General features: G+C 43.3%; 1 protein-coding gene across 1 annotated transcript; it reads right to left on the reverse strand.

Annotated features, from left to right (window-relative positions):
• Positions 1–34,680: 34,680 nt before the first annotated feature.
• MICU1 (mitochondrial calcium uptake 1) lies at positions 34,681–205,982 on the reverse strand. Its single transcript, XM_066620365.1, has 12 exons — positions 205,865–205,982; positions 179,827–179,988; positions 154,737–154,920; positions 150,027–150,189; positions 142,390–142,433; positions 123,580–123,694; positions 104,192–104,274; positions 101,618–101,815; positions 83,876–84,013; positions 69,250–69,358; positions 43,267–43,356; positions 34,681–35,932 (listed from the first exon to the last, which is right to left on the reverse strand). The coding sequence occupies exons 2-12, from the start codon at positions 179,985–179,987 to the stop codon at positions 35,772–35,774; spliced, it is 1,446 nt and encodes a 481-aa protein (XP_066476462.1). The 5' UTR covers position 179,988; positions 205,865–205,982; the 3' UTR covers positions 34,681–35,771.
• Positions 205,983–258,834: the final 52,852 nt, after the last annotated feature.

The following is a 258,834-nucleotide window of genomic DNA, read 5'->3' on the forward strand; positions in this document are numbered from 1 at the left end:
AGCTGCTGAACCAAAGAGTGCACAGCAGAGGTTCCCAAACTTTTGAGCACAGGACCCACTTTTTTTTAAACACTTTTAGGGCCCACCTGAGCTTACCAGAGTTTTAAAAAAGGAGATCTGGAAAGAATTCATTCATAAGTAATGAACCAGAAAAAGACCCTCAAACATTTATCTCCCTGCATTTACACCTGCTTGCAAACTGCAGGAGCTGAGGTCTGAGCTGAGCAGCTACAGTGTATGATTTTTAAACAGGGCTTGAGGGAACTAGTTATCTGATCATTCCACCACCCTTTGGCGACCCACCCCTTTGGGAACCACTAGTATATAGTGTTCTTGGAAATCAAAGCACTGTAAACCCAACAACAAAATCTTCATCAGGATTAAATAATTATAGTATTGTACTAGTACATTGTCTTATCCCCCTTTCTTTGCAGATACTGTCTATGAGCTGCTTTGGTTGCAACACTGAAGGATACCTTCATGACCATTTATTTTTAAAATTCATTTTTATAACTTCTGTTAATGCATTTTTGGGACAAACAATGAGAGGGTGTGTGGGTGTATACATAGAAAAAAAAATGCATACTTTTTACAGTAGTTCTGTTCTATCTATGTTTTAACTCAGTGGTTCTCAAACTTTTAGCACCAGAACCCACATTTTAGAATGTCAATTATCAGGACCCACCAAAAGTGATGTCATGACTGGAGCTGACATCATCAAGCAGGAAAATTTTTAACAATCCTACGCTGCAATCCTACCAACACTTACTGAGGAAACCCGACCCACAGTTTGAGATACACTGCTTTAACTTATTTCCGTTGGCCTGGTCTTGCTGAAGGTTTTGTGAAATTGCACAGGGCTTCCTTTTACTCATGGTGCCACCAGAATAAACCTTCCTGACTAGTGGCACTTGAGGTCTGCCGCCTTCTCAGGGCCTCCATTTTTTAAAGTACAGGTCCTCATCCACTAGGATTCTGTTCCAGAACCCCTAGTGGATAAAAAAAATCAGTGGATAAAAAAACAGTAGAAAAATAGATTTAAAGACCCACTTCCAGGTTTCTTGCCGCTCCATTGCTCCTAATAAGGTCATGTCTTGACATTCACAGGTGTTTGATTCTGGAACTCCCTGCTTATACCACAAAACATGTTAAATAAAAGCAATTTTAAAAAAATTAAAAAGTGTGTCCCTTTACAATTGGGGTTTAAAAACAGCTTTTCTTACTGTTGCAGAGAGGCAGTCAGCAATTAGAAATGCTAAGGACCCCTTGCCTTTGCCTGGCTCAGCTGAAGAATGGAACAATCACTTGCATGACTGTCTCTCTACAACAGTAAGAAAAGCAGTTTTTTTAAACCGTGATTTTAAAGAGATGCATTTTCCCCTTCTCCAGGGATCAGCACATTCCTTCTCATTTGCAGGTGCCATTCGTGTTGAGTCAAATCCGTGTATAAAAAATCCGTGTATAACAAGGTTGGAACGGTACAGACTGTACAGACACGTGAGTCAATCCTTCAAAGTCTGGAGTTTAGCTTAAAATGTTTTAACAAGTATCAATTGCTGTATACTTACAAAAAAAAAAATCACTTTCAGAAACTGTGTGAGCTGTTGGATATGAAAGCCCACAAGCAAGAATTGATCTCCAAGAAAAAAAAATGGCTTGTTTGCAATTACGTAAAGGCTTTTTCCATGCCTTTATGACATGTATGACTAAAATTAGTTGGATCTTCTTTGTGTGTGTGTGTGAGAAAGAGAGAGTGTGTGCAGAATGGAAAGTGCTAAGGAACTGAATTCAGCAGACAAAAGCTTTCTTTATTTATTGAAAGATTTCTATCCCACCTTTGAAATATAGGGCGGCTTACAACAGAAAACAATTAACACAATAAAACTACAAAATAAAAACAGCAGCAGGATACCAATGATATGTGCAGAACTTGAGCTCAGTTGACTGCTGTAACTTGGCCTGGTGGGATCGTAGCCTGTGCTTTTTATGAGTCAATAGACCTGAGGTATTCAATCTATGTGTCCCGGCTCCCTAGGGAGGCGTGGCTAGATGCCAGGGGCATTGTGAGGCTTCTCCAGGAGAGAGGTGGCCGTAGCTGCAGGACCTAGTAGTAGTAGAGTCGCATTGCTGCACTGCGCTGCTCTGCTCAGCTGCACCTGCCACCTCCCTACTTGCTGCTCTTCTGCAGCTGTGAATGAGGTGGGCGAACCTCCATCAAGCCTCCAGCCCTTGGCCTGCCTCAAGTCCTGCTGCCTGCCTGAGGTCGTGTCTCAATTGGGGGAATTCGAAACAAGGTCTTTTCCTTGATCGGTTCGGGTTCCATTCCTCCTAATAAAAAGTCTTAAACTTAGCTTGGTGTCAGTGGTCTCTTTCGATCCTGCATAACACCAATAATATGCAGCATATCTAAAATTGTCACCTAACAGAAGTATAAGAAGTATAAAATGCAAAAATTAGAGACAATATATTCAAAAATAGGAAAAGTTAATAAAAGAAAAGTTTTCAGGCTTCGCCAGAACATCAGCAGGGAGGGCACAATTCTTAATTCTACCAGGACAGAGTTCCATAACAGTGGTCCCACCATGGAGAAGGTCCTGCTCATGATCACCAGTAGCCTGGCTTCCTAACTTCTCGCACTAGCACCTGCCATGCCAATGACAGTGCAGGGAAATTGGCATGTTTATTCCCCCCCTTTCTCCTTCTCTGCGCAGTCTTAGAGACAACACCTTTCCGGTCAGGCTGTTATCACCACTGGAGATTACATCAGCCTGTCTTGTCAAGACCTCCCAAGTGCAGGGCCAGGGTAGCCACTCCAGTCGCCTTCCGCAAGGGACAGGCCTGGGACACACTCCTCTAATCTGCAGTACAGTATGCCCCACCCAGCAAGAAGCGGTTTGGTCCCTCCAGCCTTGTCACTGTCCATCCTATCTGTACGCCAGTGGTTCCCAAACCATGTGCTCCAGCCCCTAAGGGTGCTACGGTGAACTCACAGGTGCACCACAGGATGTCCCCAATAGCCTTCTTCCCAGCTCTCCCAGGCACCGCCATCTTGGACCACACAAGAGCTCATACAATCCAAGGTAGTGGCACCAAGGAGAGTTGGGAAGTAGAGGCTGCCACAAAAGAAGGGCACTATAACCACAGTAAGTTTGGGAATTGCTGCTATACACTCCCAATAGAGGTAGGAGAAAGAGATTTTAATTTTTTCACAGATTTATATGTTTTCCAAAAGTTAGAAGTGCAGAAACTGGTGTTGTGTTTTTCCCCCCAAAATTTATATTATAATTATATGCTTTACAACTATACTAGGTAGGTGATATAAGGTGGTATAGTGTCAGCAGATGCAGCCGCATTACCTATGCACCCAATTAAATACTAAATAAAAACCATATAAGGGCACAATCCTAACCCCTTATGTCAGTGCTTTCCAGCAGTGACATAAGGGCAAAGCAGCACCGAGGTAAGGGACCAAACATTCCCTTATTTTGAGGAGACCTCCGTGAGTGACACCCAACTACAGGATGTACCACATGTCCCAATGGCACCACTGTGCCAGTGCTGGAAAGCACTGACTTAAGGAGTTAGGATTGCACCCAAAGTGATTTAATTTTTGCACAGATTTCCAGTTTTTATTTTACAAAAATGAGAAGTGCAGAAAGCAGTGTTGTGTTTTTATTTTGTTTTTACCATTTTCTCCCACCATTGACTATCAGCCAAGAGGCCAACATGTTATTCTCAGTGCATACATACCTTATGCACATCAACTCTTAGGCAACCTGCTTTACTGCTTGTTTATGAAACTTATTTCCTTCCATTTGTAAAAGTGTGAAAAACAGTGCTCATTCCGAGAAAATTAGGTTGTTCAGATGCAATGTAATACAAATAAGCCTGACTAGGCTCTCAGGTTCCTACGCTCTTTTTTTCTCTGTAACATACAACCATACTCTAGGGCAGGGCTTTTCAAACTGGGGCATCACGACGGCCCAGCCAGAGGGTCCTGGCCTCTTTCCCCTTAAGGGGTGGGGGCAAGGGGAAGCAGCGACATGATCCCCAGGGGGCCCCAGTCACGAAGGGGGCTGCAGGGACTGGCATGTACTGACCAGTTCCTGCAGCAGGCTCCCTGGGGTGCAGGGAGCCCTGAGCGAGCATCTCCAGGGCTCCCCAAAGCTTAAAAAGTGAAAGTGCAGTGATTGCGCTCCACTTCCGGTTTTGTGGAGGCGGGGCACAATTGCTGCGCTTTCACTTTTTAAGCTTCGGAGAGCCCTGCAGATGCTCACGCAGGGCTCCCCACACCCCAGGGAGGCTGCTGCAGGGACTGGTGAGTACGTCTGTCCTTGCAGCCCACTTAGTAATACGATCCTGGGGATCGCGTCGCTGCCTTCTCCCTGCCCCCGCTGCCTCCCCTTACTGCGGTCTTCAAACTCCCTGCGAGTTTGAGAACTGCAGCTCTAGGGTTAACATTTTTTTATTGGAGACAAACCATATTTCAGTGGAACAAGCAAACTATGGTTTACAATTGCGCTACAAACCAGGATCAGAAACCAGTCTTAACCACCTTTACCTGTTTCTTGTTCCTGGTTTGCAGGGTAGGTTGCCGGTTGAGATGAAAACAGCAAACTGTGGTTGGTTGCAAACCAGAAAAGAGGTAGAAAATCACCAAGAGATAGGACGAGCATACACATGGTTATGATGCTTTAGGACATAACACCAAACTTGGTTTAGAATGACATCTGAACCACTCCAATATGTGGACCTTCAATCAGAGTGTCCTAAATGCCTGTTACAGGCAGAGTTCTGGACAGAGGCAGAGCCAATAAAGGGTTTTAGATGCTCCCCTCCTCCACATTTTGCCCATCAGCTACAACAAGAAAGCACTCAACTTAAAAAAAATAAAAAACACCTGACAGATACTGGTAGTGAGGATTAAGAATGGTTAGCTGGCAGCCTCCAGCATAGAGTATACATTATTGTTCTTTTTCTCTGGTTTCCCCTGTGCAAAAGCAATATCTATTTTCTTCTCGGCTAGCTATTTTTCTCAGCTGTCAGATTCATATGCTCAATAAAACGAAAGCAATTTTTGAAATATAGGTCTGTAATTTGTGGTAGGAATTCAAGTAATTTTGAGTTTTCCTCCCATATTTTGTGGAATCACCAGACAGAATCATAGCCCTATAATTCAGTCTTCTGGTACTGTTTCATTTCCTTTATACTCCAAAACTATGTTCTAAATTATAACCATGCAGGTGACAAAGTAATGATGCAGGCCATGACTAAAAGCTGACTCTTAAAGACAGTTTCCAATATGAAATTCTTTTATAGGACATAACTGTAGTATTATTCTTTTAGAATTGGATGTTGAGAGAAATCCTGTAATCTCAGAGGGGCAGGCAGGCAGGCAGGCACCTCCTGTAGTTTGCCACCTGAGGCAACTGCCTCAGGGCCCAATCCTATCCAACTTTCCAGCACCAGTGCAGCTCCAATGCAGTCCAATGCAGCTCCAATGCAGTCCCAAAGTAAGGGAACAAATGTTCCCTTACCTTGAGGAGGCCTCCCCACCACAGGACACAGTGCATGCCCTATTGGCACAGCTGCACTGGCACTGGAAAATTGGATAGGATTGGACCCTCAGTTGGCCTCATGGCTGCACTAATCCTGCAAAGCTACCAGCATGCCTCCATGTGCACTAGAGCTACCATTTTTCAGCTATCTAGCCCATGCTCTAGAAAACATGCACACGAATGCCAGGAATGTTGTGTAGTTCATTTCATACTCTGGAACATTTATAGTTCCTTTGGAATGGCTGTGCACTGCTTCCCTTCCGTTCCACACCACAGCCACTTAAGTGTTATTAAAATGTATTGACTTTAGAAAATGTGAATTATCTGGAAGATGGTGGCCTCCCCCTCACATAAGAACATAAGAACATAAGAACAGCCCCACTGGATCAGGCCATAGGCCCATCTAGTCCAGCTTCCTGTATCTCACAGCGGCCCACCAAATGCCCCAGGGAGCACACCAGATAACAAGAGACCTCATCCTGGTGCCCTCCCCTACATCTGGCATTCTGACTTAACCCAATTCCTAAAATCAGGAGGTTGCGCATACACATCATGGCTTGTACCCCATAATGGATTTTTCCTCCAGAAACTTGTCCAATCCCCTTTTAAAGGCGTCTAGGCTAGACGCCAGCACCACATCCTGTGGCAAGGAGTTCCACAGACCAACCACGCGCTGAGTAAAGAAATATTTTCTTTTGTCTGTCCTAACCCGCCCAACACTCAATTTTAGTGGATGTCCCCTGGTTCTGGTATTATGTGAGAGTGTAAAGAGCATCTCCCTATCCACTCTGTCCATCCCCTGCATAATTTTGTATGTCTCAATCATGTCCCCCCTCAAGCGTCTCTTTTCTAGGCTGAAGAGGCCCAAACGCCGTAGCCTTTCCTCATAAGGAAGGTGCCCCAGCCCCGTAATCATCTTAGTCGCTCTCTTTTGCACCTTTTCCATTTCCACTATGTCTTTTTTGAGATGCGGCGACCAGAACTGGACACAATACTCCAGGTGTGGCCTTACCATAGATTTGTACAACGGCATTATAATACTAACCGTTTTGTTCTCAATACCCTTCCTAATGATCCCAAGCATAGAATTGGCCTTCTTCACTGCTGCCGCACATTGGGTCGACACTTTCATCGACCTGTCCACCACCACCCCAAGATCTCTCTCCTGATCTGTCACAGACAGCTCAGAACCCATCAGCCTATATCTAAAGTTTTGATTTTTTGCCCCAATGTGCATGACTTTACACTTACTGACATTGAAGCGCATCTGCCATTTTGCTGCCCATTCTGCCAGTCTGGAGAGATCCTTCTGGAGCTCCTCACAATCACTTCTGGTCTTTACCACTCGGAAAAGTTTGGTGTCATCTGCAAACTTAGCCACTTCACTGCTCAACCCTGTCTCCAGGTCATTTATGAAGAGGTTGAAAAGCACCGGTCCCAGGACAGATCCTTGGGGCACACCGCTTTTCACCTCTCTCCATTGTGAAAATTGCCCATTGACACCCACTCTCTGCTTCCTGGCCTCCAACCAGTTCTCAATCCATGAGAGGACCTGTCCTCTAATTCCCTGACTGTGGAGTTTTTTCAGTAGCCTTTGGTGAGGGACCGTGTCAAACGCCTTCTGAAAGTCCAGATATATAATGTCCACGGGTTCTCCCGCATCCACATGCCTGTTGACCTTTTCAAAGAATTCTATAAGGTTTGTGAGGCAAGACTTACCCTTACAGAAGCCATGCTGACTCTCCCTCAGCAAGGCCTGTTTGTCTATGTGTTTTGAGATCCTATCTTTGATGAGGCATTCCACCATCTTACCCGGTATAGATGTTAGGCTGACCGGCCTATAGTTTCCCGGGTCCCCCCTCTTTCCCTTTTTAAAAATAGGCGTGACATTTGCTATCCTCCAATCTTCTGGTACCGTGGCCGTTTTGAGGGACAAGTTGCATACCTTAGTCAAGAGATCTGCAACTTCATTCTTCAATTCCTTAATAACCCTTGGGTGTATGCCATCAGGGCCCGGTGACTTATTGATCTTTAATTTATCAATGAGGTCTGAAACATCTTCTCTTTTAACCTCTATCTGACTTAACTCCTCGGTCAGGAGGGGCCGTTCGGGCAGCGGTATCTGCCCGAGGTCTTCTGCCGTGAAGACAGATGCAAAGAACTCATTTAATTTCTCTGCCATCTCTAAGTCTCCTTTTATCTCCCCTTTCCCTCCCTCACCATCCAGAGGGCCAACCGCTTCTCTGGCGGGTTTCCTGCTTCTAACATATTTGAAGAAGCTTTTATTATTCCCCTTAATGTTGCTGGCCATGCGTTCCTCATAGTCTCGCTTGGCCTCCCCTATCACCTTCTTACATTTCTTTTGCCACAGTTTATGTTCCTTTTTATTCTCTTCATTAGGGCAAGACTTCCATTTACGGAAGGAAGCTTCCTTGCCCTTCACAGCCTCTCTAACTTGGCTGGTTAGCCATGCAGGCACTCTCCTGGATTTAGTGGAACCCTTCTTTATTTGCGGTATACACTTCTGCTGGGCCTCTATTACTGTTGTTTTAAGCAGCCTCCATGCACTCTGGAGAGACTGGACTCTTTTTACCCTCCCTTTCAACCTCCTTCTAACCAGCCTCCTCATTTGAGGGAAGTCCGCCCGTCGGAAGTCAAGGGTTTTTGTTAGAGATTTGCCTGGTATTCTTCCCCCAACGTGCACGTCAAAACGGATCGCAGCATGATCACTGTTCCCCAATGGCTTAGTAACGTTTACATCTCTAACCAGGTCCTGCGTACCGCACAAAATTAAATCCAGAGTCACCTGTCCTCTGGTGGGCTCCGTGACTAGCTGATCTAAGCCACAGTCATTTAGCACGTCAAGAAATCCGGTTTCCTTATCGTGACCAGAACACAAATTGGAGGAGGGACACGGGAGGGCTTGAAGCAGAGGCTGAGCACATGGCCTCCGAGAGGAATTTTATTAGGGGATACAAATTTTATTTGGGGTGTCTTCCCAAAAGGGGAGGGGAGGAGTAAAACAAAGTGGGGGGAGGATGGTGACAGAGGCGGGCGGAATGGGGTTGGGGAGGGGGCGAAACTGGGGGAGGGTGGCAACATCCAGAATAGTCTTTGGAGCCTAGATCTACCAGGCTTCCAGAAGTGTAGCCAAGGTATACAAGGTGCGCACATAGTATCTAGCAGCAGCAAGATACAGTAATATGGAAAACTAAACACACTCCTAAGTCTCTCTAAAATCTTTTATGTATAGAAATGAATTGCAGAAAATTAGCATTATCATATTTAGGCTCACACTAGAATGGAAAGTGTCCTGTGTGCACCAAAACTTACTTCAGCAGCTGCAGTCCCGCAGCTGTGTCCCTGAGCTCCTATACGCTTCTTCATGGTAGGCAGATCCACAAGCCAAAGAGCTACTGTAGCAGGCCAGTTTCCTCCCAGATTTGACACAGTGTTAAGGAGTGTCAGGGATCCATTCCTTGGTCTGGCGCATATGGCTTGCTGCAGCCACCTCCACTGCACTCCCAGGGTAGTCCCTCCAGCATCCTGCATGGACAGCAAATTTGGGTGAGATCAGAAAATGTAAGATCCCTGGTAATTTCTGGGTCCCCTACTTTGGCTCTTGCCCCCCCCCTTTGACTCTGGCCCTGGGTGCAAATTACCCCTTGCACCCCGTCTCATGGATCCTGATTGGACAGTTATCTGTTAGGCTGCTCTAGCTCTGAATTTCCTGCATCAAGCAGGGTACTAGACCTCTCTTTAGCATAAGAATGGGAGATGGGTTCACTGAAATGCTGCCAGAACCCTTGTTTGTTTTCTCCAGGTTTGTCACTTCAATTGTGAAGTTCCCCATTGGCCTTTACAACAACATTCCCATTGGTAAAAGGTATCACATGGTACTTAACTGTAGTGTAAACAATAACATGTCAGGTTGGGCTCAATGATCTTTAAGTCCCTCTGATGGTGAATCAGGAAGCCTTTTCCAAGGGGGTCATTGTTGAAAATGTGCACCTCTAGTGCTAATGAACTTTTGCAGGTGGTAGGAAAATGCTGATTAAATTTGGGTTCAGTAGAAAGATGAAACTTGCAAAGTATAAGAAAGGTACACTGGAGGACAAAAACATTGGCTTCTGGGTTTTGTTTTTTTGCAGTTATTTTATTCACCTGATGCAGTGTCCAGACATTGTCTCAGCTTGTTTGATATGCCAAAAGTAATAAATACTCAGGTTTGTTCCGTTATTTGAAACCTTGCTGTAACAGTAGTAGGGGATCTGTGTGGCTGGATGCTTGTGTGTTCAATTCAAGAGCTTGCACAGGATTTTTTTTGTTTTTTAAGAATATCACTGGAATCCACCTGGCCTACCAAACAAATTGTGGACCAGATGTCTGTCACAGGCCAAGGCTTTTTGGCCTCTCTTTACCAGTTAATTTCCATCTGCCAAAAGGTCACATGTTGAGTCAGCTGCCCTAACCAGCTATGTTTGCAACAAGCCAAAAGGTAATTATGCACCTTCCATTCTGTGGCTATTGTGTGAGAGAGGTTAATTAATTCCAAAGTTGACAAAGCTCAAAGTATTAAATAGAGGCCAACGGAGGCAATGAGAAAGGTTGGAGGAGGGAAGCATGAATGGCTTTTGTGTCTTACCCAGAGCTTAATTAGGACTTGGCTATTCTAATGCAATGAGGCAATAATGGGCCTTTATGCCTATCCACTAGTGGCCAGGACAACACAGAGTCATTTCCCCAGAGTCTAAAGGAGAAAATGTATCTGAGGGAAAGCTTGATGCAGATGGTAACAGGGAAAATTACATGCCCACACCCCACTTCCCTGAGTGGTGAGCGCTGCTACCTAGCTTCCAACTTCTTATGGAAGACAGATCATCAGAGGCTTACAGTGCCTTTGAAATATCTGCTTTATATCAGTTGAGCGTTGGATGGAGTCACACTCTTGCAAGCAATAGTAGGCGATGTCTGTTTCTGGCATCTTTCGTAGCAGCTCGGCACTGCTGGGTGCCTGCTCCTTCTCTCAGCTTCCATTTCGGCTCTAAACTCTCTCTGTTTATGTACCAGGACATACAGTCTCTCTCTCCAGTACCAGGACATACAGAATATTTTACAATATCATACACACAGCCTAAATGCAGAGGCATCACTAGGGTTGGTGTTGCCCCCATTCGCTTTATTTATTTTAATATATCACAGTACAGGTCACCCAACAAATCAGTAACCAACAAAACAACAACAACACAGTGGCCAACTTGATGTCACTCACACAACTGAATAAGAGTTCTAATATTAGCTCTGATGCTTGGAAATGAGCGCTGACTCATACTATCACTTGTTTGGTTCCCTGCTGTGTCATAACACCTCAATGGCTCTCAGAACAATCAGTCTCATTAGTCAGTACTGAGTCAAGAAAATCCACTTTTTGTTACATAAGGCAGTTGTGTTTTCTTTTTCTGGTTCTTTGTGCATAACTTTTGATAAAATACACATATTCAAGAGCATTTCATTTCATTGCATTCTGCATGAAATTCTACAATGCATAATATATAACATGATGGAAGTATTCAAAAATACCAAGATTTCACAATTTTGGCTGGTAGTGGCATCACCCCCTTCCTCCAAGTGCATCACCTGGTGCAGTCAGCACCCTCCTAGCAATGCCACTGATAATAGGCCACCTTACACTCTCTCACTCCAGCTCCTGTCTTCAAGTACACTGCTAGTATGCCTCGGAATACCACTTACAGGGGAACAAATAGCAAGAGAGAAGTCTGCCTTTCTTCTCTCTGGCTTCTGGGCCTCCCAGAGGTAGCTGGTGGACCATGGTGGGAAATAGGATGCTGGACTAGATGGACTTTTGGCCTGATCCAGCTAAGTTTTTCTTATGTTCTTATTACCAGTCTTGCAAGCAAGAATGGAGTCACTCACTCTGAGGACATCCTTGTCTTTCCCAATCAGCCAATGATCTCTTTAACCCAATCTCTTTTCCCAATCAGCCAATGATCTCTTTAACAAACAATCTCTTTAACAAAAACTTTAACAAAAACTTTAGTTCCTGGCACCAGTGAAGAGTAGAGTTACAGGACTGCTTAGTTGGAGATTGACCCTTGCCTTTAAGTCTCTCATTAAAAATAGAAAAAATGATGATGGAGCACCTTGGCACCCACCCCTCCCAATCCTGCAAGAATTTACTTCATTTTTAATCCCTGCAACAGGATAACTCACTGCCAGTCAATTTCTGTTACACAGTTTGAGCAGTGTAATGGAAAGGGGGGGGGAACCACACCACAAATCTGTGCATTGCACCGGAACAATTCTTGTTCCAGACTAGCCCTTTTGAAGAGATAGCAACACCAAGATGGATGAGGACTTTCCTGGCCCATTGTGCTGAAAAGAGGCTTGCTGGAATTGGAGCACCAGGCAAGAAGATAGGTTATAATCAACCAGAACAGGTCGTTTCCAAGAACAGAGCAGGTTGTTAATGGTGCTGTTAGCACTTGGGCAGCAGATTTTTCAAGCCCTGATGGATCCATAATGTTATCATCTGTAATTAAGAAGTAATCAACAGCCCCACCACCTTTCCCAGTGCTGGGCCCACCTTTAAGTGCCCTGACAAGAAAAGCAACTCTGATACACAAGCTTCCGCCTGGAAGCTACTCCTCCTCTTTGAATTATCAAGGATACAGGCTAGAGCTAGGATACTAGACCACTCTAACATCGTTGTTGGCAACCTTCAGTCTCGAAAGACTATGGTATCGCGCTCTGAAAGGTGATTCTGGAACAGCGTCTAGTGTGGCTGAAAAGGCCGATTCGGGAGTGACAATCCCTTCCACACTGGGAGCAAGTGCAGTCTGTCCCTGGTCTGTCTCCCTGGCAATGGACCTTCCTTCTTTGCCTCTTAGCCTCAGACTGTTGGCCAAGTGTCTCAAACATACAATCAAAAAGACTGATTAGGCTGCACTCCAGTGTACATTTACTAGGAATAAGACATTGGGGCACAAGACGCAATCACCTATTGCCAATAGGACTTGCTAGAGTAAAATGTTAAAACCTGCACAGGTCACGTGCTGGAAGACCTGGACAAATAGAAATGACTTTGCCTGGCTCTGAACTGGTTTTGCAGTCACTGCCAGGTCAAAAATTCCACAATCAGGGTACCACAACCATGGTGGCCTTCTGCCCATCACTGTCTATTTTGTATTTATGTATTAGATCACTGTTGAACCTCATTTGTGTCCCATTTCATTCTGAATTGTTGCATCTCAAAAGGGTGTCAGAGTGGTGGAAAAGATACCAAGAAGGGCCACTAAAGCCATCTGAGAAGTTGGAACTTTTCACTTTGAAGTAGAAACAAGTAAAGACTTTTTTTTAGGGTGAAAAGGAAGTTTTAGAAAAAGAGAGAGAGAGAGACTGAGACCCTTGCTCCTGTACAATACTGTAACTGAAATTCATTTGCAGGAGGTTCAGAACTGACAAAACGAATTACTCCTGCACATAGCGCATCCCTAACTTATGGAATGAGCTGCCACAGAGGTGGTGATGGCCACTAACTTAGATGACATTTTAGAAGGCTCCATCGACCCTCCATTAATTTATCTATCCGCAGTTATTAGTCAGGTTAGGAAAACAGAACCTTTTACTTTTAGAGACAGTTCAGTTCAGAATACCAGATAATGGGTACAAACAATGGCACCACATTTAAGTCCTCAGCTGGAAACAGAAAGCGAAACTAGGCAGACATGAGTCTGAGCCAATCTCTTTTTCTTCAATGGGGATCCTAGTGGTTCTCTGATCCATTTTACTGAATGTTTCCCACTACAGCCAAGGGGTCCAAAGAGCAGTATCAACTCTTATACTTTTAAATGATATTAACACCTGATCTTGGCTGCAACAGCATCACTGTCAATCTGTTCCTTCCAATTGTCCTCATCTCATCACCTTGTCCCCATCTCAGGGGACAGAGATGGGAATTGTCCATCTCACAATGGTACCCATCTCAGCAAGAAGAGAATTTGCAACTAAAGATGTATTCTTTCTGGAGCCATGGGCAGCACACAGTCCTGATGGTTTTCTTCCACACCTATCAGACACTAATAACTGCAACACCACAAAGGGGAAAAATTATGATTAGGATTATGAATGTGCCAAAAAAGATCCTGATCCTTCAGGTTTTTCCTCTTAGGGTGTAGGCAGGAAAGTTCAAACTCAGTCCTACTGTTACACTTTGCCCTTGCACTCTGGCATCTTTCTTAGGTATTATTCCCCCCCCCCCCAATTGTTCAAGGGTTTGCAAGCCAAGTCCCACCTCAGAAATCTCAGGTTTTTGGTTGCATCCAGCCTGGAAACCCTAAATTCAGGATATTGTTTGAAAATAAGTCAGATTTTTTTCTCATAGTATTTCTGCTTGTGGAACATGAAGTTCAAAAGATATTTTGTTTTCTACTTATTTTGCTACTTTACCAAGAGAATTATTCATCTCGTCACTCACCTGGTTCTTCTGCTTCCCTTCATCACTCTTTTGGGGAGGCAACTGTTTGAAAGGAAAGCTATGTTTGCTTTCAGTAAAGTCCTCAGAGAAGGAAAAGAGACACTTAAAATCACCTTCTGGTTCCTAGAAGAGTGTCAGAATGTGGTGAAGCCTACCTCTCAGGCTTTCCTCCCCAATTCCCCCCTCCACTGATAATGAAATAAATAGTAGTAATAGTTTGTTTAATGGTCTCAGACCAGCATAAAAGTAATAATACAGATTTACAAACTTATCGTAACACAGGGGTGCCCAAACCCCGATCCGGGGGGGCAACTTGCGGCCCTGGGGGGCTCTCAGTCCGGCCCATGGGGAGCCCCCAGTCTCCAATGAGCCTCTGGCCCTTTGGAGACTTGCTGGAGCCCATGCTGGCCCAATGCAAGTGCTCTAAGCATGAGGATGACTGTTCAACCTCTCACATGAGCTGTGGGACGAGGGCTTCCTCCACTACTTGCTGTTTCACGTCTGATATGCAGCAGTGGCAGTGAAGGAAAGGCTGGCCTTGCTTTGTGCAAGGCCTTTTATATGCCTTGAGCTACTGCAAGAACTTCATTCATTCATATAAGTTCCACCTCTAATGAATTCATTTATGTAATTTTTTTTTCAAATTTTAAATGTAAATTAATTCTTTTTTTTCCTGGCCCCAGACACAGTGTCAGAGAGATGATGTGGCCCTCCTGTCAAAATGTTTGGACACCCCTGTCATAACATAAAAGTAATGACCAATTTCAAGGGCAACTTAAAAAGAGAAAAATTGATTATATATTTCAACATAATAATATTTTAAAATTAAACTAAGATTTACTATTGGTTAATAAATCTGTAAATCCCTGTTTTGCTAAATTAATTTCTAAAATAAACTAAAATCTATAAACATAATAAAAGCATTCATCCAATTTATCAAATCAGGTAGACAAAGGAACCTCACAAGCCAATAGCCGCTGGGCTAAATAAGGGAGGCATCAGCCTTAAAATCATGAAATAAAGAGTGAGTTACTCTATACTTAGCAACTATTTTACTCCAAACATCAGTGAGCCCCATGTGCTTTCCTAAACAAAGGGAGTAGGATGTGGCATTGCCCTCCCAAAACAAAGATTTCAAAAGTATGATTTAAAAAAAACAAATACACTCCCACTTTCAGAAGACTGAAGTATGAATAAATCCCTTTATAAGTGCTTCCATGCTAGGGATTTTTAGCACTACTTTTCTACAATTAGCTGGAAACAGAATTAAAACAGCACTTCCAAATGGCACTTTATACAGTATGACTTTCTCCAGAAAAAGCCACAGATGGTCACCTCCCATGGTCAATATCCCATCATGTTAATTCAGGTCCCTCTTCTCTCTGCAGCTGACCCTCCCTGTATCAGTCACTTTCTTATTTCCTTTTTCTTTTAAGGTATTTATATTTATTAGTTGCTTCCTGTTCTCTTTACCATGGCATTCCTGAGTTGGCCCTTAATTCCTGTTTTTCGGGGGGGGGGGGGGGAATGACTGTTTTTTACTTCCTTTAAGGACTGTTTTTTACTTCCTAGCTACCACAGTTGCTCATTATTGTTTAAAAATGCCATGATCAATTGTTTGAGCAACAAAGCAGAAACCAGTCATGTAAGTCACTGCCCCTGTCCTGTCCAGGCAGAAGAAACAGACTAATTTAAGGGTCGGTTTTAGGAATACTGTGACAGAATGAACAAGAAGTAAAAAATTATTATTTTTTTAAAGACCAAGGAAAAAGCTAGTTGAAGGGACCGAGGCCCTGAAAAGTTTCATTAGCATTTTGTTGCTATTGAACAGACCAGTGCCACAAATATATTGTAACTCAAAAATATCACCACAAATCAGGTCTGAAGAAACAGGGTTAGGCAACATGGAGCACATTAGAATGCAAGAGGCACACCCTCTCAGAGGCCCAGAGAGGATTGTGCAACTAACAGCTTTTGAGACCTCCCCAACTATCCCATCATAATAAACAATAGCAACACATGAAAACAAAATAAGATTTATCAAATGGAAAAAAAATAATAACTAGTGTTTAAATTGGAGGTCCCACTTGAGTTTGAAGTTTGGGCCAAATGGCCTTCCTGGCCCCCTCCTCTGATTGGCCCTGGCAATAGGCTGACAGTGACATCTTTGGAAATCTCTAGAGAAATAGAGTAAACAAAAGAGGTCTGTTCCGTTCCAAATGTAACAGCTTGGAAAGTGGCTAAACAACCCAAAGGCACCATGGGAAAGAGAACAAAGTTTAGCAGCTACTAAATCATATATAAAGCACCTTGGTTAAAAAAAAAAGTGATTATTTCACCCAAAAACTCACAGTGAGTGACTTTTGAGGATAAAACAGCAGACCCTGTGTTTTTTCAAACATTGCATTATTGAGAGGACCACCGCATAAGTAAAATAGCATTAGAGCAGTGATAAGGGAGTGAAAAACTAATTATTAAACCACAACAAAACCACCACCAATTTTTGGGGTACTATCCAAGGGGCATCGTGAGAAGAGACAAGGCAGAAAAGTACAGAACAAATCACATATATTATCAAGGTAGATCAGAATCAAGACAGCAGAATCAGGAAAATACGTAGTAGAAGCCACAGGAGAAATTACTAACAGTTAATAAAAGGCAAAATACTGTTGGGGAGGGATTTTAAATGTTCTCCTGATGTCTCAGAGTAACCCAGGAATGAAAGACAGGTGGGTAAGGGATGATTCTTGTTTTTCTTCTGAATTTCTCCTTAATGCCATTATTTGGGGTGGGGGAGCCGCAACACAGCCCCGAGGTAAGGGAACAAGTATTCCCTGATGTTGAGGAGACCTCCGTGACTGTCCCCCCACCACAGGATGCAGTGTGCTCTCCATTGACACAGCTGCACCAGCACTGGAAATTTGGATAGGGTTGGGGCCTTAGTTATTTTTCCAGAGTGATTTTGAGTAAAATTCCTTGCTGAATCATCTCTACTGTGAATACAAGTGACAGGAATGATAAATGCAGTGACAGAAGGCTGATCAAGTGAGGTTGCTTCCTACGCTAATGAAATAAACCTCTAATGCAGTGATTTTCAACCAGTGTGCCATGGCACATTGGTGTGCCACAAATGGTCTGCAGGTGTGCTGTGGGAGTTTGGGGGAGGGTCATTTATTAATAGGGCCATTGGGGAATGTGAGCCCCACCCCCACCAGCAGTGCAGCATGCTTTGTCAATTGTCAAAAAACTGATTGTGTGCCTTGGCAATTTTAGCTTGTGTCGTGCAATGAAAAAGGTTGAAAATCGCTGCTCTAATGTCACCTACAGTAACCTTTTTCATAGCATAGCAGGAAAAAGCATTTCATAGCTCTTAATAAAAAAAATTATATTGGTGAGGGAAGCACATATTTCTAGGACTCTTTGACAACTTCATTGTCGAAGAAAATATCTTTGTCTTCATTGTCTTTTAGAAAATATCCTTAAAATCAGAGGCAGACATGTGGGGTTTAAAAAAAGGCAAAGAGAAAAATCCGTTTTCAGGTATGTCAACTTTTTCCTCCAAGGACCTTTCAGTGAGGGCCAGTGCTGGGGCAACATTTTCCTCTTCTAAGGATGACATATAGAAAATGCAACAGAATACTGAACAATCCACTGGACTATCTTCTTGCAAAGTGCAAGAGAACTTTTCATTCCACTGTTACAAGCTTGCATTTTCTACATGAAAGAAAACACACTCTGTCAGAATGGACCCACAGCCTCTGCTGAAGGGCCACATTGCTCTTTATCCACTCTTCTGCCTCTTCTTCACAAAATCACCACCTTGTAAAAGAGGCCTCAAAAATAAAAATAAGTACATTGCTCAAACCATTTCTGCCCAATGTTGCATATACGCAACAGGGACCAAATTTGTACACCTGTGGGCTGGGCAAAAATGCATTTAAAAGGCTTCTATTACACAAGTGGTTGCATATTGCCACATACACTTGGCCACTCATTATCAGGGGAAAGCTTGTTAGACGGCTTAAATATCAAGTTAAATCTGAATCGATACTAAGAATGTACAAGTAATTCAGGAAATTCTGGGGCATTGAAATGTCTCTTTTAGCTTACCCTTGAAACCATCTAGGCATCATCAAATGGATGCCATTTTGCCTTGCATAATTATTGACTATTTATCATAAGGAGCAATGCCGTCATGCTCAGCAGTCTGTAAGATTATAGATCTGAAGCAACTTCTCTATTTCACTGCTGAAGTTATGGAGAAAGTTGCACCCATCTACATGATGCATGTGGGTAAGGAGGGAAGCAACACACAGATACATCAACTTTGGAACATCAGAGAATGTTCCAAGTGCTGGAGGGAGAAACTGGAACACAAGATTTTTTTTTTCTGCCTAACACTGTAAAGTTATCTTCATATTATTAGCATTTCACACCTGCTATGCACATTGATTTAAGTTTTGGAAAGAGCTTGCATTCTCTGTGTTTTTGCTTTCTAAAGGGCTGCCTCTGAAAGAAGCAATGAGCTCTTTTGAATGCTGGTTTCGGTTCGTCAGTCTTCTTTTTGAGTAAGGCCTCTCTGGACGTCAGAAGCTGCTTTATATCAGGTCAGAGCATCTAACTCAGGATTGTTTGTACTGGCTGGCAGGGGCACCCCAGAATGTCAGGTGACCATTTCATCTGTCTGAAGCACAAGGAACATGCAAACATTCCTCAGTGGTTGTGGGGATCCAGTTCTCTCTGTGAGATATTTGTTGTAGGGAATGTGTATTTTTCTGGCACAAAGTATTGGCCTTCTTTCTTTTTTTCCTCTTGAACATTTGAAAGTGCCTAAACAGAGTCAGACCACTGCTCCATCTAGTTTGGTACTATCTACTGTCACATTCACACATTCATCCTACTTAACATTGCAAAATCTGGCCCCCTTTCCTCCAGCAGTTCTATTTAAACTCAGCTTCATGCTGCAGTCAGTCCCTGCCTTATCCAAGGCAGCCTCCTTCCTTTTGGCTTCCTTTTGGCCCTTCCTCGTAACTTTCACCCCATCCAATACTCCACTGCCAGAGGTTTCTCTTCCTCCTTTTTCCCTCTCCGATCCCTTCACAGATTTCCCTTTCATTCAACTTTCAGCACAAATTCCCTGAACTTCCTTTTAAAGCTATGCCACGTCTTACCCTCCTTTCCTTTCCAATAGATCTGGCTAGGATATTTGGTCCTCTGGCTTTCTTACCCACCATGGGATTCTCCTCTTCTCCCATTTTACCTTCACTCCTGAGAACTCTTACATGGTGCCAGCTCTCTTCCTTCAAATTTCCCCTCAAACCCAGCATTTATGAAAATCATGTGATATAACTTTAGTTCAACGCAGCACAAGATAGTATGCATAACTGAATGTGCTCATATTCATTCCTTCTTATACTTGTCCCTCCCTTTCCTCCCTTCTCCTAAACCCTGATCTAAGGAAAAGGAGAGATATTTTGCTTTTGTTACCATGAGTGGAATCAGGGCCAGCCTTCGGAGCTGAGGAGCCCAATTGTAAACACTTTTGAGGGGCCTCCTCTACTAATTTTTTTAGCTCTTAGCTTGAATGGAGCCAGACCAAGGGAAAAAAAAAACATCTTTTACTTCTGTGCAGGTGGATAGAACTCCTGTACCTTTAGTAGTAGTGCAGAATAGGCACTGGGAGGTCAGCCAGAGGGAAGGAGGGAATGCACACCCAAGCCCACAGTGCTCCCTGACTCTCACCCATCGCTGCCCCATCTGCAGCAGCCTGCTCTGGAGCGAGACGGATAGAGGGTGGAGCCGGAAAGTGCAAGGGCACAGAAGAGTGAGGCACGCATGCTGCCGTCTGCATGCCACCAATTTCAGGCCAACTGGAAGCAGTGGTGGGCAGAAGGGCAGTTCAGAGCCCCCACCATGTGCCAGGCCTAATCTGGCAAAATTGCCCCAATTGCCTAAAAGCCGGCCCTGAGTGGAATCCCTTTCCAGAGAAATTTCGCCCCCTCTAAACGCATGAAAATCACCTTTGCCAAATAAGCCCAAGTTTCAAAAATTCTATTATGTTGCTTTGCTCTCCACAAATGACCCACAGCTGATACCAGCTGCAAGCAGCCAAGTTAGAGGGCGCTTATTATTTTAACAACATATTGCAGGCTAATATCCAGAGATGGAGGCTGCTGCTTCTGCATTGTCAGTACAGTATTACAAGGGTTATTCAAATATGAACAAGAAAAGCAATTTTGCCTCTATCATTCTGATACCTGAAGTACGCATTGCAGTAAATGGGGCCTCTGTAGATAATGCTTAATAGAAGGAAAGATGGGGCAATATATCATTCCTACCTAAGTATTTTTTTCTTCTTCTACTGAGGGGGAACCTCTTCGCAAGCAGGGCAATGCATAGAAGTGCAGAAGGATGATACTGGCTGAATGATACAAAGGTGACATAAGAACAAAAGAAGAGCCCCACTGGATCATGCCAAAGGCCATCTAGTCCAGCTTTCTGTACCTCACAGTGGCCCACCAGATGCCTCAGGGAGCACACAAGACAACAAGAGACCTGCATCCTGGTGCCCTCCCTCCCATCTGGCATTCTGAGGTAGCCCTACTTCTACAGAGCCCCTGGAATTCAGTTCCCTAGTGCACCACCTCTGGGTATTGCTTGTTTGGCTGAAACCGAAAGCCCTCCCTTGCCCTCTAATTCTGAAATGCAGTCATGAAGAACATGGACTGAAGGTGGGTTCACTTTGCCTCATCACCAAATAATGAAACACAAGAAAGAGGACTGCATTCTGGGGCTGGCGTAGTCCCAGGCTTTGTTATGCCACAGCAATGGTGTGCATATTACCATTGGTGGTAGTATTCTTGCAGTGGAGAGTGATTTTAGCTAAAATAAGATGAAGGAAAGCATTCACTGTTTTCCCTCCCTGTTCATTGCACATTACGCCACACAGGGATAACAGTCTTGAATCTCCAGCACCATCATCTGTATGCAGTAAAGAGGTTTCTTTGCCTATGATCTGATTTATACATGCCTTCTGCTTGCAGCCTTGATGTCTTCTTCCTTTTGAGTCATGATGCATCTAGATACTTTTACACCCACGTAAGGTATTTTTGCTCCCACAATCCCTGTGGATTGGCAGTAGGTGGTGTGGCTCAGCAAGGCAGAATTGGACGGGCACGCACTGGCAGGATATGCTCATCCTGCTCGCAAGCTGGGAGACAGAGAGAAAAAGAGAAAACGGGTGACAGACAGCAATCCAGACCCAGCTTTTTAAACAGTGAAAAGGTGGAAGTGGGGCAGGCCAGGCCAGCCTCCAATCCACCTCCTCAGCCCTTGCATATTACTGTGGTTGCCATTGCCATGTTTCTCAACATTGCTGGCACAGTGCAAAGGTCTTCTGTGACATACAAAAGGATCTCTTTTGTTTTCAGTGCTTTTACCTTTAGATTTGTCAACAGGCACAAGCAGAAGCACTCACTCTCTTCTGGGGGGAGGGCATATGTCTCCACCCTCTCAGTGCTGGCAACAGATGGCTGGTAGGCTCCAATGAAAACCCCTGTACTGGGCCCCAGTGACACCCTCACCCACTCCTAATGGCACATTGGACCGTCTCCTCCCCCCGCTCCCCCATCACCAGGGTTCTGTGATTGGCACAATTTAGTGGACTCTCTGATGAGTGTGGGTCTCAATACCCTACCTGGCTGACCACTAACATTGCTCTGCCCTCTCTGATTATGTGTATCCAATTTGAAATATTCAAGCCTAGGGCAGGGGAGCAGCCCTTTGGCAATTGCTTTCCTTAGTGGGCTGCCTGAAGAACATAAGAACAGCCCCACTGGATCAGGCCATAGGCCCATCTAGTCCAGCTTCCTGTATCTCACAGCGGCCCACCAAATGCCCCAGGGAGCACACCAGATAACAAGAGACCTGCCTCCTGGTGCCCTCCCTTGAATCTGACATAGCCCATTTCTAAAATCAGGAGGTTGCGCATACACATCATGGCTTGTATGCCTTGGCTTCTGTTCTGTAAGGACTCTATTACAACAGGTTTGCTCTGCCTTTCCTGGTTGCAGATAAAGTGCTAAGAGATCTAGGCTTCTCTCTCTTCCAGCTTATTTTCATTCTGCCCTCCTATACTTTTCTTGTACAGGCATTGCTCTGTATCTGAGGGGTTTCCATTTGGATATGGATACGGAAACTGTGACTACGGGAGAATCCTATATAAAATATTGTACAATGCACTTCTCCCCCACCCATCATCTTCATTTTTCTTTACTTTTATTTTGTTGCTTAATACAAGAAGAGTTTCTTGCTTAACACAAAAACTGCTTCCTATTAACGTTTGGTTAGTCTCCCTCTAACATGCAGGCTCCCTGCCTGCCTGTCACATTCCTTGTCAAAGCAAGAAAATCTTCCTGCACCATCCTTTTCCTCAGTACAGAACCATGGTCCAAGAATCTTGGATTAGTTAAACCACAGCTATGTGTATTGTCCAACTTGGAAGCTGTGGTTGACAAACTAGGATAGGAATCTAAGATCAAATCCTAAGTTTCATATTCTTGTTTGTAAACCACAGTTAAATCACAGCTCCCATCTTCAGAGGACATCCGGAGCTATGAGTCCAGGGTTCCACCCTTGCAGCCATGGGAGTGAGGGAAAGAAAAAATAAGAGGACATGTGGGGACCCAGCACTCCTTCCCCCTGAGTTCACAATCCAACAAGCCATGTTTTGCTGGACTGCCTGAACTGGCTAGCAAAAGGCATAATGGGAGTAGGAAGTAGACTTTGCCCAGTCTGCTGATTTCTGCTAAAAATCTCTGGGGTACATAACTGAGAAGCTCCCCTTGCCTTTGGGAATTCTTCTTGCCCCCTTCCAGTTGTCTTAACAATCCCTTCTGGGGCTAAGTATGAATGACTCCAACACAATCATCAAATATACGTGCACAGCCTAAGCAATGAGAAGGACCACCCATATAAAAACACACACAAAGTGGATGGAGATGGAGGCTGAGGTGTGAGATGTAGCATTCATCTTACAGCAACCCCTGTTTCTTGCCAATAGTCTCATCTTCTTCTGAGCTTCCTCAAACACATGTCCACACATAGGGGAGGCTTTGGGGAGCACTGCCTTTAAACAAAAAACACAGAAAGTGCCACGTGAAGAGAGATGCTTTCAGGCTTCCATTTGTCTATAAATCTAGACTGGCTCCCTCTGTCTTTCTTCACAGCAGGATGCCAAACAGGGTACTGAATGGAACCTGTGGGACTCATGCACAACTTGCTATTCTGAGTGTTGTACATTGTCTCAAGTGTTCACTTTTAAGTGTAGCCACCACAGCTCAGTACAGCTCATTTGACTGGTAGTCTAAAACTGTCCTATGGGTGATTTTAACGGCTGGTGCTCTGGAATTAAAGTGATTTGTAGATTGCAGTCTTCAGAGCTGATGCTGCGAGTCAGCAATGGGCTCCCGAAGGGTCAAATGTTAGCGCTGCTATGCCAGGGTGCTCACCTCCTCCCATTCTGACACAACACAGTGAGCTATGCAACATCTGCATTGCAATGGTAGGGACAGGGCTACAGTGTTCAGAAACTCTAAATGGCCTTTGCCACTCACTTCCAGTACTAGAGACATCATTCTTAGCAAAGTGGTTTCCAGAAGCAGGGGCTTCTGGAAGGGGTACGGGAGGTAATTTGTGCACAGGCCTAGGGCCAAAAAGGGGTCCAGGAGCCAAAGGAGGGGCCCCAGAAATTACCTGGGATCTTACATTCTCCTATCTCACCCAGACTTACTGCCTGTGCAGGATGCGAAGGGGACTGCTGCAGGCGAGTGCCTGCAGCTACTGCCACAAGCCATATGCACATGGCCAAGGAATGCACCCATGACGCTCCTTAACAGTGTCAAATCTGAGATAAAACTGGCCTGCTGCAGTAGCAGCTGATACCATACAGGCAGGTAGACCTGAGCACTGTTGCTTTGGGGCCAGTTGCCAGAAAAGCAAGGGGAGGAAGCCAGTGCCCCTTCAGCCACTTTTAAAAAAAATGGTCACCCTGAGGTTTTGTGCCGATTCTGTTCCCAACTTTATTAAGGTACCAGGCTTATTTTTATGTCAAGCCCTGTTATAAGAACACCAGACCATTCAGCTTCGGAGAGCCATTACATTCCATACATGATTTTCCATGAGGTAAAGGGGAAATAGCACCCAAGAGAGGGCTGTGCCATATGGTTCTGCCTACCTGCAAGCGTAAGGATATCAATCCAGTTGTGGCGACATGAGTGCTGCCAGAGCTACAACAGATGGATAAAGCTGGCCACCAACCTTGACTTCAGTTCAATGCAAGCACAAATTAAAATGGTGATTGTCAAACACATACCTATGTAGCATGTTCCCAGGTTGTGATGGAAAAAGTCTTGCTGGTATCTTGCCAGTCGAGCTCATCACGGAGACGACATGTTCTATTTCAGATTCCCTTTCCCTTATGGTGCAACATGTCTCACAAAGTCCCCACACTGAACTGACAGAGAGAGGCGGACACTTGGACCTTCATGAAGTCCATATTGATATCTTTCTGAGTTTGCTGCTGCCACAAATGAATTTATTCACTGTTCAGCCTGTCTGAAAGTCACCTTCTTTAGTCCAGGGAGGAACACAATATTAATATGATTACTCCCACTTTGGGAAGTGGCAACATCTCAAAAAGTTGCCAAGTGGCCTAACACTACTTTTGCTCTCTCCTGTCCTATATGCAAAGATCAAATCTCTCACAGTAGTTGAATCAGAGAAAGACCCACCCCCCCTTTGCTCAACCAGAAAATCCTCCAAGAGCCTGCCACACTTCAATTTGCCCAGCAGATGGCAGGGTTGTTCCTTTTGCTTCCTCAGGGCTACTTTTGATCACTTCAGTAGCTATAATGTCCTGACAGCCTGGGGGAAAAAGGCCTTTAGCTGCAGTGCAGACAGCTCCATTATGGATATATCCAGATCATTTTATTTATTTATTTTTGCCCAGGCTTTTTCTCCTTATGTAATCTGCACCTGGCACTGCATAAACCCGTTGTCGCAGTAGCCAGGTTTACTAGAGCAACAGAAAACAAAGTCACTTTGTCTTCAGAATGGGAGGTGGGGGGAGTTCTTATGCACGTGTGTTTGTGATGCATGACTGCACACACAGATTGGCATTTTTAAAATGAACTATAGAAAGAGGAGGTATTCTGGAACCTGCTGCTTCAAAACTATTAACATCTTCTGGAAACCATTTTTGCTAAGAGTGATATCTCTAGCACTGGATGGCAAACACCATTTAGACTTTTTGAACACGTAATTCATTGTATTATGCCAAAAATGCCATTTCAGGGCTAATCTATATGTGCAGATGATCCATGTGCAGATGATTCAAATTACACACCTCCTAAGAATATACCATTATAAAGTGTGGGAAGTAACACATTTTAGGTTCTATCATACCCACTGGCCCTTGAACACTAGCTTGTCAGGGCTAACACTAACTCATCTCAGTCTATTCTGCTACATCAGTGGTCTCCAAAGTGGAAATGGCGCTCACTGTTCCAAGCTGTAGCACTATGTTTCTTTCAAGCTGACCCGGGCATAGGAATGCAGAATGGTCAGTGCTGCTAATGGGGGAGGGAGGGCTTTTTCCAAACGCTGGATCTGGCCCACGGGCTGGGGTTTGGAAAGCCCTGTGCTACATGAAGAGAAGATTGTTTTTGGCTTTCTTCCCCAAACAGGGAGCTTTTAAACATGCAGTCCCACACTGGCAGCCTGAAGTGTTCCCATTCCAAGAATATTGTGCCATGAATGCAATTTGTGTTTCTGTTTAACCAGCATCTGTGAAAGCCAAATGGAGGGTTGTCATTATGTAATGAGAGGCCCAGCCCTGCTGTCATACTAAGACTACACCCTGGGACCACATGACAAAATCTGATCTCAGTTGTGAATGTTACCCTTTCTGATGTCAATGAACTTCCAGAAAAGAGTATACATGTGATTGATGTTCCAGAGAATGCCCTTTGCCATTCTGAACGGATGCTGACATTCTAACGATTAACAACAGTGCATTGTGCCAAGGGAAAGGTTGAAGATACCCCAACTCCATGATATGTTTCAATATCCTGTTTAAGACGAGGCAGGAAAGAAATTTCCTCTACAGACTTCCATCTTATTGTCATTGCTGATCTGTGCTCTTGGAAATTAATTTTCATCTCGAAAGACTTCTTAACTGGAAAAACTGCTTATGTTGCATTTGCTGGAGAAAGATTGAGGCACATGTACATGAGAAAAGTGCATAGGAGGCTGTTTTGAGGGTATCTGTCAATTTTAAATCACCTGTGTTTTCTGATAGAATTATGAAGCTCCATTATAATTCTTAGCATTTTTGTATTCAGTTGACATGTTTTTTCAGCTTGACTATGGGCTAACAGAAAAGAAGTCTTGTTTTCCTAAATCTCAAGGTCCTCCAATTTGTTCTGAATTCAGAAAATTACACCTTCTGTAATGGTTAAGGTAAGTTGGGTTAAGCAATAGTGCAAATATACTCTTGCTTAAGAACCAAAGTACAACTTGACCAGGCCCACATAGTTCAACATTGCAAAAATCTCTCAGTAGCTAATTAGTGCTAGCTGACTTGTCAGGAATTGGCTAGTGCCCATATAAGGATTATATATGTAGTTTCATATAGTAGAATTACAGTTCTAATATTGTTAAAACGAAATGTACTCTAGTGACAATGCAGGTAAAGAAAGACAGGCTGCCTGTTATCTTCATGAGTGCCATCAGGAGTGTTATTGAGGGAGTGGAATGGTGGTGGAAGAGAGCTCCAAGACTCCTTCTACAGCAGGAGCAGTGAGCAGGAGAACATAGATGCTGCCTTTGAAAAAATTTCAGAGGCCTTTAGTGAAGAAGCACCATCAGGCTCAGCAGGAAGAAAATTGAGAAATTTGCCTAAGGGCTTATGTTAATGTTTAGGGCTCAGCCATCACCTTTTCCAAGGGCTGGGTGGGAGGCAGTATGCAGTTCATATTACAAGAGACCACACTCCTATGCAAATTCACCTACTGAACACAGTTCTACTGAATTTAGTTCTGAGTGAATGTGCACAGATTAGCTCTCCAATATACCTTAATTATTATTTGGAATTTTTAAAAATCCCATTGTTAAATTTTTATACATTTGTTTTAAAACTGTTGCAGCCCACTTCAGAGTTGAGGATAAAATGGACTAGATATCTTGAAATGAAGAATCATGAGTTTAGAAGTAGGAATAAGTGACAAGAGCAGACAACACTCTAATGAAGGAATTTACAGTTGGGATCTGTCTGTGTGATAGTCTTAAGGAGTCATGACTATGGGGGGGGGGTGTCATGATAAGCTCCTGCAGTTTCCTAGGAGAGTAGCTGTCTTTGCAACAGTGATAGCAAAAGCTCCTAGGAATATTTTGTATAAAAATGTTTTCTCGTTGTACTGGAGACGTATTATAGTGTGGCTGTAATTCCCCTCCCTATACTGCCGGTTTTATTGAGCATGTCCTTTACAAGCTGTTTTCTGAAACAATCATTTCAATAATTATTTCAATTAGTTTGTGGTTTCTGTAGACGTGGCAATCTCCCATAGATGATGATGATGATGATGATGATGATAATAATAATACAGGTATTTCTGTACCGCCTTTCTTGGTCCTCAGATTTCTCCTTAAACTTTATTCAAGGCGGTTTACATAGGCAGGCAAATTAAATCCCCGTAGGGATTTTTACAATTTGAAAGAAGGTTTCTATCTTTCAAGAAACCACAACATTCAGATGTTTCTTTCTTGATCTGGTCGCGCATTCTGGCCTCCATCCTCGCATGCTCAGAGCAGATAGAATAGTTCGGCTCAGCTTGTCAGCTGCTTCAAGGTCGCACGGTGCCGGCCTCAAACTGGTGACCTTCGGATGTTATCTTCAGGCAAATGGAGGCTCAACCCTCTAGATCAGACCCCCTGCCAAAGATGCACAAAGAATTGCTGGAGAAAGCTATTTTTTTGGATTGTGTTGATTGTCTTTGGTGGTTTGAACCCTTTGGCTGTGGATGGTGGTATGAACACAGATGCACAGAGCCCAGACCTTGCCACAAAGCCAGATGCCAGTTCTGACCCCATACCTACTTGGGCAACATTATTACAAGACCAAATAATATCAGTTGTGCCATCAGGGGCTCATTCACTTGGTCATACGTCAATGACACAGACCCCATCACCTGTCAACAATGGTCTTCCACTGTCCACATAGGTCAAACAGATCAATCTCTATGATAAACAGACACAAAAATATGACATAAAATATGACAACATTCAGAAACTAGTGGGTGAACATTTCCATCTTCCCGAACATTCCAGGTTGTCGTTCTTCCACAAACAAACTTCAAAGGCAAACACATTCTTCAACAAGCAACCTGAACATCATGAAACTGATGAATTAGCATTGATTAGGCAGTTTGTTTCTATCCATTTAGACTTAAGCAGAAAAAGTTGTTTTCTGTCTCACCACATAGCTTACTGCTAAGTAACTCAGTAGATAAACCATGTTATCAGTGCAAATTATCACCATGCTTGTCTCATACATTTAACCTTTACATAAGAATAATCACAGAATACACCTCTTGCATTCCATTGCCATTTGGTGCCACCATTTACAGATTTGAGTCCATTCATTCAGGCTTTGGGCCCAATTCTATCCAACATTCCAGCACTGATGCAGCTGCAAATGTTTCCTTACCTTGAGGATGTGACTTCCCCATTCCTGCAGGATGCAGTGCATGCCCCATTGGCACAACCGCATCAGTGCTGGAAAGTTAGATAGGATTGGAACCCTAGTGGCAGTGATTTCCTTTCTCATTGCAAGAATTGATTAACTCAGCATAGCATAGTTGGGCAGACTGTTATCAATGGTTCCTGATGTCATGAACTGTTGCCATGAACAGTCTGTATCCATATTTACTTGCTGAGGATATCACTTCATGCATCTGAGAAGGTGGACTGGATTCCATGAAAGCTTAAGTTAGTCCATTTGTTAACCCATTTCTGCCCTGCCCACAGGTGAATGCATTTGATCCCTGCTGCGTATATGTAATGTTGGGCAGAAATGGCTTTAATCTTTAACAATACCACAAGGCTCTTAATTGGTAGAAGCTGTGTGCACCTCATGTATATTGTTTTGTGCACCTATAAAAAAATGAAATATCCAGTGCTCAGGAGGATGTGTATTTATTTAATTAATCAATTTTTACCCCACTTTTTCTCCCCAAACCAGAGGTACCCATGGTGGCTTACAATATAAATACAATAGTCTGCTGTATTCTAATATAAGACACTTTCCAGAGGGGTACCTGTGTTAGTCTGAAGCAGCAAACACAATAAAGGCACCTTTATTGAAGAATGCACCTGTGGCACCTTAAAGAAGAATGCATTTATTGAGACATAAGTTGTCAGACTAGAGTCCCCAATAATAAATGCTCCTAACAATACTTAGAATGTGCATAGCATTTTCCAGTGTTCGAAACACTTCAGATGTATAATAGTGGTGTTATCTGTACAAAAACTAACCCCATATTGCAGATGGTAGTGGAGAAAGGCTGTACTGTGAGTTCACGAGACCACCTAGGGAAATTCAAGACAGAAGCCAGATTCAAACCAGGGACTTCAAGTGTTGTCATTCAGTCTCTTAGCCTACGCACAACACCAGCTCTCAGAAGACAAAATTAATCACGCAACACTGAACAACATTCTGCCCTTGTGGTTTTCAAGCTTTTGATCTTCAGGGAACTCCTGCCACATCAATTTTTCTGCCAAAGAAAGGCTGTGTGGCTGCCATGGAACCCTTGCGTGTTGCAGAAAATGCTTGGGAATGGAGTGTTCCTAGGGTGCATACTAAGTTCCCATGATGTGCTGGCCAGGTCTGTTGTGTCTTACTGTGCTTACTGAGATGGTGCCCTAAGATCACACTCCAAACAATCTCCTGCAGTTGCAACATGCCCCTGTCCGATCCTTGTGTGAGCTGCCATGCTTAGAAGAAACAGAATCAATTAGCACTGTGAGAATAATGAGCAGAGCTTTCTCAAGTGTGAACATGGAAAAGCAACTGGATCAACTCTTGTAAGAAATGTCATTTTGAAAGATGACAAAACTAGCATATCAAAGAGTTCCAGCCCCCTGCTGACTGAGAGAATGATTTAACTGGCTGTGGGTTTTTTTTTCAGAAGAGGTTTGCAAAGGTCAGCTCTGCTGGAAGGACCGCTGCTAATAATTAGCTGCAAATAATCAACTTTCAGAAACACTGTTACTGTATCAGGGAGATGTTCTATGTTTAAAAACACCATACTGTTTTGTAAGAAGACACTTTCAGAGAAAGAATGCTTAGAACCATCTCACGAAAGGCTTTTACCATGCTGTGATGATCAGGATGGGGTGGGGGCGATTTCTGGTGCTAGCATCTCCCTCCTGCTCCCCAATTTGCTCCTTTCCCTGGGGCCAAATTTGTCGACTCTGCTACCACCACAAAGCCAGGTAGAGTGAACAGCCGGAAAGGCCTCCCAGTTATGTGCAGTACCTATGCTGTAATGTGTAGCCCAGTGTTTCTCAAACTGGGGGTTGGGACCCTCTAGTGCACCATGAGCCAGTTTCAGGTGGGTCCCCATTCATTTCAATATTTTATTTTTAATATATTAGACTTGATGCTACCATGGTATGTGACTGCATTTGGGGAATGCAGTACTTTTAACAAGCTACTACGTATATTCTTTTCACAATGACAGTAAATGGGACTTACTCCTGGTTGTGAGTAGGACTGTAGCCTAGCATTATTCAAAATTTTTCTGCTTAATGATGGCACTTCTGGTCATGACACCACTTCCGGTGGGTTCTGACAGATTCTCATTTTAAAAAATGGGTCCCAGCGCTAAATGTGTGAAAACCACTGGTGTAGCCCATTGTTGGAGGAGGACTAGGGCAAGGATCTGACTGAGTTCAATAAATCACAGGCAGGTGAAGAGTTAGAATAGTGGTTCCCGAATTGTGGGTTGGGACCTGATTTTTGGTTGGTCACGAAGCTGATAGCTGACAACGAAAATGAACTGAGCCCCATGGAAAGTGAAACTGAGCCACACATGTGCATTTTACTCACGACTAGGTGAATGTGCATTGGCTCTTATCAAAGGCCAGGCAAAGGGGAACGCTGGGCCACAATAATGGTCCCAATCCAGTGAATGGGATTGGCATGAATCCAGCTCAACAAATGCTCCAGAAGGAGGTTCCCTCCCACCATAGTAAAAGGATAAAAACAGAGGTTTGAACTGTAATGTGAAATTAGGTGGGTCCTGATTGAGTGTCATTTTTAAAAGTGGGTCCTAGTGCTAAAGTTGGGGAACCACTGAGTTGGCACATTAAGAGAATTTAAGAAAAATGTAGGTATGTGTGCACGGTGCATTGGATAATAGGAGGAGAAAAGAATAAAACAAGCAGACTGGGGAAATGACTTGGGTGTTGGCAGTGCCCAGGTATGGATTTTAGAAAAAATGTAATCAGGCAATTACAGGCAAACTTAAAAGCAAAGTAATTGCTCAATGCACTTAAATCTCACTGTTCCCTATCTGTACATACTTCAAGGTCAGCTTGAAGAGTTCATCATATCTCTCTGATCCCTAACAGCAAAAATACCGAAGATCTCCAAGAGCAAATCAGACACATCCAAACATCCTTGGACTTGATCTTAAGAAACCTACAACTGATGAGGTCACTGGCCTGTCTGATTGGATAATTACAGCTTCTCAAGCATTCCTACCTGCCCTCTCACTTTGTTGGATATAGATAGCCAGTTGGCAAGTGTAGGCCAGTCCCTGCATGTGGGCTAGCTAGGATTATTGTGCAGGCTGGACCTTAACAAAGAAGACAGTGAATTGATAACATAACCTGTCTGCTTGGCCAAGTGGTCTTTCTGCAAAGGTGCTGATGTCAGCGTCTCAGGTTACCTATTGAACCTTAGATGAGATTTTCCTTAACCCATTTCTGCCCAGCCCATAGGTGTACGCGTTTTATCCCTGTTGCATATATACAATGTTGGGCAGAAATGGCTTAAGCAGAGATAGGAAAAAAACAGGGAGCCAGGAAAGCTCAATCACCACACATGCACTAAAACAGTGTTTCTCAAACTGTGGGTCGGGACCCACTAGGTGGGTCGCAAGCTAATTTCATGTGGGTCCTCATTCATTTCAATATTTTATTTTTAATAAATTAGACTTGATGCTACCATGGGATGTGACTGCATTTGGGGAAATCTGTACTTTTAACAGGCTACTATGTATATGTTTTTAATGTGATAGTTAATGGGGCTTACTCCTGGGTGAGTGTAGGTAGCATTGCAGCCTAGGATTGTTAAAAATTTTCCTGCTTGATGTCATCACTTCTGGTCATGACATCATTTCCAGTGGGTCCTGACAGGATTCTCATTCTAAAAAGTGGGTCTCAGTGCTAAATAGGTGCGAACCACTGCTCTAAAAGAAGCAACTTCCACGGCTTGAAAAGGTTCCTGGCGTGACTGAGTCGCCTATGTTGCTCAGTCTGGATGACATTTTAATGCATACAGAAAGGGACAATGGAGAATAGTGATACACCTTTGCAAGGGGGAAGCACTCCTAATAGCTAGCATGTATGGAGGAATTTTTAATAGGTAACTCCAAACAACATTTGTTGAGAGGTAAGTTAAGGCTTACACCAAAATCCATTAAAAAATGTTTTTCACCTACCTCTACCTATGAATGGAGAAGGCTGAAGGTCAAGCACCTGGATCTTGGTCAATTAGTTCCAATGCCATAGCCCATTAAGCCAGAAGGACTCTCTCCCACTTGTGGCGTAAAGGACCTTGAGGAGGGCGAACTGGCCTCAAGACATATATGCCCAAGACTGCACATGCTCACATTCTAGTTTCTTCCCACACTTTAAGTCCCAAACTGTTGAGAACAAGCGGCAGAACCCGTGCTTCTCTTTACTAGAGGTGCCAAGTGTTTGAACTTAAATGCTTGCTACTCTCTACTGCCAACCTACAGAGGCAGCATCAGGTCACTGGGCTGGTCAAGCTTTGCATTAGGGGTGGTTGTTGGCCTTTTCTTCTAAAGCAGTGGTTCTCAACCTGTTAGCATCAGGACCCACTTTATAGAATGAGAATCTATCAGGACCCACTGAAAGTGACATCAGCAAACAGGGAAATTTTTAACACATTTAGGCTGCAATCCTACCCATCCTTACCCAGGAGTAAGTTCAATTTACTGTCATGGTTAAAAACATATACATAGTAGCCTATTAAAAGTACAGGTCTGTCACATTTCCCCAAATGCAGTCATATACCATGGTAGCATCAAGTCTAATATATTAAAAATAAAATATTGAAATGAATGGGGACCCACCTGAAATTGGTTCATGACCCATCTGGTGGGTCCTGACTCACAGTTTGACAAATACTGTTCTAAAGAGTACCCTACCCTCCCACATATCTTGACCTCTTTTGAAGTGCCTGTATATAGCTGCATGTGACAAACCAATTTCTTAACAGAGAGAATTTATTGACAGCAGAGGCAAGAGAAGCAAGTATTTCCCAACATCCCTCTCTGCACTGCTATGTGGCCCTACACCTCCTCCAGAGTACAAACCACCTGCCAGCTAGTTAGCTTGCGTGACTGAACTGCCAGAACAGTCTTTGCAAATCAGGGCACTGCAGAGCAGCCTATATTACACAGCGCGCTTACTCCCTCGGTCACCAGAGCAGACATTTGTAGGTGTCACTGACTGGAGTTTTGCTGGGAGCAACAACAAATCCTTAGCTGATTTTTCTCCTGAAATCTCTTTGCCATCAATAACAGTCTCTCTCTCTCCCCCCTCTGAACTCTGATTTAGTTTTTTTCAATTATTACAGGCAGCTTTCTCAGATGGTGAAGATGAAGGAACACACACTTGGGCTTCTAAACAAAGCATTGCTTCTCACAGCACTTACCAGACCTTCCACAGTAGGGCAGCTAGTACACAAGAGCTATTTAGCAAAACTCTTATGGCAATGCTGGATGACGTTTAGGCTGAAACACATTTTTCACACTGCCCAAAAGGCAGTCGTGGGCAGGCCTCTGAGTCTACCAGCCTTTCAAACATGTCTGAAAGTAATAGACTTTCAGACTATTGGAGTGCACAGAAAGGTTTAGATTGCAGGGATGGATGAAACCCTTGGAGTGACTGACCAGCATTCAACAATGGATTGATAGCAGAAACCTCTGTTTTCAAAGAGAGAGAGAGAGAGTATGTGCCCATTAAAATTAAAATGTGCTTGGTGAGCCATCACTGTCAATTCTAGTAGCTATTCTGGCTAGATCTTTTGCAAGTTTTTGAAATGGGATGAAATTAAGATGAGAGGCAGAAGCACTAGGTAGAATTTTCGCATTTCTGGGATCCTTGCATACAAAAAGGAAGTTCGGTCTTCCATTTTCCCCCCTCTTCTTTCTTTCTCCTCTTCTTTTTCTCTCTCAAAGAAAAGATAAACCCAGAAAGCCATATGCTGTCTTGAATTCCCCCACCCCCATTTTCTCTGGCAATGAGACAACTGACTTTTATGGCCTTGCTGCCAACACAATGTCAAACCTGGTTAAATTCAGAAGGCTTCCCAGAAAGAGAAAAATGACATAGGAACATTTACGTTTTGTGGAGAATTACTATAATTAAAGTAATATTTTACAAGCACTCAAGAGCTCTGTAAAGAGCAGCTTGGAGACTATATGGAAGAACAAATCATGATGAGCAAACATCCTAATTAAGAGGAACAATTACAGATGGGAGCATATACATTGGGTTGCACATACAGGAAAGGGTAATGGGAGGAAATCAATGGGGTTAAACATTTTAAAAATTAAACAAAAACTCTTTCACTCCTGGACACTCTTATCCTGCTTCTATAGCACTGATTACAACTGCAGAGAAGGCAGGCATTCTTGAAGAAACAGGACTGTTGGAGTAAATTCTGTTATCTTCACCACCACCCATGTTCGGGCATATTTTGTCTTGAAATTCATGGACTGCTTAAACAATAGTAGTAGATGATTTGACATGTATCACTGATGTCAGGTTTACATCACCTGTCCTCTACTTTCTTTAAAAAAAAATTAACTTCAAATCAATTTCATATGCCAGATGAGGAAACCTTGAGCCAACCTGATGAGTATTCCTGTCTCACCAATGCTTAAAAAAATGACCGATGCTGATGCAAACCACAGTGCTCTTTGGCATATCCACGCTCAGCCATTTTGTTAGATGCAGCGGTTTACTGTGGCGATAAAGGAAGCAGCTGCAATAGTCAAAGCTAATGATTCTGGTGGACTGTTTGTTTTTCTTCCTGAGAGATAGAAACGAGGGAGATAAATGGGAATGTGGGGTAGAGAAAATAGATGTTGAAATAAGTACTGAAGACCCAGGATGCTCACATTTCTGCTTAGGTATGTTGAAAGAAAATTTGCAGTTTTTAACAGTCTTTGAATTCCAGTTTTTTCGCCCCTAAGACAGCAATGCAGGTTGTTACTCCGTTGAAGAAAGCCTTTATTCACGGAGCACTGGGTACGACAGCCATTCATCATGCGAAGGCAGCGCAGCAGAATTCATGAGCCCCATCTGCATGCTGCAGCTGGGCCGTCTCTCCTGGTCTGTCGTTATTGTTTGGGCACGGCGAACTCCCAAGCAGTCTCCTGTGCACATTTCCACATGGCCCTCATGAGCCGTGTAAACCCCATGTCCTTGGGCTTCTCTAGGCCCCTCATAAGCCGCTGCTTCATAATAGCAACAAACTCTTTGTTGCTCAGCTCCCCGTTCCCTAATGCAAGAAGAAGAAAACAGTGAATAAGACAGATGTAAAAAGAAAGTTTCCCAGGAACCTTGGAAGAACTAGGAATTTGTTTGACGGCTTGTAGACACTGCACCTTCACTGGACATTTGCCGCATCTGAACATAAATTCAGTGCATTACTTGTTCGTGATTTCTGCTATGGGTAGCAGCCATTTTCAACCACTGTGCCATGGCACACTGGTGTGCTGCAAATAGTTCCTAGGTGTGCCGCGGGAATTTGGGAGAGGGTCATTTATCAATAGGACCATGGGGAGATGTGAGCCCCCCACTGACCGCACAGTGTGCCTTGTCAATTGCCAATAAACTGATAGTGTGCCTTGACCACTTTAGTGCCTTGCCAGTGTGCCATGAGACGAAAAAGGTTGACAAACACTGGGTTACAGAGGCAACTGGTTTAGAACCTGAATTACTGAACTTAAAACCTACTGAAATCAAATATGAGAGTGAAATATTCTCTAACGGCAACCAACATGGAACAGGATCTTACTGTGGCCGAGATAATTCTGTTACATTGGTTGGTCATGCCTGCCATGCCCTCCTGCCTCTCTTCCTTGGTCCCCTCTGTCCATCACCCATCTGTCTGCCCTAAAAGATAAATTTCCAGCCAGTCTTAAAAAAGAATTCTTTTCTAAAGAATTCACTCTTTGGATAATGTACAAATGCACACTTTTTGTATCATTAAAGGTGGGGAGGGAAAGGAAAATAATGGTTTGTTTAGAAGAGTGACAAAAGCAAACCTTACTTGCGTATCCTGAGCAACTGACTAGTAACCCTGATAGAGATCCATATACTGACATATGTGGGAAAAGAACAAATGTAAAGGTGTCACAAGATGGTTCAAGGGAGTTTCCTAGCTCTTTAAAATCCATTAGGTGCACCAAATTTACCAGCTGCAACTTAGGCAAATCCTTTAATCAAGATAACATGGCAGAGGTGTTATTCTAGTTATTCTGTAGCAAAATTCACAGAGGCTGTTGGCTTATGGTCCCCACCATGGATACGTTTAGCTTGAAGTTGTTAATTGCTGTGCTTCAGGCCACATCCTGTTCTTCATGTTCTAACTGCATTCAGGAGGACGCAATGCCAGACTGAGCACAGCATACCAGTAACTGAGTTCAATGGCATCTCTTTCATGTCCGCATCCCAGGGTATTATCCCAAACACTCACAATGCGCTGAAAACACAAACACGCTATAGACAACTTCTACTTTCGATTGGTATTCCAATCACATCATCATGCCACAAGAAGAAATTTCCAGCCTGAAATTCTAAGAGAAGCACGTTTTACACAGAAGACAGCATCTCTCTATTCTGTCACAACAGAAGCCCACGAAAGAGTAGGTGGTGGGCGGCAAGGGCACTGCAAACATAATGAACCCAAACTGCACAATTTACAACCAGCAATTCTGCAAGACAGACCCAGCCTGCCTCTGAAAGGAAGGCCAAGATGGGAGAAGTGCTTCTTGCAATAAAAAAACAAGTGTAAGGTGATATATCAAAAAGGCTATTACAAAGAGAAGTTGCAGGCCCTTCCGATAGCAGCTGCTACACAGCTGGTGCCACCACAACACGACTCTTCGAAGGATGGCGCCTGGTAGTGCTAAGCTTGGAAAGATCTACTTTAAAAATAACTCCCCCCCCCCCCCCACATACATGTATAATTCAGTTTATGGCCTTTTAAAGACAGCCTGCTGAGCTACACAGTTGCAGGCTTCTTTTGCAGCATTTATTACCCTTCACAAATTACAATCGTGACACCCTTTTCAGCCCAGTCCGGTTGCTCATTTAGGAAGCTTACTCACTTAATGGAGTGGCTAATTCCGCAGGGCTCTGCTATCTTAGTGAGAAATAAACAGGGGAGGGAAACTCACATATCCTGCAGGCAGCTGGTTTACTCATGGTTCACCCATGTGGAAGTTCTCTGTTATTGTGTATTCCAGCACTCGACTCAGGAGTGCATATCTTATGCCAATCCCTTTTTGAAGTACTGATCAGCAATGGTTGTATCCTGCACACCTCAATTTCAGAGGCCAGAAACAATGACTATGTACAAGTTCTGTTGTCATGACCATTTGGCTATGCCATAACCAATTTTCCAAGTCTGGTGGATTCAGATTACACTTGCCATTCACTGTATTGCTGGAGGGCCTCGGGAGCTGAAAAAAAACTTTTCTTACTGTACTGTCACCCAGTTATGTTTCTATATGCTATATGCTTTTACTCTGGAAATTCCTCAAAGTGAAATGTGGTTGCCATGTTAGTCCCACACAATATCTTGTTCTAGAGATCACCCCTGTTGGTTGCACTGCAAGAAAAAGTAACCGCTTGAGTCCACTGTAACCTTTTCAAGCTATTTCTGAATTTTGGGTGCAGAAATCTCTCTCAATAGTAGACACCTGAATAAGTTCTTCTCAGGTTATTATCTGTACATGAGAGTGACGAGTATGAGCACTTTGTCCATCTAAAGATCAAAAGAGGACTGGGAGCAAATCTCAAGACGGAATCTGTGGCACCATACAGGTTTTCCATACTCTGGGACCAAAGGGAAAGTACCATGTGCTTCAAATGCTTTAGCATTTAAAATGCTAAAATGCAGACACATGAAGGACATCAGTTTAAATTCAGCAAAGATTCTATGGGCAATTCAGTTAGAAGGAGGACTAGGGCTAGGAAGCATAGTCTTGTATGTACGTTAACTTACACCTGCATGCACAAGACAAGAATTCTTGTTTTGGATAGAACACATTAACATATTTTTGTATGTTCATGACCTACTGAGATCGAGGTGACATTTTTCATTATTCTGTGCTCATAACAAAGATACTACCTGCTTCCAACAGGAGAAGATCAATATAATATATGAAAGCATTTTGGAAGGGAGTGGCAATTTTTGATATACAAAATGGACCACCATTTTGTCATTACTTCTAAAACATTCTTGTATATATAACACAATACAGCTGAACTTTGTAAACCCAACATCTCTCTATATGTTCAGTTGAGTGCAAGCGGCCTTTTGAGAATTTAGATGCATTTAAATGCAAAACACTATTTCTAGGAGTTTGAAATAAAGCAACTCTCACAATGAAACTGGAGGCTTTTTCTGAAATGGTAATCTTCTCTTCCCTACTGTACTGATGTAAATGCCATCCTGTGGAGAATGCCTCTTGGAATGCAAAAATTAACAAGTCAAAACCAGGAACAGCAATCCTTGTGATGCACCAGGCCTCAAAATAATTTAATGTGAAGCAGTGTTCAAAATCACACTATATGTAAATTTCAACTCTCTGTTAAACTGGGAATTATTCTTTGATTAAGTTTTACCTGCAGGTACGTTTCATGGGAAAAACAGAATGTGAAAAACGCAGGGGAAAGAAACCATATTATGCATTGCCTTTGTCTTCCAGGGAACTATTCTGGTATCAGGCCTTTGAAATCCCATTCCAATTTACTTACTATCAGTTTTGCAGGCAGGTTTGCTTCCCCCAGACCTCCTGACAGGGAAAGAAAGACGATTTGCGCCAGCTCTAATTCCAGTGCTTTTTGATCAGCACTTGGAGCCTCACTCAAAGAGCAGCTTTTTCCAAATTATTTCTTGCAGCAAATGGTCTACTCTCGGCACACCAGTCAAAGAACACATGATGGAAGTGTGGAATTTGGAAACAATTCAGGGAAGTGTAGTCAACAGTGTGCCCTCTAGGACTGACTTTCAAACAGCTGGGGAGCCCTGCGCAAGCAGGGCTCCCCAGGCTTCTAAAAGTGAAAGTGGAGCAATCATGCTCCACTTCCGGTTTTGCGGAGGTGGAGCGCGATCGCTCCACTTTCACTTTTGGAAGGCTGGGGAGCCCTGCAGACGCTCATGCCTTCCTCCCTGCCCCTTGCAGGGGCAGAGGCCAGGGCCTTCAGGCTGGGGTGTTGCAACGCCCCAGTTTGAATACCACTGGTAAAACCCTTTCAAACCAGCAGGGACAACCTAGTGATGAGGCCTACTTGCAGGGTGCCCTTTGTTTGTTTGCAGCTCCCCCCCCCCCAACTCACTACTCAAATCAGAGAGCTGACTGAAGCAGCTTGTGGGCAGACGGCTGGTGTGAGGTGTCTTGTCAATTCACCAGTCCTGTCCCAACTCACTGCTCAAAACAGCTGCTTCAATTGGCCTTGGCATGGCAAAGCCCCTGTTCCAGGCTGGCTTGGGTCCTGAACACTAAAGCTCCTAATAGGGGCAGGGGTTACAGGACTGATTGCCAGTGATAGATGGATACAGAAATGCATCTCATCTTCTTCAAAGCTAGCTATAAATAGGAAATTCTGCAATGCTGCCAGAGAGCTTTCTCTGGCAGGTCTCAGGAGCCTTTTTAGTGAATAAGCATTCATTGCACTTGGAGCATTCATTGCAGTGCTGTAGGAGAGAGAAATCCCTTAGTTGATTACAACATATTGGCACTATTCTGGCTCTCTGCTCATCTTCTAAACATACCTGGATAAATGAAGTTGAGTGAAATGATTGCTGTCAGATATGATGTCAAGATCACAGAGCAATTTCTGTGGAGAAACAACTGAGAACCTCCCACACTGGAAAAATGAACATGCTTCTGTTCACCCACTCTAAGCAGAAAAGCGAGAGAAGCAACCTAGTTTTGTTGTAGAAACAAGGACAGGAGTGAAATGAAGGAAATTAAGCTTGAGAGAGGTATGTTTTGTGAATGGAAGCATGCCCGGATTCCTTTAATCCCATTGGCTGAGCTGGTGTCAGACTGTAAAGCAGTTGAGGAGACTGAGGACAAAAATCACTGAATTGGGAAAGATTGCTGATCGAAAGGCTTAGAGCAAGAAGTGATGATGAGAGAAACAGGAAAGGGCTGGAGGTGGGGAAGCCTACAACCTGAGACAAAAGAGGCACTGAGGGAAGCATAGGAGACAGAAGAAACAAAAGAGTAGAAAAGCAGAATATGATCGTAGTTAGCCATGAATGGTCTTAGGTGACCGAAACACCATTAATCCACACTCTTCACCTAGATATGAAACCAGGGGTTGCTTCCTTAAAGCACCTTCCCATCTCTCTCAGCTATGTTTCTTTTTCAAGATTTGCTAAAACTTCTGAAAACCTTGGGTTTCTTCTCTCTCCCCCTTCCCCATTAGCTCCATTTTCCTTCAACTTCTCTTCCCAACACCAGATTTCCACCACCTATCAATAGATTATTCAGAACAACTGGAATACATCTTCTGGATGATTACAAAAAAACAAGTGAGTCTTCTCAGCTGTATCCTGGGGGCACTCAAGATTTACTTCAATATTTTAGAGAGCTTAATTAAGCCAAGGCCTCTGACTCTCTATAGGAAAACTAATTTGTTTGCTTTTATGAGTCTCACAGAGATGCTGTGAATAATTTTTTACTATACAAGATTATCTGAGTGCTGGAACAATACACCAGTACAAACTGTTTTAAGAAACACTGTTAACAAAAAAGCGGATGTCCACTCTTTCAATCAGTTTTTCAGACACACTGCACGAAGCAGCATTTTTATTTTTTCTCTTGCATATGCTTAGGATTGAACGAAGTGTCTAGTGCTGGAAATGTAGCTATGGCCAAGAATGTCTGCTATATTCTCACAGCAATTTTTGGAATAATATTCATAATGCCAAAGAACCAGACACAGGAAAAGAGCCAACTCGAGACCTTGCAAAAAGGTCAGGGTGTACCTTATTTATTTTATAATAAAAGATAATTTGAAGAGGTACGTTACATTGCAGTTGTGGTAACAGATCAGTTCAAGAAATTCAATTTTAATTATTATTCCGGATGCAAGTTGTAGATTCGTCTAATAATGAAACTAGCCCTTTATATAGTGAGAGGCTTAAGAAAAAGTACCTGATACACCTTACATTCCTTTAGTAGATGTGCCACTCCCAGAACATGGAGTGAAAAATAACACTGCATCTGTTCTGCAGTAAGCTGGTTATCTAGAAATCTGACATAGAAAATTATTTTCAAATACCTAAAATAAACACTGATAGGTCAGATATCAGATGACTTAAAAAGAGCATGAGAGAAACCTTCTGGAAATGAATAATCACAGACACCATAATCAAAACAGAAAAACTACCAGAAAAAAATGAAAGGGATGGAATGCATCACCATTGTACAGGCAATATTAAGGGAGGTCAGAACTTCATTAGAACTGCTGCACACATGAGATTGTTCCTACACAGAAGTAAGCTCAATGCTGGAAAATACTGAGAAGAGGGAGGAAAAAAAAAAGAAACTGGAAAGAAACCTCAAGATCAAAGCTAAAGACTAGAAATTAAAACCACAGCAGAAAAACATGCCAAATATTGGGAGGGGAGATGAAAGAAAGATGCATATTTTAGTTGCATCTTGTTACTGGTTATCTCTGCATCTACCTGGACATGAGATACCCTACAAGAGGAAGAAAAATAGTGATGAAGCAGCCAAGTACAGCTCCCATCTATTTCAACAGCATTTGTGTAAAACAGATAGCAGCAGTACAGAAGGAGGGACTATCTAATTCAACATTAAGTGATCTTGAGAATATATTCAAACATATTGCAAATCTGAGGTGAATGTGAGAGATTTGGAGATTATGCAAATATGACGAAGAGGTGACTGCATGAAGAGGGTGCCAACATGATGAGGCTTCCTTATTTTCCTCTTCATCTACCTCATCTGCTTCTTCCTGCATGCAGGATATGAGGAGGAGCTGCCAGACAGTCTGATAATTGCGTTCTGTGCCTGCACGAGCAGCACCAGTCTTTTAGAACAGAGTTTCCACTAGGGATCCTCTCCCTGTGCATGCTCTGACAGGACCCTGCTGTGATTTTCATCTGATTGCTACAATAGTAAAATAATTGAGAGTCCTTTTTTGAGTTCTCACAGAACCAGGTATTTTATAATGCTGAACACCGCTTTATGCACCTTCTGAAAGAGAAGCTGCCTAATCCCTTCCTTCCCATATGAGAAGGAGGAAGACAAGAAAGAAATGAAGGTCAGGAAGGCAGGGAATTCGACCTATCGCTCTATCATCTCCTCAAAATGTCACTCTGGTGGAGCCAAGTGTGGAGCAAAGCATTATTTGGATTCACCTACAATCATTACCAAGATGCTATAATAGATACATCACTTTCCATATCACCAACTTCTGTATTCACCCTTACTTACTATCAAGAATGCTAGTAATTACCGTTTGTCAAAATGCATGTAACTGTTTTTTAAATCAAAGCTGTGCAGCATGCTGAAACTATGGTGTGAACAGGAAACAGTACATGTTTAAATGGATAGCACTCACCGTCACAGTCAAAGAGAGCAAACACAACATCGCACACATGGTCTGAGAGCTCCACTTTTGCCACTGTCTTGGCTACCTGCTGCATAGTATCTGAAAGAACAACAAGATGTCAAAGGTTCAAACAAATGTCAACACAGTACAGGCAATGAAAGGACCAACCTTCACCCTTACTGATGACTGTGATAGTTTTGTTACGGAATGCAACACAGAGAGGATCTCCAGATCCCCAACCTCCCTTCCTTTTCTCTTGAAGTGAGAAGTACGTTTAATATTAAATGTACCGGGTAGTTGGCAGGCTAAAAGGTACTAAAACCAGCATGTAATTTCTCATTTAACTGCACTGCTAAAGCCAATTGCACCAGCTGCAGCCTGTCATTCTGCTGATGGGCATTTCATTACAATTTGTTTGACATGGGAGAGATCTGAAGAAATACAGGCCGCGCGAACCTTTAGAACCTCAGAAATACTCATGGTCATATGATTTTCATGTTCTGCAGGCTACAGCTAGTTTGAATGGAAAAGCACTCTCGCACCAAGGGCCTTTCCTGAGGACTAGTCTCACTGAAATGAATGGGAACAGCCGAATGCTCCCTGCACAGTTTCCATTCCTTTTTATGGGGGTTACACAGAAGGTTGTCCTGGGGGACTGTGGCCTGCATTCACATAAATGCATCTAGGAGTGTGACTAACAACGCTCTTGAAATATGTAGCTGCCATAAACAAAACAATATATTATAATCTAAGAAGGAAAAAATGAACTGTGTGTCATATGAGAAAGGAATAAATCCTTATTAATTATCTGTAAAGACGCCCACTCTAAATAAGTATTTATTGAACATTCAAGCATTCACTCCCCCACCACCTGAAGACATATTTTTTTCTGTTTAGCTTGATGCCAGCTCAGAGGATTTTGCTCTAAGCATTCAATTGGTAATAAAGCACCCGAGAAATTCTAAATGAAATTAATTCAGTTCTTACTGGACTCTGCTAAGAAAGAAAAGAAGTGATCCATGAAGGAAAGAGAGCAAGCAACAAAGACCTTTCATTATCATGTTGGGCAGATTACAGAGTTGCACTAATTGGAGATCCAAAACGCCCACAGATGGCTAAAGCGCCTTCATTAACAAATTTGCCTCAAGAAGTAACATGTATGCTCCATAAATGGAGCAAGTTTTATGACAAATTTGAGGTTCATTACATATTTTATAAGCCTTTTTTCCCTTTTACAACCACTGATAAAATGTGATGGTTTATTTGGTCCATAGAATGATTTTCAACCTTTTTCATCTCTCAGCACACTGGCAAGGCACTAAAATGGTCAGAGCACACCACCAGCTTTTTGACAATTGACAAGGCACACTGTGCTGTTAATGGGGGCTCCCATCCCCTAATGGTCCTATTGATAAATGACCCTCTCCCAAATTCCTGCGGCACACCTGCGGACCATTCGCGGCACACCAGTGTGCCACGGCACAGTGGTTGAAAATGGCTGCCATAGATGAAATATGCCCCTGCCAGACTTCTGTTGTTGCTTAAGATGCACATGGTCTCAGGCAATATTTGCACTATTGGCTGGCCAGAAACCATGTCAGATTGTTAAGGAGCTCTGACCTATGGCTCCACAGAGGACAAACTGAAACAAATGGATTAACAAGCAGACCCCAGGTCACAGGGTCAGGCCATGTTTGATTTCCTTGAATTTGCAATGTTGGATTCTGCTGGTTAATTCATTCATGTTTCCTTTCAGTGAAGGAATGGGAAAACTGGCATGGGAAACAATATGGAGGCCTGAGAAGACCCACTCCAATATGCGCTGCCTTGTGTAAGTTGTCACTGGGGACCTTGCTATGTGTGTCTTTGCCACTGGAGGTCTGATGCATATCAGGAGCCAAGCCTTTTTAGTACTGGTGTCAATAATGGGGAATGCTATACCGCTGGAGGCCCCTTTGGCCCTATGTTGTACTCCTCCAGATGCTGAGATAAAATAAGGATTTTTCATTGCTGCTTGGGAGGACTAGGTTTTAAACTGTGGGGGTGGAGACTGTTGTCCCAAGGTGATGGTTCTGGGTTATTTAAAGATTGCTAGTGGTGTTTTCATGTTTTTTTGTTGTGTTTTGCCTATTTATTTGTTTTGATGTTTTGCTATTTTGATGGATTTTTATGATTGTATATGTTTATTTTATATTTTTGTTGCCATTAGCCTAATATACATTTTTAAAAAAAAAGTGAATTAATGAATTAACATAGTGCTCTCCAGGAAGAATTCCAGGGAAAAGTATCTCCTGAGATCACCAATTATCATACAGTTTTACCTTTTGAAAATGTTAACACTTTTATTCAGAACAATAAAAAATCAACATTAGATTAATTACAGAATGTCAGTGTTGAGCATATGAACTAACCAACTATAAAAAGTAGATTTTCATAATAATTATTTTTTAAAAATCACTGTCCTGTAACCTCTATGAAAGCAATTCCTTCAAAAAATGCCTGTTCAGGATTTTTCTTCCTATGTTCTCCTTTTGCTTTCTTACGATTCCCCCATCATTAGTTTCCTTCCACCCACACCTGCGCTAAGGAGGACACTAAATCAGCAGAAATACTGTTTTTTGGCAGGCTGACGACAGGTGAAGCCCTGCAGAGTCAACCATTAGCTAGCTCCTTTGATGTCTTCCTGTTCAGTGGTACAAAACAGTCTTTGTACAAAAGTGTTCCAAGAAGTTAATAATCAGAGGAAAGGTAACTTTGGACAACAAGGGTTATGGCAAAATGAGTAGCTTTTTTTTTTTTTTGTAAACAGTCAAGTTGCTATTCTTCACCTCTTAGAATTTTTTTTTAAAAAATATCGCAATGATATAGAAGATATGCTGTATCTTATACCCACTTGCTCCTTCCCTCCTCAATATACAGCTTCCCCACTCATGTTACAAGCTGGGGGGGGGGGGAAGAGAATGAAGTTATATGGGACTGGATTCAGTACACTGTGTGCATGCCATTTGAGAGCAGATGGATCCTCTAAGTTAGAGGTTTACAGACTCAGGCGCCTGAGGGCCCTGGCCTCAGTGTTGTAGTCCCTATGTGTTGTAGTTCCTTAAGGGGCGGGGACAACAAGGCAGGAAGGAGGCAGCGATGCGATCCCCAGGATCGCACCACTCAGGGGGCTGCAGGGGCTTGGCTGTACTTACCAGAGCCTCCTGCAGCCTCCCAGGGGTGCGGGGAGCCCTGCGTGACCTTCTACAGCTTCCTCCTGCCTCCTGCAGCCTTCCTCAAAGCTTCCAAAGTGAAAGTGGAGTGATCGCGCCTCTGCTAAACGCGATCGCTCCACTTTCACTTCTAATGGGGCTGCAGGGACTGGGGTGCATTCACCAGTCCCTGCAGCAGCTGTCCTGGGGTGCATGGAGCCATGCACGAGTGTCTGCAGGACATCCCAGGTCAGCAGAAGTGAAAGTGGAGCGATCATGCTCCACTTCCGCAAAACCAGAAGTGGAGCGCAATCACTCCACTTTCACTTCTGCTGACCTGGGGAGCCCTGCAGTGGCTTGCGCAGGACTCCCTGCACTCCAAGACGGCTGCTGCAGGGACTGGTGAGTGCATCCCAGTCCCTGCAGCACCCCTGAGTGGCGCGATCCTGGGGACTGCGTTGCTGCCTTCCCCCTGCCCCCACTGCCTCACTCCCCCACTCCCGCAAGGACTTACTGTGGGTTTCAAACACTGGGAGAGTTTGAAAACTGCAGCTCTAAGTGTAAGCTCAAACTGAGAGACACCCTAAAAGTGAGCTCTTGGTCAGAAGACAAAAAGAAAGGGGCATAATCTCAGACAAATCCAACTCATCTAAATTCAGTTTGGCTCACCTTCCTAAAGTGTACAGTATACACTAGAGCAGGGGTGTCCAAACCCCGGCCCTGGGGCCACTTGCGGCCCTCAAGGCCTCTCAATGCGGCCCTCAGGGAGCCCACAGTCTCCAATGAGACTCTGGCCCTCCAGAGATTTGTTGGAGCCCACACTGGCCTGACACAACTGCTCTCTGCGTGAGTGTGACTGTTTGACCTTTAACGTGAGCTGTGGGATGAGGGCTCCTTCCACTGCTTGCTGTTTAATGTCTGTGATGCAGTAGCAGCAGCAAAGGAAAGGCCAGCCTTGCTTTGTGCAAGGCCTTTTATAGGCCTTGAGCTATTGTAAGACCTTCATTCATTAATATAACTTCATCTTTAATATATTCATTTATGTAAACTTATGTAAATTTATTCAAATTTTAAATGTAAATTAATTCTTTTTTTTCCTGGCCCCCGACACAGTGTCAGAGAGACGATGTGGCCCTCCTGCCAAAAACTTTGGACACCCCTGCACTAGAGTAATATTTGAGCATGTCCCACCATGTTCTGTGCCATCTGACCGTTCCGACCCTTGTGATAGAGAGCATATTTTGGTAGACTAGACAAATCTAATTGCAAGGCAAGTCTTTCTGACAGAATCATCTTTGAGACACATTTGGTAGAAAGCCATTGGTGCAACCAAGGCACATTAACGGATCCATCAATACTCCAAGTGTTGTAGTCCAAAGGCTGGTGACAGGTCACTAGGTGCATTTAGGTGTCCCCCAATGTCCATGGTTTTACTTCTCCACAGTTCACACATCCCCCCATCATACAAATGATTCACCTCTTTGTTTGCAAAGTCTTTGCAAAATACAGTTTTTTTGTTTTTCTTGCTACAGAACACTGAGAAAATGGGAGCAGACATTAAGAACACTAGACTTAGAGCTGGTAACGCTGCAGAAGGTTACAGAGAGAACACTGACAGGAAGTGGACAGTTGGTTTCTTAACCAACACCAACCATACAAAATGTGAAATGTGACACTGCAACATGAAGTTAATGTACAAAGTCATTTTGGGCACAATCCTAACCAACTTCCAGCATTGGCATAGCTGTGCCAGTAGGGCAAGTGCTGCATCCTGCAGTTGGGGGGCAGTCACAGAGGCCTCCTCAAGGTAAGGCAATGTTTGTTCCCTTACCTCAAAGTTGCATTGCCCTTGGTGCTGGAGAGTTGTTTAGGATTGCATCCTTCATGTCACAGAGAGCTTTGACGTTCCGTCTGGTCTAGATTCCTGTACACAGTGAGCTCACACAAATTCAGTGCCCAGTTGTTGCCAGGCACTCAGTAAATTCACAACTGTAGGGTTATTATCAGTTGTAGAGGTGAGAGATTTTTACAAACACTTCTTTACAGACAATTAGAGAGGAACTGCATCTGTTTGTTGATGACACCATGTAGTAGGCGCCTCATTGAAACCGTCTATGAAGCGTGCATTTATAACACTTGCAGACTGAATACACTGAGGTGCAGTCTCCTTTTATAATGTCTAATTAATAGAACGTCACCCTTTCCAGCCAAAGAGATTTAAAAAGTCCAGAAAAGAGGAGAAAAAAGGATGCAATCCTCACCATACTTGCAGATACTCTAAAACAGTGGTTCTCAAACTTTTAGTACCAGGACCCACTTTTTAGATCAGAATCTATCAGGACCCACCAGAAGTGATGTCTTGACAGAAAGTGACATCATCAAGCAGGAAAATTTTTAACAATCCTAGGTTGCAATCCTACCCACACATACCCAGGAGTAATCCCCTCTGACTTTCATTGTTAAAAGCATATAGAGAGCAGCCTGTTAAAAGTACAGAACTGTAATATTTCCCCAAATGCAGTCATATACCATGGTAGCATCAATATATTAAAAATACAATATTGAAATGAATGGGGACCTACCTGAAATTGGTTTGCGACCCACCTAGTGGGTCCTGACCTACAGTTTGAGAAACACTGCTCTAAAATATTATCCCACTACACAGATTCAACCAACTTATTTGCAAAAATAAAGCCAACTTTGGCTGGTCTCAGGGCGAAGGCAGTTCTGTCATTACAAAGGGAACAGAAGGTCTGCATCTCTTTGTCCTGACAGATGCACTATTGTCAATCCCACCCTTGTGCAATAATCAGAGAAAATGTTACATTGGTAACCCACAGCACACTTTACCTATTTTGAAGAGAAAACAGAGGGTGTGTGTTTGACAGCATGAAAGAATTCTTGGAGAAAAATCTCTCACGGTTGCACCCTTCCTTCTCAAAGGACTGATATGAGCACTAACATTAAGACGCTACTGTTTCAGACATCTTGAGACTGTGATACCTTCTTAGAAGTGTTCCTGAGTATTTCAGACATAACAAAAGACACAAAAGGTACTACTATACATGATTCTGTAAAGTCTCATTATGATTCAGTGCGCAACATTCCTGTTACCAGCTAAAGTAACAGCAATACTCTAAGCACACAGACAAGGTTTATATTCTTGAGCTGGAAAACCCCAGAGGCACTTGTGGATGTACTTTACTTACTAAATTGTGATTTTTGCTTTTATCCTTCAGAGAAATGTAGTCTTAATGCTCTAAGCATTTTTCCCTTGAAAGCACAAGCAAAGTCCCTTTATTTGCAAGTGCCCAGGAAAAGTTCCATTAACACATCTCCTGCATTTCTGAATTGCTCTCTGTTCCATTTGGTGATGAATTTGTGAATAGCTCTTAATCTCATTAGGAGGGGTGGATGGGCAGAGTGTGTCAAAATTTACTTAGGAAGAAGGTGGGGGGGGGGGAACTGACTCCCAAGCAATTTCTGTAGAAAATCTGGCTCAGTGGGGCTAAACAATTCAGAATCAGTCTTCTTTTGCCAAGCGAACAGCAGGGGAACCTCATTATGTGTAACCAACGCTCACACATAGCCACATGGCAAATTATGCCACATCACTCAAGGTTTCAAGGAGAAAATGAGTATAGATATATTGAGGAAAAAGCCAAGTCCACTTACAGCCTGCCAAGCGTTTTATGCTATTAAAAAATTATAAAACATGCACACTTGTTGTATCTGAAAACATGCTTTTCATCTGAATGGTCCCCTCTAGGCATAAATTACACTGAAGCAGATGCAACACACTTGACTTGATAATGAACTCAAATTCAAACTAATGGATGCACTGGATGAAGATAATCATTAGTACTACAAAAAGAACTCTACAGCTCTATTTTGTGACATAATTTATCTGCATGTGCCTCAAACAGCTTATTATGTGAATCATAATTACAGTAACTTTGTCTCCTTTTTCTCCTTTTAACTTTTTCAGGGTAGTCGATTAATCCCAAGGTTCCTACACACATCACCATACAATACTGAGTATTAATCAGGGCGCACCTTCCTACTGAGACTGCTAAGAACACTTCCAACACTAGCAGATAAAACAGAGGAAGTGTTGATGTTCTGTATGTTCTGATCTGCCTTCCCAAGTGCCTCTGAAGAATATGAGCAAAAACAGTTTGTTATTGTCCTGCTGCCTAATGAATCTTGGGTCAAGCAGACATGAAACAGATGGGACCAGCACATCCCTGCATAATGTTGTTGATGATCCTCTATTCACACTTAATAACTTGGCACAGACTTGCTACCAGTCCTCTTGGGATGGCTTTCAAATTCTGCATGTGACAAGTATCCCCTGTGTCATTTAGCAATAACTAAGGGTACTTCCACACTAGAGCTCTTCCAAGCTGCGGAGGCATTGCTCTTCCACAATCCAATGAAAGTGGAATGAATATTAACAGTTGCACACAGTATTTTATTTGGTGCTAAATTAGCTAGCAATGCCCTTGCCCATTTAAATTGCTCTGAAACCTATTCGCAAGGCAACTATTCACCAAAGGCCCGTGGAAACTTCAAATAAAAGGTTTAAATTGTAGGTTCAGCAAGCGATAAAATAGTGCTACTTTTAAAAAAAAGAAAAGAAAGAATACTGTGAAGAAATCAGTAAAGACTTGACTTTCCTCCAGAGTAAGTAATCTCCTAGTTGAGACCAACAAGAAGCAATGGGCTTCTCTGCAGAAGAATGGGCTGACTCTGCAAATAAAATGGGCTAAATTTAAATGCACTGAAAAGCCTTTACCACTTTATCTGGTTATTGAGGATTGTTGGCAACTGCATTTTGTTATCAAAGCCAGAAGTCCTCTAGTCTTTCCCCCCCCATACGTGTTGCTGTTCACCACTCCCTACCTCTCTTTCTTTTTACCTCCTCAAAAGTGACATCATCAAAAAGCATTTTAGATTCACACTCCCATTCCATGCCACAACCAGGTCAGCAGCAGGTGGAAAAGCTGGATGTGCTTTCAGTACTGCAGCTTTAGCAAATGGTAGGTGAGCTTACATGAGGACCCTGCAAACTAGGTCACTGTGTTCTCCAAGCACATTTGTGAGCCAGTTCTCAGAGCACCTATTAAGCTTTTGTTTACTTTACGACTTTTCTAATTAATTAATTAAATTAATTAATTAAATTAATTAATTAATTAATAGCTAATATGATTTTCAACACATACTAATGAGCTCTTTTCTTTGAGGCATTCTAACAGAAGCTAGCATTCTAGGTGAGCCAACTGGGGCACACCTTCAGAAGCATTAACAAGCAGGCAGTTGACCATATTCTAATCTAGGCCAAGGGCCATTTTAGCAGTTTCCAGTGTTCTTTTTCTTACACAAAATGAGCTTTCCATGATCGCTCTACTTTCACTTCTGAAGCTTCGGGGAGCCCTGCAGATGGTTGTGCAGGGCTCTCCACACCCCCGGGAGGCTGCAGGAGGCTCTGGTAAGTACAGCCAAGCCCCTGCAGCCCCCTGAGCGATGCAATCCTGGGGATCACCTCCTCCCTGTCTCCTCCCTGTCTCCTCCCTGCCCCCGCCCCTTAAGGGGGCAGAGGCCAGGGCCCTCAGGCTGGGGCGTTGCAACGCCCCAGTTTGAAAAGCCCTGGACTATACCTTTTGATAGAAAACAGATATTTCAATGTGATTTTTATCATTGCATTCTGCGGCAAATTACACATCGAATGGTGTACAACATGATGGTATTATTCCTAAAAATTGCGCTTTTAGCCATTTTGGTCACAAGTGGTGTCACACACCCCCAGGGTGTTGCCTTACAAACACCTTATTGGTTCCACGCTAACATCTCATTAGCTCTTTGAACAATCAGACTCATTGGTCCATTCTGAATTAAGGAATTTTTTGTTACATAAGACAGCTGCATTTTTGTTTTCTAGTTTTTTTGGCCATTACTTTTGATAGAATGGAGATATTTCACTCTGGGTTCTTTTATTGCATTCAGCTGTAAAGTGCGCATTGAATGGTATATAACATGATGGTATTACTCCTAATAACCACAACTTTAGCTATTTTGGTCACTAGCACATATCACCCCCCTGCATGCGTCACCCGGTGCGGCCCGCACCCCCCAGTAACGCCACTGTATATGCTTAAAACATGCTACATACAACCCCACACAACAGAAGGATTCAAGTAAAATTCTGCTTGTAAATTCTAATCCAGGTTTTTCTCACCAAACTTGCTAGAAGAGAATTTTATTAAGAACAAGAACTTCTGGAGACATCCTATGCTTTCTGACATGGTCTGTGGAAGACTCTGGACATTACTGTTGTTTACCAGTTGGATTAACTACTTGGGGGGGTCACCTGAGCCCATTCACTTGCCTGCTCTGGCCAATGAGGTAGGTTTCATGGTTCAATCAGCAGCCTAAAGCCACATTCTTTGTGTCAGCTGGAAACCAAAGAGAAGGTAAATGAAAACTCTTAAAATGTTCCAGCACTCAGGTGCTGGCCCACAATTGGATCCTCTACAGGGGAAAGGAAGGTCTAAAGAAGGTGAAAATAGCCAGAAAAATCAGAGACCAAAATTATGATTCTGATTTACAATGAACTAAGAGAAACTGATGCAGACCAACTTCACAATGTAATCAGGTGTGCAGATGTGCATTTAAAGATTAATCCTTATTAAGACAGAGTAGAATAGGACCTGTCTCAAGTTGTTTTTAAAAAGTCCATGAGAAGACACACAGAAGTGCTTTGAGGAGACTTTATGTTTCTTTAGGCTAGCTGAAGTAACCAACAGACTGCTTGGATATATGGAGACACAAAGACAAAGGTATGCAATCTTGTTCTGTTAAAAGAACCACTAGATGTAAGGAAGCCACTCATTACCAATGCCAATAGTAAAGTCTGCAAGAACTCCTGTACTTGAGACCACAAAGATTCAACTTGTGTGGCTCCATCAAGATTTGCCTGATGGAGGAAAGTGACAAGAGGACCAGTTTATCAAGAAGCAAAAATCTTAATAGCAACAGGCCAAATCAGATCAAGTGTTAGAGCCTCTCGATCTTTATAACAGCTTCCAGGTCAGGATTGCTCTCTAGTTTCATCAGTACAGGGGCTCTGCTGCTGCTTTTGTGGACCGTTAAAGTCAGAACGACTTAGAGGTCATTTCTGTCATTCAGTGCACACAACTAATACAGCACCCTGACAAGTGGCTGTCCAGCCTCTGCCTGAACAACCTACAACAAGGGAGAGCCCACGACTGCACAAGGCAGACTGTTCCAACGCGACACAGTTTTTCACAGCGCCTATGCCCAGCTTTCAGTGTGCACACCCTCCTTGCAAACTGGCCACCAAGAGGGTGACAGGAACTTTACACCAGAATATCCAACCCTCTGTCAATTTATTTTATTCTAACTTGTGGAAGGAGCCACATGCAAAAACACCTTAAACGCTCAGAGTTATTTCTGTGGTTTTCTTTTAGGAGGGATGGATGTTGTAGCAGGCCCAGATTTGTGCAAGTGGAAAAACAAGTCAATTCTAGGGTCTCTAGTGGATCAACAAAGCTGGCAATGAAATTAAACGTTGAAATGAAGAGTGGAGGCAGCAGCCCTTGGAGTATTTCTGGGTTGTTGCCTTTGATACAAACACCTTTCCTAAGGGGTGAAGCCAACAACACAGAGGGTGATCCAGGGGGGTTAAAAGCAGCCGAGGCTTAAAACATTATAATACTTCTCAACGTGCAGAAATCCTAAACGATTATTTTAGTCTCCTCTAAAAGCAGTTAATACAAAGCTGTCTTAAAGATCAAAGGGACATTTGGAAAGAGAGAAACACTGTTAACTACTGGTACATTATATGCAGTTTTGGATATTATTTCTGAATATAACATCTGAATATAAATGCCTTATTATTACCCTCAGACTTCTAGTTTTATTTACACATTTCAGGAAGCATGTATACAAACAGAACATATTAGCCCAGACATTCTGGGTGCTACTATCTTTTACCAAAAGCTGCTGTTTCAATTTTCTTATTGGTAAAAACATAAAACAAAAAATAATCCTAGTACCTACACTGCATGCCTTCCATACAACTGCAATTCAATGGCCCAAGTATAATCAAGTCTTTCTTCAGAAGTGGATTATGTTTCTAGCAATAATCCAGAGATTAACAAGACTGAAAGCACAGGTGCTAATGGTATACATCTGTCAGTATGCATGGTAGAAATAATAGCATTACATAATAAGACTGTATTTAGATAGGCTTTTGGCATAGATGAACTTTTTATGTGATCCTTTAGTTGGCAACCTTCAGTCTCGAAAGACTATAGTATTGAGCTCTGAATGGTGGTTCTGGAACAGCGTCTAGTGTGGCTGAAAAGGCCAATTTGGGAGTGACAATCCCTTCCACAACGGGAGCAAGTGCAGTCTGTCCCTGGGCTGTCTCCCTGGCTATGGGCCTTCCTTCTTTGCCTCTTTGCCTCAGACTGCTGGCAAAGTGTCTCTTCAAACTGGGAAAGGCCATGCTGCACAGCCTGCCTCCAAGTGGGCTGCTCGGAGGCCAGGGTTTCCCACCTGTTGAGGTCCACTCCTAAGGCCTTCAGATCCCTCTTGCAGATGTCCTTGTATCACAGCTGTGGTCTACCTGTAGGGTGCTTTCCTTGCACGAGTTCTCCATAGAGGAGATCCTTTGGGATCCGGCCATCATCCATTCTCACAACATGACCGAGCCAACGCAGGCGTCTCTGTTTCAGCAGTGCATGCATGCTAGGGATTCCAGCTCGTTCCAGGACTGTGTTGTTTGGAACTTTGTCCTGCCAGGTGATGCCGAGGATGCGTCGGAGGCAGCGCATGTGGAAAGCGTTCAGTTTCCTTTCCTGTTGTGAGCGAAGAGTCCATGACTCGCTGCAGTACAGAAGTGTACTCAGGACGCAAGCTCTGTAGACCTGGATCTTGGTATGTTCCATCAGCTTCTTGTTGGACCAGACTCTCTTTGTGAGTCTGGAAAACGTGGTGGCTGCTTTACCAATGCACTTGTTTAGCTCGGTATTGAGAGAAAGAGTGTCAGAGATCGTTGAGCCAAGGTACACAAAGTCATGGACAACCTCCAGCTCATGCGCATTTATGGGATTTTCTTCGCTGTCCTGCTGAAGCATGCCTTTGGAACTGCAACAGAAGGCATATATCTCTGGATCAGATCAGACGGAAAGCTTTTCAACCTCTCCAGACTGAGAGCAAAGTCCAGCTGAAATGTCTGCGTGACTTCCTCTTTGCCGACAATGCAGCTGTCACAACCCACTCTGCCAAAGATCTCCAGCAGCTCATGGATCATTTTAGCAAGGCCTGCCAAGATTTTGGACTGACGATCGGCCTTAAGAAAACACAAGTCATGGTTCAGGATGTGGACTCACCTCCCTGCATTACAATCTCTGTGCATGAACTGGAAGTTATCCATGACTTATGTGATAAGTTGACATATAAAACTGAGAAACTAACTTCTTCATTTTTGGCACTGTGAGATATGTATCCTTCCTCAATTCAACAGGATTTGAGCTTGAGAAGACCTAAAGAGCTAAAGTGCCTAGCGCTGTGTAACACCATACAGTTCTGTAGTTACCCTGCAGGGGTAGGCATCTCCAGGCAGCTTCCATGGCCCCACAGCTCATTCTCAAGACCAGCTCTGTTCTGCTGATACAGGATCCATGGATACGGGGTGGCACCTGTACGGGCATTATGAGGGCACCCTGAAACTGCAGCTGGCCCAGTGTTTAGTTTATTTCTAGACTATTTCTAGCCTGCATTCCAGCCTCTCAAGGCAACCAAAGGAGGCTCACAATAAAAAAAAACACACCACAAAAAGAAGCAAAGGAAAAACAACTAATTGTTTGTAAGACAAAACAAAACACCATAACTGAAAAATTATAGCTAACTCAGGGCCCAATCCTAGCCAATTTTCTAGCACTGATGCAGCCGCTAGATGTTCCCTTACCTTGAGGAGACCTCCATGACTGTTCTGCCATTGCGGGATGCAGCACATGCCCACTTGACACGGCTGAATCAGCACTGGAAAGTAGGATAGAACTTGGCCCTAGTACTGCCAATTACACTCCCATCCCTGTCTCTGTTCCTGTCTTCCTCTCAACCAGTGCCTAACCTCATCTCTTCTGAAGTTTCCTGCCTCTTGCTCCTTCAGCACCTTCTGATCAGCTGACCCAGCCAGCCCACTCTGATCCTTGCTGGTTCTGCTGTACCTGGAATGGACATCACCAACAGTTGTGTTGAAGCTGGACGGATACTCCATATGTCCTCTGATGCCATGAAGCAGGGCGGGCTGCCACACAAGGACACCTGGTGCAAGGCCTGAAGATGATCAGAGTGCATAGGAAGCCACATATGTGAGGAATTGCAACAAAATAGGAGCAAATCATTCTTTGGTTTCTTCATCACTCGATGTACAGAACATATTCACCATTAATACTACAGGCCCCTTGCTCTGGCACCATGAAAAGGGCCTGTATTCTGTGTTAGGGCAGCAGCAAAAGTCACACTGCTCTGTTAGCATTCAAGAAGTTCAGTGCTACAACTGGGGATAAGAGCTCTTGAAGGACAGGGGGGAGCCAGGGACCTCAGAACAGCCCTGCTGCCTTATACCTGCACAACCTTGAGAGGTCAACATGCTGTAGCAAGACTCAAGGAAAACGTTCAGGGCTTCAAGCAAGTCTGTCTCTCCTATCAGGAAGAGAATATTGCTTCAGTTATCATGACACATCCATGGCTGTACCAAGCAACCACAAAGGCCCACAGTACAACCCAACTGCAAACTATTTGACGTGACATTATAAAAAAATCATCACCTGAATAACATTTCACTCATTGCTGCTCACCCCAACTCTGCCAGGGTTTCATTCCCCCTCTTCAGATGTTGCTTGATTTATCCCCAGTTTTTGTCAATGTGAGTTTATTTGCTTTTCACAGTCACAGTTTTTATAGCTTTAATTAGCACTTACCTTAGTCAATTACGACAATTTCTCTCCAACCTCATAATATTACCTTTGCTTACTATTTATTAATTGATAGACACACTCTGTACTTAGCCCTAAAAAGCTACATGAATAATTCTTATGCTCTCTAAGCTGCACACAGTGTTAAGATTGTTTTTGCCTATTTTCCTTCCAAGTCTCTCTATGTTCCCTCAACAGCTTTATTATTATTTTTCCTGAATGGCAATAATGAGTCCCACAGCAATTTGGGTTTGCCTTTTGTATATGCCCTCTAAAGCACGCTACATTCTTAATGATAAAAGCAAGATGCAAATCAGTCTCTGAGGCTGGAAGGCTTTCAGAGTCTGAGACACAAAGGCTGGCTTCTTTAGAGAAAACACCCTCATAAAACAAACATGTTCACATTCAAGGTTCCATAAGTACAAGATCAATCTTTTCATATCAAAGCTAGCTACAACCTTAAGCTATTTACATTTTGTTCCAAACCCTATATTGTTAGAACTTACTCTCCATTTCCAACGGAAAAATTTTGTCAACATGTGTAATGTCTTATCGTGCATTGTAAATTAGCAAGTACGGCGTGGTTCAGTCTTTAAATTCTTACTGCAATTTTTGAAGCTTCAAATCTACTGCTTAAACTGTTCTACACACACTGAAGGGCATTAGAAGATTCTAGCCAGATCATAAGCATTATCAACAGAGACCGCACTGTGAAAGGATTCTTATCTCATCAGGGTTTCATTCCTCAGTGTCAGGGAGAAGTAACAACAGCCTGGAAATGACTTAGCACAGTGTTTCTCTCCCTTTTCATCCTGGGACCCACTTCTGAGAATGACAATCTGCCTGGGACTCATCAGAAGTGATGTCATCAACCTGCAAGTGATGTCATGGCCAGAAGTGACATCATCAAACAGGAAGTGACATCACTGTGATGCCAGAACCAGAAGTTATGTCATCAAGCAGGAAGTGATATCACTGATCTTACTTAGCAACTCAAACTGTAAATGACAAGAGAAAATTTTCCAGCTCAGAAGCTCAGAAGCTTCTTACAATTCTCCTCCCCTGCTACCATTGCTATCAAGCAAAAAGAATAAAAATAAAACAACATCTCGAACAAAATACATATGTTCAGTACTTACTTTCAGCCCATTTGACTGAATATCACCAAAATGCTCTCAGTCGCATGCTCTGACCTCACTTTCAGCACATTTGACGTACAACCTTGAAGATCACCAAAGTCATGAAATTGGAAGCTACGTAAAAGGTCATCTAGTCCAACCCCATCTGTAGCTTCTCAGACATATTCTCAGTGCAGAAGAGATGGCCAAGGCACTTGGAGAGATGCATAATATCGGCTTGATTACTTTTAATGGTGTGCATCAGAGAAATGTCGGGGAGCAGTGGAGCATCCCCCTCACTGCTGAAGGAGAAAGATAGGGATGCCCCACTTTTCCCCTCCTAGCTGCTAAAAGAAGCCAAACAGTGGGGTAGCTACACTGGAAAGGAGTGCTTGCTTGCTGTGGCTGTGAGAGGTGGCAATGGTGATAGTGCTCTCCTTCATCTTTGCCAGGGTGAGGTGGCCTCCATGACTGACTGGCTGGCAAGATACAAGCACATGGGGGCAGGGCCTAGGAGAGGGGGTTAAAGGGGGTAATTTGTACCTGGGCCCAGGGTCAGAAAGGGGGCCCAAGAGCCAAAGGAGGGGGCCCAGAAAGTTCCTGGGACCTGACATTTTCCTATCTCACTTGAACTCACTGCCTGCACATGATGCTGGGGAACAACCACATGCATGCAGTGTTTGCTGCTGCAAGCCTTGCACACCAGGTCCAAGAATGCATCCATGACCCTCCTTAACACAGTATCAAATCTGGGAGGAAACTGGCCTGCCTCATTAGCTCTTTGGCCTGTGGATCCTATAACCATGAAGGAGCAGCTCAGGGATCCAGCTGTGGGGCTACAGCTGCTGCAGAGGTTCATTTTGGTCGATTCTAGTGTGAACCAAAATACAAAGATGTGCATTTTCTACAATGGATTTTATATACTTCAAAGATTTTGGAGAGACTTAAGGAGTGCACCTGGTTTTCAATATTACTTTATCTAGCTGCCAATGCCACATGGTTGGGCAGTGGCATCACTAGGATTCATGTCACCTGGTGCGGGAGGCCTGCACCCCATGCAGTGGGCGGGGCAACGGCCCAGGTGGTGGGCGTGTTGATGTGCCATTGCCCCGCCCCTACTGGTTTTTTGGCTGCACCTTTTGTTAGAACACAGATATTTCAATGTGGATTGTTTCATTGCATTCTGCATGAAATTACGCATTGATTGATATATAACATGATGGTATTATTCCTCCAAATTCTGATTTTAGTGATTTTGAAAACTTGTAGAGTTTCACTCACACACACCCCGTGTCAACTTATGACACCTTACTGCAGCAGTTCTCAAACATTTAGCACTGGGACCCACTTTTTAGAATGACAGTCTGTCCAGGACCCATTGGAAGTGATGTCATGGCCAGAAGTGACATCATCAAGCAAATTAAAATAAATAATTAAATTAAAATAAAAGAAATAATTAAATAAGGGGGAGCTAGTCCTGTTCCACCAAGTGAATTTTCTCTGTAGTCTGCCTGCAATAACATGCCCCCGCCAAAAGAATCAGTGAGATTTCCAGCCCTCCCCAGTGCCCAGTTTAAAGTTCTTCTATTTCAGGCATATCAAGATAAAGACCCTCCTGGTTTACAAGTGCAAAATAGAAAACATTCCCCTTAACAGTTCAAGCCTCTTTTTTTGTCCTTTTTATTGGGGGGGGGGGAGGCTGCCTTCTGGAGCATTTGTTGCGCTCCAGTTCCATCGGATTGGGACCATTCTGGTGTCCTCACATTCCCCTTTGCCTGGCCTGACCACCAGCCAAGGCGCATCTGCCTACTCGTGAGTAAACACGACCGTGAGGCTGCTTAGCTTTCCATAGGGCTCCACAGACTCGCAGCTGGGAGGGAGGGACATCCTTCTCGAGTGTTTTTGGGGGCTGCATTCATTGGATCAGGACCATTCTGACATTGTTGGAGTCCTCTCAGCCTGTCCTTTCTGACGGAATAAAGCAAGTTTGCCTATTTGCAAGTAAATGTGGCCACATAGCTTTGTTTCGCTTTCCACAGAGCTGAATACACTTGCAGCTGGGAGGGAGGGAGGGAGGGACCTCATTCTTGGGGTTTTTTGGGGGGCTACATTCATTGGAACGGGACCATTCTGGTGTCATTGTATTCCTCTCAGCCTGCCCTTTCCGTCGGACTATGGCAAGTACGCCTACCCACAAGTAAACGCATGATACAGCTCACTTTCACTTTCCATAGGGTTCCATGCATTTTTTCTTTCCCTTTTTTGGCCATAACTTTTGAAGGAAAGGGGCTATTTCACTCGGGTTTTTTACATTGCATTCTGCTGGACATTCCGCATCCAACGGTATATGGCATGATAGGGAAGCTCCTAAAACCGTGATTTTAGCGCATCATCCTCCCAGGGTGCATCACCTTCCCTGGCACATCACCTGGTCCGGCCCGCACCCCCTGCACCTCCCTAGCGACACCACTGCGGTTGGGTAGACCTGGGCTCTGTACCAAGAAGCCTCGTAGACCTGGGCTCCAAAGACTATTGTGGCTATTAGCACCCTCCCTCTGCCCAGGCTTTGCTCTCTTTTAAAATGGTGCTGCCCGGGTCTTTGCCCTTTTCTAATATGGCACCTGCCAGTTTCTTGCGACCCACCTGAAATCCTAACGCTACCCACTTGGTGGGTTGCAACCCACTGTTTGAGAACCTCTGACTTACCAATAACCATTCATTTCTCAAGCCAGTTACATGTATAACCCCTTTCTCTGTGATATTTCAGATGTGTGTAATTTATTATGCTACCCCACTGAAAGCAAGTATGATGTACTAATAAGGGTGCTGGGCTTGGATCAAAAAGACTCTAGTTTTAATTGCTGCTTAGCCATGAAGCTCTCTAGAGCTCATTTCAGACATAACACTTAGTACTAACTGTAGTTTGTCACTTTAACCCTGGTTAAGATCCACAAACATACAGTGAACCCACAGTTCAGCTTGCCTACAGAACTTGTCACAGTTCAGCTCCCATACCTCTTGGAAGGTGCATTTAAGACGCCAGAGTAACTTGCCTGTCACCTTGCAAGCAGAGTCCAAGGGAAAGAAGAAACTGCCTTCACCATGGTTGGCTGTTCCCCAATTTAATACTTCACCATAGTTAGGCAAACCATAGTTAATAAACTCATTTGAAACCATGGTTTCACCTTCTAGTTTGAGGCCAATCTTTAACCATGGTGTTGGCATTCAACCTAATGCATAACCATGGTTAAATCTTGTATCTGTATTGGTCCTAGATGATCTTTGACTACTAACATTTTAGACTAAGGGTGACTAACAACATTTTAGACTGGGCTGTCAAACATGAGGCCTGCAGAAGCTTTTTATCTAGCCCTCATGATAATTGGGCTCTCCCAGAGTGACTCTTTCAGAAATATCACTTATGCCAAGGCTCTGGGAGGGAAAAGTGGCCTCAGAAGACAAGGAATGCTATGGGGAAAGGGGCAGATCAAGAGGTGTGAGGGAGATGCTGCTGAGGCCATAGGAGAGTCAAATTTATTTCTGGCCATCATCTGCTTAATGATGCCACTTCCTGCTTAATTTTGTCACTTCAGCTCTCAGCAGGTTTGAGAATACTATGTGGTCAGCTGTATGAAATGAGTTGACATTCCTGTTTTAGAGACTAACCATCTCAGAGTCTTGTTCTGAGGATAAAGCTCTGACCTTGTTGAAGGAAGGGTAAGATACAAAAGTGATAAAATAGGACAATTACATTTTCATATGGGAAGTGGAATTTTAACTGTTTTCTCAACTCTCGGGAAAAATTGCCTTAATTTCTAAAGTAAAATGCACTCTCACAGATTATGCAGTATTCCCTAGTTATCACTTTCAAACTGAGCCCTGGTGAAGTTCTTTGCAAGACTGGATCCCTGGGACTAAATGCCCAAATCAATACATCCAAGATTTGTCACACTGCTAAATGAACTTTATACTAACTTGCACTCAGCACACTCATAAACTAATAGGGAATTTCAGATTTTTAAATGTGTATTTAGGCACCTAACTAGTACTACAAATATTTAAAAGATGGGGAACAAATTAGCTTTTTAAAATTAGTTGGATACATCAAAACATTCTGCAACCAAGGCATCAAACATTTGAGAGACCTAGGCTGCATTCCTATATACACTTTCTTAGGAGTAAGTCCCACTGAACACAAAGGGACTTACTTATGAGTAAGCATGCATAGGATCGAGCCCTTCATGAATTCTTCTCTCCCCCCAGTATAGGGCTTATCTGAATGTTCATACATGATAATGTCTGTTCATACATCCCACCCTCCACAAAGAAAAAATAAGAGATACAGAACCAGAGGGCAAGTAGCAGCTTCAGATAGCAGGCTGGGTAGTTAACTGGTGAAGAGTGCTCCATACTCCAGTCTGTCCACCACCTCTAGGGACCCACTATGCTGTTATCACAATCCCCCTCCTGTTGCTGACTCTCCACAAGGGATGGAAAATGAACAAGAAGAAGGACTCAGCAGTGCTGAGGAGGAAGGTGATTGCACCCTAGCGATCTTTGCCCATTTCCCCTTGTGAGAAACAGAGTGAGTGAGGATTGCCATTGTGGGAACTTATTTCATTCTCCAGTCCTGCAAATACAATATTTCTCCTAGCTCTCTCTCTTCTATATAGGCTGGTGGGAGAGGGGGAGGCAGATCCTGGGAGTGGGAAAGTTTTCTATGGCCATTCTTTCCCCAGACTCTGTCCCCTAGCGTCTTTGAAAGATGAGAGCCAGGAAAGGAATTGTGGCGGTGATCTGCAGGATAAGGACAAGGCTGTTAGGAGGTGGCAGGGTCACATCGATACACATACAGAGAAAAAAAAGAAAGAAACAAAGGGAGAGGCAAAAATTTCTGGTGTATGTTCAGCTTGGGCTAGGCCTGAAGAAAAAGCTGGTGTTCACCCCATGCCAGTGATTCCCAAACTTTTTGACTGGCAGCTCCCTTGACCTACTAGGCCATTGGCTATGGCTCCCCATTAGGGCTACAGTTCTATATATTGTATAGGGCAGTAGGTTTTTTTGCAAGGATTCCGTGGCTCCCCTGGCTGGTTTCCATGGCTCCCAAGCAGCCATGGCACACAGTTTCGGAACCACTAACCTAAGCCAAAAGCCACTGGAGTAGTTTTGGTTCCGCCATTATTGTGTATATATACTGAGAGAGAGAAAGCTCACAAGAAATTAAAAGGTGTGAGGCAAAGATGGCCTCAATTCTTCACTTTTTGAACCAGGGAAGGGAAGGGGTGGCATCAGAACAGAGAATTCTTACCAAGAGAGCAGTTATTTTCAGAGTTTACTTCAACAAATGAATTAGCAAGAAGCTTCTTCAAGGTCGCTGATTAGTGTCTTAAATGCATTGACAAGAGTTTTGCCCATCAATCATCTCTAGTATTTCTTAATCCCCTGAAGCTTCTATCCAGCCCTTACATCTTCCCCTCTAAAGGAGCTGTAGGAATGTGAGTTATGACCAGAATTGTATTAATGTTTCCAGCAGACTTGGCAAATTGTCCTGTCCCCTCATGATGGGTTGTGACTATAATTCTATGTTTACTAGCTCTAAAGACTGAACAGGTTCCAACAGAGTCTGCCTGTATCCTGTTGCAGGATACAACAGAAGCAAAGATACTCTTCCATGAGATACCACCACTATCAGCCAAGAAATGTGCATCATGCTCATTATGAGACCAATTATTCAAAACCGCTAACACTTCTGGATAGTGGCAACAACCATTGACAATTATGGTCTCAAGGGATGCCACATTTACAAACTCAGAGGTGTGAGGACATATGACAAGAGATATGGAAAACATATTAACCGAGTTCTATATGTTCACGTACTGTATACTCAGACTTGTGATACACTGCAACACTAATTTTGTTAAATCACAAAATGCTTACTCAAGAAGGCAGCAGCAACGTGACCAGAGTGTTTTGCATTCCATCATGACTTGGAATATAGTAGACGCACACAATCTTTTACCATCAGAATATGCTGTTGCTAAACAAATGACTGGGAGAAAGTTACATAAAGGCCTGTCGTGACCCAGTTCTCCTCTCTTGAGGAACCCCCTTTTCTCCCCCTAAATGACAGCCCACCCAGATACACTGAAGCTAATCTAGGAATCAGCCTGCCATTTCCTCCACTCTACCAAGAGCTCCAGTTCCATGTATCATGTATTGTTTTCCCCTGAAAATATGTAATGCCCTCTCTCACCAGGAAAACCAGAGTCTTGATCAAAACCTTCCAGGATCTCCACTGGGTTGAGTTCACACTAGGCTACAGGTCCAGTCAGCCCAACAGACTCTGAGCCAGAGAAACTGAGCGTCTGATAATTTCAAATCAGCCTTTCAGAAATGGGGGGCGGGGCAGGTTAACATTCCCTAAATGGGCAACATTAAGTTGTGAGATAACAGCCAAGTCAGAATGAAAGCTGTGATCCTGTCTGGATAGGTCAGGGTTACCACCTAAGAAAATCTCTCTGATATCAGGAGATGATGACTGTAAGTAGATTCTTCCAATCAGGGAAGTTTTTAGTTAGAAACTGTTTTTTATTGCTTTTGAACTTTGCCTCTGATCTCAAGTGCAGAATGTGATAATGCATCGCTTTCATTTTTTTTTACATTTTGATGTCAACAAACCTTTTTCTCTTGTTTTGGGTGACACAAACCCTTTAACCTTAAGAGCAATTTGCCTCCATGCTTCTTTAGCTTCACCCATTAGTAATGAGAGAGAATATACATGGGCGTGTGAGCAAAGAAGGGAGAATAGCCAAGAATGGACCATTGGTCAAGACAATCCCCCCTCTTTCCCCCTCATGCAGGCAACTCAGTCAAGAGGGTCTATCAGCTAATCAATAGACCTCCAGCTGAGGGTAAGTATTGGCACTATGATCCTAAACTCACATTGCTGGTGGTAGCAAAGAAAATATCAAATTATATATGACAGTGGCATGTTGTATCTATGTTGACCTAATTGGAGGAGGGAGGAAGACTATATTTATGTGGCAAGTCTGGGTCCCTTTCAGTTCTATCCTAGGGATCACCACAAGGCCCTTAATACTTCTGAAAGCTGCTGAATGGCTGCCCAATGTATATTTCTTTGATATTGGGCTTTTGAATGCATCTGTCTTCTGAAGGTGGTAAGAGTCTGAACTGATCTGTTAATTCCAATTGTCAGCATTTATTCCTCTTCTGAGTTTGCCTACAAGTGGGGCCAAACAACTGCTAGTGATTACTGTGTTTGCCCAGCAGTGGAGGGACTTTGTAATTTACCCCACAGAATAAGATAGCAATAGCCAAATCTCAGTGATGAGCACACCTTGCATACAAAAACACCCATGTATGTTCCATTACAGATTTTCAGGTAGCAGCACTCGCCAATCTTTAGGCGTGACCTCAGGGTGCCAGTACCAGAAGAGACACTGAACTTAGCAGCATTCAGTGTATCCCAGAATTTTGCCAGCAGAGAGAGACTTAGGAGAAGCAAAATTGATGATCTCCAGAGATTGCTTGTCTCATTTAAATTGTTCCTAATAGTCTTTCCTCAAAGTTGCAATCATTTCAATTGGAACAATTTCTTCACTTCAGTGAAGGAAGCTGTATTTTATCACAAGAGAATCAAACAACAGAGAGCACTGGGTGCAATGAATCAATCCAGCATTTGCTTCAGTTCATTAGAAACACAAAGCATAGCATTGGTGAAGAGCAGGTCACTGGCCAGACTCTTGCCTTCTTCAGACTTAGACATCTCAGTGTTTGATTTCAACACACGAAATTCTTCCCTCACTCTCAGTACTTATGGAGATTATTGGAAAGCATTCTAATTGGACTCCACTGACATCTGTTTTTATGCATTTGCCCCAGAATGGTTTTGGATATATGACACAGCTGCAGTGGGAGCAGAAGTGTTTCTGCCCTTGCTGTCTCTGAAGAATAAGTTAAGAAAGGAATACCAAGAGCCATTCATAGAGAAAGGTAGACTAAAAGCCCCTTATGTTTTCTGGCCAACTTCCTCCAGGAAGCTACTTCCATGGATCTCTCAGATTGCTTTTAAAACTTCTCAAGAATTTAACAAGCAACGCAGTATGTAAAAGGGACGTGTGAGTAAAAAGGAGAACAGCATTTGCCCCAGAAGTATTTTTCCTTCAGAAAAGTATGTTTTGATGGCTGGGCAGTGTTGATGAGTATAGAGAGGAGTTGGGGGATTCTTAGGAAGAATCTCCTCCAAAACTTCAAGTGTGTTTACATCCATCTGTTATAAACAGAGCTGTAGCAAGATACAGTGGTCGCTTAGGCTTAAGACTGTATATGACACTCCACTGGATAAGCTTGCCAAAGTTGCTTTTGGTTTATTTGACATTTAAAGGCTGTGGTGCTGTTGCATTCTCAGAACTTGTATCTCAATACTTAAGATTTCTCTCTCAAACACACAACACTGGATTCATGCATTATTCTATAGCTATATACACTGTGTTTTTAAAAACACTACTAAAATTGAAATTACTAGTGGGGAAAGTATGGAAAGGAGGCTATTCTTGGGTTTTGTATTACCATTTTCCACCCACTTTTCTCAATTTACAATGTTGCTAAAGTCCTCCAAACAGAGAATGCTGACATGGAGTTGGGAATGATTTACATTGCATGCATTATATTTAATGCTCAAATAAAGGCACTGTTGTGACAGCCAGGCAATCTATTTCCCATTCAGCGCATTACTAGAGGAAAGATTAACCTTCCTGTGTTATTTAGGTACTTGAGAGAAACAGCAAGCAAAGCCTTTCCTTTATTTAGTGGAGTGGCTAATTTGCTTAGGAGGGCACACTGTATACACAGGTCACCAAACTGAGAAAAACAGTTGGAATAATGATACCATCAATCATCATCAGAAATGTGCCATTGTCCTCAATCCTAGTCACAAAACATTAAACTGTTTTTTAAAAACTACATCCCAAATCTCTCTCCAGGATGAAAAGAGTATTGCCAAGAAAAAAGCTTCAGCTTTCTCCCATTATACCAGCTGGCACTGACAATATGGAACAGTCATATAAAACTGGGATGGTGTACAAAATTCATGTTTACGTCAGCATGAAGTATGCTACTATTGGTTTTTTTATATTATTTATCATCTAGATCCTGTTTAATAACAAACATGGTCTGAAAATCTTGCAGCAACTCTGGGAAAGTTTGAGTCTGCTGTACTGGATTTCAGCATAGCTAACAAGGTTGAACAGTGAAATGTAAGTTATCTGCTGCAAATGGCATCATTTATTCATGATTAGGAGCAGTGTAAACAATCTGCACTTGCTATGCTGATATGTGAAGTTGGCTGGTATTGAGGATGGGATACCAGGCCAAGCCACCTTGGTGCCTGACATATTTGTCTACATGTGTTCATGCTACTGAACGAGCCACACGAACATGACCCAGGCCACTCTCATATTACGAGAGTACTTTGCTTGAGCCAATGGCAAGGAAGTATCAACAGGCCTTTATGGAAAAAGGCCAAATTTCACTTCATTAGAGGAACCACTGTCTGCAAATTTCTAGCTTGCATAACAGAAACCTTGACTTCTGGCAAATTCCATAACCAGCTGTATCTTACTTGGACAGCAAATTCAGATCAGTGGGCCAAGCCACATCCTGGGAGCCACCTGACTTTGAGGTAAGCAAAACAATTAGGGATCATCAAAGAAGTGCCTTCAACTTCAGCTTTCCTTATGACTTCATTGCAAACTCAGTCAAGAGTTGTATGATAACCAAGGTACAGGCCTTCAGAGTGATCACAAGACCGCAATCTTCTTATTAAAACAAAGAAGGCACCCATCTTCAACCAGGGACAGACTGTCAAGACACAAAGAAATGGACCTTGGTGACCATTACCTTCTATGCTGTCCAATGGAGGCTTTGTCTATAAAAAGCTGGGTCACAGACCCTTTATATGTCTTCTTCTGCTGTCTACCTGTGTGCTGTGCTGTTACCATGGCTGCTTCCACTGCCATTTTTGCTGCTATTTGTAGACTGCCTGGGTAACCACTGGTGCTGAGTCAAGCACTACCATTCCCTCTGCTACCCAAAAACTTCCATGCAAGCCAGCACTCAGGATAGGTTTCAGATCACTCCCTTTATTTCCCTTCCTCTCTTCTTCCTTCATACCCTTTTCTTGAGCACTACCACAAACTGTTGCTCAAGTGCCTGCTGAAAAGCCCTCCAAGAAATCTTCCCCTGCAAAAGCAATCCCAGCTCCCTCAGCCTTAACTTTCCTCCATGATACTAATTAAGGCTACTGCCTAGCCCCACAGGTTTGCTTGTCAAATTCTTTTCTGCCTTTTTCTCCATCTTTGATCCAGGAGCTCCCTGTGTCTTGGCAAACTAGCTCTACAACTCTCACCTCTCACGTGACATGGTTTCAGATCTTTTTATGAGCCCCCCTTTCTGTGCTATTTTTTAAAAAAAATGTAAACTCTGGAAGGACAACTTGAGTTCAGGATCTATTTTTACTTCAAAATAACCTAACAATTTCAGGAATTTTGTACAGCCGAAACAAAACAGTTATAAATAAGTAAAGTGTTATTAAAGTGAACATATAAGTCTTACATTTAAAGAAAATTCATACTAGGTGCATAAAATGTTAAGTACCTTTATCAAGAGATGCGCCAGCCATATGATAAAAACTCAAAGCCGTGTCCACATCATTGATGTTTTTCAGAAAAGTGAAGAAGTTCTCTACCTCCTCAAATGTCAGCCCCTGCAAGAGGAATTAAAAAACAACAACAAAACTCCAGTTTCAGGATGTATACAAAGTAAATGAATGGCAACTCAAACATGAAAGTAGTTCAGTGTGGTTTCACATGGCCCATTTTAAGTCAATCACTGGCATATTAAAATTTAAATGCGAGCTGATGATTCACTTGTGAGACTCCCACCTACGATTTCATTTATTATTTACAATAAGCATACTGCTGGTTTGCTTGCTTTCGTTCAAAACATCTACTTAACTTTTTCCAGCACATCAGGTCAATGTGAACAAGGACAACCAATTCCAAAATGAGGTGGTGGTCAGGGGTAACGGTTTCCAAATGCTCACCAATGGACTGTCTTTATGGCAACACTAATCTTATTAGCACTGTTTACATGGACATGTTAGAATTGGAGCAGATACAGTTATTCCACTGAAAAGCAAAAGGCCAAGTTTCTCAGTTTCAATATATCGCAAAATCATGTGATATGGTGAGTGAAATCATGAATCAGTGTCCTCCTTGTCTACTTTATGATTTTGTCAGGGCAAACTATAGCCATGATGTGATCTTTAAGTTCATGTCTGATTTATATATCTATACATTTATTTATGTACATAAGTCATCCCATTTCCATTTTATTCTCCTCACAACCCTGCAATGTGGATTAGGCTGAGAGATGGTGGCTAGTTACCCAATGAGTTAATGCTTAAAGGGAACTTGAATCCACTGGCAATCCTGGCCCCTTTACCGCCCAGGGCCAGGACCGCAGGTGCTACTCCCCACTATCTGGAGAGGCAGCACACTGCTTCCCCAAACCTCTGGAGGCCATTTGGATGTCTCAGAAGGCCTTCAGTGGGTCAGGGAAGCAGCATGTGGCCTCCCTGGCTCTCCAAAGGCCCCCAGACAGGGGCGGTGGTAGAGGGGCAAAGAAGGTGGCACCGCTCCCAGAGACATGGGCTTGCTCCCAAGTAGACACATAGAGGACTGAGCGATTGCTCACTGTCAAACAAATCAATCCACTGATTTTCAAATAAGAGATAAATCTTAGATCGCTTCCAAGAACTTCTTTCAATAAGGTACCTCCAGTCTGATCTGCCCTTCCAACCTGCACACCATTTTTCTCTCTTATCTGTCAAGAGCTTACTGCTGGCAGCAGTGCTCCAGCTGTCCAACAAGAATGAGGACTGCAGCATGCTAGAGAGGGAATAGGTCCATCAGTCAGCCATTTGGCATGAAGAATTTACCATAAAATCACAAAGTAAAAGAGTGGACAGTGGAACTACCTTAATAATGAAGACACAAGTGGTGATAGAAAGGCAATACTCAGACAGTACACCCCCCCCCCCAATCAGTATCAGAAGTACAAAATCCAAAGTATATGGATCATCAGGCAAACTAGGAAAAAATTAGTATGAAATTGCAAATAAATATACAGAATCATCAGAGCTGGGGGAAAATGGTGAAGGTCATTTTTCTTATAAATTTTTTAAGCAGATGCTGAATTACAGTGAATACACGCCACTTGTTCTTAAAAGTTTTCTGAATAACCTGCAAATTAAAAAATATTTTTCTAAATAAAAACATTAGCCTTGAGCATTCTGGGAAACTGCCACTTTGAAGACACTATGTGCAGTGAAATGCTGTACTGTACATGTTTGCTTGGAAGTCAATCCCAGGAACTTGTATTTAAGATTGCAGCCTAACAGCTGAAATCACTCTGCAAACACTTTAATGGAATGCATCTGTTGCCCTTGTTGTCTCTGAGACTTCAAATGCACAGGTTGAGTGCCTGCTTCAATGCTGGGGACTCTGCAGACGCGTGTGGCCTCTGGGAACCAAGTGCCTCTGGGAACTAAGTGCCAGGTAAGGCACAAGAGTTTAGCATCTGGGCGAGGAGAAGGCAAGGAGACCTCTGAGTTTTGGAGAAGGAGAGGAAGAGGAGCAGGAGGAGGAGGTAAGTGTACTCATTCTAACGCTTTGTCTTTCTAACTCCCTGTCTTCTAACCTTAACCTTACCTTTAAAGCAACCTTAAATCAAAATTGAAAGTTAGCACCTAAGGGAGGTACATAGGGCTACTCGTGAGTAAGAGCAGAGTCCTACTCGTGAGTAAGAGCCCAAGGGTCAGGCATTTAAATCAAAGTTGAAAGTTAGCTGCACCTAAGGTAGCACTTAATCGAAGGAAGGGAGGAGGATAAAGTTAAAAGCAGGTTTTTCTACTTGTTTAAATTAAACCTATACTTAACCCAGGTTAAACCTAATCCAAGTTAGAACATAACCTAAACAGGTCAGTAAATTGGGACACAGGATCTAGAGAGCAATAAATAATTAAACAAACCCAAATAAAAACTAGCTTGAGGTTACAAAAACAGTCCAGCCTAAGAGAACAGAACTAGGAGGGAAAGGACCTAGGAAGGGCCAATTCCCAACCCATTAAGAGCCCCATTAGGCTAATCCAAGCAGTCCATTCAGGAGCCTGCAGAGTAGGTCACGCCCATCAGCAGCCATTTGCCTTCCTGAGCTTTTGTAAACTCACCTGGGAAGGCCAGCCCCCTTTCAACCAGGAAGGAAGGAGGGGGGAGGAGCCAGCCAGGAGTATAAAGCTAGGCGGGCCATCGCGTGAGGCTCTCTGCAGACGCGTGTGGCCTCTGGGAACCCAGTGCCTCTGGGAACTAAGTGCCAGGTAAGGCACAAGAGTTTAGCATCTGGGCGAGTTCAGCAGCAGGGCGAGGAGGCCAGGGCCCCATACGCTGCCCTTCCTCTTCCCTAGAGAAGAGGGCTGCTATCCAGTGTACGGTTTTTAAAAGAACCCCTAAATAAAACAACAACAACAAAAAAGCTATGCAGTCAGACAGCCAGCAGCAGGGTGGGGGCTATCCAGTGTTCTGCATCGAGTGCCACATGTATGATTATATGCCTCTGGGGCATAAGTCATGGGTGTGTCCTCGGTGCAAGGAGCTCCAGGCTCTCAGGGAACGCGTCCGCTCCCTTGAAGCCTTGGTGGCCGACCTGGAGAAGCGCAGGCAGCCAGAGGAGGACCGTGGGGAGACTTCCGGGGACGATCAGGCTTCGTCCCAACCTCAGGCGTGCAGCTCCTCGGCTGCCCGGGTGGGAAGTCTCGGGACTGGAGGACGTCATCCTGGAGAGGAGGGAAACAATCCCCTAGGGGGGACCCCTTCTCCAGGGGATGGGCCCGTATCCGAGCGCACTCGGGATACTCCTCTGTGGGAGGGGGGTCAGGGGCTTCTTGTAGTGGGGGATTCGATTATTAGAAACATAGAGAGGGGGGTTTGCGACGGATGTGAGGACCGCATGGTGACTTGCCTGCCTGGTGCGAAGGTTGCGGACATCACTTCTCGTCTAGACAGGCTGGTAGACAGTGCTGGGGGAGAGGTAGCGGCTGTGGTGCATGTCGGCACCAACGATGTGGGCAAGTGTAGCTGGGAGGTCCTGGAGGCCAAATTTAGGTTTTTAGGCAGGAAGCTGAAAGCCAGGACCTCAAAGGTAGCATTCTCTGAAGTGCTACCTGTTCCACGCGCAGGGCCAGCTAGGCAGGCAGAGATCAGGGGTCTCAATACGTGGATGAGACGGTGGTGTAGGGAGGAGGGGTTTAGATTCGTTAGGCACTGGGGAACGTTTTGGGACAAGCGGGGCCTGTACAAGAGGGACGGGCTCCACTTGAACCAGAATGGAACCAGACTGCTGGCGCATAACATTAAAAAGGTGGCAGAGCAGCTTTTAAACTGATCCCTGGGGGAAGGCCGACAGGAGCCGAGGGGCATCCGGTTCGGGACTCCTCATCCCTATGGGATGAGGATGGGGAGGTTAGAGAACAACAAGACAAAGGCAGGGTAGGAGAAGAAATTGGGAAAGGTAGGGTGATGGGATGTGATAGACGGTTTGGCACAATGAGAGGATGCAGGGACAAAGGAGCGAATAAGCAGCCCATCCTGGGGCATTCCGTGTATAAATGCTTTTATGCAAATGCCCGAAGTCTACGAGCAAAGGTGGGAGAACTGGAATGTCTGGTGACAAGGGAAAATATTGACATAGTGGGCATAACGGAAACCTGGTGGAATGCGGAGAATCAGTGGGATACCGCAATCCCGGGCTATAAACTCTACAGGAGGGACAGGCAGGGGCGTGTTGGAGGTGGGGTGGCCCTTTATGTTAAGGAAGGGATAGAATCCAGCAAAGTAGAGATTGAAGGTGGGTCCGACTCCACCGTAGAATCTCTGTGGGTTAAATTACCAGGCTTGTGCAGCGATGTAATACTGGGGGTGTGCTATCGTCCTCCAGACCAGAAATCTGATGGGGACCTTGAAATGAGGAAACAGATCAGGGAAGTGACAAGGAAGGACAGGGTTGTAATCATGGGGGACTTCAATTATCCTCATATTGACTGGGTCAATTTGTGTTCTGGTCACGATAAGGAAACCGGATTTCTTGACGTGCTAAATGACTGTGGCTTAGATCAGCTAGTCAAGGAGCCCACCAGAGGACAGGTGACTCTGGATTTAATTTTGTGTGGTACGCAGGACCTGGTTAGAGATGTAAACGTTACTGAGCCATTGGGGAACAGTGATCATGCTGCGATCCGTTTTGACGTGCACGTTGGGGGAAGAATACCAGGCAAATCTCTAACAAAAACCCTTGACTTCCGACGGGCGGACTTCCCTCAAATGAGGAGGCTGGTTAGAAGGAGGTTGAAAGGGAGGGTAAAAAGAGTCCAGTCTCTCCAGAGTGCATGGAGGCTGCTTAAAACAACAGTAATAGAGGCCCAGCAGAGGTGTATACCGCAAAGAAAGAAGGGTTCCACTAAATCCAGGAGAGTGCCCGCATGGCTAACCAGCCAAGTTAGAGAGGCTGTGAAGGGCAAGGAAGCTTCCTTCCGTAAATGGAAGTCTTGCCCTAATGAAGAGAATAAAAAGGAACATAAACTGTGGCAAAAGAAATGTAAGAAGGTGATAGGGGAGGCCAAGCGAGACTATGAGGAACGCATGGCCAGCAACATTAAGGGGAATAATAAAAGCTTCTTCAAATATGTTAGAAGCAGGAAACCCGCCAGAGAAGCGGTTGGCCCTCTGGATGGTGAGGGAGGGAAAGGGGAGATAAAAGGAGACTTAGAGATGGCAGAGAAATTAAATGAGTTCTTTGCATCTGTCTTCACGGCAGAAGACCTCGGGCAGATACCGCTGCCCGAACGGCCCCTCCTAACCGAGGAGTTAAGTCAGATAGAGGTTAAAAGAGAAGATGTTTCAGACCTCATTGATAAATTAAAGATCAATAAGTCACCGGGCCCTGATGGCATACACCCAAGGGTTATTAAGGAATTGAAGAATGAAGTTGCAGATCTCTTGACTAAGGTATGCAACTTGTCCCTCAAAACAGCCACAGTGCCAGAAGATTGGAGGATAGCAAATGTCACGCCTATTTTTAAAAAGGGAAAGAGGGGGGACCCGGGAAACTATAGGCCGGTCAGCCTAACATCCATACTGGGTAAGATGGTGGAATGCCTCATCAAAGATAGGATCTCAAAACACATAGACGAACAGGCCTTGCTGAGGGAGAGTCAGCATGGCTTCTGTAAGGGTAAGTCTTGCCTCACGAACCTTATAGAATTCTTTGAAAAGGTCAACAGGCATGTGGATGCGGGAGAACCCGTGGACATTATATATCTGGACTTTCAGAAGGCATTTGACACGGTCCCTCACCAAAGGCTACTGAAAAAACTCCACAGTCAGGGAATTAGAGGACAGGTCCTCTCGTGGATTGAGAACTGGTTGGAGGCCAGGAAGCAGAGAGTGGGTGTCAATGGGCAATTTTCACAATGGAGAGAGGTGAAAAGCGGTGTGTCCCAAGGATCTGTCCTGGGACCGGTGCTTTTCAACCTCTTCATAAATGACCTGGAGACAGGGTTGAGCAGTGAAGTGGCTAAGTTTGCAGATGACACCAAACTTTTCCGAGTGGTAAAGACCAGAAGTGATTGTGAGGAGCTCCAGAAGGATCTCTCCAGACTGGCAGAATGGGCAGCAAAATGGCAGATGCGCTTCAATGTCAGTAAGTGTAAAGTCATGCACATTGGGGCAAAAAATCAAAACTTTAGATATAGGCTGATGGGTTCTGAGCTGTCTGTGACAGATCAGGAGAGAGATCTTGGGGTGGTGGTGGACAGGTCGATGAAAGTGTCGACCCAATGTGCGGCGGCAGTGAAGAAGGCCAATTCTATGCTTGGGATCATTAGGAAGGGTATTGAGAACAAAACGGCTAATATTATAATGCCGTTGTACAAATCGATGGTAAGGCCACACCTGGAGTATTGTGTCCAGTTCTGGTCGCCGCATCTCAAAAAAGACATAGTGGAAATGGAAAAGGTGCAAAAGAGAGCGACTAAGCTGATTACGGGGCTGGGGCACCTTCCTTATGAGGAAAGGCTACGGCGTTTGGGCCTCTTCAGCCTACAAAAGAGACGCTTGAGGGGGGACATGATTGAGATATACAAAATTATGCAGGGGATGGACAGGGTGGATAGGGAGATGCTCTTTACACTCTCACATAATACCAGAACCAGGGGACATCCACTAAAATTGAGTGTTGGGCGGGTTAGGACAGACAAAAGAAAATATTTCTTTACTCAGCGCGTGGTCAGTCTGTGGAACTCCTTGCCACAGGATGTGGTGCTGGCGTCTAGCCTAGACGCCTTTAAAAGGGGATTGGACGAGTTTCTGGAGGAAAAATCCATTATGGGGTACAAGCCATGATGTGTATGCGCAACCTCCTGATTTTAGGAATGGGTTAAGTCAGAATGCCAGATGTAGGGGAGAGCACCAGGACGAGGTCTCTTGTTATCTGGTGTGCTCCCTGGGGCATTTGGTGGGCCGCTGTGAGATACAGGAAGCTGGACTAGATGGGCCTATGGCCTGATCCAGTGGGGCTGTTCTTATGTTCTTATGTATGTTCTTATGGCCATTCTAACTCCAGGCTTCTGGGAAGTGTAACTGAGTCAGAGGAAATAAATGGCCTGGATGAAAGAAGGTACTACCATAAAAATAATGTAGTGAGCTGTGAAATGGAGAGATTTGACCTCAACATTTCTTCCAGAGTGTTCTCATTGTCACTTTCTCTGGCTCATAACAAAAATTCAATGACATCAATTTACTGCAATGTATGTAGTACGATGGATGAGTGGGTTTAGCTTCACTTTCTGGGGCCCAGGAGATCAGCAGAAGGGAATATTGTGAATCCCTGCTGCTTTAACACAACTGCTATAGCACTGGGCCTTGAATAGAAAGAAGGCTGAAAAGGAAGTTGCAGGTTTCTTCCTTTGCAGATGTGTTCAGTTATGGGGAAGAAGCGGATGCCACAGGGCAAGATTATGGAACTGATAAGGATGGGGAAAAGAAAACAAGTGCCAGACATTTTAAACTCAATGCTTGTTCAACTCCAAAACCCACAGCCTGAAGGCAGAATAATGCTGTAAATTATTCTTAAATAGAATCATGCCAAATCGTGAAATCTGAAGGATCGCAGAAATGGAAAGGAGTTGGAAAGGAAACCTGAGTTGGAAGTAAATCCTTATTATTCTGAAGGCTGGTACCCTCTGCCTCTGATGATTCATTGTTGTTTCCATTAAGGCAATTCTAATGGTGTAAATTGTTTCACCCATATTTCAAATCATATTTCATTGTTCTTTTAGTCTGTTGTAAACTTTTTTTGATAGCGGTGATAAATACTGTGATTTACTAGAGCTAAACCCAAACACTAGCAGCAATATATATTTATTCAAGTCTGTGCTGCCACCACGTTACTTCAGAAGTATAGCAATGCAAATCTTTGGTAGCAAAAAGAAAAATATAATTGGTTGGCAGTGGCATAGCTAAAGGGGTGCAGAGGGTAGCAGTTTTACCGGGCATCAAGCTGAGCTTGACACTAGTGACCAAAATTGTGAAAATCTTGGTATGTATGAACTTGGTATGTACATCATACCATCATGTTATATATCACTGTAAAGCTAATTTAATGTAGAATGCAATGAAACAAACTGCATTGGAATATCTGTATTCTATCAAAAGTTATAGCCAATTAACCTGAAATATGAAAACATAACTGCCTTATGGAATAAAAAGTGGATTTTTTAAACTCAGAACTGACCTGAGCATGTGACTGATTGAGCCAATGACATGCTATTATGTTATTGATTTGTTGCAATATGTTATGATACAAGGGGCACTTTTTCAAGTGGTGCTCTTCTTATATTTAGCAGGTGGAGAATAACCATCCACTCTAGTACAGTGTCTTGAACCAATTGGAGGCATGCTTTTTATTTATTTACTAAATTAAATTTGATTTTGTCTTGAAGGGGGGGCTACAAATCTTCTTTGACCCCATGTAACAGACAGATGCCTTAGCTAGGCCACTTGCTGGGGGAAGGTGGCACAGCAAATGGATGGTGAGCTGCTGGAGGGAAGAGGCAGGTTTTCCCCCCAATTTTCACTTTTTAAAAAGCCCGGGCATGACATCGCTTCTAGTTATGACATCACTTCTGGGGCATCATCATTTTGAGCTTGGCACCGGGCTAGCAGTCACTGCTGGTTGGTTATGATATGAACTTTCATAGTATGGTTCGCTTCATACATCTAAAATAAGCTCTCTCTGAACTTGAAAAAGAACGACACAACGAGTGAAGAGGGGAGAAATTCAACTCAGGTGGTACTGGTGTTAAACAATTATTAAAGCATAAGAAAAGGATTAGAGTGCTCAAGAGTCAAGACATCAAGCCTAACATACAAAAGGGGATGCTGAACCCTCTTCTCACCTGACACTTTTCCTATGCTAACCCTCCATCCGGGTAGGCTCCCAAATTCATCTCCTAGGCAAGGGGTGAAAAGTAACTGAGCAAATAAGATTGTAGAGGAAAAGTCATGGAAAGTTTAAGCAAGCACCCTGCATTGGTTCCCTGCAAATGTTCCCCCCCTGCTTTGCACACTGGTGACAAATACGGAATTGAGAATCTTGTGTTCGCCAGCATCTAATTCACTAACCATCTAGTTCTACCCACAGCTATACAGGGGAAAAGCTATTTAAAATATTAAGCAGAAACCAGTATTTCCAGCCATCTGATGGGTGCACTGAATATTATGCTGGAAGGCAAATTCTGTAATTTGCAGCACAGATACATCCATTCTATATTATATATTTTGTTGGTGCTTTACTGTACAACTCACCTTGAAAGTCCAAAAAAGTTAAATGCAATTTCATTTACTTTTTTTTTTTTAAGATGAAGGACTAAAGATGAAACTAAACTAAAGATGAAATATATTCGTCAATAAGCATTTTGTACACACAGACTTCCAAGACAAGCCATTGATAATAGTTTTTTTGCAAGGCCAACCAAATCCACGCAATGAACTGGAATGACAGTGGATGGGTGCAGACGAGCACTTTGTAATAGATGGCCCCTCTAATTTAATTAGTTACTGTATAACTCTCTGCAGAAAGCTGTCACAAGTTTGCTGTGTGACTAAACACAAATTGCTACTCCTTGCCTACAAGTTCAGTTTTTAAAAATGGCTTGCCCTAGAGGTTACAAATGAAGTGGTCTTCTAGTACAAAACCTTGAGCTTTTTATTGCAAACTCAGCCTTGAATACTATGAGTAAAATAGTTTTTTTTTAAATGAAAGTAGCAAATTTTGAATTGTTCCCCTTTGGCAACAGTGTGGGATCTGTCCAAGATCTAATGTAACTAAAAAGATGGACAGGACCGTGCTCTCTGCATGTATCAATTAAAAAGGTTTTTTGCAGTCAGATTCCCCCCCTCCCTTGAAGGAAATGGATGGAATCTGGCCTTTAAGGGGTCATGGGTACAGCTTTGCCTCCCCTGCCCACCTTCATGTGTGAATTCCCCCACTCAGATTTCATGGTTCATCATTAGAGCTGATCAATATTATTCATGGTTAACACACACTCAGGAGCAAAGAAAGCTGGGTAATCATTCTTAAACATCAGTTAGACATACTGTCTTACTGTGGCCAAAGGGCAAGAAGCATGCATGCAAGAGGAGAGGGACTGGATGGCAGGCTGGTCATCTTGGGCCTGACTTCCAGTCTCTTAAAAGCCCACTCAGTGGCCATGCTAGCATTGGTTGGCAACCTTCAGTCTCGAAAGACTATGGTATAAGCCTACAGCACCCGGTATTCCCAGGCGGTCTCCCATCCAAGTACTAACCAGACCTGACCCTGCTTAGCTTCTGAGATCAGAAGAGAGCAGGGTAACAGTCCCTGAGTGCACCAGACAGTCAGACACTCTGCCAAAATATCACATATGTAGAGCAACAATTTAAAAAAAAAAAAGTGAAAAACTAGAACAACTGACCTTTCTGCTTTGTAAAGAAGGTAGGTAATAACCTGAAGGATTACATTAATTTATAGAAAACAGAGTTAGACGCAGTGGGAGGGGAGAGCCTTCTGATACAAAGCAAGAAAAGAGAAGATTGAGAAGAAATGGAAGGGTGCGGTTAAACAAAAGAAGAACATTTAGTCACAGCAATGGCTTCCACATACGAGCTGATAAAGAATGAGATACCATGCCTTCATAGCTAACACAAAGAGAGCTTCCGCCTAGCCTGAAAATGCCATGTATTAATTGCTCAAGAGGAGACAGTAATTCTACAATCTATTAATGAATCACTGTTCCAGTGAGGTACCAGGAACTAGAGGAGTATTTTAATGATGCTATAAAACTATAAACAGACCATCTGAAGAACTGAAGTCATTACTGACATAACCCAGCAAGTCAGATTCGTTAGCGCCAGTTTAGGAAGGTACATTGTGCTTTGTAGGTTTTTCTGCAGAACCACTGACGCTCACATCTGCCAGGAACAGAGTGCTTCAGGGATCATTAGCCTTCACTAGCTTTACAGGATGCGTCACAAAACTACTCAGATAGTGGTTATAGAAATACCTGGATGGATAAATAATAATAGCATCTGCATCAGTTCAGTAAATGCAGTTTGTGCTGACAGCATCATTTAGGCAATGTAGCCAGAGCCTATGACATTGTACCTATGGTCCAGCCAAGGAATTGACACAGGAAAAGAGACAAAATTTCAGGCTTCTTCAAATTTCTGTCAGTGAAAGCTGAAGAAAAAAGTACTGGTTGCATACAGAAGGGGAAACATTCATTGGAGGAAGGGGGAACTTTGTACCCATGCTAGATTTCTGCAAGATAAACAACAAATGTATTTTGCATAAATGTTCCCATTATAAATTTACAGCACAATTCTATGCACATGTACTCAGAAGTAAGTCCCATTCAGTTCAATGGGGATTATTCCCAAGCAAGTGTATATAGGATTGCAGACCTCTTCTCTGAAGTAAGATCTATTGGTTTTAATTGAGTTAACTTTTAATTAAGCATGCTGAGAACTACAGACTTATCTTAATTTTCAGTTTATAATTCAGCAACACATCCAGCAATGTGGGTGGGTGAAAGGATGAGTGGTGCTTGCTTCTCATTTGAATTGTCAAGCAATATTACCATTACACCCTGACCCGATACCCACTCCAACACACTCTGGAGCCTCCTCTTTACCCATCAAACTTTAACTTTAACCTTTAACTTTAAGGTATGTACCTCCTTCCCCCTCATTTTCTGACAAAACCCCATCACCTCCTTCAAATGTTAAAACTGAAGTGATCTACTGCTCTGTAAATGAAGTGAGGCAGAGAAGAATGCTGCAGTCTGAGGGGATTAGCGCCTAGTAATTAGTACCCCTTCATGCTCTTTGTTTACTCTTTTTACTGGATCAGTAGCTGAGCAGGGAAGACAGGACTGCTAGATCTATTCACTTCCACCATCCCAAGCTGGGGGGGGGGCATTTGGGAAAAACCACTTCTCCCAGGAGAGCATAAAACTTCATGCGGTTTTTATTTAAACTCAAATTGTAGTAGTGCCCATAAGCTATCAGATATGATACTGACAACCCACTGAATCAGTGGAGCATAGGGGGGAAAACCCCATATCCATGGGCCCTATGGGGTTGGCATTCCCATACCTGCCGTGGCGCCACCTCCACTCGCACACCGCCGCCGCTGTCTCCGCCCACCCTCTAGAGCCATTCTGGAGGGCAGGTGAGACTCAGTGCGACCTTTCCCCTTGGTGTTCCAAAAGCTGCCTGAGCTGTTCCAAAAGTACTGCCTTAACAGTACTTCCAGTTTTCCACAGGAAAATCAGATGTACTTTTAACAGCACTGCAGGAGCCTCAGAGGGCTTTTGGAGTGCCAAGGGAAGGTTGTGTGAGGCTCTGTGTGACCAGGTAAGTATGGAACAGGCAGGCAGCATGTTGCAGTGGGGCATATCATAGACCTGGTTCCAGGCTCTAGTGGCAAGACCCATTACTGCGCTGAATTATTGACATGACAGGGACAACCCATGTGAACAATGACTAAGCAAGCTAGGAGTCAAAAGAGTCAACATATTTTTTTTAAAAACCCAAAGAAAAAAGAATTAAACACAGAGGGCGATAAGAGATAGAGAAAAGTACAACAACCAGGCTGATAGAAATGCCCAAACTTGGCTGGATGGACACAAAGAAACAGTTTGACCAAATTGGATGCAGTAACTTGCACCCTTTTTGTAAGTTGCCTTGGATCCCCTCAGGGAGAAAGGCAGGGTAAAAATACTGTTAATAAATAAACAAACTTGTAATGCCTACAGAGGTAGCTGGGAAGTTACTCAAGGGCAGAACACACAAAATCCCAATGCATCACTAAACTGGTGAAGTTTGCAGACTGCCTTGGAGTGAAAAGAGCAAACAAAATGCAATTAAATTATCTAGCTAGAAATACAGTCCCTATTATTAGCTACTTATATTATCACAAGGATCCCACCCCTTTACGTAGACAGACAAGTTGTCATTCCCAGGTGTCCATGTGCTGACTGGGCAGCCTATTTTAAAAGGACAAGGACTGCTGCAGATGCATATCTGAGCCAAATGAACCACCATATAAGTAAAAAGAGGAGGGGGAAAAGGGCACCAATTACACGTTCTCTTTCATCTTTGCCAAGAAGTCACTGAGTAGTCTCTCTCATTCCCACAACCATGCAATCCACCACCACCAAGCAAAATCTGCAATATGGGGATAATTCTGACACTTATAAGGATTGCTGAGATAATGATTGTGAGGCACTTTGAATTCCCAAAATGTCATCCATAAATGCAAAGCATGATAATTATCTGTTCATGTTGGCTCAAATACTGAATATTTACTGTTTCTGTTTAAAAGGAAACCTTAAGTGCCTACACAGATGAACTGAAGAGGGAGATTTGTATTGGCCATATAGTCTCTACATGGAATTGGATTAACACAATCAAAGCATAAGGAATGCTCTAAAGCAGTCAGACTTGCTAATTTCAGGAACAAAGGTTCTTAATCAGTTCTCATTTTGGTTTAATTATGTCCAGATAATAGTTAATTTAAAAAAATGCTATTGGTCTCCAAAGGAGCAGGCATGACATTCTAGCACCGCAATAATCAAGTACCCTGCACTTTTATTAGCCGATAGAAATATGTCCTTTCACTGTAAGTGTTTTATTCAAGGTCTCTTACCATGTATTAACTGTTGCAATAGCTCCTTTCCTCTTAAAATTATGAACCTAGTTTCCATGATTTATTTATCCCACATAATTTCATAATATAATGACAAATTACCCAGTCATAATGGACAACTAACTCAAGGGGATATCATCCGTTCTACTTCTTCATCTGTTTACTCATGCAAAAGACTGGAGGAACATCCTGCCATGAGTGTGAGATCCCCAAGGTCACATGTTTGTAATCCTCCATTAACCATGCACATATTGCATAGTAATGCCTCCTATTGTGCTGTGGAAGTGATCCTGGAAAAGAAAATGCTGTGCAAAACAGCTCTATAGGAGATCATTCTATTCTAATGTAGATGAGTTCGTAGTACTGTACTTAACAATGCACTAGGCAAGAGCCTGCTGCATAAAACCACTATGGCTGCCACTCCTCCTACATGGCTGTGATGGAAGATGATGGGAGGAGAAGCCCAGGAGGATGAGCTGGGTTGTGACTCATTCTTTGAAAGTACTGGCTTCGCATTTAAGAAGGTATCTACAGAGTGGCTACAAAGTCCTTATGCAGACTTAAATCCCAAATCCACACAATTTCATGCACTGGGATTTTGGGGGCACCCTGTGGGGAAGGCTGCCTTGTCTGTTGTTCTCTTGAACTATTTCCTGCTAGCAAGTTATGTCTACCAGAGCATTTCTCTTCAGAGTGCTGGTGCATCCCCAGTCAGAATCATTCTTGGACTAAATTGTTAAGGATCTTGCCTCTGACAACACGGCTGCCACTGAATTCCTTATAGGTTGAGCTCTCTTGGATTTACCAGAACACATCATTCTCACTGACCCCACACTAGCCAGAATAGAACACTCTCATTGATGATCAGAAGAAAAGCTTATTGTCCCCCTTTGTACCATTGACTCAAAAGGCCACTAACCTCTCCATCCTGGAAATGCTTCTTGAGTTGCTTCAGCATGAGGGTGAGTTTTTTGGATTGTACACCACTGTAAGCCAGAAGCATGCTGCCAAACTGACGCTCTGTGATCCGGCCATTTACAGGATCATGTCTTTCAAACTGAAAGAGAAATGAATATGAATTCACAATAAAAAGCTATGAAAAACGTTAATTCACAACGCTTCTTTGCAAAAAATGATGCATCAATCAGGAGAGGTGCAGGTAGGTACAAAATAGCTATTTGTATGGGAAAAAGTCTAATGATAAAGAAAACCATTTTCAACATCACTGGGATTTCATCTGTCCTTCTCATTAAGGAGCAGGAGTATTTTATCTTCATCTGTTCTATTCTTCTTGTGGATTATATTTTTTGTGATCATAATGCTGATTATCATGTCCAATCTAGAATTAAAACAGATACTTCCATATACGATTGTCAAAAGTCCATATACTATTGTCAAAACTTTTATCCACACTGTGAGGGCTAGAAATAATTTCACTGAGAATGAAAAGTGAGGTTGTAATTAGTGTAGTCTGACAAAGAGAGAAAAGATCCATAAACATAGGCAGGAAATGACAAGATTTTATTTCTTGGATTATAGCAGCTCTCACCAAAACCATGGCTCGTGGGCCAGATCCGGTGTTTGGTGAAAGTTCTCTTTCCACAAGCAGTGCTTACTATACTGCCATGATGCTGCTTCATTCTTCACCTGTTCTGGGCACGCTTTGGACAGTTGCGTCTGCCCAAACATCTTGCTACAAAGCCTGCTAGAACGTTGGGCAATAGATATGAACTGCCCAGAGCATCCCTGTGCCCAGATTGGGTGAAGAATGAAACTGCAGCGTGGCGCAATGGTAAGCGCTGGTCAGGATGGGGAGCGCTTTTTTGGAGTGTAGCAGTCTCCAGCATTGGTAGAAGGGATTTTATGTTAAAATCAGAGCTGTTGATTTTAAATAAGCCATAGAACCACAGAGGAGGGTCCCAGCTCACAGCGATGCTTCACATGCACAAGAACCAAGGCTGAACTCCCTAGCATCTCCATGTAGGAAAATTCCTGTCTGCGCTCACGGATGAGAAGCCAAGACAATCATGTAAGGGGTGTTTTATGTGTGACCCCACTTTTTATAACCGGTGGGCATTAACCAAGTATTACCTGATTGGATACGGGGGAGGCAGTCACCTTGACTCCCTTGTTTTTGGGAATCATTGTCCAATGCCCTGGGATTCAATGTCAAGATCTTTGTTATAGGTCAATTTGAGAAGGAAGAACAGGGACAAACATGGCTACAGGATCCAAATGACTTTGTAGCTCCTTGACAATGCTGAGGCGAAGCCTCCAAGGTGGTCTGACAGTGCAAAACAGGTAAAAAAGAAAAACAACTGGAAGAAAATCAGGGCTTTCCACCAAAATAATTAAAAAAAGCAAAGATGACAACACTAAAAGTAGATCTTCTAAGCACTAACAATAGAAGTGTATCTCCACTTTTTCCCATTAATGCTGCATCAACTCTCTCTTAGACCTCATATAATTTACTAAAAGCAAAACTGCCACCAAAGGATTGGCTTAAACACTATGCTAGTAACTCAGATATCCTTTGAAGCAATTAAAAAAATGTTCCCAGTCTTTTCAGCAAGGGATTAAAAAAAAAATAAGGAAAGGAATAAAATGTCTAAGTAGCAAGCACTGCCACTCCTTAGTGGTTCCTGTTTCTGTAACATTAAGCACAACAATCTGTCATCAGTAAGCAGCAATATAAATGTGACCATTAGTGCCTGTAGAGCAATCTCTATGACACTATTAAAAAAAAACCAGGAGGTAACCCAAAGCACATCCTCCTTTGATATCCACACAATTCAATTCACTCATTCATAGGGAAGAGAAGAAGTCATCAATGAAGATATACACCACAGAAACAACAGAGCCTAGTGCTAACCTGACAAGTTGCTCTTCAAATAGATTCTTGCCTTCAGAGCCTCTCTGGAATACTGTTGTATCATTTAGACAGGGCTGCATAATAATCCAAACTCACTCAGCCAGATGCAATTTGTCACTTAGTCTGACAGCACTGAAGGTTTTCCAAATTTTACAGAGCTTCACCAGAAACTCAAGAGCATGCACATGCTGTACTCATCACAAATGGAAAAGGAATGCAGTTGAGATGATACAGCGCAGGTCTTCCTTAACTGGTAAGCCTTGTGCATGCTGCGTTGACACCAATAACTTGTTTTTGGTATTTGACAGGAACAAGACAGAAAATGCTCAAAAAGCATCATGTGTCAGAATTCTCTACATATATAAAAAGAAAAATAGCCTCTTGTCACATATCTATCACTTCCTGGTACAGGAGAGCATGGATTTTTAATAAAGAAGTTTGGACTTAAGTGTACATTTAAGCCATTTTGTGTTGATGCCTACATGCCAGTACTTTGAATTTTCTCAAACATATTAGAAAAAGGACACATGCTACGAAGTATGATTCCCTAACAACATGAGCTCTGTAGTAGTGAGAGATAAGCTGCCTGAGGCTGCGATTGCCTACACTCTTTTCAGGTCTACTGTTTCACTGTAGCAAGTAGTGGACTGGTTGTAAGGCATGTTGTACCCTTTAAAGGAAGAACAGTGTGACATGGAAGAGCCTAAATCAGGGGAGTCAAACATAAGGCCTGTGGGCCAAATGTGACCCCTGGAAGCAATTTATCTGGCCCTCATTATAATTAGATTCTCCCAGCTGGATAATTGGGCTCTCTCATATTTTGAAAATATGAACAAGATATACACATTTTTTCTTCTGGCATTTGCAGCTAATGAGTTTCTATGTGAGAACAAAGTCCTTATTTCTGGCCATCTTCTGCTAAATGATGTCACTTTCTGCTTAACGATGTCACTTCCGGCCCTTAGCAGGCAACATGATTGCTAACTTCGGCCCTCTGTATAAATTGAGTTCGCTACCCCTGGTCTAGACATTATGCAAAAGCCTGGATAGCACCAGGCTCAGAGATTACACCACACACAGTTTGGATAAGGGGAGAGACCACAGCTTGGCAGCAGAGAGCATGCACTACCTCACCCTTACCCGAGATCTGTTGCCTGTTGAAGTAAACAGTTTCAGGTTAAACAGACCAATGGTCTGGCTCAATATTGGACAGCTTTGTTCAGCTCCACAACTGTATGAATATCAGCACACAGTCAATATCAGCTGAACTATGAAAAATGCTTCATTTCCCTTGCTCCACCCCCCAGCGTACCCCAGATACCAGAGTGTCTACATTAGCTTAATTTGCCTCAACTAGGCATAACTCAGTTATAAATGCTTCAGAATTCACAGGCAAGAAAGAAAGGGGGCAGAGTGGGTAGACGAAAGCCGCAGCAGCAGCAAAAGGGCACATACATCACCGTCTTTCAAGCAGGCAAATATGTGACAGCAGGGCAAGGTAACTAGAGAATGCAAGCCAAACACACACACACACACACACACACACACACACACACACACACACACACACACACAGAGGAAAATGAACATTTCTGTCTATATGTATTCTTCCCACCACTTCCCCTTCTGCTGTCACCAGCTGTAGTGCTTCCTTCTGCCAGGAAGCAAAGTCCAGCTGTTATATACCCTGTCATCTGCCAGGGACAGCAGGTGAATTCCTTCAGGGTCTTAGTCTCAAACAGCTGGAGATGGTAGAAGCTCAATTTGTCTTCTAAGGGTTGATTCACACAGCAGAAAAAACACTACCTATCTGGAAGTGGCTTCTGTGCAGAAAACTGCCTTAACTGCCACACATGGGCCATCATGTATGATGAACATGTATGCATTTATCACACCAAATTGGGGCTTCTTCCCATGAACACACTGAAAAAGGTGCACATGTATTCATCACATGAGATCTGCTGCAGGAGTCACACTGCCTGAGTTTTGACTTGTCAGAAGTAGCCCCATGTGAAATATGCTAGGCAGGTACTACGGCCCATTGAACTCTAATGCAGTGATTCTCAAACTTTTAGCATCAGGAACCACTTTTTAGAATGGGAATCTGTCAGGACCCACCAGAAGTGATGTCATGACCAAAAGTGACATCATCAAGCACGAAAATGTTTAACAATCCTAGGCTGTAATCCTACCCACACTTACCCAGGAGTAAGTCCCATTTACTACCATTGTTAAAAGCATATACATAGTAGCCTGTTCAAACTACAGATCTGTAACATTTTCCTAAATGCAGTCACGTACCATGGCAGCATCAAGACTATTACATGAAAAATAAAATATTGAAGTGAATGGAGACCCACCTAGTGGGTCCCGACCTACAGTTTGAGAAACACTGCTCTAAAGGATTTGCATCTGTGTAAATATTATCCCAGCGCAATTAGTAAACTGCATACTAGAAATCTGTCTTAAGAAAAAGCCAAGAAATACAGAAGAGTAGTCCATGTTTGATTTTAATGGAAGAATACTTTCTTTAGAACACAAATTGAAAAGAGATTGGTTTGATGTTCCAAATTAATCTAGCAGAACATATTCCTTCAAAATTCAATATGCAAATAATTCATAAAGCACTTAAATATGTAATAAAAATGGCTAGTTATCTAGCTTCCCCAAGGAAAGCACTCCTCCATGAATAATGAAACCCTATTTATTTTCCAAAATAATATTTCTTATTTCATTTCCTCCCCGCCTTCCACTTTAGCTGCGCCTTTGTAGGAATGTAAAAAAGAGAATGAAAAGAAAATTTTAGCAGAATTGCCTTCAGCCCAAACCTCCTTTGAGTCTTTAAAGAACAAAATTTAGAGAACATGGATAATGCCTTTTCACTGAAAGACACCCCACCTTTTCTGAATAGAAAAGCACAAGTCTTTTAGATTAGGAAACAGCAATGCACCAAGCCCAAGAGCTTAATTTATTGATACAATATTGTAGAAAAATAATATTTTTCAATGTAGTTTTTGTCTTTTGTGCTTGCCGTCCAGTATACAAGGTCACTTTAAACAGAGCAGGATGACAAGGCAAAGCTCAACGCTTCCTTCCTTTCACATAACTGCTCAGATTAATAGCAGAGACAACCTTTCCTGAATTAAAATGGGAGGCATACCTGACGCTTATACAACCCAGATTTTAACTGTTAGAGTAAGAATTACCCAGCTTTAGAGGCACTAACCTGCCTATGTTTCTGCATTTCATTTTTGGGAACATACCCTCTGATAGGAAAGAGAGACATACTGCTTCTCATGCTGGCGTCATGTACTACATCTCTTTGGGCTGCTGCCAAGGTTCCAGAGTTCCCAGAGGATGCCCGTCTTGACCTCTGTGGTGAATTAGGCCAAGCCAGTAACTGGCAACCGCCAGCTGAGCAGACTCCCTCCCTCACCATGGTGACAGATGTGATTTATTTTATTCTCAGTGGGCCAGCAACACTACTTGGGGCATTGCTGGGGGCGGGATCATGGCAGGCAGAAGCTGATGGCTTAAATGCTGTTGCTGGCTGGCTAAGGATGAAGAACCCCATGTCTATGACTGCAAGAAGAGGAATGAAGGGTTCACCACAGATCACCTTGCTAAAAGGCTCTTGAAATATGAAACGAGCCTTGGCAAAGATGCAATAAGCGTTCTCTCCGAAAGCAGTTGATTCTGCTGCATCTCTTCATCAGCAGTGACTGAATGATCCTATCCCATTAAGAGGTGCAGCAGAATCACACACAGAGGCAGAAAGGAAGAAGCCAAAGGCAAATCACGTAGAGATATAGCAGGGAGCCCGAGTGCGGTTGGGTCTTTTCAGCCAGGGGAACCTTTCACTTTGTGCCTGCAGTACAGCATATTAGTGCATTTGACAAACGTTTTGGGAATTATTTCATGAGCACCACATGCACTGCAAATGCTGACAACAAACCTGTGGTAACAAGATTTATTACTTGACCTTTGCTCCTGTTGTCTATCTATCTTGTACAAAGAATTTAAACACATACAGTGCGTTGAGACTCACTCCTTCAGACATACGCAAATGCCACTTAAGAAAGCTTAACCTATTTTACTCCAACAAAGACGTGTTCAGAATAATTCTGAAAGGCTGCTGGTGTCAGAGGAAATGGGCCTTGAAAGCATCGAAAAACATGCACCAAAAGCACTAAGGATGATGGATTCTGGTTAGATGCGCAAGCATCAGCATTTCTGAAATCTCCTACTTGTTTTGATGATGGTAAAAATAGCAAAATCAAGGAAAACTCTCCATAATTTGGATCAGAACTGCCCTATAAAACCAAGTAGTTATGCTCAAACAGCTCCTGTTTTAAATGAGTATCACAGAATGTCCTGGAGATCAGATGTTAAGTACAAGGAGAGAAATTCAACATAGCACTTTGGGCCTGACATTTAATTTACTTTATATTCCATAGCATCCATAAGAAGAAGGAAGGGGAAGGCAGAGCAAGGGGAGAGCATCTTGAGCCAAGCAGTGAGTGCTTGGAGAGGCATCAAGCTGGCAGCTGGCTTCTGCGCTTCACAGATCTCACTAGTGGTTGAGAATTCAGAGCAAAGCAACAAGATGTTCCCGTGACACTCGTGGGAGTGTTCTGCAGTGACTGGCTTTCCACACTGTCACTTCTCATGCCGTAGTAAGTTAGCAGAAGAAGGAAACCTCCAAAGTGACTGCTCAGAGATGCCAAAATAAAGTTTTCAATATTTTCATTGGGACAGTGAGGTCAAGAAGAATAGATAAAACCACCACTTGATAACTCGGAGGCATTCATCTGCATAGCACAAAGTTATCCAGTTAAAGTCATGAGAGATAGGAGCACAAAATAAACAATGGTTGTATAGAGAACACTCTGGTCTACAGGTATGATTTAGATCTGCAGTTTCCATTTTCAATATCTTCCCTTCACATACAAAGGAATGTAAGGGGAGGGGAAGTATGTGAGCTCCAGACTTGGCACAGCTATTCACAATAATCTACATCAGGGATGTCATTCAGAGGGGCAAAGTTAGCATTCATGGTGCCTGCTGAGGGCTGGAAGTGACATCATTAGGCAGATGATTACCAGAAATAAAGCACTTTGCTTTCATATAGAAACTCATTACCTGCAAATGACAGAAGAGAAAATGTGCAAATCTTGTTCATATTTTCAAGACATGGGACAGCTCAATTATAACAGGGGTCAGAAAAATTGCTTCTGGGGGCATTCATCCTGTGGGCCTTAGGTATGACACCTCTGTTTCCTGTTAGACCCAAACTTAGGAAACCGTGTTTTTTTCCCCCCACTGTGGCCAGTTAAAACAAACCAGATCAAAACTGTGATTCAATGTTCCTGGTTGTTTTAATTAATCACAGTGAGAATAAACCATGGTTTTCCAAGATTGGACATAACAAGGAACTGCAGTAGATTTAAAAGCAGAAGTCTTCAATCCCCTTCCCTCATGCACAGAGGAGAAGAGGAGAGAGGGAACACTGAGCCTGAGGCTCATGTGTTATTATGTAAACCATGGTTTTTTAGATTGTGTGAACAAAGCATCCCAGACACAATGGGTCTGAAGCTTCAACTGGTGAAAAGGATAAGATGAATAGTATTCCTCATGTGCTATACTGTCTACATTGTTGCCCTTTCTCCTTAGCCCAAGGATGCTTAAACATGGATCAGTTCACTAGCACCAAAGGAGGGTGTGTACCCCTGCACCACCTGAGCCTCCCTCAAATGTTGCCTCTGAGTGCAGCTGCATGCACCCTCATGGCAATGGGTGGGGCAGGAAGGCAAACAAGCAGGCACACCTTAGCCCCCCTTCCCTTTACTTACAGCGTCTCTGCTCTGTGATGCTTCTCTTTGAAATGAATTGGAGCAGGGGGTGATGGGATCCCACAATCCCCTGTTCCAGCTTGTTGCGAACAAAAGTGGTGCAGAGCAGGGAGACTGCATGCCACACTTTTTGTAAGTAAAGGAAGGGGGGAAAGAAAGGGGGTGAACTCCCAGCCTCCTGACCCTGTGAGCACTAAGCACATGGGAAAAGTTGATCTGGAGCTGTAGAAGCTTTCCCGTTCCCCTACTTTCCAACAATGCTGGGGACGGGACTACTGCTGCTGCAATCCCATCCCAACTTGCTCCCTTGCAATTTGGAAGCAGATTGGAGCACTTAGTGAAGCCGCAGCTTGGAGAGGGCAGCAGACAGATGGGCTTAGGGTTTGTCTGTTTGCCTCCTTTCCAAGGATTCCCCAGGTTGTAACACCATGCAATAAATTTCAGGTCATCCATTTTTCTCAAATTGATGTTTGGAATGTTTCCATTGGACAGTGGCAGAAGACTCCAGTTTGTCTATAAGCAGTGAAAACGGCTGCCTACCATACCTTCTATTTGTCTTTTAAGAAAATTCTATAAGCTTCAAAACAACCTAAAGTGATCCAGAGGGGTAACTGAGGGAAGGGGAAAGAAGCAAGACACACAGCTCATGTATGTAACCATCCACACACCATTTAGTACCTTTCTGAGGTGCTTTCTAGAGGCATGATCCTGACACAGTCCCCATAAAGTAGTTGCTGCTTCCAAAAAAGAACCCCCCCCCCAAAAAGGGGCCCTTCTTTCCATTTGGCCCAAGTGGAGTTTACCGGGGTTCCCACAGCAGGGAAGTCTATTGCTATGGAAGCAGCAGGAGAGCCAACTAAACTAGCCAATCGCAGTTGCTCTGTACCTATATGCACATATGAGAGGGGGGCGGTAGCTCTGCTTTGATTGAAACAGGACAGTGAAATTTCAAAAATAAAAATAATTTAAAAGTAAAAGCAAAATTCAAATATTCAAAAGCAGGAACTTGAATTTATATTTAAAAAATAGGTATTGGAACTTAAAAAAAAACAAGCCTTGACATTAGAGGCAAATGAAAAAAAAAACCTAATGCAGGCTATCTATACATCTCTGTAGATAGACTTCTGTTCTTAGCTGCATTTCCCTTTTTTGCCTCCCAAGTCCAGAGGAACATGACAACAACACACAGATATCTATGCAAGTGCTGGAACAAACCAACCCTCTTTTATGAGGGTTCAGGGGGATCAAGATTCTATGTTTCCCATTGGTTACTCCAGCAGTAAGAAACCCCAACCCACTCCCCTGGACTTTTTCTTGGCCATGGTCATTTGGGTAGACTTGACCAACGGACAAGAGTGGGTACAACCCAGTGGGGTGCTGGTATCTTTTTTCTGCCCCTTCACACCAGTAGGTCCAATATACAATTCAAGTCTTTCTAATGGATATGCAGGTTAATAAAGGAATCATAGAGAGGTACACTAGCTGACTAAGTTCTATGTTACATACACAGAGGTGCTTCACATCAGGATTCTCTTACTGAAAATTCTAGGGTGCACAGCTTTTGTGTTTGACCACTGAGCTTTTGCCCTGAGCCTAAATTTTCAAGGTTACAAAATTCTGTTAACCTGCTGACAGCAGGACTGCGAGATTTGAACCCATAAACACACAGGCACAAGCTTAGTGAAGGTTCTGGGCCCAAATGACTAAATACGTAATAGTATCTAACTTCTGGAAAGGTCAGAACTGACCCGTGAACTTCCCGTACAGCTACATGTGGAAAGTGCTTCAGCAAGAACAATTTTTTTCACAGCAGAATAGAGATTGGTTCTAAGAAATAAATATCGATGGTTTCCTTTGAATGACAAGCTTGAAATGTATGGCACATTATGAGTATAGACAGATGCATATGGATGCTTGTGAAAAACAACCTTAGAAATAACTTCTCAGCATCACTATACTCAGAACATCTTCAAAAAAAGATAATCACTTTGGAAGCTGTCCAATTGAAGTGAGCAACTGTTATTGCATTGCCTGAACAAATGTTTCTACTGACAGGGTCTTAGGCATATACTTACTGCATTTTTTTAGTTATAAGTTAATGGGTAGCAGAAAACAATCAAGCTAGATGCTGCAAAACACTAAATGCAGCTAAAAGAGAATAGATAACACAATGTCAAAATGAGAAAAAAAGGAAGATTTACTTGATTGAAATTTATTGTTAAAGTGATCGGACTGAAACGTAAAAAAAATAAACACTATGCATTGTAAATGCATTTATGGGATAGGCAGTTCAATACTTTACTGTTACATTCATGTGCCATACTCCATCCATAGATAAATCAATGTGGAGAAGAAAATGAGAGCACCTACTGTGACGGAAAAATGTTTTGTCTTATATGCAAAAAATATGGTATATGTAGGCTCTTCTCCTGAATTCCAGTGAGAACATTTATCCAACGATGCACAAGAGCATCTGCTTTGTACAAAATGCTTAGAGAATCATTGTAAATGCCTTATCTCTTCCCCCTCTCCTAAGAGTGGTCATTCAAAAGAAAAATCATTCATGCTAAATCAATGTGTAAAGAGAGACATATGCACAAAGCAGGCATTAATGAGCAGTCAGGGAGTTCTGACAAGCAATGATTGTTTGGGGCCATTAACTGAACACTGAGGGTACGATTCTGATTTGGAATATATACTTCTAAAAGAAGCAGTTGTTCAAAGTTCTATTTAACAAGCAGAAGCATTTTTTTTGTCATAGAGACGGCCCTCCACATGGCTCTGAAAAAGCTTTCTGTACCATCATCAAGTCAAGCTGCAATAGAGAAGTAATACAAGTTAAAAACCTTCTATATTTTCCTGCTCCACCTCTCACACCCTGAACAGACTTCAGGGTGAGTACAGAAGCTTCCAGGGCAACTTCTTGTTAGGTTTCAGGGAATACTTTTCAGCTTATTTCAACCTGAGAAAATGGGGCAGATATTTTGGACGAGTAAGCCCAAACATCTAAACAACCAATCTTTGCCCACCCTGGCTGGCAGAGTAGACCAAGCCAGGGCTTGCTACCTAGACATTTGAGATGGTGAATTTTTCTCTGACAAAACAGTGAGTTTTGAAGGAAACAACTGTTCACACCTTGTGTGGTTAAAAGAAAAAAAAAAAAAGCCTTCTCGAGATTCCTCCAAGTACAGCAACTATCAGCTAGCATCCAAAATACCATTCATGGGCAAAGTGCTCAAGTGTGTGGTCATTTTCCCAGCTCCAGGTTTTCCTGTATGGGACTGATTTTATGGATCCTTTCCAGTTAGGCTTTCAAACAGGGTTTCAACAGAAACCATCCTGATCACCCAAGAAAACGGCTTTCACTGAGAGGTAAACAAGAGGACTGTGACCCTGTTGATTTTCCTGGACCTCACAACAGCCTTTGATACATCACCCATGCTGCCCTTCTGGGACTCTTGAATGGAGGTGGAAGGCACCACATATAGATGTTGCTGCTCCTCCCTGAACAGCAGGTTCCAGAGGGTGAAGTTGGTGGCTTCTGATTGATCTTTTGGCCTTTAGGGCATGTGGGCCACAGCTCCTACACCACCTGCCTGCACTGGAGCCAGTAGAGAGTTTGCCGACTCCCTGCTTTAGCATATATCACGGACAGGAAAGGTTCAAGGGAATGGGGGGGTGGAGTTTTCTTTACCCCACCCTGTGGTCTCAACAGCACTAACCCAGACAGGTTGGACCTCTGAACAGGAGCAGTACTCTTAGGTCATTAGGATATGGTGCAACACTGTGTTTCAGATTCTAGCTCTGTAGAGTGCACTGTAAATACAAAGAAGTGAGGGTTTACACAAGCCAAGGCAGATAAAAGGAACAAATCAAGATGATGAAGTGGTGAAGATGAGATAGGAGAGAACCAAACAGGTAGCAAAGAAGGTGAAGTAACAGTGGTCCACTGAAAGGCTCTGCTCAACAAGTGGTTTGGAGGAGGGAGAGGGAAATGATTTGCCATAAATCCCAAGGCTACTTTCACCATTTCCTCATCTTCTTTCTGATCCTAGAGACCAGTTTTTGAATTAATGGGCAGTAACTGGATTAAAAAGCATGTCTCCTGATGCTGGCAAAATCCTTATGAACGCCAGGTGTTTTAGCAATGTTTCTGACATGTCATTGACCTTGCAAATGCACTGCAGTCCGGAACAGGACGACAGTATTAATAGCAGCCTCTAGCCATTTCCAACACCTTAATGAGCAATTAAAAGGTTATGTAAAGAAGCACTGCACCTTTAGCTTTCAAGCCATGCATGAAGGTAATTTAGTCCACAAGAAGTGATGGGGGGGGGGGAGGATTCTTATCTCCAAGCTTCTCCTCTTACAGAAAGAGTACCAAGACTTCCAATTACCAACCCAGAGATGAAACATTAACAACTGCAGCAATCGCTTGTTCTGAAGTTGACGAATAGGTCTTGGAACCCTCATTCAGGAGAGATGAGGGAACTTTCCCTGATGAAAGTAGTTGTTCACCAGGGCCAAGATTCAAAATTAAAAATGAATGTACAACACAAAAAATGTGGGGTAGGTCTCTCATCAGCTATTATCCATAATAAACAAGAGTGAAGTCTTCAGGTATGTAAGAACATTCAGTGCCCCGCTGCTAGGGACAACATAACTGGGGATACATCTCTCCATTACGCCCCCATTTGCGAGAAACCGAAGGCAGCTATCTGGCTACTTTTGGAGACAAACTGCTGGATCAGACCAACCTGGTTCAAGTTCAAACATAATGCCAAACTATGACTTGGCAGCTGGGGCACCATGCTCCCTTTCCCTTCCCTTGCCAGGATTTTCTCTTCCACTTCCTGTATTTTGCTAGCCACAGTTTTGCTGTACTGTACAAACTAGATAATTACGGTCTGCACCAGCATCCAAAACATTTTTTGCAAACTCACTTCAAACTAGGTTTTCAAAAAAAATTTGCAGGCAAAGCACTAACCACAGGCTGGATTCAGGCAAAACATGGAACCATAACTCAATCAACCACAATTAAGAACCTGCACTTGAAACTTGTTTTCTGAAATTTGTTAGAGAAATGTTACACTGCTTAACTTCAAGCCACCTAGAACTTCAAAGAACCTGCAGCAGATGAAGAATATTAACCTGGAACAGATATAGCACTTGAGGACTTTAAGTACTTCATCTCCAGAAGGAAATGTCATATGAAGATACATGTTTACATGTCTTAGAACCCAGAGATGCAAACTGCAAAGATGCAAAAGCTTGATCAGAGCATTTGGCTGTTGTAAAAAAAATATACTGGAATCAGAACCTTCTATCAAAAATGGAAATCAGCTACTTAAATCTGCCTGTCTGCATAATCTGCTTCTTTGGGCACAATCCTAACCCCTTATGTCAGTGCTTTCTAGCACTGGCATAGTGGTGCCAATGTGGTACATCCTGCAGTTGGGTGTCACTCACGGAGGCCTCCTAAGAGCAAGGGAATATTCGTTCCCTTACCTCAGAGCTGCATTGCCCTTATGTCAGTGCTGGAAAGCACTGACATAAGGGGTTAGGATTGCGCCCTTTGTCAACCTATAAAGACAAGAGTGATCTACACTGTGCTTGTATATACATGACTGCCCTAGTATTTCAAAAGAGCACTGAAAGATGTCCATTCTACAGGATGGTGCAACCAGGCTATGAAGAAATTCTGAGAAACAATTCATGGCATGAATATTCAACCTAAATCCACAGCATGGCTTAGATTTTCACACTTTACCAACTAAAAGACATTTGTTGGCTCAACCCAGATTAGAAAGAGGAAATTAGCCTGCATTGTGTGATTTACATCAGATCACGACAGTTACTATTCTTTTTCTTTAAATTGCACATGCTAAAGCCCAGACCAAATGTGCAAAACCCACATGGAAATGGGTATGTGCACATTTGAATGCACCTACTCTGCAAAATTCGTGTGGCTTTCCTTATTGGTGAGACACCTGTGAGTTTTTTTACCATGGTACAGTATACTCAAGTATCTTCTTTGCTTTTTATTCCATGAGTTCTGAATTTTCCATGTGGGTTTTGAAAAAGGGATGAGAAAACTCATATGGTTTGCAATATTCATTTTGAGTCCTCTGAAAAGGCGAGACGGCACCCTACATTGGCTCCTGGAAGATCCCTCCTTTGCCACAGCTCATCTTCTCCTTGATTTCAGCAGACTGCTGGGGTGGAAGCTTACCTGTCAAGGCATGAACCTCCACAAGTTGAGGCAAGAGAGAAACACTCAGAGGTCATGTGACCTCCCTTTCTGTGGACCCACTGGTTAGCACTTGTGTTTTGTGCATTTGCCACAAAGCAAAAGCATATGGTTCTTCATCCAATGTTCTCCCTTTGCCCATGTCCCCTCACCCCATTCTTCACTGAAAATGGCCTCAGTCTTGTTGTGGTCCCCACAACTTAAACTGTGAGGTAAAAAACACCATGCAGATACAACCAATTATACCAATTGATTGTCCTGCATGGTAACTCATGGCTTCCCTTCCTCATTCTGACCTCTGTAAGCAATTGGTGGGCAATAATTCATGGGTTACCTCCCTGTTTGAAAGCTGCAAAGGAAACCAAAGTTTTTGTGAAGAGTTTCCAGGTCAGGAAAAGTCCACTTTTAAAGTTAAAAACCAGAACTGAACAACAATCAGAAAAAACTTCCTGAAAGTTTCAGCAGTGAATCACACAATATGCTTACATCAGGAGATTTTCTGCCATTAGAAGGACAAGCCCACAGGGGAAAACTTCTGCCCCTTTAGGTGGGCAAGTGCTGCTGGGACACTTGCAGACACAGGAAATCTACTGAAGGATGATTGGCAGCACAGGAGGAGGAACTAGCAAGGCTTTTGCTATGAAGAAACCCCTGGATTGTAATGAACATAGGGTTGCAAATTCCACATGGGGTGAATCTCACCGATGTCATTCTAGAAAGTATTTTACCATGGAACAACCACTGGACCTAATTTAATCATACTAATTTTCCCCTCTGGCATCTATTTTTCCTATCGTTCACAGAATTGTCAAAGTTTGAAATGAAGCCTGGATGTGTTAATGATGTTCAAAAAGTCACTTGGGATTTATTGTGGCTTCCATCGCAACACTGTTATCACAACACTATTTTACCATTATTTGTATTCACTAGGGAAGTCTGAGACATTTAAATGCATTAATTATTGAAACAATCAGGCATCCTATCTAATATAATATTTAAGGCTTCTGTCTGAAATTCCTGCATGTCAATTAATTTGCTCAAATATTACTTTTAAAATTAATTAATAATGGTATCAAGATATATAGCAGCCCTGCTTTTATGCAATTCAAAATTTCCTGGATCCAAATACCATGTACATTCATCTAGAAGAGATACAGATTTAGGACAAAATCTTTGTCTCTGTATGCTGTACCTACAGAGAGGAAATAAATAAGAATGTCTTTGAAGTTATATTTGGTTAACTATTTAGATAGCCCTGGATTTGTTGATGCACACACTTGCTCTTTGGAATAAACTCTGGGCTGAGTCAACAATTTGCTCACCAGCCAGCAGTCATTCCTTTGTACACTAAATTGTATAGGGCAGCTCAATTTAAGTTCAAGCAATGCCAAATTTAAACATCTTAAGGCCCAAAGCACTTTGCGACAGTGCTTTTAGCCAGCATGTTGGTAGAATGGCCAGAGTCTTCCCATGGGCGTCAGCAGTTACAAGGTTGCTTGCCAGCCCAGGTAAGTCCGATGTAGGCACAGGGGAGAGTGGGGAGCAGTAGAATGGGACAGGGAGCTGGCAAGTTGGGCCCGGGATGGGGGTGGGACCAGCTGCAACAGTGAGCACCATATCGCCCTTCCTTGGCCCAATCTACCTGCATGGATCAACACAGACCTGCACCAGGTGCAGCTGGTGCAATACCCAGTTGACCCACAGAGGCTGCTGGGGCTTACCCAGTGGCAAGGAGACCTCCAACAGTCAAAATTCATGTGGGGGATACAGCAGTAGCCCGCACTAGTGCCACATGGGAATTTAGTTAGGATTGGGCTCCAGTCTCCATTTTACTACCTATAAAGAAAATAATTTAGACCTCTTATCTAGATGGGCTTTTATTTTTATTTATTTTTTACTTTTAATATAAATCACAATTTAGGGATTTAGTGATGCCCTTGTAAGGGATTTAGTAATGCCCCTGTAAGTGGAGAGTGGCTGCACCCCAGCAGCCTATCAACAACCCCTGGAACTGGTAAGTCAATGCAGGGGGTGGCAGAGCAGAATGGGGTGGGGACTGGGGTGGGGGTAGATTGAGGCTGGGAGGGGGCCAATATCAGCGGTGCTGCCGATATCCTTTCTCCCTTCACGAATTTCGCCATCCTGGGTCCACTTAGAATTGCACCAGCAAAATTGCTGGCACAGGTCCAAGGATTCCCACAGCAGCAGCAAGGGCTGATTCCTGGGAAAGGTAACAAATGTCCACTTACCCGGGTATAGGGTGGGATTCAGTTAGGATTGGACTGCCCCTTGACAGGGCCTTATGCCCAAAGAATTGCGAATAGCTCTTAACACACTGGGAAGGAAACTACCACGAGATTGAATTATTCAGAGCTTTGAGGTAAGCCTTTACCTATTCTCTCTCTCTAAGATTCAGCACAGTGTTTCCCAAACTGTGGGTCAGAATCCACCAGTCAGCCATGAGTCAAATTTTGGAGATCACACAATGTTTTTAAACATTAAGAAAAAAACTGCAGTTACCCTTGCAGAAGAATGCTAACCTGTGGAATGAGATAATCTTCATACCCCCAAAATAATTTTCCAATTTTCTCTAGCAATTGGTGTGCTGCAGATCATGTGTAAACCCAGTTTAAGCCTTTTGCCTGGCCTAGACGTCCCTAACAGCACATCTTGATCTCCAGTTCAGCCTTCTGGGTACACTGGAATAACTGTAATAGTTTGAGGGAACAGTTGAACTCCATTTCCAGGGACAGTCTAGCAAATATCTACACACACATACTATATGTAAGATCTCTTGCAGCCTCGAGAGCAGAGGGACCCAATTATTATTTATTTATTATTTATTTATTTATTATTAATAACAAATAAAATATTATTTCTTTCTAGATCTTTTTTTGTATAGTGGGTCACAACAGATTACCGATTTTAAAAGTGGTTCCTGGTGCTAAAAAGTTTGGAAACTACTGTTTTAGCATATTCGTGACAAATTCCCATTTTCTATCCTGTAATTATGTGTAACTTTTCCCCACAAGATGCAGAAACCAAACTCAGGGCTCTAATGAAGACCCATGGAGGGCAGAATGATTATCCAGATGGTTTGAAGCAACATCTTCCACAAGCATATGGAAATCATTTTTTTCCTTGACAAATAACAATTCATGGCAATATAATCTCTCAGAGTATTAGAAGCTGAGTTTGTATACACTTGATTACATTTCTCAGAAAAAACAGATTAATTTCAGACAATTATGTACCAAGTTGTACATGACAACCTATTTTAATTAACAAAAATAGAACTGAATTATAATGTTTATATAGCCCGAAATCTGATTAGCGTGTGTTCTTTGTGGTCCTTGGAGATTTATGATTATATTAAGTGAATATTGATTTAGACATAAACCACAGGCTATACAAAATACACATCTGTGTAAAACCCACTCAGTATGGCATATCCCTTTTGTGTACAAAATCTTGCAGAAGAAATTTGGGGGGGAAATGACCCTATTGTTTATGGATCATTCTGAGACTTAGGATAAGGAGGAAAAACTGGAAGCAAGATCCAGAATAAGGCCTTTAGTACCAATGTCAGACCAGAAATCTACATTCTATGGCACTGGTGCTCTCAAATTTTATCACCGGGACCCCCTTTTTAGAATGAAAAAAGACAAAACTGGAAGTGACACTAACCTCAAGCTTCAAAATGTCATGCTGAAGTTTGCGCTGGAATTCCAAGAAGTGAGAGATAGTCAGCTTTCCTTTCAAGTCAGACCCAAAAAAGTAGGTGGTCAATGCAGAGCTGAAGCCTGTCTTCAAGGTGTTCCCGGTAGTTGAACGGTCTCTGTGACGCATGCCCATGCTTGTCTGGGAACGAATTATGCTCTGAACCTAACAGGTTGTAAATGTTTAAAAAAAAGCAGCATTATAACAAGGCAGGCAGTTGAATGGAAATATGGGCCAATATTATAATTTATCATGTATATAACATTTCAGTAGCTGGAATGCTTGAGTGAACATGGATGATTCTGAGTTTGCACAAACTTTCTGCATATTTGTGTGCATATTTGTCACATATTTGTCTGTGTGATTCTTTTCCATTCTTTCTAAATTCTGGGTGACAACTCGGGGGTGTTGTGGTTGTAATGTGATCTGCGATTACGGTATGTGCAAGATTAAAAGGTACAGGGGCCTCCCCATATCCGCAGGTCCCATATCCATGGTTTTACTTAACCACAGATCAGATTTGTGGCTTCCCCCATGCCCCCCCTCTGGAGGCAATGGGAGCTGTGCTCTCCTCGGCTCTGGAGGGTCTCCCGAGGCCCACAGAGGTTGCACATGAGCACCAGTGGCCTCTGCGGTCCTCAGAATGGACCAAATCGCAAAAAAGCGCAACTTCCAGTAAACTGGCAGTGACTTTTTAATGCCTTAGCAGTGTTTTTCAAACTGTGGGTTGGGACCCATTAGGTGGGTTGCAAGCCAATTTCAGGTGGGTCCCCATTTACTTCAATATTTTATTTTTAATATATTAGACTTGATGCTCCCATGGGTTGTGACTGTGTATGGGGAAATGTTACAGACTTGTACTTTTAACAACCTACTATGTATATTCTTTTAACCACAGCAGTAAATGGGACTTAATCCTGCATAGGATTGCAGCCTAGGATTGTTAAGAATTTTCCTGCTTGATGATGTCACTTCCAGTCATGACATCACTTCCGGTGGGTCCTGACAGTTTCTCATTCTAAAAAGTGGGTCCCAGTGCTAAGTGTGTGAGAACCACTGCCTTAAGGCATTGAGAAGCCCAGGGAACCCCTGGGCCTCCCAATGCCTTATAATGCATTAAAACCACTTCCAGTTTTACTGTAAAACCGGAAGCCACTTTTTGGACTTTTCGGCCATTCAGAGGCCCACTGTGGCTGCAGGTGCTCATGCGCAGCCTCTGCGGGCCTCAGAAGTCCCTCCAGAGGGTGGGGACCTCCCCTCGTATCTGCAGATTTGGGTGCCCATGAGTGGTTCTGGAACAGAACTCCTGCGAATACACACATCTGTACACATCTGTACTAGAAGACTTGTCACAAATCTTTACTGATACAAGGGAATTTCTTCTCTATACAGCTTTCTGTCGTTATCTGCAAGATGGTAGAACAATGAAGGAGTTTTTTAAATTTATGAAAGGCTCTCTCATTACTTCTAAATCTGATTAATGCTGCAGAATCATTTGGTTTCTTTAACTCTTTTTCTTCCCTTCTTTTTCTGGATACTAACTACTTGAAATGAAGCACTTTACAATACTCAGCAGACTCATAATTGTTTAGTAACCATAACCTTCATACAATAATGCTTTGGAAAATTTCAGTTCTTATGCATCTCTGGTTACTTTCTGCATAAATATGTTTCGTTTTCTATCTTTCTAATTAAAAAAAATCTTTTTGATTGATTTGGGGAGGGTGGGAACCAAGACAGGCAGATTGCACTGTGTTCCTGGAAATCATCATCTTCACAGCATGATTAAAAGACACTTGAAGAAAAGCTGCTTTATTGATTTTGTTTATAATGATCCTGAATTTCTTTTCAATCCTCTCCTTTAGGGGTAACAAAATTTCTGTATTTTCAGGAATTGTTCTATTCTTAAGGCAGTGATCATTAGTGGTGATGGTGGGGAATTAGTGCATTGTGGTGAACAAAATGCATTACAGTGAAGCAAAATCTGTACCAGCATCACACATTAGATGGGATCACTAAGGTGCAAAGTGACTTTCAAGCAGTAGCACCTCCCAGTGTATGATTTCTTAAACTTTTTTTTAAAAAATATAGGCTTTAGAAGGCAAAGAATAAGACATCTGAATGAATGCCAGATAAGCCCCCTTCATTTTTAGTGTGTGCAATTTATAAGAGACATAGGACCAGTCTTAAGGCATCATGTTAAAACTTATTGTGTGTGTTTAAAAGTTTGCCTTACACAGTCTTCAAGTCAGTGCTGCATGACATGAAATAGCTGAGCTATCTTCCATTAGTGAGCCACATGTTATAGCATCTCAAGTGATTTCTACAACTTCAGGTAGGTCCTAATGAGTGATTTTGTTTTCATGCAGTCTATCAATGACCAGAGCATTTAAGAAACTATGCTCCTAGACTTTCTTCATTTTGCTCTGGGCCTGCCAAAAATCTACAGTCTTGCCTAAAGTACAACATGCTGTGAATGTTTTTGAAATATGCTTTACAATCCAACCCACAATTGTGCCTTAGGTTCCAGGAAGAATTTACCTGTTCAAACTCCTCCATGTCCACTTCTCCATCACCATTCAAATCAAACATCTTGAAAGCAATCTCAAAATTTCTTTGTGGCGCTACAGTGAAAGAAATACAGATGAAAGACCCATGTTTAGCACAAGGGACAGTGCAAGCCTTCTTCCCAGACCATACACAGGAAAGCTGCCAATTTTTAAGTGAGGTAACAAATATATAAAAAAAACTGACAGTCCAATTCTTTACCTGGAAGTGAATCCAAGTTCAGTGGAACTTGTTTCCAAATAAGTGTACAAAATATTACAACCTTAGACCACATTAAATACAATACAAACTGCACCATCTTCTTTCCACTAATGTATATTAGTAGCCCACACTAAAAGACTGGTTGCTTGAACTCCGAAGAATAAATTATTATTATTAATTATTAACAGTATTTATATACCGCTTTTCAACTAAAAGTTCACAAAGCGGTTTACAGAGAAATTTACCCTTGACCCTGTTCTCCACAGGAAAAGTTTGCTCAAGAGACTGGTTTGTGTTTTTGGCACTGTTGTTCTTTGATGGCAAAAGCAAAATGTGAGACAGTGGGGTGCAGTGGACAAAGCATCAGACTGCAAATGGTACAGGTTCAAACCCCCCTCCCCAACCATCCAAGAATCTTAAAACCAATCTCACCTTCTCAGCCTAACCTACTGTGCAGGGTTATAGATCAAGAGAAGAGAACTATGTATGTACTATGTTACCCTGGTTCCCTTAGGGACCAGATACAAATGGGTTTTTTAAAGTATCTCAAATATCCATATTATGACTCTCCTTGCCAAGGAACATCCCGAAGGAATTAAAAGTAGTGCCTGTTAACATTCTGCTTGCTTTCCAACCTTGAACGGAAGCTGTTGCTTATATTCCCAGGCTCAACATCATTATAACCATGATCAGAGCTGCATTTCAGAATTCTACTGTGAATTCAAATCTGAAAGACTTGCTGGTATCAAGGGTTACTATCTGAATGTCTTCAAAGCAACCCAAACAGGGACTTTCAGCTCAATGCCAATACTTGGCTTTTAAAAAGCATTTTAAATGCAAGCCTGCGAGTGAAGTCCTTATACTCAACTGTCCCTTTCAGAAAAAACAGTAAGCCTATTTCGCCTCCAGCACAATCCGCTTTGCTGCAGAACAAGTGGAAAATTCCCAACTACATTTATTTGTCTCTCTCAAGCAAATCATCAACTGCAGTAATGCAGAGGATTTAAAGCAGCAGTGCTTCCAGCTCTTCCATGCAGAGTTAAATTTATTTTTGCTTTTAAGTTAAATGTGACAGCAGAAGAGCAAGTATAACACACTTTCCAAGTCAATTATATAACTTTAATAATTAGCCATGGCAATATTTTAACAACCCCCCATAGCCAAATATACTTGGAACCAGCAAGCACTGATAATTCCCTGCATCATGAGAACTGCCTAGAGAGGCACAGTTGCTGAGCCATGCAACATTTCCTAATGTTAACTGAAAAGAGGCCTGAACAGGATTTGAGTAAGTATATTTCATTTGGAAACTGAGAACTGGCCTAACTTTTAAATACTGATGTTTTAGTTTTAATGGCTTTGCAGACAGTGTACCACTTACTCCAGGGCAATTAGTCAAATTTGAACATTTAGAGAAAAAGCTGAAAATTGCAAAGTGTGTTCATTTGATAACAGTGAGAAACATACTAAAGTTTCCAAAAATCTAATCTGGGGAAGATGCCATTCTAGAAAGCGGAGGCTTCCTTCTATTTGTCTAAAAGCATCTATATCTCTGAAACCAAGACAGATATGAAACTAGTGAACTGAATTGAATGTTCTTGCACTATAAACGATCAGAAGATCTCAGAGAACTACTCTAGACAGAATGTTATATTACAGAATTGTCTGGGGTTTTCCTATCATTGAATGTATCCTGCAATTTTTAATTTCTTTTAGATAGCCAGGTTCAAAGTTAAATTTCACTGGACTATTACTTTGCTTTGAAAACAAAGAACATATTGTTCTTTGCTTTGAAAACAAAGAACATATTGTTTCCAAACTACTGCTTTATTACTGCAAGTTTACGTAATATTTATGTAAGTGCCTACAATTAGTACTAAAGTGAAATAGGCACAAAATTGCTTATGAGCATTGTACAGAAGTATGCGGCATAATTTTACTATTGCCCTATGATTTGACTCCAACCATACATTCGACTACAACTATATATCTTGTTACTAGTGTTGGGCTAGGCCTCGTGACAGAAGGTGCAGAATGTGTGGGTATGGCAGATTCTACTGAGCTCTGCAACTCTCCCGCAGTTTTGCCTCTGCCATTGTGATCTGAGCATGGCAAAGCTGAGCCCTGTTGGGTTATTCTGCTGGCAGGGCTGGCTAGGGGGAACCCTGTGTGACAGCCAAGCTCTAACTAGAGAAGCTGGGGGCAAAAAAGGTGAAGAGAAAAGGAGGAGAAGAAAAAATGTAAAGAAAAATGCTGAGTTACAGAGCTCAGAGGATTTGCTTCCTGCCCTTGCAGAGGCAGAGTCGGTCTGAGGGCAAGACGCCTGCCACTGCAGGAAGGGAGAATGCTTTGTACTGGCTGTACCTCCTAGTGGGAGAAGCATCACCCAAAGGTTCAAGAATGCCCTCTTCCTCTACCAGAGGCCTACAATTCCCAGAGATCGCTGGGACTGTTAAATAAGTTTTGTTTTGGGGTGTGATTAATACTGTTAAAGAGAGGGGGAGACACTAAGATTAACCACTAGTTGCCTCAAATCCCAAACTGAATGTTTTCCAAATGTCCCTTTCAGGCTAATATGAACTATACTACTAGATAAGTGATTCTGCTTTTCTGGGAAAACTATATAAATGGGAAACATAAACCAAAAGGAGTGGCTGACCCTGGCAAATTATGTTCTTCTGTTTCAATATCATCTGTGTGCCAGCAGCTCTAGGCTTCAATATCAATCCTGGTCAAAATTCCACAGAAAATCCCAAGGAGGAAATAAAAGTTATATTTGGAATTGCTTGCAGGGAGGAAAAAAACAAAACAAAAATCACATTTCTTTCCCCTCTTTCCTTGCCCTACAGTCACAGACATATATACTATTATCAAGTTCACAACATCTTCGGTTTCAATATTAAACACTGAACTTGAAGATAAACACCCAACATCACAAAACAATACTATACCCTAGCTCCCATTATTAACTAGTTCATCAGCATAGACAGTCTTATCCTTGAGAACACTGACTGGTTAATATTAAGAGACTGGTATTTTTACAATGACTACAACAAAATGAGATAATTTTCCAAGTCTTTACATGCTGGCATATAAAGCAAACATTTCCTTTGTAAGAGTCTGAACAGAGAGCAAGAAAGCAAGAGAGACAGCACTGAAGACATTTCACTGGCTCCTAACAATTCACACTCTGCAGATTTTGAGCCAGCCTTAAGTTCCCTCACTCCATGCCTTCCACAGTAACTTTCTCTTCCCTTCCTTTTCTAGAACTAATCATAGTTTCATTTTAAATGAATAACAATGCAAACCAAGTTTTCCTTGTAAACTAGTTATTTTACCTTGGTTTGCAAATCAAGGTAAGTTAGTTGGTTAGTTAGTTAGTTATAAACCATGATTAATGCTAGGAAAAGAAGGGAGAGGTAACTGTGTTCACAAGCCTGGCTCCTGATTTTCAACTACATCTGGCCAAGAAAAAGCATTACATCCACATATTCTCTTATGGTTAGGAGAAAATCAAAATAGCTAAGCATTCCTACTATATATGAAGAGAGGGGAATGAGTTGGGGAATCCATGAAACCTGGACTACTTTTTTAAAAAAATGATATAATAAATGATATTTCAAATAAAGCAGAGACACAGTATGTGCACATTTAAGAATGAAATAGCAGACCTGTATTGTGTTACATATTTCCATTTGATACATTAATTCACATGCAAATGGTATTTTGCCAATGAAAATAAAGAACTAAACCATGTTCAACCCCACTAGTAAAGGTCTCAAGAAGAAAATGAATATGTATTACAAAGAGGACTTACAGTATAAGCAATCCTCAAAAAGATCCAATTCAAAGTAGAATTAATATCATCCTATCACAATCCCACTTTCTATACATCGGAGCCACAGGCATAATTTTCCAATCACAATTCTACCTACCACATTAAGCTGTGAAATTTCTTGCTTGAACAGGATTAGCTGCATACCTTTCGAGTACTAGCTTAGCTCCACCATAAAGATTGCTTCCATTTTCAGTGGAAATTCATTGCACTGAAGATTTATTCCTCTCCTGAATGTTTGCATAACATGAAGATTAAATGAATAAATGCACCATGAATCTCCACAAGGTCACAAAGAAAGGAAAGGAAGAGATGGGTTGAAACCTTTCCAGCAATGAGAACCCACATTCATGTGAATGATGACACTGGGGTACTCACCACATCTTTAAAACTTGTACTTTAGCCATATCCCAGGAAAGGGGGGGAGGTAGAAAAAAGGGACAGTGAGAATGTGTGCCTGTAAATGAGAACAGTGTTTTCTAACAACCAATGAGGCCCTGTCTCTGTTGAACGTTTAATGCCACTCACGCATTATGTTTGCTACAGTGCGATCATGTATGGCTGCGGTTTTCAAACTCTCAGGGAGTTTGAAACCCGCAGGAAGTCTTTGCGGGGGTGGGGGCAGCAGGGGCAGGGAGGAGGCAGCGGCGCGATCCCCAGGATCGTGCCGCTCAGGGGGACTGCAGGGGCTTGGGTACACTTGGGTACACTTACACTGAAGCCTCCCAGGGGTGTGGGGAGCCCTGCGCGACCTTCGGCAGGGCTACCCAGGTCAGGAAAAGTGAGAGTGGAGCGATTGCACTCCGCTCCGCTAAACCGGAAGCAGAGTGCCATCGCTCCACTTTCCCTTCTGACAGGGCTGCAAGGACTGGGGTGCACCCTGCAGACTCCGCAGCAGCCATCCCTGGGTGCGGAGAGCTGGGTGCAAGCGCCTGCAGGGCTCCCCGGGTCAGGGAAAGTGAGAGTGGACACATCATGCTCTGCCTCCGCAAAACTGGAAGCAGAGCACAATCTCTCCGTTCTCACTTTCCCTGACCTGGGGGAGCCCTGAAAGCGCTCACGCACAGCTCCCTGCACCCAGGGATGGCTGCTGCAGGGACTGCAGGGTGCACCCCAGTCCCTGCAGCCCCGTCAGAAGGGAAAGTGGAGCGGGATGCAATCACCCCACTCTAAGAACAAAATAACAGCCCCATTGGATCAGGCCATAGGCCCATCTAGTCCAGCTTCCTGTATCTCACAGCGGTCCACCAAATGCCCCAGGAAGCACACCTGACAACAAGAGACCTGCATCCTGGTGCCCTCCCTTGCATCTGGCATTCTGACATAGCCCATTTCTAAAATCAGGAGTTGCACATACACATCATGGCTTGTAACCCGTAATGGATTTTTCCTCCAGAAACTTGTCCAATTCCCTTTTAAAGGCATCCAGGCCAGATGCCATCACCACATCCTGTGGCAAGGAGTTCCACAGACCAACCACATACTGCGTAAAAAAATATTTTCTTTTGTCTGTCCTAACCCTCCCAGAACTCAATTTTAGTGGATGTCCCCTGGTTCTGGTGTTATGTGAGAGTGTAAAGAGCATCTCTCTATCCACTTTATCCTTCCCGTGCATAATTTTGTATGTCTCAATCATGTCACCCCTCAGGCGACTCTTTTCTAGGCTGAAGAGGCCCAAACGCCGTAGCCTTTCCTCATAAAAAGGGTGCCCTAGACCAGTAATCATCTTAGTCGCTCTCTTTTGCACCTTTTCCATTTCCACTATATCCTTTTTGAGATGCGGTGACCAGAACTGGACGCAATACTCCAGGTGTGGCCTTACCATAGATTTGTACAACGGCATTATAATATTAGCCGTTTTGTTCTCAATACCTTTTCTAATGATCCCAAGCATAGAATTGGCCTTCTTCACTGCCGCCGCACATTGGGTCAACACTTTCATCGACCTCTCCACCACCACCCCAAGATCTCCCTCTTGATCTGTCACAGACAGCTCGGATCCCATTAGCCTAAAAGTGACATTTTGATTTTTTGCCCCAATGTGAATGACCTTACGCTTACTTACATTGAAACGCATGTGCCATTTTGCTGCCCATTCTGCCAGTTTGGAAAGATCCTTCTGGAGCTCCTCACAATCACTTCTGGTCTTCACCACTCAGAGAAGTTTGGTGTCGCCTGCAAACTTAGCCACCTCACTGCTCAACCCTGTCTCCAGGTCATTTATGAAGAGGTTGAAAAGCACCAGTCCCAGGACAGATCCTTGGGGCACACCGCTTTTCACCTCTCTCCATTGTGAAAATTGCCCATTGACAACCCACTCTCTGTTTCCTGGTCTTCAACCTGTTCTCAATCCACGAGAGGACCTGTCCTCTAATTCCCTGACTGTGGAGTTTTTTCAGTAGCCTTTGGTGAGGGACCGTGTCAAACGCCTTCTGAAAGTCCAGATATATAATGTCCACGGGTTCTCCCGCATCCACATGCCTGTTGACCTTTTCAAAGAATTCTATAAGGTTCGTGAGGAAAGACTTACCCTTACAGAAGCCATGCCGATTCTCTCTCAGCAAGGCTTGTTCGTCTATGTGTTTTGAGATTCTATCTTTGATTAGACATTCCACCATCTTACCCAGTATAGATGTTAGGCTGACCAGCCTATAGTTTCCCAAGTCCCCCCTCTTTCCCTTTTTAAAGATCGGTGTGATGTTTGCTATCCTCCAATCCTCTGGCACTGTGGCCATTTTGAGGGACAAGTTGCATATTTTAGTCAAGAGATCAGCAACTCATTCTTCAATTCCTTAATAAACTCCTGTGTGGACACCATCAGGGCCCGGTGACTTATTGATCTTTATCAATGAGGTCTGAAACATCTTCTCTTTTAACCTCCATCTGACATAATTCCTTGGTCAGGAGGGACCGTTCGGGCAGCGGTATCTGCCCGAAGTCTTCTGCCATGAAGACAGATGCAAAGAACTCATTTAATTTTTCTGCCATCTCTAAGTCTCCTTTTATCTCCTCTTTCGCTCCCTCACCATCCAGGGGGCCAACCGCTTCTCTGGCGGGTATTTCTTCATATTTGAAGAAGCTTTTATTATTCCCCTGAATGTTGCTGGCCGTGTGTTCCTCATAGTCTCTCTTGGCCTCCCGTATCACCTTCTTACATTTCTTTTGCCACAGTTTATATTCCTTTTTATTCTCCTCATTAGGGCAAGACATCCATTTACGGAAGGATGGCCTCTCCAACTTGGCTGGTTAGCCATGCGGGCACCCTCCTGGACTTAGTCAAGCCCTTCTTCCTTTGCGGTATACACCTCTGCTGGGCCTCTTTATTTTGTTTTAAGCAGCCTCCATGCACTCTGGAGAGATTGGACTCTTTTAACCTTCCATTTCAACCTCCTTCTAACCAGCCTCCTCATTTGAGGGGTCCACCTGTCGAAAGTCAAGGGTTTTTGTGAGAGATTTGCCCGGTATTCTTCCCCCGACGTGCATGTCGAAACGGATTGCAGCATGATCACTGTTCCCCAACGGCTCAGTAACATTGACATCTCTAACCAGGTCCTGAGTACCGCACAATATTAAGTCCAGAGACACCTGTCCTCTCGTGTGCTCCATGACTAGCTGCTCTAAGGCACAGTCCTTTAGCATGTCAAGGAATCCGGTCTCCTACTTGTGACCAGAACACAAATTGGCCCAGTCGATTTGCGGATAATTGAAGTCCCCCATGATTACAACCCTGTCCTTCCTTGTCACCTCCCTGATCTGTATCGTCATTTCAAGGTCCCCTTCTGGTTTCTGGTCTGGAGGACGATAGTACGCCCCCAGTATTACATCGCTCCTCAGGCCTGGTAATTTAACCCACAGAGATCCTATGGTGGAGTTGGACCCACCTTCTATCTCTACTTTGCTAGATTCTATCCCTTCCTTAACATAAATGGCCACCTCACCTCCAACACGCCCCGCCCTGTCCCTCCTGTAGAGTTTGTAGCAAGGGATTGCGGTATCCCACTGATTCTCCGCATTCCACCAGGTTTCCGGTATGCCCGCTATGTCAATGTTTTCCCTAGTCACCAGACATCCCAGTTCTCCCATCTTTGTTCAGAGACTTTGGGCATTTGCATAAAAGCATTTGTACATGCAATGTCCCAGGATGGGCTGCTTATTAGCTCCTTTGTCCCCACATCCTCTCATTGTGCCAAACCGTCTATCACATCCCATCATGCTACCATTCCCAATTTCTTCTCCTACTCTGCCTTTACCTTGTTGTTCTCTAACCTCCCCATCCTCGTCCCATAGGGATGAGGAGTCCCGAACCGGATCCTCCTCAGCTCCTGTCAGCCTTCCCCCAGGGATCAGTTTAAAAGCTGCTCTGCCACCTTTTTAATGTTATGCGCCAGCAGTCCAGTTCCATTCTGGTTCAAATAAAGCCCGTCCCTCCTGTACAGGCCCCGCTTGTCCCAAAACGTTCCCCAGTGCCTAATGAATCTAAACCCCTCCTCCCTACACCACCATCTCATCCACACATTGAGACCCCTGATCTCCGCCTGCCTAGCTGACCCTGCGCGTGGAACAGGTAGCACTTCAGAGAACGCTACCTTTGAGGTCCTGGCTTTCAGCTTCCTACCTAATAGCCTAAATTTGGCCTCCAAGACCTCCCGGCTACACTTGCCCACGTCATTGGTGCTGACATGCACCACAATCGCTACCTCCTCCCCAGCACTATCTACCAGCCTGTCTAGACGAGAAGTGAGGTCCGCAACCTTCGCACCAGGCAGGCAAGTCGCCATGCGGTCCTCACATCCATTGCAAACCCCCCTCTTTATGTTTCTAATAATCGAATCCCCCACTACAAGAAGCCCCCGACCCCCTGACCCCCCTCCCACCAAGGAGTATCCTGAGTGTGTTCGGATACGGACCCATCCCCTGGAGAAGGGGTTTTCCCTACGGGATTGTTTCCCTCCTCTCCAGGATGACATCCTCCAGCCCCAAGACTTACCACTTGGGCAGCTGAGGAGCTGCACACCTGAGGTTGGGACGAAGCCTGATCGTCCCCAGAAGTCTCCCCATGGTCTTTTCTCTGCCTGCCTCTGCTTCTCCAGGTCAGCCACCAAGGCTTCAAGGGATCGAACATGTTTCCTGAGTCCCTGAACTCCTTACACCAAGGACACACCCATGACTTAAGCCCCAGAGGCATATAGTCATACATGTGGCACTCAATGCAAAACACTGGATAGCCCCCACCCTGCTGCTGGCTGTCTGACTGCACAGTTTTTTTTGTTTGTTTGTTTAGGGGTACTTAAAAAACCCTACACTGGTTTGCTGCCCTCTTCTCAAGGGAAGACAAGGGCAGTGTCTGGGGCCCTGGCTTCCTCGCCCTGCTGCTGAACTCGCATAGAGGCTAAACTCACTGTGCCTCACCTGACACTTTGTTCCCAAGGCACTGGGTTTACCAGAGGCGACATGCGCTTCTGCAGAGAGGCTCATGCGGTGGCAGGTACTAGCTTTATACCCCTAGCTGGCTCTTCCTCCCTCCCTCCTTGCTGATTGAAAGGGGGCTGGTCTTCCCACGTGAGATTGCAAAAGATCAAGAAGACAAAAGGCTGCTGATGGGCTTAATCTACTCTGCAGGCACCTGAATGAGGTGCTTGGATTTGCCTAATGGGGCTCTTATCAACTCCTAAAGGACAATGACTATGCTAAATTGCCCTGCCTGGCTGGGAACAGGCCCTTCCTAGGTTCTTACCCTCCTAATTCAATTCTTACCCTCCTAATTCAATTCTCTTAGGCTAGACTGTTTTTTAACCTCAAGCTGCTTTTTATTTGAGTTTAAACTGCACTGATTTAAGAGTTTTGGGGGCTTGGCAGAACTTACACACTAAGGTTTAAATCCTGTTTTGCCCTGTTTATAATAGACACCAAGTGTGCTTTCTCCCCCTATTACCCTCTTCTTTGTTTAGTTTGGGCTCTAGCTCCCTAACTAAATTATACCTCCTGCTTTTATTAAGTGTGCACCTCTCTCTCTCTCTCTCACCTAGATCCTGTGTCCCAATTTACTGAACCTTTAGATTATGTTCTAACTTAGATTAAGTTTAACTTGGGTTAAGTGTAGGGTTAATTTAAACAAAGTAGAAAAACTTGCTTTCCACTTTATCCTCCAATGTTTTATTTACTTTTCCAAGTGCCTGTACCTTGAGCCCTTACTCACAAGTAGGACGCTGCTCCTGCTCAGAGTAGACCTATGTACACAGTTACATATTTATTTTTATTGCCTTCATCTAGCTCCTGTGCCCCAACTTGCTGGAACTTAGACTCCCTCCCTCTGGTTAGATTAGGTGCTAACTTACCTAAAGCTTAGGTAAAGCTAAACTAAAGTTAAATTTCAATGTTGATTTAAGATTGATTTAAGGTTAGAAGACAAAGAGTTAGAAAGACAAAGCGTTAGAAAGAGTAGACTTATCTTCCCCTTCTCGTCGTCCTCCTCTCCACAACTCAGAGAGTCCTCCATCTCTTTCTTCAAAACTTGGAAGTCCACTTGCCTTCTCCTCGCACAGAGGCTAAACTCGCTGTGCCTCATCTGGCACTTGGTTCCCCAGAGGGCAGAAGCTCTCTCTCAGAGCACTCTCACTTTCCCTGACCTGGGGAGCCCTGCTGAAGGTCACGCAGGGCTCCCCGCACCCCCAGGAGGCTACAAAAGGCTTGGGCAAGTGAACCCAAGCCCCTGCAGACCCCCTGAGTGACACAATCCTGGGGATCATGCCACAATCTCCTTCCTGTCTCCTGGCTGCCCCATCCCTTAAGGGGAAAGGGACCAGGACCCTCAGGCTGGGGCGTCACGATGCCCCAGTTTGAATACCACTTATGTATGGGAACCATGCTTGCATGGCTGCTTATGAAGGGCAGTATTCTTTGTTTGGGTTGGGGAGCTGTTGGAAAATTTCCAACAATAAATAATCAAAATCTTGTGCTGCATCTGGAGATGACAGCGAAGACGGGGGAAGTTTAAAAAAAGAGTAGAGCAAACAAGAAGGTATGATTTACAATAACATAAATCAAGTTTGACACAATTTACACATTATTGTTAGACTGTGGCTGCCACTTCCCACTGGTCAAGTCTCATGTAGTAATAGTAATGCCTAAGTGTTCACCATCCTGGTGTTGTCCATGCCAAGAGGGCACTTCCCACACCAATGCCACACCTCTGTCAGAGATGCCAAGGCTGACATGGGAAGCGCAACAGGATCTAACTTTGTCACAGGTAACATGTAAACTGGGCCTAAGAGATCAATACATTTGCAAGGGGGAAAAAAGTAAAAGGTCTGAGTACTAAAAATGCAGTAGTAAGAAAAAAGGCCCATGGTAAATGCAGCAAAAAGATGGTAACAATAAGCACTGGTAAGGTGAAGTCCTTATTTGGAAACCGGGGGGGGGGCCTTACTGTGCCATAATATTTACTCTGTATCAATGTGGCCTATAAGGCATCCATTACTCAAAAGACAGAGTACTACTAGCTCCTGTGTCGCCCTTGTGAACACTATACCTATGGCTACTGCTGCTGTGGCAATTTGACATTGTCATCTGCCATGGACAAAGGGACCATCTCTCAAATTTTCTCTCAGTTTATTATGCCTCATCACCAAAAGATTACTATCATCACTATTCTTATTTTGTATTGATTTAGCACAACTGGATAAAGCAACACAGATTTTGTCAGATGCCTTGAGAAACTCATGGGACTGTAACCTCGCTACAGCCTACGCATACCAAGAGATTGGGAAATTGCACAAAAGTGTGAAGGATAAGCATGCAAAATAATAAACTGCAAGCCTCACTGGTCAGACCAGAGCAACATGGACAAGGAAGGTTAAAAGGACACAGCAGGCTCTCTCAGAAGAAACAGATATGGGCATTTCTCACCATTTAGTTCATTTCAACTATGCAAGGTTCTGTAATGTAGAATATAGATCTTAAGAAAACTAAGGTTCCTTAAACTGGTGCCACACTCAACATAGTAATCCCAATCCTATACTAAATGCTTATCCTTCAAATAATGCAGCGACTAACGCTGTTCAGACCTTACCGTTCAAGTGGCTAGTGAACAAAGGGTGGCTGGAGGCGACAACAGGACACTGTATTGACATGTTCCCAAAGCCCAGCCCCCATGCAGATTGCATTTGCCTGCAATGACAAAAACTGTACCTCATGACAGATTCTCCTTGTGATCTGGAATGCAAGACAGTCAGGTACAGTCTGAAAAGGACTACTGTGTGGCTTCAAAATGGTGTTGATCTTTGGTAGACATGAGGAACAAACTAAACCTAGGAGACAAGCCTACAAAGCCCTACATGTCAAAATGTTATCATTCTCTTCTCTTCTTCTTTGGAAACTCAGACTGGGTTTACACATGGGAACAAGGTGGCAGAACGGACACCACCACTCCAGACAGCAAGTTGAAGATGTCACTTCTGAACGTAGCTCCATGGGAGATATTCCATACTAAACTAGAAGATTAGAAAGAAAGATCTTAGCCTAGCACCTTGCCTACTTCTCTATTTGTGGGCAGTTCTTAAACATGGGGGAACACCCAAAAATACTACCCTCCATCTGCACCTCATCCTACCATCTCATTCTGTTGCATGCATAGACCAGGTCCTACTGTAGAGACAGCTGGAGGCTACTAGTAAGCATGTACTAGATTACTTAGGGCTTTCCACTGATGAAACAATCATTCAGCATTCCCTAGCAAACAAAAGCTACATGGTTCTTCATGAATTTTAAAAATCAGAATCCTCCAAACCACTTATAGGTACGCATAATGCCGCACTATAATTTAAAGTGACACCAAGCAAAAAAGCACAATGCAAAGACAAAATTGTTTTTTCACAACTCATTGTTATAACTCAATGAGATGTAAAATTCCATTAAAAAGCAGTTTAAATAATATATTATACCTCCCACCGACACATTCAAAATTTAAAAATGTAATATTCCACCCAATATGAATTGAATGGTATTATTTGTCTCATTTAGGTTTATATGCAAAAGCCCTCTGGAGAAAAAGGCAGAACAAGGCACCTTGAAGTAAAAGAAAGAGGCCATGGGAAAACCAGAACAGTGGTTATGTTAATCTGCATCAGCATGATGACAAAAGGCACCAGGGCATCTCACAGGACAGGGCCTTAGCTGCCAACCTTTTTGGCATGTGAATCACAATTTGTCTAGAAGTACAAGGCAGTATCACTTTAATACATATGTAGTCCCTGGGCCTTGTGTGCTTTGCTTCAAGGCTTCTGAGCCAAGAAGAAGGTGGCATCACAGAACGGTGACAACAGAACTATCAAGGGGAGTGTCCATCTCTGTCATAATCATTATATTATTAGTATTTTGAGACAGTGACCCTCTTGGGAACAAGAGTATTAACATGCAGAAAACACACTCTAAGCCACTGTAGGCCCATGGGATACCCCGGGATATATCTAGAACAGGGGTGCCCAAACCCCGGCCCTGGGGCCACTTGTGGCCCTCGAGGTCTCTCAATGCAGCCCTCAGGGAGCTCCCAGTCTCCAATGAGCCTCTGACCCTCCGGTGATTGTTGGAGCCCACACTGGCCCAATGCAACTGCTCTCAGTGTGAGGGCAACTGTTTGACCTCTCGGTGAGCTGTGGAATGAGGGCTCCCTCCACTGCTTGCTGTTTCACATCTGTGATACAGTAGCGGCAGAAAAGGAAAGGCCAGCCTTGCTTTGTGCAAGGCCTTTTATAGGCCTTGAGCTATTGCAAGACCTTCATTCATTCATATAAGTTCATCTTTAATATATTCATTTATGTAAACGTATATAAATTTATTCAAAGTTGAAATGTAAATTAATTCTTTTTTTCCCCAGCCCCCAACACAGTGCCAGAGAGACAATGTGGCCCTCCTGCCAAAAACTTTGAACACCCCTGAACTAGAACAATAACATTAAAAGACAGGCCCACAGTTTCACCCCTGTCCCTGTTCAAGGGCACCACAGCTAGCCAGTCACCAGTGCTGAAACCCCAGTCAGAGTAAATGTGCAATGATATTTGGGCTAGGGACACCAGGAGAGGGCTTTCTACTTAACTCTTAACATGCACTGAACTCCCAGTATATACTACAAACCCGTATAGTGACAGAAACGCTTTTCTTTTTTGAGACAATTCTAGCCCAGACCTATTTTTACCCTCTTTCTCCATCCCATTCTATCCTCTACAGTCAACTGAAGTTGACTTCCAGTTAAAGTTCTCCATGAAAGGGCACTGCAAAGAATTCTCAAAGGTCAGCTATGAAATTACCATTATCTGGCAGTCATGCTGAAATTAGCCAAAGCCAATTCCCCACTCCCACTCCAGGAGGCAAATCAGGCATTTTTTTATTTGGGCATGCATTTAAGCAGCAAGAGGAATCAGGAAACTATTTTTAGCTATATTTAAATGTAGCATTTCCATTTCCTTCAAAAAGAAAATACTGTAAAATTTACTCAGCATTCAAAGGGACATCAGTTTAAATAAATGTTAATAAATGATTCTTTTAAGCAGCAGTGATGAATATAGTTAGGCTTATCTCTTCAAACTGCACAAGAGAGATAAGAGACAATGTTTAGATGAGAGCACAAGTCTTATCTTTTATCAACATTACATCAGTTATTGGCTGACCTTCAGAGTACTGGATGGGGGGGGGGGAATGAAAAGGATGACTTCCATAGTAAATTCAGACCCAAAAATGTGTCTCAGCCCACTGTTGCAGAAATTGCTGTTCAGGACTTGCCTTGCCAGAAGTTCAGAATCCCTCAGGATGGCATGATAAAAGATCACATTATAAAGTCTTCACCCGAATTCTACATCGTATCATTGCTACTGACCTACAATTACTTTCTGTCCTGGATCTACGTACACTACTGCCAGAAATTGGGCAAGCTGTTCTCTGTTTCTGCAGCATGAAGCACAGTGCTGATATGTACGTAGAAACCAATGGCTGGTAAAGGTTTCCAAAATTTTCAATACACACCTATCAGATTCTGAAGGAAGACTAAGGTAACATCCAGTTTTACAATAAATACCCACTCCAACCCCATTCTGGTAAAAAGATAATGTTTCACTTTTTCTTAATTTGTTAAACTGTTCTGACAATATTCCAAAAATACTCTGCACGTTCACACACAAACAACCCATGCAATCAATCTACTCATGTTAGTCTTTCCCTCACTTCTCAAATCAGTTGCAGACATATTATCAAAAGTGATCGGAGGGTACAAGTCGTTGCGATCGTCACGATGTAGGAAGAAGATCCATAGTCAGGATCTCTCCAAATTTTCTTTAAGTTAAAAACGTCTGCACCCCCTGTATCTATTTCCTACTCTGTTTTTCCCAATTTAAATAACCCCCCAGCTGATATTTGTCCAAATATGGATATCTGAAGGAGGCTCCTATTGGACAAAGAGCAGTGGGAGGAGAATTGGCTTAGTTATGTTATGGGGGGGTCACACGTCAAACATGTGTGCCCTTTAATCAGTCTCAGCAATCAATCAACTAGAATTTTAGTTTACCAATGAAACAGTTTAACAGCACAATCTGATGCATTTCTACTCAGAAGCAAGACCCACAAAATTAAATGGGACTTACTCCCATGCAAGTGTGCATAGGGTTGCAGTTTAAAGCATGCAGCCCTAGTTTTGATAAGGTCAAACATGCAATCCAATTCGGTATCTTTCAAGTAGCATATGAGACACATCAGTATATATTAGTATGCACCGTTTGATTAAATCATCCTAAATGTCTGTGTTCCCAATTCAGAGGGTGAGAAGGTTAGCTCCCCTCCCCCCCCCCACTTACTGTATTACTAGGAGCCATTTGAAGAGCAGGCTCTTTCACCTTCATGGTTAGGAGGGTAACCTACTCTAGCCCACAGGATAAAGCCCCAGTCTTTAGCATCTTGACTTGTAAGCAACTTTATTTTAGTACAATTTATTTATTTATTGGGATAAATATGGTAAAGCTTTGGCTGCAAATGCAAAAAGTTTTGTTTTTATTTCTGTAGTCTTTTCAGCATAGTTTCTCTAGTACAGGTTGAGTCTCATTATTCACATTATCAATTTAAAGAACAAAGTACTTTTGCTCACGTGATTTAAAAACAGCCTTGCTGACCTTTGTGATGTTAAGATAGAGTCATTAAGACGACAATATAACAGTCTCTCTCCAGGCTTAGAAAGGATTATCTTTCTTTCAGGTGTTCAGGGGGAAGGGAGGGGGTATCTTGGAGAGAGAATGACTGATGGATTGTCAGCTGGCTGTCCTCTCTCTAACTATTGTACGGTCTCATCACATTGAGATAAAAATCTCTACAACAGTAAGAAAAGCTTTTTAAAGGGTGCATTTTTCCCCTTCTTCAGGGATCAGCACATTCCTTCTCATTTGCAGTGGCCATTCATGTTGAGTCAAATCTGTGTATAAAAAATCCGTGTATAACAAGGTTGAACCTGTATTGTTTTTAACCACTGTTGTTCCAGAACACATACAGGGCCAAATGCAGTTTCTCCCAATTCATTTTTGTGGAGGCAAGGAGGAAATTCCAGCTGCAATCTTAACCACACTTTCCTGAGAGTAAACCCCATTGAACAAACTAGGACTTACTTCTGAGTAGACCTGGTTAGGATTGTGCCCTCCATTTCATTTTGTTCAACCTTGTACTTTATCAGTAAGGAAATTCAAACTGTGCTGATAAAAATTCCAATTGGGAAGCAGCTGAATCCATCAAACTGGTGCACTGTCCTCCAACCTGTTTTGCTATAGTATTCTTTCAGAAGACAAGAAATGTTGGCACATTTTAAAATGCTCTTTGCTACTATTTGGGAAAAAATGTTTTTCACAGAAGCACAGAGCAGACTAGGAAAACAGACTAAGTGAGAGCGCTAAATTAGCCATTAAAAAATATGGTGACAGACTGCATTTTCTATGCAGTAGGCAAACAGCTCCACGCCTATAAAATGCAAATGAGTTTTCTTTAAGCTCTGGCCAGTTGATGAGCAATGCGGTAATAACAGACAGAATAACTAGAACCCATTTACCTGGGCTTATTGAACTTATACTTCAAAATGCTACTCTTGGGACTATGCAGGACACTAATTTAGAAATAAACTACATTGGCTTTAAGAAAAAAATCACAAGGGGGCTGCAATGGATGGAGACGGGCTAATATTTTAAAACAGAAGGGAGTGCAGTTGGCAGAATCAAGACTGCAGATAACATCAAATAGCCTAATTTTGGCATTTAATTTTCCTTGCTTGTAATTAGGTTCCAAAGACTAGCACATTTGGGCAATGTGGTGCCAAAATCAATGCAATTTAACAGATTAGATCTGGATTTAAATACAACCATGACAGGCCCCATTTTCCACATCATCTATACAAGGATGTCATGTTCCTTTCTACCAGTTACGACTACATGTATTCTCACTATTCAGAGGATTCCATAGGTGGAACAGATGTTTCTGAATATGCAGCCATCCTAATTGTATTTGTTTTTGAACTAATCTGTGCTCTTCAATAGTAACTCAAAATGCTGCAGTTTTGATTACACAGAAGAAGTTCATTAACATTCTATTACTTAAGGCTGTGTTAATTAGCATTGTATTTATTTTGTTCTTAATGGCTTATTTTATTACAAGGAGTAACTAATTATTTTTTTAAAGGCAACAACTAATTAGGTTATCACAGTTCAGAACAAATTTACAGGAACCATAGAACAAAGAAAAACGGGTCAGTATAGACATCAGACCAAACCATGATTAAGGAAGCTTAAGAACTGAATAACGGTTCAGGGCCCAAACCCTGTGCTGATGCAGGTTTGCCAAAAGGCCGTGTGCTACATTGGGGGGGGGAGGGTCACAGAAGCTTCCTCAAGGTTAGGGAACATATGTTTCCTTACCTCAAGGTTACATTGCAGCTGCATCAGTGCTGGAATGTTGATAGGACTGGGCCCTAAGTGGATGCAAACAGGAAATTAAGGTTTCCTATTACATGAACAAGCAGGTATGTGAGAAAGAGATATGAAAAGGTCTATTTGTTTATATTTTTACCATGAATGTTTACGAAAATTCCACCATGTCTATGAACATTCCACTCAGCCAATCACAGTCCGATTGGCACAAACTGGCATCACCACAAAATTCCTTACGGCACCATAAAGACTATTTTCCCCCCTTCAATTTTACAGGGACTGCACAGAATCCATCTTGTTTTTCAGTCACAAAGAAACAAACATGATCAACCAAAGCAAGGAGAGTTGGATGTGGTTGAATAACAGAATTAAAAAATGTCATTAAAAATGCAGTTCATGATTATGCATTGACAGCATGTCCAGGGTGGCCAACAGATGTTTCAGAGGCCAAATGCATGCCCTGCCATAATTTTGTGCAGTCTTTGTCACACAATCCAACTCCAGGCTGGATGTAGAGGTGCTGGTTCTCATCTGGCAGGCACTCATTCTAGCAGAACATTAGAGGTAACCTCTCATTTTCCACTGGGAGGAGATATGCAGTTTCACCTTCTGAAGCTTCTACTACCCATTTTTTTGCTTCTTGTGGAAATTGTTTCATCTCAAATGCACATTTTTTTTCCAATTCCGAAAAACATTATCTCCAATAAATCCCAAGCAGCTTCTGCACATCTCTCATTTGCCTTGTTAATTTTTATATTTGAGCTATGCCCAAGGGAACATGAAAAGCAATGGAAACATCTGATGGCTCAAGGCTTACTTAAGTCCTAATGAAGTGCCAAAACAGTGCCCAGAACAAAACAGATTAAAAAATAAATAAAAACCACCTTTCTTAAGCTATAAAATGGCCAGATATAGGAACTTACTGTGCAAGATGCCGTATTAACTCATTCCGATCAAATTCTGTAGTGGGTTCTTGTTATTTTACTCAGGAAAACAGCATTTTTTTCTTTCTGCACTTGCCTGGGACTAAGTTAACATTGAACTGCTATTCTGATGCCTCAGCATTTTTCACGCTACTCTGAAAATGAGAATAGCTAATATACATGATCTATTCACAGCAGAAAATGGGAAAGAACATTGCAACACTGATTGGAGAGTTGGTAGGTAAAAAGGAGTCTTGTGGACAGGTGTGTGCAGGAGCAAACCAAACACACGGGGCTGGAACTGGTTAATCCCTGGAGGCTGGATTCTGTGAGCGTCAGCACTGTCGGAGCATGATACAGACTCATACTAAGAAAATAAACCATACGTATATTACAATTAACGATGTTGTAAAAACCCAAACCATAGCAAGAACACAGTATATAATAAAACTATGAACTTACTGGAAAGGACTGTAGTGAGGAAGATATAGTCAGAAAAGGAGATCAGGCCGCATTCTCCAAGGGCGTAAAATATGCTGTCTTCATCTGCAAACTTCTCTCTTTCCTGGGAGATTCTCTATTTTAAGAAATGAAAAGCACCACAACCCCAAGAGAAGAAAGATAAACTCAGTTAAATGCCAGCAATAAAATACAGGTATTTACGTGTCTAATACTGTTGCCTCTAACCATTTGTTTTCCTAAATACATCCCTCCTGCTACTATTTAAGGACCTTTCCAGCCTTTAAAACTTATCAGATATTTGTTTGAAGATGAAAATGTTAGGATCAAATTTATTCTACATCTTGCAACACACTTAATACTTTGATGCCAATACAGTCAATTCATGCTTTGTCATTCCTCACCTGCCTGGAGAATGACAAGACTATTCTAAGGGTATTTATTGCCATTTCCTACATAGCAGCTATAAGAAATTTCACCCACAATTTGGTGGGTATATATGTACATAATTTTGTGATTATATTAGTACTTGGAATTGAGAGAGTCTGCATTGAATAAAATGAAACTGCAACAATGTCAGCAAATATTTGACATTTCTCAGTGAAGCTTTGCAAAGCAGTCATTTCTGTGCCATACTGGCTGGTGAAGACACAACACTGCCCATAACTGAGCCATGGTTAAGAACCTGAGAGAAGGAGCTGGTGTTGATTGTAATTCTAGGTTCCCCATAGTTTTGTGTCACATGTGCCCTATTAGAAGCAATGGTTAATGATAACCATGTTTCCCTCAAAACCAGAGATGGTTTTGAATGGCTTGAAATGGCTTTGAAAAAGTTAGCTTTAACCATGTTTCACTTACTGCACATAGAAAACAAATGCATAATTAAGACTAAGAGTGGAAGGGCAAAAAGGAAACTGTTTCAAGGAGAAGAAAGAGATAGAGAAAGAGATAGATAGGATTCGATTATTAGAAACATAGAGAGGGGGGTTTGCGACGGATGTGAGGACCGCATGGTGACTTGCCTGCCTGGTGCGAAGGTTGCGGACATCACTTCTCGTCTAGACAGGCTAGTAGACAGTGCTGGGGAAGAGGCAGCGGCTGTGGTGCATGTTGGCACCAACGACATGGGCAAGTGTAGCTGGGAGGTCCTGGAGGCCAAATTTAGGCTTTTAGGCAGGAAGCTGAAAGCCAGGACCTCAAAGGTAGCGTTCTCTGAAGTGCTACCTGTTCCACACGCAGGGCCAGCTAGGCAGGCGGAGATCAGGGGTCTCAATGCGTGGATGAGACGGTGGTGTAGGGAGGAGGGGTTTAGATTCGTTAGGCACTGGGGAACGTTTTGGGACAAGCGGGGCCTGTACAAGAGGGACGGGCTCCATTTGAACCAGAATGGAACCAGACTGCTGGCGCATAACATTAAAAAGGTGGCAGAGCAGCTTTTAAACTGATCCCTGGGGGAAGGCCGACAGGAGCCGAGGGGCATCCGGTTCGGGACTCCTCATCCCTATGGGATGAGGATGGGGAGGTTAGAGAACAAGACAAAGGCAGGGTAGGAGAAGAAATTGGGAAAGGTAGGGTGATGGGATGTGATAGACGGTTTGGCACAATGAGAGGATGTGGGGACAAAGGAGCGAATAAGCAGCCCATCCTGGGGCATTCCGTGTATAAATGCTTTTATGCGAATGCCCGAAGTCTACGAGCAAAGGTGGGAGAACTGGAATGTCTGGTGACAAGGGAAAATATTGACATAGTGGGCATAACGGAAACCTGGTGGAATGCGGAGAATCAGTGGGATACCGCAATCCCGGGCTATAAACTCTACAGGAGGGACAGGCAGGGGCGTGTTGGAGGTGGGGTGGCCCTTTATGTTAAGGAAGGGATAGAATCCAGCAAAGTAGAGATTGAAGGTGGGTCCGACTCCACCATAGAATCTCTGTGGGTTAAATTACCAGGCTTGTGCAGCGATGTAATACTGGGGGCGTGCTATCGTCCTCCAGACCAGAAATCGGATGGGGACCTTGAAATGAGGAAACAGATCAGGTAGGTGACAAGGAAGGACAGGGTTGTAATCATGGGGGACTTCAATTATCCTCATATTGACTGGGTCAATTTGTGTTCTGGTCACGATAAGGAAACCGGATTTCTTGACGTGCTAAATGACTGTGGCTTAGATCAGCTAGTCACGGAGCCCACCAGAGGACAGGTGACTCTGGATTTAATTTTGTGCGGTACGCAGGACCTGGTTAGAGATGTAAACGTTACTGAGCCATTGGGGAACAGTGATCATGCTGCGATCCGTTTTGACGTGCACGTTGGGGGAAGAATACCAGGCAAATCTCTAACAAAAACCCTTGACTTCCGACGGGCGGACTTCCCCCAAATGAGGAGGCTGGTTAGAAGGAGGTTGAAAGGGAGGGTAAAAAGAGTCCAATCTCTCCAGAGTGCATGGAGGCTGCTTAAAACAACAGTAATAGAGGCCCAGCAGAGGTGTATACCACAAAGAAAGAAGGGTTCCACTAAATCCAGGAGGGTGCCCGCATGGCTAACCAGCCAAGTTAGAGAGGCTGTGAAGGGCAAGGAAGCTTCCTTCCGTAAATGGAAGTCTTGCCCTAATGAGAAGAATAAAAAGGAACATAAACTGTGGCAAAAGAAATGTAAGAAGATGATATGGGAGGCCAAGCGAGACTATGAGGAACGCATGGCCAGCAACATTAAGGAGAATAATAAAAGCTTCTTCAAATATGTTAGAAGCAGGAAACCCGCCAGAGAAGCGGTTGGCCCTCTGGATGGTGAGGGAGGGAAAGGGGAGATAAAAGGAGACTTAGAGATGACAGAGAAATTAAATGAGTTCTTTGCATCTGTCTTCACGGCAGAAGACCTCGGGCAGATACCGCTGCCCGAACGGCCCCTCCTAACCGAGGAGTTAAGTCAGATAGAGGTTATAAGAGAAGATGTTTCAGGCCTCATTGATAAATTAAAGATCAATAAGTCACCGGGCCCTGATGGCATCCACCCAAGGGTTATTAAGGAATTGAAGAATGAAGTTGCAGATCTCTTGACTAAGGTATGCAACTTGTCCCTCAAAACGGCCACGGTGCCAGAAGATTGGAGGATAGCAAATGTCACGCCCATTTTTAAAAAGGGAAAGAGGGGGGACCCGGGAAACTATAGGCCGGTCAGCCTAACATCCATACCGGGTAAGATGGTGGAATGCCTCATCAAAGATAGGATCTCAAAACACATAGACGAACAGGCCTTGCTGAGGGAAAGTCAGCATGGCTTCTGTAAGGGTAAGTCTTGCCTCACGAACCTTATAGAATTCTTTGAAAAGGTCAACAGGCATGTGGATGCGGGAGAACCCGTGGACATTATATATCTGGACTTTCAGAAGGTGTTTGACACGGTCCCTCACCAAAGGCTACTGAAAAAACTCCACAGTCAGGGAATTAGAGGACAGGTCCTCTCGTGGATTGAGAACTGGTTGGAGGCCAGGAAGCAGAGAGTGGGTGTCAATGGGCAATTTTCACAATGGAGAGAGGTGAAAAGCGGTGTGCCCCAAGGATCTGTCCTGGGACCGGTGCTTTTCAACCTCTTCATAAATGACCTGGAGACAGAGTTGAGCAGTGAAGTGGCTAAGTTTGCAGATGACACCAAACTTTTCCGAGTGGTAAAGACCAGAAGTGATTGTGAGGAGCTCCAGAAGGATCTCTCCAGACTGGCAGAATGGGCAGCAAAATGGCAGATGCGCTTCAATGTCAGTAAGTGTAAAGTCATGCACATTGGAGCAAAAAATCAAAACTTTAGATATAGGCTGATGGGTTCTGAGCTGTCTGTGACAGATCAGGAGAGAGATCTTGGGGTGGTGGTGGACAGGTCGATGAAAGTGTCGACCCAATGTGTGGCGGCAGTGAAGAAGGCCAATTCTATGCTTGGGATCATTAGGAAGGGTATTGAGAACAAAACGGCTAGTATTATAATGCCGTTGTACAAATCGATGGTAAGGCCACACCTGAAGTATTGTGTCCAGTTCTGGTCGCCGCATCTCAAAAAAGACATAGTGGAAATGGAAAAGGTGCAAAAGAGAGCGACTAAGATGATTACAGGGCTGGGGCACCTTCCTTATGAGGAAAGGATACGGCGTTTGGGCCTCTTCAGCCTAGAAAAGAGACGCTTGAGGGGGGACATGATTGAGATATACAAAATTATGCAGGGGATGGACAGAGTGGATAGGGAGATGCTCTTTACACTCTCACATAATACCAGAACCAGGGGACATCCACTAAAATTGAGTGTTGGGCGGGTTAGGACAGACAAAAGAAAATATTTCTTTACTCAGCGTGTGGTCGGTCTGTGGAACTCCTTGCCACAGGATGTGGTGCTGGCGTCTAGCCTAGACGCCTTTAAAAGGGGATTGGACAAGTTTCTGGAGGAAAAATCCATTATGGGGTACAAGCCATGATGTGTATGCGCAACCTCCTGATTTTAGGAATGGGTTAAGTCAGAATGCCAGATGTAGGGGAGGGCACCAGGATGAGGTCTCTTGTTATCTGGTGTGCTCCCTGGGGCATTTGGTGGGCCACTGTGAGCTACAGGAAGCTGGACTAGATGGGCCTATGGCCTGATCCAGTGGGGCTGTTCTTATGTTCTTATGTAGAGCACATAAATCCTGTGAATCATTCCCTGACTGCAATCCTATACCTGTCTACTCAGAAATAAGTCCCACTATATTCAGTGGGGCTTACTCCCAGGTAAGTGCTACAGGACTACAGCTCCAGTCTCTTAACATGATTCAGTAGGTCCATAGTGTATATCCACACCAGACTACATTGAAATGAAGCAAGCTTGTGACAATGTTAATGCAGACAAAGTCTTTTGATTGGGACAACATAGGACAATTTCCCTCTCCACACTCACTGGAATGAAATGCTAAACTAAAAGGATGCTGATAAACAAATTTTGACATCTAAAGTTTTAAAGACTGAAAAGGATACACAAAGTGGGTTAGAGGTTGGGTTCTAAATTTTCTAGGTGATGGACTACTTCTGCAGAGTTAGAAGACATAACACTCAAACATACACACACATACACACACACACAAACACACACGGGAAAGAAGAAATATTAAAGGATTAAGTGAAATTGTAGTTAATGTGTATGAAAACATGCAGGAACAGAAGTACAGAAATTGCAAGCTTAAATTTAGGAGCAGTATTAGGGAACAAGAGACACCACCCACAGCACACCAGGGTCCAGTTATACAACCGTCCCCCATCTGTTACCTCTGTCTAGCGAGGATCCCATCATATACAAGACAAAGGAAAGACAATTTGTTAAGCAATGACACTAAAAGCACATTGAACACATCATAGCAACTTTTGATCTGTTATGTTAAAAGAGCAAGAAACATTTAGAGCAACTGACTTGTCCCCTGTAACTGTGCATTCTTAAGACATGTGGATAAGAACATCAGTAGATGTTAACCAGCTCTGAGGTTCAGGTGCCCAGCGATGTTTCTTATTTCTTTCTTGCAGAGCTCACTCTACTTAATAAATTGGAGACTGTCCAACTGAGATAAGAATTAAGCATTATCTGTCTCCCAACGCCACAAAGCAAAACTGATAAAAAACGAAGCTTCAAAAATCCTCAGTCTACCAGCCTTACATAACATGCACACAATTCTTATGTTGTCAATGAGAGGCTGTCAAAATGTTGTGGAACACCATAATAGGAATCAGAAACATTGTCAGTGCAAACACTTTTAAGCAAACTGGGAATGCATCCCGATGATAGGCAGATCAAGTGCATTGTCAGCTACAACTAGTATTTCCGCCCCGCTCCCAGATAACAAATTGGGAAATGTTCAAGAAGCCTAGGCTCAGAAGAGTCACAGGTGCTAAGAGCTCAATATGTTCCATGAGCATGCACTTACTATGAGCTTCCTACAGCTAAGTCTCTGTGATTGGGCGTCCTGCCCTCCCTTGAATTATATAATGAAAAACACATTTATAAGTAACCAACATCTTGCTCAATATGTTCATAAAGACACATCCCCCAAGTGACTGGTTACCTGCCATTTTTTTGTTTGTATATATACAACTTTTGATTGTATTATAATGCCTTTACTTTGCTGTTAGCTGCCTCAGGAACCCTTGTGGCTGGAAAGGTAGGATAAAAATCTCTTAATGAACAAATAAATCTAGGGCAAGAATTCTAGTTCTCAAGATTACAGAAAAAATATAGGAATGTTTCTGTCCAATAAAAAGCACAAACATGTCCACATAACCTGAAGAAGAGTCAATTGGCATCCCCTTAGCCTTTTGCACAATGCGTAGATTTTGCACAATAATGTTCTATGTCCATTCTCTGCTATAATCTTCAAAAGGCTCAGCAATGAAAACTGTTGTTCTGTAGATACGATCCTAAATAATATACAAGTCTCTAATTCAATGGGATTTCCTATGCCTAATGTATTGCTGATTAAGCAATACCGTTTTGAGGGCATGCCCTTTTGAGATTAAAGCACGAGAAATGCTATACTTCTAGTGAGCGTACAGCAGGATGAAATGGGGAGGATCAATAATCCGTTTTCACTTTCTTGTTCCAGTTAACTTTAAGAGATGGGGGAGGGCGAGAAAAAAGAAAGAGGGAAAATTGCTCTTCAGACACCAACATATCAGGAAAGGAATAACATCTACCCATCACTATTATAAAGACTATTACAGTGGTGCCTCGCAAGATGAAATTAATTCATTCCGCAAGTCGTTTCGTATTGCGAAAATTTCGTCTTGCAAAGCGCGGTTTCCCATAGGAATGCATTGAAATTTAATTAATGCGTTCCTATGTGCAAAAAAAGTCAGAACAAAGTCACATTTGGTTTACAAAGTGCTTATTAAGTGCTCTTTAAAGGCATACATACTGTACAGAGGATTTCAAAAATTTCAAGCACAAAACTTCAACTTTTTAATTTTAAAAATTCGTCTTGCGAAGCACGGCATAGAAAAATTCGTCTTGCGAGTCACCAGAAAAAAATCGCAAAAACGCTTTCATCTTGCGAGTTTTTCGGTGTGCGAGGCATTCGTCTTGCGAGGCACCACTGTATATGTTAGGTTTCTGTTCATTGCACAGTTTTCCCTTGCACTGAAAGCAACAGCAGTACATACAGAATTATTTAAGCTTCGACAGAATATGAGGTGCACACTTGTGTTATAAGCAGAGAATACCACACTGTGAGCAATTCTCTTCTTACTGCTTCTGCAATCCATAAAGTCTATTAATTCTACAGCCATATAATCAATTGCTTGAGTATTCTCAATTAAAATTAATTTTCTCTGGTGTATCTTACTGAGTTCTAAGAATCTCAGTGACATTTTCCTCTGATTATTCCTCATGATATTTTATCTTACTGCACAATGCACTATTATACTTTCTAAAAAAGCTAATGCAAGTTTGTTGCTTTTTAAAAAAGAAAAAATCAACATGCAAACAGTGATAGAAACTAAAGCAGTAAATGGTGCACTGTTAGTATTAAACACAATAGCCTTCTCTCCAATAAGACACTGACAGTTATCCTTACCATCAGCATTATTAAGAGTCAGTAAAATAACTACAGCACAACCCTCATGTTACAGTGCCTTTTTGCATTGGGATGCCACGCCAATTTTAAGCATCTAACGCTAATCTAGTTTGTCGGTGAAATTTAGAAAAGGCAAATAATCACTTAGACAAAATTCCGACTTGTAGACATGGAGATATTAATTCAAAAGGGCTATGGCTGGAATTGAAAAGAGCAGATTAGTTTACTGAAAAGTTTTGCATTCACTAAATCGATCAACAAGGACTATTCAGAGTGTTGACTGAAGTTCACAGCACAGTTAAGTACGCAAAAACAAGCAAGCCATTAGGTAAGAGTATTGAAAATAATATTCCTGGAGCAGTGAAATCCTGTTAGACGCAGCATACAAGGCAAGCATACAGACATACACGCACTTCAGCTGAGTTCATTGTCTCTATGAACACAAGCAAAAATATGCATACACGAAGAAAAGTTATACAATTCAGTTTCCATCATATGGATTTAGATCATTAGCTAAGTGAAACAATCAAAGCGATGCTTCTTGCAGATGTTGCTGTACATGGACCATGCAGAAAAAGTGAACAGCTACGGGGGGGTGGGGGGGTGGAACAAAACAGCTCATCTGTCAAAATGTCAGCAAATAAGAATGCCCATTTTGTCTAATTCAAAATCACTGAAGGCAAAACTTCAAGTATTTACTTGCACCAGACACTCACAAAAGAAAAAAAATTCACATATATGCTCCCAAATTCATCTCAGAAAGTCCTTAAATTAAAAAAAAAAATGCTGCATTAGGATCAGCAGTTTTTGAGAATCTAGGAAGGGAAACTTCAAAACACTCCCCAATCTTTCAAGTACTTACCAGGTTGATCACTTAAGTGAGAACTCCATTTCCTATACAGGCAAGATCTGGATGTTTCCAAAGGGAATACAGGTATACCAGATACTTGCAATATTCTGCTTAATTCTACTCATGGATTCACTACCCAAATGGAAGCTTGTGGATATGAATTCGAGTTATCTGGCTGTTGAAACATAAGGCTTCTTCTGCACACTTGAACCAAGAAACATATTTATAGGTAACACTTTATAATTGTCCTCTGTTCTAAAGAAAATAGTGGCTGGGGATGTCAAAGTTCATGCTCGTTCAAAATAGGATTGCAACCTTTTAACACCACAAATTTGGACAGTCAAAGCTTCCACAGCATCAATGAGCAAACAAGCAGAACCCCAAATATGTCATTACAGCTACAGTTGCTAGTTAAATGGTTTATTACTTGAGTCACCAAACACTATGTATGAAAAGAGGTCACATAAAACCCCTTATTTTCCAACACAGCAATTTGTTTACAAAATGGGTAGAATTAACAAAACAATATGCATCACCACAGCTTTACTGCATTAACATCGCACTGTGATCATAGGAACATCTTGGGCTGTATTGGGTGGAGTCAAACCATGAGCCCATCTACCTCAGTATTATGTCTACACTCACTGACGCAACTCACCAGGTTTCACACATTAATCTTTTCTGCTCCTACCTGGAGATGGAAAGATGACAGCTGGGACCTTCTGTACATAAAGCATGTTCTCTATCACTGAGCTACAGATGCTGTTAGTCTTGGTTTAGCAAGATTACATGGTATTGCTCTTAGCTATCCTCAGAAGTCATTTTTTTTCTTAAGTATATTTGAACTGATGTTGAACTGATGCATGACTGATGTCAGCTCAAAGTTCTGAAGTTCTGCCTCCCAAGAAAATATGGTCAAACTGTCCGTAACAAGCCTTCCACTGACCTAAAAATATGAACAGGTGGCAATCCTAGTTCAAAAGTCATGAGCATGACTTCTAAAAAAGTTTCACTAAACACCTGCAGAATTGCTTTTATTTATACTTCCAAATAATTTTTGTTTAAAATAATAAAAATCACCCCTACTTGGTAAGCAGCATTTGTGCACCTCAGTTGGACAACTATATATTTCAGAAAAGTTATGTGAAATATACCACTTGTATTGGACCACGAAGGAAGGAGGTGAATGTTCAGCGACATCATCCATGCCAATAATGCTTATGCTTCAATACCCTTTTCTTTTAAAAGTGATAATCTTAAGCAATCATTGCACAGTTTCATTCCCCAAATCTAATCAATATACATGACATATATTGCCTTCCGAGTTAGCTTTACAAGTTTAATAGAACGGATGTTTATCAATAGAGATTGAGGACCACTTTACCTTCTGGTACTCTGTGCATTGTTTTTGACTGCAGCAGCTGTGTAACAACTGAGACAAAATGAATGCTTAAGATCATGTGTATTTCAGTTTGCTGTAATGCCATTCTCTTTCAGTCCCCTTTGACCACAGTTGTTCTAAGTGCACCACACACCAAGTTGTTTCTTTTTCCCTCTCAGCCAAGACTGTAGCCCTACTTAGTGAGACTCAGATAAACATTATAAGAGCAGGTTGAACAGTAGCAATATTTAGAGAACAAATACACTACACATTTTCTTGACTGGCTCAGGAATGACAATCTACACCTACTAACAGAAAGACTTTGAGTTTTGACAAGGAAGTTATAGGGTCAACTGCGTCTTCATCTGAATCTTTTTCACAGACACCCTACCTGTCTCTACTTGCCAACACTTCACTCAAACAAGGAATACAGCAATCGGGTCCCACAAGATGCTGCATGGCACAATTTCAGGCAAGACGTTTTATCACGCTTTAGTTCTGATAGACAGAGGCAAACACATTTAAAAGCTCCTTTGACTTATTAGCTTTGTGATGCAATATTTTAATGGGTGTTAATTAAAATGTGTTAGCTAAGTATTTTTAAAATATTATCCGTCTCTTCCTGGTCTAGACTTTGCCTGTGTAAACATACAGAGCATTTATCAATGTTTTGAAAAATTGGCTCATCAAAATGATGACAGATACTTTTCAACATGACCCTGAGGGGCTCAAACACATTGTACAAGGAAATGCATTTTGTTCAGAAAAGATGCAAACACTATGCTGCATTCCAAGTTTGGACACAGTGCATCATTGTTGTTGGTAACTCCTTTCACAAGAGAAAGGAACACTGTGCTTATGTAAGAGGTGCTTGGGGAAGGAGCTTCCAAGGGTGGTGATGCACTTTGTCCCAACTTAGGATACAAGTCCCTGTTTGTTTCGGCAGGCTTTAGAGGACTACGCTGATGCCTTTTTTTTTGCTGCTTTAGTGGTTGTTTGAGGATATTGTTTTATTTATTGTTTTGTGATGCAATGCTATCCTGTAAATTACTGTATACAACATCAATCTTTTTGAGAAATGCGCAATATATAGAATAAATTGAATAAACATACCAACCATTACTTAAAACTATAATTACTTTATATCCCAATTCTTTCTGAAGCTCAATTGAGAGAGTTCTTAAAACATGTTTCAGGACAGAACTATACCAAATAAAAGATGAGGGGGTGATACTCGGATTAAGTCCAACTGCATTTTAACAATAATACTTTAATTTAGAAAGGAGACCTTACAAAATAATGCAACCAATTAGATCTTCATTGATCAATCACTAGCAAAACTACTTTTCAAAATAAAGATGATAGAACAATCCCACAAAAAACTGATTAGCATTAATTTTATTATTTTCAGTCACAGCGTTTGCCTATGTCATTGGAACAAGAAAACTGATTCAAAAGACATTTTGCTGATTTTTGCCCTATCTTGAACTCTACTTCAGCCCTTTACTATTAAACTGTGTTCATGGTAAAGCAGAACTGTTACTATTTGTGGTCTTTGGAGGCTAGAAAGAGAAGTGTACATGTACCCTCTTTGCAGCAACAGAATAAGTATCCATCACCATTGAAAAAAGCCGCACCTGAAATGCAAGACTAGCATTCTACAGTCAAGGAGGAAAAACAAACAAGACATCAATGTCCCAAGACCCTTCACAGGCAGCAGGAACTGATCATGCAAGGGAGGAACCCTTGCACGGAAAGCAAGAAGGAAATGCCTTTTTAAAAGGGACAGATTACATTTGAGTTCCCCATCACTAGTGTCTCCAACCATTCACAAATGGTACCTGCGCATTTGTTCCAACAAATTATTTTGTTTCGAGGATAACTGGCACTTCCAGACCACCACAGTTTATTCTTTCATAATATATCATTTAAATTTTTAAATATAATAAATCATCATTTGTACAAAAAGACAGATGTTTTAAATCTAAGATGGTTTAAATGTTATAACAAGGGGTATTTGCAATATAGAGAAAGAGGTATAAATTGTTTCTCCTGAAGTCAAGGTATTTTTTAAGTATCATCGATTAGAAGATGATAGAAATGTTACTGAACATTCAGCAACAAGAATGAGATATTTACTTAAACTATGAGGTTAAGATTTACAGTTAAGAACACAAGAAGATCCCTGCTGGATCAGACCAGAGGCCCACATAGGCCAACATCCTGTTTCACACAGTAGGCCACCAGCTACCTCTGGGAAATCCCCAAGCAGGAAAGCAACACAGACTTCTCTCTCACCATTGTTCCTCTACAACAGGTAGTCATAATGCCAGGGAACCTGGAGATAGCACAACAGCCATCATGACTAGCCTCCATTGGATACATCTGTCCTTCATGAATGTGACAAATCTCCTTTTAAGACTATCCAAGCTAGAAGACATCACTATATCTTGTGGCAATAAACGCCACACACTGTGTAAAGAAGTATCTCCGTTTGTCTATCTTACATTTCCAGCCAATTAGTTCCATGGGATTACCCTTGGTTCTAGTATTGTGAGGGAGAGATACACTTTTTCTCTGCCTACTCTTTCCATAACATGCACAATTTCTCTAAGGGCACAATACTAACCCCTTATGCCAGTGCTTTCCAGCACTGGCATGGTGGTGCCAATGGGACATGTGCTGCATCCTGTAGTTGGGGGGCACTCACAAAGGCCTCCTCAAAGTAAGGGAATGTTTGTTTCCTTACCTCAGAGCTGCACTGTCCTTATGTCAGTGCTGGAAAACACTGACATTAGGGGTTAGGATTGCACCCTAAGACTCCATCTTTTAATCACCTCTTTTAACCACCTTTATTCCAAGCTAAAATGTCCCAAGCACTGTAGCCTTTCCTCATAAGAGAGGTGCTTCAGCCCACTTAGCTGCTTTAATCTTTAACACTCTCATTCGCATGAGTTAACTGCAAAACCAGACATCTTGCTACTTACCCCCAACTCCAGATTAACCGGGAAAGCAAGCTGGTTTCTCAATGTTAGTTTCCATCAAGAAAAAGGCCACATTCCATTTGAGAGAATATGCCATTAAGGGCGCAATCCTAACTTGAGCTGGAACAGGCAAGCCAGGAGGCTTGCGATGTATCCAGTGCAGGATTGTGGCCAGAAGCGGCTTAGACAGAGGCAAGGGGAAACTCTTTCCCTTACTCCTGGGTAAGGGCTGCTGGCACCTATGGGTCTCCTCGGACTTACACCACCTCCTGAGGTGGCACAAGTCTGAGGAAAGTGGAGTGGCTTGAAGCTGCTCCGTTCTCCCCAGGAATGGGGGATGGGATCCGGAATAACTGCCGGATCCCAGTCCCACCTCCCACTCCCTGTCTGCCTCCCCCCAGGGCCACCCATCACCCACCCTCCCCCCGCCCAGGAACGCCTCCCTCCCTCCTCCTCCCCGCTCCCCTTGCCTACCTTTCATCCTTGCATCGGCTCATCAGAGCCGACGCAAGTTGCTGGGAGAAGCTGGTGCGGAAGCTTCCGACAGCCTCCGCAAGCCGGCGCTTCTCGGAGTGCCAGCCTGGCTTCCTCCCGAGGAGGCGCAAATGTGCTTTTCGGCACATTTGCGACCTTCCCAGGCCAGCCCAAGTCCCTTAGGCTGGCATAGGGCACAGTTTGGATTGCACCCTAAGTTTATTAGGTTCTATTATTATTAAAGCCATAACTGGCTCCTTGAATATGAAACAAAGGATTATGCTATGACATAGCAGCTATGTGTTCGATGGCACTCTTCTTTTGCCCAGACAGATAGCCAGAAGCAACATGGTAAGACTGTCAGCACATTAAGAGGACAATGGTGATAGCTATAGTGCTAAAAGGAAAAGTTCCATCTTTTTCACTTGTTGAATTGTCTTTGACCAGAATTTTACTAGATGGATATAGAAATGAAGTGTTGAATTCTGGTCTTTTGGGGCACACTCCTCTCTTACTTACAAAATACGACTAATATAATCGCAATTTAAGCAATCTTCCAGACAAGACAATAAACTTGGTACTTTTATTGTTAAGCTTATAGATATCATACAAATATTTAGTATTATGGAAATACCTTAAACCCTAGATTTTTGTTTAAATGCTGAAGGATAAGGTAGCCTATTTGCCTAATTTCATCTACTGATAATCTTCAATAGACTTTATACACACATAGTGGGAGAGCCCAACCTGAGTCCAGCAAAAAAGTCTGGATTTCTCAAAAAATTGAGCATACAGCCCCTTTTGGAAAAAGTGCTTTAACATATCTTGGAGGTGAACAGATTTTTGAAGGCAGGATTGGAGTTTTTAATTATTATATAAATCTATAAGATGATCCAAATTTTCCAGAAGCTGATAGATTCTAAAAATTTAAAAAGAAAAAGAGAAAGATCTTCTCTCAAATTGGGAAGCAAGTTTATTCCACAATAGCCTACAATCTGCTTATGGGCAGAAGGGTGAACAGTGCCTTAGGGCAAGCATTTCCCCAGCATCTTAAACAGTAATTGCAAGGTATTAAAATTCTGTTGAAGTAATGCTCTGTTTGATTAGATCATAATCCTTCGTATTTAAAGGGGGAATTCCTCAGGGGAACGCTATGTCTCTGCTTCTTCCAGAAACATACAAATTATGTCAACTGAGACAACACAGCACAATGGCTCCAACCTGAATTTTTGTAGACATAATTAAGAGAACTAGTCAGCATGCAGGACTTCTCTCTCTTGAAAATAACCCAAGGCATTAGAAGAGAACTCTAGGATGATAAGCATCAGCAAATGTAAGAGCCATAGAGCTTTATAAAAGATCACTGGATTTAATTAGAAACATATTTGTGTAATTTGCTTTTTCTTTCATTCTCTTAGTACCTCTCAGTTAAAATTATGAAGTGACAGACACAGGCAGTGAATTTAATGAAGAAATGCACAAACTCTAGAGCTAGATAGGCTTTAGCACTTGCCAATTCACCTTGAGAAAACTGTCCTTGACATTTCTCTGAAATATTGATTACAGTGGTAATCAACCGGTAAATCAAAATATTTGATCAGACCACTTCTCACCGGTAGCATATGTAAGCTTGCAGGTTACACATAAAGCCATATCTCTTCAAGGTTCAGAAAATATTTCAATCTGAATGATGAAGGATTTTGTAGAACTTAAACTTACGCCTTAATCAGTTCTAAAATATCATAGATCTGAACTGAACTCTCACCGATCTGTGTTTGCGTTTATTGGCGGGTTATTCCACATACCAGATATATACTGTATTTAAAGTTCGTTTATGAAAATCAAAACTCTGAAATTCTATCAGGGGTGTTTACTTGCAACAACATCTAAAGTCCAGAATTTCATGAGCAAGGCCAACTGCACAAATCTTTTCTACTCAATCATGGCCTAGCCACTATTAAAAAGCGAGTGGAGAGGACTCCCTGCAACTGGCCTCACCCCAGGCTGATCCATCCATGAGACCAGTAACCTCAGTCACCTAAGGCAATCACCTCAGCCTACTCACTCCCTCCCCCCCAAAAGAAGAGAGGGATGGAACAGAAGAAGTGTGGAGGAGAGTAATGGGCTGGAGAGGCTAACCCTTTCTTTTGCAAGCCAGAGGGGGAAAAGCAGGGGCTGCTATATGATCAGGTATGAGGGGGCAGCATTTGGCACTCCACTTCAGGCACTGGAAGCTCTTGGGCCAGCCCTGTCTTATCCATATGCTTTGGAGCTTCTAAGCATTACTGCAGTAGATTGGAAAGAAGCCACAGAAGTGCGGCTCCTATGCAGCTGTTGTCACATACGAAGGGCACGTTACTTTGGAATGAAATGTGTTAAGACATTCTCATCTTGACAGGCATTACTGGTTCACTCATAATTCCTAAAACCTCTTAAATATTATTTACATGTGTACACAGTTCAAAAGATGAACTGAGTGTAGGGAAACCAACAACATAAACATGTCCTATGTCATTCAATACTTGTTGAACATCCTTTCCAGGCACTGGTTAATAAAGAATCAATAGCAGAAATACTCTACTATTAGTAGATAGAACGAAATGGCAAAATAATATAGCCTGAATATTGTAGGGGTATGTGGCTAGACTCCATAGGTATTAAAATAATTAATTTGCACGTAAAAGGTGGAAATAAAAAAAGGTTATGACTCTTCCATTCTCACATACTACTTAATTAAAAAGTAGCTAATTTTACTTCTGCCGCGCAAGTCACTATTTTATCGATTCATTGATGCTACACAGTAAAAATCACCCAGTTTTCTCTTCACTACTTTTACTTGTAATGCAGTAAATAAAGACCATAAGAATAAGAAGAAAATTAGAATAATGTATGGGTAATTTCGCAATATACATAATTTTGTGTATGAAATGGTTTAAACTGAACTCATGCAACTATATTTGATTAAATAGACCTCAGTTCCCATATTTTGAAACAAAGCCATTTTGTATTCCAAAAAAGGAAAACCAACATTCTTTTTAAGGTAATGGGGAAAAGAATATATACTGTCCCTTTTAAAAAGGAGGTGCACATGGGATTTGAAGCACACATTGATTGAAGCACATGCTGACAAGTCAGTACCTGCCAAAAGTCCTGATGAGAGGGGGGGAAATTAGGAAAAGAGGGAAGAAAATGAGCAAAGGTTTGGTTACAAAAACAAAAAGTAAAATAAATTATAAATCACAAATATTACATCATAACAGGAACAACGGAACAAACCAATTAGTGTTTCAGGATCAAGCAGCTGCTGCACACCTTGGAATTAAGAAATAAAGGGTAGGGTGGAAAGAGACAGAATCAGTAACGTTTAGGAGTAATCTGCCAAAATGAAAAAATTAAAATAAAGTCATTACTTTAAAAAAAAACCCTAAAAGAATATTTCCACTTGATACCGACAAAAACGAATACACCACAAAGCTTGGACAAGTTCAGGGAAGTGGTAGAGAATAGCCTTTCACAGACATAAAGCAATCTTGGAAGGAAGGGGTTTGCATCCCCTCCCCTCCCTCCTCTCAAATAGTATCATCATTTGCTACAGACTGACAACTAATAAAATTGTCATATTTAAAAGGTAGGAGCCTCCCCTGATGGGCAATGCCTCAATTAGCATAAACCAATTAACCATCACAGGTAAAAATGAATGGCTAGCTCCAGGATAAAAATAAAATTTGAAATCCAAATAAATCAAGAGCAGTTGTTCAAGCCCTTATCCCTGCAGGACAAGTCTATCAGAATAAGATTGTATGTACTAAAAACTGGATTTTGAAGCATGTTGTAAAGGATACAGACATGAAGTACATAGATACCCTGAAACAGGAAGCTGCAGGAGGATCCCTTCCCAATCACTGTCTATTCTAAAGGGGGAAATGGCAATTTAAACATACATGAATGCACCATTCATGACTGATGCAGTGCGCATGGTCTTTGGATGTTTCATACCCCACACAATGTAGAATGAGAAGTAACCTTTGATAAATCAGGATAATTGACTGAAGCAAACAACAAATTAAGCAAGAAAAACAAGTCTGAGTAATCTGAGAGAGGTTAAGCAAAGGAACACAGGAAAACTCATAGGACGTTCCTTTATAGCTAATATGTCATTTTGCCTGCACAATGGTTCCTCTCTCAGGTTAAGTTTGAACTTTCTGTCAGTCAACAGCAGAGTAGAGCAGAACTGTGCTCCACACTACAGAGCACAGCTGTCATGAAAAGATCATCAAAAAGATCTGAAGGGATTCTGCAGCACAGATTCAAATTTATTTCTCTAACAATAGGACAGGTTGGGTTATATAAGTGCATGTAAATAAAAATAATCTACCCCATGATTCAAGGTTTCAAACCACCAAGCAAAGAGAGATGCTGATTACACACTATTGCAATGCACAAATGTGCCCTCATGGCAAACCTTTGTCAGTGGCATCCTAAATAGCAGTCTAAGGTAAAAGGCCAGGAGTTCATGACCAGTTCTCCAGGTCCATACAAACTCCTGGCATCAATGTGATGGCCGGCAGTAGTTGATACAGAAAGCTTCTTAATCCAAGCCAGTGCTGGTATTGCCATCAACACAGCTGGACTGAAACAGATGCAGTGTTACCCCACTTTCACAAAGAGCATAGTAGGGTACAGGGGAAGCAGCAGCAGGAGGCCCATTGCACACATTCTCACTGTATTGCCTTGCCCATCCTCAGGCCTGGAACATATGCCAGTTGATGGCAATGTTGATCCAACTCCCGACTGAGTGTCTTTTCCCATGGATGGGAACAGACTAAAGCCTTTTTAAAGAGTTACTGCTCTTAAAAATACATCAGCAATACTCCAGTTCATTAAAATAATACCTCAGGCAACAAAAGGGAGAAAATACATTAGTCAGCAAGGTAACATCCTCAAGATTATTATTCAGTGAGATAAAGGAATGGAAAGAGGACCATCTCTCTTGGTCAGTCAGCTTCCTTATAACAGTTTGAAAGTGTGTGTGTGTGGGGGGGGGGGGAATTGTGGAAGAATCAAAATGAAGCAAGCTATTGACAGCTAGAGAAAGAGAGAACGGTTAAAATGACAAAAAGACCGCTGCCCTTTTGCACTTATTACAGATATAAGGATAAATTTCACACACCATGTTCAAATGAAAGGGAAAACTCAAGTGCATTTACTGTGAGTGAGAATAACAATGGACAATTGTCACAATCACTGGAATGGAAGCTGCAGCAGCGTAGGCAAATGATCCTCTCATGTAAATATATCTAGGGGTATATCTAGAAAGATGTGGTACCTTCTACAGTTTCATTGCTTTGAAAGTTGAACTGTTTAGAATTCTGAAGATTTGCCTGCATTAATCATACTGAGCCGTACAAAAAATAACCCCACCCTGCCATGATTTCCCTCTAAAACTAACACAGCTTTGCTTACTGCTACACAGTCCCCACCCCAAGAGAATCAAGAATAAAACACCCGCCTTGTTTAAAAAACACAATCAGCATGCATCCACCAGGAATCTCACCTTCCCATCATAGCGCTTCACTATGAACTGATCAAGGCCCAGATCTGAAAGAAAGCAAGAAAAAAAGATCTTTTCAGGACTGCTTACAGTGGCATTGTTTCATAGAGATGTTGTGTGTACGTGAGTGGGAGTTGTTTTTAAAGCAATTTAACACCACTTTATTTTAAAGATTCAGCCAACCAGAGAAAGTGGGAGCATGGCTCGCTTACCAGTAGATTTATTTTACAGCTTATAAAAATATTTACAAGCCTAGGTAATAAAACCTTTTCTACCTATAAAGGACAAGACCATTATCACACAAGAACTACATCCAGTTTCAGCAGCTTAATGTGCAAGTTTTGCCTGGACCCTTCTATGCTACTTTGCACAGTAACTTTTTTCCATTCTTCACCAAAATATCTTAAATACAGGCATGCCCCCATATCAGCAGTAGTTCTGTTCTGGGACCCCCACCCCTAAGGATATGTGAATTCATAGATATAGGTGGATGCCTCCCCCACCTTCTATAGGCGAGGGGAGCACCTCTGGAGGGTCTTCTGAGCCTAGCAGAGGCTGTGTATGTCTGCCCAGTTCAGAATGACTGCAATAACAGAAAAAACATCACACCCGGCTTTGTCCTCCCAAAAAATGTTTGCCAAAAAAAATATGTTTTTTCTCTTATTACAGTCATTCTGAGCTTAACAGAGGCCATGGGCAGACCCACACAGCCTCTGCTGGCACAGAAGACCTCCGGAGGGGACATAGGGGGCAGCGTATCCCCATCTGCAGATAGTGAAACCACAGGTACAGGATCCACGGATAAGGGGCCCTCTGTATAGATTAACAATAGTTGTTTTTTTTTAAAACATACACCGCCATCAGCATCCGCACTATTTCCTTGAGTCAACCATAAGTCAGAGTAAATTCTCCATGGGCACAAAATATTTCCTCAAACAATCTTTTACTAGCATGCATGTTATACAGGCCAAAAGCTATTGCTCTTCTATGGTCCAGTTTAAGAAAAGACTCAATATCATATGCTTCATATTAAGGCACCTCTGTCCACTGAGAATTTTAATAGGGTCCATCAGGAAAAGACAGAAAATTCAGTAAGGGTAAACATAACTCTTGAGAAACACCCTCTGACAGAAAAAATATGGCAGATCACTGAATCAAGACTGCTCTCCTCGAGTCAATAATATATGAAAATTTCCTTTTTAAATCAAAAGCCTAGTCTGTTTAATATGTGGGAAGAACAGAGTTTGAAATTTACAATGATTTGTTTAAAACAACAACAATACTAGCATATAATGAAATGCTCCAAAAGAAGCAGGGAATAATAATCTATCCTGCCATGACAAAAGTATTTTCAATAAGCCCAAACCTGAATGAATCTCAAATATTCATCAGTGATGTAGGACCCCAACATAAATGAGATATACAGAATGAATATGTTAAGACAGTGGTTCCCAAAGTCCTCCATGGAAGGAGGGAACCATTTGAGTCTATGCAGGGGCAGGGCCACAGCAGTAACGCGATCACCAGGATCGCGCCACTACTGAGACAGAAGGGAGGTTATTTACCAGTAGGTTGTGCTGGCCCCCAGGGTGGGGTGCAGGGACCCCTGCGGAGACCTCTGCAGGACACTCCAAGCCTCCAATTCACTACAGTCGGTGATCGGAAACCACTTCCAGTTTCTGATTGTGAAACCTGAAGTGGTTTCCAATTGCTATTTTTAGTGAACCAGAGGCTTGGGAAGCCCTCGGCAGGGCTCCCTGCGCCCCCTCGGAGGCCACTGCAACCTTCTGGTAAGTCAAACCCTCTTTTCTCTCCCAGCGCATCCTGGGGATCATGTTGCTGCCTTCCCGCCTCCCTACCCCTTGAAGGGGCATAGGACAATGCTTCCCAGGCTGGTGAGTCACAACCCACCAGTTTGGGAACTGCTGTGTTAAGATAGTATAAAAGCAAATTTTGTCAGTACAAATTGTGCTGTGCATGGAAGCTGTGCCCTCAAATTAAAAAAAAAAATACTTGAAGGTATTTGGGAAATGATATACCCCAGAACTTAGGATAGTAAGAACCCTATGACATCTCTAGGAAGGCTTGTTTCTGAGATAATTATCTCCCAGATTTAGAAGATTGCAAATGAACAACTTGTTGGCTAAAACAATCTTTTAAACTGTTAATGGACTCTTTCAGCCTTTGGCTCAGTTTGCATAGTCCTTCAAACCACAGTCTGGAAGACTATGAACAAGTTGCAAACTTCCACACTCTGTCTTCCCCTCTCATGAATGGCTTCCCTTCTCCATTTCCTGCTCAACATCCAAACAAATTATTATTCTGTTATGTGTAAAACTTGGGCTCAGTCTGAGGAGGACCAGAGGGAAAACTGCTGCAGGAGAGGAGGCTGCAGTACCAGCAGAGGGAAGGTAGAGGCTGCTGTGTGCAGAGGCCTATAAAAGGGGCTGCACAAGCAAGGAGGGGGAGACCACCAGGGAAGAGCTGCTGTGAGGAGCCTTGGAGAGCGAGCTCTACAGAGGAAGGGGACCACCAGGGAAGCTGATGAGAGAAGGAGCTGCAGCAAGGAGTGAGCTGGGGGAGAGACCAAGCTGCAGAGCGGAGCTACAGAAGAGCTGAGGAGAGAGCTGCAGGCAAGGAGCCCCTGGAAAATCCTCTGAGAACCAGGGAGCAACCACCCAGCCTTTTGCCTCAAGTCCTGCTGCCTCCTGCCTGCCTCAGGTCCTCACTCAATCGGGGTATTTGGAACAAAGGTGTCATTTGGTTCAGGTTCCATTCCTCACAATAAAAGCCTTGAACTTACATTGGTTTCAGTGGTCTCTGTCAATCCTGCATAACAATTCTAAGCCAGAATCAGAAGCAATGGTTTGAAGTGAGCTTCTGATTCTGTCTTGGAAGGGAAGCACTAACCATTGCTGACTTGGGATAACTAAGGAATAGAAGGGGAAGGAGTATGCATGATAGGAAGAGGAAGCAGCTAAATCAGTGGTTCTTAAACTGGTGGGTCACGACCCACCAGAGCTCGTGGAAAGCTCCCCCAGTCCCTTTGAGGGGCAGGGGAGGGGGCAAGGGCAGCAATGTGAGCCCTAGGATCGTATTGCTAACGGGGGTGGAAGGGGGGTGCTTTTACCTACTGATGTGTGGCAGGAGGTCTGGCTCAGTTGGTAGAGCTGCCGCCTTGTATGCCTGAAGATCTGAGGCTGCCAGTTCGAAACAACCGGAAGTACCCGAGAACTGACGTGATATACTGATGAGCTGACCCTCAGTGGCAGAGAGGAGTTGCCGTCAAGTGGAGTGTGGGAGGGGAAGGGCCAGAGAGAGACCAGACCGGGAAGGAATCAAGCTGGAATGAGGAGTTCTATGAAAGACTAGAACTATTCAATTGTAAATATCCCTACGGGGGTTTAGAACAGCCTGCCTATGTAAAGCCTGAGGAGAAATCTGACGACCAAAGAAAGGCGGTATATAAATACAGTACCTGTATAAATAAATAAATATAAATGTTACAGGAGAAGCAGGGAGCTCCATGTCGCCCTCTGCAGGACTCCCCAAGTCTTAGAACATTTGAAAAACACAAGAGCAAAGCACTTCCTCATTTCAAACGCAAAGTGCTTTGCACTCACATATTTTCAACATTCTAAGACATGGGGAGCCCTGTGGAGGGCTGCACAGGGCTCCCTGCTTCTCCTGCAATGTCCTGCACACAGCAGTAGGTAAAAGCACCCCTTTCCAACCCTGTCAGCAACACAACCCTGGGGATTGCATCGCTGCCCTCATCTCCTCCCTTGCAAAGACTTACCCTGGGAGTAAAGCTCCCGGGAAGTTTGAGAACCACTGAGCTAATTCATAATACTCAAAAGATGAATGAAATGAATGAAAAATGAGCTCCCACAACAATGTTCTGCACCAACTGCAATTTTTCAACCCTTTTCAAAGGTAGCCTCCCACAGACCTACATAAGTCTATGTATAACCTACACTGTGCCCAAGGTACGTGTCACATATCAGATGACCTAGCTTCTCCAGGAAAAAGTACAGGCTAGCACACCAACCAAAATTGTGCAAAGCTGCCCCAGGCTACAGCCATCTGGGAGCTCTCAAGCCCTCAAACTGCAAACCTCACTGTTCAAAGCGAGTGTTACTCCAAACCAGGTTGCACTGCTGAACATTACTACTGATCAACAACACCTTCATCTTGTCAGGATTCATTTTTAGCTTGTTAGCCCACATCCAGCCCATCACAAATTGCAAAGACCGCTTTGGACCAACAGTGGAAATTAAGAAGGATTCTTAGTAGAAGAGAATGGACTGAATAGGTCTGGTATATTGCCAAAATGGAGAAATTAACTTTGTTAATTCAGGAAGCTGACATGTGGATATAGGATCTTTTAACAGTAATTAGATGAAAATTGGGTAATGCAAGGTAATCACCAAAGCACTAGACAAGTTCCAGATCATTTTCTTTTTCAAAATGACAAATATTTCATAACTTCAGACTAATTATATAAGAATATATACAAAAAAGTTCCTGCACAGGATTTTAAATGAGTATGTCATTTTATTCCTAAAATTGGCAGGATTGGAGGAATGAAATGCTGGGGAATAGCAGCCCTTGATCAAAAAGGCAGAGAATACAATCACTACCACCTGTTTATGGGTGAAAGTGATAAAAAGCTTCACATTTACTCAGACGTTCATAATGATCATGGTGCGGAAAATGGAGTTATTAATCAACTCAGAATATCTTTTAGATCCTCCTAAGCCAATGCAATAAGAATTCCTCTGCCATCAATTTCATAAGTTGAGAACAAAGTTATAAGACTGTCAAACAGTGTGCTGGATTTGTGGGTTTTATATTAAAGATCACCTTTTTTTTGTTTTTTGTTTTGGCGTGCCAGAAGACAAACACATTTTTTAAGGTTAAGGCCAATATGAGATTTAAACATCTGTTCAAAACTCTCCTGTTGGAACCAATGGGATTTTAAACCTCTTAGGTCTAGCTCATATGCTAAATATTTATCATACGTCACACATAGTTATATAATTCACTATGTTACTTCACACTTCCATATTTTTATATGGAAACCTTTTTATATGCATTCACCTTAAAGAACTAGCCAAGTTTCTGTAGGGCAAGGTGGGGTAAATTTATCAATGGATAATAGCCATGACAGCTAAATGAAATCGCCAAGGGGTGGTGTGTCTCTCAGTACTAGAGACTGGAGACATACATACAAGAGGAAAAAGCCCTTGTTCCCTCTTTGTAATGGATCACTGTTGGAGGCAGAATTCTGGACTGCATGAATTTTAGTCTAACATGTCCATTTTTGCTTCTGCTGAAACACATAAAGAGCCACCTCCAGCAAACTACATTTGTATCCTTTTTCCACCACAGCATGCAGCAGTGCCAAAACAGACTGCTCTGTATACTATGGTGGAGGAGGGAAGATTGCAAGGGGAAAGCGAAAATATTTTCTCTTACACCTCTGTAAGCCTTCCAGTCGCCAAAGGATCTCCTTCGACCTGCACCAGCTCTTTTAGCTACCGTAAGTCCAAGGAGACAAAGGGAGATTATCAGGAAGCTGGAAAGGTGTCTCCTTTCCAGCTTCCTGATAATCTCCCTTTGTCTCCTTGGACTTGCGGTAGCTAAAAGACAGTGCAAGACATCTGACACAGAGGGCCACCCTTTCCATCTTCGTCATGTCCTCAGCTCTTCTCCTATTCCACCCCGCCCCACTCTGCCCTCCCCATCAATGGCAGGCACTACTGTCCCCCTCTCCACAGCTGCTCTGGCCTCTCTGGTGGCATTCCTGTGCTGCCACAGGATTTTCTTACGACAGTCATAAATAGCTACTGCTGCCGGAACACTAGTTCCAGCAGTGGCAAAGCTGCATACGAGTGCAGCCTTAAGCTACAATTCTATACCCACTTCCCTGGGAGCACGTCCCATTTGATCTATGGGTTTTACTTCTGAATAAACATGCAGAGGATTGCAGTGTGAATGTCTTTTCCTGGGTATTGTTGGGCTCAGAGGAGACACTTACTAGACAGGGTCATTAAAATAAAGAATTAAGTATCATCAAACACTTTGTACATCAAGAAATACAATAGAAAAGAACAATTGCATATATATCTGTCACAAGGGTTCTTAAAAACTAACTTCCACATCATCTCATCTGCCTAAGACATTCAGTCTTTAAAATATGTACATAGTTTACATAAATTATATTAAGGACACAAACTGCAGCCTGAAATCTTCATCTAAATGCGTTACTAACACACTGTGGTTTCATCTTACACCAAAAAACTGCTGAATCTTTGAACTCCCCAGCTTCTCCTTAGGAATACCTAAAAAGGTATCAAGAGGTTTAAGAGAAACCACTTGGCTATAGCAACCTTCAGAAGAGCTATTCAGAATCCATCAGACATTAACCCTAGGTAACTAACAACCAATGCTTAAGAGAATAACGAGCATCACACAGTCCCTATTTCCATAAGCATTCCTCTTCTCTTACATGCTCCTGCTTATATTATCTCAGCAAAGTCTGTCAAGTGTAATACCTCATCTTTAACCAGATGTCCAGAGCAACTGCATTGCTCTGAGACAATACTTAAAGTAAAATAACATTTGATACAATCCCTGAAGTTTCTCCTGCAAATTTTCTTATTCACCAATTCTTATTTAAAAACTGCCACACTTTCTCAGCTGCTACCCTCCAATCCATTGTGGATTCCAATTCAGTTGATAGTGGACCACGGACAAGGTTGTTTTAGTTGTGGTTCTACACTTTTAGAGTGCTTTGCCCAAAAATGTCTGTCAAGCCCTGACATTGCCTGTATTCCCAAAAAATACAACTGTTCTACATTGCTGTTAACAGGTTTTAGTCTGATATTCTTATAGCAGACATGACTTTTATTGCAGACTGGGCTTTTAGCCAAATACTAATTTTAACTGCTGCTATGCTTTTGTACTGCTGGGTTTTCTATTTCTGTTGTGTTTATTTTATGTGAACTGCTTTGTGTAGATTTTAATCTAAAAATGTAAATAAAATTAAAGGGAAAAAAGCAAAGTTGTTAGCCATTGCCCTGTTAAGCCTATATTGATTTCAGGTCTTGATATGTCAATTGACCTTTTAGATCACTAGTTCCCAAACTGTGGTCCAGGGACCACAGGTGGTCCGCGAGACCCTGAAAAAAGATCACTTTTGATCACTTCAAGCATTTTGCCAAGTGAGCGATCCCCCACAGATCACCAGAGAGGGTGGAGAACAGAGCGTCTGTAGCCATCACTGAAGTGTCAGTTACAACTGTGGGCAGTCCATTCTCTGCCAACTCTAGTAGTCCGTGGGGAGGGGGCACTCGCTTAGAAGATGCTTCCCCACGGACCACCAGAGATAGCAGAGAACAGACCACAGCTGGCAACAAAAGCAGCAACCCAGAAATCTTCTCTATAAATACTAAATCTCTAATAAATATTCTCTAATTATTACAAATTTAATTATATTTTTTTGTGGACAGAGGAGTAGTGTGGTCCATAATAATTCCAATTTTTGCCTCAGTGGTTCACAAGCTCCTAACGGTTGGGAACCGCTATTTTAGATAGAAGGCAATGGGCTGACAATCATAAATACCGTCACTTACTTTCTGGCTGTTTTTCATTTGGTGTTATAGATCGCACAAAGTCTTGCGGGGTCATAAACACTTCTGATTCTCCATGCTCATTTATTACTTTCAAGGTGGCAAAATATCGGAAGATTTTGTCTGGAGTGGAGTAGGCTCGAATTCTGTTTTCATACTCCATCACCTAAAAAAATACAACATGATATTCTCAGTTCAACTTTACAGCCTTTTTAAAAAAAAGAATTAGCATTGTTTTGACACATTCACAGAATTCCGTATACAGATACTGCAAAATGCAAACAAGTAAAGCTATTTATTTACTATGAACACAACTGCAAATAATTTAGAAAATTCAGTTCTCTTTACATCGAGTGTCTTTCTAAGCCCTAGCAAATGATAGTTCTACGAACACTATAGCATATGCCCATGACAAGAGGTTACTTGTCTTTGAGTAAGTTATTGCAATTTTTCCCATTATTATGTTACTAGTGAATTTTGTAAAGGATGGAAATATCTTAAGCACTGCAGATCTTTCCTATTCTTATTTAGATATTAGACATATAAAAGATATGTGTCTAACGTGCAAATAAGAATAGGAATATAGATTCTGATTGCATCTGCTGTAAAAAAAAACAACTTCTGAATCCTTTAACTCAGAGAAGGAAGCAGTACAGGGATTATCAGATATAATTCTTCGAAGATAAATTATTTTTGAAAAGAGTTCCTCAATTACAAACAAGATACCCTGTCACGAATCTTGCCAATGACCCATTTCCAACAAGAATTGACAGGAGAACGAGGCACATCGTAAGCCACACATTTGGTTCACATAAGGCAACAATGGGCCAAACAGTCTTCAAGAGTACCTGGTAGAGCTGTGGGCTTAAGAAGCTGCTGGAGTTTCATGGCAGACATTATGGAAAAAGATTTGCAAACCTCTGTTCAAAAGGTTTCTAACTTGGTTTCTAATCTGAAGTCAAAACAGGGACTCCAGTGGTCAAAATTCACAGCATAGTATTAGTGAAGATAAACTGACATTTATTTTCATTCAATTGATTATTAAAATGCTGTATTGAATAAGGAGGTAAAAACATATAAAAAGAGCATCTTCTGCATTGCTCTGAGCACAATGGCTATTTTAAAAGAAAAGGACTTTCTTTAAAGAGGAGCCCAAACAAATAGTACAATACACTACCACTTATATGCTGTATTTTAATACTTCAACAGAAATCTGAAACAAAGTCTCATTCAGTTATCAAGGGATATTTCCAACCTTAAGGATCAGAACTTTGGCTTGGGGTATTTATTGCCCATATAGTCAGCTCTCCAATTCTCTCAAACATACAATTAGTAGCTGAGCAGGCATCAGGCACAGCAGGTGCAACAGAGTTTGCAATAAAATATCCAGCCTATAGTTTTTATTTCAAAACAAAGTAATATTTTATTTTAGGATCACACAGAGGAGAGAGCATAAAAAACACTGGCAAGATGACAAATAAAATTAAAAAGGAACATACAGGCTGGCTTCTCTAACTTCATACTAGGCAGAATGGCTAGATCAGTGCTCAGACTGACTGGATCAGCAGCCTTCATCTTTTTCAGACTTGGGATCCACCTTTAATCCTAACTTTCAGCACTGGATCCACTTCTAAATTTTTTTACTGGATGTGTATGTCTTTCTCCTACTCTGTTTTTTTCTCCACTCCATCTCTTCATTTTTCTCTTAAAAAGAAATCCTAACAAGAAGCAAAAGGGTGAAATGGTAGCAACATTATAGGTGAGACCCATCTTGTATCATCTTGGGTCATGATCCACTTTACGGTCTCAACTCAGCAGCTAGCAGTCATCTATTATTATTTACATAGCAACTTCAGTGCAGATGATACTTTACACAAAGTGGAGAGCGGGGTCTGTGGCTTACAATTTAGATACTGACACGAAGTGGAGGTAGTAGTTACAAGGTCCCCTATACCTCTTATTATGTGAATTCTGGGCGCTGGTGGGAGGTTTTCAGTACTATTTTACAGACAGTTCCATGGTCATCAAGGGCAGCCTAGCTAAAGACAAACTCCACCTTGCTGCACAATAGTCTTCCAATAACAATGGAATGGAAAGAAGTGATCCGAATGCGGACCGTTCTTCCGTTGCACAGTGGTGGTAAGTTTGGCCACTGCTGAGGTAGAGTAATACCTGCCATATGGGAGATACATTACTGGAAAGTAGAGTGCTGCATGAAACAGCACTATAGGAGACATTGTTAAAAATAAGGCAGAAAACGGGCATCAATTGGTTTGTGCTTCCCAGAATGCACCGCTTCCATTCACTATAACAGCCGTTAATTGTGCCTGGACAAAGACTGCTGTAAGAAATCTGTACCAAAGAAAGCAGTGTTATGGGAGGTACTGCTGTATGTGTTCTTGAGAGTCACCTCTGTGCAGAGGTTCCAATTAAAAGGAATTGCTCAGGAGGAAGTGGTAAGTCCTTATTTGAACTCACAAGTTCATTCAGACAGAAGATGTTCCCAATTAAATCTAGTTACTTTGATTTATTGGCTAGGAAACTGACTCTTCTGGGTAAACAATTAACCCTGCTAAACTGAAGTAAAATGTTACAGTGTGTGTGTGAAACCCCAGCTATTTCTGATGACTCCATCTCAGTGAAATGGGAATCAAAAGCCCCAATACCGCACAGTCAACCCACTACTTAAACAAAGGGTTCTTCAGTGACAAGTAAGAAGTTCACTTTGCCACAGAAAAGAAATCTCAGCACTATTACCATCCATAGCAAAGAAGTATTTGCAGGATCCAATGACCCCCACCCACACTGTAGGGAAGTCCTAGTGCAGTTTAAAACTATGTTTAAAGAAATGAACAGGAAAGCATAACATTCACATTTTGCATTATTGATCATTAACTCTCAGACACAGTTGTATTCTCTTCAGCACTATCCTACGCATTTCCACTCAGAAGTAAGTCTCACTGAATTTACTGAACTTACTCACTGGACCTACTCTCAACTATGTGCACACAGGATTGCAGCCTTAATCACCTTTTCCTTCTTATGCTCTTCCAACGCTCAAGCCATATTAGGTACACAACAACTTGCCTGCCCTTCAGCTTTACTGATACACAAACAAGTCACAAGGATTTATTTGACAAAGAACTATGATATTCTAGCTTCCTTCAACACTGATTCACACTCCAACAAGTTTTGTGTGCCAGCCTTGATTTACAAGGCCATTTTTAATTGCCTTGTTTAATGGTGCCAAGATAGGAATGGCTTCCAAACCCTAAAACTTTAATAATATTCCTCTCCATACACCTGCCATTTTATATACACAATCATAAAACAGTTTGCAGTAGATCGTTCTGCATATAAATTAATAAACCTAAACAGAGTGCCAGTCAACAGGCTACCCTGCATATGTTACACACACACACACACACAGAGAGAGAGAGAGAGAGAGAGAGAGACCACACTGGAACAGGGAGGCTGTCTGAGGCCTGCCCCATATCCAGAGCGGAGTTGGGGCTGCCTGCAGCTCAGCCCTAGGCAATGGAAATGCATTCTCCTTATCCTGGCTAATGCCACAGCAGCCCCAATAGGGCTGCTTGGATCTGCACCACCTAAAGAGGTGGCGCAGGTTCAAGCAGCCTGGAGCTGGGCCGGGTTGCCCAGGACTGGGGTACGGATCCAGCCTAAGTGCCATATCCTGGTCCTACCCGCCCCCACTCTGCCCCCAGGCCTGCCCTCCCCCAGTACAGAATGCCTCCATTCCACCCTCCACCCGCCCTCCTCAAACCCCCACACTGATCTGACTTGGCCAGCGCAATCTTACCTTTGTACGAGCTCCACAAGGCCCAGGCTGGCCTCCTGAGGCCAGCGCAGGTCTGTGTGCTGGAATCCCTCCTCTCCTGGTGGCACACCGGTGCCTTACAGCACCTTTGGTACACCTCCAGGCTGGTGCATGTGACTTGCGATGGCCCAAGGGCTGGTTAGGATCGCCCACCGCCTCACACACAGAGAATATAATCCAAAGTACCAGCAGAGGGCATTTGGACTTGTATTTCTCAAAAAGCATCACAGTCATGCATACACGCACACTATGGCTCTAGGGGAAATCTCAAAAGTGGTTTGTGACACAGCATCTCAGGATCTGGTCAGGAGGTCTGGTCTAGAGGGTAGAGCCTCCGTCTGCCTGAAGATAACATCCACAAAGTCACCAGTTCGAGGTCACCGGCACCGTGCGACCTTGGAGCAGCTGACAAGCTGAAGCCGAGCAATTCCATCTGCTCTGAGCGGGGGAGGATGGAGGCCAGAATGTGAAGCCAGATTGGAATGAAACACCTTGAATGTAGTCGTTCTTGAAAGAAAGAACCTTCTTTGAAATTGTAAAAATCCCTATTTAATAGGGATTTAATAAAGCCTGCCTATGTAAACCGCCTTGAATAAAGTCTTGAATAAAGACCAAGAAAGGCGGTATATAAATACCTGTTGTTGTTGTTGTTGTTGTTATTGTTATTGTTATTATCTGTGATTCAGGAGGAAAAGTCAGGCATTCCATTCACACATCTAAAGTAGTCCTTTGGATTCCAGTTATTGTTCTCCATTGCTCCCAGACAGTGGATACCAGAGACTACCACAATGCAACTGGGACATACGCCATGCCCTTGAACAGTTTAAATTATTGCAGTTTAGCAAAGAATCTTCCAGTGCAACAAGAATACATACTTTACGGTCCCGAAATCCTGAAGGCTTCTTCTTCTTCCCTTCTGCTGGAGCATCTCCATCACTTGACTCTACAGCCTTTCCGTCATCACCCTCTTCATGCACTACTTCTTCTCTGTTCTTAACCTTCTCACCAGGCTCTGCTCTTAGATCATGTTTCACAGACGATGGTGCTTCAGCAAGGGCTCTGAGATAAAACAGGAAGACAATCAGCAAGTTCCTTCTATAACTTAAAATTCCCATTTTTAACCTAAGCATTTAGCAGGAAATGTCCAAACAGCACTGTTTAGATCCTTCTGCAGAGAGGTAAACACCTCACTCTGGGTGCCTACAAGTATTAAATACTTTCCCATCAGAAGACTGCCTTTATAGGCAAATCTCTACTATTTCATAAGAACACACAAAACCTCTTAAGGTAACATACACGAACATTTTAAACTACAAGTTAAGGACAACTAAGAAACAAACGTTCCAGATCAACAGATGACTATAGTACTTCAATTTGTGGCCCATGCCTGATTTCTTACCATTTTCCACTCAATATTCAATTTTAGCCAATATAGCTTAATCTATGCCATTAGGCACCTTGCCCCTTATGGCTTTCCATGGGAGTAGAATTAAATCCGGGGTGTAGACAACTCTCACACCATCCTTTCTCAAAGTTGTCATAACTTTTGACTTTGGGTATGGGAGAAGGATTGCATAGTATGCGTACAGTATATTGGACACATTAAAAGAAAGGTAACATTTCCAAGGAGGCGTCAAGTCTCTAGTCCAGCGGTTTTGAAACTTTTTGGTCTCTGGAGCCCTTTACACTCATAAAAGAAGTCTCTAGGAAGTTTGATGGCACAGGTATAGAGTCTTGAGAAGCCCCAGAGCACTGACACAAACTGGGCAGGGGGCAGAAAGTGTCCACTTATGGTGTGCTTGTGGAGCTCCTGAAGGGGTCAGAGAGCCCAGGGCTCCTAAGAGCACACTAAGAAACGCTGCTCTAGTCCTTTCTATGAAATGAATTCTAATTCATCTAACCCAAGCATATCAACTAGATTAAAACATTTTCGGTTCCTCTGGGCTCATTATTCAGAGCCAACCTGGACAAGATGTCAATCATGTCATTTATTTATATAAATATCAATGTGCACAGCACTTTGCAAGAGGGGGAGGACAGGTCCCTAGGTTGCGACTGTAGCGGGGAAGCTTTTTCTTAATTCTTTTTCCCTGCACTAAGGGCCTGATAAAAATTCCCCCACTGCAGTATTTGACGCACTAATGGCAGCTTCTTTTCAAGGCAGACAGAAGACACCAAAGGGATGGTTGACCTCAATAAAAACCACCCTCCAGTGGTCATTCATTGCCTTCACAGCTAAAGCATAATTTAAAAAATTTGCCCTTCACTGAAGGCTGCATCCTGGTAGCTTCTCCTCCAGAGTGGCTACTTCCACTTGAAAACATACGATTATCACACCTGCTTAGGCCCTATACCAGCCATTTTCAACCTTTTTCAGCTTGCGGCACACTGACAAGGCACTAAAATTGTCAAGGCACACTACCAGTTTTTTTACTTACATTAAATTACTACATTACAGTTAAACTTGAATTAATAAAATTAATACAATTAAATCAATACCTGACAAAAAAAATGACAAGAAGCATAGAGAGGGAAGTATATGTGGTTTCTGAAAAGGAGGAAAAATGCTATGTTCAAATTCTTATCAAAAGTGCCAAAAGTTTTGGCAAAGACAGGGCAGGTTAATCACATAGTGGAGAATGTGGGTGAGGGGCAGTGAGGAGACACGATTGAAACAAGTGCAGGATTAAACTGGGCGTGGGGGAGAGACAGAGAGAATGCGAGGCAGTGACTCTGTATCTTTGGAAGGTGCGGACAAGTGCAGGGAGGAACAGTAAGAGCTAACTGTAATTGTGAGATTTGAGGGGGGGAATATTCCTGGGGAAGGGGGTGGGGTGGGGGAGAAGAGGAGAGAGAAGTGCCAATTGCCTGCTTGCGCATTTGAGAAAAGAGTGCAACCAAAAGCCCAATCCTATGCATGCCTGCTAAGAAGTAAGCCCCATTATAGTCAACGGGGCTTACTCCCAGGAAAGTGTGGATGGGATGACACCCCCAGAGCCCAATCCTATGCATGCCTGCTCAGAAGTAAGCCCCATTATAGTCAATGGAGCTTACTCCTAGGTAAGTGTGGATGGGATAGCACCCCAAGAGCCCAATCCTATGCATGCCTGCTCAGAAGTAAGCCCCATAATAGCCAATGGGGCTTACTCCCAGGAAAGTGTGGATCAGGCTGCAGCCTGAGTCTTGCTCAGTAGCAGGAGCAAGCTCCAAGCGGACTCTTCAGCTGCTGCATGGGATGCAAAGCAGCCTCGACCAGCCCCTTCCCTGGCTGCTCCCTTGCTTGTGCTGCCTGTCCCGGAAGGCTCAAAGCAGCCGCTTCTCCCGCATGTGGGCGCACAGCTGCTGCCTGCCTCCTCTGATCCCATGGCACACCTGAGGCAGCCTTGCGGCATCACAGCAGTTGAAAACTGCTGCCCTATACCCTCACAGAAATGCACATCTCAGCTTCTGCTCAACTAAATGATGCGAGAACATGTGCTTCTTTCCAGAAAAAATATTGATCATATAATGCTTCTCATAAGCCTGAAAAAATCTTCAATTTCTCTGTTAAAGCAATAAAGGAGAAATCATAAAATTGGTTCTGTCTGTAAAACTACAGCATTCACAACAAACAATCCTCTTAGCCTCTGCTCTGTTGATTTATTTTTGATCCAACACAGGTGCTGAACTGGATTCCATTCCTTTCCCTTATGAATCCAGTAAACTTGCAGCACAAAGGATTGATGATAATGGAAAGTGAAATCCCTTATCCACAAGCTATCAAACCAGGGCCCAGATGGACCAGGTTCTTCCTCTGCTGGGCAAATACAATTTATGATGTCATAATTGGGGACTAAAATGAAGTCTGTATCTTTCAATCAAGGTCATTCTTAACAATGAGCACGTGTCCCTACCTATTATAAGTTACAATGTTAAATTTCATAACTGGGAAACTACTACCGCTTTACTGAAGGTGCCTTATCTTCAATTCCATTTGAGACAGAACATTCAAAAGAAATATATACTTTCTCTCAGGTTTTCCACCTCTCACCTTAAAGTGGCCTTCTTTTAAGCTTTTGAACTATGCACTGAGGCAAGACAGGAGGGGAAAAAAAGGATTTTTGGATGCAGAGGTTTTACCAACGGGGGGGGGGGTACCATAGAGGTTAGGACATTTTTAGTGGGATTTTTAGAAGGGAAGAAGTTCAGGAAGAGACTTTAGAGAAGGAAGGAGAGTAAGGATAAGTTACCAATCCTTAACCTTCAGGGAAAATATGAGTATATGCTGCCTCAGAAGCAAGATTGGACAATGCAGCTTTGGATTGGGGGGGGCAGGAACAGCCAAGAAGGTGCCCCTTGGTGGAGAAGGCAGTCAGTTTCTCCAAAGACAAGGGTAAGGCTGGAGGTTTTTCAAGGGGGAAAAATCTTCCTGAAACCAATGGAGTAGAAGTCTGAACAGAGGAGGACAAACTACCAAAACTAGCAGTGAGGATTCTTTCAATGGGGAAGAAAGTGACAAGAGTTCTGCTTCCGGAGCAGGGGTAGGTATAGGGCAGGGGTGTCCAAACCTTTTGGCAGGAAGGCCACATCATCTCTCTGACACTGTGTCGGGAGCCGGGGAAAATTTACATTTCAAATTTGAATAAATTTACATAAATGAATATATTAGAGATGGAACTTGTATGAATGAATGAATTTTACTGAGCTTTTTTGTAATACACATGAGATCCAGAAAAGGGGGGTTGTTAAAATAATTCCTGACACATATAATACACCTCTTCCTAGGGAAGAGTACAGAACAAACTTAAGAGGAATCAGAGTGGGCTCCTTCCCCCCCCCAGGCAGGAGCAAGTTTTTACTCTCACTCTCCCCCCCCCCCAATCCTGGCAACAAGCAGCAGCAAAGGAACACAATCAGTCAGGGAGCCCAATTCTATGCTTGGGATCATTAGAAAAGGTATTGAGAACAAAACAGCTAATATTAAGGCCACACCTGGAGTATTGTGTCCAGTTCTGGTTGCCGCATCTCAAAAAAGACATAGTGGAAATGGAAAAGGTGCAAAAGAGAGCGACTAAGATGATTGGTGGGCTGGGGCACCTTCCTTATGAGGAAAGGCTACGGCATTTGGGCCTCTTCAGCCTAGAAATGAGACGCCTGAGGGGGGACATGATTGAGACATACAAAATTATGCAGGGAATGGACAGAGTGGATAGGGAGATGCTCTTTACACTCTCACATAACACCAGAACCAGGGGACATGCACTAAAATTGAGTGTTGGGAGAGTTAGAACAGACAAAAGAAAATGTGGTCGGTCTGTGGAACTCCTTGCCACAGGATGTGGTGATGGCATCTGGCCTGGACGCCTTTAAAAGGGGATTGGACAAGTTTCTGGAGGGGAGTTCCATTACGGGTTACAAGCCATGATGTGCACGTGTAACCTCCTGATTTTAGAAATGGGCTATGTCAGATGCAGGGGAGGGCACCAGAATGAGGTCTCTCGTTATCTGGTGTGCTCCCTGGGGCATTTGGTGGGCCACTGTGAGATACAGGAGGCTGGACTGGATGGGCCTATGGCCTGATCCAATGGGGCTGTTCTTATGTAGGGAGCTGGAGGGCACCTGCCCCCTCAGGACAGGAGTTTGTTTCTCCTCATTCACACAGAGAAGGGATCTGCCTGTCTCCCTCTCAAAGTCCCTCCCCCAGCCTGCACCCAGCACCAAACAAACTTAGAAGCAGGCAGAGAGCTGTGTGTATTTCCCCATTCACAAACAGACCCCCCACCTTCCTCCCTCTCTGCCAGCAACCCCAACAAGCAAAAGCAGTAGGTTTCCTCCCCATTCAAACATCCCATGAGTTCTTCCCTGCAGCGCCCACCTCCAACACCAAGCACTGACAGCCCAATCCGATCCACACTTTCCTGGGTGTAAGCCCCACTGACTCTATGGGACTTACTGCCGAGAAGACATGCTCTCCAGTGGCAGTCAAGCATCCCTCGAATTCTCCCTTGCAGCGCCTTCCCCCCCAGCACATGCAAGCAGCACAAACTTACAGTTTCCCCTCACAGATTCCCCTCCCTCCTCAGTGCCTGTCCCCCCAAGCCAAACTCAAGCAGGACAAACAGACCCAGGACTTCTCACCCCATCCAATGCCTGCACTCAGCTGCAGCCTCCATGGGCAGGGCTCCTGCTCTCCTGTGAGTGCTTAGCCTTTTCCTCACTGTCGCTGAGGGGAGCAGTCGCAACGGGGCAGCGAGTGCTCTGGCGGGTCTCCAGCGGGCCAACTGCCCATTGGAGATGGGGGGCTCCCTGGGGGGCCAGATTGGGGTGCTCCGCAGGCCGCAAGTGGCCCAGGTTCGGACAGCCCTGGTATAGGGGATATTCCTGGACAAATAATACCCTATATCCCCAAAAATAAGACCTACCCTGAAAATAAGACCTAGTTGTGATCAGGACCAGGATGGGGGGGTGCGGAAGGGGTCCTTGGGGGGGGCAAGTGGACAATGTGACCGAGAATGCTGTACTCCCGTGCGCGCCACCTAGAAAGCACCTGCTGTGCTACCTTGGGCAGAGGATGCTGAGGAGAAGCTGAGGTGGGAAGCAACAAGCAAGGCAACCCTGCCTACTGGGCTCTGAGGCTTTCCACACTTTCCAGGGAGTAAGTCCTATTAACTATAAAGTGACTGACTTCTGATCAGGCAGGCATCTTCCTGGGTGTTGAGGGGACACCCTCTCCACAGCTTCCAGGGAGTAAGTCCCATTAACTATAAAGGAACTGACTTCTGAAAAAAATAAGACCTACCCTGAAAATAAGACCTAGGGTGTTTTTTGAGCCAAAAAATATAAAACAGTGTCTTATTTTTGGGGAAACACGGCAGCATCTGGAAAATCTACAAATTCAACTTAGCCTTGAGTTTCCAGGGCTTGACTGAGCTAGGGTATGTCCTTCCAAGAGGGCATGAAACTCATGACCCTCAGTTTCGCCCTGCATTATTAAAGCAAAGCATTATTTAATAATAATAATACAGGTATTTCTATACCGCCTTTCTTGGTCCTCAGATTTCTCCTTAGACTTTATTCAAGGCGATTTACATAGGCAGGCAAATTTAAATCCCCGTAGGGATTTTTACAATTTGAAAAAAGGTTTCTATCTTTCAAGAAACCACAACATTCAGATGTTTCTGTCTTGATCTGGTCACACATTCTGGCCTCCATCCTCCCACGCTCAGAGCAGATGGAATAACTCGGCTCAGCTTGCCAGCTGCTTCAAGGTCACATGGTGCCGGTGGCCTCAAACTGGCAAACTTCGGATGTTATCTTCAGGCAAATGGAGGCTCAACTCTCTAGACCAGACCTCCTGCCCTAAATATATTTAGGCAAATATTTGGGGAATTGCTGTAATATTCAACACTGATTTTAAGTTTCTTCTCTTCTTTTCCTTTGTATAAGGTTTTATTGAAAAAAAATCCATCAGCTGTTCAGGTATGAGTGATTATTTCACAGATGAAAGAGAGACATTAAAACCAACCCCTCCTCCACAACCTGGCTATTAAAACGTGACAGGAGGATAATATAATTAAATGGATGTTTTCAGTCTGAGTGATCACAATGAAGATATGAAGGACAAAGTGGTCTCCTAGGAATTTCTTCGCCAGAATTTCCCACTAAATGAATATGAACTATCAACAAATTTAAGGCAAAAAAAAAAAAAAATCAAGAAACTGGGGCACATGCTACTTCAAAAGTAACAAGGAAAAAGACCTAAACTCCCAGTTCTCTTTTTGCCAGCCCCTGCTCCGCTTCTGACAGCTATTGTACGTGACAGACTTGAAGGTACTAATAAATTCAAGTACTCCACCAAACACAAGGGAAGTACTAAATTGAACAACGATGCTGCCAGTGTCCTTCAAATAAAGTCACAATTATGAATTCAGATTAACATATGCCCATGTTATAAGGACAGAATAGCAAAGCATCTAAAATAATGGAAATCATTAAAATTGATGAAACTTCTGGTGAGGAGGAATGCAACTTGCTGGCTCTCAGGCTACCACAAACCATGCAGGAGGGGGAGGTTTAAAACTTAAAAGTCACTGATCTACATTTTGTCTATGTGCATCAGCAACAAACACGGGTAACTCCAGTTGTAACAATGATTATTCAGGAAACCCAGCTAGAAACGGAGTATTTTGTAACAAAAAAGCCTCTGAACTTTTAGCTTCCCACATTTGCCTACATAGTTTTATATTTCACCTTTGCATAATGCTAAACCCAGAACAACTTCAGTGCTTTTCTCTTTGTTTTTTTCAAAGACAAAAGTCCCTTTTTAAAGACAGTCTTGTTATAATGGCTACTGACCAACTAATCCTCCATTGATTGGGCAGATTGCAAGTGAATAGTCTAGGCCAGTGGTTCCCAAACTTTTTAGCACTAGGACTCAATTTTTAAAATGATACTCAGTCGGACCCACCTAGCTTTACAAGACTAAAAAAGGGTTTCACTTTACCAGCTGCTCAAGCCTCTATTTTTATCCTTTTAACGACAGTGGGACAGGAGGGAATAATGCCTTCTGGAGTTTTCCTTGAGCTCCACATTAACAGATTGAGGCCATTCTGGGGGCCTTACATTTCCATTGCTGACCTTTGATAAGGGCCAAGGCACATTTGCCTACTCACAAGTTAGCAAGCACTTGTGGCTCACTTTTGCTTTCAATAGGGCTCAATACATTTTCTTTACCAGCCTGGAGAGAGAATTTCCTTCCTGACAGTTTGTTGGGGCCTGTGTTGATAAGATTTATGAATGCCTGATGAAAGCCTGCTGTCTGATATATGAATGCCAAAGGGTGTGGCTATAATGGTGATTGGGCAGCAGTGCTCTCCCTGCCAGGTTGCAGCTAGTTTAACTCTTGATACCTGCTTAACCCTTAATCTACTCTGTCAGTTTCTCAAACCACCAAAAATTGGGCTGTGACCCACTGGCCAGTTAGCTCCACTAACAGGTTGAAAGCTGTTCCTAACCAGTGCTAATAAATGCTTCAACATCAACTTGGAAAATGGTATTTAGAGTGCCACAGAGCTCTGTCCTGGGTTCAGTGTTGTTCAACATTTTTATAAATGACTTGGATGAGAGAATAGGGGATTTGCTAACCAAATAGCAGATGACAGAAAGATGGGAAGAGGTGGGTGAGGGGAATAGCCAATACCCTGGAACAGGGGTGTCCAACGTTTTTGGCAGGAGGGCCACATTGTCTCTCTGACACTGTGTCGGGGGTCGGGGGGAAAGGAATTAATTTACATTTCAACTTTGAATAAATTTACATACGTTTACATAAATGAATATATTAAAGATGAACTTATATGAATGAATGAAGGTCTTGCAATAGCTCAAAACCTTGTGCTATAAAAGGCCTTGCACAAAGCAAGGCTGGCCGTTCCTTTTCTGCCGCTACTGCATCATAGATGTGAAACAGCAAGCAGTGGAGGAAGCCCTCATCCCACAGCTCACCAAGAGGTCAAACAGTTGCCCTCACACTGAGAGCAGTTGCATCGGGCCAGTGTGGGCTCCAACAAATCACCGGAGGGCCAGAGGCTCATTGGAGACTGGGAGCTCCCTGAGGGCTGCATTGAGAGGCCTCAAGGGCCACAAGTGGCCCCAGGGCTGGGGTTTGGGCACCCCTGCCCTGGAAGGAAAAATTAGGATTCAAAACCCTCTGAATCCCACCCTCTTCTTGTACTGTCATGATAAAATGAACAGTTGGGTAGCAATAAATAATACATTTACATTTTATGTAGCACCTCAGAGTGTTCAAAACACTTCACATACATGAAGTTAGCTATCCTTACAACAAGACACTATAAAGGAGAACATTATTATCCCCATTTTGCAAGTGGGAGGCTATTTACATGCTTATGACCAATCTCTCTCAGCTGGGAAAAACAAGATGCGACTCACACAGTCCAGTTTCAAAGCTGCTGTTGCTCCTGCTGTTTAAAATTTGCATTGCACTTTGCCTGTACAAAATGTTTTAAATGTATTATCCTGATGCTGACATACAACAGTCCCATAAGAGAAGTAAGGGCAGCTGGTTAACTGACGCAGCAGCTTGCCTGAACAGCCTAGGTAAGTTTATAGCAGAGGCAAGATTCAAGCTAGGGAAGTACCAATTCACATTGCAGTCTCTTAGCCACTGTGCTGAGATCCTTAGTAAATTCCCTTGGTAAATGACCTCCTTGGACAACACCTTGGTAAATTCCCACAGAATGCCAAAGAGAGAGCCAAGAACTTACTTGAGCACTTGCTGCCAGGCTTCTTTGTTCCTTTTAATGATGCTTAAAATTAAAAAAGATACTACACTGGAGGGGTGTGGTGTGGTGACCAGGGAGATTCCTAGGACCTGTGCCAGAGCTTTACTAGGACTGCACAACTTCCTACTTAAGAAGATGTAAATTCTTCTTTTAAAATGTTCTTGGACCAAGAGATGAAAGCCAATTAGTAAAAGAAAACGTGAAAGCTTTGTGCCTAAGACAGCAGTGCTCATTCTTCAAACCAACACAGAGCTGTACTTGGCTCTGCTTCCAGGTCCATTTCAAAAAGAGGCACAATGGACCCAATTGTCTCACTAATTGGGAAACACAAGGGAGAGTGTCAACAAAGCTCAAAAGAGGAAGACCAGTTAGTTATTCAGTGCATTTTATCTCCTGGAGGCATGGATGGGAGGAACTTTCCATCTTGTAGTCTGGGGAGTTTCCTCTGTTTTAAATACATACAATTTCCTATGAAAGTCAGAGCTGGCTATGAAGCTTCTCTGGAGAGCATTTACTGCCACATCGGAACACCTTAAGAATACATAAGTTAAACTGCGCTTTCTTCCCAGATTCACCCTGAGCAAGTTCTTTTCGCCAGCAGTTAAAATGTCCATGCAGTTCTCATCCGAGCCTGATAACTCTGCACAATAATATTTCCAGGGTTGACACTGAAAACAACTCGCCATCACCACCACTGTTTCGCACCAGGTTGGAGGTCCACTGCAGGCGCCTACTAAATTAGGCAGAGACATAACAAGGAATGGTTATGATATCTAAGGGCCAAATCAGGTGTTTCACAAAATGTGGCATGTGACCAGGGGATTTTTTTTTAAAAGAGGCATCAGAGTGCTGCAAAAAAGGAGTGAAATGCATTGGGGAGGGTGGGAAGGGCTTTAAGACTGATTCTGTGCTGTGATTCAGCACCTGACCATGCCTCCCATGTTCCACTAAAAACCAATGGAAACGTTATTTTCTCTTCAAAGTATCACACAGGGGAGCAAGATCTGAACTGGAACTACATTGGGGCAAATTCCTGTAGCTCCCAAACCCATCCACCATGGCTCTGTTCCCTTTTTCAGCCTCCCTAGCCACTGTTTACACAGACCACCACCACCACCACCACCATCTTCACCACCACCACGATACATTAAACATTTCACTTAATGTCTGATGTGGCCGTATTTAGCCTTTATACAGCCCTACTTAGGGCCCAATCCATAACAGCTAGTGCTGGCCATCTGCCAGCACTGAATGTCACAAACGTGCCGTAAGGCATGTCCACAACATTCAGTACCGGGTCAGCACTGGTACTAGTTCAACGCCAGTCTGTGCTGAACCAGTACTGGCTGGAGGCATTCCTGGGAAGGCATTCCAGGGCGAGGGAAGTGTTCCGGGACACAAGGAAGGAGGGGAAGGGAGTGGAATCCCGAACCCCGCATTGGGCCTCCCAGCCTGACAGGGGGCCACTCTACTCTGCGCTGGCTAAATAGCTGGCGCAGACTTATGTAGCCCCATTGCAGGGCCTTCTCACTTAACCAGGGTTAGGAGACAAATGTCCCCTTCCCCCAAGGAGATGCTGCTGGCTGCCCAGCATGCACTGGATGCAGTAGTGGCCATTTTGACGCCGCTGCTCCTCTGGGTGCCAGGCAACTCAGGACTGGGCTGCCCAACACACCCTCACCAGTTGTCTCCAACATCAACTTTTCATGCATATGAAGGAAATAAGTGAGACACCATTGGAATGGGTGACTTCAGCCCCCTGCTATGAGGGGCTATGGAAGAGTATCTGCACTGCATCATACTAGTGCAAGTTTGAAAGTGAGTGCATGACTAAAGTGTAACCTTGTAGAGTATATCAAATATTTAAAACGGGCCATACCATCCTGTTCATTCGGTACTCCTAGAGCTTATGCTGCAGATGAACAAAGCTGCCTAGTCTTGCTTATTAGCAAGTTGATAAAAACAATTAGGTGGTTATACACAGCTTACTCAGTTCTAATCCATTCACTTGCTGGGAAGTTAAAAGCTCAGCTATCTAAACTTTGACAATAAAGCCTTCCCTTGTTCACCTCAATAGCAACATTATCATGAGAGAACAGACATTACACCATCACCTCTGCTCTGCCTCCCCATTTCCAAACATTAATTTCCAAAACTCAACAACTAACCCTGGCATTGACTTGTCATGTGATGCACCTTTGGGCTGGGAGAATGAACACAGAATGATTCAGCACAGGATTCATTCAGCATTGCAGAATTAAAGTTACAGACTAGTGCACAAACTAGTAACTTGAAAGCCAGCCTACTGGGGTCAAAACAAGGGCTGTCATTTCTCCATTTAAGCTTTTCCATTGTTTTTACTTTTGTAGATTAAATTACACAGTGGAAGCAACGAACTATTTTATATAGCAACTTAAACCAAAATGAGTTTTCCAAGTTTTTTATTGGAAGAACCAGGAGACAGCATGTTAAGGGAGAAGTAGTCATACAGGGTAGAGAAGGCAGGTGTTTTCCTGTCTAGCTGATGTCTCAGTACTTTTGATGACTCAAGAACTTTTAGATATTGGCTTAGAGTGTATCATCAGACAGATCAAGCTAGCCTGATTTGGGGTCTCTTATCCAATTCCCCACTTTTTCCAGGCTTAGCTCTTTTGAGCAAGAAAATCTGCTCTGTGGGGCTCTTCTCAGATTTGTTAAGTGCGTTATCCTCTGGACAGGCCTACAGAGCCATGAAACAAAGGCTCCTTGACATCGAGCAACAGGATCTCTATAGTAACGCTTACAAAATCTGCTCTCTAGTACATTATTATTAACAGTATTTATATACCGCTTTTCAACTAAAAGTTCACAAAGCGGTTTTCAGAGAAAAATCAAATAACTAAATGGCTCCCTGTCCCAAAAGGGCTCACAATCTAAAAAGATGCAAAAAGAACACCAGCAGACAGCCACTAGAACAGACAGTGCTGGGGTGAGGTGGGCCAGTTACTCTCCCCCTGCTAAAAAAAAGGAGCACCCACTTGAAAAAGTGCCTCTTACCCAATTAGCAGGGGTTAGTACATCTCCGTCTTTCCATCTTACCTGTAAGGAGGCCTAAGTATTTTTACTTTCTGGAATGCCCCCAAGAATGAAGGGTGTTTACCCTTGCAAGATGTAATGTCATTTCATCTGAGAAGTTATTTGGCAGATATAGGGGCATCCCAGTTGCAGATAGAATTTGTCCTTGCAGGCAGGGGAATATAGAAACACTCCCCCACATGTTATTACACTGTCCAATATACCAGGATCTTCGCTTAAGTTACTTATCGCCAATCTTGCCGGTCTCTCGGGTCGGAGTGACCAGAATAAAATTGCCTACATACACAGTGGGGCAAATGAAGAGCTTGCTGGGGTGGTAGCTAAATATATAAATATGATAATCAAGAGACTTGTCTCTATGATGGTCACAAATGGTTGAGCCTATGTAGTAAGATCTGGTTGGTTAAGTCTGGAAGTGAATTGTCTGTTTCATGCATCCCATCTTTTGTTTTACAAGGTTTGTATTTTAAATATGCCAATAAAGGTGTCTTGTTCTTGTATTATCATTAAGAGTACACCTTCCCATATAATCTAGGACTGGGCTTTCCAAACCCCAGCCTGGGGGCCAGATCTGAGATTTGGGGAAAGTCCTCCGCTTCGTGAGTGGAGCTTACCATTCCACCTCCATGCTGTGTTACTGCGTGCATCTAGGCACAGGGACATCCCAGGCAATCACGTCTGCCCGGATGTCCAGTAGCACAGCCTTCTGGGATGCCAGGCAACAGATGCTATTGCCTAGTGCGTCCCTGTGCCCACATCTACATGGCAGTCACACAATGCGGAGGCAGAATGGTAAGCTCTGGTCCGAACTGGGACCAGTTTGCAGCGCAGAGGCAGAATGGTAAGCTCCGGTTCAAAAAGGGACTGGTTTTGTGGTATGCTGAGGTGGCAAGTTTGTTGACCGCTGATCTAGGAGGAAAGGAAGCAAATGAAATGGGGGTCAACTTCTGTTTAGCAGGGAAACCTTGGTTCCTAACTATTCCAAATAATACTGCCCCAAATCCCAAATTAACATAGGTCTTTAGATTAAGAATGTTTTATTCATCTGCCTGTATCAATCAGCTGGTTCATTTACAAACCATTGGGCTCTCTTCTTGCTCCTTTCTTGGGTATTCCAATTCACCTCCTTCTCATTTAACAAAAATTATAATTTGTCACTGTATACTATGTACAAACTAGTAAGCTATTTGATCTTTGCTCCCAAAATGGAAACCATGTTCAAGTCACGGCTTACCATTCTAGTTTGGAGGGCAAGCACAAACTATAGCTTGTCGGTTTAAATAGAATGGCAAACAGTGGCTTTGGACTAAACAGAAAGGAGATAAATCTGAGCTAGTGAGCTCAAGACTCAGGCTCATAAAATGACAAAGCATGATAAACTGGCCACATGTGTCACATGACAGCTTGACAGGTAGGTCTGGAAACTACTGAATCAGAAAAATTCTCATCCCAGGTAAGAGGCCCAGCTAATTGTAAGACTGTATAGGAAGTAATACTGCCCATTACACTGTTTCATCATAGCACTCTGTCATGAATGTAATTTTTGTAAAAAAAAAATACAAAAAAGGTTAAAATCTATAAAACTTTTCAAAACTTTGGTGCAGAAAAGTACAGTTGTCTGTGCTGAACTTTCAGAATCTGTGTATTCCGGTTAATGCTGCACTAATGAGAGTGATGTATTCTGGCTAGCAAGGGGCCAGTCACTTGCTACCAGGAAATGCATGAGGTGCGGAAAGAGCAAGCAAGGCAATCTACCCAGATGACTTCTTCAACAAGAATCCTGTAATTCCCAAGGATGAGTCACAACCTGGTTCATCTTCCTGGGTGAAGCTCCTCCCATCATCTTCCAAGCTTCCATGTAGGAGTGAAGACAGCAGCAGTCAATTACATAGCAGGCTCTGACCTAATCAAGAGTGAGCACATCTGCATAAGAACAGTGCTTTAATTACCTCCTATGGGACTGTTTTCCGGAACACATCCACAACACTACAGGAGGCATTACTATATTAAAAACCAGACAGTAAAACAAGAAAAGCATGTGTTTTTCCTAAAGAAAGACTCCCTAAGTAAGGGAACAGTAAAACCCAATGAGAATCACATACTGGAAGAGGCACTCCTCTTTTATTTATTGCCTTAATCAAGTATCTGCAATTACATGAGAGGACCACACCTCTTATCAGTCACTACCTAGATACCCCTGCCAAGAGAACATGTGCTACCTTTAACATGACACATTAAATTATGTGGTTGAATCACTGCCTTAAAGGCCTTGCTAACATACCTACACAAATTATTATTGAAGTTATAGAAAGAATGTTGAGAACTATACCCAAAAATCACTAACAGAAAGCTAAAGTAGTCCCTGGAATGCTGTTTGCCTATTCCAAAATACACGCAGCTCTCAAGTTAAGAACATTGTTTCCCTGGGGCGACAATATCAACAGTACCAGAGAGATTACTGTAATAGCACAAAGATTATAAATCCTAGCTAACATGGGGATTCCAAAGCACATCACTCAGACGACCTCTGTTCTTGGCTGAAAACACTGTAGAAGGTTTTTTTTATATGGTTAGAGAAGAGGCCATTGCTCAAAAGCAATGCTCCGCATGCAGAAGATCCCAGGTTCAATCTGTGGCAGCTCAGTTAAAAGAATTTGAGATGGCAGGCTTGGCAAAGACTTCCACTTGAGATCCTAGAGAACATCAGTAAGAGTAGATACAACTCTATCTAATTTCAAATTACATATGCATTTGTACTTCGTGCAACAAGAGTCTGAGCCAATCATAGGCAAGACAGGCAAGGATTTTTTCAGTTGAGCATCTGGTAATTTCATGTGGTCTGAAACTAGACAGGGTGGCATGCAAAAAAATGCACATAAATGATCATTTTGCCCAAGCCTTCAACACGTATACAAAGCATACCTCCCTGAAATAAGTAGGGGCCTTATAACAGAACTCTCTGGATTTCAACTGGTGAAAATATTTTAAAGAAATTTAAAGAAGCAAATATGCAAACCACCGAACTATAACAAAATATTTGACTTGACAAAAATAGAAGGGAGGAAGAACACTGCAATGAATTACTTAACTGTAGAAGACACTAAGGCCCAAACCCTAGACAAACTTTCCAGCACTGGCATAGCTGTGCCAGTGGAACATGTGCTGCATCCTGCTGTTAGGTGGCACTCATGGAGGCTTCCTCAAAGTAAGGGAATGTTTGTTCTCTTACCTTGGAGCTGCATTGCCCTTATGTCAGTGCTGGAAAGTGGGTTAGGATTGTGCCCACAGCTATCATCATGTTCTTCAGTCAGAGGTTTATTTCAGTGACAGTAAACAGGAAGGACGGGGGGGGGGGGGATCCTAGGAATTGTTTGCTGGGCCTGTCACTCCCTCTACCCCTAACACAAACACACCACTTGTGACATCTCACAACACAAAAGAGTTTAACTAACAGCAACATTTGCATTTGTGTACACAAATCATGAGATGTTAGAATGACAGACACTGTTACTTATCTCACGAACAGAAAATGAACACAAGAAAGGAAAACCCAGGGGTCAGAAATCAGGCATAACTATAAAGGCTGTGGTGACAGAGATAAAGATGTTTCAGTAAATATGTTCAAGGAAGGAAGGGATGGTGAGATATCCTAGGAGGAAAAACCAGTAAGGAGGAGGGATAAAGAGCAGATTGCTAGTAGGTCAGCTGAACAGATTCCCATGTAGATCAGTGTGCTCTATGCTGAGATCCAGTGCAGATATAACATTCCCGATCTCCTCGCAATAGCCAGGATAGGTGGTCAAAAATGTTCCGAATTCTTCCTCTTCGTCGCAAACACAAAAGAATTACAAGCGACCCCTGCTCATTTGACAGGTTAGGGATCGGAGCAGTGGTGAAAAGCTGAAATGGTTGAAAAGAGGAACCCCAGTCTTTTTTTAATTTACAAATGTTGCTTCAAATGCTTTTTTAGCTAGCAAATTACAAATGTCTTTTTTTATCTTGCAATTCTGCAAATGGACTCTCAATTAACGCCTTCGGGAATGGGAACAGACCCAGAATTAAAGCTGGCGCTCTCTCTCTCTCTCTCTCTCTCACACACACACACACACACACACACACACCAGAACAGTTTGAATCACCAAGTCACATGCAGATCAACATGGAGGAGGGCAATTTTACCCTTTAGAACAACAGAGAGGTTGAAAGAGTGGAGTATGCGTTGAACAAATGGTTTCTGGGTATAACTGAAACGTGTTGAAAGAGCGGATCATCAAAAAACGAACGTCAGAAAGTGGGGGATACTGGTACCCTCCTCTTTTTGACACCAACCATAGTACAGCATTATGTCTCCACTGATGCAACTCTACCCACGGTTGGTTTGAAACCAGAGTCTGAGCAGATTTGCAAATTTGAGTTAATGCAGATGTATTACTACAGAATAGTTACTTCAAGAAACAGAAAGAAGTGGGGAATTTGTGCATGAAGAGCAAGACACACACAAGCCCACAGCATGCTCCCAATCTCCTAGCCATGGATAAGAAATCAGGAACATTACAGGCCAATTTAGAAAGTAATGAACAAGCTGCAATGAGCTTTAAGTTTGCACCCTTCCTGCTTCCCTTTCCTTCTGCTTTGAGTGTAAATGAGAAATGAAAGCTTCCACTTTCACTTTTGACTAAAAACAGAGTTTCCATTATTTATGAGGGAATGATGGTTTATGCTAATTCTAGTTAGTTCAAGCAAACAAAGTATCAAGCATAGGAGCGTGTGAGTTAGAGGCTCACCACAGTTCTTCCTGATCATCTCAGTTATGGTTTAGCAGCTGGTTGTCAGAACTGGGCCTACACCTGCACCAGACTTACAGACAAAGCAAATGCTACTGAAAGATACACTACAGTTTTATCATTGGCTTTATACATTCTTCTGTCATTGGTCAGACAAGGAGAGCATCAGCAAAAGCAGATTAGATATTCCCAATATTTCACAGATGTTTCCTGGATTACTCTGGACAAATACAATTAACCTTTCAAGAGCAGAAATGCAAGCCACTGGATAACACCTTTAAATGGAGCAGGCAACAGACGAACTACCGTATTTTTCGCTCCATAAGACGCACCTGACCATAAGACGCACCTAGTTTTTAGGTGAGAAAAACAAGGAAAAAAATATTCTGAACCAAATAGTGTAATAAAATATTTAATAAACTATAACAGAATAACATTTGAACCATGTAAAGTGAACAGCAGTCAACAGTGGCATTAAGAACCATTATCACTGTCATTAACAAATGGAGAGACTTAAAGGTTTGAGCACTCTAGTTTTCTGGAAACCCCAAGAACTCATCATCGCTAGAGTCAGAATTTATGAAGCTCACAAAAGCAGGTGCACACAAATAGGGGATCACATTACCTTTCTGCTACAATGATGTTCTGCCAAATTCCAATCCACTGGGCCTCGTGCCCGCTTAAGACTGATCAGTCCCCCTTGTGCAACTCACCAGTGCAGCAAGCAAAAATGAGTCCAGTTCCAGTCCACAGATGCCAAGTAAATCAGTCCCATCATTCAGAGTTACCAAATCAGAGTCCAGAGCCAATAAGCCAAATTACAGTCCAAGGTCAGGTTCCAGGTAGGTCAGTTAAATCCATCAGGGTATCCAAGTCCAGTCACAATCCACAGTCAGATTCCAAATTCAATAAACCCAGTCAGTCTCCTCCCCTACCTCCAACCTGCACTCCTTCAAAACCCACAAACCCTTTCTTCCTCTGGTACTCCTTATATCCCTGAGGGCCCTATTGCCTTCCAGTGACTGCAGCTGTGCAGCACACTCTGCTGGATGCCCAGGCCTTACCCTTAAAGGGGCCACTGCTGACATCACATCTACCTCCTCACCAGATCTTCCTGGATTCCAATACAAGGGGGAGGGGGAGCAGATCTCTATACAGACCAGTGCAAAAACAGGGGAAAGGTGTGGGGGAGGTAAGATCTTTGTATAGGCATCACAGCAAGACCAGTGCAAAACCCCTTGCACACAGAACCAACAGATGGAAGTGGGGGGGGGGTGCAGATCTCCATACATACCAGTGCAAAAGCAGGGGAAAAGTGTGGGGGAGGTAAGATCTCTGTATAGGCATCACAGCAAGACCATTGCAAAACCCCTTGCACACAGAACCAAAAAATGGAAGTTGGGGGGGGGGCGCAGATCTCCATACATAGCAGTGCAAAAGCAGGGGAAAAGTGTGGGGCAGGTAAGATCTCTGTATAGGCATCACAGCAAGACCATTGCAAAACCCCTTGCACACAGAACCAACAGATGGAAGTGGGGGGGGGTGCAGATCTCCATACATACCAGTGCAAAAGCAGGGGAAAAGTGTGGGGCAGGTAAGATCTCTGTATAGACATCACAGCAAGACCATTGCAAAACCCCTTGCACACAGAACCAACAGATGGAAGTGGGGGGGTGGCGCAGATCTCCATACATAGCAGTGCAAAAGCAGGGGAAAAGTGTGGGGCAGGTAAGATCTCTGTATAGGCATCACAGCAAGACCATTGCAAAACCCCTTGCACACAGAACCAACAGATGGAAGTGGGGGGGGACAGATCTCCATACATACCAGTGCAAAAGCAGGGGAAAAGTGTGGGGCAGGTAAAATCTCTGTATAGGCATCACAGCAAGACCATTGCAAAACCCCTTGCACACAGAACCAACAGATGGAAGTGGGGGGGGGCAGATCTCCATACATACCAGTGCAAAAGCAGGGGAAAGGTAAGTCAGCCCCAGTAGAGCCAATGGGGCTCACTCCCAGGGATGAGTGGACGGGAGAAAAGCCTGCCAGCGCCTCCTCTCCCAGGGAGGAGCCCGTCTCAGTCCCTGGGCTCCCTGGGCTCACTCCCTAGGCTCACAAGCCTGCCAGGGGCTCACTCCTAGGGATGCGTGGACAGGAGAGAAGCCCGCGATTGACTCATTTCGCCTGGAGATGGACTGGCAGCTCGAGGATCGACATAATGAGCACCCCTGCTCTAGGGGCTTGCTCAGCAAGACTGCCATCCCACCCACGCTTTCCTGGGAGTGAGCCCCAGTGACTCTGAGACTTACTTCTGAGTAGACACGCGAGCTTTCTCAGCGAGCCTGCCACGCCACCCACCCACCCCCGCTTTCCTGGGAGTGAGCCCCAGTGAGTCTGAGACTTACTTCTGAGTAGACACTTGGGCTTGCCAAGCGAGCCTGCCATCCCCCCCCTTTCCTGGGAGTGAGTCCCAGTGACACTGAGACTTACTTCTGAGTAGACACATGGGCTTTCGCAGCGAGCCTGCCATCCCACCCACCCACCCCCGCTTTCCTGGGAGTGAACCCCAGTGACTCTGAGACTTACTTCTGAGTAGACACGCGGGCTTGCTCAGCAAGACTGCCACCCCACCCACGCTTTCCTGGGAAGCGGAGCCGAGCAGAGCGGGCAGGGGGCGGGGCCAGGGGCGGAGTTTTTTGTTTTTTGTTTTTGCAGTATTCGCTCCATAAGACGCACACACTTTTCCCCCCACTTTTTTGGGGGGGAAAAGTGCGTCTTATAGAGCGAAAAATACGGTATTTAACTCTGCTGATTATGGATTTATTTCAGCAAGACAGATGCTATATGCTGACAGCTATGCTAGATTAGATATAAATCTTATCATGGTTGTGGTTGTGTCACAAGCAAAATTTAGAATTTCTAAAGCTGCAACAATAGCAATGTATACATGTTTACATAGAAACCGTCTATAATCAACTCCGCACTTGCAGAAGAGAAATTTAATAAAGTTGCCCAATTAACAATAGCCTTTTGGACACTGGTTAGAGGCTACAAAGCTGAAATGAAGCTCAGGGCATCCTGTCTATCGTACATCTGCACAAAAGACAGGGTGCACTAGTATTGGCTGCAAAAGCAGAGACTGGTGACAAGCACTCTAAGAGTTAGTGCAAACAATGTATCTTGGAACAATATAACTACCCAATTACAGCTACCAGGATATGCTTTGATTGATCTGGAGTGCTTTTCTTGTGAGCCTTTCAGTCACTTTATTTCCAGCTTTCCTAGGCTACAGGGAAAGAACACATTTGCCTTTAATAAGCAGAAAAGGTGAATGTATTTTCCACACAGGCACCAAAAAAAGGACATTGCCCCAGAAGACGCACCAGTAGAACTTCTGTAATCATCTAGACAACAAACATGTTTTCCTAGAGGCCAGAGAAACCAGCTGACTCTGTAGTTACTGTGCACACACACAAAACAGAAGGAGTAAGATTCCTCTGAACTGGAAGACAGAAGGAATCAGAGAAGGGGGGAAAGGGTTAATAAGCACTGTGAGCAATTTTCCCATTCCGATTCCAAAAGACACTTGTTAAGCAGTATCAAAGCTTCTGCTATGACAAAATTGTTCCTTTCTGCACATGCATGTAGCTTATAAGCACTCATTCAACTCTCTACTATCACCATCATAGGACACGCTGGAAGTTAGGTTCCAAGTTATCCACCAGAGGGCGCCCATGCTGCTCTGTAAAACTCAGATGGACAGAACGAAGAGTGACATTCAAGAACTAAGGAGCTCAAAGGAATTGCATTTGTAGCAGAGAGGTGAGCATGAACATTTTCATCCTGGAATTACTTGCAGCGCTTTCCCGCTTCAGGTGAAGAAACTGGCACAGCAGTCACCACACCTCAAAGCTTACCTCGTTCTAATAATAAAACACCAATTATGCTAGTGATTTCCGAATGAGTCACCAAACATGCATAGCCATAAATATTCAAACATGCATAATAGAATTTCTCTGCCAGGCCAGGGCTAGGCAATACCTATCCTTTGAATCAGATGCTTCCAAACTGATTCTTTCGCACACTGAAAGGGCTTCTGCTTTTCCCGGGTAACCTCCTAATATTGTCTATTAGCCTGTAACTGACGCTACAGATTCCCCCTGGTACTTAACAGATATGAGAAGAACTGCCAGCAAGCAATACCTTAGACTTTCATAGTGTCCTTCAAAGCTTTCTGAACCCTTAGCACCAGAGAAAACCAACTCAGCAAATCATGAAACCACAGCTACATTTTTCACACAGATGTTGTACAGTAATTACAACTGAGAATGTTTGGGTAACATGGTCATGTTGAATGTTTTGTAACAAATGAAAAGGTGGAATATAAATTTGTAAAACTACATTCTGATAACTTTGGAAAAGCACTGTGGTACCCAGTTACTACTTAAAATAGCCGACTAGCAACCTTTACTGCACTTCCTAATCATCACTGTTGCAATTAGGGAGCGTTCAAGTATTTTTATACCAGGCACACAGCCAAGAACGACTGATGGTTCCGAGAGTTTCTTGCCTTAAGATTTTCCAGCAGACATTGTGAAAATGAAACCAAGAATTGAGACCTCTCACATGACACCAGATGAGAGTCAGGAGATTTGAACTTACCTGTCACTTCCCCTTCTCAGAGGTTGCAGGGTGGCTCAGGCTCTGATAGTTGGGAGAACTACATATCAAGCACTAGTTAATATTTTGGACACTTCTGCACAGTTCTATGCATATCTACTCAGAAGTAAATGCCATTTTCTTCAGTGAGGTTTACTCACAGGAAAATATGAGAAACTGGACAAACACTCAAACGTAGCTGTCTGGAGCAGGAGCTGCGACTCCATTTCTGCAATTGCAGAAGTCAAGCTGCCTAGCAAGAATATGCTAGGCACATATGTAAGTTTCATGTTCAGATCTGATCCCACAAACATGGAAAACACTTGTGTGGCTTAAGATAATCTTGACTGTAAATGTACTTTCTGATCCAGATTAACAAGTGATATAAGATCCAGAGAAACCAAGGGGGGGGGGAAATACAGCACCTTTCAGAGCAATGAAAACAAGTATCTTTTCTGTAAGAAGCTGTACTAATTGCTGTTAAAAAAATAAACCCTCACAAATCTAATTCATCTTCAGGCAGAAGGGAGCCCCCTGCCCTGCAGCTGACAAGGAATACTATAATGGGGCTTTTCATTGAACTCTTGATTAAGTGCCACAACTCCAAAAATAGACTATCCAAGGTTAACCAGAATATTGGAAGCCATGTACTCCTTATTAGTGTCACATATCCTCACAGGCAGCCTGCTCTGCACGATTCAAGAGAAGCTCTTCGAAAAGACAGAAATCAAGCCTCCCACCCCTCAGGAGGCTGCAGCTTTGCAGCACAGCATGAATTCATTCAGCAATGAAAGTATATTTGCTTAACTAATTGAGAGAAAACAAGCGTTGTGTTATATCATCTCTGCAGCAAGTGAACTTCCCAGAAGATAATTTATACAAAGTCTCACGCTAAATTAGCTACTGTTCTCAACAAGAAGGAACCAACCCCTTGCTAGAAGTTTACATAACCTTGAGATACCTCTGACTCTGCATTCTAGCATGCAAGGAATTCCGGACTTCACTTTGACTCCAGTGCTTTTGAGGTGTGCCATCTGCCCCCACATTCCATCATGACCTCTTAAGAGCAAGGAGGAACCCACACTTAATTTTACCAACTATGAGTTAAGTCAGGACCTCAAGGAAGCAGAGTGAGTCATTGTTATTGGTTGCTCAAAGGTGGAATTCTCTTCCTTTGGAGATGCATCAAAGTCCATGTTAGTGCGTCTTACTGAAGAGGTGAAAGATGCTCACATTAGTTTGCGTGATCTGGTTATAAGAAAGGTTTAAATCAGTGGTTCTCCCACATTTAGCATAGGGACCCACTTTTCAAAATGAGAGCCACCAGAAGTGATGTCATGACCAGAACATAATCAAATAGGAAATTTTTTAGTAATCCTAGGCTGCAATCCTACCCGCACTTACCTAGGAGCAAGTTCCATTTACTACCATTGTTAAAATAATATATATAGTAGCATGTTCAAAGTACAGGTCTGGAACATTTCCCCAAATGCAGTCACATATCATGGTAGCATCAAGTCTAATATATTAAAAATAAAATACTGAATGGGGACCCACTGAAGATTGGCTCATGCGACGTACCTAGTGAGGTCCAACCCACAGTTTGAGAAACACTGGTTTAAATAGTTACAATTAGAGTTCACAGTAACACTGGATTAAAATAAGTGACAATGAGATTAGCATTATAAGAACATAAGAACAGCCCCACTGGATCAGGCCATAGGCCCATCTAGTCCAGCTTCCTGTATCTCACAGTGGCCCACCAAATGCCCCAGGGAGCACACCTGATAACAAGAGACCTGCATCCTGGTGTCCTCCCTTGCATCTGACATAGCCCATTTCTAAAATCAGGAGGTTGCACATACACATCATGGCTTGAACCCATAATGGATTTTTTCTCCAGAAACTTGTCCAATCCCCTTTTAAAGGCATCCAGGCCAGATGCCGTCACCACATCCTGTGGCAAGGAGTTCCACAGACCGACCACATGCTGAGTAAAGAAATATTTTCTTTTGTCTGTCCTAACCCTCCCAACACTCAATTTTAGTGGATGTCCCCTGGTTCTGGTGTTATGTGAGAGTGTAAAGAGCATCTCTCTATCCACTTTATCCTTCCCATACATAATTTTGTATGTCTCAATCATGTTCCCCCTCAGGCGCCTCTTTTCTAGCCTGAAGAGGCCCAAATGCCATAGCCTTTCCTCATAAGGAAGGTGCCCCAGCCCCGTAATCATCTTAGTCGCTCTCTTTTGCACCTTTGCCATTTCCACTCTGTCCTTTTTGAGATGCGGTGACCACAACTGGACACAATACTCCAGGTGTGGCCTTACCATCAATTTGTACAACGGCATTACAATATTAGCTATTTTGTTCTCAATACCTTTTCCAATGATCCCAAGCATAGAATTGGCCTTCTTCACTGCCGCTGCACATTGGGTCGACGCTTTCATCGACCTGTCCACCACCACCCCAAGATCTCTCTCCTGATCTGTCACAGACAGCTCAGAACCCATCAGCCTATATGTGAAGTTTTGATTTTTTGCCCCAATGTGCATGACTTTACACTTACTTACATTGAAATGCATCTGCTGTTTTGCTGCCCATTCTGCCAGTTTGAAGAGATCCTTCTGGAGCTCAATCACTTCTGGTCTTCACCACTCGGAAAAGTTTGGTGTCATCTGCAAACTTAGCCACCTCACTGCTCACCCCTGTCTCCAGATCTGGCACCTCAGAACTAGATATTACTACAGAAAATTATCCATATGATAGTGTCTAGATTTCTGTAAGAATTTGAACCCTAGTCTATTTCAGTTTTCATAACACAAAGTACCACTGAAAAAAGGCCACTCTGCAACTAGCTCAGAATAGCTCACTTGCCATTTTAAGGTTGGTAAGCAGTCCCTAAAATAAAAGTCAATAAACAGCAATGAAGTTGCAGAGAATCACTGATGATGAGTCGTAGAGAATCTCTGGCCCGGCCCAGCTCACTTAACAGCTTCTCTCCCATCTCCAACAGAACTACAACAGTGCCAACTACATAGTGCAGTCAGAAAGTAAGACCTACTCAAAAACTGCTTCTTTACTGTTACGAACCATTTTATTCATGATTTAAGAACAGTCTGATACCATGTTCTAAAACCAAAGAAAGCAGCAGTAGAGAGCACCTACCTCTTCCACAGAAGTCCAGCACTTGCCGTTACTGCTGTTGTGCCTACAAAAGCCACCATCATCAGCCTGCGCCTACTACGGATAGACTGGGCTGTTCCATAGCGTCTCCTAGAAACGGCAGCTAAGCCCGCCACAGCAGGAAGAAGACGAAAGCGAAACATTCTGCAAAGAAAAGCAAAGAGTATGGTGAGAAATGCAGCTCAAAAGACATTCTGATTTTATTACAGTCAATCAGGTTTATTTAAAGAACTGTATCTTTCATCTCCTTTGAAGTTCACAAATTAGCAGCAGACATCAAGTGAGGAGAATAGGAAATTTATTTATTTATTTATTTATTGGACTTGTGATCCGCCTTTCTCCCCAAAGGGCACCCAATGAGCAGTTACCTTCCAAAAGCAGTAAAAGTTTCTGCTCTAATTTAGGAGCAAAACACACACACAGTGGTGCTGGGGTTTAGGCACCCAAACCCAGAGAAGCTGAAGTGCAACTTCTGAAGTATCAGTCATGAGCACCTCACAAAAGGAGTGACACCAAAGTTGTACGAAGTGCTGAGAAATGGCAGGTCACCTCCCAAGGCAGAGTCAATGACAACCTGGGGTCCAAAATGTAAAGTCTGTCTAAGGGGCAATGGCTGGAATGAAAATGCAGGCAGATTCAATTTAATGAACACTACCATACAGATGATACCAGACTGGAAGGGATAAGGCAGCAGGTTGGCAGCAAATGACATCTGAAGCAAAAGTATGAAGCCAGTGCAAAACTGGATTCTGGTCAGTGTCCACACCAAGACTCAAGGTGGACTTGGGGGGGGGGGGAGATGAATGGCTAGGCCAGGCCAAATAAATGGACTACCTGAGAGACTGAAGTTAGATGAGAATAGGGATAACAATGTTACAGTACAAGAGGCACCAGAGTACTGACCAAGAGGCTCTGTACACTGGTGGATCCTGACAACATAAAGCCATGACCTACATTACACAGTTACTGGATGCAACATCTGCTATTAAGTCTGAATGCTTGTTGCTGATCTTATGATAGAGACTGCTATTTAGCACTTGTGTCACAACCTTATTACTACAATGGTGTTGTCAACCACACAACAAACAGCAACAGATTTCACCCTCAACACCTCTGTCTGCCACTATGGAGAAACATTAAGACAGCAGTATAGAACTATTAAGACTTTGCAAGTTCCTAAGAGCTGCAGGGTTGATAGCTCCAACAAGTATCACAAGAAGACTCCAGCATCAGTTTTTCCAAGTTTCTGCCCAACATCCCTCATGAAAATCATATTCTGATTTTCAAAACATTTATTTTCCTTTAGATACACTTAGGGGGAAAAGTCATTGAAATAAAACACTGTAGATTATGGCAGTTGCTTCTTATCTAGACTTTGTATCTTAGGGAACATTAGCTACCATTTTGCTTCAGAGGACCTCTCTGCAACATCCAAAACTAATGAGCCTGGCTAATACTCATCTGTAATTAAGATCTTCTACATCTTGAAGCTCATATTTTATAACCAACAACCTTTAGTTCACTGGCCAGATGACTGTCTGAAAGAAAGTGGAAAGTTGGCTACTGATCTAAGTGTTATTTAAAACGTGAAGCCTTTAAAGTGGAAAAAATGTGTCTAAGCACAAACAACATTTTAAAAAGCACCTGTGGGAACTGCAAAAATGGAAACATTTGAAATAATAATGACTTCAATATGTAAGCACCTTTACTCTGAGATGCAGTGTTTCCATCTTGTAGAATACCCATAGGTCTAAACCATTTTAATCATAAAGCTATAATCTAATGCTGGCTTTTCAACTGTCTCTTTTTGTAAGTACTACCTTTCCTAGATACCCACTTTGAAAGCACCATCAGCCATCTCCAGTTTATGAGGGTGGGTCAGGCAGGGCAGTGTTAAGTGGTCACAATGGAAATGGGACCAAGTTCCACCTAATGGAGGCTAATGGATCCAGAAGGTTTCCTGAGGGCTCTGGGGGATTTTCCCACTGCCAAGACTGGCATCTCATCTGAGGCCCTGGTTGACCTCTGGAATGGGGAAAATGACCAGGGCAGTGGATGAGATTGCTCCGGAGCGACCTCTGCCAAGTCGCTCAGAGCGGCTCCTTGGTTCACTGAGGAGCTGCAAATGATGAAGCGGCAGGGTAGGCTTCTAGAGCAACGGTGGCAGAAAACTTGTGATGAATCCAATCGGACATGGAGTAGAGCTCACTACAGAGCTTATTCCGTGGTGGTGGTAGCAGCGAAGAGATCTTTCTTCTCTGCTACCATTGCGTCTGCTGAGAAGCATCCAGCAGAGCTGTTCCGTGTGGTTCAAGGTCTCCTCCATCAGGCCCCTCCAGCAGACCAGGCAGAACACACGGTCAGCCGCTGCGACATGTTTGCAAAACATTTTGCAGATAAAATAGATCGTATTTGTCACAACTTGGATGCCGCCGTGACAATGCCTGGTGATATCTCCTTGGCAACTGTTTTCCGGTGTTGTGGGATTCTTTTCAGCTTGTAAAGCCTGAGGATGTGGACAGACTCCTTTGGAGCGTGAGGCCATCTGCCTGCCTACTTGACCCTTGCCCAGCTTGGCTAATAACAGCTGCCCGGGGGGGGGGGGCTGGCTGAGTGGACAGGGAGGGTGGTCAACTCTTCTTTGATGGAGGGGACGTTACCACTAGCTTTGAAACAGGCGGTGGTTCAGCCCTCCTGAAGAGGCCCTCCCTGGATTCCACTGAATTAGGCAACTACTGGCCAGTCTCCAACATCCTGTTTCTGGGCAAAGTGGTTGAGCGAGTGGTGGTGTCTCAACTCATGAAGCGGATTATCTGGATCCTTTTCAATCTGGTTTCAGGCCGTGCTTTGGGACTTAAACCGCCTTGGTGGATGACCTACGCCGGGGACTGGACAGAGGAAGTGTGTCCCAGTTGGTCCCGCTGCACCTCTCAGTGGCTTTCAATACCATCAACATGGTATCCTTCTGGGCCAATTGGCCAAGTTGGGAGTTGGAGGCACTGTTTTACAGTGGTTCTGCTCCTACTTGGAGGTTCGGTCCCAGATGGTTGTGCTGGGGGATGCCTGTTCGACACCCTGGCCCTTGAGGTGCGGGGTGCCACAGGGTTCAATTCTGCCCCCCATGCTATTTAACATCTACATGAAACCGCTGGGAGAGGTCATCCGGGGGTTTGGAGTGGGGTGCCATCAATATGCTGATGACACCCAGCTCTATCTCTCCTTTCCTCCAGTCTCCAGGGTGGCGGTTGAGATCCTGGAGCACTGTCTGGAGATAGTGAGGATCTGGATGAGGGCTAACAAGTTGAAGTTAAATCTGGGTAAGACAGAGGCTCTCCTCATTTGGAAATCCTCAAGGCAGGTGCTAGAGTTTCGACTTGCACTGAATGTGGTTGCACTCTCCCTGAAGGAGCAGGTCCGCAGCTTGGGGGTCCACCTGGACTCACAGCTGCTCCTGGATTCCCAGGTGGTGGCTGTGGTCAGGGGGGCCTCTGCTCAGCTTTGCGCCAGCTGCAGCCATACTTGGATTGTGCAAACCTGGCCAAGGTGATCTGTGCCATGGTGACATCGAGGTTAGACTATTGTAATGTGCTCTATGTGGGGCTGCCCTTGAAGACGGTTCGGATACTGCAATTAGTGCAGAACACGGCAGCCCGTGTAGTTACTGGAGGTAGGCAGTTTGACTTTGGTCGGACCGCTGTTCCAGCGGCTGCACTGGCTGCCCATTCGTTTCCGGGCCCAATTCAAGGTGCTGGTTTTGACATTTAAAGCCCTATACTGCTCTGGGCCAGGGTATCTTAGAGATTGCTTACTCCCATACAATCCAGCTTGACCTCTTAGGTCATCAGAGAAGGACTTTTTACAAGTGCCACCACCCAAGGAGGTACGTGGGGCAGCAGCAAGAAATAGGTCCTTCTCAGTAGTGGCACCAACGCTATGGAATTCCCTCTCCCTTGACTTATGAACTGCTCCCTCTCTTGAAAATTTTCAGCGAGGCCTGAAGACTCTTCTGTTTAGACAAGAGTTCCTGGGCTTTTTAACATCATTTTTTAACATATTTTAATACCTTTTTAACACCTGGTTACAGGCCTGGATCCTTTTATAAACTGCTGCTCTCTGCTCTTACACTTCCACCTCACTGCCGTTTTTAAGATGTGTTTTGCAAATATGTTTTTATCTTGTATTTTAAATTGTGTTTTTAATTTATGTTTTTAACCACTGTTGTAAGCTGCCTTGGGTCCCTTTGGGGAGAAAGGTGGGTTAGAAATAAAGTTGTTAATAATAATAATAATAATAATAATAATAATAATAATAATAATAATAATAATACCACCTGCCATACCACAAAGAACCAATAAATGAAAAGCACTTATCTAATACCTCTGCTAACTGAGTAAGAGGCACTTTTTCAAGTGGGTGCTCCTCTTTTTTTAGCAGGGGGAGAGTAACTGGCCCTCCTCACCCCAGCAGTGTCTTTTCTAGTGGCTTCCTGCTGGTGTTCTTTTGCATCTTTTTGGATTGTGAGCCCTATTGGGACAGGGAGCCATTAATTATTTGATTTTTCTCTGTAAACCGCTTTGTGAACTTTTTGTTGAAAAGCGGTATATAAATACTGTTAATGATGATGATGATGATGATGATGATGATGCAAACAGAGACCTGAAATGTGAAATGGAATTTTACTACCTTTTCCACTTATATAGAACATTTGCCACACTTCCATGATAAAAATGAATCTACTATCATTACCACCACCACCACACCTTAGGTATAGTGAAGATATATGGTCCCCCAATCTCTTAGCCAAGGTTAAGAGATCAAGAGCACTATGCATGCCCAAGTACTGCTCCTCCTTCACTTGCTTTTTGGGAATTAACCATGATTAGCATTATCAACTAACAGCCCAATTCTTATCCAATTTTCCAGTGCTGGTGCTGCTGTGCATATGGGATATGCACTGCTTCCTGTGTTTGGGATGCAATCAAAGAGGCCTCCTTAAGGTTTGGGAACATTTTGTTCCCTTACGCCCGGGCTGCATTGCAGTTGCATCAATACTAGAAAGTTGGATAGGATTGAGCTGTAAGTTAACTATGGTTAACAAACTGGCTTCTGACCCTGGTTCCTACCATTGCAGCAGGATTGCAGTTAACCATGAATAGCATTGACTTTGGTGAAGATGATACACATTGGTTATTGCTGAAACAGGAAAAGAAATTCATGTCAGGAGGAAGAGGAAAGAGTATGCACTCCCAATTTCTTAAACATGGTTAAGAGATTGTGGGATTTAACTGAATAAAATTTACACCTACCCTTAAGGTAATTTTTTTTTTTTTGGCTAACCAAGAAATCACAGTCACAACAAAGCTGCAGCCATAGATCTAAAAGCTACTGCACAAATCTCTACCAGAACAAGCCTGCAAACAAGACTTCAGCCAGTGGGGTTTCTTATAGTTCCAAAGATTACTATAAACTTCTGAGAGAACCACCAATATTTAAGCGGACTAGAGCAGTGAAGTATCACAATGTCTGAAGGCTCTGGGGTCAATTAGACAAACATACCACTTTTAGTACATCATCCTTAGCCACATAGCTGAAAGACAAGGGAGTCATAAAAGGGATAATTACAAGCGAAACAGAGACAAATACTGGATTTCATAAAAAAAACTTAGAGAGTCTACTGGGATGTATCAGGAACCCCTGATACAGTTCTAGAAATAAAGTGTGAGGGGGTGGAGGTAGACAGGCTTGAAGAAAACAAGTTGCAGGTAGAGAAAAAAGGGAAGGCGAAAGTTAAGCAACACAGCTGTTCACAGCTTTCAAGCTTTTCCCCACACTAACATCTGAAACATTTGCCTTTTCCTTGAGCACCAAATGCCTCTTTCTCATTACGCTTCCTCAAACCCCACTGCTCTCCTAAGCTCTTGTGTTTGAAGGCGGTAGGGACCAGTGAAGCCTTGAAAAGCATGATACTGCTGAATGAAGCCTATGATGGACAAACTTGAATTACATTAATTCAAGTAAGGAAAGCCAAATTTGAAGACATCACTTTTTTTTTGCAAAAGTGAATTTCATTTGGGGTTTTTTTTTTAAGTATCCAAAGCAGCCAGTGAGCTTAGTCAGTAGTGTGCTATTTTTAAAAGCAGTTTATTCACATGCAGCATTTTTCAGCAGACCCCTTGCTCTGTCCAATTTGTTCATTCTTCATCATAGGCCTGACAATACATTAGGTACTCTTGGCCTCTTCCACACAGCTACTTGGCAGGCAGCTCTGCACTTTATAAGATTACTTCCTAAGACTTCCAATAATACCAAAACCTATATTGCCTTTGAAGTCCAGACTGGCAACCTATGTCAACACAAGCTTAAAAAAATGCAGGACCGCCCCCAGTTCGGACAGAAGTTCCCAGCATGTGCTTTCTTTAATCTGACAGATGCAAGCTCAGTTCCCTAACTTTGAAAGCAAAGTCTTTGCAAGTATGGTATTATGTTTACACGCATGTAGACATATCCACATGTAACAAGTCTATATAAGGGAACACACTGCTGGCATTTACACAAGAACGTGAGCACATGAATCATTCTGATGTGGTGCAGAGTAATGCTGCCGAATTGTTCAGCCATTGTTAACAGAAGTTTGCACAGGATTGCACGTTCTTCCCCACTTATCTCCTTTCCAGAGAACCAGTGTTCCATTGCTGGCCCCAATTACAGTTCCTACTTAAGCAATAAACTGAAACCAGTCATGTTTTCACATCATGCCTTAAGGAGTGAGACTAGTTAAATACCTGCAGTTAACAGTAATACCATCACAGTTAGACCCTGAAATGTGAATCTGTACTCCAAAAGAACAGAAAAAGAGAGCATGCCATCTCTCAGCCAGTTCCCGATTTGCGTAACCATGGTTATGCAACTGGCAGCATTACATCCGCATCAGTCCAACACACACACGCACAGTCCTAGTTTATTGCTAGTAAAAAAAACACAACATTTGACAACCTGAAAAGTCAAATTATGCAAGCTCACCACAAGAGGAAATACGCAAGTTTTATAAAACATCTAAAATTTATTCAGACCACATTTTGGGAGTAGCACATGCATGGGTTAAGTTCTCAGTACAAAATGTAAAAAATGGTGAAGCAACTGGTGGATGAAGCTGGAAGCCACTGCTCTAGAGCAGAGGTGCCCAAACCACTGCCCGGGGTCCACTTGCAGCCCTCAGGGACTCCCAATCTGGCCGGTGGGGAATCCCCAGTCTCCAATGAGCCTCTGGCCCTCCAAAGACTTGCTGAAGCACACGCTGGCCTGACAAAACTGCTCTCAGTGTGAGGGCAACTGTTTGACCTCTCCTGTGAACTGTGGGACAAGGGATCCTTCCACTGCTTGCTTTTTCACATCTGTTATGCAGCAGTGGCAGTGCAGGAAAGGTTGGCCTTGCTTTGTACAAGGCCTTTTATAGGTCTTGAGCTGTTGTAAAACCTTCATTCATTCATATAAGTTCCATCTCTGATAGATTCATTTATTCAAATTTGAAATGTAAATTAATTATTTTTTCCTGGCCCCCAACACAGTGTCAGAGATGATGTGGCCCTCCTGCCAAAAGGTTTGGACACCCCTGCTCTAGAGTAAAAAAGGAAGCGATATTCTGAGCGGCAGGCCTTATACCCTCCTGGAACTTCCCTCAAGACCATATTTATTTAGCCCCAGTTATATTTCTGCAAGATATGCTAAGCTTGGTCGACTTCTCCACAAGTGGCCTTTTCAAAGAGGAAGGCAGGGAGAAAAAAAGAGCACAACGGTATGGTTGACTTGGAAGAGAGAGAAGAGTTTGTGAAAAGAGCAAACCTCAGTGCTGCTGCATTAGCCTCATTATCTGAAGGGGCCTCTCTCACACAAGAGCCTTCTAGCAGAGGAGACGTGCTTTCTGAATAGGAAAGCCACTGAAGGGAGCTCCTCCCTGCCTTTTTAGCAGCTGATGAATCCTTTTGCAGCAACTTGTGCCACACTGCACTGCAGCTCCGGCAAGCAGCCTGGCTTGGTCAGCCGCGGAGCTCTGAAGCAAACATGCACCGTAGGGGAAGAGAGCAAAGCAGCTTCTCTTGACGGCTTACCCCAAGGAAAAGAAAGTCATGAAGGAAATAGGAGTCCAGCAGCCCTACTCCCAGCAGCCTCCTCAAAACTAGTCTGTATTGGTGCCAGAGAAACGGCTGCTGGGGGAGGCAGTGGGGGTGGTGTGAGGGCAGAAACTGTGGTATAGAGCTTTAGTCCTGAAAAAGCAGAGATGCAAAGGCATAAGACCACACAGGAATGTCCTTCCCTCTCTCACCAGGTGTATGGAAGCTGATTATAGTTACTCTGTGGTGAAGAAAAAGCCTTTGGCATTTCTCAAAGGCCTTCTCTTTTATTACTTTTCATATTCCAGAACTGTGTCCTATCACTGAAAACCCACTCTGAGGGTTAAGCTGAGCAGGAGTATATACATATCTGTTGTACTGATACGCCACTGCCCTTCTTTCAAGGAGCTCAGGGCACTCCCTCCCTCATGGCTTTTTGGCGAGTGCTCAAAACATACCTGGCATTTGGCATATCTGGCATTTGGTTGCTGAGCAGATACGGGCCCTCTGCACCTCTGAAATACTGCTGTGACTTTTGACTTTGCTGTGACAATCCACCCTGGACGCATTTGTTCCCCAATGGCTCAATGATGTGTGTTAAGTCTTGCTTTGTATTTATGTTTCACTGTTTAATGTTAAAATTAATGTTTTTAATACTTCTTATCTGTTACACTTTGCACTTTATTTTGGAGTGTTGGTAAGCCACCTTTGGCTTTGCTTTGGCATAGGAAAGGCAGGATATATATTTCATAAATAATAAAAAAAGCAGATATGGTGTTTAACCCACTGAGGGTCTTTTCTGTGGAACAACGGTGGGGACCTACCCTCACAACAATCCTGTATGGTAGCCTCGGATGAGAGAGAAAGTGAGCACAAATGACATGTGCAAATGTCACCTATCAAGCTTTGTGACAAAAAGATATTTTGAACTTGTGCCTTCTTGGCCCCACGGCAACACATTACACCACTCTGACTCACTGTAGAGACAGAAGGCATATCCATTTCGGTGACTATCCACTTAATGGGTCCATTACTGGCAATGAGACCCTTATCCTTAAAGGGTCACTAGCATGGTTCCATAGAAAGGCTTGCAATAGTAACTAACATTCATTCATTTCAAAATACCAGGAACATGCTGGGGATGATGACTAGGTATAGAAAGGCAGACAGGAGGGACAAGGTTTTTTGAAAGCCAGAGATTACTTGCACTCTCAGCCAGCCTTTGTGATATTTAGCTTCAATCTATATATTGACATAGATCTCACTGAAACCAATAGTGTATTCCTGGGTAGTTCGAAAGCTCAAGAGGGGCTTGCCCTTTCTTCCTCCTGGAGACAAATCACGCAGTGGGACCTGGGAACTTGTCAAATGGGAAAAGAAGAGCTGCAATGGCAGCAAAATCAGATGCAGGGAAATTTATAAAAATGAAGCTCAGAGGCGCCAGACTGAACTCAAACCCATGCTTTTACAGGGGGAAAAGAATCTTCAATTCCAGCTTCCTTGGTTGTAATAGAAAGAAGTTCAGGAAAATAAAGAAGTTCTAAATGTGTGCAGTCGATGCAACGTGAAAGAACTGGAGCTTCAAGCGGGCTTGACCCACCCAGAGGCAGCCCATGCCCTCACACTCCCTGAACCACTCCACAAAACACCACACCTCAGATGTGTGCCCCCTCCCCACAGATGAGGGGGAATGGAAGGCAAGCAAGTGGGTGGACGGGTGGGCATAAGCTGCAGCCATGTTATTACCCCTCCTCCTCCCTCCAGCACTGCTTTCAACAGATAATAAAAGTGCTGCTGGAGAGAGAAGGGAAATGGAAAAGATAAGAAGTTGCATTGGCTCCAAATCGCCTCTCCCCACTCATGCTTACAAAGCACTAAGTGGGCAGGAATAAGCAATGTGGTGTCCACTCACCCCCTTCCCTTCACTTTCCAGGAGTGCTAATTGCAGACCCCCCTCTCCATGCTGCTGCTGTTCATTGGAAACAGAATTAGCATGGAGGTTGTGCACTGTGCTTCTGGTAAACGAATGGAAAGGGAGGTGGGCTCCAGATCACCTCTCCCTGCCTACTGAGTGCTTACAATGCACTAAAGTAGACTAGAATAGGCAACATGTAGCTGCAGCAACTTTTTTTCTTCCCTCTCTCCCTTCACCAGTGCAGATGGGAGAAGGAGACCACTGCTGCTGCGACCCTCTGAAGCCCTCTGAAGCCCTCTGAGGACTTCTTGTCCTCAGAAAGTCAGAAGAGAAACAGAGCCCTAGTGAAGTGACAGGCTAGAGAGTGCAGCAGACAGGTGGGATATATGGCTCATCCATTTCCAGCCCCTCAAACAGTGCCGCTCCATGCAACTGTTTCAGGTCACTTCCTAGCAAGGCTGGCCCTGGTCCCACCAGGTGCCTTTATAATGAATTATGTTGGCATAGGGTCAGCACATGCAGCCGGAAACAGGATCTTTGCACATACACGTATGTTAATGAACATATAATTCACCCACCAGCAATCACACAAATATATGGCTAAATGGGAACAGCAACAAAGATAGGAATGTCCCACAAAAAATCTCACACCTAATTTCTGCCCACAAGAGAAGTTGCAATACTGAGTCTAACCATTGGCCCATGTAGCCCAGAACAGCCTATTCTGATTGGCAGTAGCTCTTGCAGTGCTTCAGGTTTTATTCCAATTCTACTACCAGAGCCTCCAACTGAGACACCAAGAGCTGTAGCTCTTTTCTCAATCCTGTGTAAAGTCAGAATGTTACTTGATTTACCCATCAGGTTTAATATGGCATGTACAGCTTCAGAAACAGCCTTCCTACTTTTTATAGGCTCATAACCTACAACAGATCAGGGAGGATGCACTGTACTAAAGCTTCATCCAGGTGAGCTTATATGCAGTAGGGCTCCACTGTACTAAATGCCACTCAAGATACATTTTGGGAAGATCACCCCATATCAATTAGAATTTGCAACCCAATGAACCTTAGTAGACAAACAAGCCGAATACATTAAATGTTATCAGAAAGATCCTTTGCTTTTAAGGCAAGAACAGTGCACCAGAAATTACAGTCTTACACTCATTTGGGATAATATTACTTGCTTTAAGCCTTTTACAAGTTTGTTCTTGAAATACGTGTTTTACAACTTCTAGTCCTCATGGTTGAGGAGAAAGGAACAAAGGTGACAAGTTTGTTTGCAAAGGCCAGTAGAGGGCAAAAAACAGATCCCTGTTAGTCACATACAGTGGTACCTCGCATAACGAATGCCCTGTGCAGCGAAAAACTCGCAGAACGAAAGCATTTTGCGAAGTTTGGTAACTCGAACAATGAATTTTTATGACCTATGCTTCGCAAAACGAATTTTTTTTTGTTTTGCTTTGGTTTGTCTTAAGGGGGGGGATCTTCATGTCAGTTTATGATCCCGTTCACCCCAGTAAGGGGAGGATCTTCATGTCAGTTTATGATCCCGTCCACCCTAGTAAGGGGAGGATCTTCATGTCAGTTTATGATCCCGTCCACCCTAGTAAGGGGAGGATCTTCATGTCAGTTTATGATCCCGTACACCCTAGTAAGGGGAGGATCTTCATGTCAGTTTATGTAAGTAAGTCCCATTATGCTTGCTCCCAGGAAAGTATGCACAGGATTACAGCCTTCAAACTCCCCACTCAGCATCCCCCCCATCGCTCATTCACCCTCTCACTGCCCCATTTCCTTCACGTTTCCCCCCATGATCACGGCAAAAGCAAGCAATTGAGTGCAGCTGCTCTGTCCTCCCCAGCTTAGAGCACAATCCTGTGTGTGTCTCCTCAGAAGTAAGTCCCATTGTGCTTGCTCCCAGGAAAGTGTGCACAGGATTACAGCCTTCAAGCTTCCCACTCAGCATCCCCCCCCCCCCGTTTTTGAAATCCTCTGTACAGTATGTATGCCTTTAAAGAGCACTTAATAAACACTTTGTAAACCAAATTTGACTTTGTTCTGACTTTTCTTGCCCATAGGAACGCATTAATTAAATTTCAATGCATTCCTATGGGAAAATGCGCTTCGCAAAACGAAAAACTCGCATAACGAAAGGACTCGCGGAACGGATTAATTTCGTTATGCGAGGCACCACTGTATTGTCTTTTTTATTGTTACTTTACAAATTAGAGCTGCCACATGATAGCTGCATTTGTAAGGCTTCTGATCTGCATTTGAGACCTTGTCTGTATGACAAGATATTGTCATTAAACTACTGTATATGGTAAATGGTCTATACTTCAAGTACATTTGCCTTTTGTTGCCTGCTTCCTCCCATATTTCTGCCTCAAATGTTATACTTATCCTTACCCATTTCTTCACACCCTAACTAGCCCATTCAGCAGAATACATCAATTGGCTTTAATCATATACCAAACTACCAGACGCCCCTCCCTTTTCTTACTTTTTTCTTTTTCAGATCCTTACAAGTAGGGTTGCATGCCACCAACTGGAAAACCAATTCCTCTAACTGCTTTTCCTTTCCAAAAAGAGCTTCATCTAGACTCTTTACCTACCTGCCTGCGTGCCTGCCAGAGCGAAGAGACTCTTGTCTTCCAGCTAAAGGATGGAGACTGAGCAACCTCACTTCTTTTGTTTAAATAAAACTGGAACAGTTGTACATGAAGCCGCATTAGTATCATAAATGAAAACCAGAATTTATAAACCAGCTGCAATATGGGCCATCATGCACAGGTATACAACCTGTTTATAGAAAAAATACGATTTAGAGAGGGAAGAACCAGCAGAAAAAACAATGAAAGAAAGCAGCACTGCACCATTACCGCCCATTCAACTATCATCAGCATGCTCAAGTCCCAAGGCAGATATATAGCATATCCATTAACCAATTTGAATTTAACCCTTCTTCAAAGCAGGACACCTTCTGAGCACAGCAAAGTGGGCCTGTGAACATTCTCACTGATGCAGATAAAACAGGCAAGATGTACTTTCATGTGAAATCTACATGACTGTCCAGGCACCGGAAAGCACAGAGAAGCCCTTAGTACAGCCAGCTGTAAGAAGGCAACTGACTGAGAGCAACTTGTATTCCAGTAATATTTTTGGTCTCCGACCCATTACTTGAACAAATCTCCACTCTGTTGCAATTTACGTATATTGGTCTGAGGGGAAGGAATGCTACACAGCCTCTTGGGCTTTCTGAAGATTGCCTCTCTGACACTTTCACTTAAGGTGATGTTTTTTCAACATTACCAGAAAAAGGACTACCCAGTGCTTGCATTATTAATCTGAATTAGATGTCTGGATTATGATTAAATTTTGCAGCCAAGTAATTTACTTGACAGAGTTCAAGCTAATATTTCACCATATTAATTCCAACCAAGTGGGAAATTCCTTTTGTCTGAGAACAATATTCAAAGCCAATGTGATCTGAAAGCTGTCACTCCATCCAGGGTGCACCTGATCTTCATCAAAAAGTCACACTGCTGCTACCTCAGTGAATTCTGTGAAACTGTCATGTGCACTGACTTGTCTCTTATCAGCCTCAGCCACAGGCATGAAATGCAAGTGGCAGAAACCATGATTTTATTCATCTCTACACCCAGGACATCATCTCCTCTGACTACACAGAACCTGCGATACCTGTGTCCTTACAGGAACATCTTTCTCCAACACACACCCACCCTAAAGAATAGCAAGTCCAAATTAAATTGGTGTAGGGCTTTCTTGATTGTGGCACCATGCCTGTGGAACCAGCTGACAGAAGATCTGTGAGCAGCTTCTTAGGTCTTCCCTAGGAACCCCTTAACTTTTACGCTGCTATACATTTGTATCTGTTATCTGCTTTTTTACTGTTTAAAAAATTGTTTTTATGGTTTTGTTTTAATATTTTATTCAGATGTTTTAATGATGTATTAGTTTTCTTGTACGCCACTTCGGGTTATTAGAAAAGCAGCACAAAAATCCTATAAATGAATGAAAGAAATAAAATCAATCATAAAAATTATACCTAAAATTAAGAAAAAAAGGAATGGGGTAAAGTTCCCTGACGCTAAGGGCAGGATATATGGTCCAGAAGTTTGAGTTGTTGCCTGGCCTGAAAAAGCTAAGCAGAACTGGCTGCTGGATGGGAAACTAGGGGGCCATTGGTGTATCTGTATGGTGGAGTGTGAAGGAGTCAGTTGGCAAAGGGATGACGTTTTTGAGAAAGCCAGTCTGAAGCTTTGTTGCAGCTGCCTGCGAGAGGCTTGGAAAGTACAAGAGTTGGGAGCAAAGGTGATGACTGTGCTGTGCAGGGAACATCTGGATAAATGATGGTTTCTATGAGATTTCTCATGGAATAATGTTTGTAAAAATATTATTGAAAAATGGATTTATGTTCAGCCTTCCTATATAAACTTCCTTGAGCCTACTGAGAAAGTCGGCATACAAATATTTCAAAAAGATAAAACACTGAACCAGACAAGCAATGGAAGTTTGCTCCAACTCATGTAAGCATACAGTTAGATATTCCATGCGACTGATTTTTCATACTGCAAGCAGTATGGACCAGACATCAAAATTCATCATAAGTTTGCAGAAACATCAGAAGAGGCAGGCCTAACAAGTTATATAGGTCACCATGCAGTATTTAAGTTCTTCACTGATTATGCGACTCAGAGCACAATCCTACTTTTAGGCTGGGGCAAGTCCTGTGTGCTGGCCTATGAGTGCTGCGAATGTGCCATAAAGCACATTCATGACAACTCATTTGCCGGGTAGGCCACCATGAGGATGTGTGCCTGGTGCCGGATCCCAACAGGCAAGGGCTGAGGCCAGCCTGTGTGTGTGTGTGTGGGGGGGGGGGTGGTCAGGGTAGCAGGAGGGTGGAACGGGGGTGTTTCCAGGTGGGGGAGGGCAGACCTGTGGGCAGACCAGACCCAGGAGGTGGGGGACTGGCCTGGATGTCCTAGGCTATATCTTAACCCCCCTCCTGGGCAGCCTGGCATTACACTGGGCTGCTCAGATCTGCACCAGTGTAATCACTGGTGCAGATCCCAGTAGCCCCTTAGGGGTGGCTACCGCATTACTCAGGGTAAGGGGAAATAAATCCCCTTAATCCAAGTTGCATGGCACCCACCTCTTACCCTGCACTGGATACGGCACAGGCTAGTTTCCCTGCCAGTTCCAGCGCATCACAGGAGTAGGCTACTCAAAGTAAAAAAAAATCATTTATTGTATTAGCTAATAGCCATCACAATGAAATAAAATATATATAAGTCCAGGTGTACATCAAAATACAAACAATGATGGAATAAAATCAATATCAGACACAAGGCACCTACACCCATCATATTAAGGAATCTCCTTTACAGTCTACCGCCATTTCCCCCAGGTAGTTGGCACGAATAGTTCTAGCAGCTTTAGCAAACAACACTACACTATAAGTGACCGATGGGTCACAGTCAGAAAGTAACCAGCACAGTTTCATTTGTAGATTCTCCCCTTGTAAGGTAGCCAAAATGATTAGGCTACTCAATTTCAGTTATTCCTAACAATGCTCATCTGAAATATGCTCATAGCTTATTTCCCACAATCCACCACTCCATTTCAAATATGGTCACACAGGCTTTCCTTTCTGCCAAAATAGTGAGCAGGGGCATTGCTGTGCTCCAAACTATGTCCACCACTGTGCATTTTAACAGTCTGTTCTTAATCAGGGACCTAATGCAAACCCTCAATGCAACTGCATACACACACTAATTGGTCATACTAGTGCACTGCCTCCTGTTGTGTCCTAAAATAATGTTGAAGGGAAAGATTACATTTGTCCTGTGTTTGAAAAGCAGTTTATTTTTTTCCCATGGCTCCTTCAGCATATCAGTATGAGCCTTTATAAGGCAGTTCAGCCAAAGCAAGTTTCAGCACTCCATCAGCAGCCTCAAAACCTCATTTGCACCTGGTGCAATTTTCATGCAGTTCTTTATGTCAAAGTTGGTCATCCCTAAACAAAACCGTTTTTCTTGAAGCACAACAGAAATTTTTTATTGTAGTTAAAACTGGTACCAGCAAGTTAAATGATTCTTCCTTTGCTTTCTGTTTCAGCTCTCAGATCACTCACAATACAAGATTATTTGTGCATTATTCCTTGTGATCTGTGGGAAAAATGGAAATGGCACATGTCTTCCATGCCACTTACTTCCTACATTTAAGAAGATCAATTCATTAGAGTTATTTACTAGAGAGTCACCCAGCAAATTCTTCAACAGTGTTTAAGGAGCTAATTTTCTATTAAATGGAGCTATTTAGCACTAAGATAATTAGTACAAGTATAAAATGATAACAGTTTGCAACCATAAGATAAAACAGTAAAGTGGGATATTTGCATATGCTTTATTCCATATTTAATAAGCGCTTCACTGCTTCCATTTGAATATTTTCACATTTATACTTTTAGAAAGAAATGTGCATTTGTCACACATAATCGATTCTCCTCTTGCCCAAACAACTCAGCACTTTTTGTTTTAATTTTGTTGAGGGAGACCAAGCTACTATGCCTAAAAATCCAATTATTGATCAGGACAGAAAAGTAATTAATGTATAGAATCTATATTCCATTTTCTGACTGAGCCTGGCAAATAACAGATGGGAGTTCAGTCACTAAATCTACTTACTCACAAAACAATCTCACACTTGAGGAAGCAAAATTTCCTCTACAATCCTAAGCACAGAACCAAAGTAGGCAATGCCCATTGATTTCTACTTTGGTATAATGGCGTATTATAGAATTAAATTAGAAACAGAAATCACACATATACATCTGAACAGCAAAATGGCTTCAAATAGTCTCCTTGAAAGTATGGAGTGAACAGAGCGAGCGAAGCAAACCCTGAACTCCTCAGGCAGACACTTTGTTTTGTTAATTCCTCAGCTATGATGAAACGCAGCTTCCAACTTCCAACTGTCAACTTGGCGAGTTGACTTGAAAGGGTGTTGAGGCAAGCAAGTACCACAAGTGCAGGTCCTGAACAGTTTTGCTTTGTGAGGCAGCAGAAAAAAGAATTGGGGGGGGGGGAGAACTCAGCAACAGGAATCACTTGTTGTGCATGTACCAGGTCCCAGGTTCAGTCCCTTGCATCTTTTGGTGGGGGGGGGGAGGGCTGGGAAAAACTCCCAGGGAGCCACCCAGAGCAAAAACAACAGGGACTGGGTGGGCCAAGGGTTTGACTCAGTATAAGTTTGACTCAGTATAAGTTTGACTCAGTATATGCTCCCAAGTCAACCCAAAGACTGAAAGACATTTTATGAAGCACTGATATTATATAAACGAGTGCCGTTCTGAGACTTAGACCTGGTCTGCACTAGCACTAGTTCCAGCCGCATTAGGCCCCATTGGGATTGTGCCATAACAGGGAAATAATTTTAAAAGTGATTTCCCTACCTGAGTGAAAAGTCAGAGAGTTCCTTCTATAGCCTCAAGACTCAACATTTCATTTGGCTACACATAGACCCTTACTTTTACATCAAAGGCATAACTGCACTGAGGTGTTTTAATGGAAGACAGAGATTCAAGGAACACGGTTTTCTATTTTTATTTCAGGATGTCCAAGTAAATATCCCCCCCATCTGACTAATTAACCTATCCATCCCACACTCCCTGCAAGTCCATGTCTCTGGTACATCCCTTCTCAAGAACCTCCTTCAGGTTCCATCAGGGACAGATAAAACTGTAGATAAATGCTTTCTACTGTGCAGATCTTTTTACACATATTACGTATCTTGATGTATAGAGATTGCAAAGGGGCAACTCAGCAACTCAGAAAGTGACCCCATTATGACTCTTTTTTGAGTCACAAGGGGCGAAGACTCAACTCAAGACAAGCCCCGCTGGATTTTCCCATCCCTGGGCATGTGTCAAACTGAGCAGGAGAGTCACAAATTTAACCTGCCATCCTTATTCCATTGAAATTGGACCAGATGACTCATTTCAGTCAGAACTATTCCCCCTTTATATTTAACTCATGCTGAAAAATCTTCAAGACACAAATTAATTGTGTCTTAGGAACAAATGAATTGGTGATAAAACTTTGATAAGAGGAAGAAGCAGCCACCTCAAAGTCAGTTATGTGAATTCAGTTATGTTAAATCATAACTGAAGTGAGCTGAAGGTCACATCAAGCCCCTGCCAACATTTTCGTTCACTGTCCCTGCACCCATCATTGTACCAGTGAAGCAAGAGAAGTCCGTCAGGGCTAACTGCATAATCCAAACCTGCCAGCTGGTGCTATGGTTCTTGCACCAGCCAAGGGTGTTACAAGCTTGCCACAAAGCATGTCTGCAGCACCTGGAGATCATGGAGTGCCAGGCGGCAGAGGGGCAGCAGGAGAGCATGTTTCTGGACAGAGGAAGGGAGGAACGGGGCAGGATCAGCGGAGCAGGTCTCCACCTTATCCTATCCTCCTTCCCAAGCCTGAACGCTCTACACAGGACTTCCACCAGCTAAACAGATGGCACAGATGAGTAGCTGCAGTGGGCAGGCTGGGGCATTACTCGAGGTAAGAGGAAAATATCCCTTTAGCCCAAGGAAAACTCCAGTCAGCTCCTAACAAGTGCTGGATACAGCGGAGGCCATGTGGCCCCGCTGCGCCAGCACTAGTTAGGATTGGGCTGTACGAAGTTATTTCATCTGTTACTTTTAGATTGGCTCACTCCCGGAGCTCAAGAAATAGTACAGATCAGTTCAAAAGTAGCACAGACAAGTAAGCCAAATGGAATGTGGTTCTTCATCCAGGGAAGGCTCAACTCTGCCCACTCCAGCTACTTGGGGGAGGCACATCCCAACTGATGGAGGAAAGTGTCTGGTGTCAAGCAGCTTAGCTGGAGAAGAATCTGTTCTCATCCATCCACTGGCTGAAGACGCATCTATATGAATATGACAGGGTCAGATCCCTGGTAAATCTAGCTCAATATTGTCTGCACCAGGGGTCTTCACACATTTAGTACCAGGACCCACTTTTTAGAATGAGAATCTGTCAGAACCCACCAGAAGTGATGTCATGACCAGAAGTGACATCATCAAGCAGGGAAATATTCAACAATCCTAGGCTGCAATCCTACCCACACTTACCCAGGAGTAAGTCCCATTTACTATCATTGTTAAAAGAATATACAAAGTAGCTTGTTAAAAGTACATGTCTGTAACATTTCCTCAAATGCAGTCATATACCATGGTGGCATCAAGTCTAATATATTAAAAAATAAATATTGAAAAGAATGGGGACCCACCTGAAATTGGCTCGCAACCCTACACACAGTTTGAGAAACACTGGTCTACATGGACAAACAGTTGCTCTCCAGAGTTCAGACAGAGATCTATTCCACCCCTATCTGGTGGGTGTCCTAAGTGAGTTACGCCTCTGTCCTAAGCTAAAGAAAGTTGGGCATCAGTTTCAAATGATCCCCTTTTTATTTCAAGCAGTTCTCACATCCCCTCACATTGAATGAAGAATGTGAGGAGACCGTGTGAGGGGAATCAATCTAACAAGAAGTTTCTACATCAATAAATCAAGCCCTTCCTGCTGGAAGTCAGTCATCTCTAGGCCCTTTCTTAAAAGTGAGCCAACACATAGGATATTTTGACGTTCCAAATGCAATTTTCAATTTTAAAAAGCCCTTTATAAAAATAGATTCACAGTAATGTTTTAAGGAGGCCGTTAGCAACAGGGGTGTAGTTGTGGGGGAGGGGCAGAGAGCATGAGGATCTCTTCCACAGCAGGAGCATCAGATTCTGCCTTTGAAACACTTTTTCAGAGCCTTAACCAAGAAGCATCAGGTTCAGCAGGAGGCAAAATGAGAAATTTACCCAAGGGCACAAATAAATACCAAGGCCAGAGGTGTTAAACATACAGCCTGCAGAAGCTCTTTATCTAGCCCACGTGATAATTAGGCTCTCCCAGCATCACCCTTTCAGCAGTGCCGCTTCTCCAAGGCTGTGGGAGGGAGACAAGGAAGGAGGCCTCATAAGGCAAGAAACCCCATGGGGGACAAAGCAGACTAAGAGGAGTGAGAGAGGGAGATGCTGCCAAGACCCTGGAAGAGCCCAATTACCATGCGGGCTGCCCTTTCAGCTTCTGCCAAGGCCTCACTTTGCAGACTTTGCAAAGTAACACCTCGGCAGAAGCAGGACAGCTGATAGGGTGGTGCATGTGATATTTGGGCTCTCCCATATCTTGAAAATATTATTCAAAGTTGCCTATTTTCTATTATTTATTTTACTGTGGTACAGAGGGGCCCATATCCGCGAACCCCTCAGGGGCCCTGAGTGCAATTTATCCATTGCACTCAGGGCCCCTGAGTGCACACAGCCCCAGCAAGCGTCGCTTCCGGAGGATCCTCTGAGCCCAGTCAAGGCTGGAAATGGAGAAGCCTCTCAACGAAAAAAAAAAATCACTTCAGGTTTTTTCTTAAAACCAGAAGTGATTCTTTTTTTAATGGCTCATAAGGCATTGGGAAACCCCTGCACAATGGAATGCTAGCTCTCTACTTACTACATGACTAAATTATCAATTTAGTTATATAGTGAGAGCTAGATTTTTTTCCTGCTGTCTTTAAAATACAGGTGTGTGCCACTTAATCACAGGGATATGTTCGCCCATCCCTGTTGTTATGCAATTAGGTCATTAAGTGAACATTCAGTCCAATCTATTGCCTTTGTTGTGTAAACAGACACTAGCTGGCTGCACAGGCTGCTGGAGATAGATTGCCTCTTCTTTGCATTAAGAGACACTCTGCCGCAGGCTATGGGAGATGCAATTGCCTCATTAAGATCATCTTTACTGTGCTTTGGCTACCGTCATATATGTGGTCCATCATTAAGCAAACGGTTGTTAAGCGGCGCATGCCTGTATATGTATCTCACTCACTGATTCAAATCCTTCTTTTAGAGCCCCAGCTTGTGGGGTGAAGGGATTTCCTCTCACTTACTAAGACAGCTGGACCTCCATATCAGTAGGGGATCCGCTCGTGGATCCACAGCAGATACCAAAACCCACGGATAAGCAAATCCGCAGATCCGATCCAATAGGATCTCGCATCCAGAGGTGTTCTGAGGCCTCCCAGACACGGCTGGAGAACACCTCTGGTTGCGTCTGGGACATCAAGTGAGGCCCTCGACTATGGGTTCAGAACCTGTGGTGAGTCAAATCCAAGGGTTCCGAACCCACAGGTAAAGAGGGCCCACCTATATGGACAAACTTTAATAAACTTTTTTAAAAAAAAAATTGCTGAAGTGTGTACTTAGTAGTTGACCAGAGGGATTTGCGTTTCCCCTGGGAACCACTGGAAGGTTTGAATACAATACGTCATGACCCAGTAATCCCCCTCCTTCAGCCTGCAACCAAAGCCTTAGAAGTGGAGAAGCGTACGAAGGAAGGAGGCAGGGGAATATGCTTGGTGGCTTGCAGAGCGGACTATGTTGCAAGGAAGCGGAGTTCCGGTTGCCAAACTGGAGACTGTGAATTACATCCCTGTTGCCAGGAGACCCTCAACGCCCCTTGAAGCAATGACACTGCAGTGCGGAATTGAATGGTGAAACTATCAGACAGTGTAAGAGAAAAGACAAGGAAAGTAGTTTATAGTGACTCTCTCTAAGAAATGGTCTCTTAATTACTAGAATTTACAATACTATAATGAGCAGAGAGATTGATCGGTAATTTCATAAACTGAGATAATTACATTTGTGTATGTTTAATCTGAGATTCCTTAGAGGCAGAGACTGTAAATGCATGATGATGTGAATAATTAAAAATATAAAATAAAAACCAAATAAAACAGCACAAAAAACAGCAAGATTTACAACAGTTGAGAGAGAAAACCACAGATTAGAAACCAAGCTCAGTAGACATTCAAAAGGACCTGAGAAAATAAGGACCTCATCAGATACTGAAAAGACCTCAGATTAGGCACCAGGCAAGCCTTTCAGGGAAGAGTATGGCCCCTTCAGTGAACTGCACGCTCTCTTTATATATCCTCTGGAATTCCATCATGGAAGAGATTATTATCATAATTATATTATTATATATATAATACATAATATTATATATATTATATTAATAGTATTAAATATTATAATAATAGTATATTATTATTAATTCTTATGAATTATGAACCAAAGAGTTCTTTTCATACCAAACATCCATCTGGTCCAACAACCTGCTTCCCACAGTAGTCAATCAAATGCTTCCAAGTAGTCCACAGGCAGGACACGAACACAATAGCACTCTTCTGTTGTTACCTCCCCCCACACACACAGAGCTAGCATTCAGTTGCATCCTGCATCTGATCTCATAGGTTGCATGTAGGTACTGTTGACAGCCTATCCTCTGGATAAAATGACCAATGGGCACACTACAAAATTTAATAATAGGGACACACAGATCAGCAAGTCAACAAGAGAAATCAGTTTTGATCTCTTTTGAATCGGCCACAGCATTGCTTCCCTTATATAAGAACAGATCACATGAATGAAAGCTTGCACAATTGGTCTGTTCAATGAATCAGACTGAGTTCTTCAGGAGGTGAGCATGGATTAGGGACAGCTCTCTCAGGACAAGCAGCTGACTTGAGGGCCCCCGGTAAGCCAAAAAGCAGGATATAAATGTAAAAATATATTAAACTGCTTCTGATGCATGATGCAGCTTGGAAGCACATGTTCAATGGGGCTTACTTCCTAGTGGTTAGGGCTTACAGCTTCTACAGTATAAGCTTATGCATGTTTACTTCAAGTAAGGTTGTTCAAGGGGGAAAGTGTGCATAAGGTCTGCAGCCTCAATGATGTATGCATGTTTAGAACTCCAGCAGAGAAGGCAATGTTTTGTTACTTTCCTGTTAACATTTATGTTAGATCTTACCTTGTTAACTTGGTGTATACATAATGATTGCTCTATACACTAGAGCAGTGTTTCTCAAACATTGGGTCAGCACCTACTTGGTGGGCCGGGACCCAATTTCTGGTGGGTCCTACAGAGGCTCCAATGAAAACTCAGGTGATGGAAAGATCAGATATCTAATGGCCTCAGGCCCTGATGCTATTCAAAAATCAGATCGCTGCTAACTGCCCTGCAAGGAGATGAGCTCCTGCAGTTTGCAAGCTTGTGCAAATACAGGGAGATAAACGTTTAAGCATCTTTTTTCTGGTGTGTTTTTTTCCAAGTCTGTCAATGACATGTAGTAGTGGCAGGTGAAGTCTGGGTCACAAAACTAAGCCCCTCAAACCTTGAGGCTATTCATTAGGGCTGCTTTATTACAAGAAACAGATTGTCTTTTTGCAAATACATATAATATTACTTGTAAATAAATAAATACAAATATTATTTCCTTCTAGATCACCTTTTTTTAGTCTCATAAGGCTAGGTGGGTCCTGACAGAAAGTCATTTTAAAAAGTGGGTCTCAGTGCTAAAAGGTTTGAGAACCAATGACCTAGAGCAGTGTTTCTCAAACAGTGGTATGGGTACCACCAGTGGTACTTGAGGTGGTACTTGGTGGTACTAAGGACCCCTGGATACCTGCCGAGAGGCAGCAAGACCAGGAATGTGATACAACAAACAACAGTAGGAAACTAGGCTTAGCAGGTAGAGTTCCAAAGCATGTTTTTCCATGTTTGAAAAAGCCCTCCCATTCATCCTGAGGCTCTTACTGGTATTTGTCATGTTGCATCTGGTCACCCAACCCAGAAGTAACTGGCAACAATATCATTGCCAGTTACTTCTGGTGGTACTTCAAATAGGTAGACCATGTGAAGTAGTATGGCAGAGGACAAATGTTAAGAAATACTGACCTAGAGCAGTGTTTCTCAAACTGTGGGTTGGGACCCACTAGGTGGGTCGCATGCCAATTTCAGGTGGGTCCCCATTCATTTCAATATTTTATTTTTAATATATTAGACTTTATGCTACCATCGTATGTGATGGAAAATGTTTGGAAAAAATGATGGAAAACATTTGGGAAAATGTTACAGACCTGTATTTTTGACAAGCTACTATATATATTCTTTTAACAATGATAGTAAATGGGACTTACTCCTGGGTAAGTATGAGTAGAATTGCAGCCAGGATTATTAAAAATTTTCCTGCTTGATGATGTAACTTCTGGTCATGACATTACTTCCGTTGGGTCCCAACAGATTCTCATTCTAAAAAGTGGGTCCCGGTGCTAAATGTGAGAGAAACAGTGACCTAGAGCAGTGTTTCTCAAACTGTGGGTCGGGACCCACTAGGTGGGTCGCGAGCCCATTTCAGGTGGGTCCCCATTTTTTTCAATATTATATTTTTAATATATTAGACTTGATGCTACCCTGATATGTGACTGCATGTGGTGAAATGTTACAGACCTGTACTTTTAGCAGGCTAGTACGTATATGCTTTTAACAATGATAGTCAATGGGACTTACTCCTGGGAAAATGTGGGAAGGATTGAAGCCTAGGATTGTTAAAAATGTTTCTGCTTGATGATGTCGCTTCTGGTCATGACATCACTTCCGGTGGGTCCCAGCAGATTCTCATTCTAAAAAGTGGGTCCCGGTGCTAAATGTGAGAGAACCTCTGACCTAGAGGATACATTTACACCATGTTCTTTGTCTGCTTTCAAACAATTGATGAAGCATTTTTGAAAACTCATCCTACAATAAGCCACTCTGGCAATCAGAGACCTGATACATCCAACACAGTTACAAGTTGACTGCTGTTCTTAAACGTGCACAACTGCTTATATACCACACAGTGATAACTACAGCATAGGCAAATGCTATTGCAAGAACATAGTCAGTTACAAAGGATGCTTTCTTTACAGTAAAAAAAATCTGCCTTTCTTCAACTATAATTATACTACAATATAGTTAGAACGACATCGAGATTCTGTCTTCTAGGTAGGGTGGCATTCCAAGTCTGATTGGCACCAGCTTGACCATTATTTCTTAACACAACTAAAGAGGACAGTATTAAAGAAAAGATGCTCCGCCCCACATGCCACACACTTGTCCCATTTCTGCTAACCCTTCATTTACAGAAAACAGAAATGACACCAGACCCAGAGAAAAGGACAGGAATACTACACACAGAAGGCAAAGATCACAACACTACTACTGTACACATAAGCACACTCTCTTTATTAAAGCATTTCTATAGCAGTTCTCAGTGTACAGAGTGCTTTCTAGCAATTCCAGACACTGTAGTACTACTGCCATCCCAGCACCACTTACACTGAGACAGGGGCCACATCACGCATTAAGGGTGAGAACAGGATCGCAAAGGTAGGATCACAAAGTTGTGATGACAGAACTGGTTGAAATGGGGCAAAGTGTGATGAGCAGAGTGCTCCAAAGGTGACATTAGTATATGCCCAAATTCCTTAAGATAGTAGAATAATTACTGCATCCACGAGTATAGTTGGGGAGAGGGAAGAGTGGCAAGGAAATGCCAGCCTTTAAGTTTGTGGGAAAATGGTACTCAGGGCTGAGAGAGGCCAGTCCTATGCGAGTCTACTCAGAAGTAAGTCCCAATAATGGGGCTTACTTCCAGGTAAGTGTGGATAGGATGGCAGCCTTAGAGCCCAAACCTATGCATGTCTACTCAGAAGTAAGTCCCATTAGAGTCAATGGGACTTACTCCCAGGAAAGTGTGGAAAGGATTGGGCTGTTAATCAGCAGGGAGTGGAAGGGGAAAGAGGCTGGTTTGAACCAAGACCTTTGGGCGTTCAGATCTTAGCATATCCAAGAAAGAGAGTGCCTCTGAGCGTGTGCAGAGAGCCCTTTTTCCCTGATCTCTAAGAAGAGTCTCCCCTCTACACGTCAGGCTCCATAAAGACTGAGAGGATGAACTACGGCGCCTGCCCTGCAAGCCCGCACGTCCCCCCTGGAGCAACTTCTCCCCTCCCTCCCCGGGTTGTCCTCCCACCTGAGCCTTACCTGGAGGGTCCGGCGGCGGAGGCGTGTCCCTCCCTGCGTCTTCGGGGCGGGTAAAGCCAGCAGCAGCGGGCCAGGGAAGCGACACTTCCCTCTCTGCCTTCCCAGCCGCGCTCTCCGCCTCTGACTCACAGCCCCGCCCCGGCCACAGACGCAGCGCGATGACATCCTCTCGCTCCTCCTGGGGGAAGGCCGCCTTCCCTCTTCCTGCACCTGGCAGGGCAACTTCTGGGGGCGCTTCTTCCTGGCTCTGGGGCAGAGGGTGGCTCCTGGACAGAGAATCTGATCTAGGAAGCTCCCAGAAATAGGCTGACTGAGCCCCTCCTTTGCATCACAATAAGATACGTTACAATAAGATAAAACAAGAACTGTTCAAGCTTCATAATTATTTATTGCTGAGGTTCTCAAACTTCTAGCCCCAGGGCTCACTTTTTTAGAATGTCCGGACCCACCGGAGGTGACATTATCAAGAAGGAAAATTTTTCACAATCCTAGGCTGCAATCCAACCCAGGAGTAAGTCCCACTGACTATCATTGTTAAAAGCATATACACTGTAGCCTGTTCCAAGTACAGATGTGTAACATTTCTCTAAATGCTGTCACTTACCAGGGTAGCATCAAATCTAATATATTAAAAATAAAATATTGAAATGAATGGGGACCCACCTGAAATTGGCTCGTGACCCACCTAGTGGGTCCCGACCCACAGTTTGTTAAAGGTACAGATCTGCGTCATTTCCCCAAATGCAGTCACTTACCAGGGTAGCATCAAGTCTAATATATTAAAAATAAAATATTGAAATGAATGGGGACCCACCTGAAATTGGCTCACCACCCACCTAGTGGGTCCCGACCCACAGTTTGAGAAACACTGATTTATTGAGTATAAACTGAGAGTCCACTGGATTAGATTGGAAGTTGAATGTTCACGGTGAGTAAATATATTTAAGAATTTAAACACTTTTTAAACATTACGGCTCTCAAGCATCTGAAGCAGTGTTTCTCCACCAGTGGTACTTGAGGTGGTTTCTGGTAGTACTTATGGGACCTCCAGACATCTGCCACCCAGCAGTGAGACCAGCGATGTGACGCGGACGAACACTGGTAGGAGGCTTGGCTCGGTGGGCAGACCTCCAAAGCATCCTTGTCAGTGCTCTAAAAAGCCCTCATGTTCACCCTGAGCCGAGCCTCTTAACCCATTTCTGCCCAGCTCACAGGTGTACACATTTGATGCCTGTTGTGTATATGCAACGTTGGGCAGAAATGGCTTAACTGGTGTTTGTCATGTTGCATCTGGCCTCCCAGCCCAGAAGTACCTGACAATGACATCATACCCAGTTACTCCTGGTGGTACTTCCAACAGATGGACCATGCTAAGTGATATAGCAGGGGAGAAACATTGAGAAACACTAATCTGAAGTTTACTGTATGTGGCTGTTAAGCAAGTTTGGCCAACCCTGCTAGAGTGCTTAGTGTTCCAGGAGGCTTCATTGAAATAAGTGAGAATTGTTGCTAAACAAATCCGTGCAGAATCAAAGTGTTGCTCATATAGGGCAGCAAGATCCAGATTTCATAAAATAAAATCCCAGGGCTTGGCATCCAGCACTCATCCGATGTAGCATTCCACAAGTGACACTACTGCTCAGTCCCCAGTGAACTACTTTGAAGCAGTTCCCACTGAGACTGTTCCTTGGTGCAGAGGGCTGATTGTAGCCCAGCAATCTCAGCTTCTGCATGCTTACTCAGATGTAAGTCACACTGGGCTTACAGTGAGTCCCACTTACTCACTGTAAGTCCCACTCAATTTTAGTGGATGTCCGCTGGTTCTGGTGTTATGTGAGAGTGTAAAGAGCATCTCTCTATCCACTCTGTCCATCCCCTGCATAATTTTGTATGTCTCAATCATGTCCCCCCTCAGGCATCTCTTTTCTAAGCTGAAGAGGCCCAAACGCCATAGCCTTTCCTCATAAGGAAGGTGCCCCAGCCCAGTAATAATCTTAGTCACCCTCTTTTTGCACCTTTTCCATTTCTGCGAGCTATGTCTTTTTTGAGATGCGGTGAGCAGAACTGGACAAAATACTCCAGGTGTGGCCTTACCATCGATTTGTACAATGGCATTATAATATTAGCCGTTTTGTTCTTAGTACCTTTTCTAATGATCCCAAGCATAGAATTGGCCTTCTTCACTGCCGCCGCACATTGAGTCGACACTTTCATCGACCTGTCCACCACAACCCCAGTCATCCTGTTTATTTCAAACAAGACGGCATGGATCAAGGAGGTGGTGCCGCTGGTGGCAAGGGGTGGGAGAGTTCTGGATCTCTCTGCCCCACTCCACTCACCCGCTTCTCCTTGCCCACTTGCCTGCTTAGCTGGGTGATGAGGAGGAGGAGGTGATGGTAGGGTGGGACAGCCTGCAAATTTCTTGTGATGGGTGGAATATGCGTATCACTTCTGCGGACTGCAGCACTATACATACAACAGCTTTGTTCACTATTTGTATTGTTTTATTTTATTCAAGTTTGTTAGCTGCTGCAAATAGAACATAATAAAGTCAGGGTGACCAGGTGTCCTCTTTTTCCAGGACATGTTCTCTTTTTTAGCCTGATGTCCTGGAAAAGAAGTGAAATGTTCTCCTTTTCCCTGTGAGCAGGCCCCTGCAGGCAGCACATAGCCTTCTTGTAATTCATAAATTATAAGTCATAAATTATATGCAATATAGTTTTAATTTTAATAATAAGGAATATAGTGTTTAAATTAACCACATGAAATCAATATACAGGTGTTTTTGGCTTTTATTTTGTAATGTCCTACATTTTGGAGTGCCTTGTCCTCTTTTGCGGTTATGACATCTGGTCACCCTGAGTAAAGTGGGATACAAATAAGTGAGAATAGATTCCTTACACCTTAACTTGCTCTCACTTACACATACAATACACTTTGAATGCACCACCTTGAGTAGAAAAGCAAAATGGGAAACTTGGTGAAGTTAACAAAGATTTTAATCCAAGGTACAAGAATCCACACACATTCAGACAAACAGGCAAGACTTTATTAATGGGGTGAGAACTGCATCATCTATTTTCCTCCAGAGCATGAAATGAACATTGCTTGCATTTTGTTGTTGTGAGGGCTGTTTATAAAAAGATTAATGAGCATTACACAAAGACTTTTGCAACCAAATGGTTCATTTAGGAAGCAAGCACCGAAAAAGTATGAGAATGGGTTTGTGTTAATCTCTAGGGCGCTATTGCAGAGCATGTTGTCTGAAGAACCTGTTGAAGAAATGCCACCGATACACACAAAAAATTGATGTGACAATTGTTTTATAGTTCATCATGTGTGTTTTGCCCTAGCCTAATTAATATGGTCATCCTATCCATTTTTTTTCGGTTAAGAAGCTGATCTGGTTTGACTGTCTGCAAAATGCCACTTTGCTGGAAATCATATTCAGAAAAGCTCAATAAAGATTGTGTCTTTCTTTTGTATTTCAGCCAAAGTCAATAGAGTTGTTTTATTTTTCCTGCAAATCTAGATTAAGCACAGACTGGGGAGGTAGCGATGTTCATAAGGGTGGTTTGGGCAGCTTTAAAAACACACACAATGAAACATAATCCTTACGTAGAAAAGCAGGAGGTCTTGTCTGCATAAAACACTAATGCCATAGATTGCATGAATTCCAAGTTCCATTTCAGAATTCATGAACAGGAAATGTCACTCCAACACACATTTTCTTTGCTGTTTTCACATTTCACCATGTTGGTCTGTTAAGCTGTAGTGGTCTTCCCATGACTGCTTGTGGTAGGTAAAAATGAAATGTTACAACACATTTAGTGATTGGCCCTCTGCTTCTTAGTGAGTCCAGCACTTCATCAGCTTTGACAATCACTATGTGGTGCAGAGTGCTCTATAATGTCCACCTGTCAACCTGGTCACCTCTTCAAGTGCGCTTCTTTTATCAGGCAAGTGTTATTTATTTCTAGTGACAAAATGTTCCTCCTCTCTGTCACCATCCTTGTATGCTCTTGACCATGAGGCATTCTGTTTTCCAGCAGAATAGATGAAGTCATGTTTTATACATAAGCACAGCTTCCTCCATAGCACATATGGCTCTGAGAGACCACCTGTCCCTGTGTGTTACTGCAGAAAACACAGGTGCTGGTGCTTATAATAGGGGCAAGCTAAAAATAGGGCATTCCTCCCCACACACACACTTCAGAAATTTTTATAATGTCTCACTTTCTCCTTTACTAGCTAGAGCAAAACCTCACCTTAATAGTTTGCTGAGGAAGGATGTTGCATTATATATGCTTTGCAGAACTTTGCAGTTGCAAATAGCTGTATATTCTGCACAGATATTACTTATCTTTCAGCCTTTGAAACACTTGTTTAGTGCCTAGGAAAATACGGCATCAATCCTGCACAGTTTATGTGTTCATGGGCTTGAGTGTGTATAACTAGATGGAGGAGAACAATCTAAATTAATACAAGTGCTGGGTTATGAGGGTTGATGATAAAAGATAACAGAATCTTTCTAATCATGAATCAGGAAGGTAATCATGTGACCATCAGTCTTCAGAATGGTGAATGCAACATCTCATAAGCCTTATATTATTTTCAGGTTACAGAGTAATTTCTTCTGTCCCAGAGGTAATTGCAATTCTAAATACATGATTTGAAAATCCCCAATTATGTCAGTTGATTCACTGCAGCATTTCAGACCACTTTCCACACTGTATTTGTTAAAACTGGGTGTTAATGTTCCATAGATGATGCAAGATGTTTCATGCCTGAGGAGGATGGGCACTTGGACCTAAAACAGCAAGAACAACACCAGCAAACTCAACCTGACTCTCATCTGCATTTGTAACAATAAAAGAGAATCGCCTTCAAAAACAGTTCTAAGGGCCCATTCCTACCCAGGTTTCCTATACCACTACAGCCCCAAGGTAAGGGAACAAATTTTCCCTTACCTTGAGGAGGCCTCCAAGACTGCTCCCCCACATTGCAGGATGCAATGCAGGACCTGTTGGCACAACTGCATCAGCACTAGATACTTGGATAAGATTGGATCCTAAGTCACTTTGAATGGAGTTGCTGGTCTCCTGTTTTGTCCAAGAAGAGAAAAGCACATTTCCTGTGCCATGTGATGAAAGTGTCTCACATTTCCTGTACCTCGTGATGAAAATGTCTCGCAGGAAGGGAGTACACAGGTCAAAGCAACTACACAAGCAGCGACAATGGCAGCAAAGGTAAGAGGAAGCCTAGCAACACAGAGGAGAACTCAAGCAGGACCCAGGAGTTCCCATAGGGAAGAGCAGCAGCAAAGATACCCAGAAATTGGCTCCTGTGTGCCTCGCTCTAAGGTTAGAACCTGGGGCAGCTGTTCCAGATGCTGAAGAGCTTAGAGCACCTGCAAACATCCTGCTGTGTCTTTAAAAAAAAAATCTTAAGATTAGTCAAAATTAACCCAATATCTTTTTTTTCCCATTTTCACTTTTTTTTTTTTAAAGACAATAGGCTATTTTAGACACCAGGAAGCATCTTTTATGTACTGGTAGTCTTTCAGTATTTTGCATGGCTATCATTCCCTTGGGTACAATTGTTGCACAACACTTTTTAAAAGTCTTATGTACTGTAGTTAAAGTCACAATGATTTTTATTTTTGGTTTTGAAATAAGTAAAGGCACCACCTAAGAAGAATTTTAAGAAAATACTGAATGACTCAAGATCGAGAGGACCAGCCTGACAATCCCTTCCTAGGCTGTACAGGGTATGGTCCAAGTGAAGGACAAAAAAAAAAAAACTGATAGGATGAATCATAATATGTGCCCTTATGTTCAATATTTAGATTATATTTAAATCAATGGACTTGTATTATAGTCATTTAAACAATTTACTGTGTGTACTTCCCTATGGTTCTACAGTCCCTGAGCAACTGCATTGCACTTTCAGTTTGTTTGTGATAAACTTCCTTTTGATTTTTACTGGTTTACCTGCCTGAACCAAGTCCATTTGGAAAGGAGCCCATTGCCATGTCCATCAGATTGCTAAATTATATTACTGGCTTATTTTCTCGGGGTTCTCCTGATCTGGAGGCTCTGATAACCTGGGAGAGGGGCCTTCCCAAGGCAGCCTTTTTCTTTCTGGGCTCCGTAGTCTTGGGTGGTGGTTGTGGAAAGGCTAATAATTTCCCAGTAACTCCCAGTCTGACTAGTAAGAAGTGGAGAGCAAGGGAAAAGGAGGCTCCGCAAACCACTAGGTGCTGTGCCTATTTTGGTGTCTGTCCCTTGGGAGAGCAACATGCTCGGTACTGTCTGAGACTTTCTGCATGGAAAGCAGGTGTTCTGCTACTGCTGCTATAGCCCTACCCCTACCCTGATTCATGTATTCAGATGCTAATGGATCCATGTGTTCTTAGCACTGCTGTTGGGTTGAGCAGGGAAAGATGTGTGAGCAAGCACCCTTCACAAGCACCCTTTCTTCCCAGGCAGCATAACCAATAGAAATCAGATAAATCTCATGAAGATGTGCATCTGTGACTAATGAGCTGCTCAGCCAGTCTGCTCTGTTGTAGAGCATTTTTCTCCTGTATACTGGATAATATTCCCAAACTGTATCTAAATGTCAATTTGAAGAAGCTTTTATCAAGCTTTGATACAATAGTAACAAAGCAACATAATGCACTCTTTGCCCAAGTACAACCCCCCCCTCTTTTCAGCAAAATATAAATTCCATTTATGATATCAATATGTCAGCTCATTTACCATCAGTTCTCTCTTAGTTCTACAACAGCAGAACAATTGATATCACAGATGCATTTATTTATTTTTTTGCAAACAGAGAAAAGTGGAAGCGCATACCCTGCTAATTTGTTAAGAGGCACTTTTTCAAGTGGATGCTCCTCTTTTATTTAGCAGGTGGAGAGTAACTGGCCCTCCTCACCCCAGCAGTGTCTTTTCTCGTGGCTGTCTGCTGGTGTTGCATCTTTTTAGATTGTGAGCCCTTTGGGGATAGAACTCACTGCTTTGTGAACTTTTTGTTGAAAAGCGGTATATAAATACTAATTATTATTATTACTACTACTACTACTACTACTACTACTGCTAATAATAATAATAATACACAGAAAAGGAAAGCACATGGGGACACACACACACTGACATACAGGGAAGTCAGAAAGGACAAGAGAGAGAGGGGGTATATCGGCAGCCTGAAGCCTTGCCACAGCTTACCTCCATGCATATATTGTAGAGGGGAAGTGGGATTTGCCCACTCACTCAAACCCTCAATAGATATGAAAAGGGGTTCTACACCCATGTCTATAATCAAGGTTACCAATCACATGGTAGACCCAACTCATGTTCCACACCTCCTGTTGAATGCATGGAGGTCAGCAGAGAGGTACTTAGCAGCTCAGGAAGAGCACAGTAGACAAGGCTCTCTTCTTCACTTCCTATGTTCTACACAAGTGTAGAGGAAAAGGAAAATCAAGTGTTTTAGTCAAAGCAATCTAAAAATGTATTCAGAGTTTTATGACCCCTGCCAGCTCATAACTGACAAAGCATTGTGCCTGCAGTTGCCTTCCCAGTTGCCAAGGAACTAGGTTAGAGTTTCTTATCTCGTTTCTTGTTTTTGTCACTGTAGCAAGGCAGTTATGCTCTGGGACACCCTCCCCCACTTCAATCCTGTCTGACATAAAAGTTTCAGTGTAAAGGGTGATAAGGTGACTTCTTTCAAATCAACGTGTGAACTTCAGCCTTCCTCACCTTTGCAGTTCCTGCTTAGGGTCTTTCCTCACGCTGTCTCCCAGTACTTTCCTCCTTCAGTCTTTCCCCAATAACCTGCTCTTAGGATCCTGAAGAGTCAAGCCTGCAGGAGGTCAGTTGGAGTCAAAGTGTGCGTAATGCTGGTCCCGTTACAAGGAGCAGGGGGGCATCAATCACACAAACCCCAAACTAGAACAGCTTGCACCACACCTCCTACAGTGCTGTCCTTTGTCCCTTGCAAGCCACAAGGCATTTTGCTTCCACATTTCCATACAAAGACCCATACATTTCCAACTACCCAAAGCATCATTTTCCATCTCCCCCTGTGAAGTTATAGCAAGTAGGAGAGGGAAGAACCCATCTCTGTGACAGTGTAGAATAGCAAGCAAAGATCCAGGAGGGGAAAAGACAGAAATAAATTCAAGTTAGGCAGAGATCAAGGTTTGGAGCAATAAGCAGAGGTAAAAAGGACCAGAAACAAGTCTATAGTAATATGTCAGATGGTCAAATCCAAAATGTTGAGCAGGATCCAAGTCATGGCCAGAGCCAAGCTGGAACTCAAGTCCAGCCAAGTTGTGGTAGTGGGCAGGGCATTTGAAATTTGCACAGCTATTTGCATTGATAAGTTCCTCAGACTAAGGAGTCAAACTAAAGCAGATATATAAGGCCAGACAGGCTCCCATGGGCTCAACAAATACCTTAGCCTGGTTCCTCAGTGATGCTGGAGTATCATCTCTGGGCATTATCTGGGTGGCACTGTGGCAGCCCACTCAAGCCAATAGCTTCCTTTCCCTTTTCAACTTTTTCTCATAAACAAGACTTCATTTTCCTTTTTTTCACTAAAACAAATATAGCATCTTCAAAGATCACTTCATTGCATCCCCATGGCAGTCAATTCCAGATTGATTTTAAGTGCATTTTCTTTCCATTATTTTGACTCTTGGCCTTCTCTAAATAGGTCTGCTAAAACCTTTGGCTTCAATATGTAGTCATGCTGCGAATTTAAGTTGGGTGGTGATTAAAAATACTTTTAGAGCTTTTATTCTGAATTTTTCCAAGAAAATAAAACATGAAATCTCTGCAAAAGAGAGTTTCTATTAGGGGAAATGTAGCATCCTGCTTCATTTGATTTTAGACTATTTTTTCACAAAACAGATGAACTTTTAAGGACAAACAAAGTAATATGGGAACATTTCTTACTAATTGGAACGTTGACCAGTTCTCACTAAACACCTATCAATCTTTCTCCTTAATATTTGGTTTAATACAATATCAGGTTCAGGTGAAGTGTACATGGTGCCTAGAATCGGTAAATAGACTACACAGAGGTAAATGAACTTAAACTGAATTTTTAAAAAAGGTGGAAGTGGCAAATGACTGGTTGGCTGGGGAACTCACTCTTTATTAAGGGGTTGGGCTTCCACTAAAGGAGTAAGTTTGTAGTTTGGGATTACTCCTGGACCCGGTTTTTCCTCCGTCCCAACTACACCCATGACTGGAACACAGAAACTTCAACGCAGTCATTCATGACTTGCTGACTTCAGGTTTAGACTATTATAATGCCCTTTATGGCAGATGCCCTTGAATACTTCTGAAAATGTCAATTAGTTCAAAATACTGTTGTCCATCTTTTGACTGGCATAAGCCAAGAGAAACATATTACCTATTTTTACATCAGTTAGCTTCTACTATGTTTCTGGGCATGATTAAAGGTGCTTAGTTTGATCTATAAAGCCCTATATGGTCTGGATTCAGAATTCATCAGGAAACACCCTCTTGCACATGAATCCTGCCCACTCACCCCATCCACATTTGAGATCTGCCAGTGATCCCCTGCTCAGGGTAGCATCCTTTATGGCTAGAAGATGAGCATCTATTCGGAACAGGACCTTCTCAGTAGTTGCACCAGTAAAGTGGAACATCTAGCCCCAGAGGCACATTTGACCACTTAATTAACTTTGTTTTGGAGGAAGATGTAAATGTTCTCTGACCTTGAGACTACTGTTTAAAATAAACACAAGAACATAAGAAGAGCCCCGCTGGTTTAGGCCAAAAGCCCATCTAGTCCAGCTTCCTGTATCTCACAGTGGCACACCAAACAGACCTCCCACTGTTCGGTTGTTCAATCTATAGATTTTAATTGGTTATTGTTTTGGTATTAGGTTGTGTCTTTATATTGTAAACCACTTTGTGAATGAGGAAAAATTTTATTCTGCTCTTCCTCCCAGGAGCACAAGGCAGCATACATCTCGCTTCCCCCGCCTTGTATCCCGACAACAATCCCATAGGGTACATTAGGTTGTGGCTGGGCCAATAAAACTTCATAGCTTGAAGCTGCTCTGAACCGCCCTGGAATGGAGGTTGGGATCCAGCATAACTGCTGGATCCCAGCCCAACCTCCCACTCCCCACCCACCCGCTGCCTGGGCCACCCACTGTCCACCCTTTCCCACCCCAGAATACCTCCCTCCTGCCTCCTCCCCAGAGTCTTGCATTGGCTGAGCTCAGCCGACACAAGACTCAGATCCTCCGTCAGCACAGAGGCTTATGCCAGCTTCCTCTTCCTCACTATGATTCCTTCTGATCTGGTTCACTCTAAATGTTCCAACTTAATTTGATTGTGAACTTGTAAAATATTATTTCTCAGGGAACAGAGAAAAAGAACACATTCATCCAATCTAATTGCCTCTTTTATAGCCACTTTATATAGATCATACAGCCTGACTATGTTCATAGTCTATCTGTTCTGGAAAAAAAATGAAGCTGATTCTGAGCCATTGGATATTTTTCCAGCCAATAGTGAAAGGTTTGTACATAATGTCGGAAAATACCTTTGCTGTTCATAAGACCTTTCTCCATTATGTTCAAAAGTACATTAGTTTCCATTAAAAAGAAGCACACAAAATGCCTGGGGTGTAGACAGTTCAGTAGGAAACCCACCTAAATTATGAAGTAAGACAATCATCCAAACCACAGTCTTTTTCCACTGTAGAGTGTCAGCATAGCCCCTTATCACTTGCAACACTCTAACGGCTATCCTCTGCACACTTGCTGGCAAGTGAATCCTACTGAACTCTGTGGGACAAATTTCTGCTTAGTATACATAAGATCAGGCCATGAGTGTGGTTTTTGTATTTCTTTTCCCCTGCATATTTTATTCTTTTACTCCAGCCTGTTACATTTTTTTTTGAACTATATTTAGGGAGAAAATGTGAGATTACAAAAGACTTTTTCAACTGAGCTCCTTTTCTGTAATCAAATCTAATTGGAAGCACTTTTGATAGTGCTGAATAAGGCTTTTACTAAAAAGATAATCTTCAAAACGGATTTAGAAGGAACACTTTCAAGTCATGCCTACAACCCAGTTATGATAGAATATTGTACTAAAACCAATCTAATTGCCTCGACTTTAGTGTCACAAAATAGGCTTACATTTCAGCTTGTGAACCTGCCTATCCAAGTCGTGCAGCATGCCACAAAATGAGGGAGATATTCTTAAGCAACCTCAGAGCAATCCTAACTGGATGTGACTTGGGAGATCCATTAATAGGACCACCACAGTGGGAACTTTATAAAGTTTTAATAGCAGCTGGAGAGCACGGGTTGAATTCAGATCTGGACTGTTGGGCTGGGGAAAAAAGAATTTTAACTTGTCCCCATGCAGTGCTTTCCTGTTCAGGATCCACCCAACTCAAGCTATCCCCGACTTTCCACACAGGGTAAAATATACAGATAGAGACATTACTAGGGTTTGCATCACCCACTTTGAGAACTCATCAAATCACCCCCATGATGGACCTCCTCCCATACCAGACCACACAGAATAAATTACAGTATCATGCACACAGCTTAAATGCAGTGGCATCATTAGAGTTGGTAAAACTTCCACTAACTTTATTTATTTATTTAAATCTCTAACTGTACAGGTCACCCAAGAAATCTGTAATCAACAAAAAACCAGTGGTTAACTTGATGACACTAACACAATGGAGTAAGAGCCCAATCCTGAGCTTCCATGGTGTGTGACTGTGGCAGCATTGAAAACGGCTGCTGCCACATCCTGCATGCCCACAGCAGCCATGGGTGGCACCTAGGGAGAAGGGAACTTTCATCCCCTTCCCTTGGGTAAAGGGAGTAGACCTGCAATGGGGCTACTCGATTCACTGCTGACCAAAAGGTCCATGGTGAGGTAAGAGCCTCATGTCAGGCACCAAGCCTGATGCAAAGGGTCAGGATCCGGTGGAGTGATGCTCCACTGGTCCCACCTCCCTCCTTCCCTGCTCCCTCCCCCCGGCATGCCTCCTCTGCCCTCTCCCCACCTCCTGCCTTCCCGTCACACCTCCTCCCCGCCCTCTGCCTGCCTCTCCTCTCCCTGGAACACCTCTTCCCCGCCTCCCCCCCGCCCCCACTTTCCTCTCTGCTGCTCAGTGGTCCATGCAACCACCAAGTGGCAGAGGATTCAGTGATAGTAGCACCCACCAAATACTAACCCTATTCCTAGGCTTGATCCACCTGAGGAGGCCTCAACATGCCAAAACTCCTCCGCGGGATACAGCAGATGCCATGTTGGCACTGTTGCATCGCCACGCAGGGAGTTATGGTGAATTAGGATGCCCATCAGCATGTGCTGTACATTTGGTGCTGCCAGTGAAATAATAAAATGCCATTTTGTCTTACATTGAAGCAGGTAGGCAAATGTTAACTTCAGCAGCGTTTTGGCCTTATCAAAATTCCATTAGGAGGTATTAGCTAGGATTTCTTTTGCCATGGTCAGCAGTTGCTTATTCAGTAACTGAAAGACATGTATTTCACAGTAAGTTGTTCAAAAAATATGCATTTCAAAGTGCAATGTAATGTATGTTTTACTGTTGGAGGAAAATCGCCCTGAAGAACTGAGAAGCTTTTGTGAAAAAATTGATAAGCAGTGAAAAAGTACATAACGTGTAGAAAACTGAAGAAATTATCTTGTAGTTAAATACTGTAAATAAAAACAATAGAAAACCAAAGTCATGGTGATTTTGAGCACAGAAGTGGCAGTGGGGAAAGGGTTAAACACCTGCTTCTCTGCTTTCAGTTCAGGTTGCCCCCCCCCCCCAAGTTGCTTCTCCCTTTGAAAAGCTGCTTTGGGGCTTCTGAGTTAATGTGTAGCCCTCCCCTAAAACTCATTAATCCCAATTAAGGGTGTATAAGTAACTATACACTAGGCTGCAGTCATTGCCTTGTCATTTGTCCTGCACTGAAAGTACCAATTAACTACCTTAACAGCCCAATCCTATCCCCTGACAACACAGACCATGCAGTGCTGACAACAATTGGGGGGGGGGGATGAGACAGCCCAGGAGAGGTAAGTAAAAATCTTTTAAACTTACCTTCTCATAGTTTGCTAGTTTGGAGACCTTCATTGGGTCTCCATGGACTTATACCAGCTCACTTGTTGGCATATGTCCAAGGAGACCCATGGGGGCAGGTCCTGGTTGGGAAGGAAGGATAGGATCTTGGCATGCACCACTGATGCTGAGATCCTCCCCTGAACAGCCTATACTGCCAACTACCTGCTCCAGTGGTGGGTTTGGAGTCCCACAACTGTCAGTACAGGGCTTCACAGCTTCTGTGTCAAGTTGGAGCAGCTCATGCAACAGTGGGCCTGACCTTATGCTGACAAATCACAAGATCCATTGGTGTAAGGCCCCGATAGGATTGGGCCATATGTCTCTTATCAGGGCAGGGCAGGAGGTCTGGGCAGGCAGGGCAGGAGGTCTGGTCTAGAGGGTAGAGCCTCCATTTGCCTGAAGATTAACATCCACAAGGTCGCCAGTTCGAGGCCACCGGCACCGTGCGACCTTGAAGCAGCTGGCAAGCTGCAGCTGAGCTGTTCCATCTGCTCGGAGCGTGGGAGGATGGAGGCCAGAATGTCAAACCAGATTGGAGCGTAACACCTTGAATGTGGTGGTTCTTGAAAGAGAGAACCTTCTTTCAATTTGTAAAAATCCCTGCGTGGATTTAATAAGCCTGCCTGTGTAAACCGCCTTGAATAAAGTCTTGAATAAAAGACCAAGAAAGGCGGTATATAAATACTGTATATTATATATTATATTATCACCAAGCCAATAAGGCTGCAGTCCTATACACACCTGAGAATAAGTCCCATTGAAATCAGTGGGGCTCACTTCTGAGTAGGCATGTTTAGTATTGCGCTGTAAGTAAAACCTGCAATTATTCAGTGAAGATAGACTGACTTCCCCATGCAGGAAAGCCAAAGAACAGAAAGTGTAAATGTCATGGCTGAGGTCACAGATGAAGTTTGTGGTAGAAACTGAACAGAAATGTACGGTTTCTTAGATGACAGGCACCTGCTCTAATCATATATCAAGTACAAGGCTAGGGTACTTGAAACAGAAAGAAGCAGCTGAAACAGAAAGAGCTCTTATTAAAGAAGGCAGCACACACATTTTATGCTCCAGTGCAGCTATGACAGCCCATCGCTCATTAGAGTTATCTCGGATCGTCTCTCAGTTTTGCTCCCTGCTCTTAGAATACCTGAATATACACCATTTAAAAAGTGGGCGTAGAGGAGGGGTGGAGAAATCTTTTGATTTCATGAGCACATATATGCATCTTAAGAACCTGGATCCCTACGCTTACAATTGCTGCTGCACAATGAGCTCAACAGAAGCACTATCAAGTGTTCTCAATTGTTTCACGGTTCGATTGCTTATAGGTTGCCACAATGCAAAGTGGGACGGCAACGTTATTATAGTCTTTTATTTTTGTCTGATACGTGTCATCCTCACTCAAGGAATACTTGAGGTTTTAGAGCACTCTGGCTAAGTGCAGCAGGCACACGCACACGCACGCACGCACGCACACACACACACACACACACACACACACACACACACACACACATGGGGCAATCAAGATTACCAGCAAGTTTAAATACTGACCCATAGACATTTTCAGGATGAAACTGTAAACAGTCAACCAAAAGAAGACGACCTCAATGTATTCGAGAACATTTTTTTTTGTTACTTTGGCCAGCAATTGAAGTGCTCTTATGGACGGAAAGAATTCAGGAAGTTCTCTTATACTGGAGCAGAATACACAGGCCAACACACATTTTGCTTCCTTAAATGTTACACCAATTCTTGGTTATATTGGGGTGCTGATTCCAAAAATGGCATCCATTTTGCCCCATCACGTCTAGTTTTGGAGACACGGCATAGCCTCTTTAGTGACTGGTTCAAGCAGCTTCCTCATGAGGAAGCTTACACCATGGCTTCCTCATCAGGAAGCTGCTTGAACCATTCACTAATGAGGCTACACTATATCTCCAAAACTAGATGTGATAGGGCAAAACGGATGCCATTTTTGGAATCGCCACCCCAAATTCATATCAAACCACCATAAAGTTTGGGAAAAACTTTTCTGACCCTCAATTTTGTAGGCCTGTGATATTGGTCAGTATTGATCACACCAACAGGTAGCCACCTTTCAGACAGGAGTATTTTCCAAGGATTGGATCTGGGACCAAATGGTCTGTGTCCAACCACTGAGTGAGTGAGTTCCTCCCTTAATCTGAAATACATGGAGACACACATCCCTGGTGCCCTTTAGTGGTTCCCCTATTGCACTTTGGTGGCCAGTGAAGTAGTTAACTAGCAGTCCAATTCCATGGGCTCTGGCCAGCAGCAGAACAGATCAAAACCTATGTGTACTCTGTGCACAGACTGTATGCATGTTGAATAAAATATGTGAATAGGGTTATGGCTGAGGGACTTTAGAGGACTAAAAACTGAGTGTTCCTCATTAATACAAGTGTTATTTTTCAGTGTTGGTGTAGTACATTTTTTAGCAGTTGGCATTTGCAAAGGTCTTAATGTTGAAACTGTTTAAAGCAGCACTCACCAATCCACAGCCCATGGGCTGGATTCGGCACAGCACTGCATCCCTCCCCCATGTGAGCAGCGCTTACCATTCCACCTTGCTGCTCACGCAAAGCCCACCTGAATGCTGCAATGCGATGCTCTAGGCTAGTGGTTCTCAAACTTTTAGCATCAGGACCCACTTTTTAGAATGAGAATCTGTCAGGACCTACTGGAAGCGATGTTGTGACAGAAAGTGACATCATCAAGCAGGAAGAGTTTTAACAATCCTAGGCTGCAATCCTACCCACACTTACAGGAGTAAGCCCCATTGACTATCATTGTTAAAAGCATATACGTAGTAGCATGTTAAAAGTACAGATCTGTAACATTTCCCCAAATGCAGTCACATACCATGGTAGCATCTAGTCTAATATATTAAAAATAGAATATTGGAATGAATGGGGACCCACCTGAAATCGGCTCATGACCCACTTAGTGAGTCCTGATCCACATTTTGAGAAACACTGCTCTTCTAGACAGTCATGTCTGCATGGAAATGCAGGTGGAAAGCCTGCTGGGGCAGTGGGCAATAGATGTGACTCCTAAAGTGTTGTGTTGCAGCATTCAAATGGGAGTGAGGAGTAATGATTAAAGCAAGTCCAGAGGAAACCACTTTTACTTTGCACAGTGGTTGTGCGTTTGGCGGCTGCTGGTTGAAAGTACAGCCTTTGCTTAGTAGCTTGAAATGAAGCAAAGTAACCTTTGCTTAGTACAGGGGTGCCCAAACCCCAGCCCTGGGGCCACTTGCAGCCCTTGAGGACTCCCAATTCGGCCCTCAGGGAGCCCCCAGTCTCCAATGAGCCTCTGGCCCTCTGGAGACTTGCTGGGGCCCGCACTGGCCTGATGCAACTGCTCTCAGCATGAGGGTGACTGTTTGACCTCTCGCATGAGCTGTGGGATGAGGACTCCTCCACTGCTTGCTGTTTCATATCTGTGATGCAGTAGCAGCAGCAAAGGAAAGACCAGCCTTGTTTTGTGCAATGCCTTTTATAGGCCTTGAGCTATTGCAAGACCTTCATTCATTCTTATAAGTTCATCTTTAATATATTCATTTATGTAAACTTATGTAAATTTATTCAAATTTGCAATGTAAATTAATTATTTTCTTCCCTGGCCCTCGACACAGTGTCAGAGAGATGATGTGGCCCTCCTGCCAAAAACTTTGGACACCACTGGCTTAGTAGCTTGAAATGAAGTTTCAGGCTTCATTTGTAAGAGAATAGCGATTAAATATATAAAATGATTAAATACATCTCTCTTTGCCACAGCAGATAATAGTTCATGGCACCAATATGTTTGACCTTACAATGAAAGTTTAAAGAGTTATATACCCAGCGGGCAGCCCAAATCTATGTTGCCATGCAACAGCAGCGCAAGCAGAGAGTAACTCTGCTCTGCTTATGTGAGCAAAGCCTGTAATCATGCTGCTGACTGTTTTGTCAGTGAGCTCCTTCCCACACAGGGGTCGTTGGGCAAGCCAAGGGATAGTTGGAGACCTGGCTCTTTCTCTACTGTAAAAACCCCTTGAACAGCACAGCTATGCCAAATTGCATATAGCAGTGCATAAAGTTATTGGTGCAGTTAGTGCTTAATTCTATTGTTCCCTCTTCCCCCCACCCCTGCCAATGCAGCGGCACCAAAATGGTTACTGTTGCATCCTGTGAAGGGGGGGGCAGTTGCAGAGGTTATGGTATTAGTATTCTATTGCCTGCCAAAAATGATACTAGTCCTCCAGCTTTTTGCATTTTTCTCAGACAGATGTGTGACAGAAGGTTAATCTTAGGTCACCTTTGATTCAGCTCTATTCCACTACTGCTTGACTCTGTGCTTGTCCTTTCTGCAATTTTCAAGGGCTGGTAACCTTGTGACATCATCAACCAGTGCCTCAAAAATCCCTGTCATCTCCAAATACTTTTGGAAAAGACCTCGCATCAAAAACCCTTGAGAGCCTCCATTAGTCAGCATAGCCATAAGACAGTACTAACCTAGGTGGCACAATGGCAGCCCTGTGCCACACACGTTCGCGGTAGCTGCAGTGCCAGCAGCCCGACTTTCTGTCAATGGAACACATCAAGTTCCATCAGTGGAAAGCCCAGGTAGGATTGGGCTGAAAGTATATTTGTTCAAAAATATGTTCAACTGGTTGTAACAGAATTTAGTCACAAATGAATGAGTATTCTTTGGACCAGAGCCTTAGGACATGATCCAGCCAAAAGCCAAGTATTTTTCACTTTCAGAGTCTACTCAAAAATATGTCCCATAGAGTTAAATGGAGATCTCTCCAGTCATAGGCCACCCATTTTGGAGGCATACGTTCAAGGAGAGAAAAGGGGTGGGGAGATTTTGAAAAGAGCGGATAAGATCCGGTGTGCGTGACTATTGCCAAATCCAGCCCTCCCTCCCCCTCACTCCAATTCCTTCCCCAACACAACCCATCACTCCCCCTCCCCAACCACACTGGCTTATTGGCACTGAAGCAGCTTGCCAGCTGCTGTAGTGAACTGCCACTGCTGCAGCCAATTTGCAATAGCGACTTAAAAATGGCCACTGGTGTCATGATCTCCTCATTGTTGGAAGCTTCTTTACAACAGCAGAACAGTGTCCAGCAGTGGTGTTCCTAGGGGGGCAATGGGAAGGTGACAGGGGTGGGGAAGTGGGTAGGTTGGGAAGCAGTAATCAACAACAACAGTATTTATATACCGCTTTTCAACAAAAAGTTCACAAAGTGGTTTACAGAGAAAATAAAATATCTAATGGCTCCCTGTCCCAAAAGGGCTCACAATCTAAGCAGTAATGTTTACCGAATCCAAGCCCCCGTCCCAGGCCTGATCTGCCTTCACAGGTCAACATGGATTCGTGCCAGCTGTAGAATAGGCACAGGTCCAAGTTGACCCTCGGTGGCTGCCGGGGCTTGGGGCAAGGGAACAAATGTTCCCTTACCTTGAGGAGGCCTCAACATGCCACAACTCCCCTGTGGGATACAGCGGAAACCATGTTGGCGCTGCTGCATAGCTACATGCTGAGTTACTTAAGACTGGGCTGCCCAGCTATTAATATTCTTTCTGAGTTGGAGCATAGCAATTTTTTAAACTACGTGTTTGGACTGTCCTTGACCCTAATGCCATTTTGTGTTTTACAACTTTACAGCAAGCTCCCTTTAGAAACAAAAGTAGCACCAATTGCTTACAGGTTCTAAACAATACCGAAAGAGATAGCAGAAAATGTCCAGTAGTTTATTGTATCTGATTCATATAGTTAAGACTGTCTCCAAGTCATTAAGTTAAATGGTTTCAAGTGATAAATCACTGATACCCTATTTTTGATTTAATCAGAGTTTATGCCACCTTTACACAAGCATTTAGTCTTACTATAGTCATAATTTCCCAGGTCCTTCACAGTCATTCATCTTGGACTGGAGAGCTGTTTGCTTACTGCTGCTCTGCCAAAATAAGTTTTACTACATTCCATTTACCTTCAGGATATGAACTCGCTTTAGACTGAATCAGGCCAGTGGTCCACCTGCCTATACTGACTAGCAGTGGCCCTCAAAGGTTTTAGATGGGAGGTCTTTTCCTAACCTATCTGGAGATGCCAAGGGTTGAACTGGGGACTATCTGCATGCAAAACAGGTGCACTATTACTGAGCTGCTTTACCGATGCGTTTGTTTAGCTCGGTATCGAGAGAAAGAGTGTCGGAGATCGTTGAGCCAAGGTACACAAAGTCATGGAAACCTCCAGTTCATGCACTGCCTCTGACGCATTCTCGGCATCACCTGGCAGGACAAAGTTCCAAACAACACAGTCCTGGAACGTGCTGGAATCCCTAGCATGTAAGCACTGCTGAAACAGAGACGCCTGCATTGGCTCGGTCATGTCGTGAGAATGGATGATGGCCGGATCCCAAAGGATCTCCTCTATGGAGAACTCGCGCAAGGAAAGCGCCCTACAGGTAGACCACAGCTGCGATACAAGGCCATCTGCAAGAGGGATCTGAAGGCCTTAGGAGTGGACCTCAACAGGTGGGAAACCCTGGCCTCCGAGCAGCCCACTTGGAGGCAGGCTGTGCAGCATGGCCTTTCCCAGTTTGAAGAGACACTTGGCCAACAGTCTGAGGCTAAGAAGGAAGGCCCATAGCCAGGGAGACAGACCAGGGACAGACTGCACTTGCTTCCGGTGTGGAAGGGATTGTCACTCCCGGATTGGCCTTTTCAGCCACACTAGACGCTGTGCCAGGACCACCTTTCAGAGCGTGATACCATAGTTTTTCGAGACTGAAGGTTGCCAATACTATACAATACTATTACTGAGCTGCAGCCCCTCCCCAACAGCCAACAGCGTGATCTTACATATAGAAAAAGATGGCTGCTGTGGCTCTAATTGCACCACCACAAGCACTTCAGTGTCCCATACTAAACCAGCAACACCATCCCAACACAAAAAAGAACAACATAGCATCCAACAATTGTAGGTCACCATGTTGATCCTTAGAGAAATAAAATGAAAAATCATAGGGTAATAATTTTATTAGGCTCATAAGAACATAAGAACATAAGAACAGCCCCACTGGATCAGGCCATAGGCCCATCTAGTCCAGCTTCCTGTATCTCACAGCGGCCCACCAAATGCCCAGGGAGCACACCAGATAACAAGAGACCTCATCCTGGTGCCCTCCCCTACATCTGGCATTCTGACTTAACCCATTCCTAAAATCAGGAGGTTGCGCATACTCATCATGGCTTGTACCCCATAATGGATTTTTCCTCCAGAAACTCGTCCAATCCCCTTTTAAAGGCGTCTAGGCTAGACGCCTTTAAACTCAACTAAAATGGGCTAACAGAACACCAGCATCCATGGCTATGCCATCTCATTAACTGTGCTGCCCAATCGCCAATCTCGCATGTTGACATGACAATTGAATAGGAAAATGGCAGAGATGGTCTGGGTCAGCACCCTGCAGCACTGCACATAGGGGCAGCCCAATCCTAAAGCCGGTGGCTCTGCTGGGTGCAGTAGCCCCAAAATGGCTACCACTGCATCCAGTGGCACTGCCCAGGCTGCCAGAAGTCTCCTCGGGGGAGGCCCCAAGCCCTGTAGTGGGGCTTTTTGATTCTGCACTCCATAGGTGGCGCAGATCCAAGTAGACCCATTGGGGCTGCTGCCACATTACCTAGGGTAAGAGGAAAAAATTCCCCTTGCCCTGAGTTGAGCCACAGGCAGCCCCAACCCTCCGCTGGATATGGGGCAGGCCAGTTGGCATGCCCATTCCAGAGCAGGTTAGGATTGGGCTGTAAATTACCAAGCTCTCGCTCTCTCCTCCATGGAGAGCTGATCCTGGAAACGGTGACCCAAACTTTTCACTGCTTGGAGAACCGGTATTAAAACAGTCTCAAATAATGTGATCAAAACATTTCTGTGTTTTGATTATTTTTTTCTTTTTTTCTTGCAAATTAGTCACTTAATTGGCAGCTATCATTCTGGTTGAAAATATGCTTTGTTCCTTCTTAAAATCATGAAGTGAAAGAGAGCAGTAGTGAAAGGATAACTGAATATAGAATGTGATGATGAGGAAGGATGGCATGTTTAGGGAAGCCCAAAGTAACTGAGGCATTGGCATGGGGGAGCTGGCTTCATGACTGTTTAAGGAGGAACAGGCACCCTTGAAAGAAGCTGTCTGTCCACAGAGCTCTATTTTAGGAAACGGGATAAGCCAGGACCAGCCCAGGACTTCTTAGTGGGTGGCTGAGGCAGTGTGCCAAATGCTGCCCCAGCCAGATGAGGTACCTGCCTCTACCAGATGAGGTACCTGCCTCTGCTCCTCCCAGTGGAGGCAACTGAGGGAACAGAGACGGACGACCTCAGCCAATCCAATACCTGAGGTGACAGCTTTAGTTGGCCTGATCGATGGGCCGTACCGGGGGCAAGGCAGGGGTACCACATATGAAGTCAGCTAGACAAGGGAATAATGAGTAGCTAGCCTTGGCTTTAATTCTGTGGTCAGACACTGTGATCCCAGTGGCTTGTTCTGCTAGGATGATGAAAGAGCATGTTACCAAGAAGGGCAGATAAATCACCAAGAAGTGAAGATACCATGGTGACAGCTTTGGTGTAAGAATCAAAATAGAACAGAACAGCATGTCCCTGAAAAAGCATTCCTGGTGATAATTAGAAGATATGCTAGGAGAAGATTTGGGTTCATTGCTCTGACCTCTGATGTAAAATTCTAGTTGGGAAATATCCACTAGGTTTGCAATTCTGAGAATATTTATAGTACCATGTGAATGCTCGAGTATCAGGGTCTTTATTTTGAGACTGTTAATAAGAGCTGAGAGTGTCCATCAAACAGGAACACTGGCTCATAATCTGAGTCTAAACTTGCACATTTCTAAATCGGTCCAACATTTCCATGTGATGTCATTATAAACATAGCGCTTTAGGAAGAGTTGTCAGTATAGAGGCCACAATTTGGTTTGCTAGTGCTCTGGGCACAAGAATCCTCCTACTTCCAAAGCTGGCCCAAGCCAAGCTGACACCTGAGATGGCATGCCGAACACTGCCCTCCCCTTACCCGCCAATGTGCCAGCTTTGCTCCTCCCACTGTCCAATGTTCTAACAGCGCTTTCCTCCCCTTCACAGTTCCTCTCTGTCTCCCTCTTCCTTTTCCCATCTAGGGTGTGGAAAGAGAAAGAAGGGCAGTGGAGGCAAGTAGGCAGACAGAGATGAGGACACCCCCCCATCAATCTGCTACCTGAGGTGACTGTTTCTACTGGCCTCATAGACAGGCTGGCCCTGCCTGCTTAAGACCAGATGCTGGCAAGTTAAGTTAAGAGGCAATGCTGAAGAAGTTAATGCTTTTGTCCCTGAATCAACCACAATGTAACTTCCTTGAAAATGACCTCGTAGACCAGGGTGAGTGGCATTGTTCAAAATGCAACACTTCATGCAGTCTTTATTTTAAGATTTGGAGCCTTCTGAGAGGAGAATCTATCTTCCATTGATTTGCTAAGTAAGGGCCCAATCCAGAACAATGTGTGCCAGCTCACCACTGGTGCACACTGTCACAAACAGGCCATAAGGCATTCCTGCAACCATTAGTGCCAGCCCAGTGCTGGTATGAGGTCGGCGGGCCACCTCCTGGCGCTCCAAGAGAAGTGCCAGGCAGTGGAGAGGTAAGTGGGGACATGGGGGGAGGCATTCCAGGGTGGGGAAAAGCAGGGAAAGGTGAGAAGAAGGTGTGATGGGGGAGGGAGCGGGGCAGAAGAGGGGTGGGATCCAGGGCTCTGTGTCAGGCCTCACAGCTGAGGCGCCTTGACGAGGCGCCTTGAACTCTGAGCCGACTAAATAGCTGCTGCAGAGTTGAGTAGCCCCATTGCAGGGCTACTTTCCTTACCCGGGGAAGGGGACAAATGTCTCCTTCCCCCAAGGAGCTACTGCTGGCTGCCCAGTGTACTTCAGATGCAGCGGCAGCCACTTGGCACCATGGCAGCCCTGCTCACTAGGCAGCTCAGGATTGGGTTGCCGACCACTTCCTAAACTTTTTGTTGAAAAAAGGAATATAAATATTTTTAATCATCATCATCATACTGTAAGTGATGTGGTTTCCCATGGTCAACCATTGTTTGTTCCCTGCAGATACATATGATGGCTAGTGTCAACACTCAGGAAGATGGACCAATGATGCCTGAAGACTGTGATCAGGCACTTGAGATTGGAATAATCTCTAGCTCATCCTCCCAACTGCTTTACCAATGCTTTTGAGAAGGTAGGGGAGGGTAGACTAACGGTCTCAGAAGATCACTCAGAAGTGAATTTGCACAAGTTGGAATCAGGACTGGATTAAATCTTGCTGGGGCCCTAAACTATGTCAAGCCTAAGACACCCACTGTATATAAAAGAGAGATTATTCTAACAGAAAGGACTAGAAAAATATACATATTAATGCTTTATATTTGCATATATTCATAGGCAAAGGTGCATGCAGCGAAGAACTCATTAAACATAAATATCTTGCAAGGAGCCTATTTGCATTATGAAGTACTTTCAAATACATTATCTTTATGATTTCTTAATAAGCTTAGATAACAACTTTAAATTTATGGCAGAGGATCTTTATAATGGGAAGCTGTCGCTTATATAGCTGTTGTTTAAAGCCAGCCCTGAATGGCATGCTTTCACTGAGGGAGGAGACTGTTGTCCAAATATTCCATGAAACCTAGGCAGCAGACTCATCCATCTGTGAGGCTGCACCCCTTGTGAAATAGTTGTCCTGGTGTGATCTCTAAACCATACTTGTTGCTGCTCTTTCAGCTCAGCAGACCATGGGGGGAGGTTGAATTAAGCACCCAAGAACTGCGTGACCGGCATACTCTTAATTGGTGAGGGCAGCTGGTGCCTTGATTAGAGTGGTCCCATTGCAGGTGTCTCACCTGAGGATCAAAAAGAAGCTAGAGATGGCCTGGCCAGGGCCAGTGCAGGTCATCAAGAGACTGCAGTAACAAGTGACCATGAAAGGTGAAGAGCTCATATATTCTAGCAGCACTATAAGAACTGATACATTTTCTGAGAAAAAGAAAAAAAATAGTCAGCCATCAATTTAGCCTCTCATTGAACTCGCAGAATCTGGAAGATGACTGATTGGATGGCTCAATATGTTTAGAACCACTGTGTTCAGTCATTATGGATTAGAATTATAATTGCTGAGCTGTTAGTGTCTTTCACAACTGTAGCAGTTGTCTTTCAACAACTGTAGTGTCCTTCAACGACTGTCACAAAAGCAGACAGCCTTTTATTATTATCAAAAGAAACCAAATCCCTGTAAAACAGCAAGGATTGTGTGTGGGTGAGAACCTAATGGTGATTCTGTGGTCTACCCTATGAGAAATTACTTTTACAGTATTTATGAAGTGCAAAATATATGGATACTATGAAAATAACAGTTAGGTGGGAGGTAGAATTTTTGATGGGAAAATGAAAGATGTCTATTTTGTCTTTAAAGTCAAAAATATGGTATTTGGGAAAATATAGTAGCCTGGTTTAGATTAATGTGACCCAGATGAGCACTGGGCCTGCAAACATTAGCCTCTCTCTGCCCCTTACCTTGCAAGCCTAACCTCAAGGGAAAAATCCTGGTTTGTTATATCACAGTTCTGTGTGTTCCAGGAGGCTTCATTTCAGGATTTGTAAGCCACAGTTAAATAGCTCCAAAGTCTGGACAACATGCAAAGCTGTGGTTAAACTTACCAAGATTCTTCTTAGTTCATCTGCACCCAGATGGGAGAAGGGGGAAGGAAAGCATTCAGGTAGCATTCATGAGCCTTTGTTGGATTGCATGAACAGGGCCACAGAGATGGCTTTCCCCAGGCCTTTTTACCAAGGTTTTGCACAGATGGTCCTTCTTTTGGATTGGATGTGCTAATGAACCTTGCTTCTTATTTGCAAGCGTTTCAGATGCTCCAGTTCCCCTGTCTGTCCACAGTTGGTTTCTATTGCATGTTTATTTCAGTGTCTATCCCACACCTGCAGAATGGGGAAAAACTACCATTTTAAAAGCACAATAAAAATAATGCACACAGATTCAAAAATGGCCTGGCTTCTCCAAGGACACTCACTGTAACTCTCTCTGTGTCCTTGACATACACACATGCTTGTCTATCACTCAATGGATGCAATAAAAGGTTGCAATATGGAGAGATATTTTAAAACCACTGGTGAAGGACAAGAAAAAGCTTCCATGGCTACCCCGGAATGTTGATTCTTCAAATGTTTTGCCTTCCCTGCTTCTGCCGGTTACAGTGAATTCCAGGATTGCTGCTCATAGGATGGATGGCAGCAGGCAAGTGGAAAACAGCAAATGGAGCATCTGCAGCTGATTTGCCTGCAGTTCCACTGGTAAAGGGAGAGGTCAGTGGCATCACTGGGGAAGTGTGGGGCATGCGGACCACTCTAGTGACACAATTGGAGGTGACACCAAAATGACTGGCAGCAGCTTATTGCACCCCAAGTTCCGCAAAACTAATCATGGGGAACAACCCTTCCTCAACTTGAAGGGCATCTGTGCACAGTGGGGATGGGGCCAGAGCTGCACAGGGTGACACCAACTCTTGTCACTAGGAGAGGTCACTAGCAGCAAGATGCTTCAGGTTGCAAGGTGGCAGCCTTACTGTGGCATCCGCTGGGACATGTAATGCCTTCCTCATTGCTGCATCTCCATGCTACAGAAATAATGCATTGGTTTCTGCATGCCAAGCAGTGCAAAGTACAGTACCCCTGACAAAAAACCTTTACTCCTGAAAAACCCTGGCTGGTGCCAAAGTTGTCCTGAGTTAGCAAGGAAACAGGGAATTGCATGACAAATTGTGTATCAGTTGTCTCAACATTCTCAAGAGAGTTCTGGAACCCTTCTGGGGGGGAAAAATGATTAGTTCTGATGGTGTGTGTAATTTGAACATTTCATATCCCCCACGCATTATTTTACTGAAGCCTGTTACTATCCAAACCTACATTAAAGGCAACTCCTACTAGAAACCAGGCAAAATAGAACCCTCTGGGAAGAAACCAGCTGCTGCGTTCAGTGGAGCCTGATGGAAGCAGCCCTCCTCTCTGCACTTCACATCTGTGTCTTGTCGCCAAGGGCGGGATGGTTGAATTGAAGGTTCTTAGCCCCCTGCTGTGTCCTCTTGTTTCGCCTTTCAGCTTTCACTTGTGAATCTTGTGTTTTGCCTGGGACAGGGTTACATTCTAAGCAAGCAGAGTATCTTGTGATCCTGTGTGCCTTTCTATAACTGTTGCTTCTCATCTTTACACAGAATTTCCCTGAAAAGAGCATGAAAGCAGTTGGCTCTCCCACCTTCCTCCTGAATAGTATTTGCACACACTGTATTTAATGCAGGCCCTCCCACTTCTTGGTCTAGATGTGCCTGTTGCTATACAAGTTACACTGGTCTATGTGTTCACCTTAGGTTTGACTGTTCCCAGGACTTCCGTGCAAACAAGATTTATACCTGGCATTCAAAATGGTCACACCCATGACATTTACAGCCAGGTGGAGCTAAGAACCACTCCTGCTCCAGTGAAGCAGCAAATCAGTAGGAATAGCCTTTTCTTCTGCAAGGTTTTGTTACTGGTTAACAGGTGTGTGTGTGTGTGTGTGTGTGTGTGTGTGTGTGTGTGTGATATGAATATGAGAGCATGCGCATGTGTGAGCAGGAGTAAAAAGAATGGTATGGAAACGCCCTTTGTGTTTACTGAAGGCCTCAGACTAAACGTTAAGCTGGTTTAACCAGGAGGCTACACTTACTGTCAAACTATTTGCTTTGGGAGGACATTAAAATATTGAAATGATTCCAAAGCAAATGGCAACTAGTTTTTCCCTTGGGGTTAGGACTGAAAGATTACAACCTGAAGAATCTACCTTTAGTACTGATGCAGAGGGAGACATTGATGCCACTATGTCTTCTCCTTCACTCTTTCCCAGGGGTCATCATTCATCCTTCTTCTCCGTCCGCTGAAGCAAGTACAGTCCCCTCCCCTCCATATCTGCAAACATGGTTTGAGCAGTTTCAGGTATATGCCATTCACAATTCCTCTCTGTCACACTCCCATTTGCTTTTGTTTTGTTTGCCCGTTTGCAGCCCTCCAAATTGCTACCTCTTTGCACTTGCTTGTTAGCGCTTGTTAATGCAAAGAGGAAGCTGTTTGGAGGGCTTGTGTAGAGCAACAGTAAGTAGAGGATTCATTGCTATCTGCAGTTTCAGGTACCCATGATAGCGGCAGGAACATACCTCCCGTGGATATGGGGCTGTGTTACTTTGACTGTGCTTCTTGGTGGAGAAGTAGTAGCACATGAGAAAATTGTGGAGGGGCAGCTTCAGCAGTAGCCTCTCCTACTTCATCAGGTTAACAGTAAAGAGAGTAAAGAGAAGATGTTTCAGACCTCATTGATAAATTAAAGATCAATAAGTCACCGGGCCCTGATGGCATCCACCCTAGAGTTATTAAGGAATTGAAGAATGAAGTTGCAGATCTCTTGACTAAGGTATGCAACTTGTCCCTCAAAACGGCCACGGTGCCAGAAGATTGGAGGATAGCAAATGTCACGCCTATTTTTAAAAAGGGAAAGAGGGGGGACCCGGGAAACTATAGGCCGGTCAGCCTAACATCCATACTGGGTAAGATGGTGGAATGCCTCATCAAAGATAGGATCTCAAAACACATAGATGAACAGGCCTTGCTGAGGGAGAGTCAGCATGGCTTCTGTAAGGGTAAGTCTTGCCTCACGAACCTTATAGAATTCTTTGAAAACGTCAATAGGCATGTGGATTTGGGAGAACCCATGGACATTATATATCTGGACTTTCAGAAGGCGTTTGACACGGTCCCTCACCAAAGGCTACTGAAAAAACTTCACAGTCAGGGAATTAGAGGACAGGTCCTCTCATGGATTGAGAACTGGTTGGAGGCCAGGAAGCAGATAGTGGGTATCAATGGGCAATTTTCACAATGGAGAGAGGTGAAAAGCGGTGTGCCCCAAGGATCTGTCCTGGGACCGGTGCTTTTCAACCTCTTCATAAATGACCTGGAGACAGGGTTGAGCAGTGAAGTGGCTAAGTTTGCAGATGACACCAAACTTTTCCGAGTGGTGAAGACCAGAAGTGATTGTGAGGAGCTCCAGAAGGATCTCTCCAGACTGGCAGAATGGGCAGCAAAATGGCAGATGCGCTTCAATGTCAGTAAGTGTAAAGTCATGCACATTGGGGCAAAAAATCAAAACTTTAGATATAGGCTGATGGGTTCTGAGCTGTCTGTGACAGATCAGGAGAGAGATCTTGGGGTGGTGGTGGACAGGCCGATGAAAGTGTCGACCCAATGTGCGGCGGCAGTGAAGAAGGCCAATTCTATGCTTGGGATCATTAGGAAGGGTATTGAGAACAAAATGGCTAGTATTATAATGCCGTTGTACAAATCGATGGTAAGGCCACACCTGGAGTATTGTGTCCAGTTCTGGTCGCCGCATCTCAAAAAAGACATAGTGGAAATGGAAAAGGTGCAAAAGAGAGCGACTAAGATGATTACGGGGCTGGGGCACCTTCCTTAGGAGGGAAGGCTACGGCGTTTGGGCCTCTTCAGCCTAGAAAAGAGACGCCTGAGGGGGGACACGATTGAGACATACAAAATTATGCAGGGGATGGACAGAGTGGATAGGGAGATGCTCTTTACACTCTCACATAATACCAGAACCAGGGGACATCCACTAAAATTGAGTGTTGGGCGGGTTAGGACAGACAAAAGAAAATATTTCTTTACTCAGCGTGTGGTCGGTCTGTGGAACTCCTTGCCACAGGATGTGGTGCTGGCATCTAGCCTAGACGCCTTTAAAAGGGGATTGGACAAGTTTCTGGAGGAAAAATCCATTACGGGGTACAAGCCATGATGTGTATGCGCAACCTCCTGATTTTAGAAATGGGTTATGTCAGAATGCCAGATGCAAGGGAGGGCACCAGGATGAGGTCTCTTGTTATCTGGTGTGCTCCCTGGGGCATTTGGTGGGCCGCTGTGAGATACAAGAAGCTGGACTAGATGGGCCTATGGCCTGATCCAGTGGGGCTGTTCTTATGTTCTTAGAGTAAGAAGTGAATCCATGGCTTTGGGGAAGGCCAGCCCCAGATAGTTTGCATTAACCTGTTAGCCAGCAGCAAGCCCTGTGGCAAGGAAAAGGCAATGTAGCCCTATCCTTATAGTGGCTGGCTGCTTCAGAGTTCTCCTACTTATAGTTGCCAGGTGGTCAGCAGAAAGTGACCAGGCCTGATTATATTGTCTGTGCCAGTTGCCAGAATGTTTTGAGTAAAGCCAAGTGTGTTGAGTTAAAGTAAGGATACTTTTTGCCATAAATAATTTTATGGGGACAATCATGCATACAGGAGATAAACATGGGTGAAGAGCAGGTTTGTAGAGGCAAGCCCCGGCTTCCGTATGTTTTCTCACTAGACAATTCAAAAGTCCTTATGCCTCCTACACATGTTGTCCACCCATAGGCTTTGTATACAAGGTCAGGGAGCCTGTTAAAAGGCATATATGTACAGTTCCACACATGTACAGTTTGCAGATGAGGATGCGTGACCCTGCGTATAATTACTTGTCTGAGAAATATCATGGCTAATTATGGGAGATGTGAAGAAAAATGACTTGCTTTGCCAAATGTACTGTGAGAAAAAGGTCAAGGATGACTTTGAGCACAAAAGGTTCAACAAAATAGAAATATGGAGCACCATAATAATATGTTTTAAAGTCTGTTCCAGCCATCATGGCAGTTTATGTACTATATTTTTTTTACACAGAAACATTAAACTGGACTCTTTCTCATTGCAGTGACTCTTGGCTGCATGCCAGGAACACAGATATAAACTGATTCTTGACAAATGTTTGCTTCAAATTTACAACCATGTTTTCCTTAGTAATGCCAATGTAACAGAACAGAAGGGTGCAACTTCACTTTGGGAGAACACACCCACCTCTCTATTTACACAGCAACTGTGCAAATGGAGAAATGGTTCCAAATCTCAGCTTTGCCACCTACCATGAGGTTGCTATTCAGATAACACAGTGTTGCAGTTGTTAGATATTTGAAGGAACCAACAAAAGAGGAATAAACCAAGGTGCTGCGGGAAGAGAAGGGCTGTTTCAAAATCCATTGGAAGCTTCTCAGTCACACAGACTGTTTAAGGTTTAATCAGTCATGAAGGGGGATGAAGAAGACCCTGCCAAGGGGACATTTGGAGTGAAAGTTAAGGGTGGTAACTTGTTTGGGACCACCACCCAGTGGGTCACTTTACAGGGTCCATGGGGGTCAGCCAAATCTCGGACCCAGCATAATTCTCATTCTGCTCTTCCCCGCTGTTTTCCCGCTACTCAGGAGACAAACAGAGATGGTGGCTTAAATACTGGAGAAATGTGTGAGCAAAGCAGTCTTGCAAGAGGTAAAGGATGTCTTTTATGCTATGTGTGTAGGAGGGAGTGCCATTCTCTTACTTTAGGCCTACAAAACACTAGAACTAACACAGACTGACAAATTTTGGACAGAAGGCATCTGCTTTCAGGATGGTAAAGAGCATGCTTGCTGCACACAGTTGCCTGCAGCAGTTGTTCTAAGAAAATATAAGCTTATTATTAACAATAACAATATACATGGCATCGGGGCTGTTGACTCAAACCACTTCAGGTAGTGGGCTGGTAGCACTGGCTGACAAGGGGCGCCCTGCCAGCTGGTCCACCCATCCAGCCACTTCACCCCACCAAGAACAAGTGAAAGGAGGACTGGGGCAGTGGCAACATACCTCTTCCTCTTAACACAATCAATGGCAGCAGCAGTGCTGGAGAAACAAGTAGCAGTGGTTGTGGGGATCCTCTTCTGATCACTCCCTTTCCAGAAGAATGATCAAGAAAGGATAGTTCTACCTCCCTCTTGACCAGTTGTGTGGGCAAGAAGGAGCTGGTTGGTGGAGCAATCCTCCTTATCTTTATTTCTGTGCACTGCCTGCTTGCTCCTGCCCCACCTTCAAACACACAGCCTGGGTAAAGCATGCTGGGAGCAGATTTGTCTTCCCTTCTCAGCATGCTCTGTCCAGCCTGTGTACATGCAGACATGTCTGGCCGAGTACAAGGAGCTTGAGGCAGAGGTAAAGGTAAGGGGGGGTAAAGGTAAGAGATTTCTGGGCTGTCCTCTCCTTGCCTCCCTAGCTGCTTCTTTAAAGACACTGGACAAGTACACTTGGGACCTGGTCTGTTTAAAGCAGGGGTGTTCAAACTTTTTGGTAGGAGGGCCACATTTCACAAAAAAAAGAATTAATTTACAGTTTAAATTTACATAAATGAATATATTAGAGATGGAACTTATATGAATGAATGAAGATCTTGCAATAGTTCAAGGCCTATAAAAGGCCTTGCACAAAGCAAGGCCAACCTTTCCATCGCTGCCGCTGCTGCATCACAGACATGAAACAGCAAGCAGTGGAGGGAGCCCCCATCCCACAGCTCACGGAAGATGTTGAACAGTCGCCCTCACACTGAGAGCAGTTGTGTCAGACTAGAAAGGGCTCCAGCAAGTCTCCAGAGGGCCAGAGGCTCATTGGAGACTAGGAGCTCCCTCTGGGTCGGATTCGGAGTCCCCAAGGGCCAGGATTTGGGCACCCCTGCTTTGAAGAAATGGCTGGGTAAGAAACAAAGAGGAAGTGGGACCTGCAAGTAAACAACTGCAGTTGGAGTGGGGTTGCTAGCATGTGCATGCACTCACACACACTGGCAACAGGGGGCAGTGGAATTGGTGTGGGCTGGTGATGGATTGGTTTGTGCCACTCCTGTATTTTATAATCTTGGAGGTACTTCTCAAACACACACTGGAAGAAGAGGCCAATTAACTGAAAGGTAGTTAAGGCAGAGGCAAAAGGGTCCCTCTAGGGCATCCATTTTCAACCACTGTGCCGTGTCACACTGGTATGCCATGGATGGTCTGCAGGTGTGCCGTGAGAGTTTGGGGAAGAGTCATCCGTTAGTAGTACTGCTGGGGGATGTGAGCTCCTGCTGTCAATGGGTGTGCCTTCTCAATTGTCAAAAAACTGGTGGTGTATCTTGACAATTTTAGTGCCTTGTCAGTGTGCTGTGAGATGAAAAAGGTTGAAAATAGCTTCTCTAGGGAATATCAAAACCTAGTTTTCTGACTCTGCCTCTATCTTGCATCTTCAGAGCCTAGCCCCACACTTTTTTTCCCCCACAGGGGAGCCCAAAGAGCATGATTTCTTGACCAGAAGTTATGGGTGGGAGCAGGTCACCTGACCTAACTCTTCTCTCACCCACTGCTCTTTCCTCCAGCCCAGGTTCCAAACCTGAGTTTGAAAGAGAAAGATAGGTCTGGAACCATTTCTTGGAGGAAAACGGCAGGAGAAAGCAGCTCATGAGGGTAGAATTAAGTGCCTTTCTGCTGCCAGCCCCCTCTCCAGGGGAAATTATATCCTCCCAGTCTCACTTTCCAAAGCAGAAGTCGTTTTCTCATTCGGAAGGCACAATGTACAGTATCTTTTTTGTCTTAAATGGCTTGCACAGTAATAGTATAAGGGAGGGAAAATATGATATTGCATGCTAGACTCATGAGCAAATTTGCATCTGTCATCCAAACCGATAAGTCATGGCTGATAAGTCTAATTTTAGCCCCATTTGCCTTGACAATGTGACTTTCAGGTGCGTGCGCGGGAGAAACTTAATGTAGCTTCAGATTAAACATGCCTCTTCTTTCCCCTAAAAGACATAATTAAATTATGTGTTGACAATTTAACCAGTTCAGACCGAAGTTTGATACAACTGCTTCTTTTTGAAAAAGGTGCTGTCACATTCTTTTGGTAAAATTCTCTTGAGGGATTTTGAGAGACATGTTTAGCTTCCAAGAACGTCAGCTCTTAAAACTCTAGATAGTCATTTTCTACTGTCTTTGTGGCAATCAGCTGCCTGGGCAGATGTAGAGATACAGTGGTTAGGAAAAGACGGGCAACTTTACAGATAGCACAGCTCTGGTAACAGGCCCATATATTCTCAGAGGGTGCGGTTTTGGATGAGACAGACCATTCTCTTATGATTCTAGATCCTGGGAAAACAAAACAAAACTCTTGCCTTGAGGCTAAGAGATGAGGAAGGAGCTTAGAAGGCACTCCTCCCTGCTCCTGCTCCATTTAAACCTACAGTTTCAGATTCCTTCTGTCATTACAGCTTGACCCTATCCTACAGCAACTTCCACAGTGCCAGTAGAGGCTTTTGTACTGCCAGTCTTTCAAATGCTGTCCTAGGGCTCCATGGGTGGGGTTAAACCTCTGGGGAGGAGATCACATGGCTTGCAAGTGTATGGTGCCAGAATGACTCCCTGTCAGCTGTAGTTTAAAGGACCTGACAGGGCTGGGCATGGTTTCTGCCCAAAACCTAGGCGAGCCATTTCCAGAGCAGATGATGCAGATGAATCAACAAACTGACTCACTATAAGGCGGCTTCATACTTCCCATTTATCATATACCTTGTATAGCCTCCTTTCTTTCCCCTCTATACAAATATCAGCTGGCATTGGAGGGTGGCAATTGCTCAACTAAGCCTTAAGAGACATGTATTACATAATAAGCAATCCTATGCAAGCCTACTAGGTCTACACAGAAGTAGGCTCAGCTTTCAACATTCTAAACCAGCCATTTTCAACCACTATGCCGTGGCACACTGGTGTGCCACGCATGGTCCACAGATGTGCCACATAAATTTGGGGGAAGGTCATTTATTAATAGGGCCAATGGAAGATGTGAGTCCCCACTGGCAGCATGGTGTGCCTTGTCAATTGTCAAAACCCGGTGGTGTGCCTTGACCATTTTAGTGCCTTGTCAGTGTGCCATGAAATGAAAAAGGTTGAAAATCACTGTTCCAAACTAACTCACCTCAAACGTTCTCAATTCACTTGCATTTCCCCAGCTGTTTAGAATATATAAAACAGATTATTTCTGTCTCAAGTGATAAAACTGAATAATTGCATGAATGGATGTGATTGTTCTAGAACCACTCAACCTCAACTGTGTAGTTGCCCCATATTTTCCAGGGGACCATTGCTTTCTTACATGGTAGGGTCAGGTTCAAGAGCTGCCATTTTGAGGTAGAATGCTGATGTGTGAAAGTTGTGAGAAGAGAGGAGGTACCTTATGCACTCTAGAATACTAACAGCGCAATCCTAATATGTGCTGAAACAGGCAGGCCGGAAGGCCTGCGCTGTATCCAGTGCAAGTTTTGGGCTGTCTGAGGCTCAGCTCAAGGGGAAACGTTCCCCTTATCCTGGGGAGAGCCGCAGCAGCCCCAATGGGTCTACTCGGTTCTGCGCCACCTGATGAGGTGGCACAAATCCAAGCAGCCTGGGACTGCTCCAGGCTGCCTAAGAACGGGATCAGGATCTGGCATAACTACTGGGTCCTGGCCCTGCCTCCTGTTCTCTGCTCGCCCACCCCAGGAACACCTATTGCCTACCCTCCCCCCACCATGAAATGCCTCCCTCCTGCCTCCCAGCTTCCCCATGCCTCCCCAGAACCCTACTCCAGCCAGGCTCAGCTGACTCAAACTTACTGGGCCCGGGGCTCGCGTTGGCATGGGACACATGTCCATGTGCCAGCCTATCTCCCCTCAGAGTGGCGCAAAAGTGTTTGACAGCATTTTTTCGACACTTCCAGGTCAGCGTAAGTGTCCAAGGGTGCTTCAGGATTGCACCCTAAGTTGTAAAGTGCTGTAATCCTCACTTGGAAGGGCAGAAAAGATTCTTCCTCTTAAAGTAATAGAGGTTCCCCATGACAAGGTCAAAGTCTTCCCTTTTGTAAAGGAGCTCTTCTTAAAGAGTTTTATACCTGAATTTCACCAGGCTTTGGAAAATACCTGAAAGAATCTGTAAGCTGAAAATAAATGATAAAAGAGAACTGGGGAAGTATCTCATAGGGAAGTGGAAATGAATCTGAAAAAAAAATGCATCTGAGACATGCATAAACACACACTTTCAACTAGGAACTACAGCACGGGTTTGAACTGGAGTATGTGGGAAGGGAGAAGCTTACTCTTATCCCACACCCCATTTTTGTGCTGAAAATCTTCTAGAAACAGCAATTTGCTCCAATGTTTTCAGGAAATTCTTAGTACTCATTAAGGAATGCATTCCTCGAAAGCTGAAAACATACTCATGCAGAAGCACAAGATTAGTAGAGGGAATTACACTTGGTTGTCTTACACAAGTCTGTATGGAGAAGATGCCTTTATTTCATAGCTGGATGCTTTGCAGACAACTTTCATCAGGGCTTGAAATATTCTAGTATCCATGAAATAAGTTTACCTCTTCTCCCATTTCCCCCTTCCTCTGTTGTCACCCATGAATCAAATTTTAGAGTAGACTCTTGAGGCAGAGACCTGTCTTATCATTCTTTGTGAAAGGCAAACACACACCAGTGGCACTGTATTCAAAGCAAACACATATAACCCAGTAACCACTCACATCTTCCCAGTTAAATTCTGTTCTGATTACCGTATCGTGAATAATACTTGCAATGTTTGGGAAGTAGGTGCCAAAAGTTTAATTGCAGCCTTATTTGGAAATAAGCAAGTCTTACTTCTGAGTGAAATATTTGGCTTGCACAGTATTGACCTGCTCTGCAAAATAGCATGCTTCAGGAGAGGCTATTCCCCCCAGGGCTGCTGCAGAACCTTAAGGAGTAGCCATTGGTGCAGCAGGTGGTAAACAACTAAGGACTGGGGAGAGGACATGTTACAGTTCATCACCATCATCATCATAGTACCTGCATCAGTCACCACTGCCTTTAAAAAAAAAATCATTATGTTTAATCTATGATAATTTTCTTTCTTTCAGGAGCAGCCTTGGAGGACAATGGTCCGGTAGGAGCACAAGGCAAAAACATTTTAAATAAATAAACAGAAGTTTAATAAATGTGAAATTGTGCTTTTATGTTCCTCTGGAGTCTGGCTTCATTACTGCAGGAAATAATTATATACCTACTTTGGATACTGTTCTCTAAGGGCCCAGTGTTTGCTGGTTCTACATTTTTCCCAGCTGCCATTAATAAAAGGGGTTTCTGCCCAGTCTTGCATGTACGTATCAGGGATCAAATGTGTACACATGTGGGCTGGGTAGAAATGGGTTAACTCTACACTGTATATAGCTTATCTGTTTTTATTGGGGAAGACAAGCACTTCTGCTGGATAGCATAATTAAAGAGTGTTATTTAACTGCTAATCATCAAAAACAGTGTGGGTAATGGTTTGCTTCTTGTAAAACGCTTTTCTGGAAGGCAACAATTAAATCTGCTTGTACTTAAAGCATGTTGAATGCCTGGTTGTGAACAATAAACAGGAGATATATGTTTCTATAGAAAACAAAGGAAGTCATTCACTAAGATGCACTGGAGGGGTGATAACTGGCAAGGCAGAAAGAGTTTTCAGCATTTGCAGCCATCATATAACAGGTAAGCAAGGCTAAGTATGTTTTCACGAGAACTTTCTTTAGCATTGAAAGATTAACATCCTTCAATAATTTTTCCAAGATAACTGTGAAACAGATGAAAATGTTCACCTATTCTGGATGCATTGCTGTGAGCAGGCTTCATTTGCGGATTGAGAATCATTACATTTGACCAGTTCAGGAAGTGTTTTTTACACTATGCATCAGTGTAATTTTGCACACTTTGCCCTCAGTGATGTCAGCATATCAGTGGCATCTCTGGGGGGTGCGGGTCGCACTGGGTGACACACTCGGGGGTGACACAATTACTGGCCAAAATTTTGAAAATCTTGGTACTTTTGAATAATTCCATCATGTTATATATCATTCAATGCATAATTTCATACAGAATGCAGTGAAACAAATCCTGTTGAAATATCTCTATTCAATCAAAAGTTATAGCCAAAAAACCATCAGGGGTGGGGTAATGGTGTAACACCACACCCACCGCTCAGGGCATTGCCCCGTCCACTGCATGGGAGGTGGTCCCTCATGGGGGTGACAAGCTGGCCACCCTCACTAGGTGATGCAAACCCTAGTGACGCCACTGCAGCACATAGCCAAATTTGTTTGGCTGCAAAGTGTCATGATGCAGTAATACTACCTGACTGGTTGGGATTTCTCTATGAAGGCAAAAGAAATCAGGAGGAACATGGAAACCAAGGCTATAGCAGATCAGGAGCAATGAGGAAAAAGAGGAAAGGAGGGAAAAAAGATGAACACAAGGAGTTTGGGGAGAATATTTCAGGGCTAACTAAACACTGCAGTACTTTCTTCTCTCAAATGAAAACAGACAAACATTCAGTGCAGTCCTTATTCTGCTGGAGCTGATCTTCAATGACACTTGAGTCAAAACCATTCATATATTGACAAATGGGTGCCTGCAAACAATTGCAGAGGGAGGAAAGGGGCAAAGAATTCAAAACCCTTTCTATTATCCCTCTCAAGGACCTTAGCTCTGCTTGCCTAGTCTCTTTTCTCCATGCCTTGCTTGTGGTTCTTTCAAACTGCTCCAACCTAAAGGTGGAGATGGAAGAACAATGTCTAGTAGCCCAAGTTATCTCTTCATCGGTAAAGTGAGGCTCAGGAAGTGGGGTCTAATTTGAAGGCTAGAAGAAAGAGGTGGGAAATATTGACTGGAACTTCAGGCTGAAGCCAGAGAACAAGAAACAGGGCAGTGGGAGGTGTTGCACCAGCAATTGCCTACCTGCCACTGAAGAGTTTATGTGGAGCAGCAGGAAGCCCCACACCATCCTAGATCTAGCTGACTCCCAACCCAGGGCATATACCAGAGGTTGCTTCCTCCTCTTCTTCAGTAGGGCAATGGGAAGAGGGTCACCAGGCAGTCAGACGGATACTGTGCAGTTGATTCCGGACATTTGCTCAGATTTTTTGTTGCCATTGGTGGGGGTTTGGAAGGGATCCGCATGGGAGGCATGTGGCATTCTCCTTCCAGTCCTCTCAGGAGAAATGTTGGTGGGAATGTATGGCTGACCTTCCAGAGCCATGGACACCATGCGTTCCCTTCTTATAAAAGAGGCCCTTAAAGGTACTGGCTCCTCCTCTTTTGCCCAGAAGATGTGTCATTGGAGTCTGTGTCAAGGTATGGTTTGGTCCTGATAGCCCAACAGGCCAGTACTTCTAATTGATGGAAATGCATGTGTGTAACCCTTACTCTTATAAAAAAGGGGTCATTTTGATTTTCCCTGGTGATTTTTCTGCAAAGTGTATAGGGGTCACTACCAATTGCAGAAACTCTCTACTAATTTTCCCTGTTCCCTCAGTTTTGTATCTTCAGCATCCATGTGCAAACTCTGATGGTTGTGGGGGAGGGGTGTATATATCTTTTTCTGAAGTTAAAAACAGTAAATAATTCCATTTGTTAATGTCTCCTTTTTATGTTAAAAAGACCTTTATGAATATATATATCACTTCTATCTTTACCAATGATTGACCAGTGGAGCACCATCTGTTCAATGAAAGCTCTTTGGTTCAGCATTTTGCCCTGTCTCCAACTGCTTTACGTTGCTCCAGCAGATGACAGATTCCGCCATCCTCCTGCCAATAACCCAGAGGGTGTTTCAGGGGTAATGGTGCATATCTAAAGCTATGCCCTTCTCAAATGATCTGTGGTTTTAAAAAATCCCTTTAAGGGATGCTGCATCTGGATGGTTGAATCCAATGGAGCAAATGCTGGAGTTGTGCCACTACATGTTGAGTTTGGTTGCAGGAAATCCAAGCCCAAATGTTTACTCAGCCTTAAAGCTCACTGGGCAGTTTTGAACTGCTCTCTCCCTCCCCCTCTCTTTCAGCCTAGTTTACTTCTCATAGCTGTTGTACATAAGGCATGAATTCCCAGCCATCCTGTATACTGAGAGTGCTATAGCGCTTATAAACAAGGTCAGCATTGGGCCTCTTTTCTAATTTGTCACAAGCCTCATTTTCTAAGAAAATTCTGCTCACTCCAATAACAAAAAGATTTTTTTTTCCTTTTTGTTCCCAAGGCTACTAGATTGTTTTACAGGTTGATGGAGTTTTACAAGTTGGAGTGTTAGTAATGCAGTTTTTATGTTATATCAATAGTGCTCTCCCCCCCCCCCCATCAGCCCAGCTGTCATGTATTGGACTACCTGAACCTGGACTCGCTTTAGAGTTGAAGCTTCAGGTTCCAGGAAGGGTTAGGTTTAGAAAGAACAATCACCTTCACCAAAAACCACTTTCCCTGTTTTAACTAGTGTGCTATTATAACTTGCATTTGACTATAAACTGTTGGTTGGGCCAAAGGTATTAAAGTTGAGATGAGAAAATGACATGAAAGGTCACTATGAGCCTAGCACTATGGCAGTGATTCTCAAATTGGAATGTGAAGCCAGATCGGAATGAAACACCTTGAATGTAGTGGTTCTTGAAAGAAAGAACCTTCTTTCAAATTGTAAAAATCCCTATTTAATAAGGGATTTAAATGAAGCCTGCCTATGTAAACTGCCTTGAATAAAGTCTTGAATAAAGACCAAGAAAGGCAGTATATAAATACCTGTTGTTGTTGTTATTGTTGTTGTTGTTGTTAAGTTGGGGTGTCGTGACATCCCAACCTGAGAGCCCTGGCCTCTACCCCCTTAAGGGACACGGAAGGGGGAAAGGCAGTGACTTGATTGCCAGAATTGTGTTGCTTTTGAGGAGCGCAGGGGCTTGCTTTGACTTACCAGAACATGCAGCAGGCTCTCAGGGGTGCAGGGAGCTCCCCAAGAGCCTCTGCAGGGCTCCCCAACATGCAGAGACATTCAAAATAACGATCACAACCCACATGATAGGCAAACAGATTTAACCAAACAGTGGTCCTTTTTTTGTTCAGAGGAAAAACCAGTTTGAAAGGGGCCATGGAGATGATGTCAGGCACTAGAGGTCATTCTAACCTAGCTCTTTTCTTCATATGCTAGTTGTCTACATGCAGGGAATTTTTCTACAGCAGAGCATTTGACCCTGGGATTTGCTTATCTGCAGCCTGATGCAGTGCAATCCAGGTTCATTTTTAGCCATTTATAAACCATTGTTTGTGGGAACCAGGACAGAAAGTGATTTAGGATTGCAGCCCGGGGTATTGAAAGTGTCTGGTTTCAAGGTCAGCTTGCTACAAGGGCAACTTGGTGACCATAGATACATTTTGCATACATAAACAGATGAGAAAATTGCATCAACAGGCACCCTGTAGGTGTTAAACAGTGCAATATTTAGCAGGAAATAATGTGAACAGATTTATTATGTAATAGAACGTTATGAAGGGGGAAAAACTGAACCTGACTATTTGATCCATAATCATCATCCATAATATGATTATCCATAACAATCCATAATTGGATTATTATAACCTTCCAAAAGTTCATTAAATCTAGGATAAGTAATTTGTTGCAAATAATATTCATTGGAAATTATTACTTTTCTTTTTAAACTGTATGAATGATTGACAAATCTCTTTTCCAACTAAACCAGGTCTAATTTAATTACATGGCCTAAAACTTGTTAGTTACTTATTTCTTGTTTTAATTATGGTGTTTCTGATAAATTCCTGCAATCTATGGATCTGTGGTTCTTAGGGAAACTTTGCATTTGAGTCTCACCTTCAGCGTACTGAGAAGCCGGTCTAAGTACATCTCAAAAGAATCCAAATATTGTATTGTGTATCTGCTGCTTCATCATTATTCATCCAGAGCAATCATTTCCACAGCCACAAACAATTCAATAAACTGGAATAGGAGTACTTGCAGAATAATAAAACTAGACAGAGATCCTACCATCTGTTCCTGTAGGGATCTATAAATACTTACCATTCTGAGTATCAGATAGGAAAAGCAAACAGTGGCATCATTAGTTTCTCTGCAATTTATGACATAAAAAGGAGCAAAAAGTGCAGTCAGGCTATATTGGTCTGTGAAAACACTGTAGGGGAGGAAGGCCAAGCAATTCTTTAAAATAAAATAAAGCTGGTGCTTGAATAAAGCTGGTGCTTGGATAAAGCTGGTGCTGCAGCTGCAGCCATACTTGGATCGTGCAGACCTGGCCACGGTGATCCATGCCATGGTGACATCGAGGTTAGATTATTGTAACGCGCTATATGTGGGGCTTCCCTTGAAGATGGTTCAGAAACTGCAACTAGTGCAGAATACAGCGGCCCATGTAGTTACTGGAGGTAGGCGGTTTGACTCTGTCAGTCTGCTTCTCCAGCGGCTACATTGGCTGCCCATTCGTTTCCGGGCCCAATTCAAGGTGCTGGTTTTGACCTTTAAAGCCCTATACTGCTCTGGGCCAGGGTATCTTAGAGATCGCCTACTTCCGTACAATCCGGCTCGGCCTCTTAAGTCATCAGAGAAGGCCTTTTTACAAGTGCCGCCGCCTAGGGAGATACGTGGGGCGGCGGCTAGAAATAGGGCCTTCTCAGTAGTGGCACCAATGCTATGGAATTCCCTTCCCCTTGATTTAAGAATGGCTCCCTCGCTTGAGACTTTTTGGCGAGGTCTGAAGACCCTTCTGTTTAAACAAGCCTTCTGAGTTCTTGGCCTTTTTAACATCTTTTAATTTTTTACAGACCTGATTCTTTTATGACTTGCTGCTCTATGCTCTTTTTACCTTTTTACTACTTTTTATCTGACTACTGTTTTTATGATATGCGTTAATATGCTTTTATCTGTTTTTAAATTATGTTTTTAATCTGTTTTAACCTGTTGTAAGCCGCCTTGAGTCCCTTCAGGGAGAAAGGCGGGATAAAAATAAAGTTGTTGTTGTTGTTGTTGTTGTTGTTGTTAAAATAGCTCACAACCCAATCCAATTGGGCTGCACCACCACTGGAATTAGCATTATGGAGGTGGTAGATGATTTACAGCATAGCAAAACATCTTATGGACCTGCCACAGACGGCAGGGAGGACCCTGCTTGTGGCAGCAGCAGAGAGGATTCCTACCACCAATGCCAGTGAGTCAGAGGGGTGTGTAGAACAGGGCAGGGGGGGTAAGGGGATTGGGCCCAAAAGCAGCGTGTTGGAGGTGGGAAGGAGTGGCACCCAGTGTGGATGATTTGCTCCAGATGCTATCCCCTCCCTTGCCTTTCTCAAGTCTCTTGATCCCTGCTCTCATAGTGATGGAAAGAAGTAAATACAGCATTTCCTGTTTTGATATCCCTGCATGCTATAGCAAGAGGGGAAGGATAGAACTGGGCTGCACGTTATTGTTTAAGGCAAAGTACTCAAGGTGTTGAAGTAGTAATAACTTGTAGAGGGATTATATATTGTTAAATTATTTCCTTCTCGTTACAATTTTACCTTTTCCACCATACCATTCAACTGTTTCAACTGAATTATTAATAAATACACCAAAATCTTTTTTCTTGAGTGGTGGAAACCAGTAAGATCTAGGCAATGCTGGGATTATTTTTTTCCATCTTATCATTTATCAGTGCTGGCCCTCACTTCCCATTGCCCTGATTATCTGAGTTATAATTATCTAGGGTGTTTAGGTTTTCATGGCCAGCAATAATCCAACAATTTAACATATCCGGCTGGGAAGACCTTGGCTGTGTCAAAAGAATAAAATTCATCTGTTAAAAAAGTCCGTTTCATTCTGTAACTTTTTCAGAACTTCATCAAGGAAACGAGCCTGGATAGGACATGCAAAATTGTTAAATTGTAGGAAGAGAATTATTATTTAAAATGGGACTGCCCGGGTCCAGTAGAAAATACTTGGATCTTTCTGCTTCCAGCTTCCTGCCCAAGAAAGAAATCCTAAGCTAAAGAATGATGTATCCTCTAGGCTTAGATTCAGTTACGGCTACCTACAGCCTAGCCATATTTGGATATGGGATCTAAACTTTATCCATAATATCTATTTTTCTGTAGCTCCTCCACTTACAACAATAAGACTAAAAGAGCCAGAGGCGGAGCACTTTGTGAATTATTTTAGCACAGTCTGTGTATTGCACATGGTAAACTTAATGACTAATCAATGGGAATCACCTTTAAGTCAACATGTTTAGATTCAAGGAATAAAGGAGGGAAGTGACCACATTCTTATTAAAGGAAGTATCTCACCTCACTTCCCCAAACAGTAACAAGTTCCAGAAGTGGCCTCTTTACAGGCCGTTTCCTGATGATAAAAACCCTGAAGATTCATGTTTTAAAAATATGTATTTAAAATATACAAGCAGAGTACATTAGAATCAAGCAGATGCCCAAAGCAGGCCACACAACTGCTAATACTGCGTCAGATCCCAAGACAGCAATGGTTGCGTCACAGCTTTAGCTTAGCCTAAAGCCATTAGTTATTTGATTTTTCTCTGTAAACCACTTTGTGAACTTTTAGTTGAAAAGCGGTATATAAATACTGTTAATAATAATAATAATAATAATACCTCAGTTAAAAACTCCAAGCTCATTGATCCTCTCTGTTCTAAATCCAAACTACTTTAAGCTGTCTTTGTTCCTCCTCCTGATCATTCTGTGATGATGCTATCCTGTGATCATCCTGTCCCTCCTGTGATGGATGTTACATTCTAAAGTCTGGAGAGAAATTTCCAAATGTTAAGGGTCATTACCCCACTGTTGTGTACAAGTGGGCAAGTTGTATGGGCAAGTTGTATGGGCTGGTGCATACAAGTATGGTGATTGGGGGAGGAGGAGAGAGCCCTGATGCTGGCGTCTTCCTCCTTTCCCTAGAAGTGCCCCTACACCCAAGGTCAAAAATGGCAGGCTCCCTTGCTACGTAAGGACAAAGCCTGGCCTTGAAAGCCTCCCTCCCACCAGTTGTGAAGAGCGTTCTCAAAAGCCCATGATGTTGTGGGTACTCCAAACGTCCAAGAGGGCTATGGCAAAGTGCTGGCTGATTTTGGCCAACAACAGGCAGGTGAAGAGTTAAAACACAAGGAATGTATTAAGACACCAAAAACAAAGGGGTGGGGGTTGTATAATACAATGAGGAAATAATAGAACAAGTATGGATAAGGACTTGGGCATTAAAAGTGCACAGGTGCAAATCTTAACAAAAATATAAGCAGGAAATTACAGGCAAACTGTAAAGCAAACTAAAATCCCTGATGCATCTTAGCTCACTGATCTCTTAAAATCACTGAGTCTTCCACTGCCTGGATGCCACTACTAGCTTTGCACAGATTCCTTCTGAAAGAGCCAGATCAGAATGCACACAGCATCCTTGCATGATCTTAAGAAACTTGATTCAATGATGTCATAGAAACACCCAATGGAATGGTTTATGACCAGCTGGGCATCCCTACCTGCTCTCTGTCCTGGTCAGGTAGGCTTAGATGGTCAGTTGGCTGCTGCATAGCAATCTGAGCAGATAGGATGACAAGGAACTATTGTTTCTGGTGGATCCATGAAGACAAACGATTCACATACTGGCCACTAAATCATGTAACAATTCTGCAATGGTACAGATTTCAAAGTATCACAGTGAAACAGATGGGGGAAAAGAAGGGAGTGAGGGGAGTTCAATCATCACAACAAGCTGTGCAGAAAAACCCAAAACATAATAGATCTGTCATGATTATCAAGACAGCCAAACTCATAACAGTGTTGAGCACAGAGTTCAGAACTAGGGGTATCCTTTGAAAATTGTATTGGAGAAACTGAAATGTGCTAAATGAGTTGTCATAATGAGCTCTATTCAGTGTGTCTCAGGAAAAAGAAGATCGTAGTAGGAGACCAGCAAGCTCTTGTTGGAACTCCTGTTTCCTTAAGGAATTGCTCTTAATTCTAGAGAAATTACATCTCCATAGGACACAATAGAGATCCTAATTTTAGAATTGCAGAAGAAACATTCTCACAGCCAATGGATTATATCCCATGTTCTTTAGCATTCTGCTTGAAGAGACATCATAATAATACTTTGCATTTATATATGACAATTTGAGTGTTTAGAGTGTTTGTACTTTATTTCAGTAGTTCTTACAATAGCTCTGTATGCAGATCAGTATTTTTATCTCCATGTTGTGGCCGGGAGGAGGGGTGGGGAACAGGGAGCTGAGGCGAGTGATTGCCTGCCTAAGGCTACCTTGTGAGATTAGGCTGAAGTGTGACTTGAACTAAGGATTGCATAGCTCACAGATTGCACTAAGGGCCAAATGGAATAGGACTGTTAGACTTGGGACCCAACCTTGAACTCCCTCAGCACTGGTGCTGAGCTCCAGCGCAAGCACTAGGTGTTGCAAACACGGTGTGTCCGTGGTACCCAGAGAGGAGGGACCGCTGGCACTCCAGCAGGAAAGTCATTTTGGGGTGGAGGTGGGGAGTGGGAAGAATGGGGCAAGGGGAGAGAAAAGGGTGGGAGGGGATGGGCCTTCCTGAATTCTGTGTCGGGCTGGAAGGCCTGACATGGAGTCTCTCAAGTCTGCACTGGAAAAATAGCCTTTTTGCCCTTCCTCCAAGGAGACCTCTGGTGGCCTCAGCAGTACTTTTGGATGCAACCGCCTTTAGGATTGGGCTGTTGCACATCTATGCCAGACAGGAGCTCAATGTTCTCAATGCTCCCAATGAGCCCAATGCTCCAAACCCCATCTATGCTAGGTGATTATTTTGACTTCTGCGGTGAAGTTTTCCAGGGACCTTGGTAATTCAGTGTGCTGCAGGGGCGGATCCGGGGGGGGGGCCACGGTTGCGCAGCCCCACCCAAATTGGAAAGGGTTCTCACTGGGCACCAGGTGAACACCCCCTGGGCAGGTGCCAGTGAATTGGCTGGGCTGGGAGCCCAGGTCTACCCACCCAGCAAACCTTGGCCACAATAGCCATTAAGTTCAACCTGGAGCCCATGTCTGCTCACCTGGTTGACCTGGGCTCTGGAGTTTGTAGTGCTCATGCCCCCCCCCCAAACACAAATGCTGGATCCACCCCTGTTGTGGAATCCTCAACCTCGGAGTCAGAGTTGAACATCAAATCCTAACTAGGGCTGCCACCATTTTCTCTGGGTCTGTCCTTGTGCCTGTAACAGCAGCCTGACACAGGTGAAGTTTTCTCAACCACATATCTCCATGTCAGGGTCAGTGCTGACTGCTAAGTTTCTATCTGTCAGGCTGCTGTTAATATCAGAAGCACAGTGCACCCCAAAAGAGGCAACACTCTCAATGAGACTGTGAGCTACTTCAGATTGTGCTTTGACTAAGCTTGGGGCATTCAAACTTGCCTCCTCTGGTGGACCCACCTCTTTAGTCTTAAAACTCTTGATTGGGGCAGAGATCATGACACTAATTGGACAAACATAACTCATCTGATCCTAAAAGGCTGAGAGACTGTAATAAAGAACGCACCACTTACTTTGATTCTAAAATTTTGTCCAGAGTACCAGCAGATGACATATTACTATCTGAAGCACAGCACCAAATGGTGCCCCATCCCTTTATTCTTTTTTTCTATTAAATTACATGTCTAGTTACTTCCTTCTCTCCACTTTCTCTCCCCATTCCTTTCTTTTTGAATAGGGAGAGGAAAAGCAGTGTGATGCCATTCTTTACTCCGCAAGCTATCTATCACAACAATGCTGGGTGGACTATCAGGCTGCTCCTGAGAACCATCCCACAATCTGTCACATGATGAAGCAACTTGCTTCCCCCAGCTTCATAGGACCAGCCTTGTTTGCCCAAGAATGCCGTATTTCCTGACTCTGACTTCAAAAGCAGGAAATCTAGAATTTGATCCATGAGCTATTGAAGACCTTAAGAACTTTATGATGGTGTACAGAAAGGTGACTCATCATCTTGGCCTGGTTCTTATCCTCTTTCCAGCAGGGAGCCATAGAACAGATGGCAGGGGCAGAGGAAGTGAATAAAAGCAGATAGTGATTAAGCTTTTTAAAAAAACAACAAATAAATGCTTTTCACATTAACAGTAGCTAAAAATGGGATGAGCACTTCCTACTACTGGGGGTAATCCAGAACCATTAATATCAATGAGATGTGACTTGCTTCTGTTCCCCCCCCCCCAAGTGCAAACATGGTGATAAATACTCTTCAAAACAGAACATTATCACAGATGGATTAGGGGATTGCTGCATGATTGCCAAGGAATTAGCGTGTGTGAAAATTTGAACAAAAGTAGCCAACATATGGTTTGGGGTAGGAAGACTAATGGTAACCAGGCCAGCAGATCTTCTCTGATAGGGATGTGCCTGTTTGAAGGCCCTAAGACCTGTTCATATATAAAATTTCCAGGCCATTCTGATAAATTCTGTAAGCCATGTTAATGGCTTGTGAGCAGTCAAAGGTAAAGTTGTGAGTCCCAGCTTTGCATGCAGGTGGTACAAGTTTCAATCCCTGAAAAGTCCAGGTGAGAGTGGAAAAGCCCCTTGTCTGAAACTCAGGAGAAGCCACTGTGAATTGGTGTAGGTATACTGAGCTAGGTGGATCAATGATCTGATTTGGAATGAGGCATTTCCCTGTGACAAGGTCCAGGGTCTAACCAGGAACTTCAGTGTGATGTTAAGGTGTAGCCTAGTGAGCTACTGTGGATTATGTGTGCATGAGCTACACAGCCACTTTCAAGGTGGAGAAGAAATGGTATGCAAATCAGCCCCTGCAACTGGATGGTAGTGTGAAATCTCTGGATTGGCTTAGTATAAACAGGAGGAGCCAATGCACAGTGCAGCACTTTCTGCTTCCCACTAAGGTCAGTGTGACCTCAAATACACTCAGCTGGGGGAACACGTCCTTCTGGTGATACAAGTACAGATGCCCATAATCCCATCATGGTCTTGACAGGTTTTTCCAGTCCAAAGGCCCATCTCTTAGGTGGCTATGGGGAGGCATCCTTGTTTCCACCTATTCCTTCCTTTCATGTTCATGTTGCTGACACCCCTGTGCATGTTCCTCAGTCAAGTCCTGGAACAACCAATTCCTCACTAGCTTGCTTGCATCTCAGCTCGCTGTAGGCTATAGCAGAGGAAAAGAGGGGTGAGAGGGGGCATGAAAATAATGGTACTTTTTCATTCTCACCCTTCTGGTCAGGTTCTGCAACACTTTACACTGAATCTCTGTTGGGATAGGCAAGAAGTGGTAGGAGTTTGCATGAGTTCTAGGGGTCGGAGCAGATGGGGGGGAATGTGGGCAGGAAGGCTCCTGGCTATCAGGTCCTCAGTCATGTAGGCATCTCTGGAAATGGATTGTCGCTGTTAGCTCATAGACCCTGCATGTTGCAGGTAGTCAAATTTAGGTCATCATAAGTTGGTACAAGTTCCTTTTAACTTGGGACGATGCTAAGTTCTTAGGAATTAGAGTCACTATTTACAGACACAGTGTGGAAAAATGTTAGTGTATTGGCTGTTGAACCATGAATGCTGACTTCAAGCTCCAGGGACTGGTTACCAACTAGTTTAATAACAGGATTCTATATAGTTCCCTAGCAGGGCTTTTAAAATAGGCCTGCAGCAGGATTTTTCCCAGAGTAAGGAAAATATGAGAGGAGAATGTATGAAAGTGGGATTGTGCTTATTAACAACACACTGTTCTATGGATCTATACACAACGTGGAGAACTGAAACTGACAGTGGTGTTAATGTTAGGAGCTGAGGGAGATGCTTACTGATGAGATCAGCGTATCCAGTGGATAGAAACAGAGCTAAACAGCCACTGTATGTAGAATGGTGTAGAAGTCTATATGTGTAAGTGTTCCTGTCATTCATGAGAGCTTGTGTTATAAAGAAATTGGTTCTGCCTCCTGCAAATTTGTAGTGCAATGTATACACCTGGTATCAGATACACCAGTATATTGGTGTATCTAATATTGGTGTTAACTATTCTAGGCCAGAAGTTGTGGGATAATGCTACAGGCACTGACTAAGCATAGGAGCAGAAACTGTGAGGTTGGGTTTGATTGTTCCCCAGGAAGCTTGTAATAGCTCTACATGCATCCGCTATACAACATCTTGTTAGAACCAGCACAAAAGATGGATTCAGTCTTACTTTTGATCTAGGGGCATAAGGTCATGTATTCCACTTGCAGAGCCCCAGCCGACTGAACATCAAACTCTTCCCTCCCCATTGTGGTGTTAGAAAATCACTTTTAATAGAATATGGGATATTCTGTTGGGTTTGATTTCCAGTGCTATGCTCTCAAAGTTATCCTAATGCATTGAGCATAACTGTAAAGAAATGGCTAGTCCCTTTATTTGCGCTTTCCTTTTTTCATACAGCCTTCTTTCCTTCCTTCTGATGCATAACTTTCTCCTATTTCTTTCCTACTGTTCATCCCTTTCATTCATTCATCCCTTTCGGAAGCAACTGCGGTCCTGATCCATTCAACTGATCTCACTGCTGGAAAACAGGACATTATGGCAAGTTTTGATTTCCCATAATTTTAGCTGTACTGTACTGGAATAGACCTTGCAGAGTTCCACAGCAGTAGCTGGATAGAAAACAAGAAGTTATTGAACCACAGGGTCCTGCTTTCAGTGACACAAAGAAGGCCATAGAAATCAGAACCTAGATTTGGTGTGCAGTCAGTTTAAAAAAAAAAAACAAAAAACCTCATTCAGAACTAAGGAAGTACTTTGGAAGGACTAGAGAGAGGTATTCGTATAATTATATTTTATTAAAGATTGATATCCCATCTTTCCATTTAAAAAAATCCACAGGATTGCTAATAGTAATTGAAATCAAAAGTAAAAAATATTTTTCAAAATCAAAACAACAAAATAAAACAAAGGCAGTAGACCATTCAAGCTTCCACTAACATTAATAGCAAAACAATAAATACAAATCCACACCACAACTATTATAGTTTCAAGATCTCTGATAAAATAGTGCATTAGCCAGCTGCCTGAAAGGATACAGGAACAGAGTGACGCACAGATCCCAAGGGACAGAATGCTATGGTACTACTGCTGAGAAGGCCCTACCCCACATAGCGCTCACCATACTTCAGATATCTAGTATGGCATAAGACTAGATTCCTGAACCAAAGTCCCAATAACAAAGGCATTTCAAAAGGAGATGAGGAGAGCAAGATCGGTAGCTCAGTCACATGTGGTCACAGTGCAGCTACAGCAATGCCAGCTGACACCAGCACAACTCCATACCAGCCAGTGGCGTTACTAAGGTTCGCATCACCCGGTGCAGGATGCCAGCGCGTCACACACCTCCATGCAGTGGGCGGGGCAACACCCCAGTGGTGGGTGTGGTGATGTACCATCACTCTGCCCGTACTAGTTTTTTGGCTGTACCTTTTGATAGAACAAAGATAGAACACATTCTGCATGAAATTACGCATTGATTGATATAAAACTTGATGGTATTATTCTTCCAAATTATGATTTTAGTGATTTTGGTCACTAGTGGTGTCACACCCCCACCCCCAGGGTGTCAACTTACTAACACCTTATTGCAGCAGTTCTCAAACTTTTAGCACTGGGACCCACTTTTGAGAATGACAATTTGTCCAAGACCCACCAGAAGTGAGGTCATGGTGGAAGTGACATCATGAGGCAAATTAAAATAAATAAGTATAAATAAAGTAAAACATATAATTAAATAAGCAGAATTCAGCCCTGTTCCACCAAGTGAGTTTCCTCTGTAGCCTGCCTGCAATAACACTCCCCATCCAAAATCAGTAAGGTTTTCAGCCCTACTCTGTGCCCAGTTCAATTTAAGAACTTCTGTTTAAGTCAGATCACTGTCAGGATCCACCTGGCTTTGCAAGTCTCAAAATAGTTCACCTGATCAGCTGAAGCCTCTGTTTTGATCCTTTTTAATGGGGGGGGGGGGGAGGCTGCCTTCTGGAGCATTTGTTGAGCTCCAGTTCCATCTGATCAGGACATTCTGGTAGCTTCACATTCCCCTTTGCCTGGCCTGACCACCAGCCAAGGCACGTTTGCTTACTCACAAGTAAACGCAACCGTGAGGCTTAGTTTCACTTTCCATAGGGCTCAATACATTCGTCTGCTTGGAGGGAGAGACTTCCTTCTCGGGTGTTTTTGGGGGTTGCCTTCATTGGATCAGGACCATTCTGATGTCATTGGATTCCTCTTAGCCTGCCTTTTCTGACGGACTAAAGCTAAGTTTGCCTACTTGCGAGTAAACACATGATAATGCTCAGTATCACTTTCCATAGGGATCCATGCATTTTTTGTTCTCTGGTTTTTTGGCCATATCTTTTGAGAGAAAGGAGATATTTCACTCTGGTTTTTTGCACTGCATTCTGCTAGGAATTCTGCATCCAACAGTATATAACATGATGGGGTTACTCCTAACCACCGCAATTTTAGCATGTCATCCCCCAGTGCGCGTCATCCCCCAGTGCGCGTCACCCCCCTTTGCGCATCACCCTGTGTGGCCCGCACCCTCCGCACAACCTAGCAACACCACTGATACCAGCATGTCACTGGTGCAGCTGATGCTGGCAGGAGCACCCAAATGAGGCACAGCCGTGGATGAGACATGGACAGAATAGGGAGGACCTAGTGGCCACCATACCCTACCTTTTGTTTCTGCCATGAGTGTTTCTGTCCTATCAAACTCAGACAGTTAGTTTGGCTTTGGTGATAACACTTGTGCTGACTTGGACCTGACTTGTCTGGCTCCCATCTGGGTCTTTGAATAATGTGCTAATGGCACTCTAGCTTGCCTGGGTGCAATCAGGGCTCCTTTGTGGCTTATTTCAGCCCATCCCTGCCAAAAGGTTTCCCATGGGGTACTCAAACTCTTGAGTACTGGAATTCCTGGTTGTTCTCTGCTCTTGCCTTCTTGCTTGCCACAGTAGTTCCCTCAGTATGAGGTACAGTGATATCCTTGCATCAGGCAGATTGTGTGTGTGGCATGCTGTTCTCATGGGGACAGATCCCCATGGTTGGTGACTAAGGCCATTGCTCTGTGCCTCTTTCTTGGGAGCCACCTAGAGTGTGGTAGCAGCCCATGAGTGGCAACTTACTGGATCTGCATCTGCCACCATCTCCAACAAGTTCACCTTGGCAGTACTTCCTTGGCCACCAGCACTGTGGCTGAGGTGATTGCAGTGACTGGCTTTTCTCATGACCATCTGGCTGTTGTTTAATCTGGCCACCAACCCAGGTTTGTGCATTATGTTAGTGTTTCCATGGACACTGGTGAGGTCACTGGGAGGGATGTGCTCCATGGCATTGTTTGGGTTCTTGTTTACCTTTCCCCTTTGTGCTGAATGGGTTTAGAAATTGACAGACTTCGGTCATTCAAATATGATGCCAGCATGTGGTGCCACTTGGGCACAGGACTACACTGTTAAGAATATTCTGTCAACAGCAGATTTTAAAGGAAGATTGATGCCTCAGATGAACCAGCTGAATTTCAGTATGACCTTCGCCTTTCTCCACTGAGACAAACACTAAAAGGAATCAGCAACTTTGGGCTCAACCCTACCCAGCTTTCAGGCACTGATGCAGCCCTGAGGTAAGGGAACAAACATTCCCTTACCTTGAGGAGGCCTCCGGGACTGCCCCCCACCACAGGATGCAGTGTATCCTCCATTGGCACAACTGCATCCGCACTGGAAAGTTGGATAGGATTGGGCCCTTAATCTTCATTGAAAAATAATACTGCAGGTCATCTAAATTCTGATCTAGAATTACTGCATTTTAGCCCACCCACATGCCCACTGAGAACAGTATTTTAATAATCTTGTCCTTCTGTAAATTAGATAGATGTCATACTAGATTGCATACCAGACTGCTGATCAGCGTCTTCACAGTACAGTTAAGAGGACCTGATCTTGGCC

Source organism: Tiliqua scincoides, chromosome 3 (assembly GCF_035046505.1).
Source record: "Tiliqua scincoides isolate rTilSci1 chromosome 3, rTilSci1.hap2, whole genome shotgun sequence".
NCBI lineage: Eukaryota > Metazoa > Chordata > Lepidosauria > Squamata > Scincidae > Tiliqua > Tiliqua scincoides.

What these genes read in the sequence shown, in the direction of transcription:
- MICU1 (XM_066620365.1), bottom strand. Translation starts at nt 179,987, where the DNA reads ATGTTTCGCTTTCGTCTTCTTCCTGCTGTGGCGGGCTTAGCTGCCGTT. An exon ending in AGCATTTCCAGGATGGAGAG is followed by an intron (nt 69,359 to 83,875) that starts GTTAGTGGCCTT and finishes TTCCTCTTGCAG; the next exon opens with GGGCTGACATTTGAGGAGGT. An exon ending in TGCTCTCTTTGACTGTGACG is followed by an intron (nt 35,933 to 43,266) that starts GTGAGTGCTATC and finishes TTCTTGCATTAG; the next exon opens with GGAACGGGGAGCTGAGCAAC.